Below are 237,921 nucleotides of genomic sequence, written 5' to 3' on the forward strand. Positions count from 1 at the left end.
AATCAAATTGAAACTTATCTCAATAGTGTTTGGGCAATTGTAGTGACTCGACAGCTGGGTAAATAAAACCTTGTGAATCCTATTGTGCTACTAGTTACGCTTCATGCTAAATTTCGATAGTATTTAAAATTCATGCAAATGTACGGACTCTTGAAATTTACGGGCCGGATTGATTTCAACCAGTTTTCTTTGACTTAGCTCATGAATTTAGTTATGGGAAGATAGTAAATGAATGAAATTAATATAGACTTGGTCCAACTCATCTTTAATAAAAATGGTGGAATAGATTTAGGGATTGTTTGTTAATCATTTGAAGTCTGAAATTTTATTAGTTTTATATTTTTTTTTCTAAAATTTACTCTCTTTTTTTGTTACTTATGTATGATTTTTAAACATTTACATCTGAATTAAAAAAATAAAATTTTGTAACTTTTATCAGAATGTGAAAAGATTTAAATGAGAAGTAAATATTATATTACAAATATCACTATAAAATTATTTATTTCTTCAACTATAATTTTTTATTTATTTATAAGGATGTTAAATAACCATATTTAAGATTTTTTTTTAATTTATGAAAACAAACAAGATGCAATTTATATCTAGATATTAAAAAAAATGTCATTAAGTTATTTGTATTCAGAATCATTCAGACTTTAGAAAAATTCAGACCCATTTAAATTTTAGACAAAAAAATAAATACTACCTTACACTTTAATGGTTGAATACAAACAAATTGATGTAAATTAAGATGACAACCAGAATTTAAGAAAAATGAATGAAGACAAAACAAATCATTTGCCATTTAACGATGAAAGGCTAAAGAATTTTGAAGATTTGAAATATGAACTGAGAATGTATATACCTATAGTTAAAAGTACATCGATTAAGACAATTCAATGTCGAACTTAACTAAGTAGTTATATATACACACACACGCTATTAACTTAATTTGAATCTTGGAGAGATACTGAAAATTAATTTAGATTTGCTCATCTCTACTTTCTTTTAAATTAAAACATTAAAAAAGAAATGTAACTCTCCCCAGAGATCTCTTTCACATACGTATATATGTATGTATATATGCTTGTATACATACATACATACATAAACCATTGTCTATAAGCATACATTTAAATGCTGACTATTACAAGGCCATATTCAAGTAAACTTCAAACTTTGCTCTTGTCGCCGTCATATAAATGAGTACACTGCTCAGAGGATTGTGCACTGGTGTCCAATGCAGTTCAGTTTTATACGAAAACTCATATCGTTTCTTAACCAAAATTAGCAGAGAGAAACAATGAACACAGCTGGGAAATCAATACTTGAAATGTTAAAACATTAAATTGCATGCGTTCATACAAGCACCGATTTATTATTCCCCTCAATGCCCTATTCAATCATAAATAAACTCTTGTATTTCTAAAGCAATAACAACAGCTTTATATTCACATAAGGATTGTCATTATTATTCCCCTCAATGCCCTATTCAATCATAAATAAACTCTTGTATTTCTAAAGCAATAACAACAGCTTTATATTCACATAAGGATTGTCATTATTATTTTACCATAATTGCTTCCATGTTCTTAATAGAATTTCATTATTTGATTGTATCCTAGTTGGGGAAAAAAATCAATATCTCTTTGTCATTTTTGTCTTGAAATTGCAGACAGAAGAATAATCAATGTTCCCCAAAAAATGAAAATTAGTACTTGCAAGCTTAACGCAAGTCATCAAGTACAAGAAGAGTGAAATAAAAAGCATAGTATTAACTTATTACATTACATATAGTTCATAATTCTGTACATATGCCTTAAGCTTAAGTAACTTACCAGCTTCTTTCGCCCCATATATATATATATATATATTCTTGCAAAAAGGAGACATTTAAAGGAAGGTAATAATAAAAAGTAACAGAAAATTAAATAAAAACAAATGGTTCACCATTGATCTTCTTAACAGCTCATCATCATCTCAGTAGCATCAGCAAGACTCCTCATTACATCAATTTGAGCTCGAAGAGACAATATATAATCTAGGGTTTCTTCAATCAAAGACACTTCATCCATGAACACCCCGCCGGGGACTAGACTCTTCAATATTTGTGTTCTTTTATTCACCATTTGCTTTGCAATAGAACTTGCCACAGCTTTGTCAGGAATCCTTTTCATTCGTCGTCTAATAATAGTTCCAGAGCTCTTCTTCAATATCTTCTTGCATCTCAGCCTTTTGATGCTCGTTGAAATCTTTGTAAGCCTCTCACAGTCAGAACCCAAAATTTGCTGAACAAAGAGTTTGCCATGATTATCATCTTTCGAAGCACTAGCAATGAGAGCACGGCTCCAGCTTGTTCTACCATTTCTTGCGGAAGCCATGGCTATGTCTGCCGATAGCTTTATCGCCTTCTTTCTCTCTGAAATAGACATGCTTTTTGCTGAAGAACTGCATATTTGTAAGCCCAATATCCATTTCCTGAGAAATTCTTGCTTCAGTGAGCTTGGAGCACGCATCCTGAAGAAAGAAAAAACAAGCGAATTAAATTATGAATTATTCGAATGAAAATAAATAATTAGGGTTTACAAGGCTCAATATGGTGCCTATTAAAAATGTTGCACGAAAATAAAACAGCTACCATGTTGCGAAATGTTGAGAGCTAGGGTTTTAGTAAAGATTATTATTTGAAAGGTGAAAAATAAGATTTGCTTTGATGCGTATGTAAATAAATTGAATATATGTACGTACATACCTTGTTCTTGTGTATTAAAATAAGAAGAGATAAAATCATGAGAAGAGTGTGAAACAAAATTAAATTGCAGAGAGTGTTTGCAGCGATTTGCAGATCCAAGAAAAGTAGTGTGATCAGAATCCAAGAGAGAAGGGAAAAAAAAAAGGAAAAAAGAAGAAGAAAAGAAATAAACAAGAATGAGAAAAAGAAGAATGTGCCGAAACACAATTTATGTTCTCAAAGGAAGAGAAAATGGTGGGCCTGTGGGAGAAAGACACAGCACATGCGGGCACATGGTGTTTATGGCCCACTACACAAACCCTAGAGAATATAATTTTTTTTTAATTTTATATTTTATTATTATTGTTGTGGGATTTATAGAACGAATTAAGGGGTAATGTAATGGAAACCTAACAATTTGTAACTTTGTTGTGAATACAAACAAAATTCAGGTAAATGGCGATTAATTTAAATCATGAATATTGTTCATGTGGCGCTGTCGTAACTGTTGCTGTAGTAGACAATGCACAAGATTGCTGCAAATCAAAATTTCTTAATTATTTACAAAAGGGAAGAGATTGAAGAAACTTTGGTATCCATTTTCCAAATATGTGTTATGAAAGATTGCTTGCTACAATGCATGCAGTGTTGCAGTATCCGGAAATAGTTGTATATACACATGAGAAAATAGAAATTACTTTAAAATTGATTACAAAACGTTAAAGACTACTGTAGCAATATATTCGAGGAGACAGACTTCTGTTTTTTTTTTTTTTTTAAAATTTGTAAATTTAAGAATCATAATTAGGTTAAGGTTGGAGCTCGAAGTAAATTAAAATTTCTACGGGCCCAAATTCAAACTTCAAATTTTGAAGTTCTTAAGAATAATAAATTATTAACAAACAAATATTTACGAAAAAATTGTTACTAGACTATTATTTAATATCAATACAATATAAGAAAAAAATCCATACTTATAATTTATAAAGAAAAATAATTACAAAGCAAAAGAGCATTCACCCATACAAAGTTCCCAAGCTTTTTTTTTTTTAAATTTATCTTTATTATTTTGATATTAGTGGGAATTAATAAATTACATTTTCATTTAATATATAAAGCTGTAGATTAAGGACCCGTTTGTGTGCAATGGTCAATTTAAAATTTTCACACTAACTTTTTTATATTTTCTATAAAAATTTCAAAAGTTTTTCAAATCCTCCATGTGCAATAACACATTCTTCTTAATATTCCTCCTCCCCTGATTAGGTATTTTTTTTTTCATTGGCATAAAATTATTTAATTATGCTCTATCAATTTCAAATGCATCATCCTTGGGTGTTGGGAAGTTGCTTAAGTACTGATTTTCTTAATTGGCCCTGAATCCTTTTCGATTTGTAATTTTATTCTCTCTTCATAAAGCTTCGGCATTTATTTCTATTGTTATTACACCTTGTATTTCCGGTTATTTAAATACAAGCGAGCTAGGTACTCGAGTGGAGGAAAGATATAGATTGAAAGAAGCCGTAAATCTTGGGCAAAGCATTAAAGAATGAGCTGCCTTTTGAGGCCTTTATTTTTAAGTGAGACAACAATAAATTGACCCTCAAAATTAATTGACTAATTAACTATGACTATTTCATTCGTTTTATAATCACCAACACTTTACTTTTCGGCGACCGTTTGAAGAGTTTGAACAATTTTCTTGAGAACGAAATAGCAGCAGTTTATATTCGAAAGAAAAATAAATACCATAACACTATTTTTTTAGTTAACAGCAATATCTAGCCAGTCAAATTAGCTACAGTTATTGTTCAATTTATTCTCCAAGTCTTTCTAATTTATGGATTTTTTCTCAATAAATGCATGATATTTAAATATATCTCAAGGCGTAATGAAGACGAGTTTTTCTACCAAAAGCTTGATGTCAAAGTGGGTAATGAAGTACTGTGAAATCTGTAAAACATTAAGTGGTTACAATCTTCCAATAATACGCAAAATAAAGTTTTTATTATCATGATGTTCGAGCCATGTTTTGTTATTTATGTGAAGAAAATAAATTAGTAATGGGGTCGAGGGTTTTGAGTGTGATGCTAAGTTGAAGATGTTGAAATTGAGAGGAGAGAGAGTAAAAGAGAATTGGCAGGATCCGGAAAACATGGTGATGCCGAGAGGGCAATAAGAGGTCCCACAAGAAGAGAAATTCTAGGGCATGGGTTTTGGAAGAAAAAGAAGTCCCCCACATGGTCTCCACATGGGGATTTTAAAACTTTGCCTTTGTGAGGCCTCTCTCAAAGTACAGATTTTGTTCAATACAATTTTGCTTAGATAGAGATTTTACTTTTCATATATACTTGTACATCATCATTCACTCTTTCTCTTTTGAACTTGGCATAATCTATTTGTTTGCAGTTTGTATGAGGGTTCAAAATATGAGCCAAAAAAGGGGGGATGGGGTCGTCCAACTATTATACTTCAAACGATTGAAGGAAAGACTAGATACATATACATAACTCATTTTAAATAATTTGGTGGGATTGATTTGTCAATTCTCTCTTTAAATTTAACATTGGACAAGGTTATGATATAATTTTTATATATCCCTAAAATAAACGAACTTTATATAAGAGTGTGTGTGTATAGAGTTAGGACTACTAGACCAATAAGAATAAAATGAAAAAAATTAAGAGTCATTTTGATCATTTTTTTGTTGAACCGTATATATCAATCCAAGATCCTGGATTAATTTGTTAAAATTCAGAAAAAACTATAAAATTGTGGTTTAATAATGTAATAAACATGAAAGCTATTAAACAACCCAAGCTTTTAATAAAATTCTTTTTTTTTTGCTATTACCATTCTTTTCCTTTTGTTTATCTTAGAATTTTATGATTTTCATGGCTGTTAAAAAAAATCATTGATACATACATACACACACACACACAAACACACACACACACACACACACACACACACACACACACACACACACACACACACATATATATATATATATATATTCTTTATCTTCCAATTTGTAATAGCCATTATGAAACTCATTTTGAGAAGTTGAAGACCAAGCATCAATGTTTATTTGAAATTGAAAGAAAAAATTTAAATTATCTATAGTGAAAATGAGGAACTGGGAGAGAAAGACATGAATGGTTAATTAAGTAATTTTATTCAAAATTATTTTGAAAAATAAAAATTTAATTTAAAAATAGGCTTTAGAGAGAAAATTGATGGGTTCAAATAGCGCCCCACGTAAAAGAAATATCCATATAAAATCTTTTTTTTTCTTTTATAACACATAAATTAAATTTCTTTTACTGTGGACGAGTGAGCAAACAAAACCAGAGATTAAAATTATAAATTTATAAAACTTCAATAAAAAAGTTAATTAACTTTATTGTGGAAGTATTAGAGTGGTTACATTTTTTACGGTGTTTGATTAGAGGAAAAATCAGGAGACTCTTGAGGGCATGCGCCTCCTTACTTTTTACCATGTATCTTTAATTAATAACTAATTTCTTAAGTCCCTACTTTGCCTTTCAAATCTATCTCTCCTTTTTTTATTACCATTCTTTTAAGCATCTAGCTTAGCTTAATTAGTGGCATTGTTGTTCTATCATTTGAAACAATGGGGCCTCAAATATAAACGGTAAGAAACCGTTGTCCCTATGATGATGTCAATTCCAATTGAATTTGGATCCCTTTATTTATTTTTTCCGGGCTTACATTTATATCTGTTCATGCCCCTTACTTTATTTTTTATTTTCTTCAGTACAAATGTTAGTAACGAACTCGATAATAACTTTATATAATTCAATGATCATTGAGTCTTGACGATTTATTATAATTATCTCCCTTGTGAAGTCTTATTCTTCAAAATCATCATTCCTAGACTGGTGTTTGATTAATTTGTTAAAAAAAAAAAAACAGATTTTCAATTTTCAAACACTTCACTAGATACGCTTAGCTTTTAAATATTTATGACAGTAGGGAAAAAGAGGATTGCCCTCCTATTATTTGGAGAAAAAAAGTGAAATTTTCTTCATTTTTAAAATAGGTCTAATTTTTCTTTTTGTAATTATAACAGTGTTAACTTTATATGTTAGTTTATTATTCTAACCTTAGTCTTGATATTTGTCATACAATTTAAATATTTTGAAAATATAAATCAAGCAAAATAACTTATATACCCTTAATGATTACATTAATTTAATAATAAATTATAAATTATGGAGAAATAATACCAACTAAACTCAGACAATCGACATCCCATGCCCCTAAATCAATTTTCTTCCCACCAAAAATTAACAAAAACATCTTCGTTACGCGTCTGAGCATAGGAATAATGGAATCAATAGCATCATTATTTTAAGAATATCTCAAATAAAGTAACCTTGAACAGAAGTTTGAAAATTTTCTTTTGTTCAAAATCATTATTCCAACAAAATCAGATCCTATTTAGCAACCTTTTAGATATGTGATTAACAAAAAATCAGAAATAACAACAAAAGGTTCAAACTTTTAATACTCATAAACCCATGTGTCAAAAACATAACAGACTCAACCCAATTTGTTTTAGTAAATTTAATAAATAGGCTCATATTTTAATATTATAAATGATTATAAAATAAAAAAGAACTTATATTGACAAATTAATTAATATTTCTCTAAAACTTACTATTTATTATTAAATTAATTTAATCATCAAGGGTATATAAGTTATTTTACTTAATTCATATTATCTAGAATATCTAAATTTTATGACTAATATCAAGATCAGAGATAGAATAATAAAATGATAAAAAGCATTAATACGGTTATAAGTATAGGTGGTTTGAAAATACTTTAAAATACAAGGAAAATTTTACACAATTTCTCTAAATAACATGAGGTAGGTATTCCTCATTTTTCCTGTGACAGAAAGGTTACTAATCAAAATATAGGAAGTGTCAAAGGAAAATACTATCAAGTATATATGTATATATGTAATAGAGAGAGAGAGAGAGAGAGAGAGAGAGAGGGAGGGAGAGAAATTGGATAAACCACAAAAGGACAGGGAAAGAGGGGTCGAAGCAAAGCGAAAACAAGTGAGCCAATGGGTTGGCCCCCGTGATTTACGGCTAGCCTTGCATCCAATTAATTGACTCACTTCACTTGTCAGTCTACTACTCTGTCAGCTGCGACTACACAATACACATTCTACATGAATAACATCAACATTTCCCCTCTTCTTTCTAAAAATAATTCTTGTAGGATTGTAATCTTTACGCTCACTTCATCACACCCACGTACCATGCGCCAGCTGCTATCTATACTTATTACACGCGCCTACAAATATTTTGATAAATTTTAACAAGCAAAAGAGACCAAGACTGATACAGTATGTTTACCATACTCAATTAAGATTGGAATGGGAACAGATTGAAATAGGAATGGTGAATAAAAATTATAATAATTTGTTTACTTGAATTATATAAATGAGAATCGAAATGAGTTGAATTGTTCTTATTGTGTTTATATTGTCTTAGAATTGGAATTGAAATGAATTAAATTGTAACAAATTATTTAAAAGTACTTAATGAACTATTATCATAGTTATTATTTTATATTTTAATTATTGTGATTATTTATTCAAATACTATTAATAATAATAATTTTTAATAATAATATATTAATTAATTGTAAATTTTTTTATCATTAATGATAATAATAATAATAATAATAATAACAACTACTACTAACATTACTATATTAATTATTATTATTTTTATCATTAATAACAATGATAATAACTATAATAATATAATAAATTCAAAATACATTAATTAATTATAATAATATTTTTAACTAGGAGAAAATGTGTATTTTTTATTTTGTTGGGGGCAAAATGATCAATCTTGGGAATGAGAGATTGATCCCACCACCCCCTTGGGAATCAATCTCTCATTCCTTATTCCCAATTCAGGTGGGCTCTACGATTCTAATTCTGATTCCTACCTCCATTTTACAAAGTAAATACAGTTAATGATTCCGATTTGTGTTCTAATTTTCCAATATGAGAAGTAAATGCACCATTAATGCCTCCTCAACTCAATATATTACAATATAAAAAAATTAAAATAATTGTAGCTACCAACTAGTTCAATAAATATTTTTTGTTGTGTTAAAGCAAAAGGTATTTAATTTGAGAACGTGGTTTAATCACTAGTATACATGCTCAATTACAAAAAGTATTGATAGTCAGGTGAAAGGAGACTTTAATATTTTTTTCTAAATAGAGTTATTTGATGGATGTGAATTTTGATTTCTTAACTAATTAGTGTTTGTCTTCTGCTTGCTTTACTTTGTTCAATTTTTTTTTTCATGTATACTAATACTCAGAATACATAACTTAAAGATTGTTATAGGGTTTCATCATTATGTTATAAATTCTTCAAGTTATGTTTTTATATTTTTCTACGAGTTTTTCCTCTCTTGTAATTAACTCTTTCATTTAATGAATTCACTTGTATAGTCAAGACTATTTATTAATTGAGGAAAAAAAAAGCATATAATACATAGTGCGATAAACCTTCTCCCGTGAAAAATGATTCACATCGTCTAAGATTTTCTTTTGATTATTTAGAATCAAATTGGACCCATTCTCGGCTTTAAAGAGGGGAATGGGGCAACTTAGTGTCTGGGAGGAGCGTATAGTCACGCGCCATAAGAGGAAGGTGAAATAGGAAGACTCATGAGATTGAGTGCAACGGTGAGATTAATTAATTAAGACTGGGGGGACATGCTCGTGCACGCACGCATACACGGTAACACACACATGTGCACACATGGATGGGACCCATCAATGTCCTATAAAAGCCTTACAGCCATACAACCTTCAATCATGGGATTTGAGGATTGCGGGTCATCACCAACCAAATCACTCTCTTATTTTTCTATTTTTATTTATATAATATGCCCCAAAAGTAGACCGCTAGCCTCTTGTCATTCATAAAAATCTTCCGATTCTTCCCACTGATTCCTTTTTTTTATTTTTTTATTATTAAATTTATTGTACACCAATTGATTGGGTTCTTAGTTTTCATTGTTAATTTTATGTATATTTTCGAGCCCCCTTTTTATATGTCCTTTTTATGATATATATATTTTTTTTCATGAACCTCGACCTAGCGAGATATTTCATTAGTAGAAAGAAATTAATTTAAATAGCATTATCTAGAGATTTGTTAAATAATCTTCATTGATTTTTATTATAATAATAGTTGTTAATTAGTATTAGCATACAACTCACATCATATCGAAAATTTGAGCTAGAAAGTCAATAAGCTATACATGTGTTTAGAAAATGAACCCAACGTCGTTAATTATTACCATAATTATCAATTCAAATAATGAATCATTATTATATATAAATGTGTATCAATTAGCCGATTGTCACAAGTTTTAGGGCATTTAATATTTAAAGAGGTATTTTAGTTTATTATGTATCATGTAAACTTTACAGCCCGAAGTCCATTAAGGCAATACTTTGTTTTTTCTTGAACAAACCTGAATACAGAGGCGATTTATTACTAAATCATAACAACGTGGAACAGATATAATAAACCTTATCCTGCAAAAGGTTTAGAAAATAAAATGTCATGCTGTTAAATAAGGCCTTAAGTAACAATATAATGTTGTTTCGGCGATATGATTCCCTTGAGTGAGGGGATCGGTCGCTTCTGTCGTACACTTTATAGGGAACACACATGCACGCACCCCTTATATTTTAAGCAAAGTCACGGAACCTCACTTAAGATATAGGAATTAACAACCTTAAACAATTAGTCATATGCGTACTATATATCCTAGCCTAATTTATGCAACAATTTTGAGATCAATCAAGAATCCACTAGCTAGATGATAAATCATCTCATTTCTCTCGTACATGGTAAAAAAATTGAGCCTTTAGTATGTATTAGTCATTGACAATTGTCTTCCTTGTATTGAAAAGTAGACTAGTCCATTATGAGTTCAGATATTTATCCAAGTTGCATTATATCATACCAGATATAATGTAAGAGATCTAGACAGATTTTGATTTGTTATACCAATAGATTTAGGAATGTAACATCAAAAAAATAGTAATAACAACTGAGAGAAGTTGTAGTTCAATCAATATAAGTAACCTCAATTTGATTGTTTGCTTGTAATATTAGGTCTCTCGATAAAAAATAAAAATCTATTTCTTGTGGATTTAAAATTTAAGGACTGAGTAGGTAAAGGGAAAAAAATGTGAGGAAGCCATAGAAGCAAAAGTAACGAAGGCATTTATGGATTTTGCATTGCTTTGTTTCTGCTTTCTTTTCCTTTTTCATTTTGATGTATTTATGCGTAGATTCCTGATTAACAGTTTCATAGCTTGTCCACTTCAATGTTTCACATTGGACATTTAATAATTCAAAACTGTTCAAAATTAATTAGTTACAGGAAATGATGTTAATGTGGTGCAGTGGTGGTCACGCATGACTAGCAAACCAGTCACATAGGTTCGATTCAATAATTAATTGGGATTATGTTTGCAAAATTCCTTGTGTATGACATGTGCATGGGAGTTCATTGAGCATGCAAAAATATATATTCTATAAGTGTCATTGACTTTGAATAGAAAAAACCAAAAAACACTTTAGGGTTGTCATTCTCAGTACAATCTATGCATTTGCATGCTGAATAATTGGAGAATGGATAGATCGATCATGCAGCTTAGCTAGCAAGCAAATTTTACAATATCATGTGTTAGAGTTGGCCTACCACAATTTGTAATTAATTCAGTAGTTGAAGTTTACTTCCTTGGACTTAAATGGTGGTTTTGAAAATCAAAGCTTTCATTTTCTCACATCTTTTTAGTTACATAATAGAATTTTTTTTTCTAAAAATAGTGGATTTTGATAATGTTGCTGTCACTTCTGCCCAAAATCGAACATTTTTTTTTCCCGTTTCTGATATCGTCTCGACAAAATAGTTTATAACAACAGTCCTTCCCCCCCAAAAAAAAAATCAGTAATATCCTCTTAACAGTAATGATGACAATGATCACGTTTTTTAAGCTAATGAGGCTAGTTTATTTTCTTTTCTTCAAAAAAAAGAAAAAAAGAAAAAAATCAGGTTTTTAAAAAATTCCTCTGCTTTATTTATTTATTTATTTATAGTTTTTATAGCCATGCAGAAGAAGAAGAAAAAGCAATCCCCAGAGGCATGCAGTAGCATTGCAACAAACCCACTAGAGCATAAGTCTGAAAATTTTAATTATCCTTAAAAGAACACATTTTTCCTTTTGAGGAGAGACTTCAAATCAAGAGTTAATTTCATGAAATGATTTATCTGTACGCAGGCATAAAATCATGTAATTTATATTTATTACAATATTTTGTCATAAAAAGAAAGACTTATTTGACGGTGCAAACGCCACCATAACCTCAAAACTTTGTTTAATTATATACCCCCAATACTTATTACTAAATTCAAAATTATCATAAATACAATAACATGTTAGTGTTGACTTCCGATCATGCTTCCTTCATGATTGATACGAAATGAATAAATTTGCAATTGAGAAATAAATCTAAACATTCATATTATAAAATCATAGTATTATGAGAGCGTTTGGGCGGACGCTATATTTAAATAAAATGTACCGTAGATGTTCGTTAATGGGGGGCGCCAAAAAAAAAAAAAAAAAAAAAAGGAAAAGGAAAGGAAAGAAAGAAAGACTGATCGAAGGATCAATAATAGACTCATTTCAAAGTACCAAAAATTTCATTACAATTTGTTAACATTGTCAGTCCTCTCTTAGAAAACCCTAGCTAGCTAGCCAGCGAAGTTGAATACGATTCCTTTTCATTACATTTGTTTGGTGGCTGGTTCTTATCCCACAAAACAGATTAGCAGTTGTTGTTTATCGCATAACAAAATGAAGGGCAGACATTGTCCTCTCTATTTAAATCAATAATTGAGGCCTATTTCGCAATCAGCAGTCTTTTGTTGCATGCACTTATTATTATTTTCTGTTCATGAATCGTTTTAATGTTCTGTTGTCCTTCACCTAGAGGAACCACACTATATATCTATTACAGTGACAACTCATGACAGTTCTGCAAGAATTAAAAGAACAAAAAATAATCATAATAATAATAAAATGAACTCTTAAACTCATCAGTTGGTTGCCCATCTGCTCATTAATTGGCTGACATAAATACTTCAAAGCAAACAAAGTTCGAAAAGCAAATTTTGAAGCGAACAAACTTTAGAACTTTTTTACAAATTGAAATTTATCATACATGCATTTAGTACTAGAACATACTTTTACATCTCAAATAATCTGCAATATAGTCTGCTGAGATATTTTTTTTTTTGGGGTACTCGAATATCAGACTCCATAGAATGTGGATAAGCTCTGAAGCAAACTGACTTTGGCTTGCAGTAAAGAAATGTAATTTGCAGTCATCTGATACAAGGTCTCCATGTTCATTTCTGAGCAACCTGAAGGAATCATCCTCTTGAGCTGCTTAAGCCTCCTTCCAGTTAAAGATAGTTTCACTCTTCTTTTCCTTCTCATATTCCTCGCTCCCCTTTTAGAAAACCTTGATAACATTCTCAGAATGACGCAACAAATTAGAGAAGCAGAGAGATGGGTACATGGATCAAGGGTTAGACTAGATGATTTTTTTTATAGGCAAATTAAATCAGGCACAAAGTTCCCACACGTGTGCGCGCATGCGTAAAGTGGAAATGGATTTATCATTGAAAACTCAATCTATTGGTAAACCAAACGAATAAAGATAGAGGCAAATTTTGTTCAAACAGACAATCAATCAATCAATCAACCAATTAATCATTCGACCACACCACTTTTTAGTTTTTATGAACTCTCACGATCAAACCATTTAAGCCATAGTCTCACTCTCACCCTCAAAAAAGGAGAGCCGGGTATGCCCTAATCAATTTCTTTTGGATAAAATCCAATCACAGCTTCAGATAGATGACTGATCAGGGAGGTTTCTTTAGGGTTTCATTCATATCTCTGATTTTATTTCCACCGTCACCTTGCCGACATGACATACTAAGTCTTGCTTTGTACTAAAAGATTGAATAAAGAATGTTACACTTACCACGAAATTTTCTAATCCAATTATAGATCTTGTGCAGTGATACGTTTGGCAAATATTGGATGTCAATTTGTTGTATAATAATTGCTTGTCATATAGCGCTTCATCAATATATTATCATGCTAAAAAACTAAAAGTATTGTTATTTGAAGTACGTAATCAATGCTATTTTTTAACTTCATTACTTTCTCATTTTGTAAAATGATTTGAGGATTGTCCAAACTTTATGTAATCATTAAGTGTAATTTATGTTTTTGTTTGGTCCTTAATTAGAAAGATAATATGAATCTACTCATGAGTATGTTACGCAATGCAGAAATAATACTAAATTTTATTATAGCAAACATTTTGAATTTACGGAAAAGATAGTTGTCAGTAAAAGAAATTTTTTTTAAATATATGACAAAGATAACTAAGAATAATTGGAAAATATTATTAATTAAAAGTCTACTAATAATTAAGAGAGGTAAATATTTACTTACTCTTTATATTTTAAATTAAATATTTATTAATTTTTATATTTTAAAAATTATTTCAAAGTGAACGAATCTAATAATTAAAGAGACTGCTCAGCTGCAATAAAGTACAGCCTCTCACATAAACAATACTTAGACCCACAACTGATACTGTTCGCATGAGAGGGCTGTGCCTTACGGTAGCGGTAAGGTAGCCCTCCCCAATAATTAATTCTCTTAGCCAATGCAATCATTTGATAGTTTTGCAAGAGCTAGTGAGATATACGGTTTGGCACGTACTTCTTTGACTGGTAGCTCTTATATTAATTACGATTGTCAGCAAGATAGCCAAGCGCTCGACGGTGTATATGTTTGTTGTATATGGACACATGAAGTCTTTTTCTAACATGGATGGTGCTCAAAAGAATCCAATAAAACAGCCTAGCCTCGATAAAGATTGACACATGAGTGAATTATCAAATCCCCTCTCTCTCTTTCTGTCATGAAGAAGGTCTAAATCAAAATTTAATGCCACACACGTGCAAATGTATGGCTAAAGCATTTTTCATTTTAACTTTCTACAGAACTAGTGGACACTGTTTTCCTTCCTTTTAGGCCCTAGCCATGAGCCAACCCTACGCCATAGGCTCTCACAATGCTCAAGCATTATTTTCGTGTATATGTCTACAATGCTTTGCAATATTATAAGTTAGAACAGTATAATCGAGCACTCAAAGCGTCGATGACTGAGTTATCTGCCCCTATTTAGCTGCCGTTATACTATTTTCCGATATTAATTTGAAGACAATTAAGGGTCGTTAAATCAGTCAGAATGGACCAATGGTTGCACGACACATATATGCCTGGATCCTGGGTGTTTTAGGTTTCACAGAGGTTTCTTAATTCCTTTATACGGGAAAAAATTACTAGGTATTTTAGTGTGTAATAAGTGATATACCTGTCGTATACGCTTTGATTGCGATGTGAGAGGTTTCTGATTTTAGAATATACGTAGGTCTCAATTTTAAATACCGGAACCGAATCAAAACCAACGAGTGCAAAATTTCGCCAACTCGGAACCTGTTTTCGAGTATCAGCAGGTAAGGAAAGAACTTTTTTTTTTTTTTTTTAACAGTACCAACACATGATATGTAGGGATACCAATGAACAAATAGACTAATGGGTTCTTTCTTTGACGTGATAGTTACCATCGGTGAATCATGATCGATATTTTTCATGTTCTATAAATTCTGAAACATACTTCACTGATCGGGGCTCAAGCCATGTGAAGTCAGATGAGCCAGTGAATCAGAACCACGTGACGACATGAAACAACTTGCAAGGAATAACTTCAAAATTAGGAAAAGAAAGTTTAAATGGTGTGTCCCCCACTATAAACTTGGTGTTAAAGATTAACACGACTGAAACATGAAATTGGAGCATCACTGAAGTCAAATCTCGAAAAGACCACACAAAACGAAAGGAACAAAAGTCGAACTATTCAGTACGTCCTTTGATATATCCCATCTTCAGTTACATAAAATGTATCTTCAATCATAGCAACCCCCCATCGCGCCCTGGTCGTTAGCTGCAAAGAATAATAATGTTAACCATATTATATGACTCGTCGGATAAAACCAGCTCGTAAAGTTCTGACTCTTGTTAGCGGAACCGTTTAGGTGACACAAACGCTTGAGCTTTAATAGGTAAAAGCTCACTTCCATAAACAGTCGACTAAGCCCAATGATCAACTACAAATTTGCATGAGAAAAATCAAACCGAAAGCTTATATTGATCATACTATAACAAGCTCCCATATCATTATTAATAGTATGAACCCTGTGCTAATCTGCTAGACAGGGCTTAACGAATCTCTTAATAATCCAAGCACTATGAGAACCAATTACCCAAAATTCATCAACAAGCACCTCAATTATCTGCCACCGTTTACATTCTTCGCTTACTTCTAATCAAAGCAACCTCAGGCAAATGTTGACTTGTCAGAACAGAGTAAACCAAATTACGCGCCTGTAAATATGCAAATTCCGTGAGCGACCCGTTGGGACATCGTCTGGATTCAATATCAAGTTGAACGACAAATTGATTTCCCAATAAACCCGTTTTCATATTCTATATAGAATTGAGAACTCAAAACTTAATGGTTACAGTTAAAGACGTTTGAAATTTAAAATTATTACACACACAACAAACTTTTGAACTCGAAACCATAACAAGAATGTTAAAAATTCCTCATTACAGTATGAAAATTGTTCGGTGAAACTTTGCTTATATATATACACCCACTTCCTAACGATCACATAAGTCTGTGTGTTTAACACACCAATGATTTTCAGTCCACAAGGAGAGTGTCTAGCTGTGAGCCGAGCATCCCTGTCACACAACAAATCATTGATGCTTGGTCAATTTTGAAGATAATTATTCCACCAAAAAAATAAAAATAAATAAGCACCCCAAAACTCAAGATTTGGTTTAGCTCATATTTCTTCCAAAAGAAGAAACCTTTAATAGTCAAAGTTGCTTTTAACACAGGCACATTATTCTCTATGTGCACCATAAAATAAGGCATGAAACCAAATAACTTCATTCATACTCCAATATAAACTTTTAATTGGAAGAAAACAAGCATTACACACTGTATTTGGTATATAGATGTTGTTGCCATACCTAAGGAAATCAAATTTATCACAAAACTTGATCACCTATTATGCCATTATGCTCCATCCAAATATATTATCACACTAAAGCAAAATGGAGGCTGTACAAAAAGAATTTCTTTCAAAAAAGCTTCTTGAGGTTATCAAGTTTTCACCAAGATTATGGACATTTAACAGGAAGCGCGTAATGAAATCAGAAAGAAAAGGGCAGAACTAGCATTTTATAGTTGAAATTGCTTACCTGATACTGATGAGGAGCGGCAGTTTGAATAGATCATATTCTTTACCATTTCCCTCTGAGCTAAGGTTTGTGGACCTGGAATATTGCCATCGAAGAGTTTGTCCTCTGTCAGACTGTCACCACATTTGCTGACTGAATAATCGGTTTGTTGGTCTCCATAGTCACTGTTCTTTTTGAGATTTACATGCTGACCTTTTTGACAAACCGAATACATCCTGCAAAAAGAAAATGAAAATAAGTAGAAACAACAGCAAATAAAACAAAAATTAAAGTGACCAATACAGGCAAATTGGTGACAAAAGATGAAGCAACCACAACAAATTTTGTGACAGAACCATTTACAAGTTAGAATCGAGATATATGGCAGTAAATAGGAGGAAAAGATATATTTTGCGGCAATATTGTATCCATACATTGTCATTTCACTTATTCCAGGAGAGAAATCTATCTTAATATCTCAGTCGTCTTAGCCCATCTTGCTTTCTTGTTCAAGTTGATTGTTATCAGAAGAGGTCAGGACATCAGCAGTTATCTGAGCTCTGAGGGCAGGGCATCAAGCAATGATACTGAAAGATTTGAATATTCAACAGCTGGACAGCTATGTGCTTGACATCTTAGTTTCTGAGATGGAATGAGGAAGTGGAATTTTCCAACTAGGAAAAATTGTCTCCTCTTGGAAAACCTAGTATATTCCCCATGTTCTGTAATTTTATGTTTCCCTTTTATATTTTCCATTTACTCTAGGGAACTTGAGTATAAAAGGAGACGCAGACAAGTAAGCAAGGATCTAATCTTCTTCTACGTCAAACTGGTCGGCACCTCTTCATGCTCTTTATGCCTTTAAGCACGATGGCCATATTCAAATTGATTTTGACTGAACATCAGAACAGATGCATACTCCTAGTTAGGCCAGTCCTAGATTTGATAATTTTGTTCAACTTGTGCGCTTCCTGTGTAAAATCCTCACAGCTGGTTGCTAAAAACTTAAACCTCATTAATTATATACACGCCTTTAGTATAATCTGCATCTACCATCTTATTGCCTATAAATCTTACAAAATATCGGTGACATAACAACATGCCACAAGCAACATGATAGCACTTATTGTAAAGCACTTACACAGTTGCCTTATCATTTTCATCAATATCTACGCCCAGCATCCCAAAATACATCGATAGATGACAATCCTACTGAATTTTAGTAATATCATAGAGTAGCAGCTCAAGGTAAAGACCATTATTTTCTGGCTTTAAAGCTACACCAGACTCATCTCTGACACCTAATCATTTAGTTACCAAGACTAAACATTTCGATCTTCAAATATAATAATAACCAAAATATAAAGATCACCCCAAGGAAAATCATAGACCACATTACAGGAGCCAATTGAATGTTCATATAAAAGTTACATGCTTGTGATTCATGAACACACGGACTATTTCTAACAAATCTCAAATCCATTTCCCACTGCCTATAACTAATTGGTTTTCTTATAAACTAATGGATTTTAGTGTTACCACTAATAAGGTCATATTTTGCAATCAAAACATCAAGATCACTGTAATATTAGATATAGTTACTGCAGAATAACCATGCCTACCTTTACAGGAAGAAACCATTGGCTGAGAATCAAGCATAGATGCATACAAGTAGGAATCTGATTTCATATAATCCACAATCTCCTCTAGCAATTTCTTTTTATTTGCTTTAATGCGTTCTTTTAGTTCCAATCCTGAAAAAAAAAATCCAACTTAAAAAACGCGGGAAAAATTTAAGAAAAAGATGAAAAGGAAGTACTTGTAACTTTTAAGAAATGTTTTCTTGTACCCGTAGCAGACGAAAATTTGATCTTTTGATGAGAACGAGAATTAACCAGAGGAGCAAACATGTAAGAATCGTATTTGAGATAATCAACAACTTTCTTGAGCAATCTCCTCCTGTTTCTTTTGCTGGGTTTAAGCGGTTTGATCTTCTTCTTCATGCTTTGAACTCTCTGATTTTTTTCCATGTTTGGTTTTTGTTGTGTTTTTCGAAACAGAGAAAACGGTGGAAATGCTTCGCAAAGGCGTTCTTGGCTGGGGTTTGGCGGTTGGTATATTCTGGGTTTATGACACGTGTCGGGAAGACAACGACCAGGTGTTGCGTGTCATTCCTAGTCAGCTGAAAAAAGGAACGAATTTGAATGACCTTCCGTTGCAAAGTTTTTCAAGGCTCTTTCAAAGTTCAGCATGGATTGGGCTTACTGGCAGACCCAATTGAGGCCATTTGGGTTCAAGTTGGCCCATTTCATTTCTGTTTCTCTAATCTTCACACTTTCAAAACAAAGCTGGGAGAAGATTTAGGGTCCGTTCGGTAGCGTTTTTGGCACCATTGTTTTCATTTTCATTTTCAGGGTAAAGATATAATACATGTTTGGTGGGATGAATTTAAAAATATATTATAAATAAGAAATTCAAATTCACTTTTTATAACTAGTAAAGTAAAAACATGTTTAACATGTCCTCTACATTTACAAAACCAAACTCAAAAACAAGTTAAAAAATAATCCAAAAAATCTCTTCAGTTATCTCTTCAATTTTATCATTTACGAACGGCTCACAACAGTGCTCTCTCTCCCTCTTTATCTTTCCCGATTTACTCACAACGGTGCTCTCTCTCTCTCTCCCTCTCCCTCCTTATCTCTCATGATCTACTCATGACAACGCTCTCTTAGTCCTTATCTCTCCCGATCTACTCTTTCTCAATGTGCTCATGTGGGTGTTCGTACTTCATCTCCGTTGTTACTTCATCTCCACTACATAATGTCTACTATCTAATTTTTTAGAATTATTTTGTTTAAATCATATGCATTGTAATATGTCTTAATTATGGTGTAAAAGCAATAAAATGTAAAACTTTTTTTTTAATTTATGCTAATATTAAAACTTTATCATCATGTAATTTTTTAATTATTTTGTTTAAATTATTATGGTATATTTGTGTATGTATTTGTATTAGCTAAACAATTATTTTCTAACTATAAGTATGACGATGCTTACTAAAAAATATTTTTGAAAACGGTACTACCGAATATATATTCTCTATTTTTATCATTTTTAATTGTGTCTACCGAACACATATTACTATTTTTAATTTTAAAATACAAGATACAAAAAATTATATCAGATGCGCATATATTTAAATTCGAAATACAACAACTACAAAACATCATTTTTATTTTAAAAAAATATAAATTTAGCAACAATACCGAACAAGCTCTTAACGTTCGGTTTCTTATGAGTACAAATCTAAATTTAGGTAGAAATTGAACCTGATCTTTGGTCGTCTAGAAGTTACACATTATTTGATGGTACGCAAACATACTTTCGTGTTTTGTTTATTCATTCTTTCTAAGGTGGAGAGAAGAGCTTTTAAAGTGGCTACTCTTATTTGATATAAAGTTATTGTTTCAATTAAGATAATTACAATTACCTTATCATTTTGTCCGATATAAATTTAATTATCAAATCAATGCTATAGGGTCCATAGAACTAATGAACTATAATAAAAAAATTTATGATTTTTGGCACAGATAAGTTTGGTAGGACCAGGACTTGTGCTGAGATCAATGGTCAGCAATTGCCTTGAGCCCACGTAAGGAAATTGTTGACTATTGATCTGGTGCTCAGTACAAGCTCAGCTGAGCACCGAATCCGTTTCCAATTTGGTATACCGCCGTATACCTGCCCCACAAAATTTTTTCCTGTTGTTGCATGGTGACACATAGACATAAAATAATTAATTCATGTGTTTAATTTCTGTTGACAAAATATTTCAGCGAAATTCCTTAAAAATCTGTCTCATCGTTTTCTTTCAATCCCATTGGATTCTAGATAGCATTCAATGTCTAGATTGAATTATTGTGCGATATGGGATAAAACACATCAGCAAAAATTTCACTAGTACCAAGGAAATAATATAAGAATATAATTGTACGTACATATAGCTACAATAACTCGAATAAATTCTTTTTCCATTAAGGTTCACGTGGACTAATAAGATCATAAAATCGCAAATATGATTAAATTTAAGTCACAGCATAAAAAAAGAAAAAAAGAAACAAATTTGTATTCGTGAAGAGCAAGCGTCAATTACTTATCAATTTTAATTTTATTTTAGTGTATTTAAGAGTGAGGTGCTGTAATTTTTAAGCTGTAGCTACTGTAAAGTAAAAGATATAACTATGGAGTAGAAGATAGGAAAAAAAATATATTAAGCTGCCAAAATCTAACTATAAGTGTTACCAAACATTTTAGTAGCTGAGCTGCCACCTCACCACACTTCCAAACAGACTCTTTGTATCTGATTGATAATTAATGTGATGTTGAAATTATAAGTGGCCTCGTTAAAATCATGAACAATATTGGTAGTGTTTGTAAAAATGTTTCATCATTTTAGTTCGCTGGTAGAACTAGAACCAAACGGCCGTAGAATTATTAATTTATTTGCCTAGATTTTGTAATAAATTGTTCTATTTTTTTTTTTTTCAATTGATCTTAAGAACCTGACAAGTGACAAGTGACAACTGGATTTAATTATTGGTAGTTAAGAGTTATGGTCGGTGGTATCCCAACTAGAAACAATGTTTTACTGTCCAAAGTGATAAGTGTTTGATTAATGCAACGGATGTTAAGGTGATAGTATTTTAATTGTACAAGTAATAAATTTAATGTTGGGGGGTCCTTGTCGGTTCCAGGCACTTTCCAATTGCACAACTGACCTGCCATGATTTTACCTTCTAATATAGCATTTGTAAATAGTTTTACTATATTTTTATTCTTTCGTATAATAATTTCAAATCTACAAGCACTTGCACAACATTATTTGAACTTATATATTAATTTTAATTTTTCTAATTATGTTTATTTTAGGATTAGGCTATAATTATGTACATTTAAACCATCGGTAAGGCTCATGAAATTAAAAAAAAGAAAAAAATATGTTATTGTTTAAAGTTTTATCTAAAATAAACAGGCGAACATTGCAACTAAGAAAATATCTCAAGTATAGCAGTTTGTTTATCAATCAATCCAATCGTTCATTATAATTTGATTCACATTGCCTCTATCATCGTAATGTTGTCTCTTTCGAAGGAACTCTTGTTTCATTAAACTATATTAAGGGAAGCAAGGACGAATTAGACGATTAATATTCGATTGAGTATGATCAACTTAAGTAATAACCATATATTTTTGCTGATGTTATCAAGGTATAGAACAAAAAAAAGGAGCGGCTAGTTACAATTGTAGCCAGATCGATGTTTTGTTTTGATTCTTCTATTTCAGAGACATTAATTACTTTATGACGAAATCTGACGATTCCTGAGGCTTGATACTGGCTTGAAGCCATGCTTGAGTGCAGCTTCCCACACTAAATCGATCTTGTCAACATCAATTGCCCCAACCTCATGGTGAGTCCATCCTTCCAAAAGATGAACCACACCTCCCGCATGGCATGCATGAACTACTCCACGGTCCATGGTGTACTGTTTCATCAAAACGTATACTACATGATCAGCTTATAATATAAGGCAGTGGCAAAAGCTAACAGCTTATTTTAATCCAGACTATACTAAAAGTAATTTTTCAATAATGTGGTTTTCCCGTAAATCTAAATGGTCAATACGTAAAATTCACATAAAAGATTGTTTAATTAATTTGTGAGTAAAGATGTGGAATTTCTTAGAATTCATAAATCTCGTTTGTTTCATATTGTGTGATGAAACTACCCTTTTGCACATTTTCCTCAAACTCCCAACAACCCTTTTGTCACACAAATCACATGCATGTAAAAAACATTAACGTCTGCCTATTATTTTTGTTATTATTTTGACATACTCTCGCGCAAATTACCATAATTTTGAGAAATTAATCACCAAACTAATTGAAGATCATGGATTAATTAATGGTAATAATTAATTACCTCACAAATTCCAAGTCCTTCAACATCGTCAGGCAATCTCATGGCGGCAAGGTCTCCGTAAGTGCAATCTCTTCTAAAATGCAATATTGGTGGCACAACAAACTGATGAAAATGCGTTCCTGGTGGCGCCCAATTTTGCTCCCTTGGAGTGATCCATTTGCCAACAATCCATGTCTATTTTCGAAACCAATAAATAATTCAATCACATTTCTAACCAAATTTATATATACGCGATCCAATTTCATAAAATTAAATTCCAATTTGCAGTACCTTGGAATGTTGAGCTGCTTGGTATTTTGTCACTTGAACAAGGTAGTTTTGACAGTCTATAGGTGCTTCTTTCTGAATTTTCTGGAATCTTTCTGTTGATAGAGTCAGCATCTGCAGTAGTAATTTTCAATCCATACAATCAACATAAATCTTGATCATCATTAATTGCAAGCATACGTCAGTTTAAGAAAATTTTATTGAAAAGAAAATACAAAAACAAGGGGTTAGCAATTACCAGTACTCGAACTCTTTTTCGGCAGAGATAAAGAGCAATCGCTCTTCCAAGCTTCGAAGTAGCTCCCGTTAAAAATACTTCTTTAACATCCTTTGGAAGCTCATTCAAAATAACTGCAGCCGTACATGTATTTCCATGCACAACTCTAACTTTAAGGTTGGGGTGATTGTCAACAAAAAGAGTGCCACCGCCATTTAGTGATTCGTTCTGCATAAAATATGAATAATAATAATAGGAATATTAATAATTAGTAAAAATGAACAATAAGAAAAAACCTTGACAGATTAACAGAAATTTTTCGTATTAGTTAAACGTCAAAAAAAATAAAAAATGCATGTTATATTGATATGGAAAGTTAATTAAAATATATATAAATGAGCACTGAAACAGATAGAAATTATAAATTATAATTTCTAAATATTTAGGCAGAGACCAAATTGATTCCAGAAGGAAATTAATGTGTTAAAAGTGAAAGGTCCACTGCCCATAATGAGACATCATTGCAAGCATGGTTTCGGTGTCTAAATTTAATTCTTCCAACTACTTTGCCAGAAACTACCAGAACTTAATTGATCTATTTTAGTTGTTAATATCTGAATTTGTTTTGCTGTTTTCAAGATAAGGGTGGGGGGGGGGGGGGAAACAAGAATAAATAATTCAAACCTTATTCAATGCAGCAAGGCTAAGGACCTTAACCCCAAGTCTATCAGCCCTTAGGATGGCATTCTCTATTTGCTTATTGATTCCCGTTTGAGCAAATGGCAAGAAGTACTGCATATCAGGATTTAAATTCCGTTAACTTCAAGTTACAAGGAGATTTCATTTACATTTATTTTTTTAAAAAATAAAAATTAAAGAGATAAAATGCTGGCAGAATGTTGGCAAAAACAAAACATGTATGTTTTATCGTACTTTTTGTAATATTCGAGAATGAGAGACGGGTTTCGGCATATACCTGAAAGCCATATCTAGGTACAGCCCAAGTCTGGTGCAACCTGCCCCTAAGCCAGTAGAAACTGATTAGAAAAGTCTTAGACCATGCCCATAAAGCGAACATCGCTGAAAATGCAAGGGGCCAAAAAGGCAGCATAAAGAGCTTTGGTGAGTATGGCAATGAAGCTAATGATCTGAAAACAAACGGTGGATGCATTGATGCTGTTACATCGACCACATGTGCTAGGAAAACAAAATCCGGGACCCTCACATTTTCCCCTGCATTAATATGTGAAATAAAATACATATAATTAATAAATGGGTACGCCGGACGATACATACATGTGCACAGTTCTATTGAATGATATTAAATGCTTTCGAAGTTACCAGAAGCTGAAGTAATTTTCTTATGATCTTCCCAGGATTTGCTATTAAGTGTATTTCCCAGGGCATCAAAGAGAGGCATAAAGAGGCAGAAATTGGAGTCCTTCTCAGTGTGGTGCAGGCTGTGGTACCTGTAAATCAATTGCACCAACAAAACAAAATAAACAATAAATTTTTCGGTTAATTAATTTGTTTGGTTGGAGCTTCCCATCAATTTGCTAACTAACTAATTAAGTTGATCAAGAAATGGTAACCAAAAGTCTATGACACTTAACTCTGCATAAAAAGTTGGGCAAAGAAGCAACAAGAATAGGTTAGCTGCAGTAATTGACTTCACACGGAGGAAAAAGAACCTACTTATACCGATTGATCATAAATATCATGATTGGGTAAGGTTTTACTCATTATGATATCAATTGGGTAAAGGTTTCACTATTTATGATATCAATTAACATTTAAGGCATGTTGTTACTTAGGTTCAAGCCTTTTTACCGTTTATAAGAAAAATAAGATCCAGTTCTCCTAAGATCAAACTTAGAAGTTTTTTCATGCTACAATTTTGGGGGGGGGGGGGGGGGGGGGGGGGAGGAATGAGATTACTTACGTGGGCGTATAAAGAAGATATCGAAGAAATGGGAAAGTTTCAAACCACCGATGGGGAATAATTTCAACATTGCAATGCCCCAAGCATCTTAGAAAATCAAACATCAATATATAGCCATAAATCAAGCTTATTGATCCATATCCGATGATGGAAGATCCGAGAATTGGAATTGCAACGATGGCACTTAATACAATGTGCTCCAATAATGTTGCATGCCCAGCTGCATAACACCAGATTAATCCATATAAAACAATTGATCAGAAACTATTAATTTATTCAAAACAAAATAAGTTACGAAAATTATATATAATTGTACCTGTTGGAATTTGTGGTACTGGAGATGAATGGTGGAGTGAATGGTAATGGATGAAAAGGTATTTATTTCTGTGAAAATGTCGGTGTAAAACGTAATATAAAGGCTCTGAAACAGCCACATGAAGTATCTGTAGTGCAATAAATCCTTTTGTGTTCCATCGAGGAAGGCTTTCAGAGCATGGAAAGATGTAATAGCCCATGGATGCAATTGCAGCTTGAAGTAGAATGAAATTATCCCTGTAAGGGGGAAAAAACAAACAAACAAACAAAAATAGAATACAGTATGATCAAGCTGATGAATGTTTTTGATTTTTCAATAGGAAAAGAAAAAAAAAAGATATAGTAATTAGTACCAGTTCCATTCATTATCAATCTGCTTGAAATCGACTCCCCGTTGATTAATCTGGCGAGTACGATTAAGGAAAAGCATGTTACTGAAAGAGTTCCATAAGATATGAATTAGTCCTCTAAGAACGGAGATGAACAGAATATGGAGGCACCAATATTCAATTCGTTTATCTTCATAAACCCATGAGTATAAAGCTTTTCCGACGAGTGGTCCATACAGCACATACTTTGAATTAAATCAGAAGGGGGAAAAAAATCAAAAGCATTAGTAGAAATCAAGGGTAAAAAAAAAAAAAACAAGGCAACAATTTGAAAACAGTTTCAGAAAACACACATTAGACATACCTTGAACATGCCTAGGTTATCCCATGGCCAAGCTGCCAAAGGAGCATCCATCCTAGTTCTCTAAATCTTTCTTTTAAATAATTCCTTTGAATGCGAGTGTATAATATTGTAAATTCCTGAAGAAAGAGAAGTTCAATTAATCAAGAATTATCAAGCAGAGTTGGTCTTGATCAACTTCTCTTCTTCAAGAAAAACTATTTATAGTATCTTAGTACGGATAGGCAGCTCCTTGACGCCTACACCTACTTATATAGGCAGCTTAATTAAACAAGAATTATGAAGCCGAGTTGATCTTGATCTTGATTAACTTTCTCTTCTTCTAGAAAAACCGTTTATAGTGCCTTCGTAAGGATAGGCAGCTCCTTGACACCTACGCCTACTTATATAGGCAGCTTATACCTCCAAGAAATTTAGTTCAAGAAACAAAATAAAAGAACCCCACGATGTTGATTACAATTCGAAATACAGTTAAAGCTCATAATCAATCTCTGCCTTGCAGGCTGCAGCAATATTTTTCACCACGGACGGTCGTCAAAGCTGTATTAGTGTTTAATGTGTTCTCATTTCTCTCTCTCTCTTACTTGGCCTACAGCTGTAGTGATGGCCAAACGCATCAAAGAAATAAATGCCTTGTATGGTTGGGAGAGCGAGGATATGTGACAGGTCTCAGTTTCGTTTTTGGTTTTGGCATTTTCGTTATGCTACTTTCTTTTCTTGAAAATTTTTGTGTGAGACCGGCAACCGCCTCATGCTGAGGTAATTGGTTAGCTTAATGGTATTTTATTAAGTGGTAAGGTTGTGGAATCTTAAGTAGGTTTATTAATTTTTAATATTAAAACTCCGTTTTGGTATAATTTTTCAATTGATGAAACTTTTATAAGAGGAGCTTAAAAAAAAATTGTTTGGTTGTTAATAAAATTTTTTATTAAAAATTATAACATTACTGTAATAAATAAGTTTTTAAAGTTATGTTATGAAAAAGATATAATGAGAGTATAAAATAAATAATAGGTATTTTAGATAATTTAACTTTTTAAAAAACTTTCCAACCTCTATTCCCAACAACTTAAAATTTAAGCTTACTAGTTTATGGTGACGTTTGTTTTTTTGTCTGATATCTGAATAGATCTGAATTGGTTTGAATCTTGAATTGAATTGAATGTCTAAATCCAAATGATATTTTTTTTGTCTAAATTCTTAAAAATAAAAATAAAGTAGTTTTCTTAATTTTTAAAAAATTTGAAAACTAGTTTTTTTACAATTGTGCCCTTATAGATTATAAATATTAAATAAATAATAAACATCTCAAATAACATAAATAAGACAATATATTATCATATCATAATCATATTCAATTGAATATAATCCTTTGGTATTCTATATTAGTACATGTTAATTAATTTTTTTATATCTTATGATGTTCTTATATGAAAACTATTTACAAAAATTTATGAAGATAAATAATGATAATTTGAAGAAAATAAAAAGATAAATAATAATAGTCTACTACTATATATTATTACAAGTTATAGAGATGGGTAATTATGCTGATCATTAAATTTTATTTAGGTAAAGATGAAAATTAATTAATTAGATAGGAGTAATTTAGATAATATCTTCTAATAATATCATGAAGACGGTTTAGATTAAGTAAAAAAAAATTAGTTTAATAACTTAATGACTTAAGGACCAACATTTTTCATTAAGTTAAAAAACAAACATACTTAATTATTTAATTGATTAAGATTAGGTCAATTAAGTGATTGAGTCAAAAAGATAAACGGCCCCTAAGTAAAATAACTTATTTAATCTTCAAAAGTTCTACTGAAAATAAAACTAAACAACAAAATAAATCTAAAAAAAGTTTTCAGAATTAAATAAGTACCTATTACCATTAGATAAGTCATACCAAACAAGTTCTAAATTTAAGAGATTTAATTTCCACTTTAAAACCCACTACTTTATCCCATGATAATGCACTACTAAATCAGCCAATCAAATGAACACGTTTAGGTCACAGGCTGACTTCACACAAGTTCATCTCTTCTTCTCTTTATTTTATTTTTCTTTAAATCTACAGCTAAAGCTCAAAAATAATAAAAAGATAGCTAGCTCTCAAGTATCAGTATCTTATATTAAAATTTATAAATGTAATCAAAGTAAAAATTGTATTAATTGTGGTGCTAATATTGTCAAAAGCAAGATTCTGTTTTCAAATCTTTAGGTACAATGAAGTTATCTTAACCACGTTGTTCCTTTCAACAATTTTTTTTTAAAACTTATTATTTTCAACAACATCAATATCAAGTCTGCTTCAGGATTTCACAAATCATGTTCTTGATTCTTTGAACCTCCCTAAATAATGTTTCAAATATCAATTTCATACAAATTATGTTATTTCGTCATTAAAAAAAAAAAAGAATCTTGAAATAAGCCGTTCAAAATACATAATTTCCGGTTTCCATATGCAAATAATTAATTAATTCTTTGACTCAATTGAATTTTGATTACTAAAAGAGTCTTGGCGCCCCTCCAAGATTCTATTGAAACCCCTGTTTCAATTATATCCCATTTAATGCCATTTTTTTTTAAATGAACACTCTTTTCTTTTATGAATTTTTTAGTTTCTAATAATCTTCTCACTCTTTCATTCTTAATATTTGTATTCCTCTCTTTAAACTTTCTTTATTATTTAATTTCTAAAGAAAGAAAATCTAAAAGAAAAAAAAGCAAGAAGAACTTATACTTAGAAAATAATGAATATTTTATGGGTCTAATACAATTCTATCCTACCTATAAATTTTCGATTCAACAATTAGTTTGAGAATTCTTAAACAATTATTTGCAGTGGGATAAAATTTTATTTAATTTATTTTTTTCACTGTATTGATCTTAATTAAGTTGTTATGTTTAATTACAAGGATTTTGTTTTGGCTTAGAGGATTACTTCTTAAATTCAGATTATTTTAATGATAATAGAAAAGTTTATATTGTGTAAGGAAAATAAAATTGAAGAGAGAAAGAAAATATAAATAGCTTAATTCTATTTATATTTGTCCTTAGATGTAATTATAATATAATAGGGATTTTATGAGATTAATGAAGAAGTGCCAGTAGTTGAACTCTTACTAAAAAGCACATTCAAAGCTTACATTTGATGATGATGATGACAATAATAAAACGAAAAGAAATTATCATTGCACCACCTTTATTTTGTCTTATGTTCATCCAATTACTACAAAATTCGAACATATACTTTGCACCACCTTTCTTTTCACATTTGTATCAACTAGCCACTTTTGCATTAACACTATTAAATAATTTTAATAAAATGATAATTTTACCCCCAAATAAATTAAAAGACTATTTTATCTTATAAAAACTTTTAAAATTAAAAATTATAATCATAAAAATATCCCTAAATTTAATGAAAAATAAATTCCAAATAGAGGTGCTCAACTGATTTTCACTAAATTTAGATTTTACAAAATTTTAATAATTATTTTTTAAAAAAATTATAATTTTATAAAATTTTAATAAAAATAAATGAATTTATTTATTAAAAAAATAATTTTGTAAAATTTTATTAAAATAACTGAATTTATTTCTTAAAAGAATAAATCCTAAAATTTTAATAATTTAGGGGATTTTTATTAAATCCCAAAATTTTGTAATTATTTTTATAATTATAATTTTATATTAAAATAATTTTTATTAAAAATAAAAATTCTAATTTTGGGATTTATTTTTATTAAATTTAGGGATTTCTTTTATCATTATATTTTTTTATTTTTTAAAATTTTTATAAAATAAAATGGTCTTTTAATTTATTTGGGGATAAAATTATCATTTTATTAAAATTATTTAATAGTGTTAATGTGAAAATAGCTAGTTGATACAAATGTGAAAAGAAAGGTGGTGCAAAGTACATGTTTAGAGTTTTGTAGTGGTTGGATGAATATAAGACAAAATAAAGGTGGTGCAATGATAATTTCCCTAAAAAAGAATCATATTCCAAAAATACAATTAGTATAGGCAAAAGAATTGAACTTAAAAGTGTTATTGAAGCCTTTCAAAAGAAAGTGTAATTTAAGAAATGATTAGTTGGGAGGATTGTTAAAATCTGATTGATACTAACTAGAAAAATTTTGAATTTGGAATATGGTTGGTGGATTTAGCCACATATTGTAAAGACATATCGCACTGTTAACCATTTGAAGATTAGATAATACATAAAAGATGTGTAATCTAGGTGCAAAAATTGAGGAAGAAAAGTTTTAATTGTCAATGCTCAAAAACACTGAGGTAATTTGGAAAAATTCCAAACTGATAGAATTAGGTTCCCACTTGCCCTTTTCTTTGAAAATTAATCCCGTGATAGAGAAGAAATTGGAGGACAATTAAATTGGCATTTTCAGCCTAACTGATAAATGTGTTTATGAAGGCAATTATACTGCCAAAAAGAAGCCTAAACTTAGGATCCCACACTCTACATCAACATAAGGTTTTGTTCATTGTGCTCATGCTTTTTGCATTGATGAAACTAATAGACATTTATGGTAATTATTATTTAATCAATTTTGATGTTTTCTAAAGGCGTTTAGTATCTAATTTTATCCTTTCTTTTTTTTTTACTATATATATTGACAAACTTAAGTTTTTTCTTCTAATATGGAATTAGATTCAAAAGTCTCAATTTGGTTTCTTCTAATACAAATTTTATTTTATTTGAGGGACCAATTTAGACATGTTATAAAATAAACTGAAACACATTTTTTCATAGATTCTTGATCTAGTGTGTGTGTGTGTGTGACTGTACATGTGATGGGTATTTCTACAGTTTTACCAATGATAAATTGTCATGTGTGACTACGTACACCTAATCGAAATCCTTGTTTAATATAATCTAATTATTAATCTTACATATTTGAATCGTATTGAAGGTCTATTCAATATTGAGTTTGATTGACTGAGATATTCTTATGCTAGCAAATATTAAATTCAATTTGACTTTGACGAAACTTATTTGGTTGCTGTTTATTTTGAATTGGGCGCCCTCTCAATGTTGCTCGTGTTGTTAATCTAGAGATGGGAAGTCGTAAGGAGATTTATTGGGTTGTTTCCAATAATAAATGGAGAATGCTTCGTCGTCATTTCTTTCTTATTCAACAAGTGTGCCGTTCTTCAAATCTTGCAGCTCATGGGCTTGCAAGGTTGACTCTGTCCACACGGTCGTTTACTGTTTAGTTAGAAGAGGTTCCTTTGGAAATCTCTGACTCTTGTAGCCAGTTATTTTTAACTCAAAAAATCAAACAAGGTAAGGCTAAAACATTGATAGAATGCGTGGCACGAGCTATGAACTATGAAGGATTATCGATCCTTCTCTTGTATTCAAACTTCTTTGGACATATATGAGCAAAAATTCTCTTCAGGCATGCTATTATATTTCATTGTCCCCGTTTATTCTCCAAATTAAAAATTCATTTACCATTAGATGATGGATATATGAACAAAATAAATTAAAATTTTTGAGTTGAAGTTTTATATATGTTTATAAAATTTATTTTCACAATATAGTTGACATTGACTTTAAGCGCCAACTTTTGTTTGCGGTGTTCTAGTTTCTGTAACTAGGGATGGCAAAAATTCCCACAGGAACGAGTACCCTCGGAGATTTTTCCCATTCGGAGAGGGTATGTGGATAATTTCATACCCAATTTCTTATTCGGGGAAGGAACATGGAAATTTTTTTACCCAATTTCTTATTCGGAGAGGGGACGGGGATGAGATGGAATCCCCATCCTCTACCCATTTCCCCATTTTTATTTTTATTTTTTAAAATTACTAGTAAATAAATTATAAAATTATAAATATTGGTAAAAATAACAAATATCAAAATATTTATATTATTAAACTTTTAGGCCTAATTAACTAATTAAAGTCCTAAATTTTTATTTAGGACATTAAAAAAACCGGGTAAATTCTATTAGCCCAAAAATTTTGTTTTAATTTTAATATTCATTAAATGTTTTAAACTTAAATCTATTTTTTATTTATTTTTAGATGTTATAATTGCCCACAGTGAATCACAATTTTAATATCTAATATAATTTAATCTAATATTTGCTCTTAATTTGTTCCGACTTAACTATTGTGCTGTAAAGGAAATAATTTACATTTATAAAGTGTCCACGCCACCATTGAAAAAGTTAATTTTGAATCTAAATTCGATTTTATTTGTAACAATTTTGTATTAGACTATTAATTTATTCACGATAGTTTGTATTCCTTACATGCTGCGTTACTTACTAATTTAATGTATGTGACTTTTGTAATGGATATTAATGTAAGATATATTTCAAACTTTACTTTTATTTGAATTTTTTATTTTAATATGATTAACTCAAAATCAAAAACAAAAAATGTATTAGTTATTCGGGGATCGGGGACCTTTGAGGATCCCCTGTTATTATTCGGGGAGGGGATGAAGATTCTCTCAAGTAATTCTGACGGGGACGGGGATGGGGACATACGCAAAATATTGGGGATGGATATTGGGAGATTGGTCCCCTCCCCTCCCCTCCCCATTGTCATCCCTATCTGTAATATTCTCCCCATTGCCATCCTTATTTGTAATATTAAAACAATGCCAAAGACGTGCAAATTTGAAAACCTATCCTCGTAAGTTGATAGGATCTTGACATCTCGCCCTTAATGCTTGTTGCATTTGCTGTTTGCTCTCTCTCTCTCTCTCCCTCGTTTTTTATGTGATTAAAACGACATTATGTATTATAAATCAAATAAGTACAAATTAGATAATTAAATTAGAGTAAATTATATTAATTTAATCTTTTAGACTAAATTTTGAATACCTAAATTAAAATTAGTTTCAACAATTTTTTTAATTATAATATTGATAATTTTGCATCCTCACTGGTCCTAAACTCCCAAATTAAACTTAGAAGTTTGGGTTTAAGTCTCAACAAATTCTTTTCTCCTTCTAAATATATCCAAGAACATATGTTTAGGTAAGAATTTTCTTTTCTCCCACTAATTTGTGAGTAGAACTAACTTTTATCAATTATATTATTTCCCACCAAAACAAAAAGGGTCATTTTAATACCAATAGATTATAATATAACACACTTTAAAAAATTGTAGCATGTCCTGGAGCCTCTAGGTGATTACATTCTACACCACTAGATAGCTTGGTCCACCTTACTTTTTTATTTTAATATGATTAACTCAAAATCGAAAAAAAAAAATGTATTAGTTATTCGGGGATCGGAAACCCTTGGGGATCCCCTGTTATTATTCGGGGAGGGGGTGATGATTCTCTCAAGTAATTCTGACGGGGACAGAGAGGGGACGGGGACATACGCAAAATATCGGGGATGGGTACGGGGAGATTGGTCCCCTCCCCTCCCCTCCCCATTGCCATCCCTATCTGTAATATTAAAACAATGCCAAAGACGTGCATATTTGAAAACCTATCCTCGTAAGTTGATAGGATCTTGACATCTCGTCCTTAATGCTTACACAATTTTAATATCTAATTTAATATAATCTAATATTTGCTCTTGATTTGCTCCGACTTAACTATTGTGCTGTAAAGGGAATAGTTCACCTTTATAAAGTGTCCATGCCACCATTGAAAAAGTTAATTTTGAATCTAAATTCGATTTTATTTGTAATAATTTTGTATTAGACTATTAATTTATTCACGATAGTTTGTATCCCTTATATGCTGCGTTACTTACTAATTTAATGTATGTGACTTTTGTAATGGATATTAATGTAAGATATATTTCAAACTGTACTTTTATTTGAATTTTTTATTTTAATATGATTAACTCAAAATCAAAAACAAAAAATGTATTAGTTATTCGGGGATCGGGGACCCTTGAGGATCCCCTGTTATTATTCGGGGAGGGGATGAAGATTCTCTCAAGTAATTCTGACGGGGACGGGGACGGGGACATACGCAAAATATCGGGGATGGATATTGGGAGATTGGTCCCCTCCCCTCCCCTCCTCTCCCCATCGCCATCCCTATTTGTAATATTAAAACAATGCCAAAGACGTGCAAATTTGAAAACCTGTCCTCGTAAGTTGATAGGATCTTGACATCTCGCCCTTAATGCTTGTTGCATTTGCTGTTTGCTCTCTCTCTCTCTCTCTCTCTCGTTTTTTATGTGATTAAAACGACATTATGTATTATAAATCAAATAAGTACAAATTAGATAATTAAATTAGAGTAAATTATATTAGTTTAATCTTTCAGACTAAATTTTGAATACCTAAATTAAAATTAGTTTCAACAATTTTTTTAATTATAATATTGATAATTTTGCATCCTCACTGGTCCTAAACTCCCAAATTAAACTTAGAAGTTTGGGTTTAAGTCTCAACAAATTCTTTTCTCCTTCTAAATATATCCAAGAACCTATGTTTAGGTAAGAATTTTCTTTTCTCCCACTAATTTGTGAGTAGAACTAACTTCTATCAATTATATTATTTCCCACCAAAACAAAAAGGGTCATTTTAATACCAATAGATTATAATATAACACACTTTAAAAAATTGTAGCATGTCCTGGAGCCTCTAGGTGATTACATTCTACACCACTAGATAGCTTGGTCCACCTTACCACACCGAGTAATAATAATGAGAGCTTGATCCCACTTGGAGTTTCTGAATCATTTGACACGTTGCTTGATCCCACTTGGAGTTTCTGAATCATTTGACACGTTGCTTGATCCTAACCCATAAACAAAATTAGGAACGCCACTTGTGCTGTTTGCATAACCTAACTTAAGAGTTTCATGTTGTATATGACGTACGTGTAGGATGGGCGTGGCGCAACAAAACCTACCAAGGGCTTTAATTGCTTTCTGCCAAACGGCCGAAGTTGTGGGTTTTATAATTCCGCGATCACTGTGTTTGGACATCCTCAATCGTTACGTATTTTATAATAATATAATTAAAATAATAAATAATAAAATATATATTATAATTTTAATCGTGTGATTATAAAAAAATATTTTATAATAAAATATATACAGGATACTTTATAATTTAACTTTCGTTTTTCTTTATTTATTTTTTTCAAATATCCAAACAATTCAAGAAATTTCATGTCTTTCAAATTGTTGATTATATGTGTATGTCTTCTGTTGAACAGACGGAGGATTGTGGTTCACAGTTGCCGACTTGCCGTGCATCAATAAATTTAACTCCCAACCAAAATTAAAAATATTAGTTAGCTAGCAATCAGTACACATGTTAATCAACACAAATACAAACAATGAAGACATATTTCCATTAAGGCTTTGCGTATTTTCATGCATGAGCGGTGCGCCGGTGCCTACACGGTGGTTTGTGGTTAGGTTCCATTTTTATATTTTTTTTCTAATTAATTGTGCCCACAATTTGACTCATTTTCTGCCTCGCGGAACAAATCTAAATGCAGATACGACTAACGATGTCTTGTGTCATACGTAAACTGTGATGAGATTTTTTTTTTCTTTTCCCATTTAAAGTTTTTCTAGAAACTTTCTTTTGTTATCAATAGATAGGCAAAGCTTATCTTACATCAACTGTACGTTACAGTTACAAATATTTGAATTCTCAGAAAAGTTAATAATTATGAAAAAGTCAATAAGCTTTAAAGTTTTATTTTAAACCCCAAGCTACAACCAAGCTGCACTGCAATTGTACTTCAATTTTTTTTTTAAGTTTTTCATTTATATTTATAGCAAATTAAGTGCCAAGTTTTTATTCTATTGAATCTCTAACTTGTTTAATCTTATATTTATTGAGTTTTTATTCATTATATTAATGATTTCTTACTTTAATATATCATCATCTTCAATGTTGAAGTCTTTTATTAATTGTTTAACTTTATTAAATTTTTTACTCATTTGATCTCCTAACTTTTTAATTTGTTTTATATTTTTTTTATTAAAATTATTAATTTCTAACATTTCATTTGCTTTTTCTATATCATTTATAAATAAATTTGGGTTTCCTAATTTATTTAATAAATATAGCGAAATTCAATTTAATTGATTATTTTCCCGCATGTCCGAATCATTGATCGGATCAGAGGATTAAAATCTTTCATAAGAAAATCCTCTTTGTATATAGCTAGAATGTGGTATCGTTTGCTTTTTCAATTTCATTTATAAATAAATTTGGAACGTAATTTTATTTATAAATATAGTGAAATTCAATTTAATTGATTATTTTCCCGCATGTCTGAATTATTGATTGGATCAAATGATTAAAATTTTTCATAAGAAAATCCTCTTTGTATATAGCTAGAATGTGGTAACTTATTAGTTTATATATTTTGTAAAATTATTAGAGGTTCTAATGATTTATTCATTGTAACATCTTTCTAGTAATTTATTAGAGTCATAATATATTTATGACATTTAATATCTCATATAATTCAAGATGCTAAATTTAGATTATATATATATATATAAGAAAAAAATCGAGTTTATTCTCAGGAGAGATACTAAATTATAAATGCATGTGCAAATATATATTCAGAATTTATAAACCTTTATGAATATGATAATTATTTAGATCTTTATAAAAATATAGTAAAAACTTTTAAAAATTTTAAGAATAAATGTAGAAGAGATGGTTAACAAAATCATTTAATTATACAAAATTAATGAGGACTTATTTGAAAAAATAAGTAAATATGTGATTCAAAACAAAATTTTTTGTAAAAAGCTATTACACCCATACCTCGTTTTAGGTTAAAATTATTTTCATCCATTAGATTAAGAAATATCAAAATCTAACTACCCATATGCATTGGCTGTTTGTTATATATAATGTAACATAAGCTTTGCCCAATAGATAATATCCCACAAGGACCTTGACCAATTGCATGGTATATATCCACTTGTTTAAATTAAAGTACGGCTTTTTATAATTCTTTAAATTAATGTTTAAATTTTTTACGTTCGTGAGGGCTACTTTTATAGATTTAATAGAATTAATTAAAAACTCAAGTAATTTTCTCCAGCAAAAGCTTCCTCCACTTGTCGCGAGTAATTTGATGGTCCCTAATCCTAACGGAAGCAGGTTTTGATTTTATGTCAATGAAAGTTTGAAAAAGATTACGACATTAATAATGATGAAATTGAAGGCTGGTAGTTATCTCATATGCGTTGGACTTGGACATATCCAATCCAATGAATTGACACAAACATCTGCCGACGTTAACTGACATAAACAAACGAGTTATACAGGTATTATGACTGTTAAGTTTGGACCCAAATTTTCATTTTGATGGTCTCGTTACTGAACAACTAGTTTTGAGCCCATACTTTCTGGAATCTTCTCCTGTGTTTGCCAGCTCTTTCCTCCTAACAATCTTCGGGAAAAAAATTTGGAAAATTGCTATCAGCCAATTGGCTTATTAAGGGAGGCAAGTAGACATCCCTTGACCACACACACACACACACACACAAGAAGTGGGGATGTACTTGAGAGATAAATAAGGGATATTATTATTATTATTATTATTTCAAATAAATAGATATGATAAAGTATGCTTAAGAGAATATTATTGTTCATGCTCTTAGCTTAAAGTTTAAGCTTTTAGGTAAATTTGTCAATATCGGCTGCATCTAGAAGCTTTACATAAACAAAGAATGGTGGCACATGGCTTTGAAGATTGAACACGGTTTTCACCCACCAAGCTTTGATGAACACGGTTTTGAAGAAGATTTTGATACCCACGACTTTGACTTTCTTGGCTATCATTTTGCTATAAATACAAGTGCAAATGAAGAGCTTATTCATTCCATTCAGAGAGCAATTTAGGGAGTTGAGAGAGAGTTCAAGAGCTTGCATTCATAAGCTCTTGTTACAGTGATTGAGAGAGTTTGGGTGTATTGGGGTTTTTGGGAAGTGAACTAAAATACTACAATACTTGTAACTCCTTTTCACTAGTAAAATAATTTCTTTCTGTCTTCGCCCGTGGACGTAGGCTAAAAGCCGAACCACGTAATTTCTGGTGTCCTCTAATGTGCTTGTTCTTTATTTTCTTCCAATTTTATTTTAGCTGCGTGTCTGCTTCACCTACTAATTTCCTAATAGTGGTATCAGAGCTATTGGTTGTATTTTTGGAGTCTGGTACTATTCACGTAAGGGCACTATTCATATATACGGTATTATTTACGTATACGGTACTATTCACGTGAAACGGTGGGAGCAATCCAAGAATTTTGCGGTGCAAAGCAGGGAATAGTGGTGTGAGTAAAACAACTGTGTGGTTTTGTACATGTCTAGAAAAGTTCTGTCACAAAGGCGATAAGAGCTTAAGGAGTCTGGGTTTTAAGTGGGACTATTGTGACCCCTCCAGTCTTTCATGAGAACTTTCCTGGTGTGCATTTTCACACATACTCACAACTATTCAAGGTGGCATACCAGCTTGTGTGCAGTATTTATCAACAAAATGGCGGCAAAGTATGAAATTGAGAAATTTAACGGAAATAATTTTTCGTTGTGGAAAATGAAGATGAAATCTGTATTGAGGAAAAATAATTGCTTAGCAGCAATTGGAGAAAGGCCCATGGAGATAACTGATGACAAGTGGAACGAGATAGATGGCAATGTCATTTCTGATCTACACTTGGCACTTGCAGACGGAGTATTATCCAGTGTGGCAGAGAAAAATTTAGCGAATGAAATTTGGGATACTCTTACAAAATTGTACGAGGCCAAGTCACTACACAACAAAATCTTCTTAAAGAGAAAACTCTATACTCTTCGAATGGCGGAATCTACAATGGTGACCGACCACATCAACACCTTGAAGACTCTATTTTCACAACTCACAACGTTGGGTCATAATATAGAGGAAAATGAACGTGCAGAGCTTCTACTTCAAAGTCTACCAGATTCATATGATCAACTCATCATCAACCTGACGAACAATAATCCAGCGGACAGTCTAATTTTTGACGATATTGCAGCCTCCGTATTAAATGAGGAGAGCAGGAGGAAAAATAAGGAAAACAGACAAGCAAGTTTGCAGCAAGCGGAGGCGCTATCGGTGACGAGAGGGAGATCAACGGAACGTGGCCCCAGTGGGAGTCAAAATCATGGTAGATCAAAATCCAGAAGTAAGAAGAATGTTAAATGCTACAACTGTGGCAAGAAATGGCACGTCAAGAAAGAGTGTTAGAGTAACCAGAAGAGAAGAGAGGGCAAAGAACCTGAGTCATCAAATGCTCAGGGGTGTGTAGCAAGTACCTCAGATGATGGTGAAATACTCTACAGCGAGGCAACAACTGTTTCAGAAAGCAGAAAATGATTGTCTGATGTCTGGCTTATAGACTCAGGAGCTACCTAGCACATGACCTCTAAGAGAGAATAGTTCCACACATATGAACCTATCTCAGGAGGATCTGTATATATGGGTAATGATCATGCCTTGGAGATTACTGGTACTGGTACTGGTACTATCAAAATAAAAATATTTGATGGTACAATTCGTACAATTGGGGAGGTACGACATGTCAACGGCCTGAAGAAAAATCTATTGTATTTGGGACAAATGGATAGTCATGGGTACAAAACTCATGTGGAGAATGGAATTATGAAGATCGTTAAAGGCGCGCTTGTATTGATGAAGGTAGAAAAGATCGGTGCTAATTTATACATGCTTAAAGGAGAAACACTACAGGAGGCTGATGCGTGTGTCGCATCAAATGGAGAAGAGTCAACGATGATGTGGCATCTCAAACTTGGCCACATGTCGGAACAAGGTTTGAAGATTCTCTCTGAGCGAAAATTGCTTCCAGGGCTCAAATCGGTAAGTTTACCATTTTGCGAGCATTGTGTTACAAGTAAGCAGCATAGATTAAAATTCAGTAGATCTATTGCTAGAAGTAAGTGCATTCTAGACTTGATTCATTCTGATGTTTGGGAATCACCGGATATATCTATGGGAGGTGCAAAGTACATGGTGACTTTCATTGATGATTATTCCAGAAGATGTTGAGTGTATCCAATTAAGAAAAAGTCATATGTATTTTCAGTGTTTAAAGAATACAAAGCGCGGGTGGAACTTGAATCTGGTAAAAAGATCAAGTGCTTGAGGACAGATAATGGTGGAGAGTATACAGAGGGCGAGTTTTTTACTTTTTGTAAGTAAGAAGGTATTCAGAGGCAGTTCACGGTGGCATACACTCCTCAACAAAATGGAGTGGCGGAGCGGATGAACAGAACTCTTACAAAAAGAATAAGAGCTATGTTGAGGACTGCTAGTCTACCCAATTCATTCTGGGTAGAAGCAGCCAAAACTGTCTGTTATATAGTAAATCGATCGCCATCTACAGCTATTGGGCTGAAGACAGCAATGGAGATGTGGACTTGAAAGCCAGCTGATTATTCCTACCTACATGCATTTGGATGTCCTGTGTACGTGATGTACAATGCCCAAGAAATAACAAAGTTGGATCCAAAATCTAGAAGATGTATCTTCTTGGGGTATGCTGATCGAGTAAAGGGGTATCGTCTGTGGGACCCCACTGCCCACGAGATCATCATCAGTAGAGATGTTATCTTTATAGAAAATCAACTGCAAAGGAGAGATGAGGATGATAGCAGTGTAAAAGAAAAGTCAGAGACTATACCGGTATATGTGGAAAATAATCCAGAAGATTCAGATTCTTCTGAAGCAGCACCAGAGCACGAAGAACAATAACTAGTCGAGTCCGAGGCTCCAGAAGTTCATCGGTCAACTCGTGACAGACGACCGCCGGTGTGGCACTCGGAGTATGTCACAAAGATCAATGTTACGTACTGTCTTCTAACAGAGGATGGAGAGCCATCAACTTTTCATGAAGCTTTAGAAAGCTCAGATGTTGCTTTGTGGATGACAGCAATGTAGGAAGAAATTGAAGCTCTACACAAGAACAAGACATGGGAACTTGTACCACTACCACACGGAAGAAAAGCCATTGGAAACAAATGGGTCTACAAGATCAAACGTGATGGCAATGACCAAGTGGAACGGTATCGTGCAAGATTGGTGGTGAAAGGATATGCTCAGAAAGAAGGTATTGACTTCAACGAGATATTTTCTCCGGTGGTTCGACTCACAACAGTCAAAGTAGTCTTGGCGATGTGTGCTACACTTGACTTACATCTTGAGCAGTTAGATGTGAAAACTATATTTCTTCATGAAGAACTTGAAGAAGAAATATATATGCTCCAACCAGAAGGTTTTGCAAAAACAGGAAAAGAGAATTTGGTTTGCAGGTTGAACAAATCTCTATACGGTCTCAAATAGGCGCCGAGGTGTTGGTATAAGAGATTTGATTCCTTCATTATAAGCCTTGGATACAACAGACTCAGTTCAGGTCATTGTGCATATCACAAGAGGTTTGAAGATAATGATTTCATTATTTTGCTGTTGTATGTGGATGACATGTTGGTAGCAGGTCCCAACAAAGATCGAATCCAAGAATTGAAGGCACAATTGGCTAGGGAGTTTGAAATGAAGGACTTGGGACCAGCAAACAAGATTCTAGGGGTGCAAATTCACCGAGACAGAAATAACAGGAAGATTTGGCTTTTGCAGAAGAATTACTTGAAGAAAATCTTGCGACGCTTCAACATGCAAGATTGTAAGTCAATTTCTACCCCACTTCCTGTTAATTTCAAATTATCCTCAAGTATGTGTCCTAGTAATGAAGCAGAGAGGAAGGAGATGTCTCGAGTACCGTATGCATCAGTAGTGAGAAATTTAATGTTCGCTATGATATGTACAAGACCGGACATTGCATAAGCAGTGGGAGCAGTCAGTCGATATATGGCGAATCCTGGTGGAGAGCATTGGATAGCTGTGAAGAGGGTTCTGAGATACATCAGAGGAACCTCAGATGTTGCATTATGTTATGGAGGATCAGAGTTTACTGTCAGGGGCTATGTGGATTCAGATTTTGCAGGAGATCTTGATAAAAGAAAATCCACTACTCGTTATGTGTTTACACTTGCGGGAGCAGCTGTAAGCTGGGTTTCGAAACTGCAGACCGTTGTGGCTTTATCTACAACAGAAGCAGAGTACATGGTAGCTACACAAGCTTGCAAGGAAGCTATTTGGATACAAAGGTTATTGGAGGAGCTCGGGCACGGACAATAGAAAATTTCTGTGTTTTGTGACAGTCAGAGTGCCTTGCACATTGCAAGGAATCCAGCCTTTCATTCCAGGACAAAGCACATAGGAGTCCAGTATCACTTTGTTCGTGAAGTTGTGGAAGATGGAAGTGTAGGTTTGCAGAAAATCAATACCAAAGAGAACCTAGCAGATGTTTTGACCAAGCCGATAAATACTGATAAGTTTGTCTGGAGTAGATCCTCTTGTGGCCTAACAGAAACGTAGGCAACATGATTATGGCGAAGCAGATAGGATGGTGTGGAGATTGATTGATTCTCAATCAAATCTCCAAGTGGGAGAATGTCAATATCGGCTGCATCTAGAAGCTTTACATAAACAAAGAATGGTGGCACATGGCTTTGAAGATTGAACATGGTTTTCACCCACCAAGCTTTGATGAACACGGTTTTGAAGAAGATTTTGATACCCACGGCTTTGACTTTCTTGGCCATCATTTTGCTATAAATACAAGTGCAAATGAAGAGCTTATTCATTCCATTCAGAGAGCAATTTAGGGAGTTGAGAGAGAGTTCAAGAGCTTGCATTTATAAGCTCTTGTTACAGTGATTGAGAGAGTTTGGTTGTATTGGAGTTTTTGGGAAGTGAACTAAAATACTACAATACTTGTAACTCCTTTTCACTAGTAAAATAATTTCTTTCTGTCTTCGCCCGTGGACGTAGGCTAAAAGCCGAACCACGTAATTTCTGGTGTCCTCTAGTGTGCTTGTTCTTTATTTTCTTCCAATTTTATTTTAGCTGCGTGTCTGCTTCACCCACCAATTTCCTAACAAAATTTAGTATCGAAACAAGATGATATTATTTTATTTGATTCCTTCCTAAAATGCGAAATGAATTGTTTCTATTGGATCCACTTATTCGTTTGAACTTGTTAAGTACTACTCAACAAGATAGATATATTAGTATGTAAAAACATTTTTTTTTTGACAATATAAAAACAATCTTCGAGTTTAAATAGCTTTTTAAAAAATCGTGGCAGTAGAAAATAACATTCACAAAATGACCACTTTCATTCAATCGCTTTTTTATTTTTTAATTTTTTCAAAAACAATATATAATGGAATGCTAGAAATTATGTCCTAATTCCCATGACCTATGTTACATGACCTATCTTGGCGAGTACATTCCAGGCAATTCATAACTCCTTCTATCACACATTACTTTGGCGATGATTAATTGATTATAGTGAACCACATAATTGCCTCCTTTATCGAATTTCGTGGAGAACAACCATCAATAATCACCTGCTCCTGTGCTCCATGACCATGACCCAACAATAAGCCCAAACCCTATTGATCCACAACACGAGCTTTTTCCATTTATTTATTTATATACGCTTCTGAAGATGATCTAAAATAATACATATGAGACTTAAATAAATACATAGCTATAATATAGTGACCGGCGCATCATCGACCGTTGGCGGTAATATATAATATCGGCAACATTGACAATTTGACATCAATCATACAAACTACACAGCTCAATGTTCATTATGTATCTTTAGTTTGTAAGATACCATAGCCTACCCGTGCTTCTCCATTTTCTGTTCAGTGAATTATTTAAATTGGAAATTACTAAATAAATTACACTATAATTATTATTCATGCAGAACCTATTTTCTGAAAATTCAACCTATTTTTCTTTAGACAACATTATTTTGTAATATTACTCTTATTTTAAATACATTTTATTTATTTTTATTATAAATTAAATAAATTATAAAAAAAATTAAGTACTAAAAATCAGAAATATATGTTTCAATGGGAATAAAAATTAATAATATGATATTATTATTTTTAAAACATTTTCTTATAACAAATATATATTTTATATTTCTAAGATAATTATCAACTAAATGACCTATTCACTCCTCTTTTCCTTTAAATTCTTTGTTGCCAATGAGGTTGTTGGATATTATTGAAACAGTAGGAGATAAGTAATATAAATTCATTTGCACTCTTTTTATTCATTTTAAATTATAAAATGAGCTTACCCCTTAGGACTAGGAGGGGAGGATGCAAAATATTAAGAAGAATTTCCATAAGGAATAAGAATATTTATCAAGGAAAACAAATCTGCTTATTAACAGGCAGCATTATATATGTAGTTACGTTAACAAGTTGAACTACACTTCCTGATCAAGTTGGGCTGTGATTCTTTCTTTGGTTCCCACTTGTCTTGCCTTGATTGAAGCCTTCCTCCTATTCAATAACTAGTTGGTGACTTGGTGCTTAGTATGTGCTGATTCGGATGAAGAAAATGACAGACAAATGATGCTGAGATAATGAAAATCTTTTAATTATTATGTGAATATATATCACCAATACAACTAACTACGCATCACTGCCAACTTTGATCACATGGGACAGTCAACTGCACTTCCATATTCGTGAAAGAGAGCTAGCATCGACCATGTCAATAATTGACGAGAGGTGTTGCTCCTTTTCTTTTCATAATTTTAAAAGGCTTAGCTATAAAATATGTCTAAAGGCTGTGGATATTAGTACAATGTTTCGCCTATGATGGTCCAATTCTATGTATAGTATCAGATATTGGTTGAGCTATATACGTAGAGCCTCCAGATAAACAAAATTGTGAAACTTGTTTGATTGGCCAATGATTGATGTACATGTCAATTGAAATGCGTAATCAAAGCGATATAGTCACATTCTAGTCGACCTCCAAGATGAGAAACGCAGCTCCTGATTGATTTTTGTTTTTGAGCGATCAGGGACAGGGTGGCTGTTGGATCACGTCATGTTCAACCAAATGAAACTATTGAATGATCGATCGTAGTAAATATATATTTTATGGGGGACGATGACACATTTATATATGCTTTGGCCCATGAATATTCATTTGAGAAGGCTTGCGATTGCACCACATGAAAGAGCCAAATTTTTTCTACTGGGTTAAATAAAACATAATTCAGTAATGTAGTGGTAACACCAAATCGGTGTGCCTAAACAGCAGCTAGGTAAAAATATGCATATATAAAACTGCTATCAGCTATGCAATGGAGCAACATCTATTCATTTATACAAGATTGAGAATTCTATCAACTGCTCATTTTCATATGTAACCATGGACAAATGTGGCCTATAGATCGAGCTCATATTTTAAAAAATTACTTTATAGGGTAAACTTCAATTCATCTTTTAAGAATAACAATCTTTAATTTATTTTCAAAAGTGTAAAAACTTCAATTTATCTATATTTTTGTTCAGGGGATGAGAGCACATAAGAGGTACATTGATTAATTTTCTTTTTGTCTTCTTAACAGATGAATTGATATTTTCACACTTTCAACATTAATTGAATATTGTTGTTCTCAAAGATAAGTTGAAGTTTACCCCATAAAAATTAATGTAAATTGAAATTTACCTTATTTTATAAGAAAGTTAATGTACATACGACAACTATTTACATTAGAAGGATGCTTACAAAATAAAGGTATTGAAAAATCTCTCAAAGTAGACGGATATATATATATATATAATGACCAGCCTGATATTCATTTTAAAAACAAAATGATACGTATCAATTTCATATGTAATAAATATTTACTTCTTAAGAATTCTGTAAAAATAATATTGAGTGTGATTATATTTTAATTTAAAATTTTGATATAAATTTTAAATCATCAATCTCACATAATTAAGTAGTAGATATTATAAGTCAAATTACATTGAGAAAGTTATTAATTAGTGATCTTTTAACCGGACCACCATATGGCATATAGCATATGGCATATGTCATAGGGTAAGGTGCTTAAACACGCGTAACATAAAGTAACAATAAATGTGACAGCTAGGCCATTGACAGCTGATAAGAACTTTTCCCTCAATTAGGTGCGGAATGAGTTCAAATCTCTACGTTCAACCTATTTTAAGAATTTCGACGATGTAGATTTTGAGCTATTGCTCGAGAGAGTCCTAGTGAATCAGCCTATAAAAATAAAGAATTCTATGGGCGCACAAAAAAATTATTTTGATGGAGTTGGTATGAGGTTCTTTGGTAGGGTGCATATCATTTTTCGAACTCTATGGATTACTATTTATTTTCTACAAAACCTGACCAGCCACTGGATAGTGGATACATTTCGATCATTCGAAGAAGCCTCCAGCCTGTTCAACGGCTGTCAACACTTTGTTTTTTCCTTTTTTCCTAGGAACATCCTTGTCAGCTCTAACAAGGCTTGTGAATTTTCATGTTCTCTCTCTCTCTCTCTCTGTCTTTCACATGCGCATCCAACTATATATGTATATATGTCACTGAGCACTACGATTTTCATCGTCACATTGACTCCATTTCAGCTTTCAGCACAAACATGAGTAGCTTAAGAGATTACAAGCCAGCAATGGCTATGTTAGCTTTACAATTTTCTTATGCAGTCGTTGCTCTCTCAACAAGAGCTGCTTTATTGCAAGGAATGAACCCTAGGGTTTTTGTGGTTTACAGGCAAGCCATAGCAACTTTGTTCATGGCACCAATGGCTTATCTCTCAAGGTGTGTGGTTAATTATTTCTCTTTTATATTTGTCTCAACTTCAAATACACTTTTCGTTAGGCTAATAATATTTTCCCTTTTTCTTTTATTTTTTTGTTAGCAGCAGAAAATACAAAAGCAGCTCTATGGGACTAAGGAGCTTTTCGTTGATATTTTTTATCGCACTTTTAGGGTATATGCATGTAATTTTTTTTAACTGAATTTTGTTTCTGATCAATTTTATCATATGGGTAGTGAAAGGAAGAAATGTTCACTTTTTCTGTTTACTTATCATAGGGTAACAATCAATCAGAATACATATTTTGAGGGTTTATACCTGGCCTCATCATCAATGGCAAGCGCAATGGGCAATCTCATCCCTGCAATCACCTTTGTAATGGCGTCCATTGTAGGGTAAATTTTCAAAACTTTTGTGCTGTTAGGATATGTTGGATTAAAGTGCATGCTGTGACTTAGGGATTGGATTTGAATCTCACGTAGTGTGTTTGTGAGTTTAATTAAAAAAAAATTAAAAACTAAAAAATTATGGTAAAATATTTAAGGATTAGGATGCTCTATTAGTATTTTTCTCTTAGTCTCTTATAATATTTCAAGTCTAATGGAAAAATCTAGCTTATTTATAAATAAAATTAAAAAAATAGTTTCATTGTTAACATTAAAATTTAAAATTCAATATTAATTATTTATTTCATTCGAAAAAATTAGGAGAGAAAAAATATTGGGACAAAATTCTTATCCAATGTTTAAATTATTTTAGTTACAGGGACAGGGGACTACACGTGCCCTTGGGACAGCTCTTCCTGGTCTGTCTTTTGATTGTCAAGTAAAAATTATTGTTTAATTACTAACCACTTTATGTCTTGTACTAATTTCGAAACTAAACACAAACACATTTTTACTCTATGTTGTACACAGTATGAGATGCTTATACGTAGAAGGAATAATAATCTTAATCTCTTGCATTAATCTGAGGTCATCACATAAAAAGCCTAAACAATGGAAATTTTGTGATAAATCTACAATTGTCTTAGCAAAATATATGAATATTTTAGATGATAGGCCATGTGGATATTAACAAAGACACCAAACGTGAAACGTTATGCTTAATTCTGATTTACTTGAGACATTTATTTCACAGCAAGCTAGTGATTATTAACCCTTTTCAACTATCAAACACTTGATTTTGCTGTTACCTAATTTGTATAGGTTAGAGAAGATAGATCTTGGAAGTGTGAGAAGTGTTGCCAAAATACTAGGGACAATTTTCTGTGTTGGTGGAGCAATTTCCATGGCATTACTCAGAGGCCCTAAGCTACTGAACACTGAATTCCTACCGGAAAAATCTTTCTTGTTTCGCTCGTCAGGAGGAGAGAACTGGTTGCTGGGATGCCTCTTCCTATTTGCAAGCGCTTGTTGCTGGTCATTATGGCTGATTTTGCAGGTATTTGGATCAAATTTTACTTCATTCCACTGTATTTCTATTCACTAATTATATAATGTTACAATATTCTGACAGGTTCCTGTTTCAGCTAGCTATCCTGACCACCTTTCTCTATCAGCTTGGATGTGTTTTCTGGCAACACTTCAGTCAGCAACGTTTGCAATTTTCACAGAGCCGGACCCGGAAGCATGGAATTTGCATTCAAGTCTTGAAATCTTTTGTTGTTTCTTCTCAGTAAGTAACTGCTACCAGGATCCTTTTCTAATCTAAGCCTCTTCTCAGCAAAATACTAAACTATTTACAAAGTGATAGCAGATAATTGCCATATAAGTGTATATGAGTTTTTAAGTCATAACCATACATTATGATAAATACATACGACATGAAATTTGTAAAGATTCTAGAAAATTTAGATTAGGAGAAGCTCTTAATTCATTTTAAAATTACTTTGCTTTGACATAGAAGGAAAAAAATTCAACTCTCAAATATATAACAAATTAATTTTGGTGAGAAAATAATTTGATCAGGGAGCTATAGGATCAGGAGTCTCATTCTGTGTTCAAGCTTGGTGTATTTCGAAAAGAGGACCCCTTTTCTCTGCAATGTTCAATCCTCTATGCACAGTCATTGTGACCATTTTGGCTGCTTTGTTACTCCATGAGGAGATTTACACGGGAAGGTAACACGTGCATGTTTATTCTCTTTTAACATGTGCTCTTGAGACACATGTAATTGACAGAATTTATTTTATTTTATAACAGTTTGGTAGGTGCAATTGGAGTGATTCTTGGATTATACGCGGTTCTGTGGGGTAAAGCGAAAGACCATTTTGATGAAGAAGAGCTCAAGCTTAACTTACAAAGGGATGATCAGGCACAGGCTGTGAAAATCCTGAGAGATGATTCTTGCAAAGTTGATTTGGAGGAACCTCTTCTGTGTGACAAAACAGCAGAAGATTATGCAAGTAATATACATTGATAACGATATCAATTTACGCTGCATTTTCTATGCCATTTAGTTTAGCTCCTAAATTTGTTTAAGAAGGTACAAGAGCTAAGCAATTCAAATCTTACTCGCATGAGTAAGAAAAAGATTTAACTTCTACTCATACTATCGGTTACATTAATAATAATAATAACACGTGTTATTATTATTCATAAAAGAGACAAAAAAAGACAAATCTTCTTGAGTATGTAATTTTTATTGATTTAATCAGATTAATTTTACTTGAAATTGTTGGGAAAATATGCTCTTTAAAAGCATATGTGTTTATTTAATTGTAATAAATAATTTTTCTGATTAATAAAATAAATGAGGTATTTTATTCAAATATCTTAATTGCATTAATATTTGTATTAAAGTCCATTTAATCATATTATATGTATTTATGTGATCACCATGTGGATTCACAGAAGACATAAATACAAGTTATCTTATGATTAAATAAATTTAGTTCGCAGTTGATAAATAAAGTTGGGCACTTTATTTAGGTATAGACTGTAATAAATTCATTGAATGATTTGTCTTAATCATGTATGAATTTATTGATGTAGTACGACTACATTGAACAGGATCACATATGAGATTTAATTAACTTTGTAATAACTGTCAGACTTATTAAATCTCATAGGCGTTGATTTTACTGTAATCTTAATCTTGAGTTAATTATGATTTCATAATTGTGATTGTTATTTCATTTGAGTTACCAATGGGCACGACACATCCTTGTGGTCAAGATTACCCGGTATCTTGGTGGGAGCAATTATGAGTATTGGAGTTATGGATTAACAATATAGAATTTGTACAACACATCTCTTGATGGGTTTTCGGCACTTGATCATAGAATTCTCTGGCCAGAGTGTGTCAACATATTTAGTATGTTGAAAATGATCATTAGAGAAAACCAGTAAGGATCAAGGAATAAGATGTTATTAAATTGATTGGACAGTTGAGATATCAATTTAATTAACGATGTGGTACAAAGGATTGTGCAGTAAAGAAATCAATGTGGCTTGGGACGAATTATTATTCGAGCATACAATTATGGAAGTCAGTTCCAATCTTTTAGTGGAGTAGATTTGGAATTAAATAATTGGGCTAGTTTAATTACAGGCCTAATTATTGTAGCCACTATTGTATGTTCCCAAATGATCCCCGGGTTAGCTCATTTAATTGACTGCACCACTACTGGACTAATAAGTAAGATAACTAGCTATTTGGGTCAAAAGCCTAAATATATCATTTAGTGAGAGGCTCCATTTAATTAGCTTTTGTATAAGGGGCCTTATGTTATTTTACAAGGTGGGTCCCCTATTGAAAAAGAAAATAACGTGAGTTTTATTTAGAACATTATTTGGAGCCTAGGGTTTTCACTAAAGGGTGATATAAAAGGCTTATTTTTCCCTAAAGAAAAATACGGAAGCCACTTTATACAAATCGGAGAATAAGATTTTTCTCTCCATTATTGAGAGAAAAATTTTCTCGTGCTAGTTGCTTTGGTAGTGATAAAGGCGCCCACACGTCAAGTGCAGATCGAACCTGAGTCATAACCTGGAAGATCATTGGTGACAGTTCGTGATCTAGCAAGCGTGGTGGCGACGGAACGTGATCTAACAGGAGTGGTGGTGGCAGATCGTGATCTAGGAGCCTAAATCACTTCAGCGGAAAAAGCCAACTCGGATTTTCAAGGTACGATTTCTAGAATACGAATTCTTATATATTATATGAGAGCGATCTTCAAAAGGTTTAATAAAAATTTAAAAACCTACTTTTTCCCCAACAGAAATTTCAGTCATTCATGTATATATATAAAAAAAAAAAAAATTCCTCTCATTGTGCACTGCAATACCAAACGTGCAATAGACAATATGAGAGATTCACATCATCCATAACTTACACCAGCCTACAATTAATATTTGTGTAACTTAATTGTAGAGACTGTTTAAGTTCAAATTGTAACTTAACAGTGGCTTGATAGATTGTTTTTCTCAAAGAAGATCACGATGTTTAGATGAAGCTCCAGCAACATTTACAAGACTAACAATTAAGCCAAAAAGAGATAAACCATGGATATGATATACAAGAGTTAACTGATGCTGATGAGAAAAGTAATAAACATAATGATTTGAAACAGAAAGCTAAGCAGACAATTTGGTCCAGCTGTGAAATCTTATCAAGTTCATTAGGAAAATTAACTTCCATTTCATTTTATCATGTGCATGGCAGCAAGTAACGTCTGATGAGTTGGAATTTTGGAGCTATTCAATTGTGTTTACGTCAACATGGTCAATAACTTACAATAATAATTTTGAAACCGCATCGCAACTATTGTGAAAGATCCAAGGGGCGGGCGCCACATATAAGTTGAACCGCCCATAGGCTTGGTAGGTGGAGTTGCTACAGCCAACAGGCTCCACGCTCTGTTGTGGTCTCGGTATCACCCAAACACTAATAAAAACTTCACAGATCTTTCATCATCACTTACGGCCAAACCTAATTGCCCCTCACATTTGTTGCTTTTTGAATTAAACCCAATGTTGTTAATAAACTCAAATCAACTCCCTCACATTAAACATGAATGCCACGAGTACATGCGGATAATATTAACATAAGTTGAAATATGATGAAATCACAACCAAGTGTAGTTAATATAAAATTAGACATTGAGGTAACAATGTAGAGATTTAAACATAAAATTTAACTTTGACACCATATTGATAAAATCTCTTGGATTCAAAAACTTCAAAAATTTTAAGCATTTAATGATTTAACTAACAGTACTAGCTATAACCCTGCTCTCATTTTTTTATATTTATTTTCATGGGTGCCATTTCATCTTTCCTTTGAATTACTGTCATAACTCAAGTTTTTGTTATTTAGCATGCAGCTTCTCTCCCTCTTTTCCTAGTTTCTATTATCATGTCCATGTGCATTTATATACTGTAGCCTGCCATGGGTTGTAGCTTCAGCCTGACATTGATTTCAATTCAGCCTCTTGAGAATAATGGGTGCTTCGGGAGATTACTGGCCTGCAATGGCCATGCTTAGCCTACAATGCTCTTATGCAGGAGTTGCTCTCTTCACAAGAGCTGCCTTATTGCAAGGCATGAGCCCCAGAGTTTCTGTTGTTTACAGGCAAGCCATGGCAACCCTGATCATTGCACCCATTGCCTATTTCTCAAGGAGAAAATCAAGAATTCCTCCTTTGGGATTCAAGAGCTTTTCTTTGATATTTTTGACTGCATTCATTGTGTATATAAAATTCTTTTTGATATTTGTTTTCTTATTTTATTTTCCTTTTCGGTTAAAAAATTTACCAACTGTTGTGATTTGTCACAGGGTAACAATTAATCAAAACATGTTCTATGAGGGTCTATATTTAGCCTCCTCAACAATGGGAACTGCAACGGGGAATCTAATCCCTGCAATTACATTTGTGTTAGCAGCAATAGTTGGGTAAAAATTCTAAATTACATCAGTAAGTACCATCCCATAGTCACTAATACGATAGCTAATATGTTTCTCTACTTCTGAAATTGTGTAGACTAGAGAAGATAAACGTAACAAGCTTTTGAAGCATAGCCAAAATTGTTAGTACGGTGCTGTTCGTTGGCGGAGCTGTTTGCATGACATTGCTCAAAGGCCCCAAGCTATTTAACACACCGTTTTTGCGAAAAAAAAAAATCCCTTTTTGGCTCGGGAGGGGATGACAGCTGATTTCTGGGTTGCCTTTTACTCTTCGGAAGCTCCTGTTGCTGGTCACTTTGGCCAATTTTGCAGGTACTTAAAAAATCATCAAACAGTTTACTAAAGACAAATTGTGTTCATCCGACTTGACTTTAAATACTAACATAACATCAGAGCTAAATGTTTTTTTTTTTTTAAACTTTTCTTCTGGTAGGTTTCAGTATCTTTAACTGTATGCATGGGGTTCTTTGCAACAATACAATCAGCTATAGTGACATTATTCTTAGAGCCTGATCCAGAATCCTGGGCTCTGCATACAAATCCTTGACATAACTGTAAGCATAAGTTAAAAATCAAGCAAAAAGCAATAATTCTAAGAATGTAATCCTAATAAATTGTGTTTGGTTACTAGGGTTTAGATTAGCAGAATTTAAGAATTTCAAGTGAGTCCTAAGAACTTACTCTGAACAAAGCTAATTGCCCCTGCAACAAATAATTAGCTGTTTGAAGTTCAGATTGAAGTCTAGCATCATCCAATGATTGTGAAAGATCTCTGGCCTTCTCCGGCCGGTCACACTAGGACTTGGCCTTGGCCTTGGAAGGTGCCTCCACGGTCTTCCTCGGCCGGCCACCCGTCTTGATGATAGTAGGTGCCACCTCTGCCGCAAGTGTCTCATTCGAGCGGCCTCCTCTCTGCTTCTTCGGAGATGGTGGCTGAGGAATGTTATGGCCGGCCGACTAAGCTGAAGCACTAGACATGTTCATTTCTTTCTGAAAACAAAAATGAGAATAGAAATGGTGTTTTATAATTGCTACATTTCTAATATAAATATACATATTGTAGTATTTTCTATATCCCGTATTTTAAAATTAAAAATAATAATATGTGTTCGGTAGATATAATTAGATAAGATAAAAATAGTAATTATGTATTCAGTAGTACCGATTATTTATAATACCTCACACAATGTTTTCACTATTTTTTTAAGAAAAAAAAATTATACAACTTACTCTAGGGGCTTAAACCTTCAAAAGCCACATGGCACATGTGGGTACTATATAGTTCGGATCTTTTTGGTTCCGGTTTAAAATCTCATTCTGGATGGTATTACTAATACAAAAGAACTATACTCAGCACAAAAAGCTCAAAAAAGCTTTGTAGTTTTAGTTTTCCAGCTGAGTAAATTCTAAGTTCACCATGAGATTATAATCTTGCATTTTGAATCATAATTATTAACATAAACTTGAAAAAATTGAATTAAAAAACAAAATTTCAATAAGTCTTCAATCAATACAGAATTTTAAATTCCACCTTTATCTGCTTTCCCAACAAAAAAAACATTAAAATCAAAATCAAAATCTCATTCATATAGCCAAAACTAATTCTAAACTTCCATCAATTTTTCAGCTGTTTAATAAACATAGTTAATCAATTTTATAACCAACAGAAAGCGGAGTTGTTTTATTTTTCCTTAATATCTCTATCTAGCCACAACAAATATATTTATCGCTCTCACACAACCAAACAACACCTAAATTTCAAAAAATGAATTTAAATAATAAAAGAGAAGGATATAAATAGCTGAATATATACATATATATATAGTAGTTTTCATGTCCAAGATGTTAAAGTGCGGAAAAAGTTCGTAAAAACTTTAAAACCGCAGGGTTTTAAAGACTTAAAACTTAAAACACTTAAACTGTACGGTTTATGCGTTTTTCCGAATGATCCCGCACTTTAAAATTTCGGATTGTAACATTTTTAATATATATATATAAGAAAATATAAATTAGCGGATGTGAACGCTACCTGAAGCACGAAGGAGAAAAGCGAAAAAAGAACAAGCCTAGAAGCGGCTGCAGAATATGCAAAGGCATGAAAAGATCATAGAAGAGTCGGTGAAGTTGTATGATAGATAAATCTATCTAACACGACAAATATAGTTATTGCACTCACACAACCGAACAATACCTAAATTTCAGAAAATGAATTTAAATAATAAAAGAAAAAATTATATAAATAACATGAAAATAATTTTAAAAAGAAAAACATAAATTAGTGGAGATGAACGTTACCTCAAGCACGAAGGAGAAAAGGCAAAAGTAAAACATAAAACATGAATTTCAAAGATTTTATCTACACAAGGCTCAAGAAATCCTATAATTAAAATTTATATATATAGAACTTGTATACATAACGAGTACTAATACACATACTGAGTAGAATATTTTAGTTAGAAGTATAAAATTTTTACCTACATAGATAATATAGCAATTTACTATCGTCGTGCCATCATTTTAAATAATTTATTTTTCAATAGTATCATTTCCTTTTTTTTTTACAAATTTAATTAATTTTGTAATGGTGTAGCATATGATTAATAAAATATTAATTTTAAATTTTCAAACGACTAGATATTCGCCCACCACTGCTCTCAAGGACTCCTTTTACAAGATCCGATCATTACTGATATTTATTCTTCTATTTCTTTTTATAATCAATGGGATGAAGTTGATAGTTTCCTTAATTATGTATTAATTGTTTCCAGCATTTATATGAAGACTGATAAGTGGGTTTAAATTGTATACCTATGTTTAATACAACTAAACTACTAATATGGCTCTGTCAAACCAAAATCTTATATATTAATAGCATATTCTAAACCGGATTAATGCGTTCATTTGTAATTTTTGTGCTAATCTAAAATTTTCGAAGTCATAATTTATTCAATCACAAAAAGAATCATTTCCACGTGCACAGCGCGTTACACACGCACATAATAGACATCACCAAGGTGTGTATTTAATCAAACATGCTAATCTTGCAACTAGCTAGCTAGTCAATCATTATATGAATATGAACCAGATTTGCATGTTTCAGTGTTATCTCGCCGCATCACCAATCCAATTATTTAACAATTTTTAGTCAATCAAACCAGCCATCATTCTAGATGGTTCTTATTAGTTTATTCCTGACAGCTCAATTTCTTATCCACATCCCACGAGATGCATGCTCCCATATATATTATGATTTATGCATGCTTGCTAGGTAGCTTATATTTTCATGCTCACATTGGTTTTAAATTTTTAAACCAAAAATGGGTTGTATTGAAGCTTACAAACCAGCAATGGCTATGGTTGCATTGCAGTTTCTTTATGCAGGGGTTGCTCTCTTCACTAGAGTTGCCCTAGTTCAGGGATTGAGCCCCAGAGTCTTTGTCGTCTACCGGCAAGGCACAGCAGCTTTAATAATGGCCCCTATAGTTTACATCTCCACGAGGTATAACATGAAAAGTTAAATAAATCAAATCTTCATATACGTTTAAGTGTATAATTTTCTTTCTGTTACTTTCTGTCGTTGGCAGGAAAAGTTCCTATAGGTTATCTTTGGGTTTAAGAACCTTTGGTTGGCTTTTTGTAGCCTCGTTGATTGGGTAAGAGTATTTCTCAGTATTTATTTTTTTAAGTTAGATGGCCTTGGTGGTAACTTTGTGTTATAAATTTCATTGGCAGCGTAACAGCAAATCAAAATGCTTATTTTGAGGGCCTGTATTTATCTTCTTCGACTGTAGCAAGTGCAATGACTAATCTCATGCCTGCAGTCACCTTTGTAATGGCATTCATTGCTGGGTACATATTCACTCAAATCTCAAATTGTGATCAAAATAAACTTTTACATGATTTTCTAGTCTTTAATTTGATAAATTAGGTGGGAGAAAGTTCATAATCGAAGCTTGAGAAGCATTGCCAAGATACTAGGGACTATATTCTGCGTCGGGGGAGCCATTACCATGGCATTGCTGAAAGGGCCTAAGCTAGTAAATGAAGAATTCACACCACCAAAATCACTGATATTCAGCTCAGGAGCTGATAACTGGTTGCTTGGTTGCTTTCTTCTTTTCGGAAGCAGCTGGTTCTGGTCATTTTGGATGATTTTGCAGGTATTTGCTCCCCAAATTCTTCTTGTTTTTTTGTTATGTTTGATCGCTTTATGTTTATTTTCCAATCTTTCAACAGGTTCCAATTTCTTCAAGCATACCAAACCACTTATATTCATCTGCTTGGATGTGTTTCTTGGCATCATTAGAGTCGGCAACCGTTGCATTGCTTGTAGAGAAAAATCTTGAGGCTTGGACTCTGAATTCATTTCTTGAATTGGCTTGTTGTTTGTATTCTGTAAGCAATTCTGTTTTACATGAAATTTTTTGAGCCACATAATTCATTTTGTCTCCTATTTTAAGATCTCATTGGACTTGCAATTATCCAAAACAGGGAATTGCATTGGCAATCTCTTTCTTTCTTCAAGCTTGGTGCATTTCCGAAAGAGGTCCGCTCTTCTGTGCAATGTTCAATCCTTTATGCACAGTCATTGTGACTGTATTAGCAGGCCTATTTCTGGATGAAGAAATATTTATGGGAAGGTAAAATGAACCAATTTTCTCAGACAATCCATTTCTCTAAAAAAATACATATGTTGCAAATAATTTCTATGCTAATAACTGTTAAAATACAAAATCTTCGGTGTTTTCAACCTCAGCTTGATTGGTGCGTTTGCTGTGATAATTGGTTTGTACGTTGTGTTATGGGGTAAGGCAGAAGACCTTGAAGAGATCGAACACAAAACAGATACAAAGCTGCAGAATGACCAAACAAGGACCGTGCAAGTCGTAATAGAAGAACCTTCAGTGAAGAAAAGTTATAAAAATAATTTAGAAGAACCACTTCTTTCTGACAAGTCATCTATTGTTGATGCAAATGAAATGATTGAGTAACGACTCTTTTTTTTTTTTTCTTTTTTTCCTTAAAAAGAAAAATATAATTTTGCTGCTCAAGTAGCAGTAGTGGCTAAAATTTTACCATTGAATTAATGCACACGAGATGATTGGGCAGTTCCATGTGGAATAAGGAGAGCCAGGGGTTTGATTCCCAGTATTTATCTTTTAGGAGAGCAAAAGACAGCTGATTCATGGTACATCTACAAAAATTACAAATAGTCTTGTTATGATCTGTAAGGTTGTAATAATAGATAGGTCTGGAATTGAAAATTGGACTTCTTGTTTTTGTTTGAATCACAATATTATGCGGGGAAATTTCTTTCATCAACCCTCTTTGAAACTTTCTCGCCTTATAAGAGCTAAAAAATGCCTAGAAAACTGGCCAAACGAGGACAGAAACCAAACCTACAATGGTGTATAATCGTGTGAATGAACTTTTAAGAGCATTGCTCCAGCTCAAAGCTCCTTCTGTGCCAACAAGAGCTTACATTGACTAAATGTTTGCGTGCTTTTCGTTTCTTGCCTGCTTAATTAGTTTTTTTTTTAATTTCCCTAGTTAGCTTCGAATGATATGACATGAATATTTTACTGCTATGTGATCTTAACTAATGGAAATAAATTACTTCTTCCTCATGTAAACTTAAATTTTGATAGAGTGAAGTTAATATCTGAAGCTCGAAACGCGTTACCAAAATATAAGGCACAATCTTCTGTGTTTGTGGAGCTATTGCCAATTTACCATGGCATTTCTCGACCGCAAAAGCTACTGAAACATAGAGCATTTACCAATATTTGGTTCTCTGGATTGGAAGGTGAGACTTGTTTGATCGGTTGTCTATTTCTCTTCGCAAGCAGTTGTTGCTTGTCATTTGGGATGACCTTTCAGGTGTTTGCTCTACGAATTCTCCTCAAAAACCTAAAATCATATCACTAAAATTCTGTTGAACAGGTCCATTTGTTAGCCAGCTGCGCGGACCTCTTACTGTCAACCACTTGGATGAGAGATCCAGGAGCCTGGAAATTGCATACACTCCTGAATTAATTGCATGCATTCGATTTAGTTCAAATCCAAAGATTTGAACTTGACATTTGTGTCGTGATATAATTATAAAAGATTGTGACAGAGGGGGAATTTCTATGCCCAGTTATTGTCACCATTCTGACTACAAAATTCTTACATGAGAAGATGGAAGGTTGACAAATTTTCGTTTTAAAGATATAATAATGCTTCATCATTCCCATTTCTAGGCCTTGATTGCAACCTTAAGTTACTTTATTTCATTCAGGTTGATAGGTTCACTTCTTTCAATTTTGTGGTTTATAAGTCGTGTTATGGGGTAAAGCTGAAGAATTTAAAGAGAAGCGAGAGCCAAAATTAAAGCAGGAAAATAGAGAAGCAAAAATTGTGAGTTGTGGGAGATTAAACTTCCGATAAAACAACTAGTAAAGTTGATCTGGAAGAGCCACTTCAGTCTTACAAATCAACTGCTTCCAAAGAATTAGATAATGTACTATTAATATTTACTACAATCATAATTTACATTCCATTCCATTACATTTGTTTGGAGACAAAAAGGCTAGTGTATATTTAGTGTCTACATGCATGATTTACTTGACGTTTCAGATATTCATTCTTCATCCTTCAGCTTCTAAGCAATTAAACAGCTCAGCTTGCAAAAACAAGACGTGATTTTTTTATCATAAAGTACGGCTTGCTTGAATATTAGACAACAAACATAAGAAGAAAGCAAGTGATGACATGTAGATCTGCCAAAGACTAGGTACAAATGAACAGATCATTCAAATTCTAAACCTGCTTTACAGTTTGAGCGATAGATGAATATGTACCCAACACCCCAACAAAAACAGGTAACAACATTATAATAAGAATGCCAATAAGCTCATACCCCCAATTCCTGTGAACTTGAAAGATCTTCAAGTAACAAACACAAGGCAGCAAGAAGGAAACAACCACTATGAGAAATGCTCCACTGAGAGACGTCACAGATTGGAAAGATGGAAACACAGCAGCTAAAACCACAGTGCTAACAAGCAAAGACATACGGATCAGAATACTTGCTGACTTACAATCTTTGTAGTTGGCTGCCAATCGGTTTTCAATAGCAGTGGCAATTGGCATTACTATTTTATAGTTACTCACTTGAGATTGAACGTTTTGTCCATATATGAGGTATCCCAGTACTGCCATTGTCAGATAGGTGATAGTGCAGATAGCAAAACTAATGAGTAAGACCTGTAACAGCAGAAACAGATTAAGAAAGATTAGTCTTTAACCCTAATACTGCACAAAGTTACCTGGTTTCCAGAACAAGCAACAATAACCTGCTTCTTGGTGCTTTTAGAAATTAATTCCACAAGTGAGTAACTATAAAATACACAAAATCATACCCTTGAAAATTGGATTTTCTTTCTCATAGAATTGTAGATAGGGGGAAACACAGCGTGAGCACCATAGCAGAAAGTATACAAGCTAAGAGCAGTAGGGATTCCATTCAGATTGAAGAGCCTTCCCTTGCCATGAAATCCAACTCCCTTTGTCGCACCAACAAAGAAAACACACACAGTAACAATCATAGAAGACAGCACCCCACCGGCCGAAACATAAGACAAAACACCAAGATCATTCAACCACATAGTGGGCAAGATCATGACACCAGCTAGAACAACAAAAGAATGCCTGCCATCAACATTTAACTTCCCTAGCTTCAGATCAAAATGTGGGGACAGCTTGTGTAAGTTGTCTCCTTCTAATATTAGAAGGTCAGTGGCAACAAATTAGAGCTCTAAGCAGATGAAAAGAGAAGCTATAACCCTGCCTTTGCGGCCAAATGCATGACCAACAATGTCAATGTAGCTTGTCATTGCATCTGGATCTTTGTCCATGCATCTTCTAATTAAGAGAGCAGTAAAGGAGGCTGCTGCCGCTATTAAGACGAGAATGATCAAGCTTAACCAGCCTCCTGACGAAAGTGCATATGGAACTGATAGTATGCCTATTCCTGGAGTTTGAAAAAAAAAAGTAAAAAAGAAAACCGTGAGGATCATTTCACTTAAAGATTCAGAATTTTAAAGTTGTATATGTATGTCACAAACAGAGAAATTTTCTCAGATGAGATGCCTCACTTGGTGAAAATGCAAACATTAATTCTGTGTGCAAATAGTTGAAAGAAGACAAAAAAAAAAAAAAAAAAATTCATCAGCTCGAACTTTGCCACGTTATCGGCTCATATTTTAACAAAATAAAGATGATTCATCGGAGAAAAATTTTATGGATGAAAATAAGAATTCTTAATGTGGGTTCTTCAGCCTTAACGGGCAAAATAAAATAAAATTTCTTACTTATATGTTTGTATGTTTAACAAATTATTGAAGTTAGCAACAGAGAATAATTTTTATGTGCCAAAAAAAATGAACAACTGTACACACATAAAGTGATTGTATATAATAGCTCATGACTGAAGTTGTGGATTAATCAAATACCATCCATCACGTGCCATACAAGAATGTCCAATAATTCATGTTCTCTCATGAATACAGCTTTCACAAAAACAAATGAAAGCCTAATAATTATTTGGAAATTGAAAAAATTATGACAAATTTAAAAAAAAAAGGATGCATTGAGCGTGGTGATAACCTGAAAGAGCATTGGTGCCATTAATGCATGTCTTGAGGAAACTGACTTCTTTCTTTTCATTTTCATGAAGTGGAGTGGACATTTTCTGGCTTGGTAGTGCTAGGGTTTTACTAAAGCTGAGCTAAGAAAATTGCAGAGACCCGAAGACCAACGATAACGTGCCGCATCTCTCGATAGGCCAGCGACTGCCTCGCTCTAATAGCCGACTCTATAATGAATCGGGACACTTCCACATTTGTTATAATACACATTTTTATTTATTTTCCATACTCTAAAATGAGTTTTTTTTTTTTTTTTTTTAGTTTTTCTGTGAGTAAAGGCTTCTTCGTGCCAAAAACTAGTTATTCACCCAATGATTGATATGGAATAATATTTTATTTTCTACACACTTCATAAATATCCATTCATACGCGCCTAATGATATTATCTTCCCAAATATAATTTCCTAAATTTATGATAAGAATGTTTAGTGAGTAATTAAGGCTCTACTTGGTGTCGTATTGCGAAGGCAAATTTTAATCGTTATCATTTTTAGAACTTTTTTTCTTTTTTAATAAAAATAGTTTTGCATCAAACAATATTTATTAAAATTTATCACAACTCGTACTACCATGTGATCTAAATTTTTACGTTAATGATATACAAGATCCTTGTCATTAACAAATTAACAACGTGAATAATTTTCCCTTAAGTGCAGACGGTTTTTCTTTTAAATTTCTTTATCCTTTACAACTCTTTAACTTGTATGATTAGATATTGAAATATCTACACGAAAACAATAAGTGGGTAGTTGAAAAATGAATGTTCCAAGCGGGTGCAACGGAGATAGCATGGACACCTTTCAGATTATCAGAAACTAATGCCAGCTTCAAAGCCATGACTAAAGTTGATCAAATTGTTGTAACGCTACATGCACTGCTCAATCTTTTCTCTTGGCCATTAATTCATTCGATTCCCAAGTTGATCCCACTTCCAGAAATTTCCAAACGGAAGAAAATGATGTACCGATTGCTGGGTGCTTTAATACCTCACCACAACCAGAAGCATATTAATCTGGAAAATTTAAAGAAGCAAGGGCCCGTGATGACCAATTGACAACAATGTTTGCTAAATTGCAAGCTAAAAAATAATCTCTTAACTTGATTAACATAAGTAACTTCTAAAAAATCTATTCGCAAGTCAAGACTTTGAAGATGATGGGTAAGGACAACGATTTGTTTTGTAAGCATGAACTTTTGTTCTGTTTTCGCTAAGAGAAGAGCAACCAACGATGAAGACAATGACAAGCACAAGCAGTGCAACAGCGTTCAAATTTGCGTCTATCTTCCATTGTCGGTTGATTCGGTCCAGCAGGCCAGCCTTACAAGAAGCGCAATCATAGCACAAAATGGCAGGCCTATTATCCCATAATCTGCAATCTGCGTTGGTGAAATTCCCTTTTTCCTTGTTCCAATATGTTGGTGGCACATAGGTGAATTTGCAGTCATCAGGTGGCTTACAGCAACCAGACTGCATGGCAATTGGCAAACACCAAGCCCCAGGCATGTTAGATCCAGAAGAAAATGGCAGAAGCGAGCAGATATATATTGAAATTAGTCCATTACTGTACCTCAACGCTAGACAAGCGCTCCCTGGAGAACTTATCAGCAGCAGCTGCGTTAACATGACGACGTTCAAAGTCGCTGCAAATGTTTGTAGCAACAAAGCAGCTCTTGATCTTTCTCCAATTCTCTTCATCATTCATTCTCTTTCGCAGCCAGGATGAGTAATCATCCATTCTGTACTCTTTATACGCTTTTCCTGGCGATTTCTGACCGGACCCTCTGTTTGTTACCGCTAACGTAAACACAGTTAAAGAAATCACGCCCACGATAATCAACATCAACAGAACAAGGTAAGACCAGAGATACCCAGATGAATGGCAACATGCGCCTCTTATTCCTATCAGAGAGATGATCATAATGAAGAATCCTAGGAGTAAGACTGGTTTTTGCAGGAATTTATCACATTCTGTTGCTTCTGTGGTGATTAATAGTACTCCGAACCAGACAATGAAGACGGATAGAAGAAATGTTACCACATTGAGGACAACGAACAAGCTGTTACAGCAGCGAGCCATCAAATACACAATCACGGAAAAGATGAACTAAGTTTTTTGTCCAGGTGCTAATTACAATTTGAATTTTCAAATGAATGTATAAATATTTTAGCAACGCGTAAATATATCTTCAACATTTGCCTAAATTAAAATAGGAGTCCGCCATTTGGTAATTACAACTCTGATAGTCAAAGGGTATTGGTTAAATTTAGATTGCGCAATCCAAATCGACTCAAAATGCGATATTTAGTAACAACTTCCTCATATAAAACTTCGGTAAAAATAACAAGCAAAATGCACCAAAATAAGAAAACAAAAAGAAGCAAACTAGCTGCCAGATAAAAATATATAAATTCCACATACGATATGACTACATAGATCCAATACGTCCTAATACCAATCAAAAATCAACAAGAGGTATACATACAAAAAACCATGGTTAATAACATATAGCAAAGCAAATAGTGAGAATTCGCCTAATTACATATAGCAAAGCAAATAGTGAGAATTCGCCTAATTACTACTACATAGAGATGTTATGATCTGATCTAGACTACATCAACGACCTAGAGGGTACTTTCCGTAATCATTGTCCCTCCGGCTGTTCCTGAACGCACAGCAGCCAATGGAGTAAACGATGATAAGCACTATGAGGAAGACAATGTTGACAATGGCAACCTTCTTCCAGTCACTCTTGAGTTGGTCCAGCAGGCCAGCCTTGCATGATTGGCAGTTGTAGCACAAAGTACTTGCATCATTCCCCCATGCACCACAGTCGGGATTGGTGCTAGATGTGTTTCCCTTAGTCCATTGGGTTGGACCGGCATAATTAAATCCACAGTCATTAGATGGCTTGCAGCAACCAGACTGCATATCAGAGTAAACGAAAGGTAAGCCACAATCAACATATTGAAGAAAACAAAGTTGAGAGAATAAAGCAGCAGAAACACAAATTCAAGGCATAAAGAGACAATGATTTATATTTTGTAGCAAAGTAAAATCACAACAGTTTGTTTTTCATCGCAATAATTTAATGTGGTCCCTGAGTCCCTCTACAGTATCACCCACAATCAACAGATGTTTGAACATACAAGAAGACTATAACAAAAAGGGAGCCGTCAGCAAAGGTGTAATTTTGCAAACCAAAAACAAACTTTTGATTAGTATCACTTCAGGAACTTGGGTCCCAATTAGCAAGCGTTATGGTGGTTTCTAGGTCATAAGTCAACATCTGTAAACTAATTGATAATATGATTTCAATAGACAATAATTCAACAAAATCATGGTGGAAAAAAAAATCCCAACAACAACTGCAGAAGGAACTGCCACTAATTAGTGTACTTCCTTGACAACCATAATTTGAACAGATATTGAAAACCCAGATCAAAATTTTTACAAACTGCATCCAAAACTGAATAACTTAATTAATTAATGTAAAAATTAGATCTCCAACACTCAAGACAAAACCAAGTTTTAATTACAAAACCAGATAAAACACCGAGCCCAAAGAACCACATGCATGAAAAAAAGTTCAGCAAAATCCCTAATCAACAAGCACCCAAAATTGTTTCTTAAGAATAAAAAAATATATATCTAAAGAAGGGACAAATCAACCAAAATTTTTAATAAATTATGTATAAACATATGTAGAGTTATAGTAATAAAGTACCTGAACAGAAGACAAGTGCTCGGAATAAAACTGCTCGACGGTGTCATTAAGATACTTATCATGAAAGCTTGAGCAAACTTTGCTATCAATCAAACAACTCTTAATCTTGTTCCAATTCTTAGTATTATTCACTCTCTTTTGCAACCAGTCTGAGTAATCTCCCAATCTGTACTCCTTATACCCTCTTCCGGACAAGACCTCACCGGCTCCTTTGTTGGTCACGACGAAGGCCATGATGGTGAAGCAAAACAACAGCACAATCAACAAGAACATCACAACCAAGTAGACCCACAATAGCCAGGAGACTCTGCAGCACGCGCCGATGAGGCCGGCCAAGGAGACTATCATTAGGAACACGCCCAGAATTATCACGGGCTTGTCGAGAAACTTCTCGCATTCGGTCACGCCCTTGTTGGAGAGCCAGATGCCGGCCCAGAGGATCGGAATTGAGAGGAGGAATGTTAAGATGTTGAGGATCCCGATCAAGTTGTTGCTTAGACGAAACATTGCGCCACAGATTTTCAAAATCAATGCAGATGAAATGTTCGATGGAAGTTCTGAACGATGAGGAGATATTTTTATACGGGAAGTTTATCTTCTCCTAATGCAGTAACTGTATGGAAGAGAGTGGGGTTACTGCGGAGAAAGTTCTTTTGAGTTGGCTCCGCCGGGTGATCATCCTTTGTTAATGCTTAACACGTTTTAAAGTGACGCGCGAGTTTCCGACACGTGTGAGGGCGGTTTCCTACCGACGCGTTGTTTAGTTGTCTCTAGTGGAAGTGTTTTAAATACCAATTTTAAACGGTCGAGTACTCCCCAGGCCACAGCTCCCTTCCCATTCTGAGATTGGATATTTTCATCCGTATCCCCAATGTCTTAACTAATATCACCTAAAGTTCACAATTAATCACAAAAACCCCCTAGCGAATACTAAAAGATTTTGTTGGCTTGGCCCGGGATGTCAAAATTGAAAACTTGTAATAAAAATACAAATTTTCGATTACTGTAGTTTAAATACTTTTGCTCGTATTATATTTTCTCAAACTGATTTGGTGATGAATCTAAAATGTGCTCTTTCTTTAGTTTGTTTACTTTTGTTTTAGAAAGATTTTATATATATATATATATATAATAGTCTCTAATCTATTTTTCTCCTATTTTAACAAAGAATTTCTACTGTTAAATAGATGAAAATAATAAAATAACAAATTTGGGTAATTGCTTAAAGATTTTGACAATTTATCTAACATTGATTACTAAAACTATGACAAAAAGGTTAGCTTCTTCCAAACAATCCCTAAAGCCAAAGGCCTTTTTGGTTCAAACTTTATAGTCAACTACAATTTTTTAAGGTCAAAGCCTCGTTGTTACCGTAGAAAAGTTCCTTGCGAGCCAGTAGGGACGCGGCTGTGATCATTATTTTACAGCCTACAAGTGACGTGAACAAAAAAAACACAAAGAAAAAAAGAGGAAAGCGTTACGCTCGCTCTTAACTTTTTAAGCCGTGGGTCAACGTCTCTGAATAGGCAATTGTTCAGTGTATTGTCGCCCACAGTAATATCCAAACTTTTGACGTGGCAGCACTTGGTTACCGTCTCATTTTACACTGTTTTCTTTGATTTGTCGTCACTTTAGTTTTGGTAAGGTCACCCGCGTACCGTGTACGCGTGATGCTCTTATTAACGAAAGCAACGATCGACTTTGATACGAGCGCGCTACGTAATTTGTCCAAGACTCCCGAGTCCGAGTGTCCGATTGCCGATTTGGTATTGGAATATCAAAATCGGAAACGGCGCCGTTTTCTATTTGACTGTTTGGGCACCCAAATCAGGCACCAGTTTCGGATGATTAGGGGAAAATAACATCTATGACTTCCAAAGTTTGTATCAATAACGTCTACGTAAACTCTCAAATGTTTTTGAAATTTTTCACACAACCTTTTTCTTTCGGTACATTAAATATATGATGTGACTCTTATTTTTAATACTTATTTAATGGTTAATTGATTATGCAAAAAGAATAACGAAAGAGTCACACACAAAATTAACTATGGTAGCTCAAACTAAAAGTGTACCCCTTTTTAGTTTCCTTTGAATTTATTAAGATATGATATTAAAATGATACTACCATAAACTTTATTTTTAAAAAACTTAAATACAATTATTAAATCCCATGCTAATGCTATTATGCTAGTGCCTGTTGGTTTGGAATTTAATCTGTTTAAACAACGAATTGATATGATAATTGTAGTATTAAACAATAGTGACAACTTGATCTGACGGGTGGTGGGGACATACCACATGTACTATCACACGTTATAAACGAAGTTCAATTGTTGAATTAGCCACATGTACTAACATTACACGAAAGAGTGCTGTTTACTGCTAAAATGACTTCTTGACATGTCATTATTTAACGCGTGTGATTGCAAAACTATTGCTTAAGTCAATAAAAATATGATTGTTGAAGACAATTCAAAAGAATAATTGATGATCATAGCACAATCAAAGCACAATGACGATGACCCTCTTATCTTCGGTCGGCCTCTTGTTGTGTGGTCTAGGTTTCACACCATAATATCACAAATCAAGATTTTCTCATGATCTGATCTTCATTTGAGTAAATTCTGTTAATATGATTGGTGGTTAATAAATTAAAAAGAAAAAGTAGTTAAATCATAATCATCCACTAACACTAAAACACATGTGGCACAAGATCTGTAAAAAATTAAGAGTGCTCAAATCAGGAGAGAATCATAATCCTAATATCAATGGCCAACTTTAGGATATGCTTCATTTTCAAATGAGTCATTTAAATGTAAATGGGGGCCTTGCCAGTTTATTTTTAGTGTTATGAATGATTCAACATTTCAACCTTTCTCACTTCTTATTATGTCGCGGAAGATTTTTGATTGTTTTCGTATTGATTCTACTCTTTACTCAAATATTAAAACTGATTCATTACAGAAATTGACGAGCTTTTCTCAATAATGATATTCAAATTTTTAGTATAAATAGAGCTGATGAATAAGTTATACATAATATATTACATACATTTTTCAAATTCTATATGCAAAATAAGATCATGTAACGTGGGTGTCGGAGGCCTCGATAACATAGATTATATATATATTTTGACAACTATTATGAGATGTATTAACAATTATTCTCTGGTCCATCATAATTCATGCTTCCGATTCATCACAAAGATAAAGTTAAGAGAATCTGAATCGCTTGTCTTTTCAGTTTATGCGCTTTGTATGCTTTTTGTAAATATCCCATTCTTTTTTTTAATTTTTAATTTTTTTGGTTTGCATATTCTATTTATTCTTTGTGTGCTCAAGCGCATGGAATTTTGCAGTTTCCTCAGGGTTGGGATCAGACGTTTTTTAATCAGCATTATTGATTGTATTTTGCCAGATTTTGACTTGAATGCTAGAAGTGTTCCAATTTTTTTAATTTCTATTACATTGGAGTGCAGAACATCTGGAGGAGGCAGCCGCTGCATCGAGCGGAGGGTTCCTCGAAAATGGGTGCCCAATAAAGAGAAGTGGGTGGGGGTTGGTATGGGGGTTGGGCTAATTGACCTGCCCAAATCAAGCTGGCCTTGGCTCCAATTGCACTCAATCCCGGTGGTAGCTACTAGATGAGAGTTGTCTGGAGAAGTTCTTATTTGCTTGGAATCTTCTCGACTACTTAATCAATGGTGACATTCTATGTCAACCCCAGGATGCTACTATTCACTCAAATACCTGACTCATAACGTGCCGGATCTGCTTGTAATATACGAGATAAAATCATCCTTAGACACACGCAAGGACTCAGTTCTCGATCTATATGCAAAATGTATTGATTTAATAAGAAGGTGGCTGCCATTATCATTTGGAATTTGAAATTTGAAATTGCTGGCCGTTGTAGGTCTAAAGTCATTATTATTTTGCTTTTGAATCTTTTTGTGTAAAATTATAACTCTTTTGACCGACCCCACCAAATACAAAGCTCAAAAGAATTAGGGTTTATTTGAGATTGTCTTTTAAAGATCAAAAGGAAATTTTAAAAATAAAAAATTAATTTATATGTTTAGTAAATATTTTTAAAAATTATTTTTGATAAAGTTATCTTATCTTATAGAAAATTTTAAAAAGTAGAAAAAAAATGTCATTTTTCAAAACGTGACTTTGAGAATTAATTTTATACTTAATATAATGTCATATACATTCTCACATATATTACTCAGAATTGTTTTTATTCAATTAGGAAGTAAACTATTAAAATTAAAGAGGTTATTTATTACCAACAATATTGATTAGAAAATAAAAAGATATTTTAATTATCAGTTATCACACATACACACACAAAAAAAAAAAAATTAGAAGAAAGGATGTCAACACCACCATATTTTGGTGAAATAGTTATACAAACACTATGCTTTCACAAAAAGTTACATAGATCTTTTTCTTAGTACAAAATTTGGTTTATTTGTCTAAAAATATTTGTATGATTATTTTTAGGTAGTTGTTAAGTTACATAATCATGTAACTTACATTAACCCAATGTTTGCTACCATTAACACACATTTAGTTTTTGTTGTTTATGTTTTTATGTTAGTTATAGCAAGTGTTGGGTTGATATAAATTACACGATTACGTAACTTAACAAGCATCTTATTTTTAAACACAAAAATGGATCTATATACTTAAAAAATAGTTGATGTGAACATTTTTGTAAACAAAAGGGTATTTATCACCATTTTCTCAAACTAAAGGAATGTTGGTGACTTGGTGTTAAGGGTGGTCAAAACCTAGTTCGTAGGTTTTGGTAAATTACAATACGACACAAACATTTATTTTTTTCATTTTGGGCCAAAAGTTTTGATTTTAAAAACAATGACGATGATTTTGAAGATTTTGCATTTTAGTCCAAAATTCTTGCATTTTTTTTTGTGAATACAAATTTGTAAATTATTTTATTTTTGTTTATTATACATTGATTATAATAAGCTTTATGTGTAAGTTAAGCTGAACGAAAAATTGATTTGTTAATATGAACCGTTATTGAAAACAAAATCGAACCGAACTGAACTATTGGTTTCGGTTCGATTTTTATTTTCCTTAAAGACCGAATGATTTTTTTTTTTTAATTTCAAACCCGAACCAAACTGAAATCGAAAGTTTACCCCTAAACGAAACCGATGCCCTCCCCTAGTTGTTGTCCTTTTTTTAAAGAATTATTACATACACATATTTACAAATGTGTAAACAAATTTTGTCTGAACTTTATAATCATCTTAGTCATTTATATTTTTATAACATCAATAGTAAAATTTACCAAACACATAACACTACCTTTAAAACGCACAACACTTTCAAAAAAATAAATTTTATTAAATATTTAACTGACTTTCTCCACAACTCGTTATTTTCATAATACAATTAATAACAATTATTTTAAAAGTTACCTTACCACTTAAGAAATCAAGATAACTCCCCGTTTTAGAGGACTCCAGCAGCTAGCATATCTCTAACTTCTGCATTTTTTTCTTCTAAGAGAATGAGTAAGATGAATCGAGCTATTCAAGCAATGCTAGAAGGAACTATCAACCTTATGGACAAATAATTAAAGGGAAAATATCCACCGTCCACCCGTTTTTTTCAACTTTTTCAAAAATATACAATTTTTTTTTTTGCTGGAATCTACCTAAAGTTACATTTTGTTTTACTTTTCCACTTCCGTTTGGAATCCGTTAAGAAAACTAACAGAAACTTAAAAAAATGACCATTTTACCCCGCAAAACGAAAATTATAATTTCACCCCAAAAATTGTCAAAAATAATTAGATTAAAGAAATTATTTTCCCCATCAGTCAATAAAGAAATTAATTCCACAACCATTAAATGCAAGGTTTTTTTTATAAATATGTTTATAATTAGAATGCTAAATTATAACAGTAGTATTAAAAATAGTCAAATCTCGCAAAACATCAATTAAATTTAAGATAAGTAGAGTTTTATTATTCATTGAGTTATAATCTCTAGTAGTTAAGATTTTTTTGTACTTCATTAACGTACCAATAATGATATTCATCATTAAGTCTTATTATTTTTGACATTTTTAGGGTGAAATTGTAATTTTCATTTTAGGGGTAAAATGGTCATTTTTTTTAGTTTCTGTTAGTTTTCTTAACGGATTCCAAACGAAAGTAGAAAAGTAAAAAAAAATATAACTTTAAGTGAATTTCAGTAAAAAAAATAATTATATATTTTTAAAAAATTAAAAAAAATAAGTGGACGGTAAATATTTCCCCATAATTAACGGATTCCAAACGAAAGTAGAAAAGTAAAAAAAAAATATAATTTTAAGTGAATTTCAGTAAAAAAAATAATTATATATTTTTAAAAAATTAAAAAAAATAAGTGGACGGTAAATATTTCCCCATAATTAAATAAATAACATCAGTCAACATCAAATCAAGGTCAAGAAGAAAAAAATTGTGCAAGTGGGCTCACCACGAGGCAATATTTGTTGTTATTATATGCGTGTATAAGAATGGTTGGTGTTTTATCTTATTAATGATAATACAATTAAAACCCACTGATTTCTGTCAAAATTAAGATTTTTATGGATTCTTTTTAAATTTATTCTTTAACCCAAAATATCATTATTTGATTTCCACTTTGTTGCATCAAGCCAAATCACAAAAAAAAAAAAAAAAAAAACTGAAAGTGAATGGGATCAAAAATTGGGATCAGGCTATGGTGCAACTGTGGTACCGTGCCACAGTTGCATTCAGCCGTTGGATGCACTTAGATTGATGGAGTCCACTGGCATCCAACGGTTGGATGCAACTGTGGCACGGTACCGCAGTTGCACCACAGGTTTTCCCCAAAAACTGATAACATTTGCAGAGTCATGGCTTTTCAAAGGTCTTTTGCTTATTGACCATGCGCAATAAGTCAATAACTAAACTACTAAAGCATCAACATTCAAAACAATCTTTAACTGTTGCCTTATTGGTTTTCAGGCTTAAATGAAAAAACATGATCAGGGAGCAAATAAACAGAGCAATATGAACGTTTCATCCAAAAGAAAAGCCACCCGAGTGCTGATGCAAGTTTAAAGAGGACCTGGGAACGTCCCATTTTCCCTCTGCTCGTTCCACTTCTCAATCTGCAGCAATTTGAGCACATAACAGAGAGGGAAACGGAAAAAAATGACTTCCATCACAAATGCAAATTACTACAATTCAAGTGGTTAGAAAACATACAAGTTAAACTTTCATCAACAAAAAAGATCATGATAGAAGGCTATCAATTTTGTTGACTGGACAAACATAATAGCAGCTGCATGCAAAATCAATTATAACATTGTCTCTTTGTGAGTCGAGATGACGATAAACATTCTACTGGACAAGATGTCAGTTACAATTGATGAGACTAAAATCATAACACCTAAAATAATCCCAATGATAAAAAATGGTTCACTCAGATGTTCTAATGCTTTCATATGGTGTACCATTCTGCTATAAATACCCTTCGTGCATATAAGCTTTCAGGTACCAGTTATTCTTTTGCACTATGAGGATTGAGGCTTTTGTTTAAACTGATTCTAGAGATGATGATAAATGCAAGCTTAAAAATAAATAATAATAAAAAAAGCTCATTCTTATTTCTATTCTTTACATGACATGGCAATCTTCACCGACATCTTAACATTATGATGCTCAAGCCAGAAGCTAAAATTAGTGTCCTGACTAAACCCAATTATCTAATCACATGATTGTTTAAGCATCATATGCCTGTAAGTGCTAGTACTAATGCGGACAAACAAATGCATGAACTTTCTCCACTAGTCTATCATAATACAATATCATAGCAGAATTACTCCTGTGTATCCAGTCATTTATATCGTTCTCACATATTAAAGGTCAATCCACCAAAGAAGTCTGCTACAATACCAGCTGATCTCCAACAACAGATATAATGCAATAATCATCAAGAATCCATTCTTGGTATAACAAAGCTTGATATCAGAACAGCCACTAAAACCTAGACACAAAATAAGGAAGAATGTTTGGAATTTCTACATCCCCAATAATTTTCTATTGTTCTCAATGATTTCTACACCTGGACACATGTTTCAAATTTTCTCATAGACAGGTGGTCTAACATAATAACCTCCTAAGACGTATCATGAAAAGACAAATAAGTTATATTATTCATGAAAAGACAAATGAGTCATTTTATTTACTTATCTTTATTTTGTTTACTTATCTGTGTGAATTCAGCAACAACTAAAAAAGGACTTATAACTAAGTAAACTTAAAATATGTTAGCCAACATTCAAAGAATCATATATGGCAATAGACAACATCCAAAGAATCATATATTGCAATCAACAACATTCAAAGAATTGCAATATACTCACCCAGTCACCGGGGCAGAGAGAACGATAGTATTTAGCAAATCTTTCACATTCATTAGATTCTTCCCCCTTTGCTGCCAAGCACCTGCATAATAAAATGAAGTGGTACATGCTACAGCTTCATCATAAGCAAAATGGTTCATTACTAGTGAGTTTACCTATGAAACTCAATGTAGCGGGTGAAGCAATGTCTGGTTTGATTTGTTGTTGGAAACCGGAAATCAGCAGGAGCAGTTTTGAGTTCAATCTAAGACAAAAGGAGTACCAGTAACCATAACATAAAATAATGAGAAACTTATGCAACATTGGGCTAACGTAAAGCAAGTTTGCCACTAGATACAGAAGTGCTGACATTCATCCATCACCATCTGATGACAAATTATACACCTCTTATTAACAATCATACCATATCGTTGGTCATATTACAAATCTATAGCTTTGCTTATAAAAATAACATCATTCAGAAGCTCTTCATTTTCCCTCACCACGATTCCTAAGAGATTAATCATTCCATAAAAAGGTCAAAAATTTTGCGCGAAAAACCTAAACTTTCAATTTCCCATTGAACAAGCACAGCACAAATGATCAAGAGATATAAAACAAATCACAAAATAAAGGCAATTTACGTTTAAATTTATATATTATCCACAATTTTGTATCAATCACGATGAGAGTGATTCAAATAATCAAACAGAAGATAAAGGCTAAAAAAATTATGAATCCAATAAGAAATTTCTTTCCGTACAGTTTCTATTTTCTAGGCGCCCAAACAGAAATCGTTAAAATAGATGGAAAGAGATAAATGAAATTTACCTCGTCGGCGGCCATGCTTGATCAGTTCAAGAGAGAAACAAAGAGGCGAGAAATTTTGATTTTGATATTGATACGAGAGCTGAGACTAAGTCATAAGGCCTTAAAAATGCGAGGGAGTGTGAGCCTGTTTATTTCTATCCGGTTCGTCCGGTGACCAATGAAAAGAAGCCACTTGGAATTAAAAGAGAGTAAAAATATTAAGCGTATTCAGCTGAGTTAAAAAATGGGCAAATGAGATTAAGTATCAATACGAATATTTGAAAATATATATATATGAATATATAAGTAGCGTTTTGTTTATTTTTATAAATAAAAAATATTTTAAATATAAGTATTTGACATTCATATTTTTACAAATAAAAAAATTAAATTTTATACTTTAGAAAATAAATATATTTTGTAGAGATTTTTTAAAATTAATTTACTTTTGATTCAAATCTTTTTCCATTTAAATAAAAATCACGAAAGTTTACTCCTTTTTTCTTGTTTAGATGTAAATGTTTGAAAATCAGACATTAATTATAAAAAAAATTTAAATGTCTAAAATTGATAAAATTTCAAATTTTAAATGTTTAACAAATAACCCTTACGTATTTGAAAATTATAAAAGCATATGTTTCTTTCCTTTTAATTGTTGGTCCTTTTTCAAAAAAAAAAAAAGAAATTATAAGAGGCAATGGTGTATAGTATTAAGGGCAAATTTTGGATAATTCCTTGTAAATTTAATATTCTCAAATCATCTTCTTTCCTTTTGAAAATCTCAAATTACTTTTATATTTAGTCAAAATATAAGGAAAAAAATGAGAATCAATTGATTTTTTTTTATTTTTATTTTTTAACAAAAATGAGGGTAAATTAAAGTTTCCAAAAGCAAATGAAATGATTTTAAAATAATTAATTTACAAGAGAAACCATCCAAAATTAACCCTAGTATCAATAATGATTGCATGATTACCCTAAAACAAATAAAATAAGGACTTTAATTTTAAGGAAGACACAATTTTTGTAGAGCAGGAAGTTCCTTCAAATGTAATAAAAATTAAAATTCTGTCTCATTAAAGGATTTCTTGTTGTTATATCTGCTTCCTTGATGGGTGTGAAGAATTTCAATTTAAGTGTGAGCATAAAAGTTTAAGAGGGATTAAAATTCTCGCATGATCTGAGTTTTCTTGAGTTTTTAATAAATTATACCATGTGTCATGCAATAATAGTCTATGGATAGGATTTAAGTTCTTTATATCTTAAATTTATTAATTATCAATCAGCATGTGAATTTTTATTATGGAGAAGTTCAGATAATGGGAGAATCTTAATCTATTTAATAGACATCACTTTATCTTCTTAGATAATTATACTTGGGGATAAAATTGTAAATTTATAAAATAGATTTTATGAGGAATTTAGAAAGAAGTGCTAATAGCTCGACTAAAAATTGAACCAGTAGAGATTGATAGGGCTCATGAACATCTGTTTTCAAGTGATTCCAATTTCTAATCAATATACCGATTATTCCTTTTTTTATTTATTTATAATAAGTTAAAAATATTTAGTCAATGAAATTCTTGCCAAGTTCAGCCTCCATTAAACTTATTACAGCATAATCACAATGTTCGATTTCATTTTCAGATGTATCTAGTCTCATTCCTCAAAAGTATCCAAAAAAAAAACTACAACTTTAAAGGACTAAATCCCAATAATCATATACTTTTATGTTTTTTTGAGTTTATTTCTCTCTTTATTTCGAATATGGTTTCCATATAAAATGAAAACTATGTAGTATATTTAGGCACTTCCATAGCATTACTCTCATTCTATTGGATTTTTGTGATATGTGCATGAACATTTTTATTATTAATGAAAGATGTAAGAAAAGGAATCAATTCATTGAGACTTGAGAGGAGAGGACCCAATATTTTTTTTCCATTATTAAGTGCAGTTAATGGCTTCTTCGTTTACCAACAAAAGCCTTCTTACTTGTCATTATATGTATTTCTATTGGAAAAAAAAAGAAGCTGTAATTAAGATTCATAACCACACAAACATTTTAACGATGTCGATCAAAATCACTGCCAAGTGCCTACATAAACCATTTCTAAATTACCCATGTGCAATAATATTTTTTGTGCTTAGTTATAGAATCTTTTAACAATTCTTTTGCCATGTATATAGTAATTAATCAGTTAGATCTTGACTGAATTTTACAGTGTTCGAGTATCAAAATTCGTTTTTAATACACGTAACAATAAAACCTAAACTTTCTCCCAAATATTTCTCATCTGTCCCAAAATTTCTCTTAAACGAACTTGACTTGGCAATAAGATGGGACAAAGAATTCTTTAAAAACAAAGTGTCTTTTGCTGAAAGTCCACTCTTCACTGGCATGGCTGAAACTGCTAACAACCCAGCACCAGCACGAGCACCTGAAGCTGTAACCACAGTGACAATACCTGAAGAAAAAGGCGCTAAGCTAGAAGCACTTCCAGCACCAGCACCAAAAGCAAAGAATATTCCAGAGGAAAAAGCAATAATAATGACAACAGAAAAAGCAGCACCGGCGTTAAGCATTAATGCCCTTCGGGCAAAATCCTTATCTGGGATATTAGCAATGATATCATTCATTGTTTCACTACCAATTCTTGCTTCAGTCATCTGGCTTCTCTACATGAGAGACTATGACTGTGAGAATCTCCTCAGGCTGCCGAGGCTGCAAACGGGGATCGGCATTGCCTTGCTTTTCATGTTCATTATAAGCACTGCAGCTCTTTTCTTGCGGCCCAAGTTTCCTATGCCTGGATTTCTCCTTGCTGTAGTGCCATTGCTTGTGATGCTCACCGTTGGACTTGCACTTCTTGGGGCCTATGACATGGAAAGTAGAAAGATTCTTGCTTCTCCAAGATGGTTTAAATTAAAAGTTGATAATCCTAACAACTGGAACAACATCAAATCTTGCATTTACGATACAAAAATATGTGACGATTTGTTTTTGAAATCTTTGACTGTCAAATCTTATGATTTTACTATGAAGAAGCTCTCACCCATCGAGGTAATCTATAACCTACTTACTTTATATTTTAAAATTAGCTCTGTTATGCTGCAGTCTAGATAAGGTGGCTTGTTCCGCAGGCTAGAACCAGCCAGAACAAAAATTATTATGTTAATGATCAACTTAGTATTAACATTTTTTTTTCTTTTTCGGTTTTTCTATTGTGTGACTTTGAAGTCTGGATGCTGCACGCCGCCAGCAGTGTGTGGGATGAAGTTTGTGAACGCCACCTCTTGGATCAAGGGAGATAATGGTGCTGTAAACAACACTGTGCCGCTTGATTCAGATTGTGATGATGAAAACAAAGTGCTTGATTCGGATTGTGATACGTGGACAAATGACAGAAACGCTCTCTGCTATGACTGCCAAGCTTGTAAAGATGGATTTGTCAGAACGTTGGAAAGCAAATGGCGGAAACTGGGTTTGTTCCTGGTTTTAATGTCCTTGTTTCTCTTTGTTTCTCATTTGTTTTTGTTTCTTGCCACAATGTGGGAGCTTGTGGTAGTTAAGGAAAATATTTGAAGGCCAGCTTGTTTATTTTATTTTGTAGGTTTAATTTTAAAAAAAATAAATTTGGTTACTTGGTTAGGATTTCTTTGATTGATGTTCCCTTTTTGACAATAAAAGGCACTTGAATTTTTGGTTAATAGTAGTGTCACATTACGTTTTTTTTTTAGTTTTCTACTTCCATATTAGCACAAGATTTTAGGATGCATAGCTATTTGTATAAAATTGACATCAAAATGCCTCAGTTCTATACATCCATCTTTCTTTTATTCAAAAATAGTTACAACTTCATCAATTATTGAACCAACAGCAGAGACATATCCATTAGTTCACCGAAGTTGTACAAAAGAATTGATCCCTGAACTCATAATCTAAAGCAGGTCTAGCAAAGACAAATTTCTATTACGTTGAAGTCAACACGATGTTTCCTAGACACAAATATTACCTAAATAGATGAAAGCTCTGGTAGTTTTAGCATTTTTCATAGTAGCTATTTTGACAAGGCCAAGAATTGCCGAACTACTTTGTCAGCAATTGCAGCTTGGCAACCCTCAGCAACTGAAACTTTCATTCCGCATAGCAGCACCACAATAATAAATAGGGCATAGTTAAATACATAAGTATGACTGCATGAAGAAACAATGCTGACCAATCTTACAAATTATTCAAGAAATCCAGTCTTTGTTAAAACAGCATCCCTCACTTTGCTCAAATCTCTTCCTTTGAGCGTCCTACCAACTCCTTCAAAAACTGAGAATGAAGAAACTTGACTCTTTGCTAGCCTCTGAGCAATATATTCGTGTGGAGGAACCTTGCAATCATAGGAATCACCATCATCAGAATCATCCTCGAGAGCTTTCTTCTTTGACTTTTTCTTACCAATCTTCGACCAATCAGGAATTTTCATAGGAGCGGATTGCAGCTGCTTCAATACTGCATCATTGCCTTTGTCTCTGTAGTTATTATTACTGCTTGTTCTAATTGGGATCATCACTGCAGCAGCAGAAGTGAGATTGAGATTTCTTTCAACAGAAAGATCGGGAGCTTCAATTACAACTTTTGAGTAATTTGAGTCTTTTCTTTCTTTGAGAACTTCCCAAACATCTGCTTCTTCAAAATCTCCATCTCTTAATGATCCCGACAAATCAGTGCTCTCCATTGATCACAAACTCCTACACATCCAAAATTTGACATCCTTTAAGAAACTAAAAAGTTTCCAATATGAGATTTTTCCAAGTACTCAGAAAAAATAAAGTAAAATAAAATAGAGATGATTTGTCAACTGGACTCGCATTAACAGCTAACTTATTCAAGTTGTTTTCCTTCTCTTATAAAGCCTCTATTGTACAAATTTTCCTGGTGTTCCTGGAGTGCAATAAACTACCCTTGTAAGCAAAATTCGAACCCTAAATCTTTTGTTGCCGATAATAAAATTTTACTGATTGAACCAACTGGCACCCACATAAACTTTCGTATATCTAGTAACTCAAAGGCAAATCATAGGATAACAAGACTCTCTACCTTTGCTTGGATTGAAACAATACTGCAAAGTAAACTACTTTTTCTTAGATTCTGAGAAGGAATCTGAAACATGTAAAGGAAATTTTCAGTCATAAAAAAAGAAAAAGAAAAAAAAATCAATGAGCTTTCTACAAAAAGAACAATAATAATTGCTTTAAAAAATTATGGAAGTCCAGTACTCGAGTTCTTAGTTACTTGCCTGAGATAATTGTCTTGTGCGTATATGAATGAATATTACAGAGAAGAAAAAAGTGAAAGCAAAGGGAATGGGACAGAAAAGATTTCACTTGTGTCATTAGAGAAAATTGTCCCTTATAAATATAATTTTGGTCCCTGGAAAGTCTGAAAATAATTAAAAGAGTGAGATTAATTTTGGAAAATTTGCGGAGTTTGCTTGTACAAATCTTTCAAGAAAAGCAAGGATCTTAAAATATGAGTCAGAATTGAGTCACCTTTTTATATTTATCCATTCGGTAATTGTCAGTAAAATTGAGAATCGAGAGAAATTTGTTGATCATATTCTGCTTTTGCTTTTATAGATGCATTTTTATATATCAAAACAATTTTTTTAATAAATGGCAAAACGTGTGAAATTTAATATGAAAAAAATTTGGAATAATTCAACAGGGACCTTTTTGCCCTTTTGTGTTTACTTGTACATGAAAAAATTTTGAGACTAATCTGTAGACTACTTAAGTCTTGTTTGAAATTAAAGTATTGTAATTTTTAAATTACAACTGCTGTAAAAAAAAAATTATAACTATCAAATAAAAATTAATAATATGTAGTAAATATAAATTTTAAATAATAATTTTAAAAAAATTATTAAAGATATATAAATTTTTTATTATACAAGTAAAAAATCATATTAATATAGTTTAAAATCTATAGTACTAGTGTTTATCAAATACTTTAACCTCAATCCCAAACGCACCCTTAGTTGTTTTCGTCTGTTTCAAAATTTTGACAGAACAAAGATTACAAGAAAATGGCGGAAACTGGGTATTCATTTTGACTACTAATTAAATTACAAGAATATGTACAAGCTTTCAGATGAATAATCTCTTGCAAGAATGACGCTGACCGGATCCTAATTTGCCTGATGCGAGTGAAGCATGATGTAACTTATCAAAATAAGCCATGTCTAAAGTTATCTGTCAAAGAAATAATATAGTTTTCACAATAACACCAACAGATCTACCAGCAATGCTGGGATATGCAGAAAAACTCAGCAACATAAAGTTTCAGCTTTTCTGAGTTCATCTTCCAGCAAGCTATGGATCATAGGATCCTCCCCAGACAGCACCAACAGTGCTAGCAGGGACAGCAGGCATGCCAACCCCACTGGCAGCAGCCACCCCATTACTACTACCATATGGAATCATGCCTTCTCCCGTCTGCACAACGCCCATCTGTAGAAGAGGCTGACTGTATCCATCAACATACACACCACCACCTTGTACAGATGGTGGATACGAAGGGATAGGATTTGTGTAGGTCTGACTGTATGGGTTTGGAGCTACATAAGGTAGGAACAGCACGAGCATTAAGGCAAGCTAGAAAAAGTAGAATTATAAAGAAATTCAACTAATGAAACCATCTATAGAGGCAAGAAAAGTCACCGTGTCCTCTCATCTCAGCATTCACCACCTCAGCATGTAATTTCTCCATTTCTCTTGCCATCCCAACTAGATTCTTCTCCATTGCTTGTAATTGCTCCACGTTGTCTATGTTTAGACCCTTTTCATACTCAAACGTAGCACTATTTTCCCCACAACATAGATTAAAACAAATGGTTAGATCCAAGTCAGAAATAAATTGTGCTTTAACTTCTAAACTAATGAAAGAATGTGACATGTTTAGACCCTTTTCATACTCAAACGTAGCACTATTTTCCCCACCACATAGATTAAAACAAATGGTTAGATCCAAGTCAGAAATAAATTGTGCTTTAACTTCTAAACTAAAGAAAGAACATGACAATGGAAACCGAAACCCAAGAAATTTGGATGTTGGTACATCAGCAGCATATCTATGTGGCAGTGAAAACGATCGATCACCATCAATCAGGAACCACAATAGAGATTTATTCTTACAAGAGATGACAACGAATAAGTAATAAATAAAAACATAAAAAGTGGAAGAAGAAGAAGACGAGGAATAGAGAGTTTCATAGAACTTCAGTTTTTATGCAAAGGTGGTCAATATGACACCTTGCTTTCTAATTGCTTGGTTTACGACTACCTTTTTTTTTAACCCAGACTCCTGCGGACGCTAAACTGGGGGGTCAGTAAGGCACCCCAACCCCATGAACCATGAGACAACAAAGGGTGGAATTTTAAGCTCACTAGAAGGATCGAACCTGAGACCTCGATACAGCCAAGCACCAGATCCCAAGCTCCCAACCAACTGGGCTGCCCCTTGGGGGCTACTTCATTTATGACTACATCAAATTATTGAAAATTTAAAATAGCTTCATTATTCCTAACAAAAAGGAGGAAAAAGTATATTATATATCACTCGATATATAATCAAGTGTCAACACACATGGAAACATTTTAATGATATAAGAAGACGAAATGAAGTCCTGAAATGTGCATTTATTTATTTATTTATTTTGTGGGGGCGGGGGGGGAGCAAGCATGACGGAAGAGAAGGTGTCTCCCCCTTCTCTCCTTTTGGTGCTGCGATTTTCTTTGAGATTACGGACAAATTGTGATACTGTGTTCATTATTAATTATAGTACCATAATATAAAAGACAGATTATGCAGAACAAGTTTCAGGTTTGACTCAGCACAAGTTTAAGCATCTCACAAGAGAAAAAATACAATAGAAACTTAAGTCATTGCATGACTCACCGCAACCTCCGGTGTTCTTGTCTCAAAGAGTCGAGTTCAGCATGTAAATCAGGCAAATTTTTAACCTCAAGCCGGGCTTTATGCAATGCCTCAGAAGCTTGCTGAATTTTAGAAGTCAACTCTTGTCTGGCTCTGGCCAAACTCTGTGCCTCAATGTGCGCCTGTTGAAGATCCTTTTTCAATCTCTCACCAGCCTTACAATCTGCTTCCATTTTTGCAATCTTATCAAGTAAGACCCTGATGTGAATATCACTTTCAGTATGGATGTTTCTAATGTGTGCCTTAATTCTTGGAATCTCCTGTTGAGCAGCAGCCAGGTCCTCCCTCATGGTAATGTGAGAAGCTGCCAATCTATGATTATCCCTTGCAAGTCGTTCAATTTCTGCTGCCTGAACAGCAATCTTATCCTCTAAAAGAGGAAGTGGCTCCAATAACCGGTGACCAGCAGGAGAACCAGGAAATGGACCATGCCGCAACATTCCTGGAGCTGGAACAACACGGCCCTCATAATGTGGTTGAATACGTCTTCCAGACATCTGTTGTCTCTCATACATTAACCAACAAATAGCACAATCAAAATCCTGAGACATAAATGCTTGCTTTTTTAATCTTGGTAAGCAATCATTGTCATAAGAATAAGAGAATAGGAATAAGTAAGATCATAAGAGTGTATCTTAATCTCTAACCTTTGGCTTTGTCTGGCGAAAAATCAAAATCAAGTTCAAGTCACTGGAAACAAGTGGATGCACAATAGAAGCACTTTTTCCTTTCAGTTACATTCTTGATTTCTTCTATTTGATAGACTTTTTGTACTTATGATGCGAATGTCATGACATTGATGGGTTATATCAAAACAGAACCAGGTATTGAATCTTTTTCAAATGGGAAATAGGTGGAGTAGCATTTAAGGTAAGTTTTGCCATGTTTTCCAAGGACCTCCTCTTGAAAAGTATCGTTTCTTGTTATTAATTTCCATTTTGTCTTTCTTAACCTCAGTTGACAAGTACACATTCCATAATGAATAATGATTTCCCATTCAACTTGCAATGATCAATAGAATTACCAATAAGTTTGATCTCATACATGCCAATAGGTTTGAGCTTCTGTCAAATCCGAGATTTTTTACCAAACAAGCTGCTGGGTCAAGAACTTTCAAAAATTTACTGCTATCAAAACTTATCAAATGCACTGCTTCCTATAATCCTTCATCTTCCCGACAGCTTCCTGGCATTCCCTTCTTCTAAATAAACAAATTCGCCATCTTAAGCTCAATTTCTAACTGCCTGATCTTATGGCCTTCGCACATTTCACATTTCAGAATAATTGATACAAACTTGCACACACAAGCATGCTTATGACATAGGATATCTTCATTTGCTAATTACACTCCCCAAAAAAAAAAAAAGGAACTTCAATATTCTTATTTTCAGTGAAATAGAGAATGAGCATTCTAAGAGTTTATTAATACCTACGGATTCGATTATTTTTTCACACTTAATTAAATAAGCTACAGTGAACCCAGGTATCAAAGAACAAACTTTAACATTCTTATGCATTCATTTTATGACATTAGCAAAGTCTTATAATAAATTGAAGCAGAAATCATGATTACAGACAATCCATAAATACATAGCAAATTTTGCAGCAGCAAAAACAAAATAATCATTAAAAGGAGAATCAGAGATTACATACGAGATGAGATGGAGGTTTGCTAGAAAACGGAAACGATATCGATGTCCTTTTGCTCAGAGCCCGCTAGCTATGAGTGCTGTTTGCGCCAAATCGGCGGGTGTGCTTGACGTAATGAGCCGATGAATAATAATAAAAGAATAAAAATTTATGGGGAATAAAGTTTAAATTGACACAAGTCAGTTGCCCTCTTGTCTTGCGTTGCGTCTGATGAAAAACACGAACAGGCTGTTAAAATTTATTTTGTAATAATTATAGGGTTATTTTTACATTCCTTCCTGAGTTTCACGTGATAACATTTTAATAAAAAATAGATAATATTTTTACATTTCTCCCTTATTGTTAGTGTAAAGTTATGTATAGTATTAAGGTTAAAATCGTAAAAACTCATTTAAAATTCAAAAAAATTTAAAAAGCTAAATGTACTACTATTGGTAAGCGCAAAATACATGCTGCACAAGTGTAAATCTTATGGTCAAGTCAAATCAGTAGTTTTTAAGTTTTTATTCACACAAAATTCACCTCTCAGTAGTATAAGTGTAAAAACAAACCTTCTCAAAAAAAAAAAAAAAAGTGTAAAAACAAACAAGTATTATCGAGCTTGAGGATCAAGATTCATTGCCATTTTGAACTAACCCATAAACAAGACAAACTTAGATGGTGATAGAAGACTACCGACGAGTGAGTATAGACGGTGATGTGGTTCCATGACTGATATTAGAGTTGCGAAGAAGTTAGTTAGTTTTTTTTTTAAGGAAAACTATTGTAGTAAATCGTAGCTTTGGTGTTCTTCGTTTTGGATATATATGTTGGAAAAATTGGTGCTGCTATGTTGTGGATGTTTGTTGTAAAAGATTATGAGTTTCAATGTATGTTGAATTTGTAGACAAATCAATTTTTATATTAATTGATTTAATTTTATTTCACTGGAATTACCGGACGAAAAGGAAAGAAATACATTTCCCACAAGAATCGATGAAAAGTAAAAGTAATGCACTTTCAAACAATAATTCATATTTTCCCCAAACAAAAAAGTCCAAGTGGCAAGGTACAACTAACACGTTTACTCCTTGGCTTTTTCACTCTCACTCCCATGCGCAATGGACAATGAGTGAGAGATTTGGAGAAGAATGGGAATCTCTACCCTTCACATGACCAACAGGAATAATTTTTTTTTTTTTTTGCCTTTTCTAATTAGGGTTATTTTTTCAGCCATAAAAGAGTATTTTTGTCATTTTATCGGTCCACAAACGGTCAACCGATGAAAATACCAACAATAAGAGAGGGATATAAAAATACTGTCATACTTTTTATTAAACTGTTATTACATGAAACCTCATCAGAGGTATGTAAAAATAACCTAATAATTATATGTCATCACTGCTCAAGAGTTCCAAACTCGAAGGTGGCCTCCAAAGTTGAGTGTTTGAGTAATAGGACTTGGGTCGAGTTTTTCTAGGCCGAAGGCCAACTCCAAATCATTGTTAACAAGTTCAAACTTTTAAAATTCCGTCTAAATTTTAAATTGGGGTGGGCCTAGGCGGCACTTAGACGGGCCTGAACTTTCAGTAATTTTAAAATAAATTTTTAATACTAAGAGTTATCATCATCATCATCATCTCATCATCCCAACATAAAGCTCGCATGTAAAATACAGACTGTACAAATTTGCCTCGTTATAAGATTAATCCAGGATTACAGGTGCCGGATGTATGGTTGCAGCCATGTGTGGGTCAACTGAAAGAGAACTTATTGTAGTTGGAAACCCATCAACCTTCAGATGGAAATTTTTATTAAAGAAGTAAGTCAGACGAAAGACTGTTGTTACATTGCATTCATACTAACTAAATTGTGGAAGGAGGAAATTCTTTACGAAAGTACGAAAGATACCTGACTTCAATTTATCACATCATTATTCTAATATTATTGGTATCAGATTGCGTCAAAAAACAAGTTAAGACCTTGTTCAGAGTAAATTTTGTGCTCAGTACTCTCTGTATTCTGATTTGCAGATTTCAGATTGCTTCCTCCAGAATGTGTATGGCGGATGATAGATTAGATATACTGATATACTTACTGGTATTTTATTTGGACAAAATGCTGGCTTCAAAACACTCCTTGTTCTTTCAGGTACACGGATCTTTCTTGATTTTCTAACATGAAAATAAATCAGTTCTCTCTCCTTATAAACTAAGTTGGTGAGATATTTGAAAGATGGATTGTTAAACATTTGGAATCTCTCTCCTTATAAACTAACAAGATATTTGCTCTATGTTTAAGTAGTATATAAGAACTTATTAAACATTTGGACGCTCTCTCCTTATAAATTAAGTTTTTAAGACTGAGATCCATTCAATGTATGCAACCAAAAAAAATTCAGAATAATATTACACATCGTAAATTTTTTATTTTAAATGATGTGACATTCATTAATTAATTGGTGAAATAATACAATTAATTTATTTAAATTTTGTAAATAATTATCAACTAATTAATGAATGCTATATTATTTGAGATAATTATTTAGAATAAAAAATTTGAGACTTATCCTTACGTAAAAACTAACAAATCTTTAAAAGAAAATACATATCTAACTTAGACAATCCACTCAGAAACTCAATTGACTCCAATTTTTCAACCTTACTGACCTTGTGACGACGATTGACGCTGAAAGCCATGCCGCACGATACAACGTTGTCATCTTTTGACTATTTTTCATCATACCTCGATCGGCCGCAAGGTCAGTTGATGCTTTCACATTATACCATAGTCGAAAAACTCCATTCTTGTTGGGTTGGTGCATGACGGGAAGGTATGACCAAAAAATTAAAAGTTAAAGCATACCTTATTAAAGAACCAGTAATAGTAGTGTACCATATGTCTTTAACAGTTTTCTTTTACTAAATTAAGCTTAGAAAGGAGATAGGAGTCCGATAACGTGAACTTCAAAATGACCGGTTACATTATTGATGAATTTAGATTCCATCGTCGTCTAGTTATGCTAAATTTTAACAAATTTTGTCACATATGTGTATTCATAGTATTGTACTTGTTTGGGATTGAGGTTGGATAATTGTAATTTAAAAATAACACTATAGTATTTGGTAAATACTAATTAATGTAATTGAAAGTGAAGTTGATTTTATTTTACATTTATATGATGAAAAATCTACTATATCTCTATTAATTTTGTCAAAATTAGTATTTAAAAATTATATTTACTATAACTATTAATTTTTATTTTATAATTATATATTTTTTAATACTTATAGTATAACACCTCAATATCAAACGAGACCATAGATTAAGATCAAATTACCTATAAATTTTTATACAATAACCACCTCTATCACACGCAGTCGCATACGTAAGTTCCGATTAACATAAAACTCAAATCCATTGGTGAAATGGAAAAAAATTTACACTGCCCACAAAATCGCGTCCATGTGCATGTTCTTGTCTCAGGGAAGCTGCATTACTTCAAAATAATAATAATAATGCATCCATCAATTAATGCAGCCATTCATTCTCCACTAATTTTAGTGCGGATCAAATGGGTCGGTAACGTTTTTACAATTGTCAGATTCCTGCAAAATCTGCAAGAACTGGCCTTACCTCGACCACAAGAATCTCCTCTCTCAAAATCCCATAATACCCACGTCACCACTTGCACTTCCACTTCTCTTTTCTCGGTTTCGAAATCAACAAATCTTAAGAGTACTCAATACACGTTTTCGCTTGCAACATTGATCAGCTTCAACAACTATAAATAGCATACTCTCTTAGTCCTTGTCACAGCAAGCTTCCAAGCTCACGGTAATATTCATAGATCGAAGTTGATTAGCAATTTCTGAAGCTCTTGCTTTTGCATTATCTCGTCTTACAGTTTAAGTGTTTCACAAAAAGATGGCTGCACTAAGCCAGTCTTTAGCTTTTGTTGTTTTGCTTGTAACAACTACAGCAATTGTATCCGAGAGCAGGGTTGCAAGAAAGGACTTGGGAATTGATCTTGGAGGTATAGGAGTAGGACTTGGAGCAGGAGTCGGCCTTGGCTTGGGGGGTGGAGGAAGTGGCTCAGGATCCGGAGCCGGGGCTGGCTCAGGCTCAGGTTCCGGGTCAAGTTCATATTCCTCATCTTCATCTCATTCCAGTGCTAGCTCTACCGGTGGTTCAGGCGCTGGCTCTGAAGCGGGCTCCTATGCCGGCTCTCGTGCTGGGTTAGGCTCCGGGGGAGGTCGAGGAAATGGTGGTGGATATGGCCGTGGTGGTGGGTACGGTCAGGGTTCTGGAAGGGGAGGTGGGTCAGGCAATGGTGAAGGCTATGGCGAGGGCGGAGGCTATGGTGAAGGTTATGGCGGCGGGGGCTACAACTGAAATTAACTTGTCATCATATATAGCAGCAGTTCAAATTTAAGAATGATTTTGTTGAGTGTATGATATGAATAAGTAGACACATTATATTGTCTACAAGATTATGTGAATGGTTTGCGATTTTCGAAGTGTTGTTTGTGTTTTGTGTTTTGTATTGTGTTTTTTCTACTCTTTGTGATATTATGACATATTATAATATTTAATCTGCCTACTAATTAAAAGATATAGTCTTTTTTAATTATGCATCCACCTGTTAACTTCCCACAATATATTAATTGCAATACATGCAACATTCGGCTAGAAAATTATTACCCATTTTAAGCATTATATATAAGAATTGAACATTAAGAGAATTGATACATTAATGAAACAGAAGAAATTCAACCTATAGGTTTCTTAGCACTTAAGCTTTTTTTAATTTGGGTTAATTAACTGTGTATCAATTATCACAGATCCACACATATCCTAGTTCCTTCGGACGTTTTAGTCGAGTGGTTTCCCTAGTTAATAACATAAATTGCAATCTTCAAAACCCACTAAGCAGGAGATCCGATATATACAAGCAATAAATTTATGCATGGGGGGATCCTCTTTGTTTCAGAATTTTGAGTGAGAGTGAGACCAATCTTTTTCGGAACACATAAATATTGATTCTATAACTTGAAGCATGCGCTAAAATCTGCGCAAGCCAGCAATGATTACTCATTCAATATATTCTCCAACTTTCAGTACGTGGCTGAAATTTCTGACTTCTTTGCATGCTTGAGGGAACTGGACTATTAACGCTGAATTCGTAACACTAACACACACATATATAATTAATAAAATGAAAGAGACTAGTAAGCTATCTAGAGGACAATATTGACAGAAATATTAACCAAAAAAATAAAATAAAAAGAAAAAATAATATATACTAATTCTTGTGGAAGTTCTCATATGTCCAAAAAAATTAATATTGTAAAAAAATTAGATTAGTGGTTTTTTTGGACATTAATAGAAAAATTAATATATTAACTCCTCAGAAGAGTGTTCCACACAAAAATTTATATATATATTTTTGTTTCTATTTTATTTTTTGGGAATAAAATAGAAACGTAACTTAATTTTTTTTCTATCTATTATTGTCTAAAAATAAATAAATATTGGGATGTTTTGAGGTATTTTTAAAAAATACATGGACTAAACTAACATTATCCCCAAAATACAAAAATTAAACGAATTTTTACCCATATTATTAAATATTTTCTAAGGCACGCCTTCTAGAAGATCATTATCCATATTAATTTCTGACGTTGTAGTTGATTTCATCATTCCAATTATACTTATGTTCTTGTGAATCTGTGATAACATATCTTATCCAAATATGGAGATGAGAGTCAATTGAAGGCACTAAGATTACTTAATTAGAACCATTCAAATACTGCTAGATGGTAGATAGATAGTGGAAAAATTCATTACGTTGAGTATCAGGATCTCCTTCTGTATTGCATTGCTTTTTTTTTTTCAATTTTGTTAATCATAACAAAGCTTCAATAATGAAAATTATTAGTGAGTGAGTCATTTAGTGCCCCAAAATCGATCCTGCATAGAGACCTATTTCTGCCCTATCATGGACTCCACTAAGATTTCTAATCTTTTAAGTTTTGCGATCCTTATCCATTTAATTCTAAAGTTGAAAATCCCATTCTATGCTAAATTGAGGTACTAGCTTGTAGCTTTCTCCGTGAAATTTGTGAAAAAGCTGAAGTTCTTCTAAACAATTAACCTTTTAAGTCACAAACTTCTTAAATTTCGAGCTGCTGTAGCTTTACTTCACGATGTAATTCCATGCGTTGATATATCAATCTATGTAACCTACGTACCATATTCATTATAGTAATAGAATGAATTTTTCTAAAAGGCAACACTTGATCTGTTGATCAAACGTTGAACCTCGACATAAAAATACGATTGGAGTGTTAATCCGCCCCCACTATCGTGAACTTTCTAGCATATTCTTTCCCTGTAATTTTGTCGTTAAATAATTGTATTCAGTGCATCTCTGATCCTCTGCAATTCACTAAGAAGTCTCAGCTTTGTGGGATGATCATAAATAATATCATATAGATAACGCCTAATAATCCAAGCAATTAAACATACATATATATACTCCACTATAGTGAGTGGAGAATTCTTCATAGGTCGGCAACATACTCATTATTAAAAACGTGTCCTAACTCTCAGTCTCCCACTTCAATTCTCAGCCTTTCAGAGACCACAGGCTTTTCTCTCTCAAAAGCTTTTTTCATAAAATGGCACATGTCCCTCCACTTTCTCTTACTCTTCGTGCTGCACTCTGCACGCTCACAACTTTTTTCATGGCACTAATTTCACCAACTTCACTACCTATTATTAGAATAAATAGAGCCCAGTCTCTCGTTTCCTTTCTCGCAAAAACTTGCACCTTTGTTGAGTTACCCTAGTATTTCTCTTGTTTGATACATTTTCTTGGACGTTCGCTTCATTCTTTTTCCAAAAAAGGAATGGCCAAATCGATGAAGCGCTTGGTTCTTTTGGGCTTGCTTGTGTTTTCAAGCTTGGCTGCGGTGACGCAAGCCCGTGTGGCTAGAAAGGACCTGGGTATTGACCTGGGTGGGATTGGAGTTGGGCTTGGTGTTGGGGTAGGTCTCGGGTTGGGAGGGAATGGATCGGGCTCCGGGGCGGGTGCCGGGTCGGGATCTGGTGGTGGTGGGTCTAGCTCCAGTTCAAGCTCAGCTTCTTCATCTAGCTCCACTTCCTCTGGATCAGGCGGTGGAGCCGGGTCTGAGGCAGGTTCATCTGCTGGATCCTATGCCGGGTCTAGGGCTGGCTCAGGTTGGGGTGGCAACCGCGGACACTGAAGGAAAGTGACATGCATAATTTTTATAATTAAGCAGTTGCAATTGCGTAATTTTTCCAGAAAAAATTGGAGTAGCTTTTAAGGGATATGATGATCACTATTATGAAAAATGAATAATTTGATGGTTAAGCAGCCGAGTCATGGTATTGTGTTTGAAATTTTGTGTTACGTCTTAAAAAATGTTGTTCGAAAATGTTAATTGAGTATTTGTGTTGTTTGTTTTCATTTACTTCTTGGTATCTACTATTAATGTTAATGTTGTCCATGAAGATGTCCTTTCTATATATATGTCAATTCCAATAAATTTATACAATTGCAGGTTATATTATTTAATATTTAAGCACATCTATTCAGATTCTTTCTTTCTTTCTTTTTTTTCCTATAAAGTGATAAGCAAACACATTAGGAAATGATCTGTAGTTGATTAGTAGTAGAGTTATGGTGCTTAGTCATTTGATCTTGCGTGTAGCATACATGCATGCTTCATGTTTTCCACCATGCAGTCTCATCTTAAATGTTCAGTATATTTACGGATGGTTGATCCATTAATTGCTGACCGTATTTACTTATTTGATCCTTTTGCAAGCCACCAGTGACTGTTCTTTTTGATTGAGTGACAAACAAGGCTTCACAAATTTTTATTTGGTGGAGTTACGGCCTTGACCCAAAAAAAAAAGAAGCTTTTTAATTCTCTCTGCACAAAAAGGATACTAAAGCAACCTCTACTTCCGATTGCAGATTCAGAAAAGCACATGTTCTTGCTGTATGTATATAAAAATATATATAGGCTAAACTCAACAACTCCTCCAGTTTCTTCTATGAAAAGCAAGCAGTTCAAGTTAGGTATATATCCAAATACCAAACAGAGCTAGAACTTAATGCTTGGCTTCGCCTCAAGGCCACGAAAGGTAGTGTATAAACCTTGGCTAGCTTACCAGCTAGTCCCACTGCAGAATCCTAACTCTTTTAATTTGATAACTTCTTGAGTGCGGAGCCGAGAAACTTCAACGCATGATGAAGAAATTTCATCTAAAGTAATGGGTCATCCATCCACTAGATGAAGAAATTACATTATTCATATTTCACAATTTTTTCTTTTTCCTAAGAGATTTTAAGAGCATGTTAGAAGAGTGGCGATTGCACGATACACTCACACACTCTTTCATAATTTTCAAAGTGATAATTTTCAAGTATACATTTTTTTTTTTTGTAGATGACTGCAATTTATACACCAAACACCAAATTTTCATAATTATAAACTTACTTATTACGGGCTCCCGTTATATATGGAACCAAAAAATAAAAAATAAAAATAAAAAACGCTAAAAGTGCAGTATAATTTTGATAGTGACGTTAAAAAGCTCCTAAATAATATTACCTGGACAATGGCGTAGTATAATTTTGATAGTGACGGTGAACTTATGCTGTATGAGTATAAACAAAGCTACACATTACGTTCAAAGTAATTTTTTTGTATTGAATGGGACAGGCTCGTTCCATTGTCTATGCGTGTGTGATGATCACATTAATTCAACGCCATAATCAAAGACATTTCATAGGTACATATATATATATTCAGTCGAGTGAAATAAATTTTATTTTGCATTGATTTTGTTCGTTGAGACTATAATTAATTGAGTAAAAAGAAACAAAAAAGAATGTTTGATGTCAAAACTTAATTAACCACATATAATACGATCTAATTAGCTAATAAAATCGTCCTTGATGGAATGTATGTCGTGCGTATGAATTTAGAACAGTCATAACTTTATGATGAGACGTCGACATTAGAACTAACTTGGAAGATTAATGTCGTTTAACCTAACACAATTTTAATGGAACGAAAATGGTTGAAACCATTGGAAGTGAAGTGATTAACATTAGATGATGTGTAATTGACTGCAGGTGTAAGATAATGACATAATCTCCAGTATGATGTTTGAGAGAACGATGGGAAGTAGTTTAAATGGAGCCTTATTACGTTTATTGAAAATAAAATAATTATATAAATTAAAAGTCAAGCTGAAGATAAATTTTTTAAATGTAAAAATGTAATTGTTTGTCGGTAGCAAGAACATTCCTAAGGTTCAATGAATAATAAAAATATAGACGGGCAAGAGAGTGGCTGAGCACCACAATTTATATCTAAATAAAAATAATGCCAAGCAACAATTTCCTATTCATTAACCTAAAAAAAAAAAAACAGAGAGAGAGAATAAAATAAAATAGCACAATTCTAAAACATTAAAAAATATAAGAATAATTGGAATAGAATTTTGACTTTGAAAAACATAAAAATAAAAATTTTCTTCAACTAACAAAAGTATAATGTATAGATTAGCAAAATGTTTAATAATATAGAAAATTTGTGAAGTCCCTATAGAATTGGAATGATTTTACAAGTTGTTGCAAGATTCTAAAGCAAGTTGTTGATTATTAAGCACTGGAGAGTGAAGTGGGATGCTCCACGTTTTAAATCTTTATTTTTTTTTTCTGCTTTACGTAGCAAATAACAAGAGATTGATGTTCAAGCTATGACGATTAAAATTTACAATAGAAATTAAATGGAAAGTCTCTATGCCATCTCTTAAAGTTATCCTCTCTCTTGCTTCCATGTAATGCAAAACCTTTTTTTTATAAAAAAAAAAAATGTAAACTAAATTGAAATTCAATATTGATACGAGCGAGATTCAAATCTATAGTTCAATAATTGTGTAATTGAAGCTTCAAGTGATAATAAAAAACAAATAAAGAAAGAGCACTAGGGCTATCGAGTATTGATCAAAATTTGATTGGAATTATGCGGTTTGAAAATTTCAAGCAACTAAACCAATTAAAAAAAAAAATGGGATGTCATATTCTAAAAATTAAGCCACAAGACCTAAAATCTACCGCATGAAAATTAAAAAATATATATATTTTGTTTGCAATTCAAGAAACTAAATAAAACTTACATAAACTGATTGAAATTATTGAGTCCATTTAATTTGTCATCGAATGAACGGATACAACAATTATTTAATTCCTCATACTTATAATTAGCGAGTGTATATAAGCCTTGTAAATCTAATATTTCGGATTAAGTTACGGTACCTTATCATCTCAATACATCAAATTAAAATACTTCTTCAAATATAACACGAGGACAATTAAACTCCAATTCATATGTGTATGGTTACACTCAGCTACTGATTTTTTTGAATCTTAAAAAATCGCGATACTTGTGCATAATGGATTAATAAAGATTTTTTTTTTACCTCTATTAATTATAGATCATGAATTTGACACGTGACGGACGGTCTACATTCAACCCATTTCCTTGGTTCAGTTTACAAGATGGGTACCGAGTTAAATGAAAAAACGTGACAATAACTCATTAATAAAATAAAACAATAATCGCAGCCGTAATTGATGAAATTATGAAAATAAATAAATAAATAAATGCTTTATCCTCGAAGCTTCCACGAGGCACAACATCTGCCAGCCAACCAATTTGCCGAAATATAGCTCTCTCTCTCTCTCTCTCTCTCAGTCTCTCTGTCATCAAAGTAAATAAATTCACTTTCATATGGTCCCCACTGCTGGTGGCTAACTGGCATTACCTTTTTTTATTATTATTATTACATAAAGAATCTCAACAAAATTATAAATTAAAATAAAATTACAGTATATATAGGGCTAAGAAATATAAGAGACGTACAAAGAGAGGAAAAGGATAAAACACAAAATTACTAATTTCTGTTTTTGTACACGTGTAGGTGTTCTATTTATTATGCGCCCTAATTATTTGGATGAATAACAGTGAGCCGATTCCACCGGGAGCGCCGTTGTTTCCCGTTTCGGCATTCTCTAGTGGCAAAAACTAACAGCTCAATCCAAAATAAAATATAATAAAAACAACAGCTTGTCACTCGGTGAGTTAATGTGCATCAGTGTCCAGTCACGACCGGTTCTTCCGGTGGGCCAGTAACTCAGCCCGAGTCACTTGGTAACTTCTTCCGAGTACAGCTAATGAATGGTATGAGCGTGGCCTCTGGCTCTACTCCTCATCAATTTAAACCAATGTTATTTATTTAATTTTCTCACTAAAATGTTCCTTCAATTTTCTTCATACCGCGTCATTTAGCATAAGAAAATAACCAAATGTTATCAAAAGTTATTTAATTGAGACTATTAGGTTTAAGTGAATGGTTAGTTAATTACACGGAGTATAAAAACAAGAGAAGTGCATTGTCTCGCTCTACTGAAATTTATGGTATGTAACGAATTACATTTTTATAAAGTCTTATTGGTGGTTATTGAAATTATGTCTTGTCAAAACTCAAATGATTTTTATTCAATCAACTAGCCCCGCATGGCTCTCACGTTCTCATTATTAATTACAACTCAAAATAATTTATTCAAATATCATTCCCACTAGTTTATATATAATTGTGTATCAAAATTTTGCTTACAAGCTTGCCTACTACGAAAGTAAAGGAATAATTAATAATTAAAGTAAAAAAAAAAACACGATTTTCTCCGCACAATCATAGTGTAAAACCTTACTTCAAAATTGCTAAGCACAAAGTTCCTTACTTTTTTTCCAACGAAGCGCGTAGCGTTTTAAATGTGGAAAAAAAAAGTCACACGGTCAAACTGTACCCTACTTTCACTAATCTGATACTCTTTTTTAAGAGTGCAATTCCAAAAAAATAATAATAATAATAGAAGAAAAAATGCAATACCAAATTGATGGATAAGTTTTGAATAAATTACAAGTAAATATATAGTTTTTAAAAGTTTTTCACATTGGTCCTTACCATACATTTTAATTAAATAATATTTTCCCTCGAAATCAATGATTTCTCTGTTATATTCCGTCAATAAGCTAATCCAAGCACTTTTTTTTTAAAAAAAAAATATTAACTATACTACAATTAAAATTTAAAAGTTTATTGGTATTTATACTCAATTATAACACGACCAAAATTTTTTATCAATTTTATTGTATAAATATACCACAGTAATGTTAAGAGAGACAAATCTGCTCACCCGCAAATATAAATTAAAAGCAGGAGTCCTAGAGACTCTCTCACTTGCTCTACGATAAACTATTAAACGGATTCATAATAGAATTTGGTGGTATGTACTCCTGTAAAAATTTATAAACTGTATGACTGCGTGTGATTTTTCAGCGACTCAGGGACCCTATTGTCATTATCCAAAATAAAGAGTAATTTAAAATCCAATTGATAATCCTCAGTAATTATCTGTCCTCATAACTACAAACAAAATACCATAAGTAGTGAACAGTTGTTTTGGTGATTATATTCTCTTTCCTCCAATCTGGCCGTCCCTCTCGAACGCGTTCACTCACGCGTAGGCCTGTCGCCTTCTCTTTCCCCATTCTATATTTAACCTTCACATGCCCCTTCTCTTTCTCTTAGGTGCAGCCCCCTCAATTTGCTCTGCATCTATAACTGTCACACCATTTCAATCCAATCCAAAACCAAATCCAACCCGGTTTCACCTTTCCTTCTAAACAAACAAACCAACCCCGAAAAGGGAAAATAATAAAAGATTCGAAGATTCTAGAGAAAAATGCCGTCTTTAGAAGAGGAGCTGTTCCCGTCGACGCCGGGGAAATTCAAGATTGAAAGATCCAACACTATGAACCGCCAGTTTCACCGGTGTTTCACCTCAACGAGTACCATGTTCTTGTGGGCTCTTTTCTTGGTTGCTTTAACGGCGTCGTATTTGAGTTTTCAGTCTTTTGTCGATTCCGGTAGCCGGTACTTTTCCGCTTCTTGGGGAGGTATCCAGTGGGAGAAACATGTCAGGAGTTCCGCTCAGATCCATCGGTCTGGTGGGATGTCGGTGCTGGTTACCGGTGCAGCCGGTTTCGTTGGGACCCACGTGTCTTTGGCTTTAAAGAAACGCGGAGACGGCGTCGTTGGACTCGACAATTTCAATAACTACTACGATCCCTCATTGAAGAAGGCGAGGAAGGCTTTGTTGAACAACCATGGCGTTTTCGTAATTGAAGGTGATATCAATGACGCGAAATTATTAGCCAAGCTCTTTGACGCTGTGGCTTTTACGCACGTGATGCATTTAGCGGCTCAAGCCGGTGTTAGATACGCGATGCAGAATCCCCACTCGTACGTGCACAGCAATATCGCTGGCCTCGTCACGCTCCTTGAGGCTTGCAAATCAGCCAATCCTCAGCCGTCGATTGTGTGGGCCTCGTCGAGCTCAGTCTACGGCTTAAACGAGAACGTCCCATTCTCCGAGGCTGATCGGACGGACCAGCCAGCTAGTCTTTACGCGGCTACCAAAAAGGCCGGTGAAGAAATTGCTCACACCTACAATCACATTTACGGCCTCTCAATTACCGGGCTGAGGTTTTTCACCGTGTACGGACCCTGGGGCCGACCCGATATGGCTTACTTCTCGTTCACGAGAAATATTCTCCAAGGCAAACCAATCACGGTTTATCGTGGGAAGAATCACGTCGACTTGGCACGAGATTTTACTTACATTGACGATATCGTGAAGGGTTGTTTAGGTTCGCTGGATACCTCGGGTAAGAGTACCGGGTCGGGCGGAAAGAAGCGGGGTCCAGCACCGTACCGGATCTTTAATTTGGGGAACACGTCACCGGTCACGGTACCTAAGCTGGTGAATATATTGGAGAGACACCTGAAGGTAAAAGCCAAGAAGAATGTAATCGAAATGCCTGGAAACGGCGACGTCCCGTTCACGCATGCGAATATCAGTTCGGCCCAGAAGGAGTTTGGGTACAGGCCCACGACGGATTTGCAAACCGGCTTGAAAAAATTTGTTAGGTGGTATCTCTCATATTACGGCTATAATCGTGGCAAACGTGTAAATTAATTTTTTTTTCCTTTTATGTTTTTTGCGTTTTACCTTCTTTTTTTTCTTTGTTTTTTTGGGTTTTCGCGCCGGGGGAGGTGGGGGATTAGAGGGGTTTTTTTTTTTTTTTTTTTTCCTTAAAAAAAAAAACGAAAGGAAAAGAAAACGTTGTAAGGTGAAAAAAAAAAGAAGAAAAAAAGTGACACAATTATTCTTTTCTTTGGGGGAATGGTAAAATGTGGTTCATCCCTCTGTAGTTTCTTTGTTTTTGTTTTCTTCACTTTGTTCCATTTCTTTTGTGTAAGTAAAGGAAAAAAGAAAGCTTCAGATTTCATAGTCGGACACTAACTCTTTGATTTGATTTTTTGCCTTTATTCTTTTTCTTATGATTTATTATTGCATTTTCTTTCTGTCAAGCATGAAGTAGCTATGGATACAAATGCGAATCAAATCCAATCTACTACTTCAATCAGATTGTACAGTTCAATTCAGTGGTTGAAATTAGCATATTTAGGGTCGATTTTACCCGACAATTTGTTAATTATTTCTTGTACGGATTACAAAATTTTGAGCTCATCCGTTTATATATTACATAGAAATTGATCACTGGAGAGTATATTGAACCGAGATAGTGCAAATTGGATTAATGTTAAATCTAATACGGCTTGAATAGAGTGTGCATTTCCAAGTTATTTTGAATAAATGTAGAGAAATTATAAAATTGAGTTGCATTTTTTTTATTTTAATCGTAATTTCATATTTCAATAAAATTGCAGCATGGATGTTTATTTTATTTTATTTTTCTTTTAATTTTTTGGATTTATTGATTAGCAATTAGAATGAGATAGGAGAGCCTCTTTAACAATGAAGGGATAAGTAACTGGAGACAGCTAAGGGAGAAAAGGACAGCGAAGGATACCGTGACATACGGTTGGTACAGGGTCCCACTAATTGTATCCGAAGCGTAAATTCGTACGGTAACCGTTCGATTCGACGAAAAACTTTTGGTCAAACCTGATCTTGTGATCCAGACTGAGATCTAAGCTTTGCTTGCCGACAATGAATGAGGTTCTCTAAATGGGCCACTTTGATTGTAGTGGCTTTGGCCCACTGATGTATTGTTTCTCTGTGCCACCTTTACCCCTTTTCTTTCCTCTCATCTTTGGCGTTTGTCGTGGTGTGACTGGCGTCGGCATGTCGTTTTCTGCAATTGTTTGTTTGCTAAGTCTACCCCCAACCACGGCCGTAACAGCGGCTTAAGATAATGTAAATGAAAATGGGAATGGAGTAATGACATCTGGATCCTTGATTTTTAACATAATCTTAACCAAGGAATTTTTTTTTTTTTTTTTTGTGTGCCTTGTGTTGGTCCCTGCTCACGTAGCATTCAAATGATTGATTTTATTAGTAAATTCATATGGTCAAGACGGAACTAAGGCCTTATGCCCAACTTAAATTTTAGAGAAAAATAGATTAAATTGAAATTTTACTTCTGGCATACTCAAGTATATATAGTTTCTTAGTTTTAGTTCTCATATTTAGCCTCGCCGTCTTATTGATTTTATGATATAGTTTACTAAAAATTTATCATTTCTATAGTATAACTTTTGTTGAACCAAAATTCAAATTCTACCATTGCATACGATAATTTTTTACAAGATCCATTTCGTTTATATTAGGACTTAAAGCTTATTGTTGTGTTCTTAAAAATCAAATAGGTTGGTAATTGGACTTTCTAACTTTTTTATTTATTTTTCAAGTTGAGCTTGGGATGCCTTATTTTCTTTCATTGTCATCCTTATAATTAGATATGACAAAAATCTCTACAGATTGGGATTAAAGTTTTGTTTTTTTCCTAATTTCTCTTCAGATTCAAGCTTCAAAGATGACAATTTCATCCCAAACTTGCTCAATCCTATCCTTAGATAGGTACATGTTTGAAAAAAAATACATACCATGTCTTTGTTTGTGATTTTAGTGAATGCATGATGAAGACATGTGTTATTATCTCAATTTTTTTTTTTAAAAAAAAAAGTGGTGATATGTCAGATCCCTATTTGTGTTAACACGCTCGACTTCAAAAATTAATTACAAGGCTGGTGTTAAGTTGCATAATTATATAACAAACACTATGCGAATAAGGGTAAGGGCCATTAGATTTGAAGAGTAAAACTCGAACGGATGAAAATGAAATGAACGATAAAAGAGAAGTGATCAGAAATCGGGGAAATTGGTTAAGAAAACTGCTTGACTAGGTTCACCTCTAATGCCCTGATTTATGATCAAACATTGCAGCTTCGATTATTTAATTTAAACTAATTTTCAGGGGGAAGGGACCATGAAACGTCCTTGGAGCTTGCATCAATGGAGTAAAAGATTGATGCATTGTTGGTGACTACTTTCAATGTTGCACAAGCAGTGAAGTAGCCTCTGCTTTAGCAAAAACGTTCTCTACATCTTCATCATGTTTTTTTTTTTTTTCAAAAAACCACACCGTTTCTTGGTCCCCAATTAGTCCACATCAAAAATTATAAGGGATTCTTTCTTGCGCTGGTTGATGAAGAGGCAACATAATGTGTTCCAGTCATTTAATCTAATTTCTCAGCAAAAAAAAATTAGAATGAATCTAATAATTTTTTTTTTTTTTTTTTTTGCAGAGCAGGATCTCAAACTGCATCTTTCACAGGCTTCAAATGGACAACAAAACTCTCTTGTTTGAGCATTTGGCAGCAAATCAGATACAGCTCTCCATAAAAAATAACAAAACGTTAAAAAGGGCAAATGAAATTACATTGCTTTTTGGGTGACACCGGCAATAAGATAAATTATTCCTCTTTTGACTTATTTTTTTCAACCGGATACAAACCGCTCCAATTGGTAAAATTAGAATTATAAGCAATTGATTTGTTTATCAATTTCTTTAATATTTTTTAATGCTACGTAAAGTAACAAGATCCAGAAGAGAAAGTACACATGATTTTGAGGGAATATATCACCATCCTAAAAAATAAAAATTGACGTATTTGTTTATTTTCTTTACTTCTTAATTTATTTATGAAAAAGGCAGGTTACTGTTTACATCCGCCGACAGTCGGTGGGGGCCACGTGCAATTGGGGAACATGTGGACCTTGTTTGGCAGGCGATAAACAAAGGAAAGGATAATCAAAATCTATATAATTGGGGGTGAACGAATTTTAGGATCATAAAAATTTATATACCATAATTGTCAAAACTATTCTTAAAATATTTCAATCACCGACATATTTTTGGCTCAAACTTTGATAATATCTACATGTGAATTTGTTTTCTGGATTGTCGTTCAATTTCTCATGATTAAAGTTGATCAAAGTCGGTGGGCATTTATTTTTTCTTTTAAAAGAAAATGAAATTTCATAACCAATTGAGTGCAAAAAAATGTTCAATAATTCAAAAAGAAAAAATAGCTCGTTTTTATTTTTTTTTTTATTGTCAAAGAATTGAAATTCTATGAGTATCTAATCAATCAAATTATATACATTTATAATTCTTTTTTAAATGAAACATTTTCATTTTATTAAAACAACGATATCAATAATAGGGTCTAGCTATGTTACAACTGCGGTACGGTACCACAGTTGCTTTCAGTCATTGAATTCAACTAATGCAATTGTACAATTGTGCATCCAATAGTTGGTTGCAACTGTGGTACCATACCATAGTTATAACATATTTTACCCTCAATAAGATACAAAACAACACATATTTTAATACATTAGAAATCATAATTTTTTAATTTGTTAACATACATAAATATGTAATTTTAATTTTTTATATTTTACTGATATCCATATTTTAATAAACTAAATATGTCTTCACTAAAAGATGATACACACGGAGTGTTATATATATATGTGTGTGTGTATGTGTGTGTAGTGTGTCAGTAAAGTAATTTTAGAGGTAAGAGGCTGTGGCATCCATTGTGAGGCCAGCTCCATCGGGTTAGCATTGAGCTGGTTTTATGCCTCTTGCTTTTCAGTTGCATGGATGAGACGGTGTTAGGATTTTTTTTTTTTTTTTACTTTTATTTTATTGCCATTTAAATGCATTAGAAAGTATACAAAGCAATTAGTGATTCTGTTGTCTCATTTGATTGATTATGGGATTTGCAGTCCTTTATCGTGCTTGATATAATGCTTTGGTAATTTAGAAGAGAGTAGAGCTACCGGCACCCCATTAATTTCCTTAAAAAAACAATTTATTTTCTGAGTACACCCTATAACCACTTTTCAAAAACCTCTAGTTAATTTCAAAATTTCCCTCATATCTTTATTTTTTTATTTCAACTACTCCTTTTTAATCTTAACCTTTTCATTTTCCAATTTTAAAGGAAAAAGAAAAAACATAGTTGCAATCGCTCCTGACAATATTATCTAACAATCAATGTTTCTTGTTGAGAAATGAGAACCTAAGTATAATTGATCCATGCCCAAAAAGAGAAGATTGGTGGGCTGTCCTCCCACTTAAGAGCTATTGATATAGATCCTAATTAAAATAATTGTACAGTGAGAAATTCTTATTATTTAAATTATTTAACCCCTTTTGATATCATACTGATCTACCAACGATTTGCTCAATTTGAGCTTAGGTATAATTGATTCGTTACCGCTCAACCTAGGTTTATGCACTATCTTATTATATATAAAGAAGAAAGAAAGATCATAAAATAGATAAGCGAGATAAAAGATCACGACCCAAAAAAAAATCGAGGTAATAGACAGAGAGAGTGGTACTTGGAAAAGAAGAAGAATGAGGTTAGTTTTGAAATAAAAATTGGAGTCCAAAATTACTTTGAAATTACAATTTATTTTAGGGTGTGACGAGAAAAAGAATTATTTGAGGAAATTAGAGGCGTGCCAATAGCACCACTCTTGAGATCCAATTGGACCAAGAGAAATATATATATATGATTATATAATTCGGTATAATTTCTTAAATAACAATGATGCAATTACAGAGTTGTGGTCATATTAGCAAAGAGCAATTGGTTCAACAGAAACCACATTGAGAAACCAAAAATCAAGTCCAACAGAAGAAACATACCACATTAATTAAGTTCAACCATGGATTAACTTGTAAACTAAATTCGCAAAAATAATATCCATGAAACGTTCTGAAACATCCATTTATTATATCACCATATAAAAACTTTAACTTCAACATTCGAACCGCCAAAATTAAAAACATCCTTTTCTGGCAAATCACGAAAAAAACTTGCAAGTCAAAACCATGGCTAAGATCAACAACTTCTGCTTCATGGCAACATTATTGTTCTTAGCCATCATTATGATATCGAATACTTACGCATACAAAGAAGAAATCATTGAAATAGACATCAACCCGGCACTTGAACCCGAGGGCTCTTACATAATTGATGTTGAATCCAATGAATTCTCATTTCCGCCGGAGGCAGCTAACATCGATTTTTTACAAAAAATGTACCAAGAAAATGACGAGCGATTGCAGCGAAAACATTTTTGTGTACATGTTTGATGATGTCGAAGTGAACAGAACTTGCTGCCTGGAGCTTGTGCAAATGGGAGAAGCTTGTCACTTTGCATTGGTTGAAAATGTTTTCTCATCGCCTGTGTACAAAGCAAATGCAAATTCAGGTCTTCTGAGGAGCAGAAATTTGTGGAATCAATGTGCAATTCTTGCAGATGAGTATGACTAAGGTTAGGGTCTTTTGTTATCAATAATGTTATTTTGATTAGATCACATAAATTTTAGAAGACTTGTGATGTTTGATCCACATATTTTATCTTACCTGTCCTCCTTTATCAATTAACCCCTCTAGAATTTTTATAATAATATTTATTTTTCAGTGTACCCCATCTAATCTCTCAATAGACTTATTATTTTTCTCACATTATAAAATTGTCTACTTATAAAGAAATTAATTTCCTTTAATTTCCTTATATAAGTTGTAGTATTTCTCGTTGAATAAGTTAAGCTCCAAATAAGAAATTATTCATTCTTTAACTACAAATCCTCTAAAATAAAAAAAAAAAATCTAATTTTTATTGGAAATGAAGACATATTTCCTAACACGTCATTCGTAAAGAACACGAAGATGGCCAATTGAACACTTGAAAGAAGATCATAATGTAAGAAGATCTGGCACCCTTACTGCTTTTTAGTGACAAACTCATTTGAAAGAAGATCCACTCTCACTAGAGCATTATAATTGATCTCATTAGAATATTGAATAGAGTAAACCCAACTAATTTTTATCTTTTAGTTTGAGTCCATCATGAATGGAACGGGCCAAACAAGGAATTCACTTTAGTTCTCTCTAGGCTCTAGTTATCCCCACTGGGCTTCAGTGGCATGGTTTCGGGCTTCAAAACCGCATAAGTGCCTAAACGGCTATAGAAGGTTTCCAGTATTGACTGCGCGATACTCATCTAGCGCAAAATCATCAGCGAAACAAGAACATCGAACTTAACTGGGGCCCAAATGGGATGCCCTTAACTTTGACGTGGACGGTTGGGATCTAACTCGTAGACCATTCACTGCCAACTAGCATATACCGAATCTTCTCCACCCTTTTTCAAATCCAATTATTTCTTGAAAAAAAAAATGAATATCCAAAAGCTTAACAGCACGTACAAAAATGAAATGATAAAAAAGATAAAGCCGAAGAAATGGGAAGCGGAAGCCGTGGACTGTTGCTCTGTAAATCATCGTCGTCACTCGTGTTCTTAATACCTTCATTCACTTGCAATAATCTCAGATTCAACAAAACAATCGCCAGTTCCAGAGCTCATCGAATGGCCACGGAAGCTTCGTCGTCATCCTCATCCGTCACCGGCGGTGACAGCATCAATCCTCTCGCTTCCTCATCTGTTAACGGCGCTGCTTTCTCTTCTTCCTCTTCGTCCGTGATCGACTTCCTCTCCCTCTGCCACCGCCTCAAAGTATTGTTTATACTATTTTTTTTGCTATTTCTTTGTATATTTTATAATATGATTTGAAGAACACTCAATATTACGTATTGAATACAGGATTCGATGTTTCATTTCTGGGAGCTGAAGTTTCAAGTTTTGTTTTATTAGCAATTAAATGCTGCATTATTTATTTGTTTATTTTTTAAATTCTCGTTTTTTTGTGATTCGTCTTTTATTAGACAACGAAGAGAGCAGGATGGGTAAAGAGAAATGTTAACAATCCAGAATCGATAGCTGATCATATGTACAGAATGGGATTGATGGGTCTCATTATGGCTGACATTCCTGGCATTGACCGAGACAAGTTACGGAATCTATTCCTTTTGCTTTTGTCCATTTTCCTTCTCACTTGAACTATTCGATAAAAAGGGGTACCGAATAGTTTTTTTGACATTCTTTGGTTTTGTAATTTTCAGGTGCATTAAGATGGCAATTGTTCATGACATTGCGGAAGGTGATTAAATCTCTCTCACTCCCACTACATTCCCTTCTTCCCTCTTTTTTTAACATGGTTAGGAACTGCTCCACTCAAGGAAATATCTGGTTTCATAATGGCATTATGAGACCCTAATCATTTTCATTGAAAGTGATGTGAGATCGTTAGAGTGCATGCCACTTTAGAACTTTTGGTAGCTCCTATTACTACAACTCATGGTTTTCTGACTTATTGTACTTAGAATTTTAAATAGGAGAATTTGAGGCCTTGTAGAAAGTACATGTTACACCGTTAATATCCTAGAAGCTTTTGATTTGGTTTTGGTTGTAGTGCAAATGGTTTGGATTTATGATTTAGAAATACTTTTGTTCTAATTTAACCTGTTTACTGGTTTAGCTATACTAACCCAATTTTTGGGTGTAATGAGTACTTGTTAAAATCCATGATTTGCATCGGTGATGACGCAGACTTTGGTTATTGTGTGTGTTGTTCTTTAATTTTTTTTCTCAACTTGAGTTTTGAGTTGGTTTCTGACATTCTTATTTGCATAAATAGCTATTGTTGGGGACATTACCCCTTCAGATGGAATTCCAAAGGAAGAAAAGAGTCAACGAGAGCGAGAAGCTATAACCTACATGTGCAAACTATTAGGAGAAGGGGCAAGAGGTACGTCTCTCTCTCTCTCTCTCTAACATTCGCAGACTTACCTTATGTTCGTTTGCCCTAAAATGGATTACTGTTTCACATTGCGTAACTGGTGAATTTGATATGCAAATTGCAGCCAAGGAAATAGATGAGTTGTGGATGGAGTATGAAGAAAATTCTACTGCAGAGGCCAAAATAGTCAAGGACTTTGACAAGGTATAGTAGGCTTTTCTATTCCCTTTGTTTAGTGATTTAACTATGGCATTATATTTGATTTCAAGTTCATTTCTTTTAAAGCTAATAAATATAACACTTACTATTGTTCTTGCTAACTAGTTAAGAATTTGATTGCTGTGTCATAATCTGATTTCCAGCAAAATGACAGTTTTTTCATTAATTATTTCATAACCCATGGCTGTTGCGATGGTTTTCATTACAGTTGAGGTTAAGCTGTCCTCCCTCAATTTCATTCATGCTGAGATAGCTGATAGATTATGTTTGTTCTTCATTGGTAGTTTGTTTCTACTGGTTACTGGATAATCCGATTTGGTCATATCATTTTTTTTCTCTTTTACTAGGCGGAGATGATACTTCAAGCGGTAGAGTACGAAAATGGTGAGGCTCCTGTCTTGACTTTTAGTTCACTGCTTAATACTTCTTTTGAGGACAGGAATTATCGACATATTCTTGTAACAATTAAGATATTCACTTCTTCCACCCTTCCTGCATGAAAGAAATAAGAAAGACATGAATCTTTTCACTTTTAAGTGATCTATTGCATTAGATAATCGACAGAATTGAGCCAGTGCAGAGGACAGTTGGAATCAACATCCTCAGACAACATGCGGATTTATTGTATACTGTTCTAGTTTTAGCATTATATGGAACTGATCAAGAAAGTTGATTGCCCTCTTTGCTTGTTACTTTTATTTGATAACAGATTATTATGAATTGAAATTAGTATGGTTTACTTGTATTGCTATTTACTTGACATGGAATCTAAATTTGATCCTGTCTTCATGCAGAGCAAGGGAAGGATTTGGAGGAGTTTTTCCAGTCAACTGCTGGTATAAATTTCTGAACTGCTTTATTACTTCTTCTCTAATTGGTTATAAAATTTTGTTATCTTTGTTTTGAATTTAAAGGCTAGTGTAGCCCATTTGGAGGAGTAAAACAAAAATATGCACTCACCATGTAATTCCAAACTGACCCATTTAATTTGCCATGTTACTTTAATAAACTGAATTAGCATATGGTGTGAATTTGAGACATGGCATTGCATCTAGCTATATGATCTCACTAGATTTCTTGGGGACAAAAAACTTTTTGATAGAGACCAAGTGTAATTTCCATGTGAAGTTGCATTGTCAGTAGCGCTGAAGATTATCATAATGTAATACTAGAGTTAGATTTGCTGTTGAACTGTTTACAAGATTAAATATAATAAGATAAAGTGTTAAAATATTAGTCAGCAAGCCTTAATGCTTTTTATGTTAAATAATTATTGGGCTTTGAGAGTATTTAGAATTCCAAGCAAAGCCTACACATCTGCATGTCAATTCACCTCTTACTCTTACAAATGTGTGCGGATTTTTGCAGGAAAGTTTCAGACTGAATTGGGGAAAGCTTGGGCTGCAGAAATTGTTTCAAGGAGAAAAAAGTGAACTAATTTTCATAAGAAGGCCTTAGTTGAAATTTTCAGATAGTTTTTGACTTGTTCATGTTACTCGAGGGCCAATCCCTGTCCTGAATTATTGCCTCGATCTAATTGTTAATTTCATTATAAGCAAAATTTTGCAGCAGCTAGTTTGTAAGCCTCTATTCCTTTTACCTCTCCTGTATGGATATTGTGTTTTATTATTATTATTATTTTTTTGGTAATATAACGATCAGCCAGAAAAAATGATGTTCCATTTCAGAGTTATTGTAGCAATTTGAAGAAATTGGCATTGTCGAAGTGACAGGAATTCTCTATCCCCATCTCTCTCTATCACTCTATGTTATTTTAAAGCCTAATAACACCCTACTTTCTAGCTAATGGCAGATGGTTATGAATTATTATATTTAATACATTATGCATCTGGTCGTAGTCAGTGGTGGCGCCAGAATTTCAATCTAATAGGAGTTACATTCTGCCAGTAATATGCTGTAATCAGGGAAGTATTCAAGAATTCCGTCTGGGCAAATTTAATATATAATACAATTTTAAGAGTTTAGTTAATCGCATTATTTAGAAAAATAATGATATTTGTCGATATAGGGCTCGTGACAGCACTAGAAATGCACTATATAATGTCATTTTAGCTAATGAAACAATCAAATAATGTGAAAGCAGCTAGGCATTAAATAGTCCAATAAAATACATTAATAAGCTTTAATTAAATTTCCCTTTACTCGTTAAAAAAATTTATGAAATTTCTTCGAATTAACACAGTTTGATAAGTAACGAGATAGGAAAAAGCCTCAAAGTTTGATTGAAATAATAAATTGACTGAACAATAGAACGAATAGAAATTTACCTGTGTATGTGAAAGCCTGAAGAAGTGGGAAATTTACGAAAATAATCATAAAATTTTTGCTATTTTCATAATTAACCCTCTCAACTTTTTCCTATCAACATTAGCCAAACACACGTTTTTCTCCCCAAATTACCCTTCTTTACAAACCAAAAATAACTTTCTTTCTCCCCTTTCGTCAAACCAAAGCCAGCTTTCCACTCTTGAATCATCAACCAACGGCGACGGTACAAGGCAACGATAAAAGTGAAATCCGATCATAATCTATCAGGATCCAACACTAATCGGCATCACATAGTGGTATGAGTTATTTTCTGAACTTGCTCGAGAGTTTCAGTGAACTGCGAGTCGGGGTGAATTTGGCGACAGGCTGCCTGTCGCACCAAAACTTAGTGCGACAGGTAGAGCTGGCAAAATTTGACACGACCCGATTACCCGACACGAACACGACATAAATAAATGGGTATGGGTCGTTAAATTTAACACGATTATTAAATGGGTCGGGTCCGGGTCAACACGATTTTTTTCCGTGTCGGGTTTGGGTTAAAATTCTTGACCCATTTACCCGATCAATGACCCGATTATATTTTCTATTTTAAAATAATTTACATATTCTTATAATTAAAACTCAAATATTAGAGATGATTTTCTTTTTTTTTATTCTTTAAAAGGATGAATATAAACACAATGTTTTATTTATAAAATTTTACATACATTTAGAGCTTCAATAGTGTAAATGTGTAAAAATTGATAGACATGTATATTTCATAATATTGATATATAATATTATATATATATATATATATATAAAATTAAAACCTCAATAGTGTACATGTGTAATATATTGGTAGATATGTATATTTTATAATATCGATAAATTATGTATGTATGTATTTATGTACATACGTATATATGATAGTGTGTAAATATTTGATGTAACTTTTGTTCAATATATAGATATTAAACGGGTTATTGGGTAACCCGATTATTTTTCCGTGTCGGGTTTGGGTCTCAATATTTTGACACGATTATTAAATGGGTCGGGTTTGGGTCGACCTAAATTTGACACGACACGAAACTGACACGACACGAACACGACCCGATGACCCATTTTGCCAGCTCTAGCGACAGGCACCTGTCGCACCAAGCCTTAGTGCGACAGGCACCTGTCGCACCAAAACTTGGTGCGACATGCACCTGTCGCACCAAAACTTGGTGCGACATGCACCTGTCGCACCAAAACTTGGTGCGACAGGCACCTGTCGCACCAAGCCTTGGTGCGACAGGCACTTGTCGCACCAAGCCTTGGTGCGACAAGCACTTGTAATTTGGTGACCATTGTATTCGGCTTTTGTAATAATGAAGCTCGAAATATGACGAAAAAAAGGGCGGGATGGGGGGAAAAATATAAAAAGAATGCATTCACATTTTGATGATTGAACCTGAAGAAAAGAACGTGATTGAATTATAAAGTGGTTGGACAGAGATATGCCAGCAAACGAAATCGTCTATTCCAAACTTCAATAATTTCTTTCCTCCATGCTTCTCAGACCAACAGGAGCCACCTTTGTTATCGTACTCAATCTGGATGGAGTCGATGCCAGCTCCATGAGCTATCACCAGCTGCCTCACTGTCATGTGAACTCCATCATCCCAACGAGTACCGTTCTGACCTCCCCATGGTCCGACTGCTATTGGTTTGAGCTGGGGATGATACATTCTCAACATTGCCGCCGACGCCGCTGACAATGAGAGGTTCTTCGGTTTGGGAGAGATGGGAGAAAGAGAGATTGTTGGGGGAGAGATGAGAGAGAGGGGTATTTTGGTCTGAAATGCTTTTTTATGGCTAATGTTGATAGAAGTTTGTTTAGAGGGTTAAGATAGAAAAAGCCAAAATTTTTATGGCTATTGGTGTAAATTTCCCAAGAAGTAGAGAGGGAGGACTGGATGATAGGAATGAGTAATTTGAACTAATTAAAAATTTGATGATATTTACTTTTTTTTTTATCATTTAAACATGAAAAGCCCCAAAACAAATAAAGCCATAAAGCATTAATATATGATGTTTTTGATATTTTTAAAATTTAGAAGGGATTTTTTTTTTTTTGTGTTTCAAATTAATAATAGGCTAAATTTAAAAATGCATTTAAAATTTTTCAAAAAGCCCCGCAAGAGCCCCTTGCTGGGTAAAACGTGGCGCCAGCCATGGTCGCAGCAACTCGTATAACAGTATCATGCATCAATTGCAATCAAGGCTGAGGCTAACGCCACTTTTTAGGTGGGCTAAAATTGTTTTAATTACTGTTCACACGAGCCATGCAAACCACGAATTGTTCACTACACAATTGAGATAAATAAACAATTCATCCTGATTAAGATGATTTTCTTCAATTACAGAGACTTGCTTGAAATTTTCAAATCAAATATCTAAATTAAGAAATTTGTGTAATTAACTAAAAAATTATTTTTAAAAATCTTACCCGGGCTACCGCCCGGATTAGCCTCCCTTTAGTTCACCCCTGGTTGCAATACAAAATGAACATCCCAAGACCATTATTTTCTAAAATTTAATCTACACTTGTTTTTAAGTGAAAAACCATGTGAGGCCTCTAGTAATGATAACCTTTTATTTATATTAAATGCACGAGTGAAAATAGTGACACTCTTATATTTTATGATTTCATATAAGGACGTCAATTTAACTCAGATTCGGACCCAGACTAATTTGGAAAATCCAGATCCGGTTCTACCCGCACCAGAATCATTTAAATTTGATATCCGGATTCAATATTATCAACCCAGATATTTCCAAGTTCGAATCCAGATTTGGGTAAATAGAAAAATAAAAAAAATCAACCCTATTACTCATATTCACAGCCAATGCCATGGCCGCCAAACCAAATCCAAACATTTCCTCTCTCTTCAGCCCTTCCTTTCATCAAATCGTGGTCGTCACTCATCATCGTTTCACCACCTTCACTGTGTTTGTATTCATCGTCATCATCAGCCATCGTTCGTCCAGCCATGTCATGGGTTTTGGCCTCCGTTTGTCCACCTTCGCAAATCAGGATCTCGGTTTTGGTAGCTGCACTTCTAACCCCAGTTGTTTTGCATCTAGAAACCTAAATTTTGTTGTGATTTACTCTCAGATGTTCATTTGCTATTTGGAAAAAAGAACTTCAGCCGCCATTTCTGCTCTCCCCTTTTCTTGACCTAACGCCACAAAGCCCAATTTGTCATCATCATCATCAAGACATCATGATTATATTTGATAATTGAATTTAAGTGCTCTGATATCTTGGGTTTTATTTATTTATTTTTTAATTTTCCATTATTGGTGTTAATAGATTAGGGATTAGAAAGGAGTTCATTGAAGAAAGAGATGGAAAGCTGCATCTCTTCAACAATCATCCGAATTATAAACTCGGAATTCGGAAACCCAAATTTTTTCGGGTTTAACTCGGATCGAACTCAGAAGAAAAATATTTGGGTTTACATCCAAGTCCAATATTAAAAATTATCATCCGAATCGGAGATCGAGAAGACAAAACTCTGACCCAGACCCAGATTTTACCATCCCTAATTTCATCGCAGGCATAGATGGACCTTAATGACAATTATAGGGCTCGTTTTACCAAACTTTTAGGAATATTGGGGGTAAATGATAATTACCCTAATGATGACTGATTACGTGCGTCACTTAAAAGAATATTCATACGACCAACACGTGTGTTGTTTTTATTAACCGAATTGAATAAAAAAATGGCGGCTACTATAAAACGAGTTTCTCCGGTTCAATTTTCAATTGGAGGCTTGGAGCCCGAAGTCAAAACCCTAACGAACTGTTTCGAGCCCAATCTCTGCGTCAAAAAAGTTCCAATGAGGAGCTGAATTTAACTCTCAACCATGGCCTTCCATCGACGCCTTCTTCATTTTCGCTCTTCCTTTAACGTATACATCTCTCTTTCTGTCTTCCTCCGTATATTTAAATACTTCCGTACGTATTTGACTACGTATATTTTTACATATATTTTACTTTCTAATCATGTTCTTAATGCATTGGCCTTTGTTGCAGAGACGGAGCTTTTCTCCTGGAGCTCGAGAAGGTAAGTGTTTTAGATTTTAATTTTGCCTTCTCTTCCAAACATTTTCAAGTAGTAAAAGGTAAAAAAATGGTGGTGTTTGATCATAGTTCTCAAAGGCACTTTAGGATAAAAGAAGTAATTCAGTTGTTTTCTTCGAGAAACATTTGAAAATCACTTTTCTAGAAAGCACTTTTTGAGTTTCTAGCCAGAAAAGCATTTGAAGTGCGACAAAAGTGCTTTTAACCGCTAGCATTCTTTAGAAAGCACTTTCAAATTCATTCCCTGAGCTTTTGTATATAAATCACTTTTTTTAAAAAAAAAAAAATTCTGACTATGATATTTACTTCGACTTTCAGGTTTTAATGGAAGCCTCCGAAGTTACAATGCAACTTTAACCCCTGAGCAAACATTATTACAGATTGTAAAAGAAGTTAAACAAGATGGAGCTGATAATTCGGTTATGGATGATGAAATAGCCAAAATTCGGCAGGAATTTAATGCTGCAAAACAGAGTTTTCTCAAGATTCCTGAGGCGTTAAAGGAAATGCCAAAGATGAATCCTGAAGGTAAATTAGTGCTTTCTTATGCTTCAGTTAAATCTAAAACTATCAAGTTTGCTCTTGAATTAATGTTATTATTACTTTTGTTGAGTGGTGTTTTTGTGTTCTGCTAGGTATATATGTTAATAAGAATCTGAGGTTGGATAATATACAAGTGTATGGATTTGACTATGATTATACTTTGGCGCATTATTCTTCCAACTTGCAGAGTTTGATATATGATCTTGCAAAGGAGCATATGGTTAATGAGGTTAGTGTGGGGCTGTTGATTTGGCGATGTCATGCTGATGCTATTCTTCATCACATACTTTATTATGATGTGCTGTTTAATGCTATTTTGGCGGTGATTTGCAGTTTAGGTATCCTGAGGTCTGCATAAGTTTTAAATATGATCCAAATTTCCCAATTAGAGGCCTATACTACGATAAGCAAAAAGGTTGTCTCCTGAAACTGGATTTTTTTGGTTCAATTGAGCCAGATGGATGCTACTTTGGTCGTCGCAAGGTAAGTTGACTATTGATCAGATCTCTGCTAATTTTGAGAGTGTTTGGGGATGTTCTTTATGATTAGGTTGAGAAATTGAAAATGGTTGACGCACCCACCAAAATGTTTTACTATTTTATGTGTCACTTTTAGGTCTTGTCAATTGAAACTCCTTTGTGAACCATCAATGAGCAGAAGAGAACTGCATGCTCATGTCTATTGGTATTTTTATCCAAAACCAGTACAGATCTTCTGGAGCATGTGTCCATGTATTTTTAATATTGAGATTGCATTCTTTGTCTATGTGAACAATATATATGTCTATATATATATGTGTGTGTGTGTGTGAAATTGAGATTGCATTCTATGTCTATGCAAATAATTTATTAATTTCAATGAATTTGAGATTTATTTTCTGTCTATACAAAGACTGTATTGATTTCAATGAAAAAGAACTATTCCTGATAAAACATTTTTCTCTGCAGCTTAGTAGGAAGGAGATAGCGGAGATATATGGTACAAGACATATTGGGCGCGATCAAGCGCGGGGCCTTGTTGGGCTGATGGATTTCTTCTGCTTTAGTGAGGTTAGTTTAATTATAAATGCGTTTTTGCATTGCTCTGAAAATCAGGTCTGCCACTTCAAGTTGTTGTAGGAATGTTTGGGTTAGACATGGTTATAACATGTGAACATGATTTGTGAGTGAACTGTGTGTTCGCATATTTGGGTGGCTACGAGCTAATTATCTCTATGCACTCTAGGATTCAAAAAAAAAAAAGAAAAAAAAAACTCGTGCGTCCATGTGAATGCTGTGTCAAATCATGTCCATGATTTGCCCTCAATGCACTTATCCTCGAATTGTGAGATGTGAGAGAGTTTTGTGGTTAATATAATTGTAAGATTTGAAGAGAAACAAATCTGATACACTTTTTGCAAATGGCATTTTGGCAATTCTTACTTCAGCCAATCAATTCCTTCGCTCCTTTTCTAACTGTTTAGGGTCTATGAATCACACAGAATTTTCTTTGAGAAGAGAGGGAGAGAATTTTCTGGTCAATGTAAATATGGTTTGAAGAAAAATCTTATTCACCTTTTGCCATTGGTAATTGGTGATTCTTACTAAAGACAAAGCATCCCTTCTTTCCATCTGCATGGGTCCTATGCATCACTCAAATTTTCCTTTTCCTTGTTTTCTTTTAAATTATTATATCCTGTGACATTTTGTTTTATCTTTGCCATGTACTGTAAAGGCTTGCCTTATTGCGGATATTGTGCAATATTTTGTTGATGCTAAGCTGGAATTTGATGCATCTTACATCTATGAAGATGTAAATCGCGCAATTCAGCATGTCCATCGAAGAGGCTTGGTTCATAGAGGAATTCTTTCTGACCCTAATAGATATTTAGTTAAAAATGTAAGTTTCTAACTGTTTTTTCTTATTTTTGGCTTATGTAATTAGTTGAAGTAATCCAGAGCCTGATTGTATTGTGATTTGGAGGATTACATATTCTAGCAAATTATCATATCATCAAGCTTAAAGTGTAGTTTCAACCTGGAATTTCATATCTGTTCCCATGCGTTTTATTTTCAGGGTCAGGTGCTTCAGTTAGTCAAGATGCTGAGGGAGAAAGGAAAGAAACTTTTCTTGCTGACTAACTCTCCTTACTATTTTGTTGATGGAGGAATGCGTTTTATGTTGGAGGTAGTTAGGGACGTCATAACCTTTGTTATGATATCTTAATAACATTGATGCGTTTTTTGCTTCTATGACTTTCAATAATAGAATTGAACCACTGTTAACTGATTGGTAATTAATGATAATCTGATACTTTTGCTCTAGTTGCTTCCTCTCCCCCCTCCTCCCCCCCCTTCTCTTTCCTTAAGGCATCAATTTGATGCAATGTGGTTACTGAGTTTATCATTCAAGTGTATAAGTTCTGATTGTTGATTGTGTATGTATCTGAAGTATCTTAATTCTTTAGAGCATCTTTCTTATTTACAGTTGTCGTCTAAGATTAAATCTTGTGGCAACTTCAGATTTAATAGTTCAGTTTCTTGTATCATATGATCACATATCTGCCATACCTCCCAATTTCATATGTTTGGAAGAAGAAGACATAAATACAATACATGCAAAGGTCAAACATTTAAGCATTCTCTCTCTCTCTCTCTCTCTCTCTCTCTCTATGTGCGTATGTGTATGTGGCATTTGATGTTGATTTGTGGAATTGTGTGTATTATTGTATTTTAGTATTTCAATTACCTTCATGTCCTTTTTTAAAAAGATTTTTGCCGCTAAAGGAATTTAAATTGAAAATCCTAATCTTGATTTCGATGGTAAAACTATATAGTTTTAAATTAGTCTGTTACAAGTCTTCTGATCCTATCTCTTCTGCTAGAACCTAGACAAGATGTGGGAATTTTCATATGAAGTAATTTGAGACGAATTGTCTGTTTTTTTGGGGATGTATTCCGGTCTTATTAACAGATTGCATTTAATACTTCGAATATCACTAAGTTTAGAAGGCAAGAGAAATATGACTCACTGCTTACCCCTTTTCCACTCCATTGAGAGTAAGGGACAAATTTTTGTTTGAGATGGTTTAGGCAGTTATACTAATAGTTTTGCCATTTGCTTGTTCAGTTATTAATTATTATTATTTGTTTTATTTTTTCTTGTCTTTATGCATTTAATGTTTACAAAGCCAGCTAATCTTTTCATGATCACTAGGATTCCACAGGTTACACAGACTCATGGAGGGAGCTTTTTGATGTGGTGATTGCGCAAGCTAATAAGCCAGACTTTTACACATCTGACCATCCTTTCCGGTCTCCTTCTTCAACTTGTTTAACTACTTTTCTTACTACTGCATCGTTAGAACATTCTTTATTGTTTTATACCATTTTCTTCTTTGATGTTTGATGAAAGTCAAAATATGTAAAATTTGCAGTAAGATTGTCGTCAACTAATCTATATGCTTTCTAATTTCTTAAAAAAAAAAAAGGTTAAACTGTTCTAGTAAATATTCATGCTGAGGTTCGCTGTGCAGTTATTTCAGGAAGGAATACTGTATGTAGGAAGTAAAACTCCAATGATTGCCATTTCAAAAACATTATTAGAATTTTGATATCTAACAACTTGTGGGTTTTGATATTCTGTTTCTGCTGAATAGCATGAATTAATTGCCTTTCCAAATTAGTCATCTGTTTTGAAATTGTGAAAAATTTTTATCAGTCTTGTTCAGTTTACCAAACTAAAACTTCTTAGTCTTCCTTGCTTTTTCTGTGTTTCATGGTTTATTAATTAGCAACATCCAAAAGTAACATCTTTTTTCTTGATCTGTTTTCTGGAACTTTGATATAGCTGCTATGACACAGAGAAGGACACTTTAGCTTTTACAAAGGTGGATGCGTTTATTCCAAATAAAATCTATTACCATGGATGCCTTAAATCATTTCTTCAAATTACTAAGTGGAATGGCCCAGAGGTAGGCAATTAATTACTTGCTTTTCTTAGTAATCGAATAATTTGATATCCAAATGGCTTCAGTCAACTTGAAAACTCTTCTTCTTGGCATTTGATGGTTTCCTAACTGTTTGAACACTTGATAATTCCTTTTACTTTGGTAGGTGATATACTTTGGTGATCACCTATTTAGTGACCTAAGAGGGCCTTCGAAGGCTGGTTGGCGCACTGCTGCCATCATCCATGAACTGGAAGTATGTCTCTTCTTGTATTTCGTTTTACTTGCTTCTTTTTTGCTTGTAACCCTGTATTAGTATAAAGAGTTGATTGTTTGTGGCCTGAATTTTGTTTTTGGTTATTTAGCAAGATTGAGCAGTGTTTGCACTTAATATCTAACTATCTATGCCATGCAGCGTATGCTGGACAAGTCTCATCAAAATATTGACTGCCTTTTATACGCTTTCTTATTATTTATTTCTAAATCATGATGCTGTATCTAAATTTATTTGATTTTAAGCTACTGCCGGGATCTTTGTCAACTAAATTTATATTCTATTACTGTTGTTTTTCTCTACAGTTTGATTCTGATAAGACCTAACTAGTAACCGTCATATCACTTTGACCAATGTTAAGGCTTATATTTTGTTGGGATCTCTATCAATGATGGTTTGTGCCTGTCAAAAATGCCTGCGAAGTGCATATTAACAGTTTTGAGACTTTCTCTTCAAATATATGAGTATTACAACAATGCAGGCTCCTTATAGTGCTCTGTTTAGATATTTTATATCTTTAATATTAATAGCATTATTTTGAAGCTTCTTATAAAGATTTCTTGGTTGCCCATTAATTGATGCAGAGTGAAATACGTATACAAAATGATGAAACTTATCGTTTTGAGCAGGTACAGTTCAGCCCCTTTTTCACCTTACTGTATTTTCTGGCAATGTTAGTGTATTTATTTCTCATTAATCTTTGCAACAAAATTTATATAGCCTACAATACACAGTTTGCATTAAAACTTGATAGTCTAGGTGGATCTCTATTGACATTGGTAACTAATTTTCCTGTGTTCTTCCTTTTCCGTTTCCTTTTCCTTTTGAGATTTTTAGCTGGCTATAATCTAAATATTGGTACATCCAACTTTTAGTCCTTGCTAGTATATTTGCAATAAAAGAGAAATGATATCTTTTTCTCTGTTTTAAGTAGGAAAAAATAAGAAGGAACATATTGAAGGATGAGTGGATGACAACATGAATTAAAATTTTCAGAAAAGCACATACATTTCCTTGTTTGACAGAGAGTTATTGATTTGCTGGAGAAATATCTGTAATGTAGTTCACCCAAAATGGTATAGAGGCTACTATATTTTCCTTGGGGCTACTCCATGTTTACAAGTTTATTCCACAATCATACCATTCTTTACCAAAAGGCTCCAAGTCCATTTCTCAGTTCAATAATAAATTTTGTAAGATTTCGGAAGAAGCTGCTATGTTGTTAAAATGCTTACAGAAGATTTCTGTAAGCATGTTGTTGTTAAAATGTTCATCACAACCTTTTAATGTCACTGTCATTGATTTGCCTTCTTTCTCTGTCTCCTTCTTTCTTTACATTTTATTGTAGAATTCTTTTGAATACTTTGCTTAGTCTTTTTAGCTCATTCTTGATTTGAAGAATCTGCAGTGAGAATTGAATTTTGGTTGCTGACTCACTAATGTAAGAAAATTTTTATATACATGATAGATTGCATCTTGAATTAAAAAGGTTTGTTTTGATGCTCATTGACACAGGCAAAATTTCATATAATACAAGAATTGCTTGGTAAATTGCATGCGACTGTAGCTAATAGTCAAAGGACTGAAGCATGCCAGTTACTTTTGGCTGAGCTTAATGAGGAAAGGCAGAAGGCACGCCGGATGATGAAGAAAATGTTCAATAAATCATTTGGAGCCACATTCCTGACCGACACTGGTCAAGAATCTGCTTTTGCATATCATATTCATCGATATGCAGATGTTTATACCAGTAAGGCAGAGAACTTTTTGCTGTACCCACCAGAAGCATGGCTTCATGTTCCATTTGATATCAAAATCATGCCACATCATGTGAAGGTAGGCCAGGCATTTTCCTGAAGAAAGTCCTTTGCCTCTTGTTGACCACTGCTAATACTGTAAATAGTAAGTAATAAATTTTGTAAATTTTCATGTTCAAATTGCCAGCTTGTTAACTGCCTTGATTCTAGTCTTTCTAGAGTCCTTACTGTATCTTTACTGTCATGGTCTCTGCTTATGTGTGTTTACGCACTGCTGCATGTGTCTTTATTAATGCTTTGTGATATCCAACAGATGACAGATTGGTTATAGTCACCATTGAGCCATAGGGGTTCAAAATGTGTGCTCCCTGCTTGTTTCTCACTCTTTAACTTTTTTTTTTTTTTGTATATATTTAGGTTTCTAGATGCCTGAATCTGAGTACAGGTTGGGTTTAGATGTGGCAACTGCATACTCGGTTTACACTAAAAATGTTGAATTATGATACATCTGACCATGCTAGAGTTTCAAAATTAAGGGCATCTTTTGAGTTGTTAAGATGGTAGATTCTATATCAAATTTATGTTTTTTCATCAACTGTCCATCTGCATTTCTTTTGATGGTATGTTCCTTTCTTTCAGGTCCCCTCAAGCTTGTTCAGAAATCAATAGTTGGTAGTAGTCCAGCAATTCTTGATTGAGGTGAAAATTTTTTCATATTTCGCCATTATTAGATTTACTGTTTATTCATCTATAGTTCAACAATAAGAAGGGCAACAATAGCACGCTCATGTTCCATGATTATGTGGAAACGTGAAGATTGGCTGGGAAGATAACTTGCATAGAAATTGTAAGTAACACTAATATTCTTTTTGAAACCTCGATTCCTTTATAGTTTAATTGTATTATTTGAAAATAAAGTGAGTCCATTGAATCAAAGTCCTATATGCAATAATTTTACGCATATGTTATGAGATTTTGGTTTTTGTAAAGCAAGTAACGTCCTTCCTTATGGGTCGTTTACCTTGTGATCCTCAAATCAGATTTTAATCATTAAGTGGAGCGGGGAGGAGTCCTGCCAATAGCAGATTGCCTACTCAAAACAAATGCATTAAAAATGAAACATTGAAACAATCTTCAACCGTTAGATTTTTGGTAACCTGAACACCCAAAAGGGCTATCAATATCATTTACTGGCAGAATTCAGACGCTTTTCCTAGCTCGTTTTAGTATTTTAATTTCTTGGGTTTGAACAAAAGCCAAATCCAATCAAGCTCGGATAGAATAACTTCAGCGAGTTGCTATGTGGTGGCAATGTTGACGGCAAGCTCTACTGAATTACTTCCACGTAAGAGAAAGCTGAAAGGCTGTTTCACTTTTTTTGTTTGCCTGGGAGTTCTTTGACTAACGACCGTGGACTGAAGGAATGGTGCATACACCTGTACAATACAGTCCACCAACTGTGCTGTGCCAGCAAATAAATGACATAGGCTCATTACCCTCTTTTTTTGTTTTTTTTTTTAATGTTGTGAACTCAAACGCTTATTAAAGCTTAAATCTAGAACATGAGGTTTTGAAAGATTATTCTTTTATCACTGGAGTTAAAGACCTTGGCTTTGATTTATTTTGGGCTGAGTTTTAAAATTTTTTAAATTTATCAAAATTTCTAAAAATAAATTACTAGTTTAATTAATTAATTAATCATTAACTAAAATTCTCTTCTAATTTGAGTTTTTGCAGAGTTTTAAAAAATGTTATGCTTCCGTAATTTGTTTCCCAATTTTTTTTTGTGCCGTGTCCACTGTCAAGCTGGTCAGGCTTATTGTAATAGGATAGTTGAGACGTTATTCTGGCTTGATTGTAATAGGATTTGACAATAACAAACGAAACTGGGAGCGGCAAATTGAAGATCCTTTGGTATTGGCTATTATTAATGAAAAGTTGAAAACTAATGTTGACTGGGCCCCTTCGAAATAAAATAAATGCTAAACTGATCTGGAGTCCTCGCCTGCCATGTTTTACTTTTCATGAAGAAACCATGCTTACGTTGTTTGCTATTTAATTTCTCTCAAGTTTATCACAATCTTTGTATATTTAGGAGATGAAGAGCTCCTTTCGTTTCCTCTTTTTTTGCCCCCAAACCATTTTCATTGCTTGATTTTTTTTTTTTATGTGTGTTTAGAATTTTTTTTTTCAATTATCTAAAGATATTACATAAATGCTAAACGGTAAACCAAATGCTCTAACTGAGATGTTACCAAGAAAATAAGAAATCTAGGTAAATTTCTCTCTCCCCCGAACAAGAGCATTAAAAAATATTATTGCATTTTTGCGTTTTTCCCATCTTTAGAGATAAATTATACATTAGCTAATCTTTTTGTTTATCATCTTTTCATAATTATCTCATCTTTTCATCATCTTGCATCATGATAGGGTCATTTTTATTCAGCAAACGCCGTTTCAACTTCGTAGTCCACGACCATGACAGCTGCAAAAAATAAAAATATAAAGTTTCACAAATTGAGATTAAAAAAAAAAAAAAAGAGTAATCATTAGTAGAATTATATTATGTTAAAGTAAACTGAAAACAATTATGACAACTTGATGCGCCTAAATGACTAAATGTTTATATACTTATCATAGATATCGTGACACACTTGATATTTTGTAAATTATATCTCAATTACAAAGTCAGAATCAAATTGTTTAGCTAGCATGTCCAAGTCATATTTGAAGACAAGAAGTTTTGTCCCCACTCGCAAGCTACTGTTGCCAATCTCGCATCATCTTCTTTACAAGGCCACGCTCCTTACCTACTTTAACAGTAATCAATCTTAACAAACTGTTCTCAAAGTTTTGTCTACAAAAAATATGTAGGCCTAAGGGTAACTTTTTAAGTAAACTAACTAAATCTCTAGTAGGGCCGCTCATCTTCTTTGAACTTTTTCTTGACTTAGGAATCTTTTACCATCACAGTACTTTAATGATAAAAATTTTAAAAATATATATCAGTAATAATAATTATTTTTTCCTAATCTTTGGTCATGTGTGTCTTTGTTCAACATAATAATACTTCAAGATAAAATATTCGGATTACTTAATGCACTCCGATTAAAGTATGTTTGTACGTTTAAAATTGTACAACACACTCTTTGACACACGCATTGTAAATTTCTTCCTTATTTGTTTAATTTTGTATAAACAAGTAATAATAGTTATAATGATAAATAATAATAGTCTTAGAAAAGGCCAAAAAACTTCTTTCAATCTCAAGAAGGTGAATAAATGAGCGAGTAGATGATAACGTGTAACAAAAATAGCTCACCAAATCATCTTCAATTACTTGATTAATACTATACCACATCTCTCAGCCTTCATATCTCCTCTCACGCAGCACGGCTTCTAATTTCTATATAAAGAAACTATCCAGTGACTAACCAAACATAAGAAAGACACAAGGGGTTGACCAACGCAAGAAGAATGGCTCATGAAGAAAAACCAACGACAGTTTGTGTTCTTGATGCTTCAACTTATGTTGGTTTTTGGATTCTCAAAAGACTCCTCAACAAAGGCTACTTTGTTCACGCAGCTATCCAAAAAAATGGCAAGACATCTCTTCTTTCGTTTTCTTTTTTTGTTTTGGACTTTCCTGGTACATCAGTGAATACCCTTTTGGCTGAACAAATATTAAATTGTTACAGGAGAGAAGGCGATAGAGAAGCAGATTAAGGAAATGGAGAAAGTGGAGGAGAAACTGGTGTTGTTTAATGTCGATGTTTTGGACTACCAAAGCATTCTTGTTGCTTTAAAGGACTGTTGTGCTTTGTTCTGCTGTTTAGATAGCCCAGATGGCTATGATGTAAGCTAATTCCTACATACATGTATATAAGATTTCTGCTTGAAAATCTATAATTATTCCAATCTTTATTTCTTTCTTTGGTGGGTTAATTCATAGGATAAAATGGTGGATTTGGAAGTGAGAGGAGCAATCAATGTGGTGGAAGCATGTGCACAAACTGATAGTATACAGAAGCTAGTCTTCAGTTCTTCTTTAACTGCAGCCATCTGGAGAGAGGACATTTGTTCAGAGAAGGATGTTGATGAGAGGTCTTGGAGTAATCAAGATTTTTGTAGAAAATTGAAGGTTTGGGTCCCAATTCTTCTTATTTTTAATTTTGCATTTCTTTGTTTATCCATCTTCTGTGGCCATGCATATATATGATTTTTTTTTTTTTTTTTGGGCCACCAGTCAATAAGCTTTTATTAACCAAAGCATCATCCACTGGGTTTTAGTGAGTTGTATGTGGACTGATGCTTGATCTTTCACCATCTGCTTTTCTTGTTAGTTGAGGTTCATTATTGGTAAATAGAGAGAAAGAAAATTGCGTAACAAATCAATTTAAAATTGCAATCCCACAAAAAACTAATCCTAAAATCAAATCAAGCACCAATGTTTTTTTTTTTTGCCCCCGCGGAATTGATTGTATTCCATAACCTGTCTGCCAGGATCATGTGTGTTTGTCACCTTTTTCAAAAAAAATTTCATGTGGAAAATTCTTGTCATTTTCTTTCTTGATTAGCTTTGAGAAATCAGAAGCACATGTTTCTTTTGGCCTGCAGTTTTGTTCTTTGGTATGCCAAGTCATTCAGTTCTTAACTTTAACCCTCTGCTAAGGAAATCATATGAGTTGCAGCACTTTGATTGATTTCACAGTCATTGATATTTTGAATTCTCTTATGCAATAATACAGTTATGGTATGCCCTTGCAAAGACACTATCTGAACAAGCTGCCTGGGCTCTAGCCATGGATCGGCTGCTGTGCATGGTTTCCATAAATGCCGGTCTAGTTCTCGGGCCAGCTGTCACTCAACAGAACCCTCAATCAACAATGTTTTATCTCAAAGGTAGAAATGCTCACACAAGCCATAGAATTGTGACTCTTAAGTTGCACAAAATTCATGTGTACTTGTTGCTTAACATTCATTATATGCTGATTTACTGCAATTTTCGACAGGGGCAGCTCAAATGTACGAAAACGGGGTCCTGGCATTTGTCGATGTAAACTTCTTAGCTGATGTCCATATTCGAGTATTTGAGGATCGATCAACAAGTGGTCGATATTTCTGCTTCAATCAGATTGTGAATACTGAGGAAGAAGCTTTCAAGCTTGCACAAAGCTTGAGTCCTTTGATACCTTTACCACCAAGGTAGCTTAAAATTCCCAAAACATGACAAATTTATAAATATTGAGAGCTTCAATTACTTCACTTGTGGCTGAATTGGATACTTTGATGAATGTGCAGGCATGAATGCCAGGGAAGTGAAGTGTACGCGGAGAGATTGAAAGCCAAGAAATTGAGCAAGCTTGTTGAGGCATTGCCTGTTAGTTTAATTTGAGTAGGGTCTTTGTTATGTGTGCCTTTTCATCTTAATATTAGCGATTGTATTATAGTATGTGTTATAATAATCTATTGAAATTACCAACAAATTGTGGGCTCCACTGGTAATGGGGTCCCTTTAAGTGGCTTGACTGGGTTTGCTCCCCAGTTTGAGTCGCAGGGAAGTCGTCTTTGTTGGGAGAACCTGTGCCTCTCGGTTCGAGCGGGGACTTCTAGTCTGGATTGTGGTACGAGCTTAAAGGTGCTTCCCACAGTTGGGGCCTTCCCCAGGATACTTCGTGGTTAAGACAAAAAAAAAATAATCTATTGAAATTTGAGAATAAAATTCTTGACTTCTTGCGTTTGGTAATTTCTAATCATTTCAAAAATAAGTAGTTGTTGTTATTGTTTCTATCATCATTGAATTTTTAAAAATATGACTTTTTTCAATCTTGTCCTTCATCAAAAGGACTCATTTTATGAACAAAGGAAAAAAAAATTGAGATAAAAAATAAAATTTGACTTGTACCTATGAGTTTACTGCAGCATATCCCTATCTATTTAACGAATAGAGTTAGATATCTAATTTCATTTCTAATAATGTGATATTTTCCACGTGGATGAGATAATATGATTTATTTTTTTAATTTAGCTTAACGGCACATTCTCCATGCTCCAGACCTCTTCTTCTAATACAAAATTTCATCAATTTAACTTGTTGGCATTCACAAATGAGATATTTATAAAAAGCTACCAGTTATTTGATGAATAATATATTATCTATCACATCAGTCAATGATAAAATTTTCAATGTTTATCGTTACTCTTGTTCAATTATTAGCTTTCATTGTTTCACCTCCAACTTGGAGGGCAGCAGTTCGAACCCCCACAAAAGTATTGTGGGGGTCTTTCCTTCTTCAATTAATTTGAGTGAAAGTAGTCTTCTCCCTTACCCATGAGTGAGGAGTAGACATTCCTCGAATATTTGTGAGGGTTAAAAATCTGGGCAGAGCTCCATTAGTATTGATGTAAGTTGGTCCCAGTCATAGTCTGATTTGTACATATCAGTTAAAGTCTCATGTATATGAGTTATAATCTGAGCAATAGTCTCATGTAATTAAAAAAAAAAAAAAAACTAGGCAACTACAGACATGCCATGATAATGAATAGGTTTTCAATTCTTGCCTTCAATGAAAAATGATCATCCCCACTTAATGGGCTATGTGCAAGATCCACAGATGTCAAATGGGTTGGGGTCCTGCCCATATAAAGCATTAATAATAAGCCCAGATTTGACTTTGGGCTATGGATAGACTAGACGGGCCTAACAGCGTCTCTTCTCGTTTGTTTGGCGCTTATGGCGTTTCTATTTATTTAATTTTATTTTTTATTTTCATCATTTTGTTGCTTAGTGTACAAGTACAACGAGGAAAGGGGAGAGTGGTTTCTGGAAATCAGGAGTGAAATTAAATAATTTGTTGAGTTTCTTCATATCATTCGTAGGAGAGCCAGACCCCTGAAGGCTAAACGCTAATAAATCCTATCTCCAACTCTTCAGTCAACTGAAAAAATGGTGCTGATAGAACAAGAGCCAGAAGACGCAAAAGAGACTGTCGCAGCAAATCCTCCAAAAGCAGCATCGACAGCAAACGAAAACGGCGATGTATCCGACGGATTCGAAACCGCCAGTGAACGCGACGTCAGCGACGACGACGACGACGACGAGGAGCCGAAACAAGAAGAACAGCCTGTTGCTCTAAACGACGACGAATTGAGCCAGGTTTTTCATTTCCGCCTTTTGTTATTATCATTTCAGTTTTACAAGTTTTGGTAAATTCAGCTAGTGAAGCAAATGATTGATGAATTAATGATTGATTTTATGTAGAAAGCGTTAAATGAAGCGAATGAGGCGAAACTTGAAGGGAATAAGTTGTTTGCTGAAGGAAAATATGAGGAGGCGTTGTTACAGTATGAGGTAGCTTTGCGAGTGGCATCGGTGCCGGAGAGAGCGGAATCAGCTTCGGCGCCGGAGGCGAAGGAAGGGCAGTCGGCATCGGAGAAGAAGGAAGTGGCGCCGGCGCCGGAAATGGCAGAGCTGCGTTCCATATGCCATTCGAATCGTGGAATATGCTTTTTGAAGCTTGTATGTTACTCTTTTATCCACATTGCATTCTTTTATCCACATTGCATTCAATAACAACACTTTGTTTTGTTTGTGCATCCTAAAGTATTAAAGGATTTAGAAAATGTGAATTGCTAGATGTGACATTGTTGTTGCTAAAGAAGAAATTAGTAAAGCATGAGGCATTTGATGTTTTTGAGTTCTGTCAGTCTGTCTGTTTGTTTATTTTCTGATTTCATCCCGGTTTGTTTAGCATTGTTTATAATGCTTTTTTTTTGTTTTATTAGATTCCGAAAACCTTATTCTCTATAGTAGTTCATTTTACTATTACCTTTGGAGTTTACTTTGAGTGGATCTGATCCTTTCTCCTTCTGATTTGCTGTATTGTTATCAAATAGACATGATGATGTTCAAGTTCAGATGGTAAATGGAGATAGAAATTTATGGATAAGTACTTCATATTTTAAAGTCTGCCAAAATGCTGTTTGTTTTGCATCCAAGATTCCTATAGACTTTCTAACTCTAGATTGGTGATAATTTACGTTAGGGAAAATTCGAGGAGTCTATCAAGGAATGCACAAAGGCGTTGGAGCTTAATCCTACATATATGAAAGCTCTGATCAGAAGAGCAGAGGCGCATGAAAAGCTTGAACACTTTGAAGAGGCTATTGCTGGTATTCAGGATTTGATGATTGTTGTCATTTACGTAACAAATACATTTTAGTTTCTTGTTCATTCTATGTTGGATTATGTAGTTTGGTTTTGAACCCTGAGTCTTGTGGCAGTTTCATAACCACTTCTAATTTCAAATGTCATTTTCTTTGAACTTTTCTTCATTTTTGTTATCACAGATATGAAGAAAATCTTGGAATTTGATCCTTCAAATAATCAAGCCAAGAGAACCATTCTTCGTTTGGAACCACTGGCAGAAGAAAAACGCGAAAAGATGAAGGAAGAGATGATTGGTAAGCTTGGCAATGATTTTCTTCTGTGATTTCATTTCCTCCTCATTAAGAAACTGTGAAACATTAGTACGTATCAAAGAATGATATAAATGGCAGTAAAGAAAGCCGTCGATACAGAATAGGAATTTACAATCATATAAGGATTGAAGATCTCTTGGTGAAATAAGGTTCCATCAAGACCTTTAACCCAAATTGAGTGTACGCTGATGGAACTCTCTTGCTTCTCATTAGCAAGTCCACTTATTTCCACCCAAATACATGTGCATTCTGCATCACGGAGATACATCTCTGCCTGCAGAATTGGTTGTTGGAAGACGTTGAAACAAAAATTTAAGACTCTTTCTGAGGCACACCATTCTCCATCTTCATCAATTGGAGCAAATGAATGAGGCATCTAGACTTTGTTTTTTCATTACTTTTTAACCAGTTCACCCTTATTATTAGTGCCTTCATAGTATATTTGTTGTTATATTGTTCATAGCCATATGCAATTTCATGTCTTTGCAAACTGTGTTTTATGATGGTCCGATAATACCTCTGAGTAAGAAGTAGATGAATTCTTACATGCAGCTAGAAGGTGGAACAGATAATGGAAAGAGAAGATTAATTAATTAAAATTGTAGGTTGGACTATGTGAAGTTATTGTTGTCAATGAGATTTTGGGCATGCTTCCTTGAGATAGTCTGTAAGGACTAGGGGTTTGATGATCGAAAGAATTAATTGGTTTTGGAACATAACATGCATGGGAAGTGATAGTTGTTACTTGTTTATAGAATCTGCTTTACCCCCAACATCTTTCAATTAAATGTGAGGATTAAGCAGAAGTTTTCGGAGGGTGTAGAAAATTCAATTTGAGTGTGGAGGAAGTATTTCAAAGTTTGAAGTTTAATACCGACTGCACTATTGCAAATAGCTATTTTATATGATCCTCAATGGTTGTTTGGTCCTGTTTGATGTCTTCTTTTTTCTCTTTTTTATATAATTTTTTGGGTATGACACACCTTTGACAAACAAGGATTCTATACCTGTGCTCATGCTTTGGTATGTGCAGAGCCATGTCCTTCTAGTCATACAGTGAAGTCATTTTATTTGAAGGGTTATCGTCGGTACACACAGAGAGTGGGGGAGTTGTGTTGTCAGAAAAGGATTTGTATTAGAATAATGATTATATATAATTAGATTACCTAATTCTTCTTCTTGACAAACATCTAGGCTACAATTTTCATGCGACATTTCTTATGCTTTTGTGTGCATGCCTCATCAGTTATTCATTAACCAAAATGTGAAATTGTTTCCTTTGAGCAGGAAAGCTAAAAGAAATGGGTAACTCTATCCTGGGCCGTTTTGGGATGAGCACTGACAACTTCAAAGCTGTTAAAGATCCGAACACTGGCGCCTACTCAATATCATTCCAGAAATAGGTTGGTTCAATATAACTTTAATTTTTTATTGGAACATAGTGTGAGAAGACTGCACTCAGGCCATATAGTGAAACAGGAATCCTCCCTTGGGCATCACACTGTAAATGTGATTTAAGTCTTACAAGCTGAGCAAACAGTTTAAACGTCGTGTTAGAGTTTTGAAGTGATGCAGTTTCCTAGTTTGTTTGGTGTCTTGTAAGTTGACAGTCAAGATGTTGTTCTTGCCTGTTTTGAAGACAATATTATCAGTGTCTTTTTACTGCCATTTTTATCCGAGTACAGCTTTAATGAGCTAATAATTATCCAATATTAAACATCTGTCCTAAGAATAAGGTTCTAATACTAACCAAGTGATGGTTCCTCTATTGGTGTTTGATTACAATTTTCTTTGTAGTGTTTCAGATGACGACGTTGGGCTTGAAATTGATGTATTATTATTTTTTAATTGAGTTTTGACCTGTGTTGTTCGGTAAGTTCACATTGCAATCACCAATCATAGAGTTTTAAGTTAAAAAATTATTATTGCGGATGGTTTTATATGTTTCAATGAGAGATTGCCTTTAATGTCTTAACACTCTGCTTTGGAGAGACAAAAACTCTTACTGAAAAATTTGACTAAGTTTGTGTTTTCAAGTTTTCTTGTTTTGTTGAATAAAGAACAAAGTTATATATAATTTGTACATTTTTACTGAAAATAGATTTTGTATCATAGTTGCATTAGATCATAACGATACAAAAGTTGTTTCAGTTATATTTTAGCAGGGATTATGGGCATATTTGAGAAATAGAAAAAGAAAATGTAATTTTTTTAATAAGAGGCAGAAACTTAGGGGCCTCGATGCTATCCCATGAGCTAACAGAATTTTCTTGTCTGTCCAGTCCAACATTGTGAACGATGCCTGGGATACGCTTTTGTATGATCATCCATTCCCCAATTCTCAGTATTAGCAGCTCTCTATATTCAATGCATTCAAGCAGTTCATTAATCATTTCAAAAGGACAAAAGGGGGTTCATTATTACAAACATATCAGCAAATAATAAGATCGTAAGAATCAACACAACACCCAAAGATATTACATCGTGGGATTACGGAAAGATATCATAAAAAAACTTGTTGAAGTGCTGCAAGTGACTAGTTTCCATGCCTACAGCCACCGACCAGCTCCCATCATTGGTTGGACCGGGTAAAATGAAAACCTCTCCGTCCACGCCGGACACAGGCATCGTAAACACCGGCCGACCCCATCCAAGATCCACCTCGTACATAGGCATGTCTGCCAATTTGGTTGTCAGCAGGTTTGGACAATTACTAATTTTGGCGTCTCGCCTGATAACTGTTAAATCAGGTTGTTGCTTTAGGTAAGCATGCCCTGACTTCATATACTTGTCATCCGTCATTTTAAGTGCTTCATGAATTCTCTCTGTTGTACAATTTAACGATTCCGATTGAATATCACCTGACAAGGCCATTGGTGTGGTGCTGAAGCCTACATTGCCACAATACCCAAATGGAATTTTAGGATTCAATTTAAATCGCCCAGATGTAGGAATATCTAACTTGGTAGCTTGATCAACAGACAACCCTCGTGCTTTACATGCGCAGCGCCATATATGTGCTGCTACAATCTCAAATCTAGTATACTTGACGGTGGATCCGTGATCTCCCTTAGATTTTTCTTTAAGGATGTTCATTTGATCAGGTGATAATTTCAGGATTGCAGTGGAAATGGCTTGAGGATTTTGAGTAGGACTATTCATGAAAGGAGGGGGATCGTGTTCGATGTGGTGAAATGATGGAGAAGTTGGGACTCCAACATCTAGTATAGTTCGATCAAAGATTGGTGGAACGCTAATAGGAATGCCACGCGACATCTCAGCCCATGAGTTCATGAAGTGATATGCCGTAGTTCCGTCCATTGGCAGATGATGCATCATAAGTCCAAGAGAAACTCCTCCACACTTAAAATGAGTTACCTATAAAGAAATAAAGTGACTAAGTTTGAGTGAGTATTATGAATAATTCTTTTGATGGAGTAGCTCTCAATTTCATTTTAATAAAATGAGGAAACACACGAGCTCTCTTTTTATTCTTATTCTTCTACCTGTGCCATAATAAGTGGATGAAAATATGCATCTTTCGTGCGATCAACAGGTGGAACAAGTTGCACGAGCTTCAAGCATGATTCAAAGTCACCAAAATCATCAGTGACACAACTCGTTTCAGCTTCAATAAATAAAACTCCCTTTCCGTTACATTTTATTTCAATTCTGCCATTTTCATCTTTACCCAATCTTCCGGCCAATGGGTGAAACGGGACAAGAACTTTACTCAAAGCCTCCTTCAGTAAACCACCTTCAAACAAATTGGAAGGGTAATTTGGCCGTCGGTAGAAATACACACTGGGGATGTGACTTGCCGGCATCAGCAGGTCTAAATCACTCAACCGTAGGCAATGTCTGGGGGTTTCTTGAGCAGGCCGTATTATTGTTGACTCTTTTACGTGAATTGTTTCCATTGTGTCACCACCTGCATGCATCCGATGGCCACGAAAAATAAGAATATACAGGATAATAGATATAGTTAACTCTGATACTATGCACAACACAAATCAAATTATGCCTTAATTAGCAAGAAAAGAAAGTACCCATATACCTGGGGGTTGGGAGCTCTAAGACTTCAGAATTCTTATGGTAAATGAAAAATGAGTTCATTTCGGACATATGTATACCGATGAACTTGCGTTTAAAGCCAATATTTTGAGATAAGTTTTTTTTATTCCACACGCGGAATCAATTACCTTATCCAAGTTGTTTGATTTTCTAAAATTTCAAAGTAACATTCACGCTGCGCTACATTTAAATATGGTTATTGAATAATTTAGCCACCTAATCAATATGTACACTTTAATTATAAAACGGGCTCGAAAAAGAAATAAAGCCACTCGTTGCGTTTCGTTCACTTATCATTTTCTCTTCATGGGCCCATAGTTACTTTAAAAAAAAAATAAATATTAATAAAAAAATAAAAGAGAAGTCTGAAAAGGATATCAGATCAAACCTTATTTCTTCTCAACCGTCTCTACTTTATCTCTAATTGTCTTTCACAAAATCAATTTTACGATTTTTTTATCTCTTCTCTACCATCACAGAACCGGCTAACCAACCTTATCTCTTCTCTACCGTGACCATGCCAACCAACCTTGTAGATTTTCCTTTGCCGTCGATGCAGCACAAAGCCAATAGATCTACAAATTTTGCAGACTTTCTTTTGCAAATTTCTTTTGCCGTCACCTCTCATTTGTATATACTCTCTCCCTCTCACTTTCCTTCCATAGAGGAACTATTTTAGTTCGTTAATTTGTTTGATTTTGTGTAATACCTAGCTTTGTCTGGACTCAATCCATGGTTGTGTTGAAGATTTAAAGTTCGAAGGACCCATTTTCCTTCTTCATTTAGACAACCTCCAATTTTTGCATCACAACCATTTTTCACATTAGGTTTCGGCTTCAATGCATTAACAGATTTCCTTTCTAACTTGTCGCTACGACCACATGCAAATGTCGCATATTTTACAATTTCATCAGTCACTTTCTTAGTAGTTCGAACCTTTACAGGAACCCTTCTTATTTATCATAGACTTTGTAAAATGCAAACATTTTTTCATGACTATTAAATAATATCCCAAGAGTTGGGTCATATTTTTTCGGTTGCATAATTTTATCTACATTGTTGGCTCTTGTTTCTTGCAACTCTTCAAATGCATGCTCATTTTCCAAATTCTCCATTTCTACAAAATAATTAACATTTGTATTAAGAATAAGTAATTAGAAACTTTTATAACATTTTGTCCATTAACATAACAATTTAAATATATAAAACACACCCACAAATTTTTATAATTTATTCCATTATCTCCAACAATTTAAATTAGAAAAATCCTAACATACATAAAACACATCCAGAAATTGCTATAAATTTAATCCATTACTTTCTAACAATTTAAATTAAAAAAATCCTAACAATTTAAATATATAAAACACATCCGTCAGTTTTATTCAACAAAGTCACGTGAAAGATTGAATTAAATTCAAAATATTATGATTCAATTCCTTAAAATAATTTAAATTACAAGAACTAATAATTTTGTGGAATTACAATGAACTATAAATTATTTGTGAGTGTTAAACTTTAGGTTAAATTACTATGGAATTTCAATTGAATTAAAATTAATATAAACAAATAATATTTAATTGGCCCGGTGGACTTAATTGAGTGATTTGTAAGAATTATTATTTAAAGTCATCATCGTTCGAACATAAAGAGATAATTAAATAATTTTTTAACAAATGGATTCAATTGACAATCTGAATTAAAAAATAAGAAATAAAAAATTAATTTAAATTTTACCTGCTTTTTTATTTTTAAAAAATAAGTAAATGTCAAATCTTTATGTGTACTTTTAAAATAACTTCAATGCACTCAAGCACTTCATTAATCATTTCAAAAGGACAAAAGGGGGTTCATTATTAGAAACATATCAGCAAATAATAAGAGGGTCAATTGTCCAAACCTGCTGATAACCAAAGTAGCAGACATGCCTATGTACGAGGTAGATTTTGCATGGGGTCGGCCGGTGTTTACGGGTTAAAAAATATTATTAATTATTGTTAATAGATTAATTAATTATAATATCTTTTATTCTTATTATTAATAATAATAATAATTTATTTAAAAAATATTTATGATTATAATAAAATAATAATTATAATTATAATTCATTTAACAATAATTATATTTTTTAATTAAATAAAAATTATTTTGAGAGTTTAAAATTATAGAGGCGAATTCATACTCTAAGATTTCAATAAAATAAAATTGAGTATAAGGGGTTAAACGAAATTTGACATTTCAAAAAGTTTATAATATTCATGAATAAAATATAAATTACATAGAACATAGGAGATTAGATGAAACTTCACAGACTCACCGTAAGTTACATTAAGTGTAACGAAGGCGGACCCAATCGTAAGTATCCACCCAAAGACATTATTACATCGTGGGATTACGGAAAGATATCATAAAAATACTTGTTGAAGTGCTGCAAGTGGTTAGTTTCCATGTCTACAACCACCAACCAGCTCCCATCATTGGTTGGACCAGGTAAAATGAAAATCTCTCCGTCCACGGCGGCCCAAGGCGTCGTAAACACCGGCCGACCCCATCCAAAATCTACCTCGTACATAGGCATGTCTGCTACTTTGGTTATCAGCAGGTTTGGACAATTAATAATTTTGGGGTCTCGCCTGATAACTGTTAAATCAGGTTGTTGCTTTAGGTAGGCAAGCCCTGACTTCATATACTTGTCATCCCTCAATTTAATTGCTTCATGAATTCTCTCTGTTGTACAATTTAATGATTCCGATTGAATATCACCTGACAAGGCCATTGGTGTGGCGCTGAAGTTTACATTGCCACAATACCCAAGTGGAATTTTAGGATTCAATTTAAATCGCCCAGATGTGGGAATCTCTAACTTGGTAGCTTGATCAATAGACAACCCTCGTGCTTTACATGCGCAGCGCCATATATGTGCTGCTACAATCTCAAATCTAGTATACTTGACGGTGGATCCGTGATCTCCCTTAGATTTTTCTTTAAGGATGTTCATTTGATCAGGTGATAATTTCAGGATTGCAGTGGAAATGGCTTGAGGATTTTGAGTAGGAGTATTCATGGAAGGAGGGGGATCGTATTCGATGTGGTGAAATGATGGAGAAGTTGAGACTCCAACATCTAGTATAGTTCGATCAAAGATTGGTGGAACGCTAATAGGAATGCCACGCGTCATCTCAGCCCATGAGTTCATGAAGTGGTATGCCGTAGTTCCGTCCATTGACGTATGATGCATCATAAGTCCAAGAGAAACTCCTCCACACTTAAAATGAGTTACCTATAAAGAAATAAAGTGACTAAGTTTGAGTGAGTATTATGAATAATTCTTTTGATGGAATAGCTCCTAATTTCATTTTTAATAAAATGAGGAAATACACGAGCTCTCTTTTTATTCTTATTCTTCTACCTGTGCCATAATAAGTGGATGAAAACATGCATCTTTCGTGCGATCAACAGGTGGAACAAGTTGCACGAGCTTCGAGCTTGATTCAAAGTCACCAAAATCATCAGTGACATAACTCGTTTCAGCTTCAATAAATAAAACTCCCTCTCCTTTGCATTTTATTTCAATTCTGCCATTTTCATCTTTACCCAATCTTCCGGCCAAGGGGTAAAACGGGACAAGAACTTTACTCAAAGCCTCCTTCAGTAAACCACCTTCAAAGAAATTGCAAGGGTAATTTGGCCCTCGGTAGAAATACACACTGGGGATGTGACTTGCCGGCATCAGCAGGTCTAAATCACTCAACCGTAGGCAATGTCTGGGGGTTTCTTGAGCAGGCCGTATTATTGTTGACTCTTTTACGTGAATTGTTTCCATTGTGTCACCACCTGCATGCATCCGATGGCCACAAAAAATAAGAATATACAGGATAATAGATATAGTTATCTCTGATACTGTGCACAACACAAAGCTAGCAAATCAAATCATGCCTTAATTAACAAGAAAAGAAAGTACCCATATACCTTGGGGTTGGGGGCTCTAAGACTTCAGAATTCTTGTGGTAAAAGAAAAATGAGTTCATTTCGGACATATGTATACCGATGAGCTTGCGTTTAAAGTCAGTGTTTTGAGATAAGTTTCTTTTATTCCACACACGGAATCAACTACCTTATCCAAGTTGTTTGGTTTTCTAAAATTTCAAAGTCACATTCACGCTCAATGCAAATATGGCTATTGAATAATTTAGGTACCGGATCAATATGTACACTAGAATTATAAAGATGGGCTTGGAAAAGAAATAAAGCACCTTTTGGAAAAGAAATAAAGCACCTTTTTTTTTGTTATATTTAATTCTCCACATAATCATTACATTTATAGTGCTTTACAAGAAACACGATAAGCCATCACAATAGTTATCTTTATCTTGATCTTGATAAATGTAAAAGTAAAAAACTTGAATTAATCATAAGATAAGAGATAAGGCTGACCACTTTAAACTTTCGGAACACTAATAAATGCTAAGTATGCTGCCCTGTCATCTAACATATTTGAATTTGTATTACTCAAGTTTGGTAGCTCTGCTACAATTTTTTCATCAAAGTATTGATCTCGAATGGGGTAGAGTTGATGCAACAGCCACGAGTCTCTTTAGCCTTTGTCTTAGTCTTAGAGTTGGACAATGACCCTCTCCTGATCTAAGCTCTCATGGGTTTTTAAAGATCTTATGTCATGTGTCTTTAAGTAATAGTGTATAAATATGATTTAATTTCTTTATTTTTTTTATTCATTAACTATCAATCACCACATATATTTTTAATCAGGAGGAGATCAGATCAGGAGAGAATCTTGATCCCTTAGAGTTAGATTGAAACTGATGATGAGGACTTGAGGTTGATTTGGTTTAATTGTCAACAATTTTGTGGTCTTTGACAAATAGAGTTGAGAAGATTATCGTGTTGAGAGTAATTATTGGACTAATGACATGAACTTACGATGACTCTCAATCCTTGAGATAATTTTTTATTATGAGTTAGACTTGTACTTGTAGCTTGAATTTTGTTTGAAGCCACTTGCTATCATTTCATTCATTTATCATTTCCTTTTTGTGGGCCTACATTTACTTTAAAAAAGTAAATATATAAAAAAAAAAGAGAAGTCCAAAAATGATATCAGAGCAAACCTTATCTTTTCTTTACCTTATCTCTAATTGTCTTTCACAAAATAAATTTTGTGATTTTTCATCTCTTCTCTATCATCACAGAACCGGCTAACCAACCTTATCTCTTCTCTACTGTGACCACGCCAACTAACCTTGCAGATTTTTATTTGTCGTTGATGCAGCACAGAGCTAATAAATCTACGAATTTTGTAGACTTTTTTTTGCAAATTTCTTTTGTCGTCACCTCTCACTCGTACATACTCTCTCCCTCTCACTTTCCTTCCATAGAGGAACTATTTTTGTTCGTTAATTTGTTTGATTTTGTTTAATACCTAAATTTGTCTACACTCAATTCATGGTTGTATTGAAGATTTAAAGTTCGAAGAACCCATTTTCCATCTTCATTTAGACAACCTCCAATTTATGCATCACAACCATTTTTCACATCAAGTTTCTGCTTCAATACATTAGTAGATTTCCATTCTGATTTTCCGCTGCGGCCACATGCAAATGTCGCATACTTTACAATTCTATCAGTCCCTTTTCTTAGGAGTTCAAACCTTTACATGAAACTCTTTTTGTTTTACCATAAACTTTGTAAAATGCAAACATTTCTTCATGACTATTAAATAATATTCCAAGAGTTGGCTCATATTTTTTCGGTTGCACAATTTCATCTACATTGTTGACTCATGTTTCTTGCAACTCTTCAAATGCATGCTCATTTTCCAAATTCTCAATTTCTACAAAATAATTAACATTTGTATTAAGAATAAGTAATTAGAAACTTTTACAATATTCTTGTCCAGTAACAAAAAATCCTAACAATTTAAATATAAAACACATCCACAAATTTTTATAATTTATTCCATTATCTCCAACAATTTAAATTAAAAAATCCTAACAATTTAAATATATAAAACACATCCATAAATTGTTATAATTTATTCTATTATTTCCAGTAATTTAAATTAAAAAAATCCTAACATATATAAAACACATCCAGAAAATTGCTATAAATTTAATCCATTACTTCTTATCAATTCAAAGTAAAAAAAAAAATCATAACAATTTAAATATATAAAAAGCACAAATCTACGAATTTTTACAATTTAAATTAAAAACATTCTAACAATTTAAATATACAGAACACAACAAAAACTTTATTTGAATGTATGAGAGAGACCAACTTACCAATCAATTAACAACAATTTTATGAAGTTGCCTCTGTTTGCAGATCTATTACCATTGGTTTTGTTTTACTTTTTTTTTTCTGTTATTGAAAAAATCCGGATCTAACTTCTCTCTCTTCTTCCTTATGGCTGCTTTTTTTTATGTTATTGAAATCAAGCAAAAGCAGAGCTGGAAATGCAGATATTAGTTGTGTGATAAACAACTAAAAGAGATGCATATGAAGTTATGGCCTTCCACTTCCTAACAATTGAAAGTAAAAAAAAAAATCCATAACAATTTAAATATATAAAAAGCACAAATCTATGAATTTTTACAATTTAAATTAAAATTTTTCTAACCATTTAAATATACAGAACACAACAAAAACTTTATTTGAATGTATGAGAGAGACCAACTTATCAATCAATTATCAACAATTTTATCAAGCTGCCTTTGTTTGCAGATCTATTGCCATTGATTTTGTTTCACTTTTTTTTCCCACTATTGAATAAATCAAGATCTAACTTCTCTCTCTTCTTCCTTATGACCCTTTTTTATGTTATTGAAATCGAGCAAATATAGAGCTGGAAATACAGATATCAGTTGTGTGATAAACAACTAAAAGAGATGCATATAAAGTTATGGCCTTCCACTTTAATAATCATGTTAAAACTCTTATCCAATAGCCAAAAAAAAAGTTTTCACTTTATTCACACATGTGCACTATTATATATTATTTTTTTAAACTTATTATGGGCCCTTAATAGAAGAGAGGGAGGATAGGAAATGCTGTCGTGTCTTCCCTTTATTGTGGTATTGTCTAAGTAGCAGCACTAATGGGGCTAAACGAACAAAGGGACAACAGAAACGGCAGCGCCTGTTGCCATTTCTGTGGGTCTTACTTCTATCTAGGGATGGCAAAAATCCCCACGGGGACGGGTACCCTCGGGGATTTTCCCCATTCGGGGAGGGTACGGGGATAATTTTATACCCAATTTTTTTTTCGGGGAGGGGACGGGGAAAATTTTTTACCCAATTTTTTATTCGGGGAGGGGACGGGGATGAGGTGGAATCCCCATCCCCTACCCATTTCCCCATTTTAATTTTTAATTTTATTTTTATTTTTAAAATTACTAATAAATAAATAACAAAATTATAAATATTGTTAAAAATAATAAATATCAAAATAGTTGTATGTTGGGAAAGTGGTCACCTTTTGCCGGGAATTAGTTGAAGAGTATTAATTGAAGTTTTCACCAACTGTTTATTGCTTTGATTATACTGGTAGTAGTTCTTCTACTAGATCTACAGGGGATTCTTATAAGAAAGCAACCAAATGGATGATAGGTTTTGATGATTATGTAAACAATGGAGATTGTGCAGTTGTTGCAGATGAATTAGATTCATATTTGGATGAGAAAGTTATACCTCGGATGGAAGATTTTAATATTTTGAGTTGGTGGAAGACAAATGCTAATAGGTATCCTACATTAGCTCGAATTGCTAGAGATATTTTGGCAATTCCAATTACAACAGTTGCTTATGAATCAGCTTTTAACACTAGTGGTAGAGTTGTGAGCCCATACCATAACAGACTTCATCCAAGCACATTGGAGGCCTTAATGTGCTGTCAAAGTTGGTTACGAGCTTACAATAGCGGTATGAGTTTATTTTAATATGATTAATTTAAAATCGAAAATAAAAAAAATGTATTAGACTATTAGTTATTCGGGGACCGGGGACCCTCGGGGATCCCCTGTTATTATTCGGGGAGGGGATGGGGATTCTCTCAAGCAATTCTGATGGGGACGGGGAGGGGACGGGGACATATGTAAAATATCGGGGATGGGTATGGGGAGATTGGTCCCCTCCCCTCCCCTCCCCATTGCCATCCCTACTTCTATCTCTCTTTTTATTTTAAAAATTAAAATAATGCAAATAAAATATTAAAATAATAAAAAAGTAACGAAAAAAAAACTTTAGAAGAAGAAAGTAATGACAAAAAGCTACTACTTCTATGCCATTAGCGCCATTATGCCCCCAACCGGACGAAGCCAAATCCGATGAACTCAAATCTGCATTTGCATTAACAGAAGAAAAATAAAATAAAACCAGCATTCAGAGATCTGAATGAGCCAAATCCGACGAACGCGACGTCAGCGACGACAACGAGGGGGAGGAGAACAGCCTGTTGCTCTAAACGACAACGAATTGAGCCAAGTTTTTCATTTCCGCATTTTGTTATTATCATTTCAGTTTTACTAGTTTTGGTAAATTCAGCTAGTGAAGCAAATGATTGATGAATTAATGATTGATTTTATGTAGAAAGCGTTAATATCAGATAATCTCAAGCTCCATGATACTCTCCACAAGTTACGAACAACAATCTCTTCCATTATTCTCCTTGATACTCTCATATATAGTTTCCTTTATTTTCTCTTTATTAGTTACAAATGATGTATATAAATACATGCATTACAGTTAATGGAAATGTGTGAAAATACTCCAATATTTTAGCTGTCCTGTTTACAATATATATTCTGCTTTTTGTTCTTTTATGGTATCAGAGCAATTAATTTCTCCTACGAGTAAACCTATAACATGGCTTCTAGCTCAACCTTAATCACCTCTTCCTCTCCTGTGTCTGCTGCCTTTTTTTCTTCTGATGGCGCGTTCAATTCTGCAGGCAACCTGATTGTTATAAATACATCCTCACAACTTTCTCTCAAGTTGAATCAATACAACTTTATGACCTGGAGAGCACAATTAAACATTGTCCTAATAGGATATGATCTTCATGGTTTTGTTACAGGTGCAATAAAGTGTCCCCTTCCAATAATAACCGGTGATGATGGAAAAGCAACCATTAATCTTGCTTACACCATATAGCAGCACCAAGATCAATTTATTCTAAATGCAATAATTGCATCAGTAGAACCAGAAATTGCTTCTCTTATTGCTTCAGCTGCAAACTCCATCGGTGCCCTTACTACACTCACATCAACATTTCAAAGCCACAACAGAACCCATGTAGTTAATCTCAAAGGCCGTATGTCACGAATGAAGCAAGAAAACAGGCCTGTAGCTGAGTATTTACAGAGTATGAAAACGATGGCTAATGAGCTTGCATTGGTTGATACTCCGGTCTCCGAAATTGACCTCACTGTTATGATTCTTAATGGACTTAAACCTGAATTCAAAGAAATTGTTGCAGCTATTCAAGCTAGAGACACACCAATTACTTTCCTTGACCTGCGTGACAAACTCGTTGATGTCGAAGTATCCTTGCAATCCTCGCGAACAGAAGAAACACCATACAACCCCGTCATATCAGCCCATGCTACACAAAGAAATTATAATAATTTCTCACACTATTCTCAAAATCCTCGAGCACCTCTTCAACCATTTTTTCCATCAACACCACCTAGTTTAAATCCATCTCAAACCTTCCAAAATAACTAAAGATACTCAGGTCCTAATCCTTACCCATCAAACAATTGGAATCAACAACCAAATCGCAGGAAAGGTTACCAAGGCACTTGTCAAATTTGTCACCAAAAAGGACACAGTGCTAAGAAATGTTCTGATCGATATAATTATTATGCAAGATTGCAAGCTCAAACTTCCAACCCTATAGCCAACTTTACAGCAACATCAACAAATACACAGATACCTTATCCAGGTGTCCCAATATGCAACTACAGCAGTCCGTCTCTGAATCCGAACCAAACCTGGCTTCTTGATTCTGTAGCTTCACACAACGTCACTACTGACGTTAACAATTTATCTCAGCATGCTCTTTACACAGGTTCTGATGAAGTAATAATAGGCAATGGCTCAGGTTTGCCCATCTCTCATATTGGTTCGCTTACATTCTCCTCTACCTCAAAACCCATTACTTTATCAAATGTACTATGTGTTCCCAGTATCCGAAAAAAATTGATCTCTGTATCCGAACTTTGTAAAACCAATAAAGTCTCAATTGAATTTTTTGACTCGTGTTTTCTTGTGAAGGATCAGCTAACGGGAACAGTTCTCATGCGCGGCCTGAATAAGGAAGGAGTGTACGAGTGGCCTTTGTTGTCTTCTTCAATCAAAAGTCCTTTAGTATTTGCGTCAAGATCAACTTCAACTTCTACTTGGCATCAACAACTAGGCCATCCTTCATTTCAGATTCTACAATATATTCTTAATAAAAATTCTTTGACGGTAACACGAAATAAATCTGATTCCTTTTGTAATTCATGTGCTAGTTATAAAAGCCATAGACTCCCTTTTGTTGAAAATTCTCTTTCAAGCTCCAAACTTTTAGAGCTTATTTACACAGATGTTTGGGGTCCTGCGCCTATTACTTCCCATGATAATTTTCGATTTTACGTTATATTCGTGGATCATTTTACAAAATATATTTGGTTTTACCCAATGAAACAAAAATCTGATGTGTACGATATCTTTATCAATTTTAAAATCTTAGTTGAAATTTTTTTTAAGACTTCCATTGTTTCTGTTTTCTCAGATGGTGGTGGAGAATTTATAAAATTGAAACCATTTTTCAGTAAATGTGACATTTCACATCTCACATCAACTCCATATACCCCTGAGCATAATGGTACTAGTGAACGACGTCATCGTCACATTGTAGAAACAGGTCTTACCTTACTACATCAAGCATCTCTTTCTATACGTTTTTGGACTTATGCTTTTCATACAGCTGTATATTTGATTAATCGCTTACCCACTAATATTCTTAAGTTAAAAAGTCCCTATGAAACACTTTTTGGTGGTGAACCTAATTACAATAAACTCAAAATTTTTGGATGTCAGTGTTTCCCTTGGCTACATCCATATTCCACTCAAACTGGAACCTAGGTCTAAAGCTTGTATCTTTTTAGGATATTGCACTTCACAAAGTGCCTATAAATGTTTTGATCATGTTTCTAATCGTACGTATATATCACGTCATGTTATTTTTTATGAATCTACTTTTCCTTGTCATGGTTTAGATTTATCTCAAACTCGTGTTTCCACTTCTTCTTATTCTAATTAGACTCCATCTATGGCAGCCAATTTTTCTCCACTTGTATCTTCTTCTAACACGTTTGATGCAGATAATGGTGCCACTCAAAATACTTCCTTGCAGGTTGATGCCATAACTGATTCTCCAGCGACTAGTCCTTCATCCATCGAGACAGATCCTTTGCCCACCATGCCTACATCACATTTATCCTCAAACTCATTAGATCAAGATTCCAACTCAACCAATTCAACATCGCAAACTAGGCCAAACCACCATATGATAACTCGAGCGAAAAATAATATCTTCAAGCCTAAACATAAACTCACTCTCGTTACCACCAAACATCCCCTACTTAATACTTTCGAACCAACATCAGTTGCACATGCTTTACAAGATCCCAACTGGAAGGCTACAATGATATGTGAATATAAAGCTTTAATCCAAAATCAGACATGGGAACTAGTTCCTTATTTACAATCGCAAAACATCATTGGCTGCAAATGGTTTTTTCGCATCAAACGACATCCAAATGGCACTATAGAGCGCTATAAAGCTCGCTTAGTCGCCAAAGGTTTTCATCAACGAGTCGATGTTGACTACTCCGAAACTTTCAGTCCCGTTGTCAAGCCTACAACCGTGCGTTTCATCCTTTGTCTTGCTCTTGCTAATGGTTGGCCGCTCCAACAACTAGATGTCAACAATGCTTTTCTCCATGGCACACTTTCAGAAGCAGTTTACATGTCTCAACCCCCTGGGTTCACTAATCATCATTTTCCCAATCATGTTTGCAAGTTACGAAAAGCATTATATGGGTTAAAACAAGCACCCCGTGCCTGGTACCAAGAACTATATTCCTTCTTGCATCAAATTGGCTTTCACAATGCTATCTCCGATGCTTCTTTATTTATTTACAATCACGGGGGCATCACTGCATTCTTTTTGGTCTATGTTGATGATCTTATCCTCACTGGCAACAATGGTAATTTTCTATCTAAATTTGTTCACTTGTTAGCAAAGAAATTCTCAATTAAGGACCTTGGCCATTTACACTACTTTTTGGGTATAGAACTCATTCCAACAATTGCTGGTCTGTTTTTGTCACAACATAAGTATATATGTGATCTTCTCTCCAAAACTAATATGTGTGGAGCTAAGCCAGTGTCAACTCCTTTATGTTCCACCGCATCGTTGAAGTTATTTGATGGTGCAACTTCCGCAGATGCTACAGAATACAGGAAAGTTGTTGGTGCTCTTCAATATCTCTCCTTCACAAGGCCTGACATTTCATTTGCAGTTAGTAAGTTGTCACAATTTATGCATAGCCCGAGTGTTTTTCATTGGCAAGCAGTTAAACGTATTCTTCATTACTTAAAGAGCACTGCTTCTTATGGCTTATTTCTTAAACGGAATTCACCATGTCTTCTTCATGCTTACTCTGATGCTGATTGGGGTGGGGATGAATCTATTTATTCTACATCAGCCTATATGCTTTATCTAGGCAGCAATCCTATCTCATGGCGTTCGAACAAATAAAAATCAATAGCTCATTCCACAACAGAAGCTGAGTACTTGGCTGTCGCAAATGCAGCCTTTGAAGTTTGATGGGTTCAGAATCTACTTCAAGAACTTGGCCTTCAATTGAGTCAAACTCCTACCATTTATTGTGATAATATTGAAACTACCTATTTGTGTTGCAATCCAGTCTTTCATTCAAGGGTAAAACACATTGATCTTGCTTATCATTTTGTTCGCGATTGGGTCAACAAAGGGCTATTGCGCGTATCTTATATATCTGCAGCAGATCAACTTGCTAATAGCCTAACCAAACCCCTCTCCAAGCAACCATTTTCTGAATTAAGGTTCAAGATGGGTGTCGCCAATGGCAACACCCTCTTGCGGGGGCATATCAGATAATCTCAAGCTCCATGATACTCTCCACAAGTTACTAACAACAATCTCTTCCATTATTCTCCTTGATACTCTCATATATAGTTCCCTTTATTTTCTCTTTATTAGTTACAAATGATGCATTACAGTTAATGAAAATGTGTGAAAATACTTCAATATTTTAGCTGTCCTGTTTACAATATATATTCTGCTTTTTGTTCTTTTAGTTAAATGAAGCGAATGAGGCGAAACTCGAAGGGAATAAGTTGTTTGGTGAAGGTAAATATGAGGAGGCGTTGTTACAGTATGAGGTAGCTTTGCGAGTGGCATCGGTGCCGGAGAGAGCGGAATTGGCTTCGGCGCCGGAGGCTAAGGAAGGGCAGTCGGCATCGGGGAAGAAGGAAGTGGCGACGGCGCCGGAAATGGCAGAGCTGCGTTCCATATGCCATTCAAATCGTGGAATATGCTTTTTGAAGCTTGTATGTTACTCTTTTATCCACATTTCATTCAATAACAACACTTTGTTTTGTTTGTGCATCCTAAAGTATTAAAGGATTTAGAAAATGTGAATTGCTAAATGTGACAGCGTTGTTACTAAAGAAGAAATTAGTAAAGCATGAGGCATTTGATGTTTTTGAGTTCTGTCAGTCAGTCTGTTTGTTTATGTTCTGATTTCATCCCGGTTTGTTTAGCATTGTTTATAATGCATTTTTTTTATTAGATTCCGAAAACCTTATTCTCTATAGTAGTTCATTTTACTATTACCTTTGGAGTTTACTTTGAGTGGATCTGATCCTTTCTCCTTCTGATTTGTTGTATTGTTATCAAATAGACATGATGATGTTCAAGTTCAGATGGTAAATGAAGATAGAAATTTATGGAGAAGTACTTCATATTTTAAAATCTGCCAACTTTTGTTTATCCTGTGGAATCTGCGGTTCATGCTGTTTGTTTTGCATCCAAGATTCCTATAGTCTTTCTAACTCCAGATTGATGATAATTTACATTAGGGAAAATTCGAGGAGTCTATCAAAGAATGCACAAAGGCATTGGAGCTTAATCCTACATATATGAAAGCTCTGATCAGAAGAGCAGAGGCACATGAAAAGCTTGAACACTTTGAAGAGGCTATTGCTGGTATTCAGGATTTGATGATTGTTGTCATTCACATAACAAATACGTTTTAGTTTCTTGTTCATTCTATGTTGGATTATGTAGTTTGGTTTTGAACCCTGAGTCTTGTATTTTTTTGTCGACCTTCCATGAAGTTCTTTACATTTCACAGGCTGATTTGTGGCACCTTCATAACTACTTCTAATTTCAAATGTCATTTTCTTTGAACTTTTCTTCATTTTTTCTATCACAGATGAAGAAAATCTTGGAATTTGATCCTTCAAATAATCAAGCCAAGAGAACCATTCTTCGTTTGCAGCCACTGGCAGAGGAAAAACTTGAAAAGATGAAGGAAGAGATGATTGGTAAGCTTGGCAATGATTTTCTTCTGCGATTTCATTTTCTTCTCATTAAGAAACTGTGAAACATTAGTGCGTATCAAAGAATGATATAAATGGCAGTAAAGAAAGCTGTCGATACAGAAATAGGAATTTACAATCATATAAGGACTGAAGATCTCTTGGTGAAATAAGGTTCCATCAAGACCTTTAACCCAAATTGAGTGTACGCTGATGGAACTCTCTTGCTTCTCATTAGCAAGTCCACTTGTTTCCACCCAAATACATGTGCATCCTGCATCACGGAGATACATCTCTGCCTGCAGAGTTGGTTGTTGGAAGACGTTGAAACAAAAATTTAAGACTGTTTCTGAGGCACACCATTCTCCATCTTCATCAATTGGAGCAAATGAATGAGGCATCTAGACTTCGTTTTTTCATTACTTTTTAACCAGTTCACCCTTATTATTAGTGCCTTTATAGTATATTTGTTGTTACATTGTTGAGAACTCATAGCCATATGCAATTTCATGTCTTTGCAAACTGCTTTTTATGATGGTCCGTTAATACCTCCGAGTAAGAAGTAGATGAATTCTTACATGCAGCTAGAAGTTGGAACAGATAATGGAAAGAGAAGATTAATTAATTAAAATTGTAGGTTGGACTAAGTGAAGTTATTGTTGTGAATGAGATTTTGAGCATGCTTCCTTGAGATAGTCTGTAAGGACTAGGTGTTTGATGATCGAAAGAATTAATTGGTTTTGGAACATAACATGCATGGGAAGTGATAGTTGTTACTTGTTTATAGAATCTGCTTTACCCCCAACATCTTTCAATTAAATGTGAGGATTAAACAGAAGTTTTCGGAGGGTGTAGAAAATTCAATTTGAGTGTGGAGGAAGTATTTCAAAGTTTGAAGTTTAATACCGACCACACTACTGAAAAGAGATATTTTATATGATCCTCAATGGTTGTTTGGTCCTGTTTGATGTCTTCTTTTTTCTCTTTTTTATATAATTTTTTGGGTATGACACACCTTTGACAAACAAGGATTCTATGCCTGTGCTCATGCTTTGGTATGTGCAGAGCCATTTCCTACTAGTCATACAGTGAAGTCATTTTATTTGAAGGGTTATCATCGGTACACACAGAGGGTGGGGGAGTTGTGTTGTCAGAAAAGGATTTGTATTAGAATAATGGTTATATATAATTAGATTACCTAATTCTTCGTCTTGACAAACATCTAGGCTACAATTTTCATCCGACATTTCTTATGCTTTTGTGTGCATGCTTCATCAGTTATTCATTAACCAAAATGTGAAATTGTTTCCTTTGAGCAGGAAAGCTAAAAGAAATGGGTAACTCTATCCTGGGCCGTTTTGGGATGAGCACCAACAACTTCAAAGCTGTTAAAGATCCGAACACTGGCACCTACTCAATATCATTCCAGAAATAGGTTGGTTCAATATAACTTTAATTTTTCATTGGAACATATTGTGAGAAGACTGTACTCAGGCCATATAGTGAAACAGGAATCCTCCCTTGGGCATCATACTGTAAATGTGATTTAAATCTTACAAGCTGAGCGAACAGTTTAACCGTCATGTTAGAGTTTTGATGTGATGCCCAAGGGAGGATTCCTGTAAATGTAAATGTGATTTAAATCTTACAAGCTGAGCAAACAGTTTAACCGTCATGTTAGAGTTTTGAAGTGATGCAGTTTCCTAGTTTGTTTGGTGTCTTGTAAGTTGACAGTCAAGATGTTGCTCTTGCCTGTTTTGAAGACAATATTATCAGTGTCTTTTTACTGCCATTTTTATCCGAGTACAGCTTTAATGAGCTAATAATTATCTAATATTAAACATCTGTGCTAAGAATAAGGTTCTGATACTAACCAAGTGATGGTTCATCTATTGGTGTTTGATTAGAATTTTCTTTGTAGTGTTTCAGATGACGACGTTGGGCTTGAAATTGATGTATTATTATTTTTTAATTGAGTTTTGACCTGTGTTGTTCAGTAAGTCCGCATTGCAATCACCAATCATAATTCATAAAGTTTTAAGTTAAAAAATTATTATTGCGCATGGTTTTATATGTTTCAATGAGATTGCCTTTAATGTCTTAACACTCTGCTTTGGCGAGAGATAAAACTGTTACTGAAAAATTTGACTGAGTTTGTGTTTTCAAGTTTTCTTGTTTTGTTGAATGAAGAACAAAGTTACTTATAATTTGTACGTTTTTATCGAAAATAGATTTTTTTATCATAGTTGTATTAGATCATAACGATACAAAAGTTATTTCAGTTATATTTTTGCCGGGATTATGGGCATATTTGAGAAATAGAAGAAAATGTAATTTGGTTAATAAGAGGCAGAAACTTAGGGGCCTTGACGCTATTATCCTATAAGCTAACAGAATTTTCTTGGCTGTCCAGTCCAAAGTCGTGAATGATGCCTGAGATAAGCTTTTGTATGATCATCAATTCTCCAATTCTCAGTTTTAGCAGCTCTCTATATTCAATGCATTCAAGCAGTTCATTAATCATTTCGAAAGGACAAAAGGGTGTTCGTTATTACAAACATACCAGCAAATAATAAGATGGTTAGTATCAACACAACACCCAAAGATATTACATCGTGGGATTACGGAAAGATATCATAAAAATACTTGTTGAAGTGCTGCAAGTGGTTAGTTTCCATGTCTACAACCACCAACCAGCTCCCATCATTGGTTGGACCCGGTAAAATGAAAACATCTCCGTCCATGCCGAACAAAGGCATCGTAAACACCGGCCGACCCCATTCATATACTTGTCATCCCTCAATTTAATTGCTTCATGAATTCTCTCTGTTGTACAATTTAATGATTCCGATTGAATATCACCTGACAAGGCCATTGGTGTGGCCCTGAAGTTTACATTGCCACAATACCCAAGTGGAATTTTAGGATTCAATTTAAATCGCCCAGATGTGGGAATCTCTAACTTGGTAGCTTGATCAACAGACAACCCTCGTGCTTTACATGGGCAGCGCCATATATGTGCTGTTACAATCTCAAATCTAGTATACTTGACAGTGGATCCGTGATCTCCCTTAGATTTTTCTTTAAGGATGTTCATTTGATCAGGTGATAATTTCAGGATTGTAGTGGAAATGGCTTGAGGATTTTGAGTAGGAGTATTCATGGAAGGAGGGGGATCGTATTCGATGTGGTGAAATGATGGAGAAGTTGGGACTCCAACATCTAGTATAGTTCGATCAAAGATTGGTGGAACGCTAATAGGAATGCCACGCGCCATCTCAGCCCATGAGTTCATGAAGTGATATGCCGTAGTTCCGTCCATTGGCGTATGATGCGTCGTAAGTCCAAGAGAAACTCCTCCACACTTAAAATGCGTTACCTATAAAGAAATAAAGTGACTAAGTTTGAGTGAGTATTATGAATAATTCTTTTGATGAAGTAGCTCTCAATTTCATTTTAATAAAATGAGGAAACACACGAGCTCTCTTTTTGTTCTTATTCTTCTACCTGTGCCATAATAAGTGGATGAAAATATGCATCTTTCGTGCGATCAACAGGTGGAACAAGTTGCACGAGCTTCAAGCTTGATTCAAAGTCGCCAAAATCATCAGTGACACAACTCGTTTTAGCTTCAATAAATAAAACTCCCTCTCCGTTACATTTTATTTCAATTCTGCCATTTTCATCTTTACCCAATCTTCCGGCCAAGGGGTAAAACGGGACAAGAACTTTACTCAAAGCCTCCTTCAGTAAACCACCTTCAAAGAAATTGCAAGGATAATTTGGCCGCCGGTAGAAATACACACAGGGGATGTGAATTTCCGGCATCTGCAGGTTTAAATCACTCAACCGTAGGCAATGTCTGGGGGTTTCTTGAGCAGGCCGTGTTGATGCGGGATTCCGGTTCTCCTCGTTCTACGATCAGGATCTCTGCTCGATCAACGTCATCACGACCAGGGGGTCTCCTCGCAAGGCTTCTTCTCCAGAGGTTCCTGCGCACACAGACAGGTCAGAGTACGCCGGTTGTTTTCCCGGCGCAAACCCTCCGACGCTCAAGTCAGATATGAAGGTTCGGGGAACGCTTGCCACAAATCTTATGGCTGTTAGGTTGTTTTCTCTCTTTTAGAATTTCTTTTCTAATCTCAAAAATGCTAACCCATTTACCTTCGTTGGCTACCTTTTTATAGGCTTCCTCTGAATCCCAGTTTTTCGCTTTTTTCGAGACGGTATGTGACTCTGACTGCCGCGTTATGGGCAAACGTGGGATCTTGCGTGTTACGCCACGGTTCTGGGGAAAGCGTGGCTGTCGTGGTTTCGTGAGATCTTGTTTCCGCTTTTTTGGGGGACGGTATGGGACTCCGACTGCTGCGTTATGCTGCGTTATGCTGCGTTATGGGCAAACGTGGGATCTTGCGTGTTACGCCACGGTTCTGGGGAAAGCGTGGATGTCGTGCCTAGATTCTCGGGCTGGAGAGCAGGTCTTGCCAACTGCTGTCGACCGGGTCTCCTGGCCTCTCGACCTCTAGCCGGAATGGCCTTATGCCTCTTACAAGAAATTTGCCTCGCGGATGACGTGCTCGTGGACGAGCAGGATATTTCTGCTCCTGTTCCCCCGCGCACCAGGCTTTTACGGAACACACCGGTTCGCAGAACTCTGCCATCAGATATCTGCTCACCATGCCTGGTCTCGTCGACGTATTTCTCCCAAACACCGGTCCCCCAGTTTCTGGTGTTGGGTAATGTAGTGGACCAGCAGTAGAAACTCGTTAGTACTCGCTCGCGTGGGATTGGAAAAGGCTGCCAAGAATCACGTCGCATTTAATTGCGGACGAGGTGACGTGGCAGAAATCCTCCCCTCCATTTGAATTTCAAACCGACGGTTATGAGACCCTCGGGATTCGGCGCTGTTAAATGCTGGCAACCCAAGAGTCCGTCCTCATTAGGAAAACCAAATCCTCTCTGTTAATTATTAACAAATTAATAAAAATGTTTTTTGATTACTTTCTTATGTTGTAATTATGAGTTAATTTTCGTTTGAGAATCTGCTTGTCTTTGACTAGACGAGTAGGTTCCGGCTTTGCTCATGGTTTTGCCACACGCCTTTGAAGATTCTTCAATGCCTGGGATTCGGCTCGCCTTCGCGCGGTCGAGCAGATCCTGGCACGCTTGGCATCTGTCTCGCCATAAAACAGGCTGTGAGACTTGGTGAGCCTTTGCATGCCTCAGGAATTTCTTCGAATGCTTTGGAGTCTGCTCGCCTTCTCGTGGTCGAGCAGATCCTGGCATGCTTGGCTTCTGTCTCGCCATAAGACAGGCTTTGAGACTTTGTCGAGCCTTTGCATGCCTTTAATTCTTCGAGGATTGGGATTCTGCTTGCCTTCTCGTGGCCGAGCAGATCCTGGCATGCTTGGCTTCTGTCTCGCCATAAGACAGGCTTTGAGACTTTGATGAGCCTTTGCATGCCTTTGATTCTTCAAGGATTGGGATGCTGCTCGCCTTCTCGTGGCCGAGCAGATCCTGGCATGCTTGGCTTCTGTCTCGCCATAAGACAGGCTTTGAGATTTTGTCGAGCCTTTGCATGCCTTGGATTCTTCGAGGATTGGGATTCTGCTTGCCTTCTCGTGGCCGAGCAGATCCTGGCATGCTTGGCTTCTGTCTCGCCATAAGACAGGCTTTGAGACTTTGATGAGCCTTTGCATGCCTTTGATTCTTCAAAGATAGGGATGCTGCTCGCCTTCTCGTGGCCGAGCAGATCCTGGCATGCTTGGCTTCTGTCTCGCCATAAGACAGGCTTTGAGACTTTGATGAGCCTTTGCATGCCTTTGATTCTTCAAGGATTGGGATGCTGCTCGCCTTCTCGTGGCCGAGCAGATCCTGGCATGCTTGGCTTCTGTCTCGCCATAAGACAGGCTTTGAGACTTTGATGAGCCTTTGCATGCCTTTGATTCTTCGAGGATTGGGATGCTGCTCGCCTTCTCGTGGCCGAGCAGATCCTGGCATGCTTGGCTTCTGTCTCGCCATAAGACATGCTTTGAGACTTTGTCGAGCCTTTGCATGCCTTGGGAATTTCTTCGAATGCTTTGGAGTCTGCTCCCCTTCTCGTGGTCGAGCAGATCCTGGCATGCTTGGCTTCTGTCTCGCCATAAGACAGGCTTTGAGACTTTGTCGAGCCTTTGCATGCCTTGGGTTCTTCGATGATTGGGATTCTGCTCGCCTTCTCGTGGCTGAGCAGATCCTGGCATGCTTGGCTTCTGTCTCGCCATAAGACAGGCTTTGAGACTTTGTCGAGCCTTTGCATGCCTTGGGTTCTTCGAGGATTGGGTTCTTCGAGGATTGGGATGCTGCTCGCCTTCTCGTGGTCAAGCAGATCCTGGCATGCTTGGCTTCTGTCTCGCCATAAGACAGGCTTTGAGACTTTGTCGAGCCTTTGCATGCCTTTGATTCTTCGAGGATTGGGATGCTGCTCGCCTTCTCGTGGCTGAGCAGATCCTGGCATGCTTGGCTTCTGTCTCGCCATAAGACAGGCTTTGAGACTTTGTCGAGCCTTTGCATGCCTTGGGAATTTCTTCGAATGCTTTGGAGTCTGCTCGCCTTCTCGTGGTCGAGCAGATCCTGGCATGCTTGGCTTCTGTCTCGCCATAAGACAGGCTTTGAGACTTTGTCGAGCCTTTGGATGCCTTTGATTCTTCGAGGATTGGGATGTTGCTCGCCTTCTCGTGGCTGAGCAGATCCTGGCATGCTTGGCTTCTGTCTCGCCATAAGACAGGCTTTGAGACTTTGTCGAGCCTTTGCATGCCTTGGGAATTTCTTCGAATGCTTTGGAGTCTGCTCGCCTTCTCGTGGTCGAGCAGATCCTGGCATGCTTGGCTTCTGTCTCGCCATAAGACAGGCTTTGAGACTTTGTCGAGCCTTTGCATGCCTTTGATTCTTCAAGGATTGGGATGCTGCTCGCCTTCTCGTGGCTGAGCAGATCCTGGCATGCTTGGCTTCTGTCTCGCCCTAAGACAGGCTTTGAGATTTTGATGAGCCTTTGCATGCCTTTGGGAATTTTCTCGGTTTCAAGCGAAAGAAATTCCTCGACGTTCCACTAATGGCAGGATTCGACTTACATGAAATCGTTTGGACATAAAGCGTGAAAGATAAACGATAATGAACATGAGCAAAAATAGCTTTCAAATGTGAACAAGTCTTACTGGAAGTATTTTCGAAGGTGTGCTGCGTTCCATGGGCGTTTCACCTCGTGGCCGTCCGTGCGAGCCAGCTTGTAAGCTCCGGGTCCCACTATCTGCTTGACTCTATATGGCCCTTCCCAATTCGGTCCCAGCACTCCTTGAGTCGAATCTTTGGTGTTCTGATTCACTCTTCTCAGTACCCAGTCTCCGACCCTGAATTGCCGTATGTTCACCTTCTGGTTATAATACCGAGCAACCCTCTGTTGGTAAATGACTGATCGCTCGGCTGCTTGCTCCCTCCTTTCCATTAGCAGATCAAGATTCAAACATATCTGCTCGTCGTTCTCCTGCTCATTAAAATGATTTGTCCGGTGTGTAGTCGTTCCTATCTCAGCCGGCACGACCGCTTCATGTCCGAAAGCCAAAGCAAACGGTGTCTCCCCAGTTGCGGTTTTGTGGGTTGTTCTGTATGCCCATAGCACACCTGACAGCTCGTCAACTCACGCACCCTTTTTTGCTCGAAGCCTGGTTTTCAAAAGCCTCTTGTTGGTCTTGTTGGCTGCTTCTACTTGTCCATTCGATTGAGGGTGAGCAGGCGAGCAATACTTCAGCTCCCCACAGACGGCGCCAAAATGTTGATGCGAGATTCCGGTTCTCCTCGTTCTACGACCAGGATCTCTGCTCGATCAACGTCATCATGACTAGGGGGTCTCCTCGCAAGGCTTCTTCTCCAGAGGTTCCTGCGCACACAGACAGGTCAGAGTACGCCGGTTGTTTTCCCGGCGCAAACCCTCCGACGCTCAAGTCAGATATGAAGGTTCGGGAAACGCTTGCCACAAATCTTATGGCTGTTAGGTTGTTTTCTCTCTTTTAGAATTTCTTTTCTAATCTCAAAAATGCTAACCCATTTACCTTCGTTGGCTACCTTTTTATAGGCTTCCTCTGAATCCCAGTTTTCCACTTTTTTCGAGACGGTATGTGACTCTGACTGCCGCGTTATGGGCAAACGTGGGATCTTGCGTGTTACGCCACGGTTCTGGGGAAAGCGTGGCTGTCGTGGTTTCGTGAGATCTTGTTTCCGCTTTTTTGGGGGACGGTATGGGACTCCGACTGCTGCGTTATGCTGCGTTATGCTGCGTTATGGGCAAACGTGGGATCTTGCGTGTTACGCCACGGTTCTGGGGAAAGCGTGGATGTCGTGCCTAGATTCTCGGGCTGGAGAGCAGGTCTTGCCAACTGCCGTCGACCGGGTCTCCTGGCCTCTCGACCTCTAACCGGAATGGCCTTATGCCTCTTACAAGAAATTTACCTCGCGGATGACGTGCTCGTGGACGAGCAGGATATTTCTGCTCCTGTTCCCCCGCGCACCAGGCTTTTACGGAACACACCGGTTCGCAGAACTCTGCCATCAGATATCTGCTCACCATGCCTGGTCTCGTCGACGTATTTCTCCCAAACAGGCCGTATTATTGTTGACTCTTTTACGTGAATTGTTTCCATTGTGTCACCACCTGCGTGCATCCGGTGGCCACGAAAAATAAGAATATACAGAATAATAGATATGGTTAGCTCTGATGGTATGCACAACACAAAACTAGCCAATCAAATCATGCCTTAATTAGCAAGAAAAGAAAGTTCGCATATACCTTGGGGTTGGAGGCACTAAGACTTCAGAATTCTTGTGGTGTATGAAAAATGAAAACTGGCGGGCATTTTTAGTGGTCACTTGTGTTTTAGTTCCACCGACAAACAAAAGCTATTAATGCGTATCTTTTGTGGTCACTCACAAACTTACAGATTCTGTAAGTTACAGCTCACTCACAAACTTGGTTGTGGGTCTCATACGAGCCCACAGCTAGGGTTGGCAGTGGGACGGGATGGGATGGGATTTACCAATCCCAGTCCCATCCCGTATATGCAAATGGGATGAAAAAACGTCTCAATCTCGTCCCTATATTTTTTTGGGACAAAAATATATCTCAATCCCATCCCAAAAGATATGGGATCTTGCGGGATCCCATCCCAATTGAAAAAATTTCTATTCTTAATCGGTAATGAGACGGGATGAGACGGAATTTGTCAATCCCACTCCTCTCCTGCATATGTAATTGAGATAAAAAAATGTCCCAATCCCGTCCCAAATGGGATGGGATCCCGCAGGATCCCATCCCATCGGGAAAAATTACCATCCCTACCCACAGCCAAGCACTATTCACGTGAGGGCTGTACCTTACAGAATCTGTAAGGTAGCCCTCTCCTGTGTTTTAGTTCCACCAACGAAAATGGGGCAGGCAGTTACGCCTTCGCTAGCTGTCACCCAATCCCAATGGGCCTACTTGGCTACCTGCTTACGTGTTTGTAGTCCTTTTCACGTGCGCCCAAATCTAACGGCTCGATCGTATTAGAGTTATATTGTTATACATATTCTCAATCATTCAATCACAATTATGAAACAATTTTCATTGTTTTTGAATAATAAAAAAAATTATAATTACAAAAATCAACATCTTAAATTTAAAAAATTATTTGTTTTGTTCACTTATCATTCCCTCTCACTTTCCTTCCATAGATGAACTGTTTTTGTTCGTTAATTTGTTTGATTTTGTTTAATACCTAACTTTGTCTGGATAATTCATGGTTGTGTTGAAAATTTAAAGTTCAAAGAACCTATTTTCCATCTTCATTTAGACAACCTCTAATTTTTGCATCACAACCATTTTTCACATCAAGTTTCTACTTCAATACATTGGTAGATTTCCTTTCTGACTTGCCGCTATGACTACATACAAATGTCGCATACTTTACAATTCTATCAGTCCCTTCCTAAGGAGTTCGAACATTTACGGGAAACTCTTCTTGTTTTACCATAGACTTTGTAAAATGCAAACATTTCTTCATAACTATTAAATAACATTCCAAGAACAATTTCATCTACATTGTTGGCTGTTATTTCTTGCAACTCTTCAAATGCATGCTCATTTTCTAAAGAGTAATGATACAGCCACAAACTCTTATACAAACTTATTTTGTACAAACTGACGTGGCATTAATTCATTGGTTGAATGAAAATATAAAATAATAAAAACAAATCATATGGGCCAAGTGATATTTAATTCAACCAATCTTATCATGCCACGTCAGTTTGTACAAAATAAGTTTGTACAAGAGTTTGTGGCTATATCATTACTCTTTTCTAAATTCTCAATTTCTACAAAATAATTAACATTTGTATTAAGAATAAGTAATTAGAAACTTTTATAACATTTTTGTCCAGTAACAAAAAATCCTAACAATTTAAATATATAAAACACGTCCACAAATTTTTATAATTTATTCCATTATCTCCAGCAATTTAAATTAAAAAATCCTAACAATTTCAACATATAAAACACATCCAGAAATTGTTATAATTTATCCCATTATTTCCAGTAATTTAAATTTAAAAAAATCCTAACATATATAAAACACATCTAGAAATTGCTATAAATTTAATCCATTACTTTCTAACAATTTAAATTAAAAAATCCTAACAATTTAAATATATAAAACACATCCATAAATTGTTATAATTTATTACATTATTTCTAGCAATTTAAATTAAAAAAAATCCTAACATATATAAAAACACATCCAGAAATTGTTATAATTTATTCGATTATTTCCAGCAATGTAAATTAAAAAAAAAATCCTAACATATATAAAACCCATCCAGAAATTGTTATAAATTTAATCAATTACTTCATGTCAATTCAAGGTAAAAAAAAATCATGACAATTTAAATTAAAAAAATTCTAACCATTTAAATATATAGAACACAACAAAAACTTTATTTGAATGTATGAGAGAGACCAACTTACCAATCAATCAGCAACAATTTTATCAAGCTCCCTCTGTTTGCATATTCATTGCCACTAGTTTTGTTTCACTTTTTTTTTCTGCTATTAAACAAATCCAGATCTAACTTTTCTCTCTTCTTCCTTATGACCACTTTTTTTTTATGTTATTGAAATCGAACAAATGCAAAGTTGGAAATGCATATATCAGTTGTGTGATAAACAACTATAAGGGATGCAGATAGAGTTATGGCCTTTCACTTTAATCATCATGTTAAAACCTTTGTCCAATAGCAAAAAAAAAAAAAAGTTTTTCACTTTATTCACTTGTGCACCATTATATATTTATTTTTTTCCCATAATAGAAAAGAGAGATGACAGGAAACAATGTCGTTTATGTCTTCCCTCTGTTGTGGTATTGTCTAAATAGCAGAACTAGCAGTGCTAAATGAACAAAGGGAAAACAGAAACAACAGCGCCCGCTGCCGTTTCTATGGGTCCTATTTCTGTCTCTCTTTTTGTTTAAAAAATTAAAATAATGCAAATAAAATATTAAAATAATGAAAAAGTAACGAAAAGAAAACTTTAGAAGAAGAAAGTAATGACAAAAAGCTACTTCTGTGCCATCAACACCATTATCCCCCCAACTGGACGAAGCCAAATCTGACGAACTCAGATTTGCATTTGCATTAACAGAAAAAAAAATGAAATAAAACCAGCATTCAGAAATCTGAATTTGGTGCCAAAGACCACGCCAACAACGTTGATAAAATTGTAGCCGAATAATCGATAACTTTCAGTTTTCCACTACATTCAAATAAAATTAGTTTTTGGTTGTGTTATATATATTTAAATTGCTAGAATTTTTTTTCAATTTAAATTGTTAGAAAGTGATGGATTAAATTTGTTATGATTTTTTTTTTTTACTTTGAATTGATAGAAAGTAATGGACGGGGACGAGTGGAGAAATGAAACAAAGGGGATGAAGTGTTTAGAGCGTTGGTTGGCAACGAGGACGAGTGGAGTTGTGAAATGGAGGGACGATGTGGGTGGAGAACGAGTGGAGGATGGGAAATAGAGGGGACGAAGTGTTTAGAGCGTTGGTTGGTGACGAGGACGAGTGGAGTTGTGAAACGGCCGGGGACGATGTGGGTGGAGAACAAGTGGAGGATGAGTGGATGGGGTTTCCTTTATTAGAAGATATTTGAGCATTTTTCCCCTTTTTTAAACTTATTTTATTATTTGTTGTCGGCCCCACAAAAAAATATTAGAAAATAAAACGCGTGAAATGGCAGCATTGGTTGCCGTTTCTGTCGTCCATTTGTTTTGCATTTGTTCGTTTCTTTTGTTTTATTTAGAGCATTACTTATTCAAAATGGAAGTTTATGATTTGTAAATAATATTTTTTCTACAAAATAATTCCTTTAATTTTTCATCTGCAATTACTTAACCAAATGGAAACTTAGGTCCTGTTTGGAATTGAGGTGCTGTAACTTTTAAGCTGTAACTATTATAGAAAAAAGTTGTAATTATGAAATAAAAATTAATAATATGTAGTAAATATAATTTTTAAATAATAATTTTGATAAAATTATTAAAGAAATAATATATTTTCTATTATACAAGTAAAAAATCATATCAGCATAGCTTTCAAGTTACAACAACTAGTGTGTACTAAACACTTTAGTATTATACCTTTTAAGTTACAGCTGCCCAACCTCAATCCCAAATACACCCTTAATCAAGTTAGCGGCTTATGCTAATCGTCCATTTGTCTTAATATGTTTGTTGACAGGATCAACAATAACAGAAAGACGAGAGAAAGATGTGGAAAATAAGGAAAGAAAAAGAGGGAAAAACCCAAAACTAAACTTCACCGAAACTTCAAAAAGAATACAATGATGTCATTTATTTTAATGAAAAAATTAAAATAAAAGCTTAAAGTCAAACAGAATTAGTGGCATTTCATTTCAATGAAAATAAAAGCTTGAATGTCAGACAGAAACATGATGTCAATGAGAGATATCAGTGTTCACACTTAATCGCTTAGCCATTAAAAGTGAACTAGTTTTGCTAAACAACAGTTTCATATACATGTACATAACATAGATATATACATATATCTTGGTGGTAAAATATAGATCAGAGGTATTGAGGGCATGCCGCATGGGAGTATGACTCAAAACCATGACAAAGGATAAAAAAGAAGCTGAAAAGGGAGAATGAAAGGGAAGACCACAAAGAAATGGTTGGGAACATGACTCAAGACCGTGACAAAGAATAAAGGGAAAGTTGAGAAGGGGAAGACGAAAAGAGGAAGTTGAGATGGGACGATCTCCAGAAGACGGCGTCAACTACTTGAGTTATTAGAGAATAATGAAATACCTCTTATGGTATGCCTGCACTGTTGCATGGCAGTATAGTCCCCACACAGACTGTCTCCTAAATATCCCCTACAAGCCACCCAAGTTAGAGGTAAGGAAAGAGGACCACAAACAAGCCACCAACACTCTCTTCATAAAGACCATGTGCAGATGTGCTTCTCACCCAATCGACTCATTCAAAATAAGCCAACTGGAGTTAGGGACACCTTGCTAAACCCAGACTGACCCCACGTCGACAGTTATCCAACCCTAGTAAACTGAAGCTCCTCGACAAAGGAAGCCAAATTACTTAAAAATCCTACATGAGGAGGGAGATTGCCAATGGCGGCTCGCCGCCTATCCAAATAGACATAAAGATTCCCTCAAGGGAATTCCTCTTAAAAATGTCATGTTAGTTTCACATGAGGTAAGTGACTTATTCATCTCAAAAACACTAAACTTTCTTCTTGCTTTAGGGTTACTCTAAAACCCTCACTCCATCCTACCTCCCCCTAACTTGACCGTTAGTTATGTCATCAACCACCGTCGGTGTCACCTCTAATAATAGTTTCTTGTGATTTTAGGACCTCTCTAGCCGTCACCGTCCCCAAGCATCCATTTGCATGTAGTTCAATCATCATCTTCTCTAGAAAACCACCTCCAGAAGGGAAGAATCGCCAGTTATAGAAAAGCTCTCATAGTGTTTTAGGTTGAACCAAGATCAGACAAAAAAATATATAATAGCATTCAAATTTGACTTTATTAAATCGTACGACTTAAAAGCATGCCTGTATACTAGAGAAGAACTATATATATAACTAAACCATTATAGGTTTGTAATTGAGTTATTGAACCATGATCGATAAATACAAATGGGAGGGAGATATTCAACGCTTTCTATTTCATTGCACCTCTTAATTTTTTTTTTTAATCATAATTTTAGCTTGTGTGGCATACAAGCTACATGCTTAAGGCTTTATTTAGTATTGTTCTCTAACAGAGCTCTAAAATGTTCGATCTCTCACGGCTGTTGGATAAATAAACATGAAAGAAACGAGAGAACCTACATATATACACATGGCAACAAAATCAATGTTCCAAAGTTTACATCCTGGAACGGAAATGTTAATCATTTTCCTAACATTTGACTTGTATCTTAAGTCAAACCAGAGAAAGGATCCTGACGTGGATGAGATGGCAAACTCTGATCAAGAAATGGATTCGAAGAACTGGTTGCGTTCTGGCCTATCATTTGTGGCTCTTGCTCTTGCTTTTGCTCTTGCTGCTGTTGCTGAGTCATAAAATTTTGTTGTTGAATCATATCTGACATTTGCGCATTAGCTGGGGGTGTTACACCGCTCGAAGCGGAAAATGGATCCTGGTTCAAACTATCTGCTTCAAAAGGATTGGAGCCCACCTGCTGCCCCACCGTGTTACTACTATTCCTTTTTGCATTTCTTGCTATCGCGTCGTCATATAGACTATCCAGTGTTAATTTATCCAGGCCACCAGCCTGCACTTGACGATATAGTTAGCAATAAACCATTCTTAATCTGTCGCATCAACCACAGGATGATGAGAAGAGACGAATGATAATCGCAATGAATCCTTGGGACATGAAGTACTAACCAGTTTGCTCCCTGCAACTGCAGCTACATTAGAGCTTGGTGCTGTAACAAGTGCAAGCTCCCAACTCATAGTCTGGCATGCCATAGTAAAGCTGTTTTCGGAATTTGGTTGGTTTTCTGTGAAAAAGCACGAGATAAAACCTTTAATTAGTTCTTGTAAAATGATCATCAAATGGGTACTTTAAAAGAAACAATGAAGAGCTCAGAGAGAATATAAGTAATTCACCAGAAGTAACAATTGCCAGCGCGAGGGAGTTCTTCTCATCCATTTCAGATACCTGCTGGGTTAGCTCTTCCAAGCCCTCCAAGAATAAAAATTTGAAAAATCAGAATATACAACTTGAACAATATCCTATTGAATGCTAGAGTGTTATTAATTCAGTAAAACCATTACCAGAAGGTCAGTAATCTGTTGTGAGGCAGCAGCCTCACTTTGGTCTGTACGCTGTTGCGTGTCTTCGGTGTCGATTAGCTGCTGCGTAGCTACAGCCTCTCTTCGGTCATTGCTTGCTGGTTCGGGTGCTGCCCCAGGCTGGTCTGAGTCTTGTCTATCGGTTGACACATTAGCTCCAGGAGCATCATCTAATTTTGGAGCTTCTATCCGAGCAACATTCTGATCACCATCTGTTTGATAACAATTTTAGATAGTGAAATCAGCCCAAGAAGTAAGATATGCATGGCACAGTTATATATTTGTTAATTTTAAGAAGGCTGGCATAGACTACATCTCTTAGTTTTTGAGAAATCGGGACTAAACTACTCAGTTTTCTAATAATGCAACAAAGTTAATAAATTCTGAATATTGGTTCATCTTTCCTAATTCTAATAGATTTTGGTGTATAAAAGGAAGTTGGGTTTCTTTTTTTTTTTTTCTTTCTTTTTTATGAAAAATTCAGGAAGAACATGAAATGTAGGAATAATTAAACAGTTTCCCATATAGCCAAAATAGAAGCTTTGAGACATCATACTGCTGTACATTGTAACATGAAGATGTGTGGCGCCACCTTCACATAATCCTCCATGGCAGTCATAAATGATGCAGGGGGCTGCAGCATGAATCTCAAGCAAATTAAGCAAGTTGGTAAATTAAAAAAAAAAAATCGATTGAAAGGCACAACCATAACAAAAGACTTGACACAAAATGTTATCTCAAAATGTTCCCTCTTATACCTTTTCAATTTTAATGTACTTCTGCCCTCTTCCAAAGTCAAGCTCCCTGCAGATCTCAAATAATGAAGTTAAGCTGTCTGCCTGCAGCAACGTACAAGGTTAAATGTTGAATAGATGTTGGATAAGAGGACCGAAGGGATCAAAATTACATATTGACACTCAGGCATAAAGATATGTACCTGACTCTCAGACTTCCGATAAATTTCAAGTGTTCTAACAGCATCATGACGAGGCATCTCAAAATACTGCAAAAGAAGATAATTAGATGCCATCAATTTCTACTTTGGCAGATGGGAAACACCAGCACTCATACAGAAAAAGCTCACCTTATCAACTAATTTGAGAATTCCATCAGTAATTGAGACATACAGCTTCACACTTTCACTTGCAATCTAAGAAAGGCACAACATCAGTATAGCGGATAATCAATTGAAACAAAACAGCAGCATAATGTTAGAGGGCTATAGATAATCCATACAATTGAAAGTGCATAATGAATCAAATTATTGTATAAAGCGGCTCCTTGTGGCTGCAGAAATAATACACACTATCAGAAATATACCAATAACATCAAGAATGCTATACCAATGAAATAGCATAATATGACTCGTGGCCATATTACCTTGCAACCCAGAAGGCGAAAAAGAAGCTGTTGCAAGGAAGGCAGCTGATCAAGCAAGTCTGGGATGCTAAGTCTCCCACTTCCCTGTCAACAAGGAAACATAAATAAGCATATAGAGCATTTAATCTACAAAACTTGAAGTATATACATACTTTTAGAAAAATTTGGAGGTTAATGCTCTTAAATACACTCAAACTTATCAAGGAGATAAAGAGTTGAATCCGAACTGCTCACCATGTGGCTCTTCTCAACATCATATCTCAGTATGCGGAAACACTCCACTCGCTCTTCAAGATATAAAGCATAATTACGAATCCAGGCAGAGTGATCCCATGCTTCAAGCATAAAAAGTTAGTTATTGTAAGTACAGCATATTGCAGACCTTGACATTAGATGAGCTAAGAGAATATAGAGTACCAACTGGACTTGATTCATCCCTGAAGTGAGATAGATTAAACATAAGAGCTCTTCCCCTGCTGTAATTTATTAACTCTTCACAAAATGAATGATCAACTTCCCTCAGTGCACGGTGTATAACTATCAAGGTTTTTAATGCTACCTGAGAATTAATCAAGTAGTGAGATTGATTGGAAAACAAGTAACAACGATATACAATATAAAGAAACATACAAAATTCAAACATAAAGATAACCAAGGTGATGAGGGGGCATACTGTCCAACTATGTGTTTTAGCAAGACGCTTGGCAAGACTTTGTATGCAGTAAGCAACATCAGCACGAGGTCTTGAAGCTAAAACAGCTTCAAGAATCTCTGAAAACATGAAAACAGTTGGCGCACATTCATATATCAAAACTCATAAAGAAGTATAATCGTATATCCCAGAACACAAGATTAGGCACAAATTTTCTGGACTTGAAAGGTTTAATTGAAACCCAAAAACATTACAAATAATAAGAAATGATCACTCACTGCTGATGTGTTTCTCCTTTGGCAATACTTCGTCATGGTTCGTTGCTTTAACAATGGCAATATCCAGTCCCTGGAGTACATGATAGAGTATTATTAAATAAAGAACATTATTAATTAACTACAAGATTGCATTAATAAAGTTTTTGGATGTAAATTAAATCACCTTATTCTCACTGTTTAAGTTTACCAATCCAACCTTTGTGGTGTCCTTCAAGGCGGCAATAGCTTTTCTTATCGGCTGAGTGCCACTGCTAGCTGCCATTCTATTTCAAGAAAACAAGCATCCCTTATCACGAAAACAATGTATACTCTCAACAATTTGCCATTACTAAAGTTCTGATGATCTTTCAATGCCTTGATTTTTTATAAACATAAGAATTCCTATTTCCTATCCTCAAGATCACGTGATATACGTTAAGAACTCCAAGAGTCAGCTATACTGCAGATACATGTAAATGGCTATTTTGGCGATATTTGAATTTCAATCTACTCAATCAATAAAATTCAAAGAATCTTGTTTGACACTAAACCCTGGAAACAAAACAATAAAACTAATTAGAAAAAGTAAAGGGTAACTATTTGAAGAATCTAGCTAAATTACAATGAAAGAACAAGAGCATCATGAGAATCCAAAATCGTTAGCCAATTAATTGACATAAACAGAAACATGTATACTATACGAAACATACATTAATTATTACAGCAATTTCATATCATACATAGCATGCATATGTGCGTACATTAATATACATATGGACTACGGATAGCTAATCGGAGAGCTAAAACGAAGGGAATTTGGTAATGCAGGACTCTGATCACGAGCTTAACGAGGTTACGTGTTTGTTGGGAAGCTTTATATTTATAGTTTGAGGTAGCATACACATTTCGTGCCACCGTAACCTTAACCATTGTGATTTTATCATTTTCCCAGTTTTTCTTTTTTCTTATGTAGTTGAACCTCGTTAAATTAATATTTCATAAATTGATAACCTCAATTAAATAATAACTTTTGTCAATCCCAACTTACTGTTAATGGAGTAAATAAATAATTCAATAAATTTATTAGATAACAAAGTTTTTTTAAAGAAAAATCTTATTCTTCTATAGAACCCAATTAATACATAAATTAATAATTAACTAATTAGAAATTAAATACATACAACACATCATTGTTGGTACTCACATAATGCTTTACGTATTTCATTGGTTATTATTGCCTTTTTTGCACCTTTCACAAAAGAAGTAATTGTAGCATTATATATGCAATGTTAAGAGTAAGAGAGAAAAGCTTAATATATTGCCTACAATAAATCTTCTTTAATGAGTTACCATGTAATTATGATCTTGTCAAGGGGTTATTAATTGAATGATTAATCTCAATCAAGATCAACTTAGAATCGTACCATATAGTTTGATAGAATTACTACATTTTCTAATTATATTACCTCTATATTATATTAAAAATCCTATTATGAATGTGATATTATCTTTATAAATTAATAATTATTATTTTATTAATATATTAGTATTCACCAAATTAATAGATTTTCCATGGTTTCAAGACTATTAACTTATTGAGTTTCTACTGTTTTTTATAAATCAATACATTTTTTTTTTAAGATTAAAAACAACTAATATAAATATAAAAAATCCTTTCATAAAGATTAAAAAAAAGGAAGGAAATTAATACATAACTAATAAATGAAATCATTCTATTGTCATACATAGTTTTTGGGTTAATTTCTAATTTCTCTTTGTAAAATGACAAATTTTAAAATATCTTAAATTACTATAAACTTCAACTTATCCTATTTTTGAAAAGAAGAAAAAATAAATCAACTCACTTTCATTTTTGCCTTATTTTTTGAACAATCGTATTTGATGGTTAATCTTTTTTTTAATTTAAACTGTACTTTATATCTCCATTACTTTTTATTGTCGGCTATCACTAAAATAGTACGGTTTTATTTACCATGTAAAATCACCACGTTTCATTTAAGCCTTTGGATTTATAATTCCAGCTCGATTCGAATGGCTTCTCCACTATAATTTTGTTTCAAAAAAGAAAAGAATAGTTGCGGCAATTTTCAATAATACCCGAACTAAAATCACAATAATGTGGCACCAGTCTTTTTTTTTTTATTTAAATACTAATTACACATTAAATTATTATATTATGCAGATATTTATAATTACTATTACAGCATATCATTATACTGCTATTTACAATCAGATATATAACTATGACTTACATTATTATATTAAATTCTATAAAGTACATGACTAGATAAATTATGACTTACATTATTACATTAAATTCTATGAAGTACATGTCTAGACAAATAAACATTCACGGACGAGGAGAGATGTCTATATTGATATTTACAATCAAATATATAATTATGATTTACATTATTATATTAAATTCTATGAAATACATGACCAGACTAACTATGACTTACATTATTACATTAAATTATGTGAAGTACATGTCTAGACAAATAAACCTTCATAGACGATGAGGGATGTCCTTAACTATGACTTACATTATTATATTAAATTCTATGAAGTACACACCCAGACAAATTATGACTTACATTATTACATTAAATTCTATGAAGTACACGCCTAGACAAACTATAACTTACATTATTACATTAAATTTTATGAAGTACATGACCAGACAAATAAACACTCACCCTTACAAACGAGGAGGGATGTCTTAAACCACTCACATTTCAAAAGAAAAATACTTACAAATTAACTCCACACAATTAAACTTACAAATTAACTTTGATTCAGAGGGAAAAGAAAAGGCACAAATTAGAATACACAATTATTCTTAATTGAGAGAGGTTCAATCCATAAGGACTCGAATCTCTGCCCTCGTAACCATACTTAACTTTCAAGGTAATACTTCACCACTCAACCAAAGGCCGGGTGGCGGCACCAATCTAATTAAATGGTGAAAAATACTCTCACCATTCACTAGTTTCGGCTAAATTCAAAATCCGATTGATACAACCGACACGTTCCTCGATAGAATTGATCTTTGGACAGTATTCTCAGGTATAAAATACTTTTGTGACAACATTATTTATGACACAGATGGACTTTATTTTGTAACAGTGTAATAATTAGATTAATAATTAATCTTACAAAAAAGTTAAATCATGTTTTATTTGACCCAACCTAGGTATTCACTGGCGCTGATCACGGCTGCTGGCTCGGCCGGACATCATGTCAAGTAAAATACAAGACTGTTGATGCTGAATCACTCCCTTTTGTCAAAGTATCATTGCTTGTACTGCATCTGCAATTCTGCATTGTCAATTTGCTACGAGAGCTGCTGTCAATTTGCTATGAGAGCTGCTTCCCGGCTAACATGGCAGCATGCTGCTCCAAGTATTCTTTGCTGTTCATCTCTGTTAATCTGTAATTATAAGAGGTTCATTAATCGGCAATAATTACAAATCCTGCTATTATGATTTCCCCAATGCAAAATCCTTAGCGATTTCAAAAAGTCACCTGCTAATCGTGCGGTCTTTTGCAAATCCCAATTCATTGTCCACACAAAGATCAGCTTCATCATTTCTCATAGATCTCGAAGAGGTTCTAGGTGCCATTTGCTGGGCATCAGATATCGTCACTATCTTATTGAAAAGCTGAAAAGGACTACCCTCAGCCGTACACAACAGGCGAGCCCTGTTCTCATACATTACCTGTGACCATAACGGTTGAAACGAGTGATCAAGCGATTATAGAATTAGGGCCAAACATGTGATAGTATAGAATTCCAAAAGCAACCGGACCGCAAAGAAGTAACGGGACATACATCAACTAAAGTAACAAACCGATATGCTGCTGTCCTATTGTGAAGTCCAAATATGGGGACACCTTCCAGCGCCAAGGTATGAAAAATCTCTGCCAGAAGAAAAGAAGAAAACCTGTATAAGAATTTATCGCAAAGAAAATAGAAGACAAGGCATAATATTTGCAGGAGGAATTAAATCTTTCAAACCTCCACGCTGGGGGGGCTTCGAACAGATGATAATTGTAGATGTTACTATAGTTATTTGGACTAATAAGTTTGTTAAACTCAACAAATCAACAGAGCATATCCGTCGTAATATCTAGATATATATACCCTATAAACAGATCAGGATCCACCCAGACAGAAATGACTTACTGAACAATCCAAAGTAGTCAGCAGCTCCAAGAGGTTTGTCACAAAGCTCCTCAAATTCAAAATATGCACATCCATTAGCACCCAATGGAACCTAAACACAACGAAAGCAAGAAGCAAATAACCATCACTGCACCCATTATGTGGCAAAGGACATACCAGCACAAACCTGCAATTTCCTTCCCATCACTACTTCCACCTCCTGTGGTCCGGCCTCATGTTCACCAATCAAGTCCCGAAACTTTTGCTTCATAACTTCTGATGAACCTTTGCCAACAAAGTAGAAACCTTGTTGAGCCTGCAGTTCAAGGACAAACACAGCAATCAGAAACTGTAACATAATAAAAAGAACTATAACTATTAGCCTGAAAGCAGAAATATTCTCCTGAATTTTGAAGAGAGAAATGATAGCATACCGAAGTCATTTTCCTATAGTCTACTGATGAGCCAATTTCGTGGACAACACATCTTTCCTATAGCAACACAAGTTTTCCAAATCAATTAAGTTTATACAGTATCCAAGAATCATACAAATATCCAAAAGCTCACAAGGATTGACCGTGTTTACAGGAAAATAAATGCACATGTTTATTCCACATACATACCTTCAAAGTGGAAATAAATGGTAGAAAAAGATCCCTCTGTAATCCACGTTCATATAGATTGTCCGGAGCACGGTTTGAAGTGGAAACCAGTATCTACACTTGCCTCCCAACACAGGCAGAAAAATAATCCCCATGTCAGTTTCCATCAGATATCTAAAGTTTATACCGCATTGAGTGAAAAGACAGAATATAGATCACACAATATTTATCACTTACAACACCATTGTTGAATAGATGTCTAAACAGACGATTAAGTATCAATGCATCAGCAACATCAGTCACCTAAATAACACAAAGAAAACAAATATCAATATAAATATTAGTGTTACAAGACATAATGATTTTCTTTTTACTTTTTGTGGAAAATGGTGTGATAACCACTGTACCATAAACTCATCCACACATAATAAAATAGCCTCATCTGATATCTCTCCTGCAACAACTTCAAGCGGATCTGATACACCCTTGTGCTTCTGCAAGAATTCAACATTACGCATGAGTGTACTGGCGTATCTGCTATGATCAAGTGCCATGTAAGATAAACAAGACAGGATCGAATTTATTCATAAAGGTTAAATAGTACTTTTACCAGTTAATTCTTTATTTATTTGTTTATTTATTTATCTTGTACAAACTTTCTTGACCATTAATGTTGAAAATTACAACTACTTTGAGATAAGGAAAAATAAAAATCACTGACAAGCCAAAAATTATCCAAGCACTGTTCTACAATCTCATGCAACACAAGCCTAAACTGGGCCAATAAAATTATTTCTTTCTTGTAATAAGAATTTCATGGAATTCATATCAATCTGGATAAATAAAACCTTGTCTGGTCTCTTACTTGCAAGCGGCTGTGGACATTCAACATGAAGTCATGAAAATGGATCCTCTTCTTTCTCCAATTGCAGGGCCTGAAGATATAAACATCAGCTATCAGGAAGCCCAAAGTAACAATGATGAGCGTATAACTACCAAGAATTTCAATAATTCCATATTTAAAGTTTATAGAATTTGTTACTAGAATACTGTTGAATGGCTAAGAAATTTCTCAAAAGATTTGGAAACAGTGAAACGTATGTTTGACTTACAATTGATAAAAAAATAGGTCCATCAACATTGTTTTCCCAGTCCCTACTCCCCCATAAAGGTACAATCCTTTGACAGGTGAGTATGAAGATTGTGGCAGTAAACGTGACCACAGCCACCGACTCCTGTAGAGAAACAGGACTATCTGTCAAATAGTTATGTAAATTCGCACCACATTAACATTGTAGAATTACAAATTAAAAAAAAAAATAAACAAGATGAACAGGGGAGTGATCCTGCAATACCAAAATGTAATTCATTAGTTGAAATCTGAACAAAATTAGAGTAAACTGTAATATTTACCTTCCAGATTTCTCAGAAGATGAATAGCGATCTAACTTACAGGCATCAGCTGATTCAACAAGCTCATCATATAGTCTTTGAAGTTCTTCTAACGTTCCTAACTGCCAAAAAAAAAAAAAATTCACTGTCAGGACAACTTTTACATCCTTAAACAACATAGTAGATGGTCCACTCACTTCTTAGCTATCTTATCAATACACCCTCTCAAGAGAAATCATATAAGACCGAGTGCAATTTTGTTCCTGAAACTATAATCGATGGGCCAACCAATTTAAAACCGATCATCCAGTAAATGAACCAAATTTCCCAAACTTTATGTTGGTCAAAAGATTTCCTCTTCACATTCCACATCAATAGGCATTTCAAGATTAAAGCAACCAGTACCTACATGATGAGTTCATCAAATGTGAAGCTTAGTCCAACAGTGGGCATGAATCTCCCATTAATGATGCTTTTACTACATCCATTATCCATTAAAACAACGCAAGAAAACATGCAATGTTAAAATTGGACTGTCCATACCTGACGGACGTCACCATCCAAAAGCTCACCCGCGATAATTCTTCGCTCATACTCCACAAGAGGCCCTGCAGCTGCTCTATGTACTTCTGAAACCAAACCACAGAAACCCAGTAAACACACAAACCAAGAAAGAAAATCCATGCTCTGTTTTACACTAGTACATTTTCAAATGCTTTTGAAGCCCGTCAAGCACATTTGTATTTCAATTCTGCAATATTTGAAGAAAAAAACTTCAAGTTCAAGGGCATTTGATATGTGCTTTTTTTCAGAAAGCACTCTTCTACAAAAACAGTAAAATAAAAGCATTAATAAACAGCAAAAACAACACCAACCCAGAAGAAAGAATAAAAAAAGGGGGGGAAGAAAAAACCTCCAATGGAAGCGCTAGCAGCAGCATCCGTTGACAGAGCTCTTGAGACCATAAATTTTGAACGTAAAAAACTTTCAATTTCAGCATTATTAGTAACCCCGTAAGCACAATTATGATAATTCTCTGTCAAATCCTTGGGCCTTGTCGTAAAACTACTCCAATAATCAAATTTGCGATGCCACAGAGCTGATCGAAAGTAGCGAGCAGATCCCGCAATTCTCCTCATCGTCAATCAAAACAGTCGGTCGCTTGTGATTGGACGCAATTAAAAGCAACAGTCCTGTATCGGCAAAAGAATATTTTTTTTTTAAATTTCAACTTGTTTGAAACAGAACATATTCAGAATTACAAAGTAAGAGCTATAGATAGTTGAAAATTTTAGAGTACAGCAAACGAGGCTTTTGGGATCGTAACTTTAGCGAGAATCAGAATCATTCGGTCAGTGCGGCGAAAGATAAAAATACCAATTGAATGAATGATGAATCAACGTAAAATAAAACGCACCGGATCGAGCTGAGCCGGCCGGATTGAAGACGAGAAATTGAGGAGAATCAAATAGCTGAAGAAATAATTAATTATAAAAAATACATTTATTTGTTTATTGTAAATCGAGGCTATGTTTTCGGAGCGAGACAGAGAGAGAGAGAGAGAGAGAGAGAGAGGAGGTTGATGTAAGAGGTTCCGATAATATTTGAAGATCATAGCTAATTGGGTTGGTTTGTGCGGTTTGACTCATAAATCCAATTATAAAAATCGTCTCTCGGTTGGTGAACTGGAGAACTCCAGTCATCTTATAACGTCATTAACGGATTTTTTTATTCCATGTCTTTTCTTAATGTTAGCATTACACGCTGCACCTTTTCTAATATTCTTTTAAAAGAGGGCTGTATTATATTATGTAATATGCTATTTTAACTTTTTATCTATATTATGCTTGATGTTGTCGCACTGCATTTGGTGATTAATCAAAAGTTTTATGTTTGAACAATAGTATTTATTTATTTATTTTTTGTCTTGACCACGAGATATTATGGGGAGGACTTCAAATGTGAGAGATACCTTTAAACTCCTACCACAATTAAGATTAGAAGTCTCCGCTCAAACCGAGAAGCACAGATTCTCCCAATAAATACGACTTTCCTGCGACTCGAATTGAAGAGCAAACACAGTCAAGCCACTTAAAGGGACTCCATTGCCTGTGGAGCCAACAGTGTGTTGGTAGTATTTATTACTTTTTAGGAAAACATTAAATAACTATGTCTTAAATTTTAGAATTTCCACATTAGTTTTTTTAATATAAATTTTAAAAAATAAAAATCATAATTCTTCATAAAACATAAGTAAATTCAGCGGCATAATAATTTTTCAATATTTTTTAAAGGTATACCTTGTGAAATAAAGATCCAAGTAAATAATTCAATCAAAAAACTTGAAAAATATCACAGTATAAATAAATAATTTTTTTAAAGGAAAATATGTCACTTTCATTCATTCAACTTATTTAACTTGATGAATAAATATGTAATTCGATATACAGCAGAATTAAAGGTATCCAAAGCTAACTCAGTTAAGGAGTGCGCAATGGCATTATATTCTCTGAGAGGTGTTGAATTATAATTTGAGGGCTAGTTTAAAGCTAATGAGTGGAGTGGTATGCATTCTAAAAAAATAATTAGGAGAAACCACGAGCACTCTCAGTGAATCAAGATATAAAATACTTCCAAACCAAAATAATTCAAAATCTGATTAAAAAATTGAGGATTTGCCATGATGTTCTTTCTCCTAGAGTGGTGTGGCGAAGCTCTCAGAATAAGGAAGCAGCAGCCTGGATTTGTGCCGTGAATGTGAAGAAGTTTATGAGTACAGGCAGCGTAGGTGCTTTGTGGTGAAGCTTCCAGTGATAGATTGTCGATGGAATTAAGAAACCGCAGCGAGTAGATTGAGGAATAAGGAGAAGGAAAATAGAACTAGATTTTTTGTCCGTCTGGGTTCTAGAAAGTGAGAAAGTAATATAACTTTTTTTTTTATTTCCATGATTGACTCTCAATGTTTTGCTTTGAACTGTTACCGGTGCATGCAGCTCTTTTATTAGTCTTTTCTATCCAAAAATAAAAAAAATAAAAATACAAAAGCTAGTGCCCATAATCCCTTAATTTAGTTGGACTGTGGCTCTGAAGCTCTGAGTTTAGCTACAAAAGGACACACAAGTTGATTGGAGTGGCAGAATGTCTCGAATATTTTGAAGAAGACGGATTTCCATTTGTTAAAGAAACCAGAAAGAGCTTATCTCAATTCTCTGTCCTTGTTGTTTGCAAAGTGTTTTTTTTTTTTTTTTTTTGTTGGGAATCGGAATATGGCCCCCACTCGAGGAGCCCATTCCATAAGCCCATCGCCACATAAACAAAGAATGTTAATCCGGGGCCCGGCAGGCAATTCTTCTCCCTTCGTGCTGGACCACGGATGACGTGTAAAAGTGGAAGTGCACCGGCTGATGTGATGTTTTTTAAAGATAAAAACAACGGTAGATTGGATTACGAGGCCGTGACGGCAAACAAATCACAGTCAAAAATTGGCCTTAAATTGACCACATTTATTCTATTTTTACTGCACTGGATTATGGAAAGTCTTCCACGCATACAATATAATCACAATAGCTAACTGCGAAATTAAAACAGCTTAGTATGAGTACTACGTTATCATTTTACTAATTGAAAACGTAATAAATTCGACTCAACAATTAACAGAGATAAATAAATCTCGTAACTAATTGGAGACCGAAGAATAAATTGTCTGCCTCAGCAATATTAATATCATTAAAATACTCGGCCTTTGGCCGAGTGGTGAGAGCTGCAGCAGTTCGAACCCCCACAATGCATGCGGGGGTGTTTTCTTCCTCAAATAAAATTGAGTGAAGACAGTCTGCTTCCTTGCCCCAGTGCGAGGAGTAGACATCCCTCGAATATTTGAGAGGGTTAAAATCTGGGCAGCGCTCCATTAGTATTGATGTATGTTGATCCCGGTTATAGTCTGATTTGTACATATCAGTTATATTCTCATATAATATGAGTTGTAATATGAGCAATAGTCTCATGTAATCAAAAAAAAATATCATCAAAATAAACGTTAATGTCAGCTCCTGATGCAATTACCAAATCCATCATGATTACGTACTACAGCGGCAATATAGCCAAAATTCCCCACTTTTGACATCCACCGCGGCATTAGTGATTTAGTGTTTAACTGAACAACTTAAACCAACCACAATCACGAGGCTGACAAACATTTGAAAAAAAGACAAAAATTGTTCCAACTCAGGCCCCACGTCCTTCTCGTTTAATATGTTTCACATTGTCCCACACTCCTTCAGCACGAGCCACGCCCACACGCAGGGCTGACATTTAACCCTTCCTACACGTGCAGGTTTGACAAATCTTCGCGGCTCCATTGTGCTGTATTACAATATACCATGATATGAACACTACCATATTAAACAAACCAAAAATACTCTTCAAATTCTATTTTAAATTTCTTTAATTAAAATAATAATAAATTAAATTAAATAAAAATCTAAATATACGGTTGGTGCCGACCACTCATGGTCTCCGCATAACAACATACTTTATGCAGTGAAACTATTTCTTGCAAATAAGCTTCCATTTATTATATATTTACAGTTAAAAATTTGACTGTAAATCTACAGTGAATAGAAATTCATTTGTTAATAATAGTTGCACTATTGGGTAACCCTGACAATAATAATTCTAGTGGTACTAAAATATAATTCAAAGAATATAACGGTGAGTGACAGCCGGCGGCAGTGCACAATGGGAAAAATTAATCTAAGTTATTAATTTAATATAACTAATAAGAAAATATAAATGAGTCTTCTATTATTAATTTAGTATAAATGTTATGATTTTTTTTTAAAAAAAAAAACTATTTTTTATAAGAGAGTCCACAATACACCAAACATTGTATTAATAAAATATAACAAAATACAATCTAATCCAATACAAAATACACCTAAATTGGTTTAGATTTAAAATGTCACATAGGTGGCAATGGTGAATAATTTCCATAAATGATGTAAAGTAACGATGTAGCATTTTCACAGTTGTAATGGGGTAAAAAAAGCCTTAACTTGACTAAAATGATGCAGTTTGCTCATTGTTGGTACTTGAGTAGCTGCCTTAAGCTATAAGGATATGATCCTAATCTCGATAAGTGTCTCCAAGAGAAAATATTAACCTAAGCATTAACTTCACTTTCAAATTAACGAAGGTTAAATCTTTGAGACATAGAAATACAATTAACCAACTACTACAAGTTCAACGCCTGCATTTATGCCAATGCATAATTAAAATTTAGGGTTATTATCATTTTACTACTTAAAAAATTATCAAATATCAAATAACTATAACAAGTATTGTCTCCTATCATTTTCCTATTATATTTTTATAAAAATATCATTTTACTACTTTTCCATTACAACAAATATTATTTAAATACTTTTCCGTTACAACCGTTAGTTGACCCGTTAATTGACCAGTTAGTTGACTAACAAAATACCAAATTTACCCTTCATGATTAAAAAAATAATAAGACAAATTTTTAATCCATATATCATAATTCCAGTAAAAAGAATTATGTTGGTATTATATATCCATTTTAATAAATATATTATAAATTTATTTTGTAAATAAGTTTCAAGTATTTTTTTTTTAATCATGAAGGATGAAATTGATATTTTGTTAGTCAACTAGCGGTTATAACGAAAAATTAGTAAAATTATATTTTTATAAAAATAAAGTAGGAAAATGATAGGAGACAATACTTATTGTAGTCATTTGATATTTGGTAATTTTTAAAGTAGTGAAATGATAATAACCTTAAAATTTAAATTACCCAATAATATCACGATCACAACTACGGTGACGGACTCACCAATATCAAAGATTCAAGCACTCAACAGTGCAAAATATAAAGGGAGTAAGGTTACTTATTCGCTAATTTCTTTCAAATGCTTTGTGTTTAAGAAACCTAGAAAACTTCTGAACGAGGCTTTGCAGAAAGGGACATCCATTCTGTATGCAAGTCCAGCCAAATAGGCTCCCATGATCATGTCTAATAACTACAAGTTTTAAGTGGCATTGTTTGGGGAATATATTCACACTGCGACGAGAATCGCACGACAGAAGAAAAACCCAACAGACTTAAAGAGTAAATTTCTTCAAGAATTTTGCAGTATTGAATTAATGTCTAGGTATTCAATTATTAGATTTGAAGAATGATTGTGTTTAAACAACCCAGAATTAATCTCTCTCTCCTCTCTCTTTTTCCCATGTAAACCTCGACCAAATTGACGAGGGGAAATAGACAATTTGGTTTGGGAAAAAAAATTCAAGAATTAATATATATGAACACAAAATTAGATAGAAGGAAAAATCATTACGCATGAAGGAGCGAAAACCACCATGCAAATTAGACACAGCCAAACTATAGTCTATACGTGGGAAATCCATTGACATCTCTATATATCACCTGTGGAGCTGTAAAAGTCCGAGTATAATATTGCATATAATTGGAATAAGAGTATATACTGAGACTTTATTCACCCAATCTAATTCCACTCAACTTTACCAATGAAGCATCAAGAACACTAGTCTTGCGGCGGGCTTCCTTAATTAAGAATTAAGTTCAAAATAATATTGACACAATATCATCTTTGAGTTGACTAAACCAGTCCTCCAAATCCATTCTCTTCTTATGATTTTCCTGGAATTCCTCGTCTGTCTATGAATTGTGAAAGATGATCGGTTTGTCATTTACTATCCATCGGTAATAATTTTCTCATAACAAAGAAAAAGGACAATGTCTTTTGTAACAGACAATTCCAACCACTCATTGTTACCCAAAATTTTCTAATCAAGAAACTAATTCATAAATGATATATAAACACACACACATGCATATATATAGAAATGTTCTAATTCAGGATCTTGAACTTTGTAATTTTTCAGATTTTAATAAAGTTAAAGATCCTGGATCAGATCATTACTCATATATAATAATGCATGTGTGTGTGTATACACACAACAGAAGTTCATTTGATGAATAAAGAGTAAAGACTCAAATATATAAAAAATAAAAAATAAAAAAAAACTAATCTAAATACAAAACAAATACAAATAATCCAGTTAAGGTACCTAGCCAAATAGCATGCCTGCATAGGCAGTTAATTTGCATATTCCTCGACCTAGAGCAGAAACTCTGCCATTTGGTTTAATCATAAGTAAAATTAAGTAGTTGATGCGCGAGTTTCTCCCTCTGCTTTGTGATATGATGATATCTCTTATAGATCTTAGTAGCTGACAGTTAATTGGACACCAAAGTTAACTAATTAATGGCTACAATTCAGTTCCAGAGATAAAATATTAGGGTCATGCTATGTTACAACTAATGATTGATTGCAATTAACGTCACTCTATAATTTATTGGCTATACCCAGAGAGAAATGAAAACTCTACATTCATCTTATCTTTGTTTAATAGCCCAATGGCTTACTTAGTATTGAGGCGAGGTTATAAAAAATTGTAATGATTATTGTATTTGGTAAATCATTGGTTACAGACTAAAAGTTGATGATACTTGTAGACATAATTATTAAAATATATCGAATAATTAAGTATTTATAGTAATTTTAGTCAAATAATATTAAATTAAATTGAAAAAAAAAACCAACTGAGCCAAACCCCGGCTTACCCATTTGGTTTAGCCGCCAAAGCCCAGCTGCTTGGCAGCTAAGCCGAACGAGGCTTAATTCTCTCACTCAAGCTGTGATTGCAATTTAATTTGGATTATAAAAACTCCCAACTCTTTTTATTCATTTTTGTCCAAACATTATTATTCAAACTGCATTGGGTGTCATGACGGAAATTTATTACTAAAAAAATGTATTGAGTCGAAATTCAAATAAAACTAAAACGACTATTGAAATGCAATGCAATAATGCATGCACAGAATATGAGAACAAAATAATACAAACTAAAGAAATCGAGCTGCACCTGTTGCGGAAGTGCGGGTAATATTGTTGTAACTGTGACTTCTGAATAAATATAATAGTGGTGATAAATAAATGTAAAAAAAATAAAATACAATAATTTACGTGATTCGGCGTAATGCCTATGTGTATGGGTCAAAAACTAAAAGATAATTTTACTAACAAATGAAATTTACAAAAATGAAAAAAAACTCTCAAAATCCACAACTCCAATACACCCAAATGGATCCTCACTATAGCACTTAAGTAGAAGCTATCTTAAATTTCTCAAATTGCTTCACTTGTAATTGCTCTCAACTCTCTCAATTGGGATGATTAACAAATGAAAAATGATCATTCTAATTATAGGGAGCATTGTTCACCAACACAAGTTTCAATTTGCCAAATTGACAAATTTGGAAATCGGTACCAACTTTGTCATGCAATTATAGTCAAAGTCTACATGCTAGCTCAACAATTGCATGCTTGACTTTTCAACAATTCAAGCATGCAATTGTTGAAATAGCATGTAGACTTTGACTACAATTACATGACAAAGTTGGCACTGATTGCCAAATTTGTCAAGCAATTGTAGTTCAAGTCTACCTCAACAATTGCATGCTTGAATTTTGCATACTAGTTGTCTCATGCAACTACTCAACAATTGCATGCTTGACTTTTCAACAGCACTAACAAGCACATAGATCAGCTGGTATGATGATGTTCTAACTTAATTAAGATATTTGATTTGAGACTTGAGAATGCAACTGCGTTAAATACTTGTTTGGAGAGTTTTGCCGCCTTAATGGTCCTACGCAGCTCGAATCTGGATTAGTTGAAGTTCAATATGATCCTCGGATACCAGATGATTTAATATAAAAAAAAAAAAAGAAATCAAGCTGAAATGAGACACATTAAAAAGCCTCAGTGGGGAGCCAAAAGAAGCCAATAGGCCAGATTCCGATCGTCACGAGGATAACCAAACCCGATTAACCATACAAATAATATATAACTGCAACTGCAAATCTAAATAGAACAAGTAAAAAGCATTCTGCGTCAAGAAACAAAAGCCACCTCGGTGTTTACGGTGTAAAATCCAATTAGCAATTTCTCCTCGATGTGGATTCGACAGATTAAATCATACTCGAAATTTAATTATATTTGAACCCCTGTGCAATATAAACTAAGATTTTATTCACCCCGTTAATGTTTTAGTCTAATCCAACTCAACTCTATCAATGAAGCATCGAAGTTAAGAAAAAGGGAGTAGTAAAAGTCTATAAATAATGTACTTTCTTCTACGAGAAATAACACTAGTTTTGCGGCTGCCTCAATTAAGAGTCAACTTCGAAATAATATTAACAAGAATATGCAATTCCTAAACAAGAAGAATAAGAAGAATAATAATGTCGATTATCTGTTGAGAAAAATACCAAAAAAAAAGAAAAAAGGAAGGAACAAAGTTAAACAATCTTGCAAACAATAACAATAATAATAATTGTGATTATGTGTTCAGAAAATTGGGAAAAAAAAATTACCTTAACCGCTTTCTCTTAAGTTGAGAACAATAATTCAAATGGACTTAATACGTTTAAGATATTTATGCACTTGAAATCTTGGGCTTTGATTTCTGAGAAGGATCCGAGTTCCGCATATATTGAAAAGAGATGATTTTCCCCATTTATTTGAAATCAGGATTTGAAGGCGTTCATAATGATGAGAGCGCGAATGATAAATTTGATTTTTTTTGGAATCTCCCAATTGTTTATAAATTGAGAAAGATTTAAGGTTTATCATTCGCTCTCTCATCAGTAAAAACACTCTCAAAATAAATTTTACTTGAAAGTTTCAAATCAAGAAATTAAAAGAAAAATTGAACACGTCTTTGAGTGGGGGTGTAATGCACCTGAGCAAAGAGTAGCTGACAATGATATCATTTACAGTTAATTGGACGCTTGTAGATAACTGGTTAATGGTTACAACTCAGTTTCAAAAGATGAATTGAACGAATTGCCGACATTTACGGACGTGGCAAATAACTGTTCGTTCCAGTGACGCATGACCAAGTGTACGATGACATTTAATAATTGATTCCAAAGACACGTGACTAAGGGTACGAGGAAATTAATAATCGGTAGCCAACAGTTCTTTCCAAAAAGAAAAGTTGACAGTTCATCGGAATTGGACCAATGACACGTGACCAAGTGTTCAATAATTGATCCCAATGGCATGTGACTCCAGGCTCCACCATAGTTTGTTGGCAGGCACCAGGCAGTAGAAAAAACTAGTATATATCATGAATTTACATATCACCTAACCAAATGACAATTATAAATCTAAATATCTAATAAGAGAAGTGATTAAAAACTTAGAAGAAAGAAATTTGATGATGAGATTGAAGAGGCTGAGTAATGGAGAAGAGAGGTCAAGCAAATAATTAGAAGCTGATGCTTCTCTTTCTATTTATATCCCTCGCCACTACAATAAAACACTATAATACACAAAGTGGAGTTAGCACTTTGATATTGGAATCCATCAAGATCCGCAGATATTGCGGTATGACAAAACAGTCAACTAACATTGTAAATTGAGAATCCACCCATAATTTCACGACATTCCTCCTTGGATTCACCATTTATTTAATTAGGTGTGCTTAATATTGTCTCGTTAAAAACCTTTACCACAATGGGAAAACCTAGTCAAAAGGAAAAGAAGTACAGTACATATGCGTCCAATATTAATGTGATTCTTCTCTTGTAAGATTATGCTACTCTTGTTAAGTACTATTCCTGATAAGTACTCCTCCTAATAGCAACATGTATTAATTTGATGGTTTGTTGAAGCGACACATGCTAATGCCATATACAGTTTCCTTAGAAGTAGATGTAGGTAGAGCTTTTGTAAATATGTTAGCTAGATTGTCCATGAAGAATATTTGTTTGATATCGATCTTCTTGTTCTGTTGGAGCTCATGAGTGTAGAAGAATTTTAGTGAACTATATTTTGTCTTGTCCCTTTTTAATGTATCTTCCTTTGAGTTGAACTATACATATAATATTATTTTCATATATCATTGTTGAAATATCTAAACTTAAAGATATTCTACAAGTACTTTGAATATAATGGATTACATATCGCAACCATTTGCATTTTCGACTGGTTTCATGGAGTACAAGAATTTCAGAATGGTTGAAATATGTTGCAACGAGAGTCTATTTGGTAGGCTTCTAAGAAATCGTTGTTCCATTAAAAGTAAAAACATATCCCGTTTGTGAATGAGCTTTATGGGGATCAAACAAATAATTTGTATCAGCATAACCAACAAGATCTAGATTTTTCGTTAGTTCATCATGCCACGGCCATACATACGAAAGAACTAAGGTATCACACTTCATGCTTTTGTCATGCAAAAGTATATCTCGTGTCGTATGTTTTTCATCATATCACTCGTCATGCGATTAAGTATAAATTTCATGCAATACAAGTAACCGAAGCCACTCCTTTGGGGCTCACTCCAAGAGGTGTGGTGTGGAAGGTAAGAGGAATGATCAGGTTAGTTATCTGGTAAATTCGCTGATGCCTAAATCCACTAGGGGGGATTTGTGGACTCCTGCAAGATTTATTAAATAATATATTTAACAAATAGCTTAGATCTTATTATTTAATATAACTAAGGATTCATTTGATAAATTCGAAGATTATAGATATGCATGGTTAATATTATTTTACCGTTCTTTATTATCTAAATAATAAAATTTACATAATTAGATTCAAATTGTAAATTTATCTTCATCACATTGACGCCATGCACTAGTTTAATTGATAATTACTTATCTTATGCAAGCATCCATAACATAAGATAAGCATATCAAAGGATAAAAACGATGAGCTTAAAAGGAAGTATATAAGAATAAGTGAATTCGGTGAGTTTAGGCTATAAATTACTTGTCCAGATAGTTGAAACTCGGATCAAAAACATCTTGCCGGGAGGTGTCGGGCTTGACTCGACTCCTGAGTGAAAATGTAGGGCATGAATTCGTGTCCAGTCATTTGCTAAATTAATTCAGGCAGGTCCCGGGCAGGTCCGAACCCGGAATTTTACCAGGCCGTCGAAGAAAAAGAGAGAACAATATATATAGAGAAAGGCCCTTTGTTATGAAGAGTCCCTTTCGCACCATACTCTTTCTAGAGTAGTCATTTATTATTATTATTATTAGGCAAACACATATACACTATTCATGTGAGAGGCATGTATCTTACATGCATGTAAGATAGGGGATCCCTATTATTATTATTATTTTTTATCTTGTCTTTTTGTAGGTGTTCTTCCCTACTACAGCCATAAGAAGTTGCCTTTTTCTAGCCCCTTTTTTGCTTCAAGAAAGACGTGGGCTCAATTTTTCAAATCAATTCGAGAGAACACATCAGCCATCACAAAGACATCTTATAATATTATACATTTGTGTTTAAAATTTTTAAAATTAAAATTTTTAAAATTATATTACATACTTTTTTTTTTTTTTTTTCAAAAGTAAGGATAAACATAGCCCAGGTTGATTCTTTTTAACCTCTACTTATTCGAAAAGACTTTGTGGGACAAATGCACCACATTCGGGTTTATCAATCAAGACTTGCCATTTGTCAAGCCTAATGAGCTTGGGATAGCATAAGATTTATGTAGATAGTGGAAACCACTCACCCAAGTCCGAGGGGTTAAATTGTATTATATGTTAAATGTGCATTAGCTAGATAATGTCACCCACTTCATCCCTGATCCCTGTACTTATTAAAAAAAGGGAAAAAATATATATACTGCAAGCAGTAATACTCTATATTATGTCACAAGCACTCAAATCATTCAGCCTCTCCACTCTTTGATCAGTACAATTAATAAACAGACTTGATCAACCCCATGATCTTTGATGATAATCATTAAATATCAATCATCAAGAAGTTCACAATCGACCCTTTCGAAAGCTAACTTCTTCCCACCAATATCATAAGCCACATTGTAATTCTGCTGAGCCATCATTCCAATGAGTGACAAGCTTGTGTAATTTTCACCATTAACAAAACTGGGTAACACAGCCATGCAAAAAGAATGCGGCCACCGTTGAAAAAACAAGCTGTCTACGTCCAAAACCAACTCAGCCCCGCCCGCAAAATGAAACGTAACAGCCGGAAACCCGATGAGATCGTGACTCGCCGTGCCTCGATAACACAAAGTCCATGAATCGAACCTGTAACGCGTCAGCCACATGTCGAGAAGACTCTCAACTTCATGGAGAAGAGCGTCGTATCCAGCTTTCACAAGCCAAGTAGCTGATGATCCACTATCAATGATAACACCACCGTTATCCCAAGTCTTTCTTGTGAAAATATCAGGGTCTATGTCAAGCATTTTGCCACCGATGCTAATGGCTTCTAGGGTTATGTAATAACGTCCGTTTATAACTTCTAAAGGAGTTGAATCGCCTTCAATCCTAGCTCCGTGCCCTAGAACCAGCTTGTTATGAAAATAGTATGGATCGTTCAAGTTGCCAACGCAATAAGAGAACGTAGAACCCAGTTGTGATACTAGGGACAATCTACTGAATCCGAGACCAAAAACTCCAGAAAGATGGCGATCTTCAAACTTTCCATTATCGTGGCCACACCCGAAAACAACATCTTGCACCCGAATTTTGCCTTCATCTGATGTTTTGAAGATGAGTTGTTCGGTGGCAAGTACTCCGGATGCTGAAGGGCCACGAATGTAAGTTTGATTGTACAAACATTGGTTCAAGAAATTGCACTTGACATTAGGGGAATACCAGCAATATTCAGAGTAGCATGGCAAGTCAGCATAAGAAGAAGACATTGAGGGATCAAAAATTGGACCAAATTGTTGGGAACAATCGAGGCAGGGACGGCATTGAACCCACAGGAGGGTGCTGCCGGTGTCCATGACTGTGAACTGTGGGATTGGCGGCTGGCCGATGGTGAAATTCATGAAGAACAAAGAAAATACCTTGCTAGGAAAAACGTCAGCTTGGTAATCGATTATATTGTTGGATGAATATGATTTAACCTTTGCCTGCAAGTAGGCAAAGCGTGCAATCGAAATATTAATGGCACGTTGAATGCGATTTGCAGCATTCTCATTCGGATCGTGATATGGAGAAACAACGGAGTCGTGGTGAATGAGCTCAATAATCAGCCGGCTAGGCCTGCTGGGAGTGGGGGTGCCAGCAACGGCGATGGGAACCAAGATGAGGGAATAGAACACTGCTAGTGCAACTGCCATGATATCAGATTACTTGAATGTGTTGTTGATCCAGCACTCTGATGTTTGGATAATATTGAAGGATCTCTTGTCACACAAAGGTTATTTACATGCTAAAGTAGCCTTTTATTTTTGTCTGAAAAGCTTTTAGCATTCGTTAAAAGGAAAAAGATTTGGAAGTAGTTGGAGGTGATAAAGCGGAAGGACAGTAAGGAGAGTATAGAATATGAAGAACAATAGAACAATGAGAGACCTAAAGAGCGTGAGACTGGAAAAGAAAATTACTACCGGCGGTGAGTAAGGGATCCTGAAAGCAAAATGGGAGAAAATGTTTGGTGAGTAACTAGTGGTTTTTCTTCAATACATGTCAAATAGTTTCAAACACATATATGCATCAATAAAAAATATTAAAAAATTTTACTTCAATTGAAATTTTGTGCAAGCGCATGTTCATCTTGTCTTATGAAGCGCTCTAATGTAGCGTCAAGAATCATTGCAGCACAAACCTCCAAAATGCTTATTTTCAACTTGATTCACTAGATTATCTCCAGCAACCACATCAATCTCTTAAGTTCATCAGCGATTGTGCAAACACACCAATCAACAATCTTGCTGTAAGCATTTACATCCCACCCTGTACTTGTTATTGTATTAGGAAGAATAGTGTTGCCCAAGCATAGTAAGCAATTCATAAAATTGAAAACTTTTGAGAGGTTACAATAAATATAATAAGCCATTATAAGAATTCGAAAGTCATATGCCCATGATTATTTACACAAGCCCTTAATTTACATATGGACATAGAAATCATCACCTTCTATAAGTCCTCTATCATCTGTCTCGGCTAATAACTTTAAGACTGGACAACATTGTCAAGTGTCAACCCTATCAAGCTTATCCTACCTTTTTTCAAACAGTGCCATTTGTATTAGCAATACTAGAATTATTTGAGATGATACCAGCTAGGCGATAGTGTTCGCCTCTTGAGATGAGTTAATGGTAAAATCATCGTGTTCCACAACAAGCTTTGGAGATGAAAAAACTTATCTCTGTCATGCTCTTTTTGTCAACAGATTGAATTCGCGATCCAAAGTCCACGTGGACTCACAACAGTTGTTGATGCTGAAGATATATTCAACAAAGTATCCATTGTAGGTTATTACTGATATAGAGGCCCTGGAACAATCCAAATAGAAAAAACAGAATAATTTCAAGCTTGAGGAATAGAACAGGATCACATAAGAGGGCGGCACAATTTTAAACCACAATGCAAAACTACTCACCTATAAGCTAGGAATTCAGATGAGGATGAGGCAGAGATGTTGTCCACCTTGCGAACCACTGCAGAGCTGTATGAAAATGCCTAATTTATCAATTAATTTTCTTAAGGAACTACCAGCTGGAACAATGCATTTCATTTCAAATTAAAATATCACATAAGCATATACCCATGCCTTAACAAAGATCTATCTACTTCTAAAATCACAAGTTATGAAGCCACCCATGGAAAGTACACAGATCAAAATCTAATGTGTCATCACTACAAGATATCTATCTGTTTTTGACTATTTGCTGAAAAGCAATTGGGTTCTCACTGTTCACGAGGCTTATTTAGAGATTCGTAAGTTCGATTGTATCCCAAATTTTCATCTTCTTAAACTATAGTTTTTCACCAAGTTTGACAAAGGCTTTCAGCAGAATGGAACAACAACATATGAAAGTTGAAATAGCTAAATAAGAAACATTTTATCCTCTCCTGCACTGAATTCGAGACTACAGAGCAAAGGGGCTTCAAATTGATAAAACACAACCTTCTCCTTTCTTAGCTAGCAAAAGAAAAAAATGGAACAGATAATAACCAAAAAAAATAAATAAAGAAGGGTGTAAGACAGGTGATGCCACACAGTTGGTAACAGCCAAAATGTCAATTACCCTCCAGCTTATTTTCTTTTCTTCTGAGAGGTGGTGGGTGGAGGGACAGAAAAGAAACTGAAATTTTATCATCATTCCGTCAAAAAGTGATGTTAAAAAAAAAAAAAAAAAAGGGAAGAAAACTATTTCATATCATAATATTTGATGAACTAGCTGTCCACCAAAGGTTATGAAGAAAGAAAACAACTTCATATTTGGAGAGTTAACCTACTGACCTTTTAACTCCTGCTGGAAAAGCGTTACGAAGTACATGATGATCAGCTGGATCCAGTACCTCATTCACCGACTCAGGCAATATTGATCCAAGAATACTACTTGTCCGTCCGCCTCTCCTAAAAATAAAATGGTTGCAGAAGAAAGTAACTTGTGAAATGCTTTTGTTTTTTTCCTTTTTTTTTTTTAGAAGGCTCTTGAAATGCTTTAAAGTGGCATATAAAAATATCATTAAAGAAACTTTTAAAAAAAAATATTATTAAAGAACAAAATAAGCAATTGTGGGACCAGAAACAAACAAAAATGCATGATGAATCTATCATCAACTTCTGAAAGTGCATAGTTGCATCGGTTTTATATAACCCTCACCTCTGATTTATGGCAAAACCCGGGGAGAAAACATGAAGAGAACCCGATGAACTAGTAGCTACAAGAATATCCTGAAATTGCATTGATTGTCCAAATGACAAGGAAAATATTGTTGATGGATATGTCCCTCTTCGGAAACTATATGACTGCAAGAAAGAGAATAATTGGATTCCATACGGGATATGCAAATAAAAAATGGTAAAAAATAGTAAAACTACTGGGCTTCTAAGGATCCAGTCAATTATGAGTCCACATATACAAGGATTATAAAAGGAATGAATGAATGTCAAATGATTGCATGCACCTGCAGAAATGTACGAATTGTTTTCAACATTAAAAATCACTTAAATCTTGGGCTGATATTTAGTCCAATTAGTATTTTTACGTAACATATATACAAGAACAAGCATTTCCAGTTTGTAGTTTGGTTCTCTTCATTCTTTTTCCATGTAAATTTCACTGTCAGACTTGTGAAAATGATGAAAGATATCACATACACTTTAGCCTATCAATTTTTCTCTTAAGGCATGTGACATAGGAAGATACTTCCTTACTGAGAGATATGCAGGTCCAAAGTTCCACTAAATGAAACGTTTATTCTTAACCTTAGTTGCTTCTGAAACCAGAAAAACTCTGATTATGGTTCCTTGCTCGGATGCAGTTGCAATGTACATCCCATTGGAAGAAAGAACAATTGCAGCCAATGGTGCCCGATGAGCATCAATCTGCAATTTGAATAACAAGGATCTAAATGCAGTAAACTAAAGGCTGCAAAACAATACACCAACGACAAATATATAGACCAATTCACAAATTATGAGAAAAAAAGGGTCAAATTTCATTGTGAAAGTTCAAGAATGGAGATTGTTATTCTCTACTTAAAAAGAAAAATTAACATACTTATTACTTAAAGGGGCAGAGATTTATCATAAATATCTCCAATCTGTAGATATATGACTTCAGGTGAAGAGAAAGCATGCGAGCAGATTGCTAGCAAATTGGTAAAAAGAAAGAACTGTAAGTAGATGAGAATATTCTATATCACGTGACAGGAGGAAATTGCTGGAAAATGTGAAAATCTTTGCTATCACTTGCATTATTGTATAGTAAACCTTGGTATATAATGATCTAACACTGTAAAGAACTACAGATACAGAAGGAAAACGAGCATGCAAACAGTGGTACATAGAAAAATTGATATATAAACTAATGTCCTCAAAATCATTGAAATCACAATTGCTGTGTTGGTAGTCTACACCTAAAGTTGCATTGGTATATGGGATGAAATTTCAGCACTGTTCATCAATAAATTCACTGTAAAACAGATATGCTAAACCATTTTCATTACCCACAGCCAGAAACTTAAAAGCTGTCAGCTCTGACAAATGAACAATTTCAAGCAAAAAAGAAAATTATTGATGAATCAAGTTAAGTTGTACAACGAAGTGAAGTTGCATATTCCATTAAATGAAAACTTTACATCAAACCTCACAGTGGGAATGGAGCTCCATGACATTGTACACCAAAACAGATCCTTTGGTTGTACTGGCAGGTACAGCCAAGAAGCAGGCATTCAAACTAGGAGAAAATGCACAAAGTCCTGTGGGGGGTGAAAAAAAAAATCAAGGAAACAAAAAATACAACAAAACTACTTAACAGCACCTCTACTGCAGTAAGAGTAACTGTAATTTGACATATGAGCTTAAGTCTTTTGTTAACAATGTTCCTTTCTCTTACTGTTTTAATCACTTGCACATCATTTTTCTGATACTCTTAAGCAAGAATGCTGGTCTTGAAAGGCTATTCCAAAACATCTCATCTGACGAAAATTCGGTAGCATTCACAAGTATATTCTCTGGAAATTACACTTCATTAGTTGGAGGCTTGCAGCCATATACTAAATTACAAACCTTACTATAAATGAACAACTTTTACAACAAGCAGAACAAACCACAAGTTGATTTCCTGGGCATCTTGACATTCAAACTATCAAATTTTGTCTTAAATTAATGTACCAGTTTAAAAATCAGCTCTTAGGGCAAAGGAAATTGTACAATTAATTCACTAGTCTGAGATATGCATGACAAAATTCCATGAAAAAAGATATTTAAATGCTTCTATAACTACAATAGCATGAATTCTGATCTTACCTTTCAAGTTTGGCACCGTATCGATGGTATCCAGAATTGCAAGAGTATTAGCATCATATATATATGTCTTTTCTCGCAAAACAATGACAAGTCTGCATTCAGTAAAGAGAGAAAATAGCTGTCAATGATATAAAAATGGATTTAACTTTCTATTGATTCATGTAAAGAGGCTAGGCTGACTCCATCCACTAAAAAAAAAATTAAAGATATAATACAACGCTGAAGATCATGAATTAAATTTGCATCTCAAGCAATAACATCAATACATAAACAGTTTAAAAATTGAAGCTCAAGGTGGAAAGAGAATGTAGTAAACTTAAGAGGGAAGGATGAGTTGAGTTTGTTCTTTTATAATGATTAGAGAAAAGGTGACTACACCACCATCTATCAAGCAAGCGAGACTTGCTCTTAAAGTCACAAACAAAAGCCAACTTTCACTTATAATTTGTACATGGAGATTGATATATCTACCAACGGATTAAGTTCTCTGCAAGGAACCACACTGTTCACTAATGCAAGGAAATGGTTTGCAAATTAATTAACAACTGCAGTGCAGCAACTGTCCCACTAAATTGAAAAGTAAATAACTCAAAAGAGCAGTAAGACAAGAATATCATTCAAACTTCAGTTTCACTCAATCAAAGTAACAATTAGTTCATAGAGGAACCTGAGTCATTCAAAAAGGAAAGGTTACTGCTCAATAGAAAAATCGCATTTGTTCACTTTGCTGATCGATAAAATGCGTGGCACACACTGGGATTCTAGTCTGTTTTAAATAACCTGCATAAATGTTTCCTCACCCAATATTTTCAAGGCCCACAGCCAGACAGAACATTCCTTTAAACATCAAGCCAGAATCTTAAAAATTTATGTCAATGCATACCCTTTAGGGAAGAGATTACGACCAATCAGTGGTAGTGCAAGATGCAAAAAAAAAACAAAAATCTATGCTATACCTTTTCTTATTTAAGCGAACAGCCAAGATTGAGGTCAAAAAATTCAACTCTCGGAGAGCAGTTCCAGTTGTAGTATTAAACAAACAAAGTCTCCGTGGGGATAATGACGGCTGTTGCAATACAATGAGAACCTCATCACTCAAAAACAAGAGAACTCCAAAGAAAATGCTGTACAAAAATAGTTGCTAAATTGCATCAGAGCTAAAAACAAATAAATCTCACAAGCACCTGTTCACCAGCTCCCACAATTGCCAGAAGACTAGAGCTATGCAGCATTTCAACAATACCGAAAGCTCCCACAGCTACCAAAACAATAAAACAAAAAACTTATCATTCATTTGTGTCACGTGATAGCACAAGAACCATTAGCAGTTAAAAAAAATAACTTGCCTCGTTCATAACACAGCCTGCCTGTACTCGAATCAAAAATCTTAAAACCGTCCTTCGTGCTCAGCGCAAATCCACTACAAAAATATATAATAAAAAAAAAAATTATCGCTTAGGTTCACAACCAACACGTAAAACTCATATGCTTGAGTCTATTTAAGCTAATTCCCACTTGTTTCAGTAATTAATTTCCACGTTTAACACGTGAAGCGTACAAATTTCGCGCCTGAAGAAACCAAGCTGAGAATTTCGGAAAATTAAAGGGAAAAAAAAGTGATCGCCGGAAAATTTTGCATTGTACTTGTATGCATACAGAGTGAGTAAAAGTACCTGTTGTCTTGATTGAAAGAAACGAAGAAAACTGGATACGAAGAGGACTGATTTGACATTATAGAAATGTCGCTGCTCTTTTGTGCGAAGATGATGAAGTTTTGGAATTCAAATTAAGAGTTTCGAGTTTCGAACTTTTGAAGGTTTGTCTGTTAAGAAGCGGAAGACGTGTGCGAGTGGCTTAACAGACTTTTTAGACGTGACTTGGGAATAAAGAGAGGAGCGAAGCGGGTCCTGTTTTTGCGGTTCCGGCTTCGTACTTTCTCTGGTGGGCCATGACGAAGGTTGCGTTTATCACCGTTCACTGGTGGGCTGGCCCGGGATTTTATTTGTGATTTTTTTTTTAGGGAAATTTACAACCGTCCACCTGTTTGTTTTGTCTTTTTCAAAAATACACAAACACTTTTTTTTTTTCAGCGCGCCACCTGAAGTTCACTTTTTGTTGCATTCTTCCACTTCCGTCTAATTTCCGTTAGCAAATTTAACGGAATGACCTTTTTACCCCTCAAAATTACAATTTAACCCAAAATAAATAGAAATTGGAGATAAATTGGATGGATTTAATTTTTTTTCAAAGGTGGATGCTAGAAATTGGAGGAAAATAATGTTTGTTGCTTGCTAAATTTAGAAAATTTGTATTTATTTTTTTGGAGGAAAATAGTGTTTATTACTTGCTAGATTTAGAAAATTTGTATTTATTTTTTCTCTTTCAAAAAAATAAATACAAATTTTCTAAATTTAGCAAGCAACAAACACTATTTTCCTCCAATTTCTAGCATCCACCTTTGAAAAAATTTAAATACATCCAATTTATCTCCAATTTCCATTTATTTTGGGTTAAATTGTAATTTTGAGGGGTAAAAAGGTCATTTCGTTAACATTCCGTTAAATCTACTAACGGAAATTAGACGGAAGTGGAAAAATGCAACAAAAAGCAAACTTCAGGTGGCGCACTGAAAAAAAAAAAGTGTTTGTGTATTTTTGAAAAAGGCAAAACAAACAGGTGGACGAGTGTAAATTTCCCTTTTTTTTATTTGGAAAGGTTTCATTAAACAATTTGTAGCTAATTTTTTAATATGATTCATTTGGGTAATAATGCAACATATGAAAATTAAATTTAAAAAAGAGAAAACGTTCTTCTCATCCCTAGGGTTTCATCCAATAATCCATTTTATCCTTACTTTTTAAACAATAGCTTAAAACATCCTTTCGTTAACTCACCGTTAGTTGAATATCATTTGTAGTAATTCATTAAGGGTAAAAAATGATTTTCCATCAAAGAAAAAATTAGAAAAATAAATAAAAGTTAACATATAACTAAAAATTATTTTATTTAATCCCACTAAATAGAAAATACCAAAAAAGATGAAAAATTTCTATTTCAAGCAATTCTTTTTTCAATTCTTTCTATTTTGACGGCATGAAAGCCCTATAAACCCTAGATCTAAGTACCAAAAATATCATAATTTTTTTATTTATATAAGTATACTCTCTAATTGCACTGCAAAATGGCTTGAATTGAGTTGAAGATAAAGAAGATATTTAGCACATGCAAGCACATAAAAATTGGTGGTATTTTTGAGTTTTTCTTCTAATGATTTAAAGATATTGTGTTAATTACAGTTTTGTTCCTTATGACAATTATTCAATGACTATATCAAATTATATCATCATTGATTTCATTTAAGAAAAAGTTAATGAATTTTGCATACTTTTTAGTGTTATTTAATTGTGTAAAAAAATATTTTAATATAGTTTGTATCACTTTAATGAAAAATCATATTTTGCCCTTAATGAATTACTAGTTAACAGTTTTACACTAACGGTGAATTAACGGAATGATATTTTAGGCTATTGTTTGAAAAATATGGGTGAAATGTGCTATTGCATTAAACCCTAGAGATGAAAATAGATTTTTCCCTTTAAAAAAATTGCAGTAATTCTTTCTTGGTTTATCATATAGAATAAATACAGATAAGTATTTTTTTAATAAAAAATCATAATTTTATTAATTTAAAGACCGAAAAAAGTACATGATACCTAAAAATAGATTAAAAAAGGGACAAATTTAAACTTATAAGTATAATTTAATATATTTACTTACTAGTTAAATACTTAAAGCTAACCATAGTACTTGTCAAGAGGATGATTTGAATCCTCGATTTCAAATATAAGGTAAAGAGGTAATAGATCAACTCAATTAAAGAGTTGTTGCTATAAATAAACATTAGATTAGCTTAAGTAATAACTTTTAAAAGTAAAATAGTGTCTCCATATCATTTAGATTAGCAATGTTGTGAAAATGTAATATGGTGGTAAAGTCGATGCAATTCAAATTTGTTGGGTTGCACTAAATGGACACTGTTATTCTTATCCAGCACATATTGCATTTCTAAACTTCTAAATCATGTAGCTTTTTTTCTCAAAATATCTTTTCAAACTATTAAACTGAGTCTTTTTTTTTTCTCAAAGATCATCAAAATTAAATTATCAGTATTAATATTAAATTTAAATAACGAAAATAAAAGATAAAAACTTAACAATATAAAAATAATCTCAAAAAAATTTTATTTCCTCTAGAAGAAACTTATATAGTAATTGTGTAAAATAATTTTTTTTTTTTTTTTAAAAAACTCATCATACCATTTACATTACATGTTTGCAAAATATGTACGTACATATATCAAGGCATCAAGCCCTTGAAATGGAACCACAAGGGGATATTTTGGGCAAAGAAATCAATTACTATATCAAGAACATCAATGTCGATTCGATCCAGATTCTTATTACCCAACATGTTTTATGTAGCAATTGGTGAGGCTAATCGGATTTGAAACCAGAGTTGTTGGCCCATTTGAAAGCTATATGCAAAATTAGCTTATGTCAAAACCCCTAACATGGTCAGCGGTTAAAGTTAACAGCATTGAGAGTAACGGGACGGCTAACGTTTTTGGGGCGGGATAAATTTAAGCCAAAAAGGAAATTGGATAATGTATTGGGAGTGAAGTATTTATATGCCTATTGCATCGAGCCGAAAACAGTTTAAAATGGCTAGGGTTTTGCTCTGAAGAAAGTTCTCTCATCGATTTCAGCTGGGAGTTTCCATTTTCTTGAGCCGTGACTCTGTCTCTATTAGGGCAAAATGATTGATGATAATCCCAATAAGGTTTTGCTTGAGGTGCGTTATGAGAATTGGAAATTTCATTACTTTTTACATAATTCTTGGCAAGTTTTGAATTTCATCATCGGGTTTTGTTTTACATGAATTGAATAATTTTTATCCTGTTTTTTGGTATTATTTTGATGTTAAACAGGATGAAATTTTAGAGGATAGGCTGAGCCAACTCCCCTTTGATATACTTGTTAATATACTAAATCTGTTAACCCTCAACGAAGCTGCAAGGACTAGTGTTCTTTCCCATAAATGGAAGCATTTGTGGAAATATACAACTATTCTGGACTTTGATGCGTCCGGGGTGCTGATGAATGTCACTGAAGACACTATGGAAGAAGACAGGAATTGGTACATTTACTGGGTGAATGAAGTCTTATCCTCACATAGGGCTCTATATATAGATGAGTTTAGAATAAATTTTGATTTGGATGTTTCATATGAAAGCTACATTACTAATTGGATTTACTCTGCGATATCAAGAAAGGTTAAAAGGTTTGAGTTGAGTTTTCATCCCGCTGTTTCTTGGCAAACTCTCCCTGAAATATACACATTTCCACAAGTGGTATATGAAAGTCTCAAAACTGATATTGGTTTAGCTCATGTTAAGTCTTTGAGATCTCTAATTTTTGATAGTGTTAATATTACCGGAGAGATGCTTGAGTTTTTTATATACAATTGTCCATATCTTGATCAATTGGATGTCGCCTGCTCTCATAACTTATTGGGATTAAAGGTTGTTGGTTCAGAACTTAAATTGAAGTACCTAGACATTGTCTTTTGCAATAACCTAGAAGAACTTGAACTTTCTTGCCCTAGTCTCTTGTCCTTTAAATATTTTGGACCCATAATCAAATTCACTATTACTAATGTTCCCCAACTTCAAGATGTATCAATTGGTGGGGGTGTTGGTGGGCATGGACTTGGAAATGGAAGAGTTCTTGGCCCAATTGTAAACTATTTCTGTCAGCTGCAGAATCTTGAGTTGTTTGTTGAATTGAATGAGGTTAGCATTCTAAAGTTTCTAGGTTCAGTGGCTTCATGTGATTTTAAGTCTATAATCTCATTTTTTAGGCTGCTTTTCAGGAAAGTATTCAATTCCCCAAGTGTGAATTACCTGCTTTAAGGCACTTAACATTTCAAATTTGCGCACGCCGTTGTAGCAGCTTCCTTGATTTGACTTGCATGTTGAAGTCATGTCCCTTTTTGCAGAAGCTTACATTGAAGGTATCTATCATCAAGTATTGTTGTAACTCAATTTCTAACATTTTGTATAATATTGCATGATCTATTATCTTTTCTGATGAGACTGTAACTGTTTCCACATGAAATGGTACTCTGTGGTTTACAGATGCAAGTATCACAATATTCATCCGAAGTAAGATCTAGGCATCAATTTCCTAAACACTTTCATCAGAACCTTAAGGAAGTGGACATGATTGGGTTTTCCGGGAATCCAGTCGAACTTGAACTTGCACGTTACTTGCTCGAAAATGCTACTGCACTGGAGCAATTGCTGCTTGAACCATGGGTGTTTGAGTCTGAAGCAACCATAGAAGCAGCTAGGGAGGAAGCCAGAAAGCTAGAGGAAGCGATACTACCTCCAGGGGTTAAACTTTATATCCATTAACTATTTCTCATTTATCCCATGGTTCTACTTTAATCTTTGTTAGGTAAAGACTAGACACAGTAGGTGACCAGTTACTTCCTCTAGAACTTTGTTATATTTTTATTTTATTTTTTGTTTATGCATATGAAAAGAAAAATAAAGAATAATACTTTGTTAGTAGGCATATTGCTGAAACAATATTGTACAGCAATATTTTTGGATCCTAATCGTATTGTCTCCGCAATGAAGTGAAGGGTGAAGCGTGCGTTTCGGGCTTTCTCTGGTCGCCCCTGGCGAGGGTTGCATCTAGCACCGTACCATTTGGTAAACCGGGATGTAAATATGTTAATTATATATAATATGGCGGGCCGATCAAGCTCACGTAAAATTACCGTATGCATTGATATTGTCTAACAAATTCATACATATAAAGATGCTGTATGATATGATTTAAAATGTTTGAATCAAAATTATTAATGCAATTAATGAGAATCGTAGGTATATTTTGGTTCTCCTACTTATGGTTTGTCGCATTAACTGGCATAAATTAATTTTTATATAAAATAGATAGAAAGTTTAGATATTAACTTATTTTAGCATTAGTATTCATTGTTTCGTGAAAATATGATTATTGAAAACTAAATATAAACCCTCCTCAAGCTCAATTGCTCAAAGCCTCACAGAGACATGAGCCTTTCAACAAGGATTATGATCCTCTCATGATCTGATCTTTATCTAAGCAAGTGTTATTAATATGATTGGTGGTTAATAAATAAAAAAGAAAAATTAGTTATATTTTAATCATTCACTAATACTAAAACATAGGTGGCATAAGATCTGTAAAGGATTAGGAGAAGATCTCAATCTTTTATACAATTGGAAAAAAATGCCTTGGCTTCCGCATTGAAAGCGATTTAGCTAGAGTAGGGGGATCTTTCAATTTTGTGAGAAAACAAGTGAAGAAAATCAAGATGAGGTGTTGCTTGAGGTAAGATATGTGAATTGGAATATGATTTTTTTTTTATTTTTCAAATATTATTATGGGTTATTGTCATTTTGTGTTGCCAATTATGCTTTTCATGAGAATGAATTATATCTTCTTTCTGATTGAATTGATTCTAAACAGGACGAAAACTCAGAGGATTGGTGAATCGCCTCCCAGATGATGTTCTTGTTGACATTATTTCTCGGCTAAATTCTTGGGGAAGCTGCAAGGACTAGTGTTCTTTCAACTAGGTGGAAAGATTTGTGAACTTGCACCACCATTCTTAAGTTTTATGCTTCATGTCGCTGATAAATGACAGTTAATAGACTGTAGAAGATGAAAGGTCTCGGTACATTAACCAGCTGAATAAAGTCTTAGAATTCCATAGAGGTTTAAGTATGAATGAGTTTAGCATATATTTTGATTTGGGTGATTCATCTGAAAGTGACATTACTAATTGGATTTACACAGCGATGTCGAAAAAGAGTTCAAAAGTTTGTGTTGAACATACATTCCGCAGTTTCTTGGCAATACACTGTTCCACGAGAGTGTTATGATCGCCTCAAAAGTCCTTGTTATTTATAGTAAAGTCCCTGAGGTCTCTTTGGTCAGACACCGTAAATGTTACAGGAGAGGTTCTATAGTTTTTTTATTTACAATTGTCCGTATCCTGAGGTCCAACGACTCAATTCAGCATCGTGATGCAATCATATCAGATCTCAACTGAGTACGTATATTTCTAGGATTTCACAGTTTTGATTTTTTATTTACAATTGTCCATATCTTGAGGAACCAAGTGTTGCTGGCTCTGATAATGTTTATGTTTATCTTTAAATAATAATAATTGATGAAATAGTGATTAAACGTATATAATACGGTGGCATGCCTAAAGATATAAAGCTAGTTAGTTTTCCCTTAATCAATTCCCTCTCTCACTTTAACTTTGAAAGAGAGAATCCTAATTTAAGGGCTTGGGTTGGGGATTTGATTAAATAAGACTTAAAGTTTGGAATTAAATTCGTAGATTAAGTGTTATTTTCAAATTAATTTTTTTTTCTATATTATTACCTAAAAATACAAATAACTTATTTTTGGTGTTAGAGAAAAGAAATATGCAAAAATATATAATAATTGAAACAATTTATCATTTTATTTAGTTAACCGTGAAGAAAGAGATGATAACTTACATTCATTGAAATCATGTGGAATTCAAATTGGCAGGCGATTTGTCGTTGTACTATAAAAGAAAATGTATGTTGTATTGCTGCATATTGTTTACGGCGCATATTATATACTCTTTGTCATTTGCATAATTATAAATGCCGTTATGTCGTTCTGCTATATCTTCATCCAATGACATGTCGCCTTCTAGTAAAACGGAAAATGACCAGTTATTTTCGTTATGCTTGCAAATTAAAATCTAAAATACTGGATGTAATGTAGTTGAAAAATAAAAGACTCGTCGTGCTTAAAATAAAATTTTAATAGATATTTTTTATAAATGAAAAATGGAAAAGTATCATTAATGGTTTTTAAAATTTTTTGCAAATTGTAATTTTTTTTTATTTTTTTAAAGTGCAATTTGGGGGAAAACGGACTACCATTAATTTTGTTTTGGTTTAGCTAATGGTTCTTTGATTTTCAATTTTTTAAACGGTCTTTCTATTCACATGTATTGATACTATGAAAAAAATAAAATATTTCAAATAAAATATAACATTATGAAAGACTACAGGTGGTGTATAGTCTTGTCTGATAGACTACATGTTGTATAAATATATCATTTTAAGATGACATGTCATTTTGTTGATGCCGAAATCTAAACCAATTGGTTAGAGACTCAATATCAGATCCCTGCATCAGCATTAAATTTGTTTGGTGGGAAGCTGCTGGTTGATCTCTAAGAATATTCTCTGACTATGAGCAGAACATTCATGAGCATATAATCTTCAAGCTGACGATCAATAAGTACCTGAAATTACAGAGAATGGTCAGAGGTGCCGGAAGTTTTTCCGGCGTAAACCCTCCAACGCTCAAGTCAGTTATGGGGTTTACAGGAAAAACCAAATATGCCATTTTTCATATGGCTTAATAAACATTGCTTTAAAACCAAAAGCTTTTTGAATAATTTGCAGAAAAGTAAAAATAGAGTATCCAGAAAGGATTTCTCCATCAGATCCAGAGAAAAAGAGCCCCCCCACTGGCGTGGTTTTCTCGGGGTTTTTATGAACACCCTACACCCACGACCTTAGATCGTGTCAATAACCATTAATTAATCAAATTCGTGCCCTCATTTTTCGGAGGAGCTTTGTGGTGGTTTATTTTAATTGAGTCTTTATTCCTGGTCATCACCTGGTCGAGGTGATCTGCTCAAGCTCATAGCACCTGGTCGAGGTGATCTGCTCCACCTCATAGCACCTGGTCGAGGTGATCTGCTCCACCTCATAGCACCTGATCGAGGTGATCTGCTTCACCTCATAGCACCTGGTCGAGATGATCTGCTCCACCTCATAGCACATGCTCATCTGCTCAAGCTCACACCACCTGGTCAATGTGACATGCTCAACCATTTGCTCACTTTCACTCGGAGGAGATCATGGTCACTCTATTTAATTCCTCAAACACATTTAGTTCTGACTTGGGGGTAGAAAATTGTGGGAGTACGTAGAAAATAAGAAAAATGCCCTTTGTGGATTAGTATAAAAAACGACGTGCCGGTTAGATACTGATATCGCTTAGACGACATGTCATCTTCAAAACAACAAGAAATCTTGGCGCCTATTGCCCTATTCTTCCACGAGTTATTGGTCAGCGCGACTTTGACATCCGTGAAGATACTGATTTTGTAACAAGAGCAATTCTTCTTCTCAGGTCCATGAAACCAGAATATTTTTTCAGTTTCCAAGGAGTAGCTCTTTTCTTCGTTTCATTCACTGAACCACTAAGAAGAAGAGCGGGCCATGGACTATGGTGATTAAGATTTAAGTATACTACAAAACTGATCGTGTCAGTTGTCACATCATAATTACTCTTAATTAAAAGTTTAACATTATCCGTGGATTAAATGTATCGCGGTTATTTTTAAAACTTTGTTCTTCATTTCCTAGTTCAAAATGAAAATAAAAGAAAGAAGAAATTAATGTTTAACCCGCAAACCGATGACGAAATTGCTACTTATCACATAATAAAAATATAATTATTACAATAACAATTATAAAAATAAATATTATATATCCCCTTCCCTTCATGTCGTCTTTCGCTTTTGTGTGCCTCGACTTTGCTGAGCTAGTCGCTAGTAAGCTGAAACAGTAAAGAATCACAACGAAATCGATTTCAGCTGGAGCTTGATTGATATATCTGGGCAAAGTTCAGAGAAATTGAGCGACAGAGCAACGATGAGCTCTTCCAATATCCGGGACAAGGTATTACTTTATTTTGAGAAATGACGAAATTTATTATTTTTCCTTAGATTTTTTTACAACTTTTGTTATTTCATCTTGGGTTACTATCAATATTTGAAACGATGAAATGAAACCCGGAACATGGGACGCCTTAAACGTTTCGCACAAATGATTTGGGGTATTTATTGCTTGTGAAGGGATAATGGAAATTTTATCATTTTTCAATAATATTACATTTGTTGATATGGGTTGTTATTGTTGCTGCTGCAGCTGCTTCTTATCGTTATAATTAATTTCTGCATCAATTTGATAATGAGCAGGATGAGGCTTTGAAGGATTGGGTGAGCCGCCTCCCAGATGATATTCTTGTTAATATTATATCCCGGTTAACGCTTAAGGAAGCTGCAAGGACCAGTGTTCTTTCGAGTAGATGGAAGTATTTGTGGACTTATGCCTCTAATCTTAACTTTGATGCTTCAAAGTTGCTCGTGAATGTTTATGAAGAGACTATAGAAGAAGAAAGGTTGAGGTACATGTGCTGGGTGAATAAAGTCTTAGAATCGCATAAAAGTTTAAGCGTTAATGAGTTCATAATAGTTTTTGATTTGGATGATTCTCATGAAAGCAACATTAGTCATTGGGTTTACACAGCAATATCAAAGAGAGCTCAAAAGTTTGAGTTGAACTTGTTTCCTGCTCTTTGTTGGCCACCCGCTTCTGGGATATATGAATTTTCACAAGGCTGTTATGACTATCTCAAAAGTCCCTGTGGTTTATCTAGAGTTAAGTCTCTAAGATTTCTCTATTTTGATACAGTGAATGTTACAGAAGAGATTCTTGAGTTCTTTATAAACAATTGTCCAAATCTTGATGACTTACGGGTTGGACGGTCTGATAAGCTATTAAGATTAAAGGTTGTTGGCTCATCACTTCAGTTGAAGTGTCTACACATCGACCATTGCAACAACCTAGAGGAACTTGAAATTTCTTGCCCAAGTCTTTTGTCATTCAAATATTTTGGACCAGAAATCAAGTTGCATGTTAAGAATGTTCCCCAACTTGTTGATGTATTAATTGGTGGGGGGCATGGGATTGGAAAGGGGAAAGTCATTGGACCAATTGTAAACTATTTCCCTCAGCTGAAGACGCTTGAGTTGCATGTTGAACTGAACGAGGTTGTCTACCAACTTTTTAGGGCATCTGGGTTAATACAACTTTAAGTTGATAATCTTATTCTGCTCTCTTTTTCAGGAAATTTTGCAATTCCCAGAATGTGATTTACCTGAACTAAGGCACCTAATGTTTATTGTTAGTGCACTTGATTGTAGCAGCCTCCTTGGTTTGACTTGCATGATGAAATCATGTCCCCTTTTGCAGAAGCTTACATTTAAGGCAAGTATTTTTAATAACAATTGCAAACTGAGAAGTTTTGGACAGACAAGATAATTATAACAGTATTTGGAAGGCCTCAGTGAAGTTAGCTTTCCATTATAATCTTTTGCACTCATTGTATGTCATAGTAGTTTCCCTAGTAATTCTCAGTTAACTCAATGAAATTTTAGATGTTAGCTGTAGTTGCAGCTGGTACTGATTAATTTGCATCTTAAATATTGGCGAGTATTATTGTAACTTCAACAGTCTACATTGCTTTTCCTTCATCTACCAGAGGAATGAAAATCACTCCTCTTCTTTTAGGCATGAGTTCTCTGGTAGCACTGAGAATTTTCTAGTTTTACATGATCAATCATCTTCTCTCTGTAACAAGACTGATGCGTGATAATTTATTTTATTTTATTTTTTAATTTTCAGTTGGAGATATTTCATTATTCCGCTGAAATAATAATGAGGCATCAGATTCCGAAACACTCTCATCAATGCCTCAAGGTGTTGGAATTTGTTGGGTTTTCTGGGGATCCAGTTGAGCTTGAACTTGCTTATTACATGTTTCAAAATGCAACAATTCTTGAGGAAATGATTGTCGAACCATCTGAGTATGAGCCTGAAGCACAAGCAGCTAGAAAGAGTGCAAAGAAACTAGAGAAAATGTTACCTCCAGGGGTTAAGCTTGTATTCCATTGACTCTTTTGTAATCACTGCATACCCAGCGCTAGGCTTTTTGTACATGCAAGAGGTTTAAATTTATGATAATTACTGTTCAAAACAACGTGGTGTTTTTGGTTTTTTTATAAAACTGATAGTAGCTTAAAGAAAAGATGCTACTTCATACTTGATTCCCGAAAATCATGAAGTCGATTTTGTTAAGACAAGAATCCACACCTCTAAGCGGAAATTCTTTTAAAATACACTGCCATTTTGTTTGATATACAAATATTTCGCATGATTCTGGATTTACACTAATATTCATATTAGTAATAATTGAAGATGTTAATTAGCACAAATCATAATGTGCCTAGCATTAAAAATGAGAAAGCGTGATTGGGCTGGTGCGTGCATTATGCATAATGCGCTGCCAGTGCGGCAGTGCCGGCTACATTGGCCAGAACGATTGACATGATGATGCTCAAATTTCAGTCCTACTATTATTATGGCTCTGCTGAAAAAGGTGGCTGCTTCTGCCCAAGATCTTGAATTCTGGAACCCAGGTTACTTGTATGTATTTATAATCGATTTTTAGATCAATTTTAGGGGGAACCTCCCAATAAAACTCAATTCGATAAAATATCAGTTTTCTTTTTGGAACTTTGTTTCAGTTTACTGAAAAAGTTAAATCCATAAAATTAGAATTCAATATAGCAAATGCCAAGTCAAAGTTAAATCCATAGAATTATAGCATAATTTAAGAGATTAATGTCCAGGAAAAGTAAGGGAGAAAAAATCTCGATAGAGATTGAGAAATTGCCCTCAAAATGGAGGGAAGAATGAATTACAAGTTACACAAGCCGGTTAGAGTTCATATTTTGACCGACTTTAATATTTAAAGGACATTTACTACATACTCTATACTCATTTTGAGAGAAAAAATTATTTTCACTCAATTATTTTTTATAATTAATTTTTTTTAACTCTTACAATACTTTTAGGGGATGGAACCGCTACTCTCACAATTGTGAGGGCATCAGCTCTTGGCCGAGTGATTGCACAAGCGTTTCCTAACTTTGCACGATCCAGATTCCAACACAGATTGTATGTACTGTTATTGTAGGACATTTCTCTTGTAAAATCATGTTTGTTGGTTCCTATCCTGTGTCTATTGGGTCTGGGCTAATAGCCTAATACTACTACTTTATCAGTTTCTATTATTTTATCCGTTAATCTAAGGTGTGAGAGGTCTGATTATGATTCTCTCGTAATTTGATCTACTCTGAAATAAAAATATATGTTGGTAATTAACTGTTAATAAATAAAAAAAATTAATTAATTAATTTTTATTCATACACTATTATTTAAAAATACATTACATAAAATTTTTAAAAGCTCGCGAGAACTCGTATTAAAAGATTATCTTTGTCGTGTCACGGTCTGCCGACTAACACTCAAAACTGAGTAAAAACTGAAAAATCCATGTGCATCAAGTAGGAGAATCAATAATGACCCAGCTATACCTATACAGTACACATGCTGATAATTCACAGTTCCTATTGACACTTTCCCTAAAGATTACTGAGAATCAATAATTGGAATAAACTCTTTTTACAAGAGGCCAAAATTACCCTTTGCTAACCATAGATTTTGATCATAAAGCAAGGTCAATTTGGAGTTTTAACATCAAAAGGTGTGGCTCATTAGCTTCAACAAAACCCGAAGTTGTCCACTCTGTGACGCAATTAAAAACAGTACCAATCAAAAAGCAATGAACCGACAAGTAAAAGCCTTCTTTTGATACTTCATTTTATCTTTTCTGTCTGAAGGGAAATAAAGTGTAGAAAATTATCATTTTTAAGTCACCTCACACAAAAATCGGAATCATCATCCTCTAAACTATTACTTTTTTTTTCAAGGGAAAATATCCACCGTCCACTTATTTTTTATATTTTTTTTAAAAATACACAATTCTTTTATTTTTTGGCTGGAATCCACCCAAAGTTACATTTTTTTTCACTTTTCCACTTCCGTTTGGAATCCGTTAAGAAAACTAACGGAAATTTTAAAAAATAACCATTTTACCCCCAAAACGAAAATTATAATTTCACCTTAAAAATTACAAAAAATAATTAGATTAAATCTAATTATTTTCCCCATCGGTCAATAAATAAATTAATTCCATAACCATCAAATGCATGTTTTTTTTATAAATATATCTGTAATTAGAATGCTAAATTATAACAGTAGTATTAAAAATAGCCCAATCTCACAAATCATCAATTGAATTTAAGATAAGTAGAGTTTTATTATTAATTGAGTTATAATCTCTAGTAGTTAAGATTTTTTTGTACTTCATTAAAGTACCAATAATGATATTCATCATTAAATCTTATTATTTTTGGTATTTTTTAAGGTGAAATTGTAATTTTCGTTTTGGGGGTAAAATGGTCATTTTATTAAGTTTCCGTTAGTTTTCTTAATGGATTCCAAACGGAAGTGGAAAAGTGAAAAAAAAAGTAACTTTAGGTAGATTCCAGCTAAAAAATGAAGGAATTGTGTATTTTTTAAAAAGGTGTAAAAAATAGGTGGACGGTGGATATTTTCCCTTTTTTCAATTAATTTTAGTCTTCTCTTTCACTATTCGCTATCATTCTATTTTATCTACGATTTTACAAATAGATAATTGCACGTTAATTTATTTTTCGTTAGTAAATTCATTTTATTATTTGAATACTGATAATGACATTATATATACAGATATGTATATATTAATATCCACAAAAAATAATATGTTGTAAAATACTCATGACGATCCGAATAGATCAATTTTTTTTTTAACAAAAAAGAGTTTTAAATGTACAATTTTAAAACAACGCTGTTAAATCTTCAAATGATGAATATATATGTGTTTAATATAACTGCTTTGGTTAGTTCGAGAACTCAAACATTTTTATATACATAGGAGATTGTATCTAACAAAATCAAGAAAGAAAATTAAATAAATTATAAGTTGATTAAAAAAAAATTTTAAATACAAACTAAAACCTTCATATATGTGTCTTCAGTTTCATTGTTTGCTTAAAGTGTGTTCTGTTCATCTCATAAGATCTTTAACTTGATCTTTTTCTCCCTTTCAAGTTCTGTACAATACTGACACAATACAGAAGTTAGAGAGGGAGGGATCAACTACTCGCTACAGTAACAAGTTTTGTTAAAAAAAAAAAAATCCAAAGAATTTTTTTTTCTTTTCCTTTTTTGAGGTTAAAGAGGTGACATAATAGAAGTACTTGTTTCAGCAACGTTGTTGAGTGCATTGATGAGCTCTGGCTTACAAACACATTTCATGAAGATTTGCCATCCGGGTATTATCAAAAATGGAAACTTCACAAAAACCACACGTCGTTGTTGATGTTGATGCAGAAGATGAAGGAGAGCAAAGGGTTTCTTCATCTTCTTCTGCTTCAAATGAGTCAGAGTTAGATGGTAGTGAAATTAAGGAGAGAAGAAGATCCTCTGTATCAGAGGAGGTGGATCTAGAATGTGGTGAGAGTAAAGTACACTTGGCAAAAGTTGGGAGGGACTGCAGGATTTGCCACCTGAGCTTCGATGCAGCTAATCCTGAATCTGGGGTGCCAATTGAGCTGGGATGTTCATGCAAGGATGATTTGGCTGCTGCACATAAACAGTGTGCTGAGGCTTGGTTTAAGATTAAGGGAAACAAGTAAGTAACTTGGAAGAAAGACAAAAGAATCATCATTTTTTTAATTTTGTATATTTTCATGTGCTTAAAATGAGATCGTATGATGAAATGCTTGCCATTGTTATTACATTTTGGTGTTAAATGGCATTTTTGTTGCTGCAAGTATCCCTTTATTGTGCAATTTGGCTTTGGGAATGTTGTTGGGATGTGATCACAAGAAATTTCTTTCTGCTTAATCTTCAATGGCGTTCCAGGCTCTTGTTTGATGTTTTTGACTTTCTTTTTTTTGGGTATCTTTCTGAGAGTAAACGGAGGAAATATTTAGTGAAAATTTGGGCGAGAGAACCATGCTTAAATCAAGGAACATCCAAAAAGAACTTAAATAAGAATAAAATCTTTGCTTTCTTAGAGTAAAGAAAAAGTTAAAGGCGGGTTGTGACGAAAACAAAGAGAATCAGATGTTTATAAAGCTAAAGTAATTGGAATAACTAATTTCTTTTTTGTTAAAAATTGGAATAACAAGTTTCTAAAAATTCAAATGATTCTTTCCGTCCTTCTTCTCTCAGTTAATTCTTTTTTCTATTATACAGGTTGAGTTTTAATTAATTTGACTCTTAGTGAGTCACTAAATGTCGGGTTAAAGTATTTGCACTTGCAGGCGATCCTTATAAGTTATCGACTTGGTCATTCCAATTCCTTAAACTTGGCTGTGTATTATGCAATCCATTATTATAAAGCTGTGATCTGCCATCTGCTGGAGAAAATTTGGCCAATGGTAATGGGTTGCTCTGTCAGTGATATTATAACAAAATTTAGTAAATTTTTAGCTGGCACTTTGGTGGCATGTCTATTGAGGCATGCCCTGCACTCAACCTTTAAAACTTAGTGCATTACCAATTTCATAAGACTATGTATGTGCATGGAATCCAGTTTTGAAAGATGTTGAAGAGTCCAATTTGGGATCTTAATATCAGCTTCTGTTGATCGATTATCCTTTCTTCTTTTGGATATGCTTGTTAATTGACAACATTTCATAGAAAGAAAGCTTCATTGTTCTTAATGCTTACTGCTTAGGGCACATTTTAAAGAGGATCTGAAAAACAAACAGTCTCAATGAGCTGAAGACTTCTTTTTCGTGTACTTTTGCAGGGTATCAACTGTGTAGCATCTTAGATTTGATGCATCAGTTATTCTGCTCTTTCTACTTCCGTCTTTCACTTTGTGCTCTTCCTGTGACTGAAATTGTAGAGACCAGATTTAAAATAATGTTGCAATTAAGCCGGAAGCAGCTTAAATTTAGAATGTATCTGTATGCATAATCGAAATGTGACAACCAGATATTATACTGGAGTTATGGCAGTAAACATTTGACATGTAGCTTTTGTAGTCATTCTAGTCTTTCTAGAATTCAATCAAATCACTTGCATCAATTAGCATGTAAGATTTTTCTTCTCATTCTGTTTATCTTATATTACATTATTATGATGATCTTCATTCTAACCATCTAAATGCAGAACCTGTGAAATCTGTGGAACAACTGCGAGTAATGTTGCTGGTGCGAATGAGGCTGATCCAATGGAGCAGTGGACTGAGTCAAATGATGCTACACCGACAGCATCTGCTGTGCCTATTCACCAAGCAGAGACACGAAACTTCTGGCAAGGTCACCGGTTCCTAAATTTCCTACTAGCTTGTATGGTCTTTGCCTTTGTTATATCTTGGCTGTTTCATTTCAACATACCCTCATGAAATCCTTTCTGCTGGATTAATGATTGAGAAGAAGTATACAATTCCCATAGCTCTAAGCACTTAGACAGGTACCATCCTCAGTACCTTCTTATCCCCTGTCCGTCTATCTGCATACTGCTTATTGGTCTATCAAGAGTTTGAATCAACTTTCGTGTGTAATTTATGCTTCGATTTATTTTACCTGATTCCAAATTGTATGATTGAGCTATTGTAGCATTATTTGCTTAATATGTTCTTCTCAATCTCTTAGGCATTTTTCAGAATTGGCGGTATGGTGCCTATGAATATCGAGTTTTACAGTAAGCATGCCGTTTCACAGGCATTAAGATACTATCAATTTTAACCATATTAATTCTCTCCAAGGAGATTCTTAATATTAGCGATTGACATGCTCTTAAATACTAGCAAGCGAAATGATTATGATAATTTTGCGACTCGGTGAGATTTCATCGACTTCAACTAATTTCTTGTGGGCAAATGATGAACTGGGGCTTCTCATGATCTCACCAGGTTCCTTCCATGCGATAATCCAATCCTAACCCACCAAAAGATAAACAATTTAAGTAAAAATAAATAGCAAAACCACCAATGGCAGCCATGATACGTGAAAAAGTCATGGCATGTTTTTGTTTTATGCATAGGAGGCAAGACCCCTCGGGGCTCAGCTGTAATATAATATAATAATCTGGCACCACAATTATATAGGGCAATTTTAAAAAACCTCCTCCGAGATTTGGATTTGTTGTAAGTAGATGGCGAGAATTTGTATATTTGTAAAAAATTTTCTACCGTCAGTTAACTTTAACATTGACCGTTAGATGACTGTGCAAAGATAATATTACCTTTAACGACAGTTTGTAGGCAAAAATAACTTAAAAAAAATTAAAATTGTTGGCGCGAAAAGCACAAACCCTATGTTTTGACAATTTTATCCTTGTCAATTCCAAAGATTTACACTATCATAGGTAAAGATTATAACTATTTCATTTTCAAGTTTTTAATTTTATCTTTTTTGTAGGAACTTTAAGAAAATATCAATAATTTAAAAAGAATTTTTAAAATTTTTAATTTTATCTTTCTTGTAGGAACTTTAAGAAAATATCAATAATTTAAAGAGGTTATTCTTGTCAATTCCAAAGATTTACACTATCATAGGTAAAGATTATAACTATTTCATTTTCAAGTTTTTAATTTTATCTTTTTTGTAGGAACTTTAAGAAAATATCAATAATTTAAAGAGGATAAAATAACCAACAATTTTAAATTTTTTTTAGTTATTTCCGTCTACAAACTGTTGTTAAGGGTAATATTGTCTTTGCATAGTCAACTAACGGTCAATGTTAAAATTAACTGACGGTAGAGAATATTTTATAAATAAATAAATTTTCGCCATCTACTTGCAACAAGCCCAATCCTCAGGGGAGGTTTTTAAAAATTACCCTAATTATATAATAGTAATTTTTTATGGATTGGATGATGTTCAGATTTGTCTTCAAATTGAATCCCTTGTCAGGTTTTGTCGAGCCCAAAGGCCCAAAACTTCCCTTATACTTTTTGGGTCATGCTGTTATTCACGCGCCCTTTCATTGTCACCAGTAGTAATTTGACTGAAATTAAATTTTTAAATAAAAGGTGAAAAAAAGTGTTTCGATTCTAATTATATTGGCAGGCATATAATAATAAAAATATGGTGGATATATATAACAATAAATCCAAAGAAAAAAATATATAGCATATATAAATTAGTTTAAATTTCAATTAAATAAAAAATATTATTTTTGTGAAAAATTAGCACACATCATAAATCAGATAGTAATCTAAAAGAATTAAACAAATAAAAAAATAGAGTAAGCCAGTAAAACTCCTGGGATTTTGCACCGCAGCGGAAGCTCCCTCAACCACAGCACTAATTGTTGTACGGAACGGAACCATTTAAGAAGAGCAACGAAATCTCAATTTATCCTAAAGCTGGGGTTTGAGAGTCCATTTTTCGGAGAAAAATGAGCAAAAGAGCTCGGCTTGAGGTAAAATTTGTGAACTGTTACATCTTTTCTGCATAATTTGTTGTAATTCTTGTAATGTTCATCTGGGTTGCTGTTTTTCCGTGCTTTTTGTTATGTTAGTTTGATATTCATTTTATTTTTTGCTTCAGCTGGATACTAAGCAAGATGAAATTTTAGTGGATTGGATTAGTCGACTCCCAGATGAAATTCTTGTTAATATTATTTCTCGATTAGCTGTTAGGGAAGCTGCAAGGACTAGTGTCCTTTCGAGTAGATGGAAATATTTGTGGACTTTTACGACTTGTCTTAACTTCAGTGCTTTGAAGATGCTGTGGAATGTTAAAAAGGATCCTGCTACGTTAGAAGAAGAGAGGTATAATTACATTAATTGGGTGAATGATGTCTTGGACTCGCATATGGGTTTATGTATTAATGAGTTTAGATTGTGTTTTGAGTTGCGTAATTCTCATGGAAGCTTCATTACTCATTGGATTTTCACTGCACTAGCCAAGAAAGTTCAAAAGCTTGAGTTGAACTTGCACCCCGTTGGGGGAGGTTTCTGGCCGCCTCTTGAGCTTTACGCATTTCCGCCAGAGTGCTTGAAATTGTTCCGCAGCCCCCGTACTTTGTCTAATATTAAGTCTTTAAGATCTCTGTGTTTAGACGCTGTGAATGTTAGTGGAGAGGTTCTTGAGTTTTTTATATACAGTTGTCCACTTCTTGCTCGATTGCGTGTGGTCTTTTCTTTAGATCTGTTAAGCTTAAAGGTTGTCGGTTCGTCAGTCAAATTGAAGTACCTAGACATTTGCTATTGCTACTTTATGGAAGAAGTTGAAATTTCTGCCCCAAGTGTTAGGTCGTTTAAGTATTATGGACCAGAAATCAAGTTACGTATGGAAAATGTTCCCCAACTTCTTGATATATCCATTGGTGGGGGATATGGGGTTCGAATGAAGCATGCTATCAGTCCAATCATGAGTTATTTTCATCAGCTGGAGACACTCGAGTTGGGATTTGTCTTGAATGCAGTTAGTATTCTAAATTTGAAGTGTTTTCGTGTTGTAAATAATTTTTTGTGTTTTTGTCTTATTCTCCTCCTCTTTCTCAGGAAAATATGCAATTCCCACAATGTGAGTTGCCTAAACTAAGGCACTTAACATTTAATGTTCTTGCATTTTCTAGCAAAAGCCTCCTTGGTTTGAGTTGCATGATGGAGGCAAGTACTTTTCTGCAGAAGTTCACATTGAAGGTAAATATTTTCAGTATCGCTCACAAGTTGAAAAGTTTGCATAGACAAAATGCGTGTTGCCTAAAACTGAGGGTTAACTGTTTAGGGTTTTACCCTGCATGATGTTTGTTGTAGTATTTAACAAAGGTGGTTGCTGCCTAGAAGATAGAGTTGCATTAGCTTTTTCTGTCAAGAATTTTGGAGCTTTAAATAATTAAATATCTTATCCTATCAAATATGCTGATGCAATTTCTACATGATGTGATGCTTGTTTTCTACAGTTGCAAACAGTATATGTTGGCTCTGAAATAGTTTCAGAGCGTAAGTTTCGTGATTGCTTGCATCAACACCTGAAGGTGGTGGAGCTGATTGGGTTTGTTGGGCTTCCCATTGAACTTGAACTTGCATTTTACTTGCTTAAAAGTGCGACCACACTTGAGAAAATGATTGTTGATCCTACCCCTCCAGCAGTGCTCGGAACCCCTTGGGAGTTTGAGAATTACAAGAAGAAACAAGCCGCTAGATCTTGTGCAAAGGAGCTAGAGCCAAAGATACCGAAAGGGGTTGAGCTTGTAATCCTATAATTCTGATTTTATCCCCGTGGCATGATAATGTGCCTCAGGGGATTGAACTTGTGACCGATTACCTATTCTGTATTATTGTGTGCTTAGGAGCGCTAATGTATTCTTAACGCCCATAATTATAATGTATACCTAGTAGTGTGTTAGTATATTTATACAAGTTCTGTTCCCCTAGTCTTAAACTATTGAACTAGTGAAGAAAAATTGGCAAAGAATAATTATCTCAAGGCCTTTCAATTCTTAGTCCTTTAATTTTTGTAACCTTATTCTATTTTTAACTTGTTTTTTGTTTAATTTCATGCTTCCCGTGCTTTAGCCTCAAGTTGAAGACGCTAATTTTCATTTCTCAATCTAATGCTTCGAGTCATGTTGTTGTCTTATCGGATGGATTATGGGCCAGATTCGATGTAGCTACGTTAGAGTAAAAATGTTATTATTTAAAACGTTACCTATATTATCATAAACTGAGGATAAGTTGCAATAAGTTTATTTTTTAAAATATTCACACGTTCTTAACTATTCATCTCATTTAATCAACGTATCCGTGTAGACGCTAAATAACAATGTGACAATTATATATGATTGTCATCTCAATAATGTTATACTATTTTAATTTAATTTAAATTAATTTAATTTAATTTAATACCCTGTTGATTCTTTGTCTGTTGAGTTCCTTAATTAAACCGAAGAGAACTCCTAACACACTGAGCCAAACCATTTAAGAAGAGCCGAAGCAAATGAGGACGAGAGTGCGGCTGTTCTCTTCAGATGCCGAGGATAAGGAAACAATTGAGATGGATTTTTCTTGCTTTATTTTCGTTTTTTTTTTTAAATAAAAAATTTAGTGGGTTCTTGTTATTTAAAGGTGTTGATTAGTTATTTATGAAGTTGAATTTTTTCTTTATATTTATTTGTACTAGCTTGATGATGATACTAACTACTAAGCAGGCTGGAATCTTGGAGGGTCGGGTTAGTCAACTAGCAGATGATATTCTTGTTTACATTTTTTAGAAATTACGGGTTGAGGAAGCTGTAAAAACTTGTGTTCTTCCCAAAAGACGGAAATATTTGTAGACTCTGACCTCTTCTCTTAACTTTGATGCTCCAAAGTCAGTCAGTAGTTGAAATATCTAAGTACGTAAAATGGGTTTATAAAGTCTTGGAATTGCATAAAGGTTCCTACATGTTGATGCTGTGTAAGTGTGGTCAATAATTGGATTTACACACTACACGGTGCTAGCAAAAGGAGCACAGAACTTTCAACAAATTGCAATATATACCAAGTAAACAGGTTCTGTAGAGCTTTGCTAATCTAGTAATGATTTGAATGCTGAATTTTTATTCCATGATTGTATTGCATATTTTCTCTGCTGTGGAATTTGTTTCTTTGCTTTTAATCGGCTAGCGGTTTGTTTTGGATCCTAAGAAAGCCGAAGTGTGCAAGACAGAGTTGGGTTGGATAATGTAATGAGCATATAAAAAACTTATGTGATGTGGTGTTTGTTTGTATTTGTTGCAGATAGACCATCATCGCCCGTAGATCAGGAAACAGAAGAAATCAGCTTCCCAAGTACACTCATCACCACCTCAAGGTGGCAGAATTGTTAGTCTGATCTTGAAGTTGCATTTTACTCGTTTCAAAATGCAGGCACACTTGAGAAGTTTAATGTGAAACCTGGTAAATACATAGAGAGAAAATCCTTAGAACTAGCGCTAAGATGCTAGAGGCTGAGGCACTACAAGGCGTTGAACTTGTAGTCGATTCACCTTCACTCAATGTTTCAGACTGATCAAAGGCTTTGCCGATTTGTGTAAGTAAATTTATGGAACACCACATGATGTAAGAAGAAAAAGATAATCATCTAACACATAGTTCAGTCTATCATCCTTTATTTTCTTTAGTATTTTTCAAATTTATAGGCCAGCGTTTTCTCAAACTCATTGGCTTTTATCCAGCAAACTGCATCTTTAACGGTCCATTTTGTTTAATTTATCCATTAACGATAACTCGGTGCGTGTTAGAGTAGATGATACTTTTTAAGACCTCTTTTTTTGTGAAAACGGGGTTCGAGTTTTACGTTGACTAATTTTATTCTTGTAATTTATGGTGCTGATGCGGTTTGGTGAAACCCTCATCACTTTCTCGAGCATAGTTTCGTTTTCAAGCAAGAAAGACGCAAGTTCAACTTCATTTGCACAGAACGAACACAATTCCAACACTTTGAGGTGTCCAAGACTGACGACTTAAAAAAAAAAAAATAAATAATCAAATGGAATGTACACCTGTGCCTCAGTTTGGACAAATCACATTGTGAGAAATGTGAAATCCAATTAGTAACGTCACTTTCATAACCAAACGGGATTTCCCAAAAGGATACTTTATTTTCAATTCGTTTATCCTAAAACCTCTACGAGATTCTGAAAGAATTTATTATGTCAACTCTATGGATATAAGAAAATAGAATGTATTCTAGTAAGACATAAGATATTGTCATTTGTCAATGGGTTAAATAAACAATTCCATTCAAAATGAACCTATTTTTTTGGGGGAAGATTAAGAATTAAGATGCAGTGCACTGCGTAAAGGCCATTAACTTCGAGGAAATTGGCCTGTGAGTTTATATTATCATTGACAGTAGTCCGGCAACATGGTGATCATGCTGATGCTGATCGATATTGAACGATTATTTATTTTATTTTATTTTTGCATAAACTTGACGGTAAGCAGGATGAAGTGATGGAGGATTGGGTGAGTCGACTCCCAGATGATATTCTTGTTAATACTGTTTCTCGATTGAATCTTGATGAGGATTACTGAGTTGAACCACCAAATCTTTTATTGGCTCAATCGCATGGATAGCTATGATGAGGTTAGGTCTGTTGCTGTAATTTTGTTTCTCTCCGGGGAATATGAGCAATTATCACTGTGTGAATTACCCAAGCTAGACTACTTAACAATTTGGAATGCTACACCTACTTTGCAAAGCCTACTTGGTATGATTTACTTACTGAAGGCATGTCCCTTTCAACAAAAGCTTCTAGCTAGTTCGGGTAAGTGTTTTAATTACAGTAACTGTTGCTCCTTGGTTCCTTAATTATTTGAGTATATTCTGTTTTCGCTTCTAAGCATTTGAAACTAAAGGGCATTGGCCAGAGTGACCATATATTAGTGTATTGTACTTCAGCACTTGAATGTTTGAAAATGTGACTTTATATTATTCTGAAGATCACATCAGTTAATGCACTTCGATTGAGAATCATAGGCTTCCATTTGATAATGCACTTCACTGTTTATCTGAACTGAAACGTTACTTCATGAATTGAAATTATATATGAAGGTGCCATAAGAATGTCAGTTCATGCAAATTCATTGACACCAGAAAGCTTCATCTCTTCTGCCAAAGTATGGTAAACACGCCTTATCAGACAGATATTTCCTTAATATTTACCAACGTTGCTTGTTGAAGTATTGGTTTATTAAAAAAGATTGACTGAACTACTGAATGAATCTGAAGCAGCCGTGTAAGTGATAATAGTTAACGCCCATTAAAAATATCAATTAATCTGTGACCAATATTAATATTCTCTTAGTATTATCAAAAGATGGTAGACTTGCAAAACCTACTTCTGCTTGTCAAATGAACCCATTTGATCTCATATGGAAAGAAAATCAATTGCCCTTGACAATTCATTGAATCGTAAAGCCGTTAAGGTAAAGTGATGACAGTGGTTCTGAGGTTTGAAGGATTGAAAGACCAAAAGGAGAAAACAAAACTGACTCAGGGAGAAAATGACCCTTTAACAGCTCATATTTTGATAAATTTGTATAGGGCACCCCACCTTGACCCGTCAAAATTTAATACTAAAAGTGAAAAAAAAACAAAAAAAACTACCCAATAACAGAGTATCACAGGCCATTCCTACCACCCCAGTCCGATTGGCCTACATACGAATTTACAAATTGCACAAGCCAAAATACAACTCAAACATCGTAGCCACTCTGAGTCAGAACCCAATCAAAATTCGTTCAGATATAGCTCAAACATCATGCCAACTCTTTCTCAAAACCCCATCAAAATTTGGAATCAGTCTGAGAATCGAGAAAACTTGTGCGGAGCGAATGTATCACCTTGGTGAATCTGCCATTTGGTCCCATAAATTAAGTAACATAATGTTATATTATTTAAAATTAAAAAATATGTATATGGATCCCGCCATGGCCGGCAGGCCCTTAGTAGGTGGTCCCACCACCTTAGATCCCACTCTCCTGTCTCTTACTTTGGGGCAGTCATGAGTTTTCTTCTTTTCTCTTTTTTCCCGTAATCCTATTCCACCCTGTACAAACCCAATTAGAATTTCTTTGTTCATTTGTACATTATGAAAATGAAATATTTACAATCCAGCAACCAGACAAAGGAAAGTGTTTAATAACAAGAAAGACCAAACCTATCTTTTTGTTTGAACAAAGTGAATATGGCTTGTAAAGAATTGGAAAAGAATTCACTTGTCTTTAAGACTTCACATGTTTTATTTTCTTGTCTATCTTGGACCAGAAAGTTCCATGGCATAGGAATCCAAAGAATGGTCATCATCATCTTCATCCACAGCTGTGCCAAACATGCTCGATTGATCATTTTTTTCTTCATGATCGTGTTTTGGTGCAGATGTTGGGCAGGATGTGCTTTTCTTAGTGTTGGTGTGAAAGTTGTTCATGGTGGGATTCGTATGATTGTGTGCTGCTGCCCATTTCTCAGCTAGGCCGTCTCCTTCGAGCATTCGGACCACTTCGGACATTTTGGGGCGGTGGACTGGAAGGTATTGAGTGCATAGCAAAGCCACTTGAAGAATCTCTCCAACCTCAATCCGGTCATAGTTGCTTCCAAGCTCTCGGTCCACCAACACTTCTACTTTCTTTTCCTGCTGAATTTTCTTCACCTGTCAGCAGCATTGTCCACTTTAGTTCCTTAGGTTTTTGGCATGCAATTGATTGTACTAATCTATTAAATGAGATTACTAGCTAGCAGCATCAAGATCATGTTTTCATGTGAAAAATGCACATAAGCAGAAAAATTCAACAAACATGTTGATTCATTATCACATTTGTTCAAAAGACTTTAGGGTGCTCTTATTGTTTCAAGTGATCAAACAAAAAATAACTACCGATGTGACTGATACTTAAAGCCGTTGCAGAACTTACCCACTCAAGCATGGCTCCTTTCTGATTAATAGACTTGCCAAACTCAAGAGCTCTCATTCCAGTAATGAGCTCCAACAAGAGAATGCCAAATCCAAACACGTCAGTTTTCTCAGATGACTGGCCAGTGGAGAGATACTCAGGCGCTATATGACCAACAGTACCGCGGACAGCAGTAGTCACATGAGAGTCGGAGTGATCAAGAAGCTTTGCAAGGCCAAAGTCACCAACTATAGCCTCACAGAAGTCATCCAGAAGCACATTAGCAGCCTTCACATCTCTGTGGATTATCTTTGGATCACATTGCTCATGTAGGTATAACAGACCCCTTGCAGCTCCAATTGCTATCCTCTTCCTAGTGTTCCAATCTAATGCCGGTTTTTCTGTAGCAGCAATCAAAGCATGATATTAGAGGCTCACTATAATTTTCAATCTGGGAAGTTCATTGAAGTAAATAGACTATAATTATACATGAAAAGTTCAAATCAACATAGATCCAAGCATAGTGTAGTTTGACTTCACAGATCATGACAAAACTGGAAGTCTCAGCATTAGCTTGTTGTGGCACACAAATAAAACAATATAACTATTAATCAGTAATTATTTTATGCTTTTGTTGGATTGGTATAGAACACTAAAAGGATTATTAGTAAAGCTCAGACTCAGATTAGGTATACTAACTGACATAGTTTGATGTTTTCCCTTCATATTATCATGATCTGTGTGATTGCCAAACCTCAACTTGATTATTAATAATATTTCCAAATCAATGAACCAACAAAATTCCTTGAAACTGAAAAAGGACCAGCATTTACCAAACCAAATCACCTAAAATCCTGGAACTGGTAAATTTTTGGATCAGAGTAAGAGGAAAATGGAAAAGGAAGACACCAAGAAACCACAATCTTTTCTAATCACGTCCCAACTCCTAGAAGCTGGACAACCCATTGTAGTCCATATCAAGATCAATTCCAAGTTTGGTGTGGTAGTTAGAGCAACTATAGTAATTAGACAAAAATAACAGAGGGAATTCTATATTCACAACTCAAGTGCCAAAAGGTTCAGTGAGGATTAAGAGAAGTAGTTCCAACCTCGAAGCCTGGAAGCCACACTGCCGTTAGACATGTAAGGATACACCAAAAGCCTCTCGGTGGGAGTGGCACAATAGCCAATTAACCGAAGCAAGTTGCGGTGAACTGCCAAGCTGATCATCTCTAATTCAGTCCTAAACTGTGATTCCCCAAAAGTTCCAGCTACATCCTTTAGCCGTTTCACGGCTAACACAGTCCCATCTCCTAGCTTTCCCTTGTATACATTGCCAAATCCTCCAGCACCAAGTATGTTCTTGGAGCTGAAGTTTTCCGTCGCTTGTTGCAGCTCTCTAAATGTGAAGTTCCTCAGATTACCTAGGCTTATCAGCCCCTCTTCCTGTTTATCTGCAACAAAAACTAGTGACCCTATTTGAGATTTTAACCGGTTAATATAGTTTCTCATTAACATTATGTAATGGAGTTGCAGAGTCACTAACCACCGATGTTAAGGATTGTTAGGTTCTTCTGTCTCTTTCGGTACCAAATGAGTCCAAATGCCAACAGTATGAGAGAGGCAACACCGAAACTAACCCCCAGAGCAATTGCTAATTTCTTGGAATTGTGTTTCCCTGATTTAATATGCAAATATAAAGGTATTTACAATAAAAGCCAAATAATTGAAATGGTTTAAAGTGATAAAAGAGCCTATGCCAAGAAAAGTACCAGGTGATGAATTGAGAGAAAAGGAAAGAGGGACACTATTGGCTGAGCCAGAGCAAACATTAGTGGAGCTACTTCCACAAATCAATGGGTTCCCCGCAACACTAAAACGGAAAACAAAATCAGAAAACATGATTTGAAAAAAAAAAGTGACTGGACCAGTAGAGAGAGGTTCTGGTAAGAAATGATACTTGAATGTTCTGGCTGGAAACTTGGGAACTGGTCCACTGAGATTGTTATAAGACAAGTCTCTGAATCATCATAGTAACAAACAAAAGAGTTTCATTAAGTAATACTTGATGAACCATGTTTTCAAATAAGAAAATTTCAACTTATTGCAGATTGGTTCGATTTTCAAGACAATAAAACAAACAGACAAAATTCATAAATATAGAGAAAATGCTCACAAGAAAGCAAGCTCAGAGATTTTGGCTAGAAACACAGGAAAAGCTCCACTCAAGCTATTGTTGTTGAGCCTCCTACTCGCATTACATGACAAAACAACAGAGCACATATGAGCTTTCATAAACAAAGATAATAATCGTAATATTTCATAAAATAAAAACCCAATTGGCTGCTTAACATGATATGTTACAATAGGCCTTGGTCTACGCCAGAACATTTTCTTTTATCCCACTTTCTTGGTAACCAAATGCTTAAAAACTTACAGATATTGAAGACTATTCAATTGACCAAAAGAGCGTGGGATTACACCAGAGAGTCTGTTGTTTGAGAGATCCAAAGTTTGAAGTTTTGGAAGAGAGCCAAGCTGAGGTGGGATTCCACCAGAAATGTTGTTGTTTTGCAATAATCTTCAGATTCCGGCAACAAAAATGAAACACAATAACAGAAAACAGTCGGTACCCAAAAAAAAAAGACTAAAAAGCAAAACTCGGTTAGTTTCTCTACTTTACTTTCTTAACAAACATTTTCAAACGAAGAGGAAAGAATGCACAAATGGGTTGCCAAAAAAATGGACTAAAAATCAAAACTTGGTAAGTTTCCCGTACACTTGGCGAAGATTGGTGAGATTTCCTATTGATCCGGACAAAGTTCCAGAAAGAGACTGGCTTGGTGCTCCCCTGCAAGCAAAACCCAGAAATGCGACTGCTTTTATCTCAAGTTTCTATGAAAGTTCAAAACTTTAATATTGAAACCAATCAAATAAACAAATTTATGAAGTTAAAAACAACAAACTTACAGGCCTATAACAAGATTCTCAGGCGAGCAAGTTATCATAGCCCAACTACAAGGATCCACAGAGTCTTCATCCCAGTTGTTTAACACTCCGTGAGGATCATTCAATGCTCTCTTTATGCTCACCAAAGCATCCACTATAAAAATAATAATAATAATAAATAAATAACAAAGCATAAAATAAAAACAAGCGTAGTTGACATACTTTAAAAATATTTTAAAAGTGTAACATTTGTTTGTAGTTACCTTCATGGTTTCTAGGCTCATAAGAGAGAGTAGCAAGAGAGAAAAAGGAAAGAAAGAAGAAGAAGAGAAGAAAGAGCTTGAAGATAGCCATGGTATTTAGAAAGCTAGCCGGTAAGTAAAGCTATAGAGCTGGTGGTATTGTGATATCATTGAATCAATAAATGAACAAACTTTGTTTCACAAACACAACATGAAACTGAACTGCCTAGGCAAAAATCATGTCTCCCTTTTACTTCTTTCTTATCTGTTTTTGTTTTGAGCTTTCTCTTTCTTGGGGTTGTCACTTTCTCTTTCTTTCTTTTTCAGTCAGTCAGCTCCCACTCCATAACACCACCTTTAGCCATACCAAAAACTTTGAACACTCATAATCATGGATTAAGAATCACACTCTTTATAGGGACACCACAATACAAGTTTATTATCTTAATATAAAGTTTATTTGCATAACAAATTTAAGATTTCGAATAATAACAATGATGCTACTGTAAGCATAGATTTAACATATTTTATGTTTCAAATAATCTATTACAGCTGTAATATCCAGAGTTGCAAGTCTTTCATTTTATGCTAAAATAAATCAAAACCAGTACGATTGTTCATAGAGAGCATCATCGTATATATTTGGAAATGTCGTGGTCCTTCTTTGTAGTTTTGATTAAAATCACATGTATCTTTTATTATTTTAACATTTAAAATTCATCACATTTTTTATTTGTACTGGCACTCTAATATCATATGCATTGAAATTGTCCATTATTGTCCTTACACCCTAATCTCCGTGGAAAAATTTTTTAATTTTCAAAATTTTTCATTGCGGACCCTTAATTTTTATAATCTATAATGTATATTATTGTGAAATTTAAGATGTTAGCGATAAAAATTTTGAGGTTTAATAAAAAAATTAAGAGTTCTCAATGAAATGTAGAAATGTTACTCTGTTAAGGTAGTGTTTACTTTCTGGAGTGGGAGTGTGGAGTGTGGAGTGTAGATTCATCCCACTCCAGTGTTTACTTACCTTAAAAAAAGGGGGAGTGGGAGTGAGAATTTGTGGGTCCCACTCAATTTTGGAGTGGGGAGTGGGATTCCCACTCCTATGGGGGGAGGTGGGAGTGGAAATTCGTTCCCCCCTCTTTCCATTTTATCTCTATAATTAAATAAATAAATAATATTTAATAAAATAAATAATATCATATTTATTAAAAATAATAATTATATCATATTTATTTTATTAAATTTAATAAAATAAAAATAAATAAATATTATATTTAAATTAATAATATTAAACATTAATTTTAATAAATATTAATTATTTATTTAATTAATAATAATAAATATTTTATTCTAAAAAATATTAATTTTGTACTATATTATCAATAATAATATTTCATTTGTGTTGCTATTATTAATAATTTTTATTCACATAATTTAAATTAAAATTAATAAAAAATTATGATTTACATAATTAAGAATATTAGTAATTATTATTAATTTAGAAATATAATAAAATATTTATTTTATTTTCCAAATATTTTTTATTAATTTTTTAATTACAAATTATAATTCTGTACATAAGGATAAAATTATAATTTAAAATAATTTACTCTCAATCCAAGACAAAGTAAACAAATAATTAGGATTCTGATTGACAATCCATACTTTCATTTAGTCTAAGTAAACACCCTACTCCCACTCCCATTTCACACTCCTAATCCAAAAATTCCCACTCCAATCTAAAAAGTAAAACGTAGCATAAATAGTCAATTACTATTCATGTTTTATGTACTTCTTTTTTCACATACATGCATGTAAAATTTAAATAAAAGTATATTTTATATTTCATTTTCAAAAACTTTTTCTCATTTCTTTTTTTCACGGTCAAAAAAAAAAAAAAAGAAAAGAAACGCACCAAGACAGAGAAAAATCAGAGTTGATACGGATTGTCAGGTCAGAGTGCAGAAATTGAGAGAGACATTAGTGGGTACTGTAATGGGACTAACTGGACAGCACAGAATTGGACAGAACCGAACAGAAACTAAACTAGGGCAATGTTTCGTAAGAATCCAGCTAAAAGTTGGAGATTGAACAGAACCAAAGAATCAAATGCCTCCATTTCTTGTAAATTTAAACCATTTATTTATATTTTTTCTGAATTTTTTGGGCTTTATTTTTTATTTTTGGGTAATATTGTTAGATCCTACTTACACATAAATAATTATATATTGCAAACTGTGTTAAGTATAATTAAAAGTGATTTATTAAATTTTTTAATAATTAAATTTTAATATATCTAATAGAGTGATGGTCTCTAATGTATAGAGAATAAATGCCTATTTTTATATTTATAATAAACCAAAATAGGAACACTTAATTATAACAAAAAAATTTATTTATATAAATAATTATGGTTTTCGATTGTTTGTTTCAACCCGACCTAGAAGTAAAGATTATAAGTGAGTTCCTTCTTCTAACTGAGACTAATGAAGCTAATCCAATGTTTGGATCACAAATAATATCTTATTCTTTTTTTACATCCATCATCGGAGATAGTATAAGAGAAAATAAAAAGATTATTTAGGATAACATCTTGATCTCAATAATAAATTTAGATACATTTCTAAATATTCACTTATTGATTATTGGTGATATAATATAAATATATAATGATTTTCACCCAAGATTATTTTCTAACAAATATGTGTGAAAATGATTGAAAAGAAATATATAATTGTTTAATGTATCTTTCTGCAGAAGCATATATGCTCTGCATGGCCATGGATTGCAGAATTGGCCCTCAACACTCAAAGAGAAACGCTCGTGGAATGACATTGACGGATGGGACTTGGGAACAAGTAATAGTTCAAACTTCAGAATGCATTAATGCTGTGTTTATTTGTCGGTGTGTTTATTTGTTGGAGTGGGAGTGAGGATTCAGAGTTTACTTTTTTTAAATGGGAAGAGAGTGAGAATACCATTTTGTGGGCCCCATTTATTTTTAGAGTGGAGAGTGGGGAGTGGAAGTGGGAATCCACTCCCACCTCTCCCTTTTTTACCCTTTTATTTTTTTAATTTAATTTAATTTAATATTTTATAATTAATAAAATAAAATAAATATTATTATATTTATTTAAATAATAATATTATATTTAACTAAATAATAATTTTCATTGATTCTAAGTTAAAATTATTTCAAAATATTATTATTATATTAATAGAGAATTAATAAATATAATATTATTATATTTATTTTAAAAATAATAGTACTATATTTATTTAATAATAATAATAATAAATAGTTTATTCTAAGAAAATATTAATTTTGTACTAAATAATATTATATTATTATTTTATATAATAATAAATTTAATATAATTATATTAAATACAATAAAATAAGGTTTCATTTTGTATTAAAATTAATAATTTATTGTTCATAATTAAGAATATTAATAATTATAATAAATTTACAAATATAATAAAATAAATATTATTCATTAAATATAATTTTTATTAGTTTTGTAATTAAAAACTATAATTCTTTAAATAAGGATAAAATTGTAATTTGAAACAATTTATTCCCAATCCAAGACAAAGGAAACACATAAATTGGATTTTGATCTCTATTCCATGCTTCCATTCCAGTGTAAGTAAACAACCTACTCCCACTTCCACTCCACACACCCAATACTAGGATTCCTATTCCTCAAGATTCTCAATCCAATCCAAAAAGTAAACGCTACCTAAAAGATGCAGCTCAATATTATAATTAAATTAAGTTGATGACAATTTTTTAGCATGCATTTTAGACAATTGAACAAATTCAATGTGTATATATAAAGAAAAATACTGAAAAATGTTTTGTTCTATGAAAGAATGTTGGAATATATAATCAAATGGGGGGGGGGGGGGGGGTCTTGAAGTGGATAAAGATTTGGTAAGTTATCTCACATCATCACTCTGATTTTAAACAACCAAATATCATAACACAAACAATGTGTGACCATGGAAGCTCTCTTATCCATAACTTCCACTATTGGGTTGTGAACAAGTTGAAACTATAAAGCTTGAACTGAACACACATTATTAATTATCATCTTTCACAAATTGTGTGTGAGCAATTCATGGATGTTCTGTTGTAACCCAGAAGTCTAATTTCTAATTCCAAGTTGAGACATAGGTTGAAAAAGCATTTTAGAATATATTTTTTTCATTAACATTCTTTCTTCTCAAAGCACTGGTGCCTTATATTGAAAAAATATTAATAATGAATTTTTAATCGTTAAAATAACTTCCTATGCTTTGATAAATGAAATTTTGTTCATGTGAAAAAGATGATGCTGCATCATGTTTTAGACAAGCATGGGGCAATGTGTGGGAGTCCAATATTGTTACACGTTGAAGGGAAAATTAGATTTACTTTAATCCATGAGTTAAGAGTCCATGAGATTACAATCATTTATTGGTTGCATCCTAATTGATATACGTTATTTCAAGTGATATTGGGTAAAGTCGAGAAGTACTTCACCAGTAAAGCTGCTGTATTTGAAATGGAGAAATTCATGGCCAAAAAGAATTCATTAATCTAATTTAATAAAGTAATTAAAGTAATGATTAAAGAACATTGTTTTAATTAATAACCTATTAAAATTTGAATCATCAAAAGAAGTTAGCAGCTTGAGTCTCTCTTTCTTCTTAGAATACGCAAAAGGCTGCAATTTGAGTTCTAACTTTTTCAGGAAAATCCTGAATTCGTGATAGATTAAAGTGTTTTTTTTTTTTTTGCCATTTGTTAAATTTGCCTCAGACACGAATTAATAATATGATAATGGATTTTATTTAGAAGTGCTTATGGTATTGTCAATAGTGATATCTAGAATTAAAGTATTTGCTTCAATAACTTTCAAATAAATAACTCATAAGCACTTCTATGGAGTGTTTCCATCAATACTCTAAAGAACTTTTACAAAAATGCTTTCACCTTGAAAATAAATTTTGGAAGATTACATTTCAATTAGTTTTGTTCACCGCTTCTTGAATATTTGTTTTCGCAAGTAACTCAAGTGGGCAACTAGAGATATATATCATCTATAAATTATATGCTCTTTGGATAGGAGATAGTCAATATGCATGCATGCATGTATGTATATATGTCGTCCTCAAATTTATTTATTTTTATGCAAACTCGCTATTAAACTATATTGTTTAATAGAGTCAGTTTTTAATATTATTAAACCGCACGGGTTCATAGTGAATTGAGAATTTACTTTATTAACCCGCATGGCTTAATAGCGTATCCACACCTAAGATACACTCTAAAATACAAAATATATATATATATATTTCAATACATTGGGGAATTGTTTTTGTTGGTCTGCTAGTGTATTAAAATGTGTGTTTTTTTATTTGTTAGTGGAATCCCCATTTTATTAAAATAAGAATGTCCTCATTAAAGAATTCTTATAGTTATTGATATTATTAGTCTTTTTCTAGTGAGGATATTAAGAATGTCAGTAAAATATAAAAAAATACATATTTCAATGCATAAATATTATATATATATATATTATCTATTTGTAGTTATTTATATTTTACTACATTCTCAATTTAATAACGTGAAAATTTTCCTAATGGGAGAATATATATATCCAAATTCAAGTGCAACAAGCAATAAGAATCTCAACGCATTGTGGCTTTTTATCCATTCTCTTTATCTTGTTTTATGTGTAAATTCTTTCTACTTGATTTTTTTTATTAATATGTAAGCTATTGGATCTTGTTCATTGATTCTTTGTTTTTATCTTCCTGTCTCTGCTGCCAATTTTTATTGTCAATAATTGGCTCCCAAGGCCCACCTTCTATAGTTCGAGCATTTAATTTGCCATGAATTTCTTCGTCACTTCATATTCAATGTCCTCTTGTTCCTTTTTATCTTCATCAATTTCCTGATGTCTTTTTTTATGCGCGCATCGTTGATTTTGGTTACATAACTTTAATCATCGCTCATCAGCAGGAGCTTTTGCTTTATCCTGCAAAGCGAGAACCCGCTAAAAATGGTTGGTTCCCAAGACTCAAGCAGTGTTTATCATAACAATAGACAGTTGGTCCAATAGAAGAAACATTATACTTACGATGTTGAGTGCAAATGTTCGATTTTTCATAAGAGCATTATGAAGGTTAATTTCAGTTCTTCCTTAATTATTAATTAATTGAGTGGAGACAGTCTCTCCCTTACAAAATGTGAGTGGAGTATGCACCCCCCCTTACAATGTTGACTGCAAAGGTTCGATTTTTCATAAGAGCATTATAGAATTTAACTTCAGTTCTTCCTCAATTATCAATTAATTGAGTGAAGACAGTCTCTCTCTTACGAAATGTGAGTGGAGTAGACACCCCTCGAATATGAGAGAGGATTTAAAATATTTTGACAAGTGCTTCAGTGGGTTAACGTATGGCGGTGGTCTCAGTTGTTTAGCACGATTGTAAATATTATAATTGTAATGTCTGATGTAATATCAGTAACAATATATGTATAATAGAATTAAAAAAAAAAAAAGCAGTGTTTATCATTCTCATTACATGTATATTACACATGAATCTAAACAGGGCAAACGTATCGTTACATTGATCTATATAAAAATATCTTGAAGCTTAAAATTCGCATATGTATGATACGTAGATTAAAGGAGTAAATATACACGTTAGTGGCAAATAATTAGCTTTCAAGAAATTCACGGGTGCCTGATACGGAGGGATTGTGTAAGCACACTAAAATAGCAAAAGCAGAAGCGAGGGAAGCTTTCAAATCCAAAACTCCAAAACCAACAAATAAAACTAAAACCATCATTCTTTTTAACGTGGAGAGATGTGTACAAACACATATAGACTAAGCAGAAGCAAAGATAATAAGTGATAAAAAAAAAAATGAAAATATAAAAAAAAATAAAATAAAATAAAGAGGGAGATGGTCACACAAAACAAAGCCATATAGCATGATAATGTTTATCCTCCAAATCTTTGTTGGAGTGCGGTTATTCTTAGGTCTCGCAGCCCATGCGGTGGGTGGAATTGATTCTTGCACGTTGGCTTTTTGGTGGGTTTTTTTATTTTTTTATTTTTTATTTTTTTATTTGGCTTCTCTCTCATTTCAGTGCTTAAAGGGGGAAAAGCAAAAGCTAACAGAAAGTGCTTCTAATGGGTTTAAAAAGCAAAAGTTGACGCCCGTGCCTTGCCCCCATCGGCCCACCGCACACCTCACCTTTTGAAGCCCTCCACTACGTCCTGCTCTATTGCCGCTTTGGTTATGAAACATTATCGCATGTTTTCTACAAAAATGATTCTTCGCCATCTAAATTAGTGCTCAATGGTGCCACGCTCACAAAAACATGTACGGCAAAGTAAGTATTATTAACAATGCCGCCGGTAGTGAACTTGCAATAGCATAAAGTTACGCTTAATTAAGCTCCCCAACAAATGATAAATCATATCTTATGCCTTTTTCTTTTCTTTTTTCACTGTATGTGTAATCCACTTTATGACCAATTTCCATTATTCAAGATTCCAAGTCGCCGGTCGGTTACGTCATTTGTTCAAGAAAATTTGCATAGTTCACGTTGAATATGATCCACACACGAAGGGCATGCATGTAGTAGTTGGATCACTATTTCTCAATGCACAAATACTGTGCAGCCCATGAATTTGAAAAACAGTAGCATGTTTTACTAGGGGCAAATTGCTCAATCCATCAACTACAGCCCAAGAAGAAGCCCACAAAAATGTAATTAATATAGGAATTTTTTAATAAATTTGAAAACCAGAATTATTATTATTATTATTATTTTAATATAATATTATTAGTATTAATTTTTTGCATTATAATTATGAATATAAATTAATAATTGATTATTCAATACTATTTTATTATATTAAAAATATAATATAATATTACATTATTTAGTAATATTACAATAATTGATGTATATAAAAATTAATTATTTTTAAATATTTAATATAACTAATAATAAATATTTAAATATGAATAAATTTGATGAATATTAATTTTAAATTAATAATAATATAAATAATGATAAAAATATATTATTACGCATACTACATAACCCTTACTTAGATTGTTTATCACAATTCATTTGTTAGTAAATATATTACAACAATTGTATCACTTTATTATTGGGTGATTATCTTGTGGTATGTATAAATTTTTATTCAATCATCCTAAGATGACTTTTAAACTAATCTTGTAGGTTCTAAATATTTATTTGTGTTGTTATATTGTTTAGAGAATATTTTATTAAATTATTTGTTTCGATCTTTATTTCAAACGTTACATATTTAGAAAATACATAAAAATAAATGTTATACTTCTGAAAATTTAAGGCTATAAGCTTCAATTCTTATGAAGAACTATAATATTTTTTAACATTTATACTAAAAATAAATGTTTAAAATTTAAGACTTTCATATTTAGTATTTTTCCAAGTACTAATAAATATTATTTTCTAAATATATAATTTGAATTAATTACAAAAAATATTAATACACTATAGTATAACATCAAACATTATATAAATTTGTTATAATACAATACTAATGCAATATAGCATAAAATAATACATCTATATTAGAATAATCCAAAATAATAGAGTACCAGACACACCCATAGTGTATGCCGAAACGAAAGCACTTTTTCAAATGGTTGACTTGAAAGCTTTTTTTTTTTTTTCTTTTGATGCGAAAGTAAACCTTTCGTTGCGAAAATTGGTTGAAATTCAGTTGGAACATTGCCCGTCAAACAAACAAATTCCACATTTTCAAGAACTAACTTTGCTAAAGAATAAGTGAAGCTATTATAATTTCTTACAACATGGTGGAACTTAGATTCTCCTCAAGCTTTTCAGTTTGTTTTGAATTTAAGAGATTACCAAAAATTTCAGTTTGACTACCCTTTTTGTTTAAAACCAAGCTCACAACCTCCTCAACATTTGTTTCAACTATCAATGGAAGGCAATTAACTTGCGCTGCAATTTCTTGTATCCCTAGTCTAGCAGCTTCAGCTGCAATTTCTATCAGTGAAAGCTTTATTAATTGTGAGCAATTGGGTTTTGTAAAATTGCATAAAATGAGGGAAAGAAAATTAAATGAGAGTAGCATTCAAGGTGGTTAAAATGTTCCCTACCGCTGAAAAAAAATTAAGCTGCAGATGAAAATATATTAATGGAAATGGGAGTGTTTCAACTTTTTTTGTTTTTGGTTTTAAATATTATATTATAAATTGAAACAAATTCCAGTTTCGGAAATGTGGTTGACAGCTTTGTTTTCGGAGGTGGGGTTTATGCCTTGTGGGTTGCAGCTGGATGAAATGAGAATGACAATGTGAAAAATTTAATTATATGCAGCCTACGGCACCCCTCAACCAATCATAGGACTCCACAATATGCAACAAGTGATTGTACCAAATGGATTAATTAAACTTAATTAGAGGCATAATCTGTCCCACTAACAGAAATTGCATGAATTTTGCACCTGCCTTTTGGGTGCAATAAGAGCCTAACACGTATTTTCCAAGGGCAACGTTTTATATTATTAATATAATTTTCCATGTTATAGAAAAAAAAATACTGTTACAACGACTAACCACAACCCTTTTCAGCCCAGCCAAGTGGTGAATCACTACCCTCAAAATTAAGTATGACTATGAGGATAGTAGTTCGAGTCTTCATGAACTCAACCGCCTTCAATTAAGTATGATTGTGTAATAAGGATAGTGGTTCGAGTCTTCATGAACTCAACCTTCCTCAATTAAGTATGATTATGTAGAGTTTATTTATAAGTATTTCTCCCTTGCGAAATACGAGTGGAGTAAAGACATCACTCGTCTGTAAAAGTTATTTGTTTGGACATGTACTTCATAGAATTTAATGTAATAATGTAAATTCTAGTTATATATTTGATTGTAAATATTAGTGTAATGATATACTATTAAAGCTGTTGTAAATATCTATGTAATACAGTAATCTAACGTGTAATCAGTATTAAAAAAAAACTACAACCCTTTTCAAGTATGATCTTTTACATTGAAGATATACATATATAAAAGCCCTTATTATTATTATTATTATTATTATTATTATTATTATTACATGTTAATTCTAAGGATTTGGCTATGTTGGAATTGCTCTAAGGTAGAGCACCCCTTCACAACCACACTATCAAAGTTATAATGAATTTTTTACTATTTATCAGTTTGTATATGTGGCTGAAATTCGTGCTCCACCGTAAATCTACTCCAACATATCTATAACTTAATTTTAATTATACTTTTATTCCTCCATGTTTGGGTGTTGAGTTGTAAAAAGCCCTCTACTGATATTTTTAAAAGCCATTTTCAACAAGACAACAACTCCAACATAACATCCGTTTGGTCCAAACTACAAGAGTGGGATTAACTTGTTCAAACCAATGTCTAAATTAAGTATATTCGTTTTATCCTCTAATGCTATGCGTTACCTTTATCATTCAACTGGAAACGATCTAGTGGGTGCTGAGTCTTTACCCATGAGGATGGCATGAACCAAATCAAAATTGATAATAAGAAGTAACAAATTTATATTTTATCACAATCATTGATTCATTGCTAATATATTCAAGTGTTTTTATTGTTCAGCTTTCTCGAGCCCAACACTTGCAAATTGACTCATTAAGAAGAGACAAAAGTTTATTCAAATAATTGTCACAACATATCTGGCAGAGTTTAAAATGATGCTGTTGTTTATGTGCGTAAATACAAATCCTTTAATCACTTATTAAATTGATTAGCGTGAGTTGGGATAGCAACTTCTTGTTTTGCTCATTGGGTTGTGTTTGTATTGTTGCTTTGAAAATTATTTTTAATTGTTTCTTTTTGTTTCCTATCATACCACAAAGGGAAGACTCTCGAGATACGTATACATTATGATGGCCACAATGCGTGCATTAAAAAAGAAATTGCAGATCTTTTAAAAGATTGCTGAATTTCATAACAACTTTGTACCGGTAAATTAAAATCTTGGAGCTAAGACTAATAAATGAGTAGGTTTCTCATCGAGATTATGACCCCCAAGATATAGAATGCGGAACAATAATTTTGTAAGAAATTCGGTTTGAAGGTAATCAAAAGATAACAACGTTTAGATGTTCTCCATGCCCAAAAATGAAAATGTGGTTTTAATAGTATAATAATTAGTCACTTTTACCAAAAATCACCTGAAATAAAAAAATTTAAGCTGATGCATACAAATTAATAGTAAGAAATGGTTAACTCTATAGATAAGTATATTAGTAAATAAAATCCATCAATTTATTAATTTTAAAAGTTGAGAGTACATTTTCAATGTGAGTGGGCAAAATACTCGATCCGACCCGATAAATTTCGGATTCAGATCGGATCAGGTTGTAAAGCAAACCCAATCAGATGAAAACGGTGAAACCTGATCGGGTTACTTAAAAAGAAAAATCTAAACCTAAGCACACGCACGCCACACACACAAATCACAAATCCACATTTCACAATACATACACAAACACAAGTCAGGCGCACACACACACATAAACAGTTACAAACAAACACAATAACACATTAACAACAGCACACGCAGCAACAACAAGCCACTGCTGACAATTGGCAACGTACGGCCACTCACATACCCACAGTCTCCCTTGCCTGCAAGTCACTACCGACAGCCAACCCCCAACCTCCCCCAAACAAACGAATCACAAACACACACAACCAAAGCCGACGCCAACCGAAGCCGAAAGCCAACACTAGACATAGCAATCGCCAAGAGTCGATGCCAACCGATGCTGCTCCGCAAGGATTGTGACATGATCTGCCAATATGTTGCTACGAAGTACCGGATATGTTGTGCCACCTTCACGCCTTTAATCCTCCACCATCACCCAATCCGATTCAAGGTCCATTCGAACCAGGCAAGCAAAAACCCAAATTTTGGCTATTGACTTTGGGTTTTGGAAGCTCTGAGCCTTTGATAGTGATGCTATAGATGTATATTATATATTGTGTGAAAGATTAATGTTTAATTGGTATTTGGTGGTTGTTAATAATTAGTAATTATGTATTGTTGAATTTCACCCGACTTGAATTTACTCGAATAACCCGAATTGACCACCCAAATCTAATATGAATGACATCTGGTCCGCATATGATCTGATCCAAATTCAATCTGATTTTTTGAACCAATCTGATCCAATTCAAATTATAGGTTCGAGTTGAGTTTGGATGAATTTTCATTAAACCCAATTAACCCGAAATCCGATCGGATTGATTCGAACCTGATCCGAATTTGATTTTGCCCAGTCCTAGTGAGTGGGCCGTTGTTAAATGTTACTCGAAAAAAAATTATAATCTTATGCAATTTTTAGTAAGGCAATACTATAAATTAATTTAACAGCAACAAAAAATTCATGAATTTCCACTGCAATTACCTATTTTCATTTTTCATAGTCATGTAATTGATTATAGATTGTGTGAATCAAATTGTTTGAACTAGTTAACTAAGGAAGGAAGTGCACCTTAAATTCCAGCCTATCCTTTCCTTTTTTATTGGTTTTAAATTGAAAGTCAAAAGCAAAAATGGTGAAATGTTGTGATATATATAATTTTTTTTAGAATTATATGAGACTAATGCTCAGATTACAATTCATATTATATGAGATTTACAACTGATATTTACAATCAGACAATTACTGAGCCTAATTTACATTAATTATTATATAGCACTGGCCAAATTTTATATTCTCTAATATTCGAGGGGTGTCTACTCCACTCACATTTCGAAAGGGAGAAGACTGTCTTTACTTAACAATTAAGGAAGAAAATAAACCCCTACATGCATCGCGGGAGCTCGAACCGCTGCATTCATAATTGTGAGTACAAGATCTTGGCCACTGGGCTAAGGCCCAATTGGTTGCTGTGATATATATAATTTTAATTGTCCAAATTTCTCGTTAATTTATTCAATCGACTAGAATTTCGAACATATATGTTCGATTTGCCCTTTTTGGTCTTAAATTTATTTCTAGAAAAACCTTTGGTCAGGTGGAATCATTATAAATTCATAAAGACAAGACACTATCCTATCCCCGAGAGGCATGATTTTTTCGTTCTATCGATCACCAAGGTGCCAACGTGTCACAAGCTAGGTCGCGTCCGAGCTTGCATATCACACTGAATTAGTGCCATTTGGCGACAACCGTGTAAATTCGTACGAGATAATCCCACGCGCCACTGAGCGTAGTTGAGATCCCTTATTCGATTTTTTTCTGTCACAAAATTTCGCCGTACATAATTCGCTGATTCTTTCCGATATCGAGTGAGAATCGAGTAACAGTTCTCATGAAAAATAAGAAAAAGTATGCAAAGGCATGATTCCACTATATAATACAAAATGATACGATTCTGGCATCGCTTTTGACTTTGTATTATATAAAATAAATTAATAAAAGATACTATTTATGTATGTAAACGAGCATTGTGTGAAATTATTTCATGGAGAATCTTAATATTAGGCTGTATATAATGGTATTAGCATAAAACTTTTTATTCTAATTAATAATAGTAACTTCTATGAAAAAATAATAATAGCAATAATTACCCACATAATATATGGTAATTATATAAACAAATATGTTCATGGTTTAATTTAAAATATTAAAAATCTGCTAATAGTTGCATAAAATATATATCGAGAATTGTTTAAATATAAAATTTAAAAATCTTCTTCAAAATTATACTTTCAAATAAATAAAAAACTTTTTTTGTGGGTGCTGCTAAGTAACAGCTGCTGTAAATTACAACTCATTCACAATAACGTGAACAATAATAGCAAGTGGTGAGACCCGTATGATTTTTGAAGAAACTATAAGTTGTATATTACACTAAAAACTATTTCTAACCAACATCAATAATAGGGGGAGAAAGTCACTAGGCTAAAAATAAAATATTGTTGTGTTAATAAATATTATTATTTAACATAAAACAATTTCAGTTTTCGTAATAAAAATTAAATGGTATTACATTAACAAATATCAATTATGGAAAAGTTTTTGATACTCCTAATCGGCTAATCGCGGCTCCGTTATTTGAAGATAAAATTCCTGCTTTTCAACAGGCACAAGTGCTTTCACGCGCCACGTGGTCAAGTTGGGCTAGCAAGAAGAGACTTGCCCCAGCACTGAAAAAAGAAAAGCCGCCACGTGGACGGCGTCCCATACGTACACGGACAGCAGAAACGCAAACAAAATCCCTAACGCCACTCCCTTCTAAGTTCCACTGTATTTATAACTATCGCCACTCTCTTGCCCCTGTTCGTGGCCCTCTATAAATACTCTAGCGTCCCCCCTCTTCTCTTCCTCACATACACACGCAGAAGCCTCCCCTCCAAACCGGTAACTGCTGCTTATTTCACTTCCCTCGCACTCTCTCTCTTTCTCTCTCTCGCTCGCTTACCACTATTTCGTCTCGTTTGTTTTCTTCCAGCGTTGCTTTCCAGAATTCTCTCGTGAGTATTCCAATATAGAATTTTGAATACGTTGTTCTTGTTAATTCCTATATTTTTATGCTTGGGTTCTTGATGCTTTCTCGATTTGTTTGTTATTAGATGTGAATTTGGTTTCATTTTTGTTTGGATTTCAGAAAAAAAGTTAAAGAAAAGCGTGAATGTTGTAATGGAGACCAAAGGCGGCAAAAAGAAGTCCAGTAGTTGTAAAAATTCCATTCAATACGAAGTTCCCCTCGGCTACAGCATTGAAGACGTTCGTCCCAACGGTGGCATCGAGAAGTTCCGATCTGCTGCTTACGCCAACGTACGCCGTCGTTTCTTTCTTCCCCCCCCCCCCCTCTCTCTCTTCATATTTTTGCAGATTTATTGATATTGTTGTGTGTGTGTTTGTTTGTTTGTTTTGCAGTGCGTGAGAATGCCTTCTTGATATCCGTCCGATACGCCCCCATTGCTTCTTCCTTCGATAGCGTAGAGTAGTAGAAATTCAATCTTTTATTTTCTTTCTCGTTTTGTCTCACTAAAATTAAATAAAAAGCGTTCTCTGGAAACGAAAGTCTACCCAACCCAGTCATGGCCGTTGATTCATCACCACCCGTTGCTTCTCCAATTGGATTCGAAGGCTTTGAAAAACGTTTAGAGATTACTTTCTCACCAGCTCCCATTTTCACTGACCCATCTGGCCTCGGCCTACGGGCTCTGACTCGTTCTCAACTCGACTCATTCCTCGATCTCGCTAAGTGCACCATCGTTTCTCAGCTCTCCAACACCGAGTTTGACTCATACGTTTTGTCCGAGTCGAGCCTCTTCGTTTTCCCCTCGAAGATTATTCTCAAAACTTGTGGGACCACGAAGCTGCTCTCGTCAATCCCACAGATTCTCAAACTCAGTGACTCACTCTCACTTGCTGTTTCTTCTGTCAAGTACTCGCGTGGCAGCTTCATTTTCCCTAATTACCAACCCTCCCCTCACTGTTGCTTCTCCGAAGAAGTCTCCACTCTGAACGAGCACTTTGGTTACCTGAACGCCAAGGCTCACGTCATTGGCGATCCCAAGTTTCCTAATCGGAACTGGCACGTTTACTCGGCGTCGAAAGAGAGATCGTTTGATAGCGTGGTGACTCTCGAGATGTGCATGACCGGCTTGGATAGAAAGAAAGCAGCTGTGTTTTACAAGAGCTCGTCTGGGGCCGCGGGGGCCGGTGAAATGACCAAAATGTCTGGGATTAGTGAGATTCTTCCCAGTCACGTGATCTGCGACTTTGAGTTTGACCCGTGCGGGTACTCTATGAACGGAATCGACGGTCCAGCGTTTTCTACGGTGCACGTGACACCAGAGGATGGATTCAGCTACGCTAGCTATGAGGCCGCGGGGTTCGACCTCGGGTTGGTGAGATTCGAACCAGTGGTCAAGAGAGTCCTCAACAGCTTCGCCCCACGTGAGTTCTCTGTCGCCGTCACGTGCGGGAGTGGGACCCAGTGGTGGTCCATGGAGGGCGCTGACGTGGAAGGGTATTCGAGTGAGACCGCGGTGAAGCAGGAGCTGGCAGGCGGTGGTTGCGTTGTGTACAAGACTTACTCAGTTGATCCCAATGCGAGGTGCGCGGTGAGCGCCCCTCCAAAGGTGCCTAATCACTGCTGGAAGGAGGTGGCAGCAGAGGAGGAAAGCGGCATGGTGGTTTGTCGTTTTGTTTCGCCGGCTTAGGTCTATGTCAGTCTTTGTTTGTTTGAGTCATTCAGTCACAGCCAGTTGCTCTATATTATTAAATAATTGCCGGTTTTCGGTTTGCTTTTAAAAGTATTGTTCTGGTTTTATTTTATTTTATGTTATTGCAGTCTTTTTGTTTTATGTGTGAAAAATAATTCGGCTCGGCCATTATGCTCTATTTCGCGTTGATTTCTTGGCCCAATGTCGCAAAGGAAGTAAATGGCTGGCTTTTTTTTTTTTTTTTTTTTTTTTTAATCTTTGGTGATTGTGTACAAAAAAGTAGAACGAACGAATCATGATGGCACAATGACAATGCAAAGATTGTGACGGCAAATCCAATTGACATGATAATTAAGATAAGATATGGGTAAGTCTTTTTATAGTAAGGTTTTCCCCCCGATATGACAGTTTGGTAATCGGTAGGACCAAATACAAAAATGTTTATGGTGTGGTACAACTTATGAGATGAGATGCCAAATTCATTGGCTTGGCTTTTCTTGATTCATAGAGATTAAAGTCAAGGGAATTTTGCCCTTTTCTCATCATTTTATGTTGGATTAAGGTTCACTTTAACCTTAGTTTCAAATCTCTTTACTAAAGAGCTAATGATGATGTTTATTAGGTCGTCATTATTTATTTATTTATTTAGTTATTACCATTATTTTTTTTCCTTTTTATAAAATTGTATCTTACTTTATATCAGAGTTTGCACACCTATATCTCAAAAGTTATATTCATAAATCAAATTACATTTTTGAGTTAATGATAGTGTTCATAACGCTTCCATTTAAAAAATTGAACCATATATCTCATAAGAAAAATAGACACTCAACCCATAATTTGAACTTTTAATATTGTGATTTGTAAGAGTAGAGCTTTTAACATCCCTATAAAATTCTTATAACTCTTTTTTTTTTTTTTAAATTTTATTTGCTAAAATGCCCTTAGTTTTGATTTATAAAGTACAAACCCATGTGAAAAATAAAATAATCATCTTCCCATAAAATTTCACCTTAAAAAAAGTATCTTTTTGAAATTTTTTATTATAAATACATACAAATCCCAAAAATATTTAAATATTTTCTTCTTATTTTATTTATATTTCTATGACTCAAAATTCTTATAGTTTTCTTTTAAATAAATATTTTTCAATTAAAAATTAAAAATAGATCACTTCTGATGTGTGTAGAAATTTTGTTTAAATATTTAATTAAAAATTTGTATTCAAAATAAATAATAAATTAATTTGTTCTCAGTTATTTAAGTAATTTTAGTTAAAAAA

The 237,921-nt window shown here is 34.1% G+C and overlaps 29 protein-coding genes, 2 long non-coding RNA genes and 1 other non-coding gene across 63 annotated transcripts; 16 read left to right on the forward strand and 16 right to left on the reverse strand.

Moving 5' to 3' along the window:
* Positions 1–1,755: 1,755 nt before the first annotated feature.
* On the reverse strand, positions 1,756–2,934 carry LOC102609849 (transcription factor IBH1-like 1). Its single transcript, XM_006474034.4, has 2 exons — positions 2,753–2,934; positions 1,756–2,517 (listed from the first exon to the last, which is right to left on the reverse strand). The coding sequence occupies exon 2, from the start codon at positions 2,514–2,516 to the stop codon at positions 1,962–1,964; it is 555 nt and encodes a 184-aa protein (XP_006474097.1). The 5' UTR covers position 2,517; positions 2,753–2,934; the 3' UTR covers positions 1,756–1,961.
* Positions 2,935–15,675: 12,741 nt separating this feature from the next.
* On the reverse strand, positions 15,676–19,335 carry LOC102609175 (uncharacterized). Of its 5 annotated transcripts, none has more exons than XR_008051525.1 (4): positions 19,084–19,333; positions 18,857–18,988; positions 17,256–17,470; positions 15,676–15,927 (listed from the first exon to the last, which is right to left on the reverse strand). XR_008051525.1 is itself a non-coding variant. In XM_025097172.2 (3 exons), the coding sequence occupies exons 1-3, from the start codon at positions 19,262–19,264 to the stop codon at positions 15,890–15,892; spliced, it is 351 nt and encodes a 116-aa protein (XP_024952940.1). In that variant the 5' UTR covers positions 19,265–19,335; the 3' UTR covers positions 15,676–15,889. The 5 variants fall into 5 exon arrangements, 3 of the variants coding, with proteins under 3 accessions (XP_024952940.1, XP_052289065.1, XP_024952939.1); XR_008051524.1 differs by lacking the exon at positions 15,676–15,927 and adding an exon at positions 16,444–16,730; XM_025097172.2 differs by lacking the exon at positions 17,256–17,470 and having other exon boundaries at positions 19,084–19,335.
* A 3,097-nt stretch (positions 19,336–22,432) lies between these two features.
* Positions 22,433–27,311, reverse strand: LOC102608894 (very-long-chain aldehyde decarbonylase CER3). 2 transcript variants are annotated; one of them, XM_006474030.4, is made up of 11 exons: positions 26,652–27,311; positions 26,312–26,532; positions 25,960–26,195; positions 25,644–25,863; positions 25,043–25,170; positions 24,678–24,934; positions 24,386–24,493; positions 23,723–23,929; positions 23,488–23,598; positions 23,218–23,391; positions 22,433–22,780 (listed from the first exon to the last, which is right to left on the reverse strand). In XM_006474030.4, the coding sequence occupies exons 1-11, from the start codon at positions 26,700–26,702 to the stop codon at positions 22,595–22,597; spliced, it is 1,899 nt and encodes a 632-aa protein (XP_006474093.1). In that variant the 5' UTR covers positions 26,703–27,311; the 3' UTR covers positions 22,433–22,594. The 2 variants fall into 2 exon arrangements, with proteins under 2 accessions (XP_006474093.1, XP_052289802.1); XM_052433842.1 differs by having other exon boundaries at positions 26,312–26,392; positions 26,652–27,309.
* Positions 27,312–46,766: 19,455 nt separating this feature from the next.
* Positions 46,767–49,921, forward strand: LOC102608600 (WAT1-related protein At4g30420-like). 3 transcript variants are annotated; one of them, XM_052434507.1, is made up of 8 exons: positions 46,767–47,063; positions 47,329–47,376; positions 47,480–47,548; positions 47,653–47,769; positions 48,583–48,817; positions 48,893–49,051; positions 49,345–49,496; positions 49,579–49,921. In XM_052434507.1, exons 2-8 carry the CDS (start codon positions 47,351–47,353, stop codon positions 49,793–49,795), a joined length of 975 nt encoding a protein of 324 aa, XP_052290467.1. In that variant the 5' UTR covers positions 46,767–47,063; positions 47,329–47,350; the 3' UTR covers positions 49,796–49,921. The 3 variants fall into 3 exon arrangements, with proteins under 3 accessions (XP_052290467.1, XP_015384474.2, XP_006474092.2); XM_015528988.3 differs by lacking the exon at positions 46,767–47,063 and having other exon boundaries at positions 47,108–47,376; positions 47,477–47,548; XM_006474029.4 differs by lacking the exon at positions 46,767–47,063 and having other exon boundaries at positions 47,109–47,376.
* A 6,633-nt stretch (positions 49,922–56,554) lies between these two features.
* Positions 56,555–58,593, forward strand: LOC102628722 (WAT1-related protein At4g28040-like). The gene is made up of 7 exons (XM_006474557.3): positions 56,555–56,783; positions 56,869–56,937; positions 57,017–57,133; positions 57,213–57,444; positions 57,521–57,679; positions 57,776–57,924; positions 58,041–58,593. Exons 1-7 carry the CDS (start codon positions 56,602–56,604, stop codon positions 58,273–58,275), a joined length of 1,143 nt encoding a protein of 380 aa, XP_006474620.1. The 5' UTR covers positions 56,555–56,601; the 3' UTR covers positions 58,276–58,593.
* Positions 58,594–59,709: 1,116 nt separating this feature from the next.
* Positions 59,710–64,206, reverse strand: LOC102628421 (tetraspanin-7-like). Of its 2 annotated transcripts, XM_025097552.2 has the most exons (4): positions 63,543–64,206; positions 61,934–63,442; positions 60,688–61,298; positions 59,710–60,532 (listed from the first exon to the last, which is right to left on the reverse strand). In XM_025097552.2, the coding sequence occupies exons 3-4, from the start codon at positions 60,946–60,948 to the stop codon at positions 60,086–60,088; spliced, it is 708 nt and encodes a 235-aa protein (XP_024953320.1). In that variant the 5' UTR covers positions 60,949–61,298; positions 61,934–63,442; positions 63,543–64,206; the 3' UTR covers positions 59,710–60,085. The 2 variants fall into 2 exon arrangements, with proteins under 2 accessions (XP_024953320.1, XP_006474090.1); XM_006474027.4 differs by lacking the exons at positions 59,710–60,532; positions 60,688–61,298 and having other exon boundaries at positions 62,995–63,442.
* Positions 64,207–64,350: 144 nt separating this feature from the next.
* On the reverse strand, positions 64,351–66,380 carry LOC102607718 (tetraspanin-8). The gene is made up of 2 exons (XM_015529001.2): positions 65,701–66,380; positions 64,351–64,898 (listed from the first exon to the last, which is right to left on the reverse strand). The coding sequence occupies exons 1-2, from the start codon at positions 66,205–66,207 to the stop codon at positions 64,590–64,592; spliced, it is 816 nt and encodes a 271-aa protein (XP_015384487.1). The 5' UTR covers positions 66,208–66,380; the 3' UTR covers positions 64,351–64,589.
* Positions 66,381–68,580: 2,200 nt separating this feature from the next.
* Positions 68,581–69,582, forward strand: LOC112497928 (uncharacterized). The gene is made up of 2 exons (XR_003065003.2): positions 68,581–68,913; positions 69,181–69,582. It is a non-coding gene; the product is annotated as an uncharacterized LOC112497928 (long non-coding RNA).
* Positions 69,583–72,612: 3,030 nt separating this feature from the next.
* Positions 72,613–75,096, reverse strand: LOC102607433 (cytochrome c oxidase subunit 6b-2). Its single transcript, XM_006474025.4, has 4 exons — positions 74,933–75,096; positions 74,278–74,366; positions 74,123–74,204; positions 72,613–72,865 (listed from the first exon to the last, which is right to left on the reverse strand). Exons 1-4 carry the CDS (start codon positions 74,945–74,947, stop codon positions 72,812–72,814), a joined length of 240 nt encoding a protein of 79 aa, XP_006474088.1. The 5' UTR covers positions 74,948–75,096; the 3' UTR covers positions 72,613–72,811.
* Positions 75,097–77,312: 2,216 nt separating this feature from the next.
* On the forward strand, positions 77,313–78,497 carry LOC102628127 (tetraspanin-15). The gene is made up of 2 exons (XM_006474556.1): positions 77,313–77,975; positions 78,153–78,497. Exons 1-2 carry the CDS (start codon positions 77,313–77,315, stop codon positions 78,495–78,497), a joined length of 1,008 nt encoding a protein of 335 aa, XP_006474619.1.
* Positions 78,498–78,777: 280 nt separating this feature from the next.
* LOC102606938 (uncharacterized) lies at positions 78,778–80,475 on the reverse strand. 3 transcript variants are annotated; one of them, XM_006474023.4, is made up of 3 exons: positions 80,203–80,399; positions 80,004–80,066; positions 78,778–79,654 (listed from the first exon to the last, which is right to left on the reverse strand). In XM_006474023.4, exon 3 carries the CDS (start codon positions 79,639–79,641, stop codon positions 79,144–79,146), a length of 498 nt encoding a protein of 165 aa, XP_006474086.1. In that variant the 5' UTR covers positions 79,642–79,654; positions 80,004–80,066; positions 80,203–80,399; the 3' UTR covers positions 78,778–79,143. The 3 variants fall into 3 exon arrangements, with proteins under 3 accessions (XP_006474086.1, XP_024953319.1, XP_006474087.1); XM_025097551.2 differs by lacking the exons at positions 80,004–80,066; positions 80,203–80,399 and adding an exon at positions 80,456–80,475; XM_006474024.4 differs by lacking the exon at positions 80,004–80,066 and having other exon boundaries at positions 80,203–80,398.
* A 517-nt stretch (positions 80,476–80,992) lies between these two features.
* Positions 80,993–84,762, reverse strand: LOC102606633 (protein FLX-like 4). Of its 2 annotated transcripts, XM_006474022.3 has the most exons (4): positions 84,555–84,762; positions 82,863–83,398; positions 81,626–81,765; positions 80,993–81,522 (listed from the first exon to the last, which is right to left on the reverse strand). In XM_006474022.3, the coding sequence occupies exons 2-4, from the start codon at positions 83,396–83,398 to the stop codon at positions 81,278–81,280; spliced, it is 921 nt and encodes a 306-aa protein (XP_006474085.1). In that variant the 5' UTR covers positions 84,555–84,762; the 3' UTR covers positions 80,993–81,277. The 2 variants fall into 2 exon arrangements, with proteins under 2 accessions (XP_006474085.1, XP_052290384.1); XM_052434424.1 differs by lacking the exon at positions 84,555–84,762 and having other exon boundaries at positions 82,863–83,415.
* Positions 84,763–88,137: 3,375 nt separating this feature from the next.
* On the forward strand, positions 88,138–89,143 carry LOC102631229 (glycine-rich cell wall structural protein 2). The gene has a single exon (XM_006474021.4). The coding sequence runs from the start codon at positions 88,458–88,460 to the stop codon at positions 88,923–88,925; it is 468 nt and encodes a 155-aa protein (XP_006474084.1). The 5' UTR covers positions 88,138–88,457; the 3' UTR covers positions 88,926–89,143.
* A 2,094-nt stretch (positions 89,144–91,237) lies between these two features.
* LOC102630938 (uncharacterized) lies at positions 91,238–92,140 on the forward strand. Its single transcript, XM_006474020.4, has one exon. It carries the CDS (start codon positions 91,445–91,447, stop codon positions 91,799–91,801), a length of 357 nt encoding a protein of 118 aa, XP_006474083.1. The 5' UTR covers positions 91,238–91,444; the 3' UTR covers positions 91,802–92,140.
* A 5,069-nt stretch (positions 92,141–97,209) lies between these two features.
* LOC102630639 (UDP-glucuronate 4-epimerase 1) lies at positions 97,210–99,000 on the forward strand. The gene has a single exon (XM_006474019.4). It carries the CDS (start codon positions 97,384–97,386, stop codon positions 98,677–98,679), a length of 1,296 nt encoding a protein of 431 aa, XP_006474082.1. The 5' UTR covers positions 97,210–97,383; the 3' UTR covers positions 98,680–99,000.
* A 6,270-nt stretch (positions 99,001–105,270) lies between these two features.
* Positions 105,271–108,604, forward strand: LOC102630332 (uncharacterized). The gene is made up of 8 exons (XM_006474018.4): positions 105,271–105,615; positions 105,825–105,949; positions 106,062–106,099; positions 106,637–106,747; positions 106,863–106,942; positions 107,305–107,341; positions 107,752–107,793; positions 108,326–108,604. Exons 1-8 carry the CDS (start codon positions 105,343–105,345, stop codon positions 108,388–108,390), a joined length of 771 nt encoding a protein of 256 aa, XP_006474081.1. The 5' UTR covers positions 105,271–105,342; the 3' UTR covers positions 108,391–108,604.
* Positions 108,605–113,025: 4,421 nt separating this feature from the next.
* Positions 113,026–121,385, forward strand: LOC102629935 (uncharacterized). 3 transcript variants are annotated; one of them, XR_370272.4, is made up of 15 exons: positions 113,026–113,193; positions 113,318–113,348; positions 113,684–113,893; positions 114,001–114,137; positions 114,242–114,391; positions 114,856–114,957; positions 115,622–115,786; positions 115,964–116,074; positions 117,104–117,201; positions 117,737–117,860; positions 118,003–118,092; positions 118,695–118,739; positions 119,626–119,946; positions 120,507–120,714; positions 120,908–121,385. XR_370272.4 is itself a non-coding variant. In XM_015529096.3 (14 exons), the coding sequence occupies exons 1-13, from the start codon at positions 113,149–113,151 to the stop codon at positions 119,965–119,967; spliced, it is 1,650 nt and encodes a 549-aa protein (XP_015384582.1). In that variant the 5' UTR covers positions 113,026–113,148; the 3' UTR covers positions 119,968–120,012; positions 120,507–120,838. The 3 variants fall into 3 exon arrangements, 2 of the variants coding, with proteins under 2 accessions (XP_015384582.1, XP_006474080.1); XM_015529096.3 differs by lacking the exon at positions 120,908–121,385 and having other exon boundaries at positions 119,626–120,012; positions 120,507–120,838; XM_006474017.4 differs by lacking the exon at positions 120,908–121,385 and having other exon boundaries at positions 120,507–120,838.
* A 1,813-nt stretch (positions 121,386–123,198) lies between these two features.
* LOC102629455 (cinnamoyl-CoA reductase-like SNL6) lies at positions 123,199–125,609 on the forward strand. 3 transcript variants are annotated; one of them, XR_008051972.1, is made up of 7 exons: positions 123,202–123,468; positions 123,566–123,723; positions 123,820–124,008; positions 124,616–124,769; positions 124,880–125,072; positions 125,169–125,327; positions 125,562–125,609. XR_008051972.1 is itself a non-coding variant. In XM_006474016.4 (6 exons), the coding sequence occupies exons 1-6, from the start codon at positions 123,345–123,347 to the stop codon at positions 125,260–125,262; spliced, it is 906 nt and encodes a 301-aa protein (XP_006474079.1). In that variant the 5' UTR covers positions 123,199–123,344; the 3' UTR covers positions 125,263–125,609. The 3 variants fall into 3 exon arrangements, 2 of the variants coding, with proteins under 2 accessions (XP_006474079.1, XP_006474078.1); XM_006474016.4 differs by having other exon boundaries at positions 123,199–123,468; positions 124,886–125,072; positions 125,169–125,609; XM_006474015.4 differs by having other exon boundaries at positions 123,203–123,468; positions 125,169–125,609.
* A 1,032-nt stretch (positions 125,610–126,641) lies between these two features.
* LOC102627745 (uncharacterized) lies at positions 126,642–148,606 on the forward strand. Of its 5 annotated transcripts, none has more exons than XM_052434335.1 (6): positions 126,643–127,023; positions 127,129–127,386; positions 127,913–128,039; positions 128,217–128,330; positions 129,636–129,751; positions 148,588–148,606. In XM_052434335.1, the coding sequence occupies exons 1-5, from the start codon at positions 126,814–126,816 to the stop codon at positions 129,749–129,751; spliced, it is 825 nt and encodes a 274-aa protein (XP_052290295.1). In that variant the 5' UTR covers positions 126,643–126,813; the 3' UTR covers positions 148,588–148,606. The 5 variants fall into 5 exon arrangements, with proteins under 5 accessions (XP_052290296.1, XP_052290295.1, XP_006474073.1 ...); XM_006474010.4 differs by lacking the exon at positions 148,588–148,606 and adding an exon at positions 130,631–131,255; XM_006474009.4 differs by lacking the exon at positions 148,588–148,606 and adding an exon at positions 129,828–130,116.
* Positions 130,708–155,948, reverse strand: LOC102628720 (shikimate O-hydroxycinnamoyltransferase-like). 6 transcript variants are annotated; one of them, XM_052434331.1, is made up of 3 exons: positions 135,832–136,608; positions 135,186–135,702; positions 130,708–131,209 (listed from the first exon to the last, which is right to left on the reverse strand). In XM_052434331.1, exons 1-3 carry the CDS (start codon positions 136,264–136,266, stop codon positions 130,839–130,841), a joined length of 1,323 nt encoding a protein of 440 aa, XP_052290291.1. In that variant the 5' UTR covers positions 136,267–136,608; the 3' UTR covers positions 130,708–130,838. The 6 variants fall into 6 exon arrangements, with proteins under 6 accessions (XP_052290291.1, XP_052290290.1, XP_052290293.1 ...); XM_052434330.1 differs by having other exon boundaries at positions 130,708–131,098; positions 135,075–135,702; positions 135,832–136,607; XM_052434333.1 differs by lacking the exon at positions 130,708–131,209 and adding an exon at positions 155,895–155,948 and having other exon boundaries at positions 134,652–135,702; positions 135,832–136,256.
* Positions 155,949–161,203: 5,255 nt separating this feature from the next.
* Positions 161,204–165,056, reverse strand: LOC102627546 (putative clathrin assembly protein At5g35200). The gene is made up of 15 exons (XM_006474554.2): positions 164,958–165,056; positions 164,795–164,864; positions 164,538–164,635; positions 164,282–164,423; positions 164,099–164,199; positions 163,865–163,948; positions 163,721–163,771; positions 163,569–163,634; positions 163,422–163,487; positions 163,243–163,323; positions 163,049–163,118; positions 162,467–162,696; positions 162,299–162,374; positions 162,074–162,189; positions 161,204–161,957 (listed from the first exon to the last, which is right to left on the reverse strand). The coding sequence occupies exons 1-15, from the start codon at positions 165,054–165,056 to the stop codon at positions 161,601–161,603; spliced, it is 1,707 nt and encodes a 568-aa protein (XP_006474617.1). The 3' UTR covers positions 161,204–161,600.
* Positions 165,057–167,568: 2,512 nt separating this feature from the next.
* LOC102627436 (uncharacterized) lies at positions 167,569–172,648 on the reverse strand. Of its 2 annotated transcripts, none has more exons than XM_025097780.2 (15): positions 172,284–172,648; positions 171,870–172,149; positions 171,500–171,585; positions 170,978–171,078; positions 170,677–170,799; positions 170,430–170,499; positions 169,972–170,058; positions 169,802–169,867; positions 169,586–169,678; positions 169,397–169,453; positions 169,150–169,278; positions 168,984–169,074; positions 168,630–168,718; positions 168,323–168,516; positions 167,569–168,227 (listed from the first exon to the last, which is right to left on the reverse strand). In XM_025097780.2, exons 2-15 carry the CDS (start codon positions 172,093–172,095, stop codon positions 168,155–168,157), a joined length of 1,485 nt encoding a protein of 494 aa, XP_024953548.1. In that variant the 5' UTR covers positions 172,096–172,149; positions 172,284–172,648; the 3' UTR covers positions 167,569–168,154. The 2 variants fall into 2 exon arrangements, with proteins under 2 accessions (XP_024953548.1, XP_006474070.1); XM_006474007.4 differs by having other exon boundaries at positions 172,374–172,646.
* Positions 172,649–180,083: 7,435 nt separating this feature from the next.
* Positions 180,084–180,747, reverse strand: LOC127899683 (uncharacterized). The gene is made up of 2 exons (XR_008051609.1): positions 180,447–180,747; positions 180,084–180,325 (listed from the first exon to the last, which is right to left on the reverse strand). It is a non-coding gene; the product is annotated as an uncharacterized LOC127899683 (long non-coding RNA).
* MIR12107 (microRNA MIR12107) lies at positions 180,590–180,750 on the reverse strand. The gene has a single exon (NR_161556.1). It is a non-coding gene; the product is annotated as a microRNA MIR12107 (primary transcript).
* A 3,097-nt stretch (positions 180,751–183,847) lies between these two features.
* LOC102627260 (aspartic proteinase CDR1) lies at positions 183,848–185,194 on the reverse strand. The gene has a single exon (XM_006474553.4). The coding sequence runs from the start codon at positions 185,192–185,194 to the stop codon at positions 183,848–183,850; it is 1,347 nt and encodes a 448-aa protein (XP_006474616.1).
* A 645-nt stretch (positions 185,195–185,839) lies between these two features.
* Positions 185,840–191,724, reverse strand: LOC102627141 (autophagy-related protein 18b). Of its 2 annotated transcripts, XM_006474006.4 has the most exons (11): positions 191,511–191,720; positions 191,184–191,257; positions 191,022–191,095; positions 190,794–190,903; positions 189,838–189,929; positions 189,175–189,287; positions 188,293–188,412; positions 187,688–187,833; positions 187,321–187,437; positions 186,457–186,522; positions 185,840–186,349 (listed from the first exon to the last, which is right to left on the reverse strand). In XM_006474006.4, exons 1-11 carry the CDS (start codon positions 191,567–191,569, stop codon positions 186,226–186,228), a joined length of 1,095 nt encoding a protein of 364 aa, XP_006474069.1. In that variant the 5' UTR covers positions 191,570–191,720; the 3' UTR covers positions 185,840–186,225. The 2 variants fall into 2 exon arrangements, with proteins under 2 accessions (XP_006474069.1, XP_024953491.1); XM_025097723.2 differs by lacking the exons at positions 185,840–186,349; positions 186,457–186,522 and adding an exon at positions 186,529–187,162 and having other exon boundaries at positions 191,511–191,724.
* Positions 191,725–194,235: 2,511 nt separating this feature from the next.
* On the forward strand, positions 194,236–196,556 carry LOC102626870 (F-box/FBD/LRR-repeat protein At5g53840-like). Of its 2 annotated transcripts, none has more exons than XM_025097899.2 (4): positions 194,236–194,688; positions 194,825–195,688; positions 195,757–195,909; positions 196,034–196,556. In XM_025097899.2, the coding sequence occupies exons 1-4, from the start codon at positions 194,653–194,655 to the stop codon at positions 196,310–196,312; spliced, it is 1,332 nt and encodes a 443-aa protein (XP_024953667.1). In that variant the 5' UTR covers positions 194,236–194,652; the 3' UTR covers positions 196,313–196,556. The 2 variants fall into 2 exon arrangements, with proteins under 2 accessions (XP_024953667.1, XP_006474068.1); XM_006474005.4 differs by having other exon boundaries at positions 194,242–194,688; positions 195,769–195,909.
* A 3,735-nt stretch (positions 196,557–200,291) lies between these two features.
* LOC102626584 (putative F-box/LRR-repeat protein At4g15060) lies at positions 200,292–202,908 on the forward strand. Of its 2 annotated transcripts, none has more exons than XM_052434468.1 (4): positions 200,292–200,698; positions 200,948–201,852; positions 201,929–202,069; positions 202,487–202,908. In XM_052434468.1, the coding sequence occupies exons 2-4, from the start codon at positions 201,211–201,213 to the stop codon at positions 202,754–202,756; spliced, it is 1,053 nt and encodes a 350-aa protein (XP_052290428.1). In that variant the 5' UTR covers positions 200,292–200,698; positions 200,948–201,210; the 3' UTR covers positions 202,757–202,908. The 2 variants fall into 2 exon arrangements, with proteins under 2 accessions (XP_052290428.1, XP_006474067.1); XM_006474004.4 differs by having other exon boundaries at positions 200,294–200,698; positions 200,998–201,852.
* A 2,882-nt stretch (positions 202,909–205,790) lies between these two features.
* Positions 205,791–208,397, forward strand: LOC102626292 (uncharacterized). Its single transcript, XM_006474003.4, has 2 exons — positions 205,791–206,441; positions 207,935–208,397. Exons 1-2 carry the CDS (start codon positions 206,095–206,097, stop codon positions 208,167–208,169), a joined length of 582 nt encoding a protein of 193 aa, XP_006474066.1. The 5' UTR covers positions 205,791–206,094; the 3' UTR covers positions 208,170–208,397.
* Positions 208,398–209,987: 1,590 nt separating this feature from the next.
* Positions 209,988–212,233, forward strand: LOC102626002 (F-box protein At5g03100-like). The gene is made up of 4 exons (XM_006474002.4): positions 209,988–210,193; positions 210,322–211,200; positions 211,281–211,421; positions 211,682–212,233. Exons 1-4 carry the CDS (start codon positions 210,170–210,172, stop codon positions 211,982–211,984), a joined length of 1,347 nt encoding a protein of 448 aa, XP_006474065.1. The 5' UTR covers positions 209,988–210,169; the 3' UTR covers positions 211,985–212,233.
* A 3,878-nt stretch (positions 212,234–216,111) lies between these two features.
* On the reverse strand, positions 216,112–220,839 carry LOC102625525 (probable LRR receptor-like serine/threonine-protein kinase At2g23950). 4 transcript variants are annotated; one of them, XR_003064819.2, is made up of 12 exons: positions 220,370–220,839; positions 220,128–220,260; positions 219,937–220,008; positions 219,595–219,738; positions 219,334–219,405; positions 219,118–219,177; positions 218,930–219,030; positions 218,704–218,835; positions 218,267–218,632; positions 217,179–217,558; positions 216,428–216,916; positions 216,112–216,316 (listed from the first exon to the last, which is right to left on the reverse strand). XR_003064819.2 is itself a non-coding variant. In XM_025097142.2 (11 exons), exons 1-11 carry the CDS (start codon positions 220,458–220,460, stop codon positions 216,521–216,523), a joined length of 1,947 nt encoding a protein of 648 aa, XP_024952910.1. In that variant the 5' UTR covers positions 220,461–220,839; the 3' UTR covers positions 216,112–216,520. The 4 variants fall into 4 exon arrangements, 3 of the variants coding, with proteins under 3 accessions (XP_024952910.1, XP_006474063.1, XP_006474064.1); XM_025097142.2 differs by having other exon boundaries at positions 216,112–216,916; XM_006474000.4 differs by lacking the exon at positions 216,112–216,316 and having other exon boundaries at positions 216,330–216,916; positions 218,267–218,623; positions 220,370–220,838.
* A 13,928-nt stretch (positions 220,840–234,767) lies between these two features.
* On the forward strand, positions 234,768–236,817 carry LOC102625258 (S-adenosylmethionine decarboxylase proenzyme-like). The gene is made up of 3 exons (XM_052433549.1): positions 234,768–234,935; positions 235,070–235,239; positions 235,342–236,817. The coding sequence occupies exon 3, from the start codon at positions 235,506–235,508 to the stop codon at positions 236,634–236,636; it is 1,131 nt and encodes a 376-aa protein (XP_052289509.1). The 5' UTR covers positions 234,768–234,935; positions 235,070–235,239; positions 235,342–235,505; the 3' UTR covers positions 236,637–236,817.
* Positions 236,818–237,921: the final 1,104 nt, after the last annotated feature.

This window comes from Citrus sinensis, chromosome 9, assembly GCF_022201045.2.
Source record: "Citrus sinensis cultivar Valencia sweet orange chromosome 9, DVS_A1.0, whole genome shotgun sequence".
NCBI classification, from domain to species: domain Eukaryota; kingdom Viridiplantae; phylum Streptophyta; class Magnoliopsida; order Sapindales; family Rutaceae; genus Citrus; species Citrus sinensis.

What these genes read in the sequence shown, in the direction of transcription:
- LOC102626002 (XM_006474002.4), top strand. Translation starts at nt 210,170, where the DNA reads ATGAGCAAAAGAGCTCGGCTTGAG. An exon ending in GCAAAAGAGCTCGGCTTGAG is followed by an intron (nt 210,194 to 210,321) that starts GTAAAATTTGTG and finishes TTTTTGCTTCAG; the next exon opens with CTGGATACTAAGCAAGATGA. An exon ending in TGGGATTTGTCTTGAATGCA is followed by an intron (nt 211,201 to 211,280) that starts GTTAGTATTCTA and finishes CCTCTTTCTCAG; the next exon opens with GAAAATATGCAATTCCCACA.
- LOC102627546 (XM_006474554.2), bottom strand. Translation starts at nt 165,056, where the DNA reads ATGGCAGCTAGCAGTGGCACTCAGCCGATAAGAAAAGCTATTGCCGCC. An exon ending in ACTTAAACAGTGAGAATAAG is followed by an intron (nt 164,865 to 164,957) that starts GTGATTTAATTT and finishes CATGTACTCCAG; the next exon opens with GGACTGGATATTGCCATTGT. An exon ending in GGATGAATCAAGTCCAGTTG is followed by an intron (nt 164,200 to 164,281) that starts GTACTCTATATT and finishes TTATGCTTGAAG; the next exon opens with CATGGGATCACTCTGCCTGG.
- LOC102630332 (XM_006474018.4), top strand. Translation starts at nt 105,343, where the DNA reads ATGGGAAGCGGAAGCCGTGGACTGTTGCTCTGTAAATCATCGTCGTCA. An exon ending in ATTAGGAGAAGGGGCAAGAG is followed by an intron (nt 106,748 to 106,862) that starts GTACGTCTCTCT and finishes TGCAAATTGCAG; the next exon opens with CCAAGGAAATAGATGAGTTG. An exon ending in TAGTCAAGGACTTTGACAAG is followed by an intron (nt 106,943 to 107,304) that starts GTATAGTAGGCT and finishes CTCTTTTACTAG; the next exon opens with GCGGAGATGATACTTCAAGC.
- LOC102629935 (XM_006474017.4), top strand. Translation starts at nt 113,149, where the DNA reads ATGGCCTTCCATCGACGCCTTCTTCATTTTCGCTCTTCCTTTAAC. An exon ending in AGGAGCATATGGTTAATGAG is followed by an intron (nt 114,138 to 114,241) that starts GTTAGTGTGGGG and finishes GGTGATTTGCAG; the next exon opens with TTTAGGTATCCTGAGGTCTG. An exon ending in ACATCTGACCATCCTTTCCG is followed by an intron (nt 117,202 to 117,736) that starts GTCTCCTTCTTC and finishes ACTTTGATATAG; the next exon opens with CTGCTATGACACAGAGAAGG.
- LOC102626870 (XM_025097899.2), top strand. Translation starts at nt 194,653, where the DNA reads ATGATTGATGATAATCCCAATAAGGTTTTGCTTGAG. An exon ending in TGTTTGTTGAATTGAATGAG is followed by an intron (nt 195,689 to 195,756) that starts GTTAGCATTCTA and finishes CTCATTTTTTAG; the next exon opens with GCTGCTTTTCAGGAAAGTAT. An exon ending in TGCAGAAGCTTACATTGAAG is followed by an intron (nt 195,910 to 196,033) that starts GTATCTATCATC and finishes TGTGGTTTACAG; the next exon opens with ATGCAAGTATCACAATATTC.
- LOC102606633 (XM_006474022.3), bottom strand. Translation starts at nt 83,398, where the DNA reads ATGTCTGGAAGACGTATTCAACCACATTATGAGGGCCGTGTTGTTCCA. An exon ending in CAAGAACACCGGAGGTTGCG is followed by an intron (nt 81,766 to 82,862) that starts GTGAGTCATGCA and finishes TGGGGAAAATAG; the next exon opens with TGCTACGTTTGAGTATGAAA. An exon ending in TGCTGAGATGAGAGGACACG is followed by an intron (nt 81,523 to 81,625) that starts GTGACTTTTCTT and finishes TACCTTATGTAG; the next exon opens with CTCCAAACCCATACAGTCAG.
- LOC102628720 (XM_052434331.1), bottom strand. Translation starts at nt 136,266, where the DNA reads ATGCATGCAGGTGGTGACACAATGGAAACAATTCACGTAAAAGAGTCA. An exon ending in ATCCACTTATTATGGCACAG is followed by an intron (nt 135,703 to 135,831) that starts GTAGAAGAATAA and finishes ATTTCTTTATAG; the next exon opens with GTAACTCATTTTAAGTGTGG. An exon ending in CACACCAATGGCCTTGTCAG is followed by an intron (nt 131,210 to 135,185) that starts GTGATATTCAAT and finishes TGGCCTTGTCAG; the next exon opens with GTGATATTCAATCGGAATCG.
- LOC102627436 (XM_025097780.2), bottom strand. Translation starts at nt 172,095, where the DNA reads ATGAGGAGAATTGCGGGATCTGCTCGCTACTTTCGATCAGCTCTGTGG. An exon ending in TGCTAGCGCTTCCATTGGAG is followed by an intron (nt 171,586 to 171,869) that starts GTTTTTTCTTCC and finishes GTTTGGTTTCAG; the next exon opens with AAGTACATAGAGCAGCTGCA. An exon ending in TGGATGGTGACGTCCGTCAG is followed by an intron (nt 171,079 to 171,499) that starts GTATGGACAGTC and finishes TTTTTTTGGCAG; the next exon opens with TTAGGAACGTTAGAAGAACT.
- LOC102629455 (XM_006474015.4), top strand. Translation starts at nt 123,345, where the DNA reads ATGGCTCATGAAGAAAAACCAACGACAGTTTGTGTTCTTGATGCTTCA. An exon ending in ATTTTTGTAGAAAATTGAAG is followed by an intron (nt 124,009 to 124,615) that starts GTTTGGGTCCCA and finishes GCAATAATACAG; the next exon opens with TTATGGTATGCCCTTGCAAA. An exon ending in AACAATGTTTTATCTCAAAG is followed by an intron (nt 124,770 to 124,879) that starts GTAGAAATGCTC and finishes AATTTTCGACAG; the next exon opens with GGGCAGCTCAAATGTACGAA.
- LOC102631229 (XM_006474021.4), top strand. Translation starts at nt 88,458, where the DNA reads ATGGCTGCACTAAGCCAGTCTTTAGCTTTTGTTGTTTTGCTTGTAACA.
- LOC102626584 (XM_006474004.4), top strand. Translation starts at nt 200,672, where the DNA reads ATGAGCTCTTCCAATATCCGGGACAAG. An exon ending in CTTCCAATATCCGGGACAAG is followed by an intron (nt 200,699 to 200,997) that starts GTATTACTTTAT and finishes GATAATGAGCAG; the next exon opens with GATGAGGCTTTGAAGGATTG. An exon ending in TGCATGTTGAACTGAACGAG is followed by an intron (nt 201,853 to 201,928) that starts GTTGTCTACCAA and finishes TCTCTTTTTCAG; the next exon opens with GAAATTTTGCAATTCCCAGA.
- LOC102628127 (XM_006474556.1), top strand. Translation starts at nt 77,313, where the DNA reads ATGGCTGAAACTGCTAACAACCCAGCACCAGCACGAGCACCTGAAGCT. An exon ending in AGAAGCTCTCACCCATCGAG is followed by an intron (nt 77,976 to 78,152) that starts GTAATCTATAAC and finishes GTGACTTTGAAG; the next exon opens with TCTGGATGCTGCACGCCGCC.
- LOC102627141 (XM_006474006.4), bottom strand. Translation starts at nt 191,569, where the DNA reads ATGTCAAATCAGTCCTCTTCGTATCCAGTTTTCTTCGTTTCTTTCAAT. An exon ending in GTTCGCTTAAATAAGAAAAG is followed by an intron (nt 189,930 to 190,793) that starts GTATAGCATAGA and finishes TACTGAATGCAG; the next exon opens with ACTTGTCATTGTTTTGCGAG. An exon ending in TGGTTTCAGAAGCAACTAAG is followed by an intron (nt 187,834 to 188,292) that starts GTTAAGAATAAA and finishes TCTTTCTTGCAG; the next exon opens with TCATATAGTTTCCGAAGAGG.
- LOC102607718 (XM_015529001.2), bottom strand. Translation starts at nt 66,207, where the DNA reads ATGTTTCGTCTAAGCAACAACTTGATCGGGATCCTCAACATCTTAACA. An exon ending in AGCACTTGTCTTCTGTTCAG is followed by an intron (nt 64,899 to 65,700) that starts GTACTTTATTAC and finishes TCTGATATGCAG; the next exon opens with TCTGGTTGCTGCAAGCCATC.
- LOC102628421 (XM_006474027.4), bottom strand. Translation starts at nt 64,052, where the DNA reads ATGGCTCGCTGCTGTAACAGCTTGTTCGTTGTCCTCAATGTGGTAACA. An exon ending in AGCGCTTGTCTAGCGTTGAG is followed by an intron (nt 63,443 to 63,542) that starts GTACAGTAATGG and finishes ATTGCCATGCAG; the next exon opens with TCTGGTTGCTGTAAGCCACC.
- LOC102609849 (XM_006474034.4), bottom strand. Translation starts at nt 2,516, where the DNA reads ATGCGTGCTCCAAGCTCACTGAAGCAAGAATTTCTCAGGAAATGGATA.
- LOC102606938 (XM_025097551.2), bottom strand. Translation starts at nt 79,641, where the DNA reads ATGGAGAGCACTGATTTGTCGGGATCATTAAGAGATGGAGATTTTGAA.
- LOC102630639 (XM_006474019.4), top strand. Translation starts at nt 97,384, where the DNA reads ATGCCGTCTTTAGAAGAGGAGCTGTTCCCGTCGACGCCGGGGAAATTC.
- LOC102607433 (XM_006474025.4), bottom strand. An exon ending in CGCTACATTGAGTTTCATAG is followed by an intron (nt 74,205 to 74,277) that starts GTAAACTCACTA and finishes TTTATTATGCAG; the next exon opens with GTGCTTGGCAGCAAAGGGGG. An exon ending in CTCTCTGCCCCGGTGACTGG is followed by an intron (nt 72,866 to 74,122) that starts GTGAGTATATTG and finishes AAATTGCTGCAG; the next exon opens with ATTGAGAAGTGGAACGAGCA.
- LOC102627260 (XM_006474553.4), bottom strand. Translation starts at nt 185,194, where the DNA reads ATGGCAGTTGCACTAGCAGTGTTCTATTCCCTCATCTTGGTTCCCATC.
- LOC102608894 (XM_006474030.4), bottom strand. Translation starts at nt 26,702, where the DNA reads ATGGATGCTCCTTTGGCAGCTTGGCCATGGGATAACCTAGGCATGTTC. An exon ending in TATCTTCTTTATACGCCCAC is followed by an intron (nt 25,171 to 25,643) that starts GTAAGTAATCTC and finishes ATTGATTTACAG; the next exon opens with GTACCACAGCCTGCACCACA. An exon ending in AAGGACTTGGAATTTGTGAG is followed by an intron (nt 22,781 to 23,217) that starts GTAATTAATTAT and finishes TTGATGAAACAG; the next exon opens with TACACCATGGACCGTGGAGT.
- LOC102627745 (XM_052434336.1), top strand. Translation starts at nt 126,814, where the DNA reads ATGGTGCTGATAGAACAAGAGCCAGAAGACGCAAAAGAGACTGTCGCA. An exon ending in ACGACGACGAATTGAGCCAG is followed by an intron (nt 127,024 to 127,128) that starts GTTTTTCATTTC and finishes GATTTTATGTAG; the next exon opens with AAAGCGTTAAATGAAGCGAA. An exon ending in GAATATGCTTTTTGAAGCTT is followed by an intron (nt 127,387 to 127,912) that starts GTATGTTACTCT and finishes AATTTACGTTAG; the next exon opens with GGAAAATTCGAGGAGTCTAT.
- LOC102626292 (XM_006474003.4), top strand. Translation starts at nt 206,095, where the DNA reads ATGGAAACTTCACAAAAACCACACGTCGTTGTTGATGTTGATGCAGAA. An exon ending in TTTAAGATTAAGGGAAACAA is followed by an intron (nt 206,442 to 207,934) that starts GTAAGTAACTTG and finishes ATCTAAATGCAG; the next exon opens with AACCTGTGAAATCTGTGGAA.
- LOC102628722 (XM_006474557.3), top strand. Translation starts at nt 56,602, where the DNA reads ATGGGTTGTATTGAAGCTTACAAACCAGCAATGGCTATGGTTGCATTG. An exon ending in CATTTTGGATGATTTTGCAG is followed by an intron (nt 57,445 to 57,520) that starts GTATTTGCTCCC and finishes ATCTTTCAACAG; the next exon opens with GTTCCAATTTCTTCAAGCAT. An exon ending in TGGCTTGTTGTTTGTATTCT is followed by an intron (nt 57,680 to 57,775) that starts GTAAGCAATTCT and finishes TATCCAAAACAG; the next exon opens with GGAATTGCATTGGCAATCTC.
- LOC102609175 (XM_025097171.2), bottom strand. Translation starts at nt 19,264, where the DNA reads ATGGAAAAAAATCAGAGAGTTCAAAGCATGAAGAAGAAGATCAAACCG. An exon ending in CAAATTTTCGTCTGCTACGG is followed by an intron (nt 18,989 to 19,083) that starts GTACAAGAAAAC and finishes TTTTTTTTTCAG; the next exon opens with GATTGGAACTAAAAGAACGC. An exon ending in AATGGTTTCTTCCTGTAAAG is followed by an intron (nt 18,130 to 18,856) that starts GTAGGCATGGTT and finishes TCTGATGTTCAG; the next exon opens with TCAAAATCAATTTGAATATG.
- LOC102625258 (XM_052433549.1), top strand. Translation starts at nt 235,506, where the DNA reads ATGGCCGTTGATTCATCACCACCCGTTGCTTCTCCAATTGGATTCGAA.
- LOC102625525 (XM_025097142.2), bottom strand. Translation starts at nt 220,460, where the DNA reads ATGGCTATCTTCAAGCTCTTTCTTCTCTTCTTCTTCTTTCTTTCCTTT. An exon ending in TTGAATAGTCTTCAATATCT is followed by an intron (nt 219,406 to 219,594) that starts GTAAGTTTTTAA and finishes TAATGCGAGTAG; the next exon opens with GAGGCTCAACAACAATAGCT. An exon ending in AAGGAGCCATGCTTGAGTGG is followed by an intron (nt 216,917 to 217,178) that starts GTAAGTTCTGCA and finishes TGCTGCTGACAG; the next exon opens with GTGAAGAAAATTCAGCAGGA.
- LOC102608600 (XM_015528988.3), top strand. Translation starts at nt 47,198, where the DNA reads ATGAGTAGCTTAAGAGATTACAAGCCAGCAATGGCTATGTTAGCTTTA. An exon ending in TTTTTTATCGCACTTTTAGG is followed by an intron (nt 47,549 to 47,652) that starts GTATATGCATGT and finishes TACTTATCATAG; the next exon opens with GGTAACAATCAATCAGAATA. An exon ending in TCTTTTGTTGTTTCTTCTCA is followed by an intron (nt 49,052 to 49,344) that starts GTAAGTAACTGC and finishes TAATTTGATCAG; the next exon opens with GGAGCTATAGGATCAGGAGT.
- LOC102630938 (XM_006474020.4), top strand. Translation starts at nt 91,445, where the DNA reads ATGGCCAAATCGATGAAGCGCTTGGTTCTTTTGGGCTTGCTTGTGTTT.